The sequence below is a fragment of the Heterodontus francisci genome, chromosome 11 (assembly GCF_036365525.1).
Source record: "Heterodontus francisci isolate sHetFra1 chromosome 11, sHetFra1.hap1, whole genome shotgun sequence".
NCBI lineage: Eukaryota > Metazoa > Chordata > Chondrichthyes > Heterodontiformes > Heterodontidae > Heterodontus > Heterodontus francisci.
The window spans coordinates 112,424,575-112,712,932 of record NC_090381.1 but is presented as its reverse complement, the minus strand read 5'-3'; the positions used below and the strand labels follow the sequence as shown (position 1 = coordinate 112,712,932).

The 288,358-nt window shown below is 46.3% G+C and overlaps 1 protein-coding gene across 1 annotated transcript; it reads left to right on the top strand.

Moving 5' to 3' along the window:
• Window positions 1-70,057: 70,057 nt before the first annotated feature.
• fgf12a (fibroblast growth factor 12a) lies at window positions 70,058-241,288 on the top strand. The gene is made up of 7 exons (XM_068041596.1): window positions 70,058-70,256; window positions 79,201-79,231; window positions 85,383-85,402; window positions 91,663-91,773; window positions 111,265-111,368; window positions 214,879-215,077; window positions 239,927-241,288. The coding sequence occupies exons 1-7, from the start codon at window positions 70,058-70,060 to the stop codon at window positions 240,046-240,048; spliced, it is 786 nt and encodes a 261-aa protein (XP_067897697.1). The 3' UTR covers window positions 240,049-241,288.
• Window positions 241,289-288,358: the final 47,070 nt, after the last annotated feature.

Here is a 288,358-nt window from a genome sequence, read left to right as displayed (position 1 = left end):
GTGGCAGGACTGCAGAGCTTAGATCTGATCTGTTGGTTGTGGGATCGCTTAGCTCTGTCTATCGCATGCTGCTTATGCAGTTTGGCACGCAGATTGTCCTGTGTTGTAGCTTCACCAGGTTGACACCTCATTTTGAGGTATGCCTGGTGCTGCTCCTGGCATGCCCTCCTGCACTCTTCATTGAACCAGGTTTGGTCTCCTGGCTTGATGGTAATGGTAGAGTGGGGGATATGCCAGGCCATGAGGTTACAGATTGTGGTTGAGTACAATTCTGCTGCTGCTGATGGCCCACAGCACCTCATGGATGCCCCGTTTTGCATTGCTAGATCTGTTCGAAATCTATCCCATTTAGCACGGTGGTAGTGCCCCACAACACAATGGACAGTATCCTCAATGTGAAGGCAGGACTTCGTCTCCACAAGGACTGTGCGGTGGTCACTCCTACCCATACTGTCATGGACAGAAGCATCTGCGGCAGGCAGATTGGTGTGGACGAGGTCAAGTATGTTTTTCCCTCTTGTTGGTTCCCTCACCACTTGCTGCAGACCCAGTCTTGCAGCTATGTCCTTTAGGACTCAGCCAGTTTGGTCAGTAGTGGTGCTAACGGGCCACTCTTGGTGATGGACATTGAAGTCCCCCACCCTGAGTACATTTTGTGCCCTTGCTACCCTCAGTGCTTCCTCCAAGTGCTGTTCAACATGGAGGAGTACTGACTCATCAGCTGAGGGAGGGCGGTCATCGGTAATTAGCAGGAGGTTTCCTTGTTCATGCTTGACCTGATGCCATGAGACTTAATGGGGTCTGGAATCAATCTTGAGGACTCCCAGGGCAACTCCCTCCCAACTGTATACCATTGTGCCGCCACCTCTGCTGGGTCTGTCCTGCTGGTGATACAGGACATACCTGGGGATGGTGATGGAATGTCTGGGACATTGTCTGTCAGGTATGATTCCGTGAGTATGACTGTGTCAGGCTGCAGTTAAAGCCACTGTGTTTTCCATCAGGCCCTCGTCTTCAATGAGCGGTTGTGCCCTGATTAACCAAACTGGTTTCCGCTTCAGTTTCCAGCAGTCAACTTTTAAATACCCTCTCTTGTTACAATGGAAGCACACAGGTCTCCCGGTCTCACTCTTACTCACCACACCTTCCTTTTTGGCTGGAGTAGGGCCGCCTATGTCTCCTGCTTTCCTCTCTCTTCCAGGACTGCTTGAGCAGTTATCACCTTCCCACCCTTTGTCCTTTTTGGATTTGTGGGGGTGATTAGGAAAGGTTCTCCCCTGGGAAACCGACATAAATTAAAGCAAACTCATCGGCCAGAATGGCTGCTTGCCGGGCTCCCTGAACCTACTGCTCCTCGACATGAGTTTTTATTGAGAATGGGAGAGAGTTTTTAAATTCCTCTAACAGGATTACTTCTCTGAGAGTCTCGTAGCTGAGTTGTATTTTTAAAGCCCTCAGCCACTGGTCAAAAGCCAGCTGCTTACTTCTTTCAAACTCCAGATAAAGTTGATTGGCTTGCTTTCTGAGGGTTCTAAACTTTTGGCAAAAGGCTTCGGGTACTAATTCATACGCCCCTAGGATAGCATTTTTGGTCAGTTCATAATTTGATGAAATTTCATCTGGCAGCAAGGAATAGACCTCATGGGCTTTTCCAGTTAGTTTGCTTTGCAGTAAAAGAGGCCAGGTCTCAACTGGCCATTTTCGCTGCCTTGTCAGTTTCTCGAAGGACACGAAAAATTCTTCTACATCTTCCTCATTGAATTTTGGAATTAGTTGGGCGAGTTTTAGCAATTTTGTACCCAGTCCTGAATTCTGATCCTCCATATTGGCCATGCTTTTACTAGGGTTACTCTGTCACCCTCTAGTTAACTCAATTCAGCTCTCTTTCTTTGCATTCTTTCTGTAATATTCTTTTTCTCTGTCTCTCTCCTGCCTTTCATTTTCTTCATGTTCCTTGTGGAAGGCCCTTTCTTTCTCCCACTCCTGCCTCTCTCTCTCTCTCTCTCTTTTTCCTGTCTCTCTCTTTCTCTTTCTCTTTCCTTGTCTTCTAATTCAAGTTTCCTTTGTTCCAATTGTATCTTTGCTAGCAGTACCCTGTCTGGGTCAGCTTCTAACACTGTTTCTGCTTCATCAGATTCAAGGGAAAAATGGTTGTCCACCAGCCTTAGGAGTTAAGACTTCCCAGCTTTGCCGCATACAGTGATCCCACTCTGCTCAGCCATTTTTCTCAATTCCTCCATGGACAGTGCTTTTAACTTATCCCAAGTTACTTCACCCTGGCTTGGAGAGTTACTCACTTCAGTTGCAGACATGTTGGTATTCAATCACACACAACCACAAGAAAGCCTGTATTGATTTGCTCTTTTTGATTGGGAACAATTTGGCTTCCCACTTCAATTTTCACTCGTTTGCCTGTGGGTAACAATCCCAGACGAGCCCCCAGTTTCTGTTACAACCAGGTGAGAAAGGTGTCTCGGGGTCTATTACTATCTTCACCTGGTCTTATTGTAGCAAGGTTTAATTTTAAACACTCTGTGTTTTGAGCTCCCCCTTTCTGAATCTTTGTTCACAACTTTCCAATTATAAAGCAAAAAAATGAGCACAAAGAGGCTTTCTTTGTTTTAAAGAAGAAAGATGAAACTTATTATACCTTAAACTTAAACTCTAATACGGTTCATGCCTACGGATATACGACGCGCCCAAGCTAGCATGCACACGCAATATAAACATGCAGATAGGGACAGAAAAGAGCAGAAGAAAAGATAAGTAGAACAGTTTGAGGCAATATCTTGTTACTGTTTCTCAAGCTCGCTATAGTCCTTGATTGAAGATATGGTCTTGCATTTCGTTGGGGCCCAGTAGTCTTCTTAAAACGTTCATGTAGGAAACCTTTCTGTCTTTGCGTTTCGCATGTTTTCACAAGATTCAGTTCCGTGGGAAGAGATGAGGCAAGGCAGACAGGAGAGGAGGTGTTCTCAGTCCTTGAACACACGCGTTCTGAATTCAAATCCTTAGTTGGAAGTTCAAATTCGAAAACTCCAGCCAGCTAGTCATGTGACTAAAACTGGTTTGACCACTTCTGTGTATTGGGGAAACAACTGCTGGATCCCCATTGTTTCAACATTGACTGGTACCAGTCATGGCTTGCGATGTTAAGATTTTGTTCATGTGGCGAAATAATGTGTGCCTCAGTCTTGGCAGGTGGGGGGGTTTGCCTGACAGTAGCAAATCCTGTCCTTTTTATTATTTAATCTCAGGATGTGGGTGTCACTGACAAGGCTGGAATTTATTGACTATCTCTCATTGTCCTGAGAATCTGGCACAGACATGATGCGCTGAATGGCCCCCGTCTGTGCAGTAATTTTTCTATGGTTCTAAGCTGGTGGTGCGCCTTCTTCTTGAACCACTGATACCAGTTTATTAGCAGCTTATTAGGTCAATTCCAAGCCAACCACATTGCTGTGGGTCTGGAGTTGCTTATGGACCAGACCAGGTAAAGACGGCAGGTTTCCTTCCCTAAAGGACATTAATGACCCAGTTGGGTTTTTTAATATCCGACTGCTTCATGGTCACTTTTACTGGCACCAGAGTTTTATTTCTAGATTTTTTTCAACTGTATTCTAATTCCCAACTGTCCCAGTGGGATTTGACTCCTGTTCTCTGAATTATTGGTCCAGCAACATAACCATTACATCGCCAATACCTTGAACAGCTTTGTTTTCACAGCTTCATTAACTTGCTCCCGAGTTTGCTGTTTTAATTGGGTCTCAATGGGTTACCTGTTAAGCAGCTGTCTCTCTCTCTCTCTCATTGCCCCTTCCATGTTAAAGACACAGCTGTTTGTCTCCCAGTGCTTTGGTACAGAGGGAGCACCTGTCTGCCTTCACTCTGTGCTGAAGCTACTTTTTAACCCTTTCTTACCCTTATCTCCTCATAGTGCAGTGGGTTGGACACTGCCCTCTCACCTCTGGAACCCAGAGTGTGGGAGAACTGAGTGAATTGGTGATATGAGGGGGTCAATTTTAACTTAACCTATCCATCGGGAAACTGATGGGACTCTGACTTTATAACCTACCCAGTGTTATTCTGTTAAAGTCAGAGGCAAGCAATCATGTGAAGGGTGCAATATTTCATATAAAAGATCACAAACTCTCGAATATACATACATGTCAGTGAGTGAGGAAAATGGGGATGAATCCAGTGCTGGTGGGGGTGTTGGGGAGGGGGGAGCAGGGGTGGGGGGCGGGGACGAGGGGAGAGAAGTATTTTGGTTCTAAGGACTGTTTACATGGGGAAAGGAGATCTAAATGCTGATGAGAATTATGAGCCCAGGTCTTGGGTCTTTTCCTTTCTGGGTGTCAAATGATCAAGCTTGATATAAAGACTTGAATTTCTGGAGCACCTTTCACCACTTCAGGGCATCCCAAAGCATTTTACAGCCAATGAAGTACTTTTGAAGTACTGTTGTAATGCAGGAAACACCGCAGCCAATTTGTGCACAGCAAGATCCCACAACAAGTGATGTTGATTGAGGGATAAATATCGGAGAATGCCTCTGCTCTTCGAAATAACACTATGGGATATTTTATGTCCACATGAGAGGGTAGTCAGAGGTTTAATGTCTCGTCCAAAAAAACGGCACCTTCGACAGTGTAGCATTCCCTCAATACTGCAGTGAGAGTGCCAGCCTGGGCTATTGGTTCAAACCTCTGAAGTGGGAGCCCATGATCTTTTGCGCAGGCCACTGAAACATGGCTGACACTATATACCCCAGTGTTCCAAGTTTTCCCCAATTTGCTGCAGGGCCAACCACATTTAGGTATCAGTCACCTGCTGCATCTTTCAAATTGCTTTTGTGGGTAAGTAACTTTATAGTTCAAAAAAGGCATCTAAGAACTGGAGTTATTTAAGGAATTACGATATAGAAACAGGCCATTTGGCCAACAAATCTATGCCACATGAGCCTCCTCCCATTCCTCTTCTAAACCATCATATATACATGTATCATAATCACAATGGGAGAGGACAGTGAAAAATAAAGCCATGAGGAGCTGAGCCTGCTAGAGCAGGAAGATCCCAGGGTCTGCGCTGAGCATCTGGAGCTCAGTACATACACAGCACAAGGAAGATGGAAGTGTCACTAGGGAGAGGATAATCAGCCCAGGCTCCTGCTCCTGATCCCTGTCCATATGGACATACGAATTAGGAGCAGGAGTCGGCCACTCGGCCCCTCGAGCCTGCTCCGCCATTCAACAAGATCATGGCTGATCCGATTGTAATCTCAACTCCACATTCCCGCCTACCTCCAGTGACCCTGGCTGGAAACTAGGATTGTGTGTGTGTGTGTGTACACATGCACAGACTGAAGTGATTTATGACTTTAACCTCTTATAGGGACTGAACCAAATCAGGAGTACATCCCTATGAATCTTCTTTAATTAAGTTCAAACTAGACAAATTCTTATAGACACTTATTTGGGTCCAAAGAATTGAACTAGTTTTCCCTCAAAGAAAGAAAACTAACAGAGAATATTACCATCTTTCGGATAGCCTATTTTAAATAATTATGGCTGTCATAACTATCCCAGATATTAAAAGGGTCTGGGAAACTCTCTTCAATATCTCTCCACCTGAAGAGACACAGAGAGGGGGGTTCTTGTAGTTATATACAGAATGCTACATGAGACGATTTATTAACTTTTATATATTTATTAAAGAATTTAACATGCAATACACTTTTAGGTGGATAATTATATCACAATATCAAATATAACTAAGATATATAACACATAATCTTATTTCGAACAAAGAATCCAAAAGTTTAACTTTGCTAATGTTACAGCAAAATATCTTAGAATATCCATCAACATTTAAAGTAAACATTTACCTTAAATTCCCCGAGTAAACCGTGGGGTGAGAAGTATTGTTTGAGGAATTCAATACTCCTAATTTTTTGCTTCAAAACCTCTCATGTTTATACTCTTTCTAAGGTGTCATATGATCTTTTAGCATATAGATGTTACCTTTCTGTGTGTTTTTCTTGCAGTCAAAATCCATATTTGGTAGTATCATTTACTAACATCTCCACTTAATGTTTTACTGGAATTCCCCTGCTCTTGAAGTTGTGAGCATTTATCTGGTCAAAATGTTTATAATTGTGTTTACTTGACCTCTTGTTCCTGTAAGTCCATTTTATTGTTTTATTATCTATAATTGTGTTTTATGGTCGGTTGAACCCACTGTGTGGGTCAATCTGCCTACATTTACCAACACCATCAATTAATTAAATTTATTGCTACCCTTTACTGATGTCAGACAAGATATCACAATATGTGTTTATCTTCCAAGTCCCTGGCAACAGAAATTCTATTCTAACAGGGACCTTGACATTTTTTAACTCTACCTTCTTAAAGGGGAATTTCAGTGAGTTCTGAAAACTGACCACTTATTCAATCTTTAATTCTAAAAGGTATAACTATATCTAAATGCTACCTAATTAAGCCTATTAGACCTATATTCCATCAAGACATGGGTAAGGACAGGATCGGGTGCAGCTGTCATAAAGAAAAGACAAAGAACTTGCATTTCTCTAGCGTCTTTCACAACCTCAAGATGTCCCAAAGCTCTTTACAGACAATGAATCACTTTTTAAGGGTTGTTTTTAATTAATTCTCCAGAATATGGGCAAGGCCAGCATTTGTTGCCCATCCCTAATTGCTCTTGAGAAGATGGTATTGGCTTTGCCAGGCCATTTCAGAGGGCAGTTAAAAGTCCACGACAATGCTGTGGGGCTGGAGTCACATGTAGACCAGACTAGGTAAGGACGGCAGATTTCCTCCCCTGAAGGGCATTAGTGAATCAGATGGGTTTTTACAACAATCCAGTAGTTTCACGGTCACCGTGACTGATACTAGCTTTTTAATTCCAGATTTATTTTCGTTTGATTTAACTGAATTTAAATTTCCTAGCTGCCATGGTGGGATTCCAGGGATGGGGAAGTTCCATTATATAGATTGGAGAAATTGGGACTGTTTTCCTTGTAGAAGAGAAAGCTGAGAGGTGATTTGATAGAGTTATTCAAAATCATGAGGGGTCTGGACAGAGTAGATAGAGAGAAACTGTTCCCACTTGTGAAAGGATCGAGAACGAGAGGGCACAGAATTAAAGTATTTGGTAAGAGAAGCAAAAGTGACATGAGGAGAAACTTTTTCACACAGCAAGTTGTTACGGTGTGGAATGCGCTGCCCGAGAATATGGTGGAGGCAGGTTCAATTGAAGCATTCAAAAGGGAATTAGACTGTTATATGAAAAGCAAGAATGTGCAGGGTTACAGGGAGAAGGCAGGGGGATGGCACTAAGTGAATTGCTCATTGGGAGAGCCAGTGCAGACACGATGGGCCGAATGGCCTCCTTCTGCGCGGCAACAATTCTGTGACTGTATGATTACTAGTCCAGTAACTTTGCTATCATACGGCTTATGGGACCTGGAGGGGGGAACCTGGAGGTGGTGGAGTTCCCATTCTCCTGCTACCCTTGTCCTTCTTGATGGTAGAGGAGGTGGCTTTCGGGGTTGATAGTCACTGTTGTAGGAAACCTGTCATGCCTTCCATGGTTGAATAGCCTCTTGCTACTCTCAGTCTGGGCTCACAGAAGAAAGATGAGGGGGTCACTTGGGTGAGGGTTTAGAAGCTGTAAAGAGGAGGAATGGAGGGCGAATGTACAGTTTGTATTTAAGCTCCAGCGACCTCTCAGTGTGATGTCCTTTCCCTTTAACAGAGCCCTGACCCGAGTCTTTGTGCCGAGAGCTGAGCCGAGTTTTTCCGTGTTGAGTCGAGTGTGTGCAGGGACCGAGCCGCTCGCTGCCTCTGCACTCAGCGTTTAAAGTCATTCTTTTCCGCCGGCATCTCTTTTCGCTCCCCTCTCCCTCCCCTTATAAAATAAACCCCCCGAATCGCATCCGATGAGGATTGTGAGGAGTTTAATCCTGAGGAAGGGAGCGCTTATGCTGCAGTGTCTCTGTGGGAAGCCCCGGAAGCCGAGCTCCAAATCCAGCGGTGAGTCAAACTTTCTCCCACAGTGTATCCCAATCCCTGTATCCCGCTAAAGTGTCACAGCAGAACTCACAGTGTATCCCAATCTTCATCCCCATTCCCCATCCCAGTCTCCAATTCCAATCCTCATTCCTCAATTCCCTATCCCAGTTCCTTATTCCCATCCCTATTCCGAATCCCGATCGCCATTCACCATCCCTGTATCCCACTGCAGGGTTACATCAGGCAGGTGTCGCAGTGTTTCCCCATTCCCACTCTCTATCCCAATGCCCTGCTGCAGTTTTACAACTGCAGCTGTCACAGTGTATCCACTGCTTTCCAGTCACCATTCCCACTCCACCCCGTCCCATTCCCAGCACCCACTCCCACTCTCCATCCCTATACTCCACTACATTTTGCATCTGGCTGTTGCCTGAGTATCTGCTGCTTCCCACTCTCCGTCCCACTGGCATTCCTATTTCCACACGCCATCCCTGTATCTGCCATTTCCCAACACCGCTCCCCCGTCCCCATCCCGCTCCCCCGTCCCCATCCCGCTCCCCCATCCCGCTCCCCCGTCCCCATCCTGCTCCTCTCCATCCCACCTCCATTCCCCACTCTCCATTCCTGTCTTGCTCCCGCTCTCCATTCTATCCTGGTCCCCATCCCTCTCCAGTCCGTGTCCCATCTCACTCCCACTGCTATTCCTGGAACTGTACATAAGTCGAAGGTTTCTGCAGCCTGGAAGCAGGATAAGGGTGATGAGGAATTGCTCTCCAGGTGTACTCAGTATTTGAGGGTGTATCTGGGGGAATGGCACTCATTCTGGGAGTGTCAAGATTTACGTGAGGTTCCCTGGGGAATGTGTCAGTGTTTGAAGAGAATCCTTGGCATTGGGCTAGTGTTTCCGGGAGGAAATCTGAGAATGGGTCAGCATTTCTGTAGTTCTCCCAAGAGTCTGTTACTTTGTGTGGAATCTAACACAGAAACATTTGAAAATTTGCTTCTCTGAAGGATGCTTATTTTTTTAAAGTTGGCTTCCTTCATACTTTAATGTGTTTGAAACTTTAAATGTGTCTGCTCATGAAAGATGCAGGCATTGTCTTGCAAGTTAACATAGTTTTAATAAAACTTTATCGTGACACATGGGGTTGATTTTTCTTGGTGAGTTTACTGTGTCTCTGATCTTTGTCACCTATGTTGATACCTATATGGTATCTGCAAGTATCTGGATGTGTTCACACTCAGAGAGTTGTGAATCTTTGGAATTCTCTAGCCCAGAGAGCTGTGGAGGCTCAGTATATTCAAGACAGAGATTGATAAATTTTTGGACATGAAGGGGATCAAGGATATGGGGATAGTTGGGAAAGTGGATTTGATGCAAAAGTCTACCCACGATCTTATTAAATGATGGTACAGGCTTGAGGGGCCGCATGGCCTACTCCTGCTCCTATTTCTTATGTCCTTACGACCACATCTGTATTCTGTCCATGCCTCAAAATAACTGCTCCCTGTGAAACTACCTCCCAGACAGACACACAAATATCCACAGACAGGGTTATATCCCACCCTTGCCAGCTGCCTCATTTCCTACATTACAACAGTGTCTGCACTTCAAAAAGTACTTCATTGGCTATAAAGCATTTTCAAACACTGTGTGGTGGTGAAGAAAGAAGGAAAGACTGCATTTATATAGCCCCTTTCGTGACCACCGGATGTCTCAAAGCACTTCACAGCCAACGAAGTATTTTTGAAGAGTAGTCATTGCTGTAATGTAGGAAATGCAGCAGCCAATTTGCACACAGCAAGATCCCACAACCAGCAATGTGATAATTACCAGCATGGATTTGTTAAGGGAAAATTGCGTTTGGCTAACTTGCTGGAGTTTTTTTTGAAGAGGTGACAGAGAGGGGTTGATGAGGACAATGCAGTTGATGTGGTATACATGGACTTCCAGAAGGCATTTCATACAGTGCTGCACAATAGATTTGTGAGCAAAGTTATACATCGTGGAATAAAAAGGACAGTAGCAACATGGATACAAAATTGGCTGAGTGACAGGAAACAATAGTTAATGGATGATTTTCAGACGAGAGGAAGTTCCGCGAAGGGCCAGTGTTAGGACCCTTGCCCTTCCTAATATATATTAATGACCTAGATCTGAGTGTATAGGGGACAGTTTCAAAATTTACGGATGATACGAAACTTGGAAACATTGTGAACTGTGAGGAGGATAGTGTAGAATTTCAAAAGTTATAGACAGGCTGGTAGAATGGGCGGACAAGTGGCAGATGACATTTAATGCAGACAGGTGTGAAATGGTTCATTTTGGTAGGAAGAAGATGGAGAGACAATATAAAATAAAGGGTGCAATTCTAAAGGGCGTGCAGGATTAGAGGGACCTGGGTGTATATGTGCATAAGTCACTGAAGGTGGCAGGACAGATTGAGAGAGTGGTTAATAAAGTATACAGTATCCTGAGCTTTATTAATAGGGGCATGGAGTACAAGAGCAAAACATCTCGGCAGAGACTTGAGCCCATAATCAAGGCTGGTACTCTGGGAGGTGCTGTCTTTCAGATGAGATGTCAAATTGAGGTCCCTCTGCTCTGTCTGACCTCTCAGGTGGATGTAAAAGATCTCATGGCACTATTTTGAAGATGAGCAGAGGAGTTACCCCAGGGGTTTCTCAAACAACATCACTGAAAAAAACCAGATTATATAATCCTTATCACATTGTTGTTTGTTTGTTCTGCATCTCAAAGCACTTTACAGCCAATGAAGTACTTTGAAGTGAAGACACTATTGTAGAAAATGCAGCTGCCAATTTGCACACAGCAAGATCCCACCAACAGGAATGAGCAGATAACCAGTTAATCAGTTTGTATTAGTGATGCTGAGAGATAAATATTGACCAGGACACATCTGTAGTCCTTTTATGTTCACATGAGAGAGCAGATGGGGCCTTGGCTTAATGCTTCATTTGAAAGATGGCACTTCCAACAGTGCAGCACTTCTTCAGTACTGCATTGGGAATGTCAGCCTGGATGTTGTGCTCAGGTCTCTGGTGTAGAACCTGAACTCACAACCTTCTGACTTGGAAGTAAGACAATGCCCGTTATGGCTGTACCACCAGCAGACTTTCTCCTCAGCGTGTTTCATCCACTTGTAATTTACTCTAGGAGTGACACCAGCACGTTAGCACTGTACGGGTTGCTGCCTTGAGGTCTTTGGGATTTGACTCCTGTATTTGGGGCAAATTGCAGAGGCTTCCCTACAGTTGGAAAAAAGTGTTTGTTCCCTTTCAGCCCCAACCCATTTGTACAAAAAATTTAAAGTAGCCTGTTGAAGACTTCCCAATTTCACGTGTTGAAAGCCTCATTGTATATTTTAACCATCATACATTAAAGTGATACCTTGACCTCAATGAGCATGTGATGCCTTTTCGAAAAGCACGGTTAAACTATGATTTCTGACGAGTCTTTGAATATCCTGAGTGCTTTAATTGTTTAGTTTAGGGTCTCTATTCATTACCTGCAATGTTGTTGCTAGGAGATTATTGGGTGTTGGATGGTCGGTCAGCAGCAAGCAGGATATGTTGCTGGACAACGTTAAGTACAAACTTGTAAAGGTTACATTTATGGAGTTTTTTCAGTTGGAGAGAAGGACTCCCTCTGTGTCTACAATACTGTCGCTTAGCTTTCTAAGTGCATTGACACCAATGTACAATAGGAATGTTGCACATGAACAATCCTGGTGCTGTGTGAAACCATGTCTAAAGAGTTGCTGGGAAACTCTGGCACAGTACCAGGATTTTAATTTGTACGATGGGAGGGGGAGATACTCTGATCAAAAAGAAACTGGAGCGAATCATCCTCTTTGTCTCACTGCTGGTGGTGGTGCCTATATTTACTTTGTAATTCATCACCTCAAATACAGCCAGCTACAGTGGCACACTTTTCCAAACCAGTACTGTACCCCGGTGTTATACAGAGACAGACCTGTACCCTCCAGTACTATACATCACAAAGAACAAAGAAAATTACAGCACAGGAACAGGCCCTTCGGCCCTCCAAGCCTGCGCCGATCCAGATCCTCTATCTAAACCTGTTGCCTATTTTCTAAGGGTCTGTATCTCGTTGCTTCCTGCCCATTCATGTATCTGTCTAGATACATCTTAAAAGACGCTATCGTGCCCGCGTCTACCACCTCCGCTGGCAACGTGTTCTAGGCACCCACCACCCTCTGCGTAAAGAACTTTCCACGCATATCCCCCCTAAACTTTTCCCCTCTCACTTTGAACTCGTGACCCCTTGTAATTGAATCCCCCACTCTGGGAAAATGCTTCTTGCTATCCACCCTGTCTATACCTCTCATGATTTTGTACACCTCAATCAGGTCCCCCCTCAACCTCCGTCTTTCTAATGAAAATAATCCTAATCTACTCAACCTCTCTTCATAGCTAGCGCCCTCCATACCAGGCAACATCCTGGTGAACCTCCTCTGCACCATCTCCAAAGCATCTACATCCTTTTGGTAATGTGGCGACCAGAACTGCACGCAATATTCCAAATGTGGCCGAACCAAAGTCTTATACAACTGTAACATGACCTGCCAACCCTTGTACTCAATACCCCGTCCGATGAAGGAAAGCATGCCGTATGCCATCAGTGTTACAGTGTTAGACCTGTACCCACCAGTACAGTACCCCAGTGTTATACAGTGTTAGACCTGTACCCACCAGTACTGTACCCCGGTGTTATACAGTGACAGACCTGTACCCTCCAGTACTATACATCAGTGTTACAGTGTTAGACCTGTACCCACCAGTACTGTACCACAGTGTTATACAGTGTTAGACCTGTACCCACCAGTACTGTACCCCAGTGTTATACAGAGACAGACCTGTACCCACCAGTACTGTACCCCAGTGTTTTACAGAGACAGACCTGTACCCACCAGTACTGTACCCCTTTGCTTTACACTGACATACCTGTAATATCCAGTACTGTCCCCCAGTGTTATACAGAGACAGACCTGTACCCACCAGTACTGTCCCCCAGTGTTATACAGTGACAGACCTGTACCTACCAGCACTGTACCCCAGTGTTACAGAACTCAAAATGCATCTTTCCAGAGTCCTTGACCAGAAACTTAACTGGACCAGCCACATAAATACTGTGACTACAAGAGCAGGTGAGAGGCTGGGAATTCTGTGGCAAGCAACTCATCTCCTGACTCCCAAAGCCTGTCCTACAGGGTACAAACAGGAGTGTGATGGAATACTTTCCACTTGCCTGGATGAGTGCAGCTCCAACAACATTCAAGAAGCTCAACACCATCCTATCAAAGCAGATCATTTGATCGGCGCCCCATCCACCACCGTAGACATTCACTCCCTGCACCACTAGCCCATCGTGGCTGTAGTGTGTATCATCGGCAAGATGCACTGCAGCGACTCACCAAGCCTCCTTTGACAGCACCTTCCAAACCTGCGACCTGTACCACCTAGAAGGACAAGGGCAGCAGACGCCATGCAAGCACCAAAACCACCACCTGCAAGTTCCCACCCGAGTCACACACCATCCTGAGTTGGAACTATATCACCGTTCCTTCACTGTCGCTGTGTCAAAAATGCTGGAACTCCCTTCCTAATAGCACTGTGGGTGACCATTTTCCAAAACTTGAGAGCCTCATCTCAGTGAAGGCAGACATTGACGACAAGGTTCATCATCGCCTCCAATGTGCCAGGCCAACCTTCGGCTGACTGAGGAAGAGAGTATTTGCGGATGAGGATCTCAAACTTGAGACTAAGATTACCAGGCAGAAGTAATCCCTGTGCTCCAAAATGCTTTGGTGACTTGGACAACCTACAGCAGCACCTCAAAGTACTGGAGAAGTGCCACCCGTGGTGCCTCCGCAAAATCCTCCAAATCTGGTGGCAAGGAAGGCAGTTCAACAGCAGCGTCCTCTCCCAAGTCAACATGTCCAGCACCGGGGCGCTAGCTCTGCTGGGTGGGACATGTAATTCGCATGCCTGACACCAGATCCCTGAAGAAGCTGTTCTACTCAGAACTTGGTTATGGCAGGAGATTCCCAGGAGGACAGTGGAAATGCTTTAGAGATGACCTCAAAGCATCCCTGAAGAGATCAAACCTCCCCGTCGACTCGTGGGAGTCCCTGGCTCATGACCATCCTAGATGGAGAAAGTTCATTTGGGAAGGCATCGTACAACTCGAGGCTAAGTGGAGGGATCAGAAGGAGTGCACAAACCTCCAAACTACTCATCTACCTGACCCTTCAAGCACCCCCTGCCCCTTATGTGGCAGAGTCTGCAGATCACACATTGGACTTTTCAGCCATCTCGGAACCCATCGAACCAGAGTGGAAGCAAGTCATCCTTGATCCCGAGGGACTGCCTGAGAAGGGAGGTCTGCAGTGGTCCAAGAAGGCAGCTCACCACCACCTTCTCAAGGGCAATTAAGGATGGGCAACAAACGCTGGCCTTGCCAGTAACACTCACGTCCCATGAAAGAATAAAAAAAATGGAATTTGAAAGGGCAGTACTGTAACAGTGCAGCTGAATGTTTCTCATAGTTCAAATGAACACAGTAGGGAAATTTCACACTCCCATCTGCTTTACCTAAATAATACTGACAACTTGGGTGTGTTTGTTCTTTTTTTGAACAGTTAATTATCTCCCTTTTTATATTCAGGTCTGATTACAATCTATGGAACAATTTGTCCTGAGTGCAGAAATATGTAATAGTCAGCAACTGAAAGAGGAAGATTGGTAAACGAGACTTCTGGAGTTCGCCAAGACATCCTCCTTCCTCCAGAGGCGAGACCACTTCTCAATGTGTCAGAGGATTGTGGCCTCTCGTTCCACTCCTGTGACCTGAGCACAGAATCTAGACAGTACTTATGGAGTTGCTGTCCTTTGGATAAGACATTAAACTGAAGCCCTGTCTGTCGTCTCAGGTGGACAAAAACGAATCCATGCCAATCTTTCAAAGAAGAGCAGGGGAGTTCTCCCCTGTGTGCTGACTAATATTTATCCCTCAACCAACATCACTAAAATAGTTGAACTGGTCATTGATGTTTGTGAGAGCTTGCTGTGCACAAGATGGCTGCTGCGTTTCCTACATTACAACAGTGACAACACTTCAAAAGCGCATAGTGCTTTGGGAACACCCCTATGTTGTGAAAGGCAGTGTGTAAATGCAAGTTCTTTTATTAACAGCTTGTTGGCAACACAGCTCCATATTGTCACACCTCTCTGTTATGTGGAGAGACTGGAGAAACTTTTTATTACTCATTCATGGGATGTGGGCATCGCTGGCTAGGCCAGCATTCATTGCCCATCCCTAATTGCCCTTGAGAAGGGGGTGGTGAGCTGCCTTCTTGAACCACTGTTGTCCATGTGAGGTAGGAACACCCACAGTGCTGTTAGGAAGGGAGTTCCAGGATTTTGACCCAGCGACAGTGAAAGAACAGTGATATAGTTCCAAGTCAGGATGCTGGAGGGGAACTTGCAGGTCGTGGTGTTCCCATGCATCTGCTGCACTTGTCCTTCTAGTTGGTAGAGGTCACGGGTTTGGAAGGTGCTGTCTAAGGAGCCTTGGTGCGTTGCTGCAGTGCATCTTGTAGATGGTACACACTGCTGCCACTGTGCGTCGGTGGTGAAGGGAGTAAATGTTTGTGGATGGGGTGCCAATCAAGCGGGCTGCTTTGTCCTGAATGGTGTTGAGCTTCTTGAGTGTTGTTCGTGCTGCAGCCGTCTAGGCAAGTGGAGAGTATTCCATCACACTCCTGACTTGTGCCTTGTCGATGGTGGACAGCCTTTGGGGAGTCAGGAAGTGAGTTACTTGCTGCAGGATTCCTAACCTGTGACCTGCTCTTGTATCCACGGTATTTATATGAGTACTCCAGTTCAGCTTCTGGTGAATGTTAGCCCCCAGGATGTTGATAATGGGGGATTCAGCGATGGTAATGTCATTGAATGACAAGGTAAGATGGTTAGATTCTCTCGTTGGAGATTGTCATTGCCTGGCACTTGTGTAGCGCGAATGTTACTTGCCACTTATCAGCCCAAGCCTGGATATTGTCATCAGCGAACATCCCCATTTCTGACCTTGTGATTGAAGGAAGGTCATTGATGAAGCAGCTGAAGATGGTTGGGCCTAGGACACTACCCTAAGGAGCTCCTGCAGTGATGTCCTGGAGCTGAGATGATTGAACTCCAACCTCCACAACCATCTTCCTTTGCACTGGGTATGACTCCAACCAGGGAGAGTTTTCCCCCGATTCCCATTGACTTCAGTTTTGCTAGGGGCTTTTTGATGCCATATTCGGTCAAATGCTGCCTTGATGACAAGGGCAGTCACTCTTACTTCACCTCTTGAGTTCAGCTCTTTTGTCCATGTTTGAACCAAGGCTGTAATGCGGTCAGGAGCTGAGTGGCCCTGGCAGAACCCAAACTGAGCGTCACTGAGCAGGTTATTGCTAAGCAAGTGCCGCTTGATGGCACTGTTGATGACACCTTCCATCACTTTACTGCTGATTGAGAGTAGGCGGATGGGGAGGTAATTAGCCGGGTTGGACTTGTCCTGCTTTTTGTGGACAGGACATACCTGGGCAATTTTCCACATTGCCGGGTAGATGCCAGTGTTGTAGCTGTACTGGCTTGGCTAGGGGCACAGCAAGTTCTGGAGCACAGGTCTTCAGTACTATTTCCGGAATATTGTCAGGGCCCATAGCCTTTGCAGTCTCCAGTGCCTTCAGCCATTTCTTGATATCACGCGGAGTGAACTGAATTGGCTGAAGACTGGCATCTGTGATACTGGGGACTTCAGGAGGAGGCAGAGATGGATCATCAACTTGGCACTTCTGGCTGAAGATTGTAGCAAATGCTTCAGCCTTATCTTTTGCACTGATGTGCTTGTCTTCCCCATCATTGAGGATGTGGATATTTGTGGAGCCACTTCCTCCTGTTAGTTGTTTAATTGTCAACCATCATTCACAACTGGATGTGGCAGGACTGTTGAGTTTAGATCTGATCCGTTGGTTATGGGATCACTTAGCTCTGTCTATCACATACTGCTTACGCTGTTTGGCACGCAAGTAGTCCTGGGTGACACCTCATTTTGAGGTATGCCTGGTGCTGCTCCTGGCATGCCCTCCTGTACTCTTCATTGAACCAGGGATGATCCCCTGGCTTGATGGTAATGGTAGACTGGGGGATTTGCCGGGCCATGAGGTTACAGACTGTGATTGAGTACAATTCTGCTGCTGCTGATGGCCCACAGAGCCTCATGGATGCCCAGTTTTGCATTGCTAGATCTGTTCGAAATCTATCCCATTTAGCACGGTGGTAGTGCCACACAACACGATGGAGGGTATCCTCAATGTGAAGACAGGACCTCATCTCCACAAGGACTGTGCGGTGGTCACTCCTACCCATACTGTAATGGACAGATGCATCTGCGGCAGGCAGATTGGTGAGGACGAGGTGAAGTATGTTTTTCCCTCTTGTTGGTTCCCCCACCACCTGCCGCAGACCCAGTTTAGCAGCTATGTCCTTTAGGACTCGGCCAGCTCGGTCAGTAGTGGTGCTACTGAGCCACTCTTGGTGATGACATTGAATTCCCCCACCTAGAGTACATTTTGTTCTCTTGCCACCCTCAGTGCTTCCTCCAAGTGCTGTTCAACGTGGAGGAGTACTGACTCATCAGCTGAGGGAGGGCGGTAGGTGGTAATCAGCCGGAGGTTTCCTTGTCCATGTTTGTCTTGATGCCATGAGACCTCATGGGGTCTGGAGTCGTTGTTGAGGACTCCAAGGGCAACTCCCTCTCAACTGTATGCCACTGTGCCACCAACTCTGCTGGGTCTGACCTACCAGTGGGACAGGACATACCCGGGGATGGTGATGGCAGTGTCTGGGACATTGTCTGTAAGGTATGATTCGGTGAGTATGACTATGTCAGGCTGTCGTTTGTCTAGTCTGGGGACAGCTTTCCCAACTGGGGTTGCTTTTCTTAGAGCAGAGATGGTTAAGAGGAGATTTGATAGAGTTGTTCAAAATCATGAAGGGTTTTGATCGAGTAAATAAGGAGAAACAGTTTTGACTGGCAGGAACCAAAGGCCACATTGGGGAGATGTATCTCCATGTTCTTCCTACTAAAATGAATCACTCCACATTGTTCTACATTGAATTTCATCTGCCCATTCCACCAACTTGTCTATGTCCTCTTGCACATTCTCAAATTTCTTCAATCCACCATTGGCTGTCATGCCTTCAGCTGCCTGGGCTGTAAGCACTGAATTCCCTTCCTAAACCTCTCCACCTCTCTACCTCTCTCTCCTCCTTTAAGACGCTCCTTAAAACCTATCTCTTTGACCTTTTGGTCACCTGTCCTCATATCTCCTCAGTCAGATGTTGTCAGATAATGCTCCTGGGATATTTTACTGCGTTAAAGCTGCTATATAAATGCAAGTTGTTGTTGGAAGTTGTGTTTGCGGTGACATGTTGAGGGTAGTGAATTGCTCGCATTGAGGGGAAAGTGATGTCAACAATAACCCAGATATTTGTTTTCTGTGGAAACAATGGTCAACCGGGCGTGAAATATTCTTGCTGCTTTCTGGGTGAAGTGCTTCTCTGAAACTGTGTAAACACATTGATTATCCCTCGAGATTTGGAGTTAACATCTGACTAATTTAAGGGGTGTTACCTGCAACCTTCAGTTATTGCATGCGTTTCAAATGCCCCCACCTAGGTGAACCTCCCATTTGTGCTCCCCAAATGTCTACCCCCCCCCCACAACATACAGCTGCCCTCACCCACACACTCATGTTCCCCCCACCCGATCCAAACATTCACGCATCCACATGGTCCCACTCACAAACTCCTGAATACCACTCGCATGCATTTGCACCCCATCCCCTCCCACAACTAGGGTGACCACTGACTAACCTCAAGAATAAATGGATCTGGAAAGGATGTTTCCCTTTGTGGGAGAATCTAGAACTAGGGGTCACTGTTTTAAAAATAATGGGTCACCCATTTAAGACAGAGATGAGGAGAAATGTTTTCTCTCAGAGGGTCGTGAGCCTTTGGAACTCTCTTCCTCAAAAGGTGGTGGAGGCAGAGTCTTTAAATATTTTTAAGTCAGAGGTAGATAGATTTTTGATAAGCAAGGGGTGAAAGGTTATCAGGGGTAGGTGGGAATATGGAGTCGCGGTTACAATCAGATCAGCCATGATCTTATTGAATGGCAGAGCAGGCTCGAGGGGCCGAATGGCCTACTCCTGCTCCTAATTCGTATGTTCGTATGTACTACCCAATGCCCCTGACAACCCCCATTCACACAGGCATCTTCAAACTTTTTTTAAATTAAAATGAATCAATAGTAACTATTCAAACCTTTTGCTCAAACGAGTGAGAATACCTTACATCATGAACTCCGTGCCTTACAGCAAGCTGAACTTGGGAGCTTGTACATTTCCAGCTTGTAATGAAGCTTGGAGGAGCTAAAGAAGGTTTAAAAAAATGTTGTGATGCTTTTAATCTGGAACTGAGTGTACGAGTGTTGAGCCTGCCTAGTAACCTGACCCATTTTATGGGCGGCAATACCGTGGTTGAGAATAGGAGCAAGGCACAGACAGACATGAAGAGTTTTTACCAGGCTGCTGTTGTGTCTCTCCTCATGGAAGATATTTGAGAGCAGTGTACATCAGTGTGGCTTTACATCTACGTTAATCAATGCACTAGTGACGTAGCATGAGGGCGTCCTAAGAATGTGCACACTGATAGGCCCTATAGGATCTTTGCGGGGATGCTATGATGACCCTGTGCCAGGCTTTCAGGGGGATAGGCAGAACCAATAATTTTGATTTTAAATGCTTCCCTGGAGGCTGGCTGTTTCAAAATAAAAATACAGGACAATAAGGTGCCCAGTTCAAATCGAGTACTGGACAGCGGGCAGACCATCTGAAAACCGTTTGGCTATTTGTCCACCCTACACGCTCCCACACTTGGGGAGAGAGCAGAGTTTGCAGTAATTTGAGGAAATCAGGTTCAGGGGAGTTTAAGGAGATGTAATGAACTTTCATTTAGATAGCACCTTTGTCGACCTTCAGAGCCAATGAAGTAGTTTTGACGTGTCATCGTTGTTGTAAGATAAGAAACATGACAGTCAATTGGCACACGGCAAGTTCCCACAAACAACAATAAGATGAATTACCAGATCATTTTTTTTTAGTGATTTTGATTGAGGGATATATATTGGGTCCAGGACACTGGGGAACTCCCTTGCACTTCTTCAAAATAATGCTATAGGATCTTTTTCATCTCTCCAAGATTCTGTTGTGATTTAGCACCTTCTGTGAGTTGTTGAACTGGTAATCTAAGTGGCTGTATAGAGGGACAACATGAGTCATGGCCAAATGGAAATGATTGGGTTATTCCCCTGTCAATCATGCCTGGGGAGCACACTACTTTAAATGACTGGGAGTGATTTTACGTGCATCATTTGTTTTTTATTTATTTAGAGATACAGCACTGAAACAGGCCCTTCGGCCCACCGAGTCTGTGCCAACCATCAACCTCCCATTCATGCTAATCCTACACTAATCCCATATTCCTACCACATCCCCACCTGTCCCTATATTCCCCTACCACCTACCTATACTCGGGGCAATTTATAATGGCCAATTTGCCTATCAACCTGCAAGTCTTTTGGTGATGGGAGGAAACCAGAGCACCCGGAGGAAACCCACGCAGACACAGGGAGAACTTGCAAACTCCACACAGGCAGTACCCAGAATTGAACCCGGGTCGCTGGAGCTGTGAGGCTGCGGTGCTAACCACTGTGCCACTGTGCCGTTATGTAACTGTCCTCCAGTGACTATTTTGCTGGAGCAATAACCCTGCCTTTATCGGGAGAGGTTGCTGTGGTTTTGGTCCTGAGTTCTCTTTGGAGTGGTTCTTAGAGACTTTTTTTAAATCGACTGTAAATAAACATTGTTTGCTGTATAATAAACTGTTTGCTGTGAGTTTTGCTGTAAGAGCCGCCCTCTCCAACTTTTTGGCTGACACAGGGGCGGCAATGGAACTCTGGATCTAAGTAGCTCCTGCTACATCAAACACAGAAGGAAAATACTGCAGATGCAGAAAATCTGAAATGAAAACAGAAAGTGCTGGAAAAACTCAGCAGGCCTGGCAGCATCTGTGGAGAGAGAAACAGAGTTAACGTTTCAGGTCTGTGACCTTTCATCAGAACTACAACTTCCAGTGCAGTACTGTGGGAGTGCAGCACTGTCAGAGATGCCATCCTTTGAATGAGACATTAAAAAGAGTAAAAAAGGGGAGGCGGTGGCGTAGTGGTATTATCACTGGACTAGTATTGCAGAGACCCTGGGGACATTGGTTCGAATGCCACCATGGCAGAAGGTGGTATTTGAATTCAATTAATAAAATAATCTGGAATTTTTAAAAAAAAGGCCAGTCGAATGATGGCCATGAAACTATTGTTGATTGTTGCAAAACCCATCTGGTTCACTAATGTCCTTTAGGGAAGGAAATCTGCCGTCCTTACCTGGTCTGGCCTACATGTAACTCCAGACCCACAGCAATGTGGTTAACTCTTACATGCCCTCTGAAATGGCCTAGCAAGCCACTCAGTTGTACCTAACCACTAAAAAGTCAATAAGGAATGAAACCGGACGGACCACCCGGCATCGACCTAGGCACCGGAAACGACAACGGCAAACCCAGCTCTGTTGACCCTGCAAAGTCCTCCTTACTAACATCTGGGGGCTTGTGCCAAAGTTGATAGAGCTGTCCCACAGACTAGTCAAGCAACAGCCTGACATAGTCATACTCACCGAATGATACATTACAGACATTATCCCAGACACTGCCATCACCATCCCTGGCTATGTCCTGTCCTACCGGCAGGACAGACCCAGCAGAGGTGGCAGCACAGTGTACAAAGTCGGGAGGGTGTTGCCCTGGGAGTCCTCAACATCTGCTTGGACCCCATGAGGTCTCATGGCATCAGGTCAAACATGGACAAGAAAACCTCCTGCTGATTACCACCTACCGCCCTCCCTCAGCTAATGAATCAGTACTCCTCCATGTTGAACATTACTTGGAAGAAGCACTGAGGGTGGCAAGGGCACAAAATGTACTCTGGGTGGGGGACTTCAATGTTCATCACCAAGAGTGGCTCGGTAACACCACTGCTGACCGAGCTGGCCGGGTCCTAAAGGATTGGGTCTGCGGCAGGTGGTGAGGGAAATAACGAGGGAAAAACGTACTTGACCTCATCCTCACCAATCTGCCTGCCACAGATGCTTCTGTCCATGACAGTACTGGTAGGAGTGACCACTGCACAGTTTTCGTGGAGTCGAAGCCCCGTCTTCACATTGAGGATACCCTGCATCATGTTGTGTGGTACTATCATTGTGCTAAATGGGATAGATTTTGAACAGATGCAAAACTGGACATCCATGAGGCACTGTGGGCCATCAGCAGCAACAGAATTGTACTCAATCACAGTCTGTAACCTCGTGGCCCGGCATATCCCCCACTCTACCATTACCATCAAGCCAGGGGATCAACCCTGGTTCAATGAAGAGTGCAGGAGGGCATACCAGGAGCAGCACCAGGCATACCTCAAAATGAGGTGTCACCCAGGACTACTTGCGTGCCAAACAGCGTAAGCAGCATGTGATAGACAGAGCTAAGTGATCCCATAACCAACGGATCAGATCTAAACTCTGCAGTCCTGCCACATCCAGTTGTGAATGGTGGTGGACAATTGAACAACTAACAGGAGCAGGTGGCTCCACAAATATCCCCATCCTCAACGATGGGGGAGCCCAGCACATCAGTGCAAAAGGTAAGGCTGAAGCATTTGCAACCGAGTTGATGATCCAGCTCAGCCCACTTCTGAAGTCCCCAGCAACACAGATGCCAGTCTTCAGCCAATTCAATTCACTCTGCGTGATATCAAGAAATGACTGAAGGCACTGGATACTGCAAAGGCTAGAGGCCGTGACAAAATTCCGGAAATAGTACTGAAAACCTATGCTGCAGAACTTGCCGCGCCCCTAGCCAAGCTGTTCCAGTACAGCTACAACACTGGCATCTACCCTGCAATGTGGAAAATTGCCCAGGTATGTCCTGTAAACAAAAAGCAGGATAGGTCCAATCCGGCTAACTACCACCCCATCAGCCTACTCTCAATCATCAGTAAAGTGATGGAGGGTGTCATTGACAGTGCTATCAAGCGGCTCTTGCTTAGCAATAACCTGCTCAGTGACGCTCAGTTTGGGTTCTGCCAGGGCCACTCAGCTCCTGACCTCATTACAGCCTTGGTTCAAGAGAGCTGAACTTAAGAAGTGAGGTGGGAGTGACATCAAGGCAGCATTTGACCGAGTATGGCATCAAGGAGCCCAAGCAAAACTGGAGTCAATGGGAATCGGGGGAAACCTCTCCGCTGGTTGGAATCATACCTAGCGCAAAGGAAGATGGTTGTGGTTGTTGGAGGTCAATCATCTGAGCTCCAGGACATCACTGCCGGAGTTCCTCAGAGTAGTGTCCTTGGCCCAACCATCTTCAGCTGCTTCATCAATGACCTTCCTTCAGTCATAAGGTAAGAAGTGGGGATGTTCGCTGATATTTGCACAATGTTCAGCACCATTCATGACTCCTCAGATACTGAAGCAGTCCAAGTAGAAATGCAGCAAGACCTGGACAATATCCAGGCTTGGGCTGATAAGTGGCAAGTAATATTCACGCCACACAAGTGCCAGGCAATGACCATCTCCAACAAGAGAGAATCTAACCATCTCCCCTTGACATTCAACGGCATTACCATCGCTGAATCCCCCACTATCAACATCCTAGGGGCTACCATTGACCAGAAACTGAACTGGAGTAGCCATATAAATACCGTGGCTGCAAGAGCAGGTCAGAGTCCAGGAATCGTGAGACGAATAATTCACCTCCTGACTCCCCAAAGCCTGTCCACCATCTACAAGGCACAGGTCAGGAGTGTGATGGAATACTCTCCACTTGCCTGGATGGGTGCAGCTCCAACAACACTCAAGAAGCTCGACACAGTGGGGCGGCACAGTGGTGCAGTGGTTAGCACCGCAGCCTCACAGCTCCAGCGACCCGGGTTCAATTCTGGGTACTGCCTGTGTGGAGTTTGCAAGTTCTCCCTGTGTCTGCGTGGGTTTCCTCCGGGTGCTCCGGTTTCCTCCCACATGCCCAAAGACTTGCTGTTGATAGGTTAGTTGGCCATTATAAATTGCCACTAGTGTAGGTAGGTGGTAGGGAAATATAGGGACATGTGGGGACGTGGTAAGAATATGGAAGTAGTGTAGGATTAGTATAAATGGGTGGTTGATGGTCGGCACAGGCTCGGTGGGCCGAAGGGCCTGTTTCAGTGCTGTATCTCTAAACTAAACTAAACTAAACTAAAACCATCCAGGACAAAGCAGCCCGCTTGATTGGCACCCCATCTACAAACATTCACTCCTTCCACCACCGACGCACAGTGGCAGCAGTGTGTACCATCTACAAGATCCACTGCAGCAATGCACCATGGCTCCTCAGGCAGCACCTTCCAAACCCACGACCTCTACCACCTAAAAGGACAAGGGCAGCAAATACATGGGAACACCACCACCTGCAAGATCCCCTCCAAGACACACACCATCCTGACTTAGAACTATATCGCTGTTCCTTCACTGTCACTGGGTCAAAATCCTGGAACTCCCTTCCTAACAGCACTGTGGGTGTACCTACCCCACATGGACTGCAGCGGTTCAAAAAGAAGGCACCACCTTCTCAAGGGCAATTAGGGATGGGCAATAAATGCTGGCCTTGCCAGCGATGCCCACATCCCATGAAACGAATAAAAAAAAAACCAGTCAGGTGGACATACAATATTCTGTGGCTCTATATTGAAGAAAAGCAGGAGAGTTCTTCCCTCTGTTCTGGCCAATGCTTATCCCTGAACCACCATCACAAAGACAGATTATCTGCTACTTGTTACATTGCCTTTTGTGGGAGCTTACAATCCGCAAATTGGTTGTCGTGTTTCTTACATTACAGCTGTGACTGCACTTCAAAAAGTACTTTATTGGCTTTGAAGTCCTGAGATTATGTAAGGCGCTATATAAATGCAAGTTCTTATGTTAATTCTGGATAGACTTGCTGAGACTGACTTGGGACTGTTGCACTGTGAGAGCAGGAGAAAGTTATTAATAGCTGAAGAACGGAATATTACCCAGTGTTTCCACAACACCTGTGGAATTATTATTCACCGTTCAGGATAACTCTCAGTCTGCAGTGGGATTTACTTTTGAATACACGGCGGTGATGGTAACTAATTTTGTTCCTGAGTCACTTACCACCTGATGGGAGCTGAAAAGTAATTTTGCAACATATTCAAATCAGGAATCCTCTTGCCTTTCTGCTGGCAATTTATGTGTTCTGGTAGGAATCTGACCTGAGGAAGATGCAAGAGAAAGGACAGTCTGGGTTTTCTGTCTCTTATATGCAGAGCTTCTCAGTACTGGGGAGAGAGTGTGAATGTGAAGAAGCAGAGAGTCCTGGGTGTAAACTAAAGGCAGCTATAGTTAGGCACTGTAGCAGAACCCATCTCTCTAGGTGACTGAACCCAGGGAGCTTCTCTGCGCTGAATACTGCAAGCACAGGTCTGTACTCATCCTAGTCCTTGATCAACAAGTACTTTCTTGCTGTCAGTGTTTCCCTTGTGCTGCTCTCCTGACTCCTGTGGGCTGTGCACTGGTGTGGTAACAGTTCATTCTCAGTATGCGGGTGTACTGGCAAGGCCGGCATTTATTGACCGCCCTTAGTTGCCCCTCAAGGAGGTGGTGGTGGCCTCCTTGAACCCTTGTCATTGTATCTGTTTGCTGCAACTGCGTGACCAATAGAAAATTCAGGAAAAGCTTCTTTACCCAGCAGCTGGTGAGAATGTGGAACTCGCTGTTGCATTGAGTGGTTGAGGTGAATAACAGGTGCATTTAAGGGAAAATATGAGGGATAAATGAATAAAGGGATATGCTGATAGGGTGAGATGAAGTCAGGTGGGAGGAGGCTTGTGTGGAACGTAAACATAGGAATGGGCCAGTTGTTTCAGGGCTGTAAATACTGCACTTGCTTGGCCATTTCGGAGGCCAGTTAAGAGTCAAACATCTTGGTGTGGGTCTGGAGTCGCAGATAGGCTCAGATCGGATAAGGACAGCAGGTTTCCTTCCCTGAAGGGACATTAGAGAAGTAGTTGGGTTTTTGCAACAATGTGACAGCTTCACGGTCACTTTGACTGAGATCAGCTTTTTATTTCCAGATCTTTTTAAAAACTAAATTCAAATTCTCAAACTGCCCTGGTGGGATTTAAGTTCCTGTTCCCTTGATCATCTGTCTGGTAACATAACCACTACACTAGTGTACCCTCACAGAAAATCCGATCTCAAAGCACTTTACAAGGAGGACAACAAGTAGGAGATTAGACAGGATTAAGGGGGGATTGTGGGGTGGATGAAGAGAGCATTAAAAGAAAAATGTCTTAAAGAGGATAAATTAAGCAGGAAAAGTTGTTTTGGGAGAGTTATGAACAGTTCCGACGGTGTGGCGCTCCCTCAGTACAGACGTTCCAACAGTGCAGCACTCCCTCAGTACTGACCCTCTGACAGTGCAGCGCTCCCTCAGTACTGACCCTCTGACAGTGCAGCGCTCCCTCAGTACTGCAGTTGAGTGTCAGCCTAGATTATAGGCTCGAGTCTCTTAACCTGTGGCCATGTGACCCAGAGGTAAGAGTGCTACCATTGAACCAAAGCTAGTAGACAGGCAGAGAAGTTAGAAATGTAGTAAGATTTACAGCACAGAAGGAGGCCATTTGGCCCTTCATATCCATGTCGGCTGAAAAAGAGCTGTCCAGTCTAATCCCATCTTCCAGCTTTTGATCTGTAGCCTTGGAGGTTACAACACCGCAAGTGCATATCAAGTATTTTTTAATTGCGAATGAGGGTTTCTGCCTCTATCACCCGCTCAGGCAGTGAGTTCCAGACCCCCAACAGCCACTGGGTGAATAAATTCCTCCTTAGCTCCCCTCTAATCCTTCTACCAATTACTTTAAATCTATGCTGTCTGGTTATTGGCCTCTCTGCTATGGAAACAGGTCCGTGCTAACCACACTATCGAGGCCCCTCAATTAAATCTCCCTTTTTTCATTAATTAAGAAAGCTAATGAAATGTTGGCCTTAATCTCAAGGGGGTTGGAATAAAAGGGGAGGAAGTTATGGTTTAGTTATATAGAGCTGAGTACAGCTCCGACAACACTCACGAGCTCAACACCATCCAGGACAAAGCAGCCCGCTTGATCAGCACCTCCTCTACAAACGTTCACTCCCTCCACCACCGACGCACAGTGGCAGCAGTGTGTACCATCTACAAGATGCACTGCAGCAATGCACCAAGGCTCCTTCGACAGCACCTTCCAAACCTGTGACCTTTACCACCGAGAAGGACAAGAGCAGCAGATGTACGCAGGGGAACATCACCACCTGCAAGTTCCCCTCCAAGTCACACACCATCCTGACTTGGAACTATATCGCCGTTCCTTCACTGTCGCTGGGTCAAAAACCTGGAACTCCCTTCCTAACAGCACTGAATGATGCAGTGGTTCAAGAAGGCAGCTCACCACCACCTTCTCAAGGGCAATTAGGGATGGGCAATAAATGCTGGCCTGGCCAGCGATGCCCACATCCCATGAAAGAATTTTTAAAAAAGCCTTGGTCAGACCCCGTCTGCAGTAACTGTGTTCAGTTCTGGGCACTGCACCTCGGGAAGGATATACTGGAGGGGGTGCAGTGCACATTCACCAGAATGTTACCAGTGCTGAAAGTGTTAAATTACGAAGACTGGTTTCATAGACTAGGCTTATTGTTTACGATGCTAAAAGTTCAACAAGCTTTACTCTAATTGGCTGCAAGAAGGCAACATCTGTTATCCTATGATGCTGCAGTGCTGTTTTTGGCCTGGACTATGTCCATGTTTGCTCAGTCTTCTTCCTGTCGCCTTCTTTCTGAAGCAGTACGTTTTTATTATCAATGACTGCGACTTCAAAAAGTACCTCATTGGCAGTGAGGTGTCAGGGCACCAGGAGTGTGAGCAGGCAGAACTGAGACGAAATGAAAAAGTGTTCTATCCCTTCCACCACTCCTATTGTGTGTTGTCTTTCTTACTGATTTCCCCCCTCTCCCCTTTGATCTCCCCTTTTTTTCTTTCTGCCTTTCTCTCTCTTTTCCTCTCTTTCTGTCTCTTTCTTTCCCCCTCTCCCTGTGTCTTTACAAGTGTCAGACTAGTACTCTCTCTCTCTCTGGTTCAGACGGTTGTGGGTTCAAGTCCCACTCCAGAGACTTGAGCATAAGAATCTAGGCTGACACTGCCAGTGCGGTACTGAGGGAATGCTGCACTGTCAGAGGTGCCACCTTTCAGATGAGATGTTTCAACAGAGGCTCCATATGTCCTCTCATTTGCATGTAAAAGATCCCACAGCCGCTATTTTGAAGAAGAGCAGGGGAGTTCCCCCAGTGTCCTCGGCCAATATTTATCCCTCAACCAACATCACCAAACAGATTATCTGGTCATTATCACATTGCTGTTTGTGGGAGCTTGCTGTGCGCAAATTGGCTGATGCATTTCCTGCATCACAGCTGTGATGGCATTTCAAAAGTACCTCATTGGCTTTAAAGCGCTTTGGCTTATCCTGAGGTTGTGAAAGGTGCTATATAAATGCAAGTCTTTCTCCATGTAGAATCATTGAATGGTTACAGCAGAAAAGAAGGCCATTTGTCCCATCGTGTCTGTGCCGGCTCTCTGCAAGAGCAACTCAGTTAGTCCCACTCCCCTGCCCTGCAATGATTTTTTCTTCAGGTGCTTATCCAATTCCCCTTTGAAAGCCTCCATTGAATCTGCCTCCGCACATACTCAGGCAGTGCATTCCAGATCCTAACCACTCGCTGCGCAAAAAAGCTTTTCCTCATGTTTCCCATTGGAAAATTCTGAAACTGCCCTGTTGGAATTGGAACTGTTTTCTGGGTCACCAGTCTATCAACATAACCACTACACTATTGTACCCTCATGTGACCTTCCTGGGACTTGGTACCCAACCAGGCGGGGGCACACACCCACTGTATCACAGTGAGGGGGCTGTAGTATAAGGGTCTGAAAGGGTTAATGTTGAGAGAGTGTAAAGAATGCCTCCTATCATGATGATGTAAGAGATCACGTGTGAGAGAGACTTAAAGATAGATGCAGCAAGCCTTTAGAGGAGTCACACAGACTGGTGTGAAGCTGTACATTGGTATAATGTAATAAAGGTTAATGTTCTAATTACTTCAGACTAAGGAATCACTTTCAGCTAGACTAACTAAGCATGATAAGGTGGCAGCGTACCAAACAAACATACAACAGGAGTGGGAGGGTGAAGCTCTTAAATCCACCACTATCCCAAAGTCCTTAAATTGACATCTGACCAGGTTGGGTGGGGGGTGGGGGTTTGGGGAGGGGGAGGGGGGTGCGGGTGGTGTGTGGTGCAGTTCAGAGTTGCCAGAATGATACTGGGGCTAAAAGAGTTAAATTATGAGGACAGGTTGTATAGTCTAGGCTTGGATTCCCTCGAGTAGAGAAGATTAAGGGGTGATCTAATTGAGGCGTTTAAGACAGTTTAAAGATTTGATAGGGTAGAGAGAGAGAAACTATTTCCTCTGGTGAGGGGAGTCCAGAACAAGGGAGTATAACTTTAAAATCCGAGCCCGCTGTTGAGGGGTGATGTCAGGAAGCACTTCCCCATACAAGCTGGACTGGGAATCTGGAACTCTCTCCCCAAAAAGCTGTTGAGAACGGGAGTCAATGACCGTTTCAAATCTAGGATATAGTTTTTTTTTTAGTCAAAGTTATTAAGGAATATAGAACCAAGGCATGTAAACAAGGTAAGATACAGCATCAGCCAGCCATGATCTGATGGAAAAGAGGAGCAGGTTCGAGGGGCTGAATGGCCTTGTCTTGTTTGTATGTATATAACTCATTTTTAAATTAAACCCAGGTTATCTCCTGTGCAATAGGCATTGAGTCATTAGCATGGTTTGTTTAGTTTAAATTATCATTTGAGCAGAATGAAGAAAGATAACAGGAGGGAGAGACCGGGTCACATGAAATCATAAGATCATAAGAAATTGGAGCAGGAGTAGGCCATTCGGCCCTTTGAGCCTGCTCTGCCATTCGATTAGATCATGGCTGATCTGATTCTGGCCTCAATTTCACTTTCCTACCAGCCCCCCATAATCCATTGACTCCCTTGTAGAACAAAAATCGATGCAGAGACTGAGCAGAAATTCGTACTGTGAAGAGGTTGTGGAGCCTACTTTGTGCCAGCAGAGGGCAGCATTGTCCTTTCCTACTGTCTAATTTAAAGAGACAGGGCCGGGAAGCTGAGTTCAAGGTTTGACCAGGATTTGCAGTATTGCGGAATGATATTAATGGGCCATATTTAAGTGTCAGAGTAACAGTGAGGTTAATGACGCTTGCCGCTATTTGTGTGTAAAATAGTAAATGGTACAACAACTTCAGGTGAGGGGTAGATCTGCGACTAAACGTGGAAATCACAGAATCACAGAATCCAAATGTTTTGGTCCAAGTTGTGTTGCTAAACATTAACTTTGTGAAAGTGGCATCTCACTGTCTGCCTCACCAATGAGCTGCATCGAATGGTGTGAAGTAGCTGTATTTGCGTGGTAGATGCGAACGCCACCCACCGTAGAAAATGATGTTTTACCCATTTCAAGTCTTAAGTACCCTTTTAACGGTGTGATAAGTTTAAATGACAAGTGTGGAGTCTCATTCCTTCAGGTTTTAATTGTTGTTTGAGATTTTAAAAATGTCAAAACACTTTGTTAAAAGATATTTACTTTTCCTTTCTGTCTTTTTCTCTTTCTCTCTCAATCCAATCTTTATCTCTCTTGCTGTACCTGATTTGACATTACATTCACACACTCTAATTTACACTTCCTTCTCAGTCCTTGCACTGTTCATTTCCTAATCCTTCAGTCCAATTGTTTAAGGAGATGCACAGTTCCTTGCCCTGTTCACTCAGATGTTTGGTTTCCCCTCACTGTAACATTACCAGCTCACACAGCAACTTGCCATGCAAAAATGTAAAAATCTAAACATGCACAAACAATTCTAACTATGGCAGATGGTGATAGATGCCAAGCTCCAGCAAAATCTGGGCTATTATCTTGTACGTGTGCCCACTTCCTTCTGTCTCACTTCAAAAATACATTGAACTTCAGAATAACATAGTATTTGCTTCCCCCTTTTCCCACTCTTTAGAGAGAGAGTTATTGTCTGTTTGGCTGTGAGCTTTTTCTTTGCTCCTGATCACTTTCCCCTCTCCCCTTCGCAGCTTGGTCTGTTCCAACAATCTCTGCTTTGACCTCCGAACTGCCCCCTCCCCTTCTCTCCTGTTACTATTCCACTCTCAGTTCACCGTTCTCTTCAGCCTTTCCTCACTCTTGTTCATTGGCTCCCTGTTCCTGTTCAGCATGTGCCAGCACACAAAAGGAAAGGAAGAACTTTCATTTATATAGCGTCTTTCACGACGTCAGACCATCCCACAGTGGTTTACAGTCAATGAAATCCTGTCTCCGCCACTTGGTGTGAACACAATTACTATACATGGTGTCCAATAAAACCCAAACAATGGCCCCATCTGCCCTCTCAGGTGGGCGTAAAAGATCCCACGCAACTATTTGAAGAGAGCAGATGGAGGGCTCCCCAGTAGCCTGGCCAATATTTATCTCTCAACCAACACCAATAAAAAAATCAGAAACAGATTATCTGGTCATTATCACACTGCTGTTTGTGGGAGCTTGCTGTGTGCAAATTGGCTGTTCTGTTTCCTACATTACGACATTGACTACACTTCAGAAGGTTAAAGGGCGACCTACTAGAGGTATTAAAGACGATGAGAGGTTTACATAGAGCAAGTAGAGAGAAACTGTTTCCTCTGGCTAGTGGGTCGGTAGCTGGAGGTTGTAAATGGAAAATAATTGGCAAAACAACCTGAGGGGAAATGAGGAGAAATTATTTCACCCAGAGGGTTGTTATGGTCTGGAGCACACTACCCGAAAGGGTGATGGCATCAGATGCCACAGGAACTTTCAAAAGGCAATTGGGCATGTACATGTAGAAGAATAATTTACAGAGTTATGGGTAAAGAGCTGGTTTCTGGGACTAAATTGGATAGTTCTTTCAAAGAGCCAGCAGAGGCATGATGGGCTGAATGGCCTCTTTGTGTGCTATAAGATTCTGTGAAGCTGACCAGATGTGGTTAAGATACAGCTTAGCCATGACCTAATTGAATTGAGGGACTGAACAGCCTCCTCCTGTTCCTAAGTACTGATTACTCCCTGTTTCATTTCCCCCTGGCCCATCTAATCAATGTCCTCTTCCAGGGTGCAGCCTTTTGGAAAATTCCTCCATTGAGCTGTGTTGCTGTCCCAGGTACGCCCCAGACAGGAGAACGTTAGGACCAGGAGTCGGCCATTGAGCCCCTTGAGCCCCTGTTCCCTGGAACTCAGTTAGACCGTAGCTGATCTGTACCTAGAGAGATTGGCCGCTTCGGTTTCACTGCCTTTGGCGCAGGTGCGTCTGAGGCTGAGAATTTTAATTGTTGATCGACACAAACAGAGGTTAGCCAAGCAGATCATATTGAAGGGCAATGTTGCGTCACTTGTGTTACTGCCTTTGTGGCAATGCAGATACACAGTATTTCTCTCTCTTCGATCTCTCCAAAATACAAAGATAGTTTGACAAAGGGATATTGTAGTACGCTATTGTATCACCTGAGTTACGATCAAGATTAAACCTGCAGCTTGTCTTTGTGATGCAGTCTCCCGCACCGGGTGAGTCCCTCCCTGTTTCAGTTTTCTCTTTTGTTGTTTGCTTTGTTTTGCATGGAGTGGAGAGGGGGTTTCCCCGATGGTACTGTTCGACTCACTGGTGTTTTCTGGTTTCTGAACCAGAGTGCGTGAGCTCCCACAATGAGTGCCAGTTTGGTGTGTGAACAGCCCGATCTTGTATCAGCCTGTTTACTGCATGGTTACTGACGGGATGGTGATCTGAAGCAGGACTTTTCCAGCCCCCCTAACATCATAGGCCAACCTCTCTCACCCTTCGATGATCACCCATACCAGGATCAGATAAGCGAATGTGGGGGACCTGCCGAAATGTCAGGATTCCCTGCCGTCTCCAAGGGTTTCTCATGCCTCTCTGTAAAGGATTGTTTTGAGTTGAGTGGAGGAGAAGTTGTGTAACAGGCAGGGTAACATTCCCAAACTGCAGCTGCTGAGGGCGGAGTGAGTTTGACCGGGGAACAACCAGAAAGACGGCTCCTCTGGAAGATTGGGGCTTCAAGTCCCATTCCAGAGACAAGTATATAAATCAAGGCTGAAACGGCACTTTCACACCCTCGGGACAACTCACAAGAGTTTCACAGCGACTGAAGTACTGTTCAAAGTGTTAGAAACTCAGCAGCCAATTTACCACAAACAGCAGTGAGATCAATGACCAGGTCATCGTCTTTTTGGATGGTGGTTGAGGGATAAATATTGACTGTGGACACTGGAGAGAACGACCCCGTTCTTCTTCGATAAAGCGGCTGTGGAATCTTTTGCCATTCACCTGAGGGGCCAGACGGAGCCTCGGTTTAGATTAGATTAGAGATACAGCACTGAAACAGGCCCTTCGGCCCACCGAGTCCGTGCCGACCATCAACCACCCATTTATACTAATCCTACACTAATCTCATATTCCTACCAAACATCCCCACCTGTCCCTATATTTCCCTACCACCTACCTATACTAGTGACAATTTATAATGGCCAATTTACCTATCAACCTGCAAGTCTTTTGGCTTGTGGGAGGAAACCGGAGCACCCGGAGAAAACCCACGTAGACACAGGGAGAACCTGTAAACTCCACACAGGCAGTACCCAGAATCGAACCCGGGTCACTGGAGCTGTGAGGCTGCGGTGCTAACCACTGCGCCACTGTGCCGCCCTCATTAACAGACAGCGCCACCAACAGTGCAGCAAGCCCTCAGTACTCCACTGGGAGTGTCAGCCTAGACGATACGCACAAGTCTCTGGACTGGAGCTTGAACCTATGACCATTTGACCCAGAGGTGAGAGTACTACCCACTAAACCATGGCTAACAGCAGTGGTGCAGATTACCATGAATCTAGTAACCTTTTAAGTGGGTAGATAATTAATAAATTCTGAAACCCGATTGGCCAGTTGGCTTTCTGTGAAAGACTGGTAGCAATTTAATTAAAAAGTAATGAGTCAGTCACTCTGCTTGCATGATGTGTTGAGAAACTACGAGCACATACCAGCTCAATGCAGGGTATTGGCCAGAGAGCAGAGTGCTGGCATATTTGTGCACGTGAACATAGGAATTGCTGGATGAAGAAAGACCAAGGGCCATCCAGTTCATCTTCTACATCCTGGTAGTCACATAGAGTCATAGAGAGATACAGCACTGAAACAGGCCCTTCGGCCCACCGAGTCTGTGCCGACCATCAACCACCCATTTTTATACTAATCCTACATTAATCCCATATTCCCTACCACCTTCCCTCAATTCTCCTACCACCTACCTACACTAGGGGCAATTTACAATGGCCAATTTACCTATCAACCTGCAAGTCTTTGGCTGTGGGAGGAAACCGGAGCACCCAATGGAAACCCACGCGGTCACAGGGAGAAATTGCAAACTCCGCACAGGCAGTACCCAGAACTGAACCCAGGTCGCTGGAGCTGTGAGGCTGCGGTGCTAACCACTGTGCCACTGTACCGCCCCTGATACAATCATAATGGACTTATTGACTAACATTATGATCTCTGGGGCGACCAATAAACCAAAAGAACCAAATTTACCCAACAACCCCAATAGAAAAACCAAATGGACAAGATCTCACTTTTATAACTTTTTTACTCTAACAAACCAAAATCAACATAAATTAAAGATGAATTTACAGACAATCACAGTCTATCTATCGACCTATCTATCTTACAAATTGCACATTAGCTATCAGATACAATAAAGGTAGGTCTCATGGATTTACTGGGCAGTGCACTCAGCATATATGACAACAACTGCAGCCACAAAGTTCTTCAAAACTCTGAACTTCCTCAGATTCATCTCCAGTTTCTTCCTTTTAAGACTCAGCCACTGATTCTCATTTGACAGCAGTTCCCCTGCAACCCAACTCCACGGGTACAGACTTCCTCAGCCCTGTTCACGACAGTCTTGATGGTGTTGATCCACCAGTAGTGCCATAAGTAACCAGAGCAGCTGCAGCCGCCTGTATTTGCCTGTGTCTAGTTCCTGAATCCAGCTTCCAATCTCTTCAGCTTGCCTCCACACTACAATCTTATGATCTGAGCTTGGATGGCCTTGAGTCTGTTTTATCTGGTTCCAACCAGTTCTGTTTCCCCAGAACACTGAAGTTTTTGTTTCACTTTTAGTTAGGGGCAGTCTCAAAAAAACAAGCTCTGAAACCAGAGTCAGTGCATCTAACAGAACGTTCAACAAGTCATCTGTTCAGACAACAGCTTGCACATGTTGCTCCAATGGTCTCACAAGCTGCAAACTCCATCACACTAATCACGGCGATCAATCTCTATCTATTTGTCTACAACAGTCCCAGATATGACGTGAGGAAAATCCTCCCTGGTGGAGAGCTTCGGGAACCATGGGCTCAATTTTAACACTGTGAAAGTGAGTGGGTTTGGAATGGGTTAAAATGGGGCTGCACAGGCCCAAAATCACCTGCTCCTCCCAAGCACGTCACATGTACCTCATAAATCAAATTACTCGCTTACTGGATCCCAAAATGTTATTTTCAGAAAGAAATTTTGCAGGAACATTCTATTTCTGAAATGGTGTGAGTTCAATGAAACAGATTAGTTGCCAGTTTGGCGGAACCTCGACTTTAAAGTTCTTATTTTTGTAGTGCAAATCCCTCCATGACCTAACAGCATTGCCCCTCCCTATCTCCACAATCTCCTCCAGCCCAACAACCCACCAAGATCTCTGCTCTCCTCCCATTCTGGCTTCTTGAGCATCTTGATTTTAATCACGCCATCATTGGTGGCCGTGCCTTCAGTTGCCTGGGCCCTAAGCTCTGGAATTTTCTCCCTAAAGCTCTCCGTCTCTCTCTACCTCTCTCCTTTTAAGATGCTCCTTAGAAGCGACCTCTTTGACCAAGCTTTTGGTCACCTGCCCTAATATCTCATGTGGCCTGGTGTTAATTTTTATCTGATAACACTCCTGTGAAGTGCCTTGGGACATTTCACTATATTAAGGGTGCTATATAAATGAAAGTTGTTGTTGTAGTCTCAAGGCTTCTCTGGCTGAGTGGGGTTGATCACAAAGGCATCATGCCCTTTAAGTTAGTTGATCTCTGCAGAGCAGAGGTAGGGGTTCTGCATTTGGCCTCCAACCACTTGGGTCAGGGGTGAGGGCAAAGGTCAGCTCCTAGTGATCATCCAGTGACGGCTGCATGAAAGGTGTGTAGATATCTGGTGCCTACTGGATGCAGCTCAGCTATCTCTGCCTTCAGGGCTGAATAACCTGCCGGCACTCACTGTCTAAGGTTATGGCATCATGCAGCACAGAAGGAGACCATTCGGCCCATCGAGGAAATGCTGTCACTTTGAAAGAGCTATCCAATTCGTCCCATGCCCCCCGCTTCTTCCCCATAGCCCTACAAATTTCTCCTTTATCCAATTCCCTTTTGAAAGATACGATTGAATCTGCTTCCACCGCCCATTCAGGCAGCGCATTACAGATCACAACAACTCACCGTGTAAAGAAAAATTCTCCTCATCTCCCCAGTTCTCAAGCACAGAGTGTGGGATTGGAGTCACACGTAGGTCCTTTCCAGGAACACGTTTTGACCACATCCTGACAGCTTTTTACAGTTAATTCTCTGCTGTCAGCTCACAGAGGACTACATTTAATTAATTTAATTTCATGGTTCGTTAGCCTCGTGGTTTCAGTACTGGGCTATCGTATCCAATGACCATCTGCTGTTTAATGGTAAAGTATTAATCCTTTAAATTAATCCTTCCGATGTACCCCCACCAGATTGGCAGACAGGCAGAGGAATGTTACAAGATTGTGGTAAGGGTTTGTTATGACCAGGTGAGAAAGAGGTCTAGGGTTCCCGCTCAGCCTTCGCCTGTCTTACCGTAACAGGGTTTAATTTTAAACACACTGTATTTTAGCTCCCCCTTGGTGAATCCTTGTTTACCGCTTTCCAATTATAAGGCAAAGAAACCAGCACAAAACAGGCTTTCTTAGGTTTAAAGAAGAAAAGTTGAAATTTATTATACTTAAACTCTAATTTGGTTGACGGCTTTAGATACACCACGCGCCCACGCTAGCATGCATATGCGATATGCCCATGCAAATAGAGACAGAAAGAGCAGAAGAAAAATAAAGTGGAAAGTTTGAGGCAATATCTGAAGAGTTACGATTTTTCAGGCTCACTGTAGAGCCCTTCATTGTAGGTAGATCTTGCTTTTCATTGGGGCCCAGTATTCTTCTTAAACGTTGGTCACTGTGGAAAACTTTTCTCTCTTGGGTTCATGTGTCTTCAGTGAATTCAGAGGTTTGTGAGAAAGAGAATGGAGCAGGCAGATAGGAGAGGCTGTGGTGAGCCAGTCAGGAGAGATCTTCTCAGTCCAGGAGCATTCTGCATTTTCTTTGCCCAAATTGTTTGTACAAATTCAAAAAACTCAGGTTGCCCAGCAGGTTAGTCATGTGACTATTTGGTTTGACCATGTCCATTTGTGTATTTGGCCATCTTAGCAGTCAACCTGGAATGCGAGCTCCCCACCTTCAACGTCTGGTGATCAAAAGTCCATTGTGGGTTGAATGTGTCAGGAAATGGCTGCTTTATCCTTCCAAACACTGTCTGTTAATATGCAAATGTATTTTCCAGCCATGGCTGATCTGTTTAACAATTCCTTTCTTCATGCCAGTAACAGTGTAAAATCAATGTTCATGACAAAATTCATGTGCGTCATTCTCGGCAGGTGGGGGCGTAGCATGACACCTCCACACCCAATGGAATGAAAAGTGCATTTCATTAACAGGGTCGAGAGAAAAATGTAAGATACAGAAAAAAACATGCATTTCTCTCATTCATTCCCATTCATTCATAAATCCTGAAACTTATTACAGCCTGTCTTCTCTTGTTGCCAGTGCTGTTTTAATTGCCCCCTTTTGGCAGCCCAATAAACTTGCGGTTTTTTTCTAGAAGTTTCTCTTCCATTTGCCCACTTCCATGGCTGTCTAGGGTCTTTGTTCCTGCTGAGGTAATTTTTTTTTTTTTTAGAAGAGTCAGTAGTAGGTGGGTATATCCCGAACTCTCTTTCAGTGCTTTGCTGAGTCATGCAAAGGCTTTTGACTTCAGGGTGGTTCGCCTTTTTTCTGACTGTGGGGGAAGATTCTTTGCTACTCTCCCCTTTGTTCCAGCAGACATTCCTTCCTGCAGGTATTTCTGCAGACTCCACTGCACTCCCCTGTGGCACTTCGACGAGGTGAGGCATCAGCCTCATGGGTTTTCTGCCCTCTAGAGGTTTTTCCTTGTCTCTGTAGGTTCCTGTAAATGCTGTTAGCAACTCTGGTAGGGTACTTCTAGTATCTTCATTTACGTAGGAGGATGTGGTGTCTAGCTTTTCACATTTACGGGGTTGGCTGACCAACAGTAGTTGTTTTCATCTGGGATTCCTCCCAGACTTCCTTTAACCTGCCCTCTTAGTCACATTTTCCCCTTCTCTGTCTAACCTTTTACCAGCCTTGTGTCTGCCTTTCCCTTTTATTCTCGGCACGGCTCCCTTACAGTTCACCAGCTCTCTGCTGGAGGGTCCTCCTAACACTAGTTCAGGACTTAGGGGTGCAGGTTTCACTGTAGGTTGGTATTTCCCTGCAACCTGGTACATGTGGAAACCTCTGCAGTACTCCACCACATCTTTGTGGGGCTTTGGCCAATCAAACTGCTGTCTTATGTGGGCGTTGGTCTTTCATATACCAGCATGTACAGCTACTGTGGTCTCGTGGGCTCTCATTAATATTTCTCTCCAGTACCTCTGCGGCACCACTAACTGGTGAACTACTGTTCACTCCTTACTCTCAGGTCTGTGAGGAGAACTCCATTTCCTCATCAGTACCTCATTCTTTAAATAGTCACAGTCAGGGACTCCCTCTGCTTCACTTTCAGACTGGGCAGCCTGTGCTAACTCTCGCAATACTGGGTCGGCTCGCTGAGCCTCAGCTAGGGAAAATCCATTTAATTCATTCCCTGGGTCTCCTAACTTTCCAAAGAAAATCTGGGACAGGCAGACCTCATGATCATCTGCCTGCAGTGCCAATGCAGTCTCCTCTGGGGAGCTGGTTTGATCATGGCCTGATCCACTACACATTCAGGGACTCTGCAGGGGACCGTCTTCCGTCACAGCCCTGTCTCTCTGACCTCCTGTGGTCTTTCTTTCACTACTGGGGGGGAGGGGGCTACCACCTTCAACCCCACCAGATCATTACCTAGGAGCAGGTCATTCCTGTCCACAGGCAAACTTGGGACAATCCTACGGTCACGGGTCCCAAAACTAGGTCACACTCCAGGTGTACAGGCACAGGCATACACTGCCCTCCAATACCATTCACCACCATTCTGGTGTTCACTGTACTCTCTGGGGGAAAGGTCAGGCCTTTTCCCAGTAAAAGGGATCTAATGACCCCTGTGTCCCTGAGAATTACTATGGGCTTGCTTGCCCCAATCGAGGAGTATGGGGTTACTCTCCCTTCAGACACAAAACCCTGATAATCCTCAGGAACCCTATTAAATTTTCCAGCATTTGCAGCGATAGACTTCCTGGGTCTCACTCTTACTGCAGTTAAAGCCACAGCTTATTCTGCTGTGCTTTCCATCAGGTTCTCTTTTTCACTGAGCAGGGTGTGCCCTGATTAACCCTACAGGTTAATTTCCAGCAGTCAGCTCTTAAATGCCCTGCTTTATTACAATGGAAGCACACAGGTCTCCGGGTTTCATTCTTGCTCACAGCACCTTCCTTTTTGGCTACAGGAGGGCCCCCTGTGTCCCCTGCTTTGCTTTCTCTCCCAGGACTGCTTGGGCTCCTATCACCTTCCCACCTTTGTCCTTTTCAGATTTGTGGGGGTGACCAGGAAAGGTTCTCCCCTGGGAAACCAATTTATAAATTAAAGCAAACTCATCGGCCAGGATGGCCACTTGCCGGGCTCTCTGGACCCGCTGCTCCTCTACATGGGTCTTTATGGAGAGTGGGAGAGAGTGTTTAAATTCCTCTCACAGAATTACTTCTGAGATTCTCATAGCTGAGCTGTATTTTAAGAGCCCTCAGCCCCTGGTCAAAAGCCAGCTGCTTACTTCTTTCAAACTCTACATAAGTTTGATTAGCTTGCTTCTTGAGGGTTCTAAACATTTGGCGCCAGGCTTCGGGTACTAATTCATATGCCCCGAGGATAGCATTTTTGGTTAGTTCATAATTTGATGAACTCTCATCTGGCAACAGGGAATAAACCTCATGGGCTTTTCCGGTTAGGTTGCTTTGTAATAAAAGAGGCCAGGTCTCAGCTGGCCATTTTAGCTGCCTTGCCAGTTTCTCAAAGGACACAAAAAATTCTTCTACATCCTCCTCATTGAATTTTGGAATTAGTTGAGCTATTTTTAACAATTTTGTACCCAGCCCTGAATAATGCTCCTCCATATTGGCCATGCTTTCACTGGGGTTACTCTGTCGCCCCCTAGTTAACTCAAGCTGCTTCAACTCTCTTCGCATTCCTTCCGGAATAATCCTTCTCTCTCCCTCTCCTCAAATTCACGATCCTTTGTTCCAATTGTATCTTTGTTAACAATACCCTGTCGGAGTCTGCTTCTAACCCTGTTTCTGCTTCTTCAGATTCAAGCCTTAGGAGTTCAGACTTCCTAGCCTTGTCATGTACAGTGAGCCCACACTGCTGAGCCATTTTCCAGGTCTTCTCCATAAACAGTGCTTTTAACTTATCCCAAGTTACTTCACCCTGTCTTGGAGAGCTACTCGCTTCAGTTGCAGACATGTTAATATTCAATCACACACAACCACAAGAAAACCTGTATTGAAATCTTGCTCTTTTTTTGATTGGGAACAATTTGGCTTCCCACTTCCAATTGCTCTCGATTGTGGGTAAAATCCAGGATGCTAGCCCCCAAATTTCTGTTACGACCAGGTGAGAAAGGTGTCCAGGGGTTCCTCTTAGCCTTCACCTGGTCTTACCATAACAGGGTTTAATTTTAAACACACCATGTTTTTTTAGCTCCCCCTTGGTGAATCCTTGTTCACCGCTTTCCAATTATAAGACAAAGAAACCAGCACAAACAGGCTTTCTTAGGTTTAAAGAAGAAAAGTTGAAATTTATTAAACTTAATCTTTAATTCAGTTGACGCCTACGGATACACGATACGCCCACATTAGCATGCATACACGACACACACATGCAAATAGAGACAGCAAAGAGCAGAAGAAAAATAAAGTGGAAAAGTTTGAGGCAATATCTGAAGAGTTTTTGTTATAGTTCTTCGAGCTCACTGGAGAGCCCCTGATTGTAGGTAGATCTTGCTTTTCGTTGGGGCCCAGTATTATTCTTAAATTTTGTTCACTGTAAGAGACTTTTCTCTCTTGGGGTTCATGTGTCTTCATTGGTTCAGAGGTTTGTGAGAAAGAGAAGGGAGCAGGCAGACAGGAGAGGCTGTATCCATGGACCATGTCCATTTGTGTATTCGGCCATCTTAGCAGTCAACCTGGAATGCGAGCTCCCCCACCTTCAACGTCTGGTGATCAAAAGTCCATTGTGGGTTGAATGTCATAGAGTGATACAGCACTAAAACAGGCCCTTCGGCCCACTGAGTCTATGCCGACCAACAACCACCCATTTATACTAATCCTACATTAACCCCATATTCCCTACCACATCCCCACCATTCTCCTACCACCTACCTACACTAGGGGCAATTTACAATGGCCAATTTACCTAGCAACCTGCAAGTCTTTGGCTGTGGGAGGAAACCGGAGCACCCGGCGGAAACCCACGCGGTCACAGGGAGAACTTGCAAACTCCGCACAGGCAGTACCCGGAACTGAACCCGGGTCGCTGGAGCTGTGAGGCTGCGGTGCTAACCACTGCACCACTGTGCCGGGGTGTCAGGGAATTGGTGTTTTGTCCTTCCAAACACTGTCTGTTAATATGTAGTCACGGCTGATCTGTTTAACAAGACCTTTCTTCACTCCAGTAACAGTTTAAAATCCATGTTCCTGACAAAATTAATGTGACTCATTCTTGGCAGGTGGGGGCCTCACATGACAGGTAGCATAGTGTTGATGATACTGGACTACAAATCCAGAGGCCTGGACTAATGATCTCGAGACATGAGTTTAAATCCCAGCGTGGCAGCTGGGCGATTTAAATTCAGTTAATAAATAAATGGGGACTAAAAAGCTACTGTATTGGTGAAATGACTAGATTGTCATAAAGCCATCTAGTTCAGCGATGTCCCCTCCCTTAGGGAAAGAAATCTGCTGTCCTTATTTGGTCTGGCCTAGATGTGAATCCGGACCTACAGCAATGTGGTTGACTTTTAACTGCCCTTTGAAATGACCCAGTAATCACTAAGTTGAAATGGCCTAGCAAGTCACCTTCTCAACAGTGATTAGGGATGGGCAATATATGCTGGCCTTGCCAGCGACACCCACACCCTGAGAGTGAATAAAGAAAGGACTAATAAAGGGCAATAGTTTCTGGGCCAATAGGCCTCTCACCGCAGTGGTCCCTGCTGTTCTAGGAAGGAGTAATTAGGTGACACCAAGCTTGGGTTTTTAAACTGAGGGCAGTGGGAACATTGAGGTGAGATCACCTATTGGATGACGTGCTTTTCCTGACTGTATTTGGTATGTTTTTTTTTTATGTCGGATATTCATTGGGGGCCATCAGTAAGAACATAAAAAATAGGAGTAGATTTTTTTTATTCGTTCATGGGATGTGGGCGTCGCTGGCCAGGCCAGCATTTATTACCCATTCCTAATTGCCCTTGAGAAGGTGGCGATGATCTGCTTTCTTCAACCGCTGCAGTCCTCGGGGTGTCGGTACACCCACAGTGCTGTTAGGAAGGGAGCTCCAGGATTTTGACCCAGCGACAGTGAAGGAACGGCGATATAGTTCCAAGTCAGGATGGTGTGTGGCTTGGAGGGGAACCTGCAGTTGGTGGTGTTCCCATGCATACAAACCCTCCAGTCTGCGCCGCCATTCAATAAGATCATGGCAGATCTTCTTCCTCATCTCCTTTCCTGCTCCATCTCCATATCACTTGATTTCCTCACAATCCACAAATCCGTTGATCTCAGACCTGAGTATACTCAACAACTGAGCGTCCACAGCTCTCTGGTGGAATCGGTGGCTAGGGAATGGAGTTTGTGGCGGGGACCAAAGACAGTGGTTTCAGTCTTCACAACTCTCCTAACATTAAATGTAGGACCGTCGCGCAGTGGTTAGCACCGCAGCCTCACAGCTCCAGGGACCCAGGTTCGATTCCGGGTACTGCCTGTGTGGAGTTTGCAAGTTCTCCCTGTGTTTGCGTGGGTTTTCTCCGGGTGCTCCGGTTTCCTCCCACAAGCCAAAAGACTTGCAGGTTGATAGGTTAATTGGCCATGATAAATTGTCACTAGTATAGGTAGGTGGTAGGGAAATATAGGGACAGGTGGGGATGTTTGGTAGGAATATGGGATTAGTGTAGGATTAGTATAAATGGGTGGTTGATGTTCGGCACAGACTCGGTGGGCCGAAGGGCCTGTTTCAGTGCTGTATCTCTAATCTAATCTAAATCCAATAGGAAATTCGAGAAACTTCTTTACCCGGTGATTGGTGAGAATGTGGAACTGGCTTGCTCAAGGAGTGATTGAGGTGAATATGGACCAGTTGTGCTGAATGGGCTGTTCCTGTGCTGTAAAATACTATTTAAGTTTTTAAAAATCTTGGTGGAGTGCTGAGCTCTGCTGAGATTGTTGATCGACTTTTGAGACGTGTTTCCGATGGCTCTTAGTCCGTTCCAGATACCGGGAGTATTGACCCACATGGGGATGTTCATCTCCTTCCTGTCCTTATGGTGCTGCCCTTTAACCCCTGTCGTACAAGTAGCCTGGCCCAATGAGAAGCCAATATTGATCTTGTCTGTGCACTGCCCCTCCTTCGTGTAACACAGGGCACAAGAAACATGCAGAATACAGTCAGGAGAAGCTTGTCGTCTGACAGGCAATCTCCACCTCATTCTTCCCACTATCCTCAGTTAAAAACCCAAGTTTTTGACACCTAATTATTCCAATGAAGGATTGCAGGGACCACTATGATGGGAAGCCTAGAGAGAGAGAGAAAGTGAGTGAGAGAGAAAGAGAAAGAAAGAAAATAACTTGCATTTCTATAGCACCCTTCATGACCTCAAGACATCCCAAAGCGCTTTACAGCCATTGAAGTATTTTCGAAGTGTCATGCAGGAAAGGTGGCAGCCAATTTGTGCACAGCAAGCTTCCATAAACAGCAATGTGATAATGACAAGACAATCCGTTTTTAATTATGTTGATTGACGGGTAATTATTGGCCAGGACACCAGGGAGAACTCCCCTGGTCATTTTCGTAAGGGTACCATGAGATCTTTTACGTCTAGTAGAGAGAGCAGTCGGGACCTTGCTTTAACTTCTCTATCTAAAGGCGGCATCTCTGACAGTGCAGCACTCTCAGTGCTGGGAATGATGTTGACAGTGCGTATGGATTTTCAGAAGGCAAGCAAGGCTTATTAGAAAGATTCAGCATACGATGTAAGAGGAGATGTAACAGCAGGGATAGAAAGTGGGTTGACTGACTAGAAATATAGTGTAGGGTGATCAGTGTTGCTGGGACTGGAGAAGGGTTGAAGTGATTAACCCCAGGTGTCACTGCTGGGAGATGGTTTGGACTCTGGAATCTCCTAATTGGTTGATGATAGGAGCGTAGGAGGTTTGGCAAACAGTGAGGAAGATAGAAACAGCACAATGTAATGTGGAAAATTGTGAGGCAATCACATTTGGGAGAAAAAAAAACAAGGGTTGGGTGTAAACACTCAATGGAATGTTGCTAATAGGTTGGTGCAAACAAACACGTAGTAAACTTCAAAAGGGAATTGGATCATTACTTCAAGAGAAAAAGTTCCAGGGCTATGGGAAAAGAGCAAGGCAAGTGGTACCATTTAGATGGCTCCACCATAGAGCCAGTACAGGCATGACGGGTGGAATAGCCTCCTTCTGTGCTGTATCCTTTTTATGAGGATGTGAATGGACAGAGACTGAGGTTATGGGGAGAGAGCAGGGCAGTTAATTTTGGATTTCTCTAGTAAAGAATGGGCAGAATGGCCTCCCTCTCCACAATTCCACTTGACACCAGCGGACATCGCTCTTCCCTGTGAATGCAGGGTTTTACGAACATACAAACATACGAATTAGGAGCAGCTGTGGCCACTCGGCCCATCAAGCCTGCTCCGCCATTCAACAAGATCATGGCTGATCTGACTGTAACCTCAACTCCACATTCCCCCCTACCCCTGATAACACTATCACCCCCTTGCTTATCAAGAATCTATCTACCTCTGCCTCAAAAATATTCAAAGACTCTACTTCCACCGCCTTTTGAGGATGAGAATTCCAAAGACTCGCGACCGTCTGAGAGAAAAAATTTCTCCTCATCTCTGTCTTAAATGGGTGACCCCTTATTTTTAAACAGTGACCCCTAGTTCTAGATTCTCCCACAAGGGGAAACATCCTTTCCACATCCACCCTGTCAGGACCCCTCAGGATCTTATATGTTTCAATCAAGTCGCCTCTTACTCTTCTAAATTCCAGCAAATACAAGCCTAGCCTGTCCAATCTTTCCTCATAAGACAGCCCGCCCATTTCAGGTATTAGTCTAGTAAACCTTCACTGAACTGCTTCAAACACATTTACATCCTCATTAAATAAGGAGACCAATACTGTACACCGTACTCCAAATGTGGTCTCACCAATGCACTGTATAACTGTAGCATAACCTCCCTAATTTTGTTTTCAATTTCCCTCACAATAAACGATGACATTCTATTAGCTTTCCTAATTACTCGCCGTACCTGAATACTAACCTTTTGCGATACCCAGATCCCTCTGCATCTCAAAGCTCTGAAATCTTTCATCATTATTCTTCCTACCAAAATGGACAACTTCACATTTTCCCACATTATACTCCATTTGCCAGATCTTTGCCCTCCTTACGTCCTCCTCACAACTTACTTTCCTAATTATCTTTGTTGGATGTTTGAAAAACTGTTCTTCCCAATCTGCACACCAGAGGGAGGTAGAGGTTTTATTTGCTGCATTTGTTTGTCGCATTATTGGAATGTGCCGGAAAAACCAATGTTGCCAGTCAGTTACTTCACAGAAGCTGATGCACTACGGGGGAAGCCACACTTAAATCGTTAAACATTATAATGTTGTGTCATGAACTTCTAATGCGATGATTGACCCCACCAGTACTGTACCCCAGTATTATACAGTGACAGACCTGTACCCACCAGTACTGTACCCCAGTATTATACAGTGACAGACCTGTACCCACCAGTACTGTACCCCAGTGTTATACAGTGACAGACCTGTACCCACCAATACTGTACCCCAGTATTATACAGTGACAGACCTGTACCCACCAGTACTGTACCCCAGTGTTATACAGTGACAGACCTGTACCCACCAGTACTGTACCCCAGTGTTATACAGTGACAGACCTGTACCCACCAATACTGTACCCCAGTATTATACAGTGACAGACCTGTACCCACCAGTACTGTACCCCAGTGTTATACAGAGACAGACCTGTACCCACCAATACTGTACCCCAGTGTTATACAGTGACAGACCTGTACCCACCAGTACTGTACCCCAGTGTTATACAGAGACAGACCTGTACCCACCAATACTGTACCCCAGTGTTATACAGTGACAGACCCGTCCCCACCAGTACTGTACCCCAGTGTTATACAGAGACAGACCTGTACCCACCAATACTGTACCCCAGTGTTATACAGTGACAGACCCGTCCCCACCAGTACTGTTCCCCAGTGTTATACAGTGACAGACCTGTCCCCACCAGTCCTGTACCCCGGTGTTATACAGTGACAGACCTGTCCCCACCAGTACTGTACCCCAGTGTTATACAGTGACAGACCTGTACCCACCAGTACTGTACCCCAGTGTTATACAGAGACAGACCTGTACCCACCAATACTGTACCCCAGTGTTATACAGTGACAGACCCGTCCCCACCAGTACTGTTCCCCAGTGTTATACAGTGACAGACCTGTCCCCACCAGTCCTGTACCCCGGTGTTATACAGTGACAGACCCGTCCCCACCAGTACTGTTCCCCAGTGTTATACAGTGACAGACCTGTCCCCACCAGTCCTGTACCCCGGTGTTATACAGTGACAGACCTGTACCCACCAGTACCGTACCCCAGTGTTATCCAGTGACAGACCCGTACCCTTCAGTACTGTACCTCAGTGTTATACAGTGACAGACCTGTACTCACCAGTACTGTACCCCAGTGTTATCCAGTGACAGACCCGTACCCTTCAGTACTGTACCCCAGTGTTATACAGTGACAGACCTGTACTCACCAGTACTGTTCCCCAGTGTTATCCAGTGACAGACCCGTACCCTTCAGTACTGTACCCCAGTGTTATACAGTGACAGACCTGTACTCACCAGTACTGTACCCCAGTGTTATACAGTGACAGACCTGTACTCACCAGTACTGTACCCCAGTGTTATACAGTGACAGACCTGTACTCACCAGTACTGTACCCCATTGTTATACAGTGACAGACCTGTACTCACCAGTACTGTACCCCAGTGTTATACAGTGACAGACCTGTACTCACCAGTACTGTACCCCAGTGTTATACAGTGACAGACCTGTACTCACCAGTACTGTACCCCAGTGTTATACAGTGACAGACCTGTACTCACCAGTACTGTACCCCAGTGTTATACAGTGACAGACCTGTACTCACCAGTACTGTACCCCAGTGTTATACAGTGACAGACCTGTACTCACCAGTACTGTACCCCAGTGTTATACAGTGACAGACCTGTACTCACCAGTACTGTACCCCAGTGTTATACAATGACAGACCCTCACCCACCAGTACTGTACCCCAGTGTTATACAGTGACAGACCTGTACTCACCAGTACTGTACCCCATTGTTATACAGTGACAGACCCTCACCCACCAGTACTGTACCCCAGTGTTATACAGTGACAGACCTGTCCCCACCAGTACTGTACCCCAGTGTTATACAGTGACAGACCCTCACCCACCAGTACTGTACCCCAGTGTTATACAGTTTCAGACCTGTACCACCCACCCCCCTCCATCAGTACTATACTGCAGTATTATAGCGTTCTTTCCCGATACAACCCAAATTTGAAAGGTGACGTTCTCTTTCTGACTGTTTTACACTGTTTCAGTGGATGCAGTGTGACAATTTCATACATTCACTTGTAAACATCAGTGGAAATGTTGCTAAAATCCATGTTCACTAAACAGCATTCTGTAGTTTGGACAAGTGCTGACGATTCCAAACACTGCTGCCCTTATCCTAACTAGCACCAAGTCCCGTTCACTCACCACCCCACGCTCAGTTCAAATGCATCGGCTCCCAGTCTGGCGACGCCTTAATTTTACACTTCTCAGCCTTGTTTTCAAATCCATACATGGCTTCACCCCCCTCCCTATCTCTGTAATCTCCTCCAACCCCACAACACTCTGAGATCTCTGCAGTCCCTCCAATTCTGGTCACTCGCACATCCTCAGTTTTATGTATTTCGTCATCTGCTGCCTCGGCTTGAAAACCTAAGCCTCTCTCTTCTCTTTGAGGACGCACCTTAAAACTGACCTCTTTGACCACCTGACCCAGTATCTTCTTATGTAGCTCCTTGTCAAGTCTTGCCTCATTTTGCTCTTGTGAAGCACCTTGGGCTGTTCTGTTACATTAAAGGTGCTATACAAATGCACCTTTTTGTGGAATCTGATTTTTTAAATAATTCATTCATGGGATGTGGGTGTCGCTGGCAAGGCCAGCATTTGTTGCCCATCCCTAATTGCCCTTGACAACTGAAATGGCTTGCTAGGCTATTTCAGAGAGCAGTTAAGAGTCAACCGCATTGCTGTGGGTCTGGAGTCACATGTCGGCCAGACCAGGTAAGGACAGCAGATTTCCTTCCGTAAAGGACATTAATGAACCAGATGGGTTTTTACGACAGTCAATGATAGTTTCATGGCACCATTACTGAGACTAGCTTTCAATTCCAGATTTTTATTCATTAATTGAATTTCAGTTCCACCACCTGCTATGGTGGGATTTGAACGGTGTCCTCATGGCATTAGTCTGGGCCTCTGGATTACTAGCTCTGTGATATTACCACTACGCCACCTTCAGGTACAGCTCCCACAGTCCAGTGTCACTAATAGAATTTCACTTTCTTCAACCATCATGTGAGGGGGAGTGGGGTTCTGCCAATACCGGTGCTCCTGACTGTTATCAATGTGGTTTTGTAATGCTCCCCACCTGTACTACTCAAACCGTTTTTCATTGTACTAGTTGTGAGTCAAAAAGCCATGAGTTCGTGTCCCACTCCAGAGACTTGGGCTCATAATCCGGGCTGATACTAGTGCGGTACTGAGGGAGTGCTGCACCGTTGTGGGTGCCGTCTTTTCAGATGAGACGTTAAAGCGAGGCTTAGTCTGCCCTCTCAGGTGGCTGTAAAAGATCTCACGGCCACTCTTGGAAGAAGAGCAGGGGAGTTTCCCCAGTGACCTGGGCCATCGTCAGTAAAAACAGATGATCTGGTCATCGTCACATTGCAGTTTGTGGGATCTTGCTGTGTGCAAATTGGCTGCCGGGTTTCCTACATTACAACAGTGACTACACTTCAAAAAGTACCTCATTGGCTGTGAATTGCTTTTGGACGTCCTGATTTCATGATAGGCACTGTAGAAATGCGAGTTCTTTCTTAGGGTGGTCCAACACAAGGTTGCAAAGCTTTGGTTGGTCCTCATGGTGGGCCCCGAGTTTTATGTCCCGTTAATAATCATGGGAGGTGATGGTTGTTGTGTTGGTTACCCTGTGCTTGCACAGATCCTGCCCTCCATTCCATGTTCCACAGATATGATTAACAATTCTCACTTCTCATGCACAGCATAATAGCAGTGAAACACACCAGTTATCCAGTAAGCTCTGTCCTGATTCATTCCCCATCTGTAGCACAGGGAATATTTTTTCCAACACTTACTCCCTGCACTCCCAACCCCATCACTTACAAATATTTGCAAGCTGGCAATACTTTACCAGTGAGGAAGGGGTCACTTTTCTTGACGGACAGTCTGCTGCAGAAAAATGGGTGGGGAAGGGCTGAGGCTGGGGTACAGTCTACACTTGACTGAGGTGCGGGGAGGGGGTTGCCAGAGTATTTCCTGCCTCACTGATGGAAAAAAAGGTGGGCATGATGCCCCCTTGAACCATTGAGGCACAGCTTACGTTGGCACCTGTCCAGTCCCAGTATTGACTTGGACTGGATGGTGATGGGTCGTGTGGTGCAACGGAAATGTGAGTTGTTCTCCTTTTGGAGAAAGATTTTGTTTGGAGGTGGAGGAGTTTGGGTCCGTGCAGTCCGTGATCTTTTGTCCGGCCCTGAGCTCACTTCATTTGCTGCCCCGGGGTTGGAAGGGGTGAATAATGCACTCGCTTTTTCCACAAGCTGAGAGTTATTGATTAGGGGTTTGGGTGTGGACAGAATCAGGATTGACTGTAATGACAACTGTTCAGGTCGCAGTCTGCACACAAGGGACTCCATCACAATGTTATTTAGATGGACTTCCAGAATGCATTCAATAAAGTCTCTCATAAGAGACTGTTAGAGTCATAGAGTTATACAGCACAAAAACAGGCTCTTTGGCCCATCGTGTCCGTGCTGACCATCAAGCACCTATGTATTCTAATCCCGTTTTCCAGGACTTGGCCTGTAGCCTTGTATGCTATGACGTTTCAAGTGCTCATCTAAATGTTTCTTAAATGTTGTGAGGGTACCTGCCTCTACCACCCCTTCAGGCAGAGTGTTCCAGATTCCAACCACCGTCTGGGTGAAAATATTTTTCCTCAAATCCCCTCTAAACCTCATGCCCCTTACCTTAAATCTATGCCCCCTGGTTATTGACCAGGGAAAATGTTACTTCCTATCTATCCTCATAATTTTGTATACCTCAATCAGGTCCCCCCTCAGCCTTCTCTGCTCTAAGGAAAACAACCCTAGCCTATCCAGTCTCTCTTCGTAGCTGAAATGCTCCAGCCCAGGCAACATCCTGGGCACCCTCTCCAGTGTAATCATCTCCTTCCTATAGTGTGGTGCCCAGAACTCCAGCTGTGGCCTAACTAGCATTTTATACAGCTCCATCATAACCTCTCTGCTCTTATATTCTATGCCTCGGTTAATAAAGGCAAGTATCCTAACCACCTTATCTACCTGTGCTGCTGCCTTCAGTGATCTATGGACAAGTACACCAAGGTCCCTCTGACCCTCTGTACTTCTTAGGGTCCTACCATCCATTGTATATTCCCTTGCCTTGTTAGTCCTCCCAAAATGCATCACCTCACACTTCTTAGGATTAAATTCCATTTGCCACTGCTCCGCCCATCTTACCAGCCCATCTATATCGTCCTGTTACCTAAAGTTGAAGCTTGTGAAATTGAAGGCAAATTATTGACCTGGTTGGGAAATTGACTGAGTGACAGGAGACAGGGAGTAGGTATAATGGGCAGGTACTCTGATTGGAAGGATGTGATTAGTGATGTCGCCGTCAACTAATCACTGTATTCATTATCGACTTATAGAATAAAAAGATATATATATATATATATATATATATCATGCACTCGATGGATCGAATGGCCTCTTTCAGTGCCATATACGACTCTACGACCTCCTCCTGACACTGGGTTTTATTTAAAGGCCACTGGTAATGCTGTGTGAAAATGTGGGCTTCACTCATTGAGTCCCTGAGAGTGGCAGAACTGTACCCCAGCAACCAGATACTGACTTCACGAGATGACAAAGTTGGCTGATTATTGAATTGAGTGGGATGGAGGGGGAGAGGATTATGAATGGACTGATTATTGACTAAGTGGGTTGAGCACTGAGCTGGGAAGGTATGAATGGGCTGAATACTGACTTAGGGTTATGAATGGGATGAATATTTTTCTACATTCATTCGCATCATTGGTAAGACTGGCATTTATTGCCCAATCCAAGTTTCCCCTGTGAAGATAATGGTCAGCTGCCTTCTTGAAACACTGCCGTCCATGTGGTGAAGGTACTCCCGCAGTGCTGTTAAGTAAAAGACGTCTGCAAACGCGACATGAAATCCTGTGACATTGATCACAAGTCGTGGGAGTCAGTTGCCAGCGTTCGCCAGAGCTGGCGGGCAGCCATAAAGGCGGGGCTAAAGTGTGGCGAGCCGAAGAGACTTAGCAGTTGGCAGGAAAAAAGACAGAAGCGTAAGGGGAGAGCCAACTGTGTAACAGCCCCGACAAACAAATTTCTCTGCAGCGCCTGTGGAAGAGCCTGTCACTCTAGAATTGGCCTTTATAGCCACTCCAGGCGCTGCTCCACACACCACTGACCACCTCCAGGCGCTTACCCATTGTCTCTCGAGATAAGGAGGCCAAAGAAGGATGGTGTGCTGATCAAGCGGGCTGCTTTGTCCTGGATGGTGTCGAGCTTCTTGAGTGTTGTTGGAGCTGCACCCATCCAGGCAAGTGGAGACTATTCCATCACAGTCCTGCCTTGTACCTTGTAAATGGTGGACAGGCTTTGGGGAGTCAGGAGGTGAGTGACCACAGAATTCCCAGCCTCTGACCTGCTGTATAGCCATTTATGTGGCTGGTCTAGTTGATTTTCTGGTCAATGGTGACTTTCAGGATGTTGATATGGGATTCAACAATGGGAATTCCATTGAATGTCAAGGGAAGATGGTTAGATTCTCTCTTGCTGGAGATGGTCATTGCCTGACTTCAGGTCATTTGCTGCCTTTCAGCGAAGAAAGGCTGGGTAAAGATGGCAGGTTTCCTTGCCTCGTGAACCAGTGGGCTTTTTACGACAATCTAACAGCTTCATGGCCACCTTTACTGATGCTAGATTTTTATTTCCATTCTTTTTTAAACTGAATTCAAACTCTCAAATTGTCTTGGTGGAATTTGAACTCATTCTGCTGGATTCTTAGGCCAGTTACATAAACACAACACCACTATTTCTACATGACTGACTTGAAGGGGTATGAATGAACTGAATATTATACCATTACCTTCTCAATATTTCTGAGATGGTAATGGACATGATGAGGCATAAAAATAACCGGTACATATTTACATTTTGTTAGGAAGAATGAGGAGAGGCAGTATGAACTAAATGGTGCAGTTTGAAAGGGTGTGCAGGAACAGAGAGACTGGGAGTGTATGTATACAAATTGTTGACGGTGAGAGGATAAGTTGAGAAAGCTGCTTAACAAAGCATATGGGATTCTCGGCTTTACTAATAGAGACAAAGGCTGGAATTTTACGCACCCCAAATGAGAGGGCTGGTGGTGGGGGACGTAAAATTGAGTGGAGGCACGGAACGCTCCCCCCCCCCCCCCCACCCTCCGTTGCCAATTTACGTGGGGCGGCAGCGACAAGAAACAGCCTGCCCGCCTCAGGCCATCAAGGCCCTTAATTGGCCGATTAACTGGCACTTAAGGGTCTCTGCCCGTCACCACGGGTATTTTACCCTTGGCTGGTGGCAGCTGAGGCCTCAAAAAGCCTGCCTGATGAAACCAGGTGGCCGTCTTGCGGGCTGTGCGGGTGGCCCTCCTGATCGGGCACCCTGTGCACAACACCCCCCCCCCCCCCCCCCCCAACCCACTAACCGACCCCCCTTGCCCTGCTGGGACCCGATCGATTGTCCCCAGCGAGGCCCTAAAAACTTACCTTTTTTCTGGGGCCGTCCTTCAGCTCCTTCCGATGGCTGGGTGTAGTCCCAGTAGTGGCCATCGCTCCTGATAGCACTGCTGGGACTAAGAGCAGCCAGCCCGCTGATTGGCCGGCAGCTCCATTAGGCGGGTCTTCCTGCCTCAAGGAGGTGGCAGTCCCGCCCAATACCAATTAAAGTCCTGGGGAGTGTAAAAACCCGGTCTGGCTCCCCAGGCCTGACGAGGCGGGCTCACCACCGACTTTTCAGCTGGTGGACAGGGCCTCCAGCCCAACGTAAAATTCCGGCCATAGAGTACAAGAGCAAGGCAGTTATAATAAACCGTTATATAAAAAAAAAAGTTAGGCCTCATCTGGAGAATTGCTTCCAGTTCTGGGCACCACACTTTAGGAAGGATGTCAAAGCCTTGGAGAGGGTGCAGCGGAGATTTACTAGAATGGTACCAAGGATGAGGGTCTTCAGGTACATGGAGAGACTGGAGAAACTGGGGTTGATGTCCTTAGAGCAAAGAAGGTTAAGTGGGGATTTAATAGAGGTGTTCAAAATCATGAGGGGTTTTAACATAGTCGATAAGGAGAAACTGTTTCCAGTGGCGAGACGGTCAGTGACCGGAGGACACAGATTTGTGCTGATTGGCAAAAGAACCAGAGGAGAGATGAGGAGAATTTTTTTAACGCAGTGAGTTGTTGTGATCTGGAATGCGCTGCCTGAAAGGGCCGTGAAAGCAGATTCAATAGTAACTTTCAAAAGGGAATTTGATAAATAGTTGAAAAGGAAAGATTTACAGGGTTATGGAGGAATAGCAGGGGAGTGGGATTCATTGAAGAGGTCTCTCAAAAGGGCTGCCAGTCACAATGGGTCAAACAGTCTCCTCCTTTGTTGTAAGATTCCATAATAGGACAAATGCCCTTCTCATGCCCCTAAATACCCTGGGCTTTTTCAGACTGACTGTATTGAATCTCTGAAAGATAAGGCCATCAGCGAATAATTATGAATTGAGAAGTACTGGAGGTGTTTGTAGATTTGCTTGATTGATTCCCATGAACAGCACAGTAAAAGTACTGGTACTCACGACTCAAGAAACAGTAATGATCTGAATAAATACCTGGAATGGTATAAACATGTCATCACTCAGCAGAAAGAGACTTGCTCCCTATTATAGCACGCTGCAGAATCTCTCTCTAAGTGTAAATGTAAGTGCAGTCAGTTCATCACACAATGCTTCTGGAGCCTGTCTGAATGAGCAGTACCAAGTGTTCACCTGGACAGTTCCACAGTTCACTTAATCCTTTCCACTGGAGTCCTTGTTTTGGTCAAACTGAGGCAGAGGAATGAACTTGTATTTATACAATGCTCATTCAAAAACCTCCCAAAGTATCCCGCACACGTTGGGGTGTAGTTATTGTTGATACGTAGTGAGTGAGTGTGGCAGGCTTTTTTCACACAGCCATTTGACCCATTAGTGTTTTTTATAATGAGAGTGAAGGGTTTGATCCATTAGGATTCCTGCATTGAGAGTGAATAGAAAGGGGATTGATTTAGAATTCTCTACAATGGGAACATACTTTATCCTTTTGAACTTTTAGACATCGAAGTTCTCGTTTCCCTGCTGTCACCTTTAACAGCCAAATAAGTATGAATCAGTTGGAATAAATCAAGACCAGCAGCAGATTAGGGAGATTCCTACAGTGCAGCAACCTCAATATTTCAGGGAGATTATCCTGGATAGCATGCAAAACCGCCCACACAAAAGGTAACTGAGCTATAATGATGAATTTTAATTGTCGGAGAGCTGCAGCAAGGGCAATGGTTGGGAAGGAAAAGTAGCAAGAATACAAATTAAAGTTTTCCTTCTGGCTTCCTTGTACTGTAACCAGAGAGGTTTGGGGGCTTTTTGCACCTGAGCTTTAGACCATATTCACTTGACTTGCACTTGTGCCTTCCAGCAGGAATCTTTGAACAGTGACGAGGAGCATGGCTATTGGCTGATCACTGAATACTGACCAGCAGTGTGGCCATGATTGTCAATGCAAGCTGATCTTTTTTATTGACCCCGGCCCAATCCAGGGGTGTTGTTGAAACCGCAGCCACCACGGGCTGATGAAGTGAAGAGCTCTTAAGTGGGCTGAAACCCATTAAAATTCAGTCCAATAAATGGAAAACATTGTTAGGGCTAAGAGGATATTTAATAGAGGTGTTGAAAATCATGAAGGGTTTTAATTATGTAAATAGGGAGAACATGTTTGCAGTAACAGAAAGGTCAGTAACCCGAGGAAACAGATTTAAGGTAACTATTAAAAGAACCAGAGGTGACATGATAGAAAATTATGTTTTACTCAAGTAGGTTTTTATAATCTAGAATGCACTGCTTGAAAAGGCGGTAGAAGCAGATTTAATCGTAACTTTCAAAAGAAAATTGGATAGATACATGAAAGGGAAAACCTGCAGGGCTATGGGGGAGGGAGCAGGGGGAGTGGGATTGATTGGATAGGTCTTTCTAAGAGCTCTCATCGTGAGACGTGCCCATCAGATGGTTTCGTGCTTTGCAAGCAAATATCTAGTCTTCACTGCGTCAAGCTTATCTATAATGTAAGTTTTCTTTCGTAAAATCGATACCATCATTATGGGTGAGAAGCATTGATTAAGGTTTAATTGCTTTGCAAAGTGTTTTGACACTCCCTCCATGGAGTAATTAATGTGGTATTTTGATTCTGTCTCAAATGTTGATTCTAGTGAGTTGGACACTGGGCTGCACCTCCTGTTGTCATGTGGATGCTTTACTGGGAGAGTGTTGCATTCCCCACTGCAGGCATCCCCTAAGTGAACACCAAATTCAGACGAGCATGGGGAAAATATGACGGGGCACGAAGATACCTGCTGACTCATACAGCCTGTCCCACACAGTGTGCATCACAATACATGCATTTCCCACCCGCCACCTGGGAGAGCCAATTAGGGAAAAACAAACTGGGAAGTGCCTCTCCGACCCAGACAGGCGATTGAGACTAGTCCAGGAGCTCACATTGGCCTAGATTTTACATAACTGGATATTTACCTTCTGTAAAAGGTGATCTGTATGCCAGCCAGAAAAAGGCCCAGCTCTCACTCAAAGGAATTCAGTGAAACTTTATCCATTACTTGTGCTGTCAGCCTGTTCTGCATCTTCACTATTCTCTAGGAAAAATCTAACAGCCCAACATCCAACCTAGTTCTGCTTGTAATTTTTAAATATGCTCGTAAACCTACCCAGTTGAAATAATTAATCCACATAAAAAAGATCGAGTCTCTTCATTATTTTGTAAACTTCGATCAAATCACCCCCAAAACTACGCTCCTCTGAGATTATGTGGGTAAGTCAGGTGTTTCAAACTGGGAATAAATCTTGTCGTAGAGTCATTAACAGCATAGAAGGAGGCCATTCAGCCCATTGAGTCCATGCCAGCTCTCTGCAGAACAAACCAGTCAGTGCTACTCCCCCATTCGATCCCCATAGCCTTGCAAGTTGTGGCCCACTCTGCACTCTTTTCAAAACTTAAATATTCCACCACCCCCTCCCCCCCAGCCCCCCACCATCTGAGGAGACCAAAACTGGTCATTTTTATTACTTAATGCTGTCCCTTGATCCTCACCATCAAGGGTAAAGACTGATGCAAAGCACTTGTTTAGTGTCACTGCCATACCTGGAGAGTGCTTTCCAACCTATCCCTGAGCATCTTTCAGTGGCCCAATAAAGTCATTGCTAGTTCTCTGACTCATCATGCAGATGAGAAAGCTTTTCTAATCACCACCGCACTTGCCCATGATCCTCTTTTTCACCAACCTCTTCCCTTTTTTTTTTATTCATTCTTGGGATGTGGGCATTGCTGGCTAGGCCAGCATTTATTGCACATCCCTAATTGCCCTTGAGAAGGTGGAGGTGAGCTGCCTTCTTGAACCACTGCAGTCCGTATGCTGCATGTAGACCTGATTTAAGAGCAGCCTTAGTTTCTCTTTAACTGCTCTTGGTGCTTGTCTTTGTTTTGTTAGGTATTATGTACTTTTACTTTCGAGGAAAACATCTTTATGTGCACCTTATTTGTCAGCCATGTAATCTTTTATTTCCCACAGTTCCTTCTTTCGATTTTGGGGACGTACATAATTTCTGTATGCTTTAGTTTATACTTAAAACACTTGCTATTTATATTCCACACCAGTTTCCTCCCAACTTCTTTGGCCTCTTTGTCTCGAGAGACAATGGGTAAGCTCCTAGAGGTAGTCAGTGGTTTGTGAAGCAGTGCCTGGAGTGCCAAAAAGGCCAATTCTAGAGTGACAGGCTCTTCCACAGGTGCTGCAGATAAAATTGGTTGTTGGGGCTGTTACACAGTTGGCTCTCCCCTTGCGCTTCTGTCTTTTTTTTCCTGCCAACTGCTAAGTCTCTTCGACTCGCCACTCTTTAGCCCCGTCTTTATGGCTGCCCGCCAGCTCTGGCGAACGCTGGCAACTGACTCCCACTACTTGTGATCAATGTCACAGGATTTCATGTCGCGTTTGCAGACGTCTTTAAAGCGGAGACATGGACGGCCGGTGGGTCTGATACCAGTGACGAGCTCGCTGTACAATGTGTCCTTGGGGATCCTGCCATCTTCCATGCGGCTCACATGGCCAAGCCATCTTGAGCGCCGCTGGCTCAGTAGGGTGTATATGCTGGGGATGTTGGCCACCTCGAGGACTTCTGTGTTGGAGATACGGTCCTGCCACCTGATGCCAAGGATTCTCCGGAGGCAGCGAAGATGGAATGAATTGAGACGTCGCTCTTGGCTGACATACATTGTCCAGGCCTCACTGCCGTACAGCAAGGTACTGAGGACACAGGCTAGATACACTCGGACTTTTGAGTTCCGTGTCAGTGCGCCATTTTCCCACACACTCTTGGCGAGTCTGGACGTGGCAGTGGAAGCTTTTCCCATGCACTTGTTGATTTCTCCATCGAGAGACAAGTTACTGGTGATAGTTGAGCCTAGGTAGGTGAACTCTTGAACCATTTCCAGAGCGTGGTCGCCGATATTGATGGATGGAGCATTTCTGACATCCTGTCCTATGATGTTCGTTTTTTTGAGGCTGATGGTTCGGCCAAATTCGTTGCAGGCAGCCGCAATCCTGTCGATGAGTCTCTGCAGACACTCTTCAGTGTGAGATGTTAATGCAGCATCATCAGCAAAGAGGAGTTCCCTGATGAGGACTTTCCGTACTTTCCTCCCAACTGATCTGTTCCAAAATCCTTGCCATTTTTTAAAAGTTCACCCTTTTGGAATCTAGAATTAATTTTAGATTTTTTGTTCTTTTGGTTCTGCTTAATTGAAACCTTATAATCTGGTCATTGGTTCCCAAATGTTCTGTCACATGACGGTCTGATACCAACTTAGGCTCACTACTAAACACTAGATCTAGTTTGTATGATTACTCCATGTTCCCTCTTTGACGTGATGGGCGCACATACAAAACACTCAAATAATATACCGATTGATGGACGAAGGCCACAGAGATGTCTTAACTGCATTGCGTTTTGGTCAGTGTCTGCAGCACTAACATCTCCCCTCTGGAAGCTTCCTAGACCAGAACCTCTGACTGTCCTTCTGACTTCTGCAAAGTGTGAAGGTTATTGGCACAGCCAAAAGTGGCACCGATGAGCTTCCTGTGATTTGTGTCCCAATTGTTACTGTCTAGACCTTGCACAGGATGTTGTCTCTTACGATGCTCACAGCTGCATTCGCTGAATGGGCAGGACTAGGCATAGTCTAACCACCTGTTTCATAACCTTTTAATCATTATAGTCTTAAACAGTTTCTTTTCAATCATTCGCTGTCTCAGTTACCCTTGCATTTTGCCCATTTGCAGAACCCCTGCAGATTGCATGTTTACAGGACCCCCGCACTGCCCCCCCCCCCACAGAACAGGTTTGAGGCAATGAATGGCCTGCTTCTGTTCCCACATTACTGTACCTGGTGCTTCTGCAGGACCAGGGCTCAGGACACGTTCATCTCATGCAAACCAATAAACGCCCACAAGCAGAGTCTGAATCAACTGGATCCGACAAGTCACAAACACATTGATATTTTTCTTCCTGTTTCTCCCTCTTCCTCTATCAACCACCGGCACAAAGTTCCCAACTCTGGGAATTCAGCCCATTAGTCACTGTGCTGTGGAGATTAGATTTCTTATTTTCTTGATTTTGTGGGGCTAACTTATTTTAGCAATATTGCCTCCTTGGTAGATAAATCCTAAATCAGAACACCCAGATCTGTTTATATCTGCTCTTTGCACAATGCTGGATAATGGAAACATTGATTTAAACTTTATAAGCATCCCCTGGGACTGCATGGAACATACGCAAAGGCCAATGATGATATAAGGTTTCCAACACTCATACATCACATCATGTGTTGGATACAAATCTTAGATTGGATCTGTAAACAATATGCACCAAAAGTATTATCTTAGAACCATCGAAACAGAGAAAAATTACGGCACAGAAGGAGGCCACTCAGCCCATCGTATCCATGCAATGCCATGTCTTGGCTTGGCTTAGTTGGCAACATTCCTGCCTCTGAGTTAGAAGATTCTGAGTTCAAGTCTCACTGCAACATTTGAGGATGTGACCAATTCAGTGCAGGACTGAGAGAGCTGGTTTTCTGTCCTGTTCAACATTTGCCCCCCCCTCCACCTCCCGCCCACAACCAACACATCCATTCACTTCATTTGCTGTTTGTGGGATCTTGTGAACAAATAGGTTTATCTGAATAACTACAGTGACTGCAATTCAAAACGAATTATGATCATCGCCAGCAAGGCCAACATTTGTTGCCCATCCCTAATTGCCCTTGACAAGTGAGTGGCTTACTAGGCCATTTCAGAGGGCAGTTAAGAGTCAACCACATTGCTGTGGGTCTGCAGTTACATGAAGGTCAGGCCAGGTAAGGACAGCAGATTTAGGGCATTAGTGAACCAGATGGGTTTTTATGACAATCAATGATAGTTTCATGGCTGAGACTAACTTTCAATTCCAGATTTTCTATTATTATTAATTAATTGAATTTAAATTCCACCATCTGCCATGGTGGGATTTGAACCCTTGTTGCCAGGGCATTAGCCTAGGCCTCTGGATTACTCATTCAATGACATTACCATTACACTATTGTCTCCCCTGGTACACACTGCTTCCACTGTGTGTCACCCTTGTTGCCAGGGCATTAGCCTAGGCCTCTGGATTACTCATTCAGTGACATTACCATTACACTATTGTCTCCCCTGGTACACACTGCTTCCACTGTGTGTCAGTGGTGGAGGGAATGAATGTTGATCGATGGGGTGTCGATCAAGCAGGCTAATTTGTCTTGGATGGTATTGAGCTTCTTGAATGTTGTTGGAACTGCACCCAACCAGGCTAGCGTAGAGTATTCCATCACACTCCTGACTTGTGCCTTGTAGATGGTGAATATGCTTTGGGGAATCAGGAGGTAAGTTACTCGCTACAGAATTCCCGGCCTCTGACCTGAATTTGTAGTCATAGTATTTATGTGTCTGGTCCAGTTAAGTTTCTGGTCAATGGTAACCCCCAGGATGTTGTTGATGGGGGATTCAGCGATGGTAATGCCATTGAATGTCAAGGCGAGATGGTTAGGCTGTCTCTTGTTGAGGATAGTCATTGCCTGGCACTTGTGTGGTATGAATGTTATTTGCCACTTGACAGCCCAAGCCTGAATGTTGTCCAGGTCTTGCTGCAAATGGGCATGGACTGCTTCAGTATCTGGAGTTGTGTAATGATCAGCAAACATCCCCACTTCTGACCTTATGACGGAGAGAAGGTCATTAATGAAGCAGCTGACGATGGTTGAGCCTAGGACACTACCCTGAGGAACTCCTGCAGTGATGTCCTGAGGCTGAGGTGGTTAACCTCCAGCAACTGTCCTTTTTTATGCTAGGTATGACACCAACCAGCGGAGAGTTTTCCCCCCATTCCCATTGACTTTAGTTTTGCTAGGGCTCCTTGATGCCACTCTCGGTCAAATGCTGCCTTGATGTCAAGGGCAGTCACTCTGACCTCACCTCTGGAATTCAGATCCATTGACCACATTTGGACCAAGGCTATAATGAGGTCAGGAGCCGGGTGGCCCTGGTGGAGCCCAACTGAGCGTCAGTGAGCAGGTTGTTACTGTGTAAGTGCTGCTTGATAGCACTGTTGACAACACCTTGCATCACTTTGCTGATGATTGAGAGTAGACAGGGGCGGTGATTGGCTGGACTGGATTTCTCCTTTTTGTGGACAGGACATACCTGGGCAATTGTCCACATTGTTGGGTAGATGCCAGTGTTGTAGCTGTACTGAAACAGCTTGGCTAAGAGCACGGCTAGTTCTGGAGCACAAGTCTTCATTACTACAGCCACGATGTTGTTAGGCCTTTGGTGTATCCAGTTCCTTCAGCCATTTCTTGATATCTCATGGAGAGAAACAAATTGGCTGAAGACTGGCATCTGTGATGCTGGGGACCTCAGTAGGATGCTGAGGTGGATCATCCACTTGGCATTTCTGGATGAAGATGGTTGCAGATTCTTCAGCCTTATCTTTTGTACTGGGCTCTGCCATCATTGAGGAAGGGGATATTTGTGGAGCCTCCTCCTCCTGTTAGTTGTTTAATTGTCCACCACCATTTATGACTGGATGTGGCAGGACTGCAGAGCTGAGATTTGATCCATTGTTTGTGGGATTACTTAGCTCTATCTATAGCATGCTGCTTCCACTGTTTGGCATGCAATTAGTCCTGTGTTGTAGCTTCTCCAGGTTAGCATCTCATTTTTAGGAATGCCTGGTGCTGCTCCGGGCATGCCCCCCTACACTCCTCATTGAACTAGAGTTGGTCTACTGGCTTGATGGTAATGGTAGAGTGAGGGATATGCCAGGCCATGTAGTTACAGATTGTAGTTGAATACAAATCTGCTAATTGAGATGTTTAAGATGATTAAAGGAGTTGATCGGATAGATAGAGAGAAACCATTTCCTCTGGTGGGACAGACTCCAGAACAAGGGAGCATAGCCGTCAGGGGTGATGTCAGGACGCACTTCTTCACACAAAGGGTAGCGGAAATCTCGAACATTCTTTCCTGAAAAGCTATGAGGCTGGGGGTCATTGAAAATGTCAAAGCTGAGAGTGATTGATTTTTTTTTTTAGTCAAAGGCATTAAGGATTATGGAACCAAGGCTTGTAGATGGAGTTAAGATACAGATCAACCATGATGTAATTGAATAGTGGAATAAGCTGGAGAGGTTCCGTGGGCTCCTCCTTTTCCTAAATTTAATGGGATCACAGCACATTCCTGGAGGAGTAAAGATGAACTTTGTGTCATATTTCTATGTGACATCACAATCTTCCAGTCACCGTAATCACTTTGCAGAAAGGCGTTTTGTAGAAACCACCCAAGATTTCTTGGGTTGGTGGGATGAGGTGGGATTTGCTGAGTGATGCTGCAATTTGGAAGCTTGCCCTTGGTGCTTCCTCTTTCAAATTCTCTGTAGCAGAAATGATCCCAGTTAAAGGTTGAGCAGGTGTGATGGGAGCTTCAAGCTCGTTCGGTTCAGTTTAGGGTTTCTTAAAAACTCATCAATGGACTGGGGTGGGGAGGAGGGGGGTGGTGCGCTCTGAATTTAATGGTCTTTTCAAACATCTTCCACCAATTCTTGTAAGGTTTCTCCAATAACAATGTCTGCTTGCCACATGGATCGGGACAAAAATAAGTTTCCCATTTTCGGGAAAGAAATTGACCAGATGTCGTCAAGAAAATTCAAAGGGGTTCCTTGTGTGTGTGTCTCTCTCACCGCGGAAGATTAAAGGCAGGTATCAGTAAAAGTGACTGTGAAGCTATCGGACTGTCGATCAAACCCAGCTGGTTCATTCATGCCCTTTAGAGAAGGAAACTTGCCAATCTTACCCAGTCAGGGCCTCTATGCAACTCCAGTCCCACAGCAACATGGTTTACTCTAACTGCCCTCTGAAGTGGCTCAGTGAGACACTCGGTTCTATTAAAATTGAGGGCTCGGGGGTGGGCAATAAATACCGGCCTTGCCAGCAACGCCCACATCCCGAGAATGAATTTTTAAAAAACCATTATGATTATCTGTGTATGTATCTGAGTAATGGATTTGTGTGGGTGCCACTTTCTTGCACTGATGTATTTGTAGGCAAAAATCTGTGAGGGGTGTGTGTTTGTTAGTGTGCCTGTGTAAGTCTACTGTAGCAATTTTAACCTAAGCTGCCTGTGGGAAACTGGCATGTTTGGGTGAAACACAGGTTTTGTATCCTGGCTGAGTAGATTTTCATTGTGAGTGGGGAGTAATATTGGGCAGGGTGTTCCATCTGATCCCATGGGATTCCTCGGATTAAAATTAGCCTCATGTGTCTACCTGTTTGAGACAGTCTATCCACAGGTGCTTTGGTATAGATATGTCTGAGTGGATATGCTTCTCTGACTATAAATATCTGAGGCTGTATGTATAGCTGTGTCTAAGTGTATATGTCTCTGGGTGTAGTTCCCTCTCTAAATGTAACTCTCTGTGTAAATGTTTCTCTATATAAGTGTGTTGTGTGGAGCACAAACACTGGAATAGGTCTGTTGGGCTGAATGGCCTATTTCTGTCCTGTCACATTCTCTGTTTCACTCTTTAAGTGTGTCTCTGTTTCTTTATCTGTAAATAGGTGTGTCTCTGTGTACACTTTTTTTTGTTTGTTCCTGGGATATGGGCATCACTGATAAGGCAGCATTTATTGCCCATCCCCAATTGCCCTTGAGAAGGTAATGGTGAACTGCTGCAGTCCATGTGGGGTAGGTACACCCACACTGCTGTTAGGAAGGGAGTTCCAGGATTTTGACACAGCGACAGTGAAGGAACGGTGATATAGTTCCAAGTGAGAATGGTGTGTGGCTTGGAGGGGAACTTGCAGGTGGTGGTGTTCCCATGCATCTGCTGCCCTTGTCTTTCGAGGTGGTAAAGGCCGCGGGTTTGGAAGGTGCAGTCGAAGGAGCCTTGGTGCATTGCTGCAGTGCATCTTGTAGATGGTACACACTGCTGCCACTGTGTGTCGGTGGTGGAGGGTGTGAATGCTTGTAGATGGGGTGCCAATCAAGCGGGCTGCTTGGTCCTGGATGGCGTTGAGCTTCTTGAGTTTTGTTGGAGCTGCACCCATCCAGGCAAGTGGAGAGTATTTCATCACACTCCTGACTTGTGCCTTGTAGATGGTGGACAGGCTTTGGGGAGTCAGGAGGTGGGTTACTCGCCGCAGGATTCCTAGCCTCTGACCTGCTCTTGTGGCCACGGTATTTATATGGCTACTCCAGTTCAGTTTCTGGTCAATGGTAGCCCCCAGGATGTTGATAGAGGGGTTTCAGCGATTGTAATGCCATTGAATGTCAAGGGGAGTTGGTTAGATTCTCTCTTGTTGGAGATGGTCATTGCCTGGCACTTGTGTGGCGTGAATGTTACTTGCCACTTATTAGCCCAAGCCTGGATGTTGTCCAGGTCTTGCTGCATTTCGACTCGGACTGGGTCAGTATCTGAGGAATCGCGAATGGTATGAACATTGTGCAATCATCAGCGACATCCCCACTTCTGACCTTTTGATTGAAGGACGGTCACTGCTGAAGCAGCTGAAGATGGTTGGGCCTAGGACACTATCCTGAGGAACTCCTGCAGTGATGTCCTGGAGCTGAGTTGATTGACCTCCAACAACCACAACCATCTTTTTTTGTGCTATGTATGACTCCAGCTGGCGGAGAGTTTTCCCCTGATTCCCATTGACTCTAGTTTTGCTAGGGCACCTTGATGCCATACTCAGTCAAATGCTGCCTTGACGTCAAGGGCAGTTACTCTCACCTCATCTCTTGAGTTCAGCTCTTTTGTTCACGTTTGAACCAAGGCTGTAATGAGGTCAGGAGCTAAGTGGCCCTGGCGGAACCCAAACTGAGCATCAGTGAGCAAGTTATTGCTAAGCAAGTGCCGCTTGATAGCACTGTTGATGACACCTTCCATCACTTTACTGATATGACCAGGTGAGAAAGGTGTCTAGGGGTCCCCCTCAGCCTTCACCGGGTCTTACTGTAAAAGGGTTTAATTTTTAAACACACCGTGTTTTCAGCTCCCTCTTGGTGAATCCTTTTTTACTGCTTCCCAATTATAAGGCAAAGAAACCAGCACAACAGGTTTTCTCAGGTTTAAAGAAGAAAAGTGACATTTTATTAAACTTAAACTCTAATTTGCTTAACGCCTATGGATACATGACACACCCACGCTAGCATGCACATGCAATATACACGTGCAAATAGAGACAGAAAGAGAACATAAGAAAGAAAGTGGAAATGTTTGAGGCAATATCTGAGGAGGTTTTTTGTGTTATGGTTCTTTGAGCTCACTGTAGTGTCCTTTATAGTCGGTAGATCTTGCTTTTCGTTGGGGCTCAGTATTCTTCTTAAACCTTGTTCGCTGTGGGAGACTTTTCTCTCTAGGGGGTTCATGTGTCTTCAGTGGATTTGGAGTTCCGTGAGAAAGCGATGGGAGCAGACAGACAGGAGAGGCTGTGGCGAGCCAGCCTGGAGAGATCTTCTCAGTCCAGCAACATTATGTTTTCTGCCCCAAACTGCTTGTACAAATTCAAAAAACTCAGGTTGCCCAGCAGGTTAGTCATGTGACTCGCTGGTTTGACCATATCCATTTGTGTATTCGGCCAACATAGCAGTCAACCTGGAATGAGGGCTCCCCCATCTTCAGCGTCTGGTGATCAAAAGTCCATTATGGGTTGCATGTGTCAGGGAATGGCTGCTTGGTCCTTCCAAACACTGTTAATATGCAAATGTCTTTTCCAGCCACGGCTATCTGTTTAACAAGTCCTTTCTTCACTCCAGTAACAGTTTAAAATCAATCTTCATGACAAAATTCATGTGCCTCATTCTTGGCAGGTGGGGGCCTAACATGACATCACTTTACTGATGATTGAGAGTAAACTGATGGGGTGATAATTGGCTGGTTTGGATTTGTCCTGCCTTTTGTGCACTGGTCAATTTTCCACATTGCCGGCTGTATACCAGTGTTGTAGCTGTACTGGAACAGCTTGGCTAGGAGTGTGGCTAGTTCTGGAGCACAGGTCTTCAGTACTATTGCTGGAATGTTGTCAGGGCCCATAGCCTTTGGAGTATCCAGTGCCTTCAGTTGTTTCCTGATATCGCGTGGAGTGAATCAAATTGGCTGAAGACTGGCATCTCTAATGCTGGGGACTTCAGGAGGAGGCCGAGATGGATCATTCATTCAGCACTTCTGGCTGAAGATTGTTGCAGATGTTTCAGCCTTATCTTTCACGCTGATGTGCTGGGCTCCCCCATCATTGAGGATGGGGATATTTGCGGAGCCACCTCCTCCTGTCAGTTGTTTAATTGTTCACCACCATTAATGACTGGATGCGGCAGGACTGCAGAGCTTAGATCTGATCCGTTGGTTGTGGGATCGCTTAGCTCTATTGCATGCTGCTTCTGCTGTTTGGCACACAAGTAGTCCTGGGTTGTAACTTCGCCAGGTTGACACTTTATTTCATGTCCATTTTGTATGTGTGTGTCTCTGTGTACACTGTGTGTTTGTGTCTCTGTACATTGTGTGTGTGTCTCTCTGTGTACACTGTGTGTTTGTGTCTCTGTACATTTTGCGTGTGTCTCTCTGTACACTGTGTGTCTCTGTGTACACTGTGTGTTTGTGTCTCTGTACATTGTGTGTGTGTCTCTCTGTATACAATGTGTGTGTGTGTCTCAGTACATTGTGCGTGTGTCTCTCTGTACACCGTGTGTCTCTGTGTACACTCTGTGTGTGTGTCTTTGTACATTGTGTGTGTGCGTCTCTGTGTACACTCTATGTGTATGTCCTGGCATGTCTTGGCAAAGCAGTGACCCCCAGGCATCTCCAGTCTGATGGACCTGCTCTCCATCCTGGAGTGTGTGTCTCTGTACACTGTGTGTCTCTGTGTACACTCTATGTGTGTGTGAGTCTTTGTACACTGTGTGTGTCTCTGTGTACACTATGTATGTGCCTTTGTGCATTGTGTGTGTGTGTCTCTCTGTGTACAATGTGTGTGTATGTCTCTGTACATTGTGCGTGTGTCTCTCTGTACACAGTGTGTGTCTCTCTGTACACTATGTGTGTGCCTTTGTACATTGTGTGTGTGTGTCTCTGTACATTGTGCGTGTGTCTCTCTGTACACAGTGTGTGTCTCTCTGTACACTATGTGTGTGCCTTTGTACATTGTGTGTGTGTGTCTCTCTGTGTACAATGTGTGTGTATGTCTCTGTACATTGTGCGTGTGTCTCTCTGTACACAGTGTGTGTCTCTCTGTACACGATGTGTGTGCCTTTGTACATTGTGTGTGTGTGTCTCTCTGTGTACAATGTGTGTGTATGTCTCTGTACATTGTGCGTGTGTCTCTCTGTACACAGTGTGTGTCTCTCTGTACACGATGTGTGTGCCTTTGTACATTGTGTGTGTGTGTCTCTCTGTGTACAATGTGTGTGTGTGTCTCTGTACACTGTGTCTCTGTGTACACTCTGTGTGTGTCTCTCTGTACACGGTGTGTGTCTTTGTACATTGTGTGTGAGTCTGTACACTCTGTGTGTCTCTGCGTACACTCTATGTGTGTGTCTCTGTACATTGTGTGTGTGTGTCTCTGTACACTGTGTCTCTGTGTACACTCTATGTGTGTGTGTCTGTCCATTGTGTGTGATTTGCTAAGGTAAGGAAGGTTCTTTGCTGCCAATCAGCTGGCTCGGGTTAAAGCCGCAGTTCCTCTCTCTACCTCTTGGCACTGCCTCGACCCACAAGCTTCATCCAAATCTCACTCACGTACAATTGCGTTGCAGCTTTGGAAAGCTGCAAAAGGACAGGAGCTGAAGAGCGGAGCTTCAGAGTGGCGGCGTCCTCTCCAGGGATGGCCCATGGACTCAGCACCCCAGCATGTTGAGCCGCTTCGGGGGAGATCTCGGCACCTGGCGCCAAGTTTAAAACTGCTTGTGCTTTTCATTTGCCCTTCCTGAGCTGGACAGAGCGAGCTGGCGATTAAAACTGCTGCAAGTGTGTGAGTGAGGCCGATGGTGCAAGAAGTTGGGAGTCCCAGCAAGGCAAGCCGAGCTGCTGGAGGTTCCTGGGTCACAAAGTGTCCTCCACACGCCCCAGAGAGACATGTCCTGGCAAAGCAGTGACCCCCAGGCATCTCCAGTCTGATGGACCCACCGCCCTGCTCTCCATCCTGGAGCAGCTGAAGATCAGAGGAGCATCTCTGGGCACAATCAGACCCTGGACTTCCCCTCAATGGACCTGGCATTATAGCCCCGACATTCACCTCCTAGACTCTGTAGGGGGAAAGGAGGCTTCCTGATCCCCCCAGGGGCTTTGCACTGCCTGTGTGTGGGTGTCTTGTGTAGCCTCTGGGTCTAAAGCTGCCTCTCGATCCCCTGCTGTAGCCGGGCTTGGGGATGTCCCTGCTCCCCGGTGATCGAGCCTTGGCTCCGGGAAGCTCTCTCATGTTAGAGTCGCTCTCTGCTCCCAGCTTTGCTTCTTGGCTTTCGCTTTGAGAGGGGAGCTTGGCTTGTTTTTGATTTATTTTTTTGCAGCCTTCACTCAGTTGCCCCCCCACCCCGGTGGATGCTGAGCTCCGGCCTGGGACATGGCAGCGGCTCTTGCCAGCTCTCTGATCCGGCAGAAGAGGCAGGCAAGGGAGAACAACACTGACCGAGTGTCCGTCACCAAACGCAGGAGCAGCCCCAGCAAAGCCAACAAGTCCCTGTGTGAGAGGCACGGCCTCGGGGTTTTCTCCAAAGTCAGGTTCTGTAGCGGCAAAAAGAGACCAGTCAGGAAGAGGACAGGTTAGTGTTAACCCTCTCCCTACTCCCTGGCAGTGGGCACCTTTCCAATTGTTAAAGATTTCCTCTCTCTCCACTGCATGAACAGGGTGGATATTTCAAGTGTAAATCCTGGGAAGACTTTGAAACACTGTTTAGGGGAAAAAAATCTGCAAGATTGACCTATTGGCCTCAAACTCGTTAATAATGTCTGTGTGTGTGAGACAGAGAGCAGGGGTGTGGGTGAGAGTATCCACAGTATTCACTATAAATACAGGCAGCAGTACATGTACATGCCATTAGTCGAGGGAGGTGTATGCTATTTGCAGAAACTATCTGCCTCACACACACCTCGGCCTCCATTGGACACACTGCCTCCTCCACTATGGTCTCAGTACCCATACTGCAATAAGACCCTGACTTAGGTGACCATCGGACGTCTCACACCCAGCCCGAGCATTTGTATTGTTAGCTGCAGCAGACTCCCATCTGGCCCACTTATGTATTTGTCGGTCTCCAATATGGCATCGTAATCCTTGTACATTATTTAGTTGCCCTTGTTCGTTGCATGGGTATTGGAATCCAGCTTATGTGTTTGATTTGTGTGGCTCATGTTTTACAGGATGCCGACTGTATTTATAAATATTTAATTTTTGGGGGGGGGGGGGGGGAAGATGGGGGATCAGAATTGGAGGGTAGAAGAACTTACATGTTTTGTCATTGCTGTGAAGGGAGGGCAGGGGAAGTGCTGCTTGCCTTGTGTTGGTTAGGAGTTGCTTGCAGATACTGGTCTGTTAGACCTCAGTTGTAAAGTTGTCCTGTTGTTTACATGTGTCTGTTTAGGGGTTTAAACTATGTGCCATAAGGGCCAAGTAGGTGTTTGTATATTTCTGTATGTGTACACATCCACCTGTGTATATACCATGATAGAAATGGACGTCCCATTCAGTCTTGAACCATTTGCTTTTCTGACCCACCTAGTTGTGCAGAAGGATTACGTCTCACCTCCTCCCCCGTCTCACCTCCTCCCCCGTCTCACCTCCTCCCCCGTCTCACCTCCTCCCCCGTCTCACCTCCTCCTCCGTCTCACCTCCTCCCCCGTCCCACCCCCCTCGTCTCGCCCACCCCCCCTCGTCTCGCCCACCCCCCCTCGTCTCGCCCACCCCCCCTCGTCTCGCCCACCCCCCCTCGTCTCGCCCACCCCCCCTCGTCTCGCCCACCCCCCCTCGTCTCGCCCACCCCCCCTCGTCTCGCCCACCCCCCCTCGTCTCGCCCACCCTCCCTCGTCTCGCCCACCCCCCTCGTCTCGCCCACCCCCCTCGTCTCGCCCACCCCCCTCGTCTCGCCCCCACCCCCCTCGTCTCGCCCCCACCCCCCTCGTCTCGCCCCCACCCCCCTCGTCTCGCCCCCACCCCCCTCGTCTCGCCCCCACCCCCCTCGTCTCGCCCCCTCCCCTCGTCTCGCCCCCCTCCCCTCGTCTCGCCCCCCTCCCCTCGTCTCGCCCCCCCCCCCCCCGTCTCGCCCCCCCCCCCGTCTCGCCCCCTCCCCCCCCGTCTCGCCCCCTCCCCCCCCCCCGTCTCGCCCCCTCCCCCCCCCCGTCTCGCCCCCTCCCCCCGTCTCTCCCTCTCCCCCCCCCCCGTCTCGCCCCCTCTCCCCCCCCGTCTCGCCCACCTCCCCTCCCCTCGCCCCCTCCCCCGTCTCTCCCCCCTTCCCCCGTCTCACCCACTCCCCCCGTCTCAATCCCCTTAGCTCTGTTTCCTTCACCACAGATGCTGCAGAATCGTTCCTCTGTTTCCTGCTTTCACATTCGTGTAATGGGAGAGCCCACTCCCCATGTTTATCTGGCTAAAGCTTAACTGCAGAACGGGAGTCACACTCAGATCCTGCTGTTGAGATGAGAGAGCCAGTATTAACAATGTGAACACAGGAATCCAGAGTGTGAGGGGTCTTTTGCCATCCAAACTACAGACACACTATGTCTACAAACATCTGTAACCTGCTTCATTGAAGAATATTTTCCTGCACTTAGATACTTAATTGCATAAAACTGTAATTTATTTAGACTGATCTATTGTTCAGCTGTCACAGACACCAATTTCTCTGACCACATGGTGTAGACTTTTATGTTCCTACCTGTGTGTCAAAGTGTCCTAATTCCCTACCTGCCAATTTCCACTTATTTATCCAGTTACACTTGTTGCTAGTTAGATCAGGAGACCCAACAACTTGCATTTATCTAGCTCCTTTAATGTCATAAAACATCCTAATATGCTTCACAGAAGTGAAATCGACCAAGAAATTGACATCGAGCCACATAGTGAGATATTGGGGCAGATGACCAAAAGCTTGGTCAACAAAGTAGGTTTGAAGGAGCATCTGAAAGGAGGAGAGAATTAGAGAGACAGAGATGGTTTATCGGGATATTTCAGAGCTTAGGGCCCAAGCAGCTGAAGGCATGGCCGCCAATGATGGGATGAAGGAAATCAGGGATGGGCAAGAGGCCAGAGTTGGAGGAACGCAGAGATCTCGGAAGACTGCAGGGTGAGGAGTTACAGATAAAGAGGGGCCAAGCCACGGAGGGATTTTAAAACAAGGATGAGAATTTTAAAATTGAGGCATTGTCAGACCGAAGGCCAGTGTGGGTCAGTAGGCACAGGGATGAGGAGTGAGACGGGCTTGGTGTGAGTTAGGAGTCAGGCAAAAGAGCTTTGGATGAGCTCCGCTTTACCGAGTGTGGAAGATGAGAGGCTGTCTAGGAGAACATTAAAATGGTTGAGTCTGGAAGAGGAAATGGAGGGAACAGATGATCATCGTGGGTCCATGGGCAGCACATTCACAAAGGGGGCATCGGATTAAGGGAAGCAGTCTCAAGGAAGTGAATGTGGGAAGCAGAATGCCCACATTGCTACATTAAACTGTAAATCCCAGTGTGAGCTATGTTTGACTGTAAAAGAGAGAGGTACATACTGGATGCAAACTGTAAAAATATGCAGTGGAACAGCACCTGCTGAATGCTGTAGTGCCTGTAAGTGTTTAGCATAATTGTGAGTGCAAGAGGTCTTAATGCTACAATGTGCACCCTCATAGATCAGGTGTGGTGGTTAATTGCTGTGTATATTGTGAATGTTGCAGTGATATTTGGACATAGTTTATAACATTCGGAATGTCGCAAAGGAGCCTGCATTTCTGTAGCGTCTTTCAGCACCTCCGGAATCCCCAAAGTGCTTTACAGCCAATGAAGTACTTTTGAAGTGCAGTCTCTGTTGTAATGTAGAAAACATGGCAGCCAATCTGCACACAGCAAGATCCCACAAACTGCAGTGAGTTTTTTATTCGTTTGTGGGATGTGGGCATCGCTGGCCAGGCCAGCACTTATTGCCCATCCCTAATTGCCCTTGAACTGAATGGCTTACTAGGCCATTTCAGAGGGCATTTAAGAGTCAACCACATTGCTGTGGGTCTGGAGTTACATGTCGGCCAGACCAGGTAAGGACAGCAGATTTCCTTCCTTAAAGGACATTAATGAACTAGATGGGTTTTTACAACAATCGACAATAGTTTCATGGTCACCATTAAACTAGATTTGAATTCCAGCTTTAAAAATTGAATTCAGATTTCAACATCTGCTGTGGTGAGATTTGAACCCATGTCCCCAGAGCCTGGGCTCTGGATTACTAGTCCAGTGACATCATCACAACATTACTACCACCCCAGATATTAATTGACCAAATCTTTTTTGTGATATTGGTTGAAGGATAAGTATTGGCCAGCACAATGTAGAGAACTCCCCTGCTCTATTTGGAAGAGTGTTGTGAGATAGTTTATGCCCCACCTTAGACATGTGTGCAAACAATATATATTGCATACTTTCTTATTGTTGCTAATATTCCTGTTGCTGGTATCCTTTACCATGTGGGGGAGAGAGAGAGGGGGGAGAAGGTCATCAAAGTTCAACATGACCCTGTCCTTTCTCTTGTTTGCATACATGCAGATTTCCCTGGACATCACTCAGGAGCACAAACATACTCATTCTAGTCACAGCCCCCTTTCCACTTATACTATAATTGTCTCCGAGACCAGCTGTCTCCACACAAGCCAGGAGTCAGACTGAGGCCATCGTAGCTTGTAGAGCTGGCTTGTCGGTTTATCCGGCTGGGAAATTAAGACAGCCTTCTCCTGAAGGTCAACTGATGCTCAGTCTACCTCACAGGGTCAGGCCAATGTGGGGGATTTGGCATATTTTTTATTTGTTCATGGGATGTGGGCGCCGCTGGCCAGGCCAGCATTTATTGCCCATCCCTAATTGCCCTAGAGAAGGTGGTGGTGAGCTGCCTTCTTGAATCACTGCAGTCCATGTGGGGTAGGGACACCCACAGTGCTGTTAGGGAAGGGAGTTCCAGGATTTTGACCCAGTGACAGTGAAGGAACAGCGATATAGTTCCAAGTCAGGATGGTGTGTGGCTTGGAGGGGAACCTGAAGGTGGTGGTGTTCCCGTGCAATTGCTGCCCTTGTCCTTCTAGGGGGTAGAGTTTGCGAGTTTGGAAGGTGCTGTCGAAGGAGACTTGGTGAGTTGCTGCAGTGCATCTTGTAGATGGTACACACTGCTGCCACTGTGCGTCAGTGGCGAAGGGAGTGAATGTTTGTTTAAGGTGGTGGACGGGGTGCTAATCAAGCAGGCTGCTTTGTCCTGGATGGTGTCGAGCTTCTTGAGTGTTGGTGGAGCTGCACCCATCCAGGCAAGTGGAGAGGAGATTGGTGAGGAATGAGCTGGAACATTCAGGAGGGAGCAGTTAAAATCCCTTATTCCCTCCTTTCCCCCTCACCCACCCCGTCTGTTATTGCTCCAGTTTAATGGATTTCGGGAAAGAGGAATGTTAAATGTGAAGCACACGATGATGCTGATGTCTTCTATGCTGAGCAGGATATTGGCTGTGCCTCTGCTGTTGCCTATATACTTTGAAGGCTTGCCCTAGCAATAAACAAAGATAGTTTATTCACATTTTTAAGAAATCACCTTCCAACATGCTACTCTTTTCTTGGCTGGCATCCCATTATAGCTCTCAGAATAGACTATCCCTCTGAAGACACGACACCATTTTCCAATTTAAGGAAAGAATGTTTTTAAGACAGAATTCACCCTGACCGGGAACACACAGTACAATTAATATTGATAATTCAGACTTTTTTAAAGAAAGAGATGCTTATATGGGTGATTTTAGTCCAACAATATGTGGTGGAGTCTTAATGCCCTCGAAAGTAGCTTCACAAACATTCTGATGTAATTGCTTCTGGAAGAAGGCTGAATGTCTTCTCAGGAAATTGGGGAGAGTCCTGTCGGAGACAACGATATCCCGAGGACGAAATAAGACAAATTGGTGCAGGGGCAGAAAAAAGCAACAGCGGTTTAACACAGAGGACAGTCTTGCAGTTCACTGTCGCCGTGATTGGTGGAATCTCGGTGTTCACTATCGCTGTGATTGGTGGAATCTCGGTGTTCACTATCGCTGTGATTGGTGGAATCTCGGGGTTCACAATCGCTGTGATTGGTGGAATCTTGGTGTTCACTTGCTGTGATTGGTGGAATCTCGGGGTTCATTATCGCTGTGATTGGTGGAATCTTGGGGTTTACTATTGCTGTGATTGGTGGAATCTCAGGGTTCATGGTGATTGGTGGAGATGGGACTGGTTGTTTTATTCTTGTGGGACTGAAATTCATTCATTCGAATGAACTGGCCCACTGCAGAATGCGACCTTTTTGTCATACTTGTTCTGTGATGCAATGTGGATCATTTGACATTTACCTACAGTGCAGTCGCTTGCTAAGTTGAAATAGATCCTGGAACTGTTCCTAATCTTATTTTCCCAGTTAAGTCCTGGATCAGTTTCAATCACTTAAAGGTGCCTGAGAGGAATTTTCTAAATTTTCTTCGACCTTAATTGACCTGCGATTTTGCCTCTCCCAAGAGATCACACAGGGTGGGGTGGGAGTGTATATATGGTGATGCACAATGCATTGCAGTTTTGGGGTAGAAGCTGGATGGACAAGTGGGTCTTTTCCTGCATATCATTGTCTTATGTTCATATCTTAACTCGTCCCTTGGCTGATCTAGTTTGAGGAGAATGCTGGTGTTGCTCACCATTCACAACTCAGGATCTTGTAGTGTTTTTCCATTAATGCTCTCCCTGTTGCCCAGAGAGTTTTCAGTACAGTTGATCAGCTAAACCACCATCAATTCTGGGAGGCTCAGCTTGGAACTCCATCAGGGACCTACACTTCATGAGTTGGGATGCCTTTCGGCATTTAACTTACTTCCCTTCTCCAAGAATTCCAGCAGTTTGGATGGGTCAGAGTTGGGTGATTGGATTATCAACTGTCATATGTTCCACAGAGGATGTAGCCCGAAAATGATACAGGACGGCTGTCTCGCTGATTCTCTGGCAGCTGAAAGAAATCACAGTCGTTAACCTTGGGTGTTGACAAGGGTGGAGATTTCTTCAAACCCTTGCTGTCTGAAAATCGATTGCTGGGATCTCGTCAACAGTGGAATGAGTTATTATTCCCACCAGTTGGTGACGAGGGGCATACACGTTAGGCTAGTCTTGAAGCTTGATGGAGGAGGTTAGAAGGATGCTGCAGCAGCATACTGGACCTTTGTTACAGCATGGTGCATGAGTGCCTGAAGTGCATTAACCAGCTCCTTTATACTGATGCAGCAATATGTTCCAAACTTATGAGCTCTTAATTTCAGAAAAACAAAAGTAAACAGCCTGGAATTACTGTTGTCAATGCTGGCAGACAAAGGTTGAATGATTTTGTTTGTCTGAAAACAATGAGGACCTCTGCTAAAATATAAAGCACTCCACAAGAACATTGTGTCCAATTCTGAGCACCACACTGCAGAAAAGATGTCACGTTCTGGGAGAGGGTGCAGAGGTGATTTACCAAGGATGAGGGACTTCAGTTATGTGGAGAGACTAAAGTAGCTGGGATTGTTCTCCTCACGGCAGAAAAAAATAAGTGGAGATTCAGTACAGGTGTTCAACTTTTATGAGGGGTTTTGATAGGGTCGATGGGGAGAAACCATTCCCACTGGCAGGAGGGTCAATAACCAGAAGAACAGATTTAAGCTAATTGGCAAAAGAATCAGAGGGCAGAAGGGAATGTTTTATTTACGCAGTGAGTTGTCGTGATCTAGAATGCGCTGCCTGAAAGGGCGGGGGAAACAGATTCAGTAGTAACTTCCAAAAAGTGAATTGGATAAATCCAGTTCCCTGATCTGAACGATTACTAAAGGGGAAGATATTCCAAATCAAAAGGGAATGGATACAGACTTAAAACGTCAAAGTGTGCAGGGCTGTGGAGGAAGAGGGCAGAGTGGAATTAGTTGGATAGTTCTTCCTAGACTTGACTATTCCAATGCACTCCTGGCCGGGCTCCCACACTCTACCTTCTGTAAATTCTGCTATCTGTGTCCTAACTCTCACCAAGTCCTGTTCGCCCATCACCCCTTTTGCTTGCTGAACTACATTGGCTCCTGGTCTGACAACACCTCGATTTTAAAATTCTTATCCTTGTTTTCAAATCTCTCCATGGCTTTGCCCCTCCCTATCTCTGTAACCTCCTCCAGCCCACAACCCTCCGAGATCTCTGCGTTCCTCTAATTCTGGCTTCTTGAGCACCCCTGATTTTAATCACATCACCATTGGGGCTGTGCCTTCAAACTGCTTGGGCTGTAAGCTCTGGAATTCCCTTCCTAAACCTCTCTGCTTCTGTCCCTCTCCTCCTTTAAGGCGCTCCTTAAAACCGACCTCTTTGACCAAGCTGTTGATCACCTGTCCTAATATCTCCTTATATGGCCTGGTGTCAAATTTTGCTTTGCAATGCCCATATAAAGCGCCTTTGGGGTGTTTTGTTATGTTAAATACGCTATATACATGCAAGTTGTTGGTTTCAAAGAGCTGGCACAGGCACGATGGGTTGAATGGTCTCTATTATCTGATTCGATGCTTGGTAGCATCTCTCTGGCTAAATCGAAATCTAGTCACAACTTTAACTTGAGCTGCCTGGACACGGATGGAACGGTTTCACAAGCTGTTCAACTTTACAGTCCGAATAGATTGGACAGGGTGGAAAACTGCCGTCCCATCCGAACGTGGCCCAGTTGCCCCAGGGGCTGAGACGAAAGATGAAAAGAACTTTTCTTTCCAAAAGCAAAGTAATATTATTGACGTTTGAAGGCACAGTCGAGTTGAAATTATTGCTTTCATGACTTAATGAAAATTCAGTTTCAAAGTTGCTGCCTTTGTCCCTGAACAGTTATCTCCTCCATTTCAGTTCTGTTTCTCTGACATATCAGCTGTGTGCACAGTATTCAGACATCCTCTGCTGGCGAACAATCTGCTCAATCTGAGTGATCGTCACAGTCTGTACTTGTAATAATACTGCAGTGTGCAAAACAAGCCTTCCATTATAAATCAGTCTCAATACTCTCACCGGGCTTACTTAGACACACTCTTGGTACAACTGCACTTGTGTGTTAGCTGTGGCTCAGTAGGTAGTGGAGTTATTGTTGTAATGTAGGAAACATTGCTGCTGTAAGCAAATTGGGTGCAATGTGATAATGACCAGATAATCTGCTTTAGTGATGTTGTTTGAGGTGTAAATATTGGCCCCAAGACACCAAGGGGGAATTCCTCTGCTCCCCTTCGAATAGTGAAAGCAGTATCTTTTACGTTCACCTGAGAGGACAGACAGGATCTGTGTTTAATATCTCATCTAAAATACAGCACGTCTGACGGTGCAGCACTCACTGAGTACTGCACTGGGAGTGTCAGCAATGAATTAATTGCTCACGTCTTCAAAGTTGGGATTTTGTATAGGGCAAACTGTGATCAGAGCAGATTGTTGCCTGACGGCCTGTCTCCACAGTTTGTTAGATTACTTTGTTGTATTCTAGTTAACTGCAGACTCTCGGTCTGTTCCACAGCAAGGATCTCAGTGGATTAAAGGAGTTTTTTTTTGCTCCTGTTGCTGTGCAATTCTCCAGAGTCCCTACTTATTTCTCTCAGCTTCCACATTCGAAGAAACAGCAGTGTTATCACCAAAAGGGTTTAAGCGGTGATTCCACTCTGTTGAAATTATAAAATTGTTTTCGCTGACATTAGTCTGTGATAACAGTCCTATTTCCAGATCCTATTTCTGCTGCTCTCATTGGAATCCTTTTTTTATGACTTGTTAATAACATTCTTGGATTCCAGCCGGAGATATTTCTTTTCTGCTTTATTGTGCCTGTGCTTATTAGACTGTGGGTTATCTACCCCACAATTCCTCTTTCTCAGCGTCCCTGCCTTGTGAGTAAATCACATTTGCCCCCTCACCAGTCTGCTGCTGCACAGGATGTGGTCTGCCCTGATCGAGGTGCCGAGAGCCAGCTGTAGCAGTTAAGCTAGTTGCAGTAAACTTTAATCTGTACTTTATGTAGGTTTAATCTACAGGTCCGTTCGATGTGATAACTGGAATGTAATGACCCTGGTCTGAACTTTTACAGGATAAAATAAACTGCAGTGTTTATTATAAAGTATCCAATGAGCTAATACAGCAGGGTTAAATTTACAATATTCAACTACGGCAAATGCTCTCCCTGTCTGTTGGAGGTTAAGCTATTTTCACCAAATAGCTGGTCAGACAGTAATCAGACCCCTTCTCAAGCGAACTTGAAGCTTTTCAATAAAAGTAAAATACTGCAGATGCTGGAAATCTGAAATAAAAACAAGAAATGCTGGAAATACTCAGCAGGTCTGGCAGCATCTGTGGAGAGAGAAGCAGAGTTATCCTTTCAGGTCAGTGACCCTTCATCAGAATTGGCAAATATTAAAAATGTAACAGGTATTAAGCAAATAAAGTGGCAGTGGGGCAAGAGATAACCAAAGAGAAGGTGTTGATTGGAAAGGTCACAGAGAAAAGCTGACTAGAAGATCATGAAACAAAGGCAAATGGTATGTTAATGGTGTGCTGAAAGACAAAGTGTTAGTACAGAGAGGGTGTTAATGGACAGAAAACTGAACAGCCTGGCCCCAAGCACAAACATGAAAAAAAAGTGGGTAGGCACAGTAGAAACAAACTAAACAAACTAAAATAAAATAAAATAAACAAATAAAAAATAACTAAAAATAAAAAGGGGGGCCCGTCATGCTCTGAATTATTGAACTCAGTGTTCTGTCCGGCAGGCTGTATTGTGCCTAATCGGTAAATGAGATGTTGCTCCTCGAGCTTGCGTTGATGTTCACTGGAACACTGCAGCAATCCCAGGACAGCGATGTGAGCATGAGAGCAAGGGGGTGTGTTGAAATGGCAAGCAACCGGAAGCTCGGGGTCCTGCTTTCGGACTGAGCGGAGGTGTTCCGCAAAGTGGTCACCCAGTCTGCGCTTGGTCTCCCCATTGTAGAGGAGACCACACTGTGAGCAGCGAATACAGTATACTAAATTGAAAGAAGTACAAGTAAATTGCTGCTTCACCCGAAAGGAGTGTTTGGGGCCTTGGATAGTGAGGAGAGAGGAGGTAAATGGGCAGGTATTACACCTCCTGCGATTGCATGGGAAGGTGCCGTGGGAAGGGAACGAAGTGGTGGGGGTAATGGAGGAGTGGAACAGGGTGTCGCGGAGCGAACGATCCCTTCGGAATGCTGACGGGAAGGGAAGATACGTTTGGTAGTGGCATCATGCTGGACATGGCGGAAATGGCGGAGGATGATCCTTTGGATGTGGAGGCAGGTGGGGAGGAAAGTGAGGACAAGGGGAACCCTGTCGCGGTTCTGGGAGGGAGGGGAAGGGGTGAGGGTAGAGGTGCGGGAAATGGGCCAGACATGGTTGAGGGCCCTGTCAACCACAGTGGGGGGGAATCCTTGGTTGAGGAAAAAGAAAGACATATCAGAAACTTTTAAACCTTCTTTGCAGATTTTATAAGCATATTAGAAGTTTCATGTCAAGGGAACAATGCTGAGGAGGCTTGTTTAAGTGAACAGCATTACTGCAGTCTTACCCGATTATACGCTGGACAAATTTAAACGCAATATTGGAAAAATGCACTTTAGTATGCTGAAATGTTCTTTGATTTACATTATACAGGCAAAAATGGTAAACTGGTTTGTGTGTGGAAACCACTGTCTCCAAATGTTTCAATCCATCCAATCAACATGTGTCTTTCACAATATATTAACTCAAACCTTTCTCTTAACCTTGCTCTGTTACCAGATCACTGAATAAGATAGGCTACCAGCCACTTGTGCCTCACAGTACAGAATGTAACATTAAATTAGAAATACTGATAGGGTAAATATTAAGTTATATCATCATTGCTGACACATGATGATTATTTTCTCTATCTCTTTTTGTTCCCAGTCACTGTCTGTCCCTATCACATGACCTGTATTGCTCTCTGTCTCTGTCTTACTCTCTGTCCCTGCCTCGCTCTCTACCCCTGTCCCTGCCTCGCTCTCTACCCCTGTCCCTGCCTCGCTCTCTAGTCCTGTCCCTGTCTCTGTCAGTAACTTGCTGTGTATGTCCCTGTCTGGCTGTTTGTACTCTTGCGCTATAAGGCTTTGGTCTGACCCGATCTGGAGTACTGTGCAGAGGACGGGGCACTGACCCATTAGGAAATGTCTCGTTGTCTTTGAGGGGACCCAGAGCTGACTAATAAAGGTGATAATGAGGGCCATTCTTCACTTTGGTGAAAAGTTCAAATCCCAGGGGACACGGGTTTAAACATTGGGAAGCTATGGGTAAGAAAAGAAATGAGCAAAACCTTTTGACCCGGGTTGTAAAATACTCAGTTATCTAATAAATTTTTCATATGGCCAATGTTGACTGATTCTTTAATTGACGGTCGGTTACAGCTACTCTGTGCAGTCAGAAACTGAAAGATTTCGGTAGTGACAAAGGATTCATGAATTCTGGAGAGAAAGGCACTTTGAGGGATATAGTGTAAACGCCTAGTTAGACCATACCTGGAATACTGTGAACAGTTCTGGTTACCACACCTCAGGGAAGATATATTGGCCTTGGAGGGAGTGCAGTGTAGATTTACCCGAGTGATACCTGGGCTCCAAAGGTTAAATTACGAGGAGAGATTACACAAATTGGGTTGTATTCCCTGGAATTTAGAAGGTTAAGGGGTGATTTGATCAAAGTTTTCAAGATGTTAAGGGTAACCAATAGTTTCTCTTTATCCTCCCTATTTCTGCGAGTTGGGGAACCTCGGACTAGGGGGAATAGTCTAAAAATTGGAGCCAAACCTTTCCGGACTGAAATTAAAAAATGTTTCCGCACACAAAGGTTGGTAGAAGTTTGGCACTCTCTCTTGGATGCTTGGTCAATTGTTAATTTTTAGTTTGAGATTAATAGATTTTGTTTGCCCCATTTCCCTAAATACGTTTGGCTAAGGCAGGCATATCAGGTCACAGATCAGCCATGATCTCATTGAATGGAGGAACAGGTTTGAGGGGCTGAATGGCCTCCTCCTGTTCCGATATTCCTAGTGCAAAGGTGGGATTGATGTGTGAGAAAGGACTCGTCTAGTTGAGTCCAGTGACCTCTTCTGTTTCTGTTAAAAAAAAATCTTCCCTTCCTGTCTGCCTTGATTATTCCATCTCTACCTGTGCAGAAATGGTTTGTCAACTTTTCTGCTTGTGCGAAGATAACCAGAGTATGTATTTTTCTTGCAAACTGTTACATATTGCTCTGTTGTTGCACCTCCTATCTCCTGCAGCCCTTAGTGAAAGAGGACCATCTTTGTGGGATCATGTAAAGACATAATCAGCAGTGTGCTGGTGTTTGGGCGTGTTGTATGTTTTTCTTAAATCTGTGCCTACGAGGCACAGATTCCGATTGGTGTGAACAAAAAAACCCATGCTTTTTCCTCCCTTTCTTTGTATTGGCCTTTCCCAGGAGATTGCATGGCTGCAAGGGCTGGGGAGGGTCGGGAGTGTTTTGTCACAGTGCCCTGGCCATCACTGTGGGTGGAGCTGGCTCAATGGTCAGCTGATCTTGTCCTACCCGTCAGTTTTGTACGTTTTGTGTGTCCTGCACCTTTTCGTGCCAATAGACAGCAATGGAGAAATGACCATGCATGCATTGATATCTTCGCAAAGTCGCTCTCCTTCCTCCCCACCCCCCCCCACAACTCGGTGGCAAAACCCGATTAGTGGGTGTTCATCTCAGGCAAAGAATTGCTTCAAATTATTGGTGTCTGCTTCCGGCAATGCACAAAGTTTAATTCTCTCATTTTTTAAAAGTTTCTTTTTTAAAAAAAAGCAGAAATGTGAAAAGTTTTCTAATGCCATGCATCTCTTCTTCTTTATTCCAAATTGATGTCCCATCCTGGCGAGCAGTTTGCGCAGGTGAGTGTATAGTCCTTGCTTCTCACGGAATGAGTGGTGGAATTTTCTGGGAGTGACTGGCAGTGCGGGTGGAAGTGGACAGTCACACAGGACTGACTGGGTCTGGCGCGAGTGAGTGAGTGAGTGAATGATGAGGTTGACCCTTGGGATTGCTGCCACTTTCTGCCTATCCAGAATCTGCTCTGTGGCTGTCGGTTAAAGTACTCCCGTTAGTTGACCTCCAGCTTCAGTGCAGGAAAACCTCTCGCAGTGTTGTCACTCGGTCAGCATGGTCCAGCAAAAAAATCTGACCAGCCGCAGCTGTTGCTATGGCAACGCCCTTTTAGCCACTTGAGCTAATTTGAGTGGAAAACACTTTATACACAATACATGTCAATGTATTTCATGTGTAGATTTACTGAACAAACGTCAACCACTATTCAGTAACCAGAGAGGAAACACACACAGTCTGCTTTTCATCTTACTGTTTGTCACCAAACACAAAAAGGTCACATTGTCCAAATACGAGTAGAGATGACATGACCAATGATGGTATGTGTTACTCGTTTATTAATCTGAATTGCAGTTAGCACATATGGATTCCCAGTTAACCACACGTGCCTGTTGCTGGCTAGAGTATTGGACAACAGACTAGGATTTCAGGATAGTGTAATAGTGGCTGTATTTGCACTCTGTCCACTTGCATTCTGTGCCCCCTTCTCCCTGGCAGCAGTATAACTCCTGTCTTTTCAAAGGTGGGTTATGTCTGAAGGAATGATTGCAGTTAGTGGCCGGGGAGTGGGAGTGGAATTTGCTGCCACTTGCTGTACTCTGTACAGGTCTAGTCAACATGCTGCAGCTATTGAGTCCCAGCACTGATCGAGGAATCAGAGGATAGAGCTGGGATTGTTATTGCTGGAGCAGCAAGGGTTAAGGGGAGATTTAATAGAGGGGTTCGAAATCATAAGTTGACAACATAAGAAGTAGGGACAGGAGTAGGCCATACTTTCCCCCGAGCCTGCTCCGCCGTTCACTAACATCGTGGCTAATCTACCTTTAACCCCACTTTCCTGCTCAATCCCCGAGAACAGGAAGAAACTGTTTCCACTGACAGGAGGGCCAGGATCCAGAGGAAACTGAGTTAAGATAATCGGCAAAAGGACCAGAGGGGAGATGAGAATTTTTTTCTACACAGTGAGTTGTTGTGATCTGGAATGCACTGCCTGAAAGGGCAGTGGAATCAGATTCAATAGTGACTTTCAAAAGGAAATTGGATGTATAGTTGAAGTGGCAAAAATTGAATGGTTTTGGGGGAAGAGTGTGGGAGTGGGACTAATTGAGTAGCTTTTTCAAAGAACCAGTACAGGCATGAATGGCCTCCTTTTGTGCTGTATATTCTATGATTTTACAGTGAAGGACAACTAAATTAATCTATCATTTGGGCCACTTGAACAATGGGGAGAGTCTTCGGGAACTGGGAATGTTTACACTGGAGAAATAGTAGCCATGAAAAGACCTGACTGAGGTATTCCAAATATGATGGAATGGTCGTCACTTGTACCCAGAGCGTGTATCACCACAAACTCTGCAAATGGGTCCAGGCTTCATCACAGACGAGAAATGAGTTGGATTGAATTAATTGGCACAGGGGCAGTGAATACAATTTGAACTAATAAGTTATTTGACAGCAAAGAGTGTTGAGGTATATGAAAAAACCAGGGGGCAAGTTTTCTTTAACCTTTCTCCCCCAGAATGCCCGTTTTCTGGATGCAAAGGTCAAAGGGGCAGAGACTTGGTGGAACGAGTCGCTCCCTTTTATTTAGGTTTGCCCCGGGATTCCAGAACACTCCTTGGACTGTGGTTCAAGGGGTGGGGGGGTGGGGGGAGCGGGTACAGAGATTGGGCCTGTGCCTCCTGTAGGTTTAGGTCCAACAAAGCAGTGGGAGATGGTGCCTCTCACCTACCACCTTGCTTTCCTCATCATAGATCTGAGGGCCATCACTTGGAGGGGTCTCTGAAGAAACGGTGTTGTGGCTTAGGCCATGGACCTGCCCGCTGACCAAGAAAATTGCCAACCCGAAGATCCAAAAAGACCGAAGGTGGTTGCGTGAAGAATGCTCTTTCAGGCTTTCACTGGCTGCTCTACCTGGTCCTCTCCTTTTACAGAGCAACAAACCTATCAGGGGGTCTTGCTCATGTCAAGGACCCAGGACATGTCAGGGTTTCTGTGCCTGCACAGATCCACACTGGAGCAGGAGAAGGTGGTGTCAGGAAGATGAGCCCTATAAGTGTTTGTGCCTTTTGAACTTGGGACCAACTACTTGGGCTGCAGGGGCCCTCCCCGTCCAGTCCGAATTGGGCTGCAGAGGCCCTCCCTGTCCAGTCTGAATTGGGCTGTAGGGCCCCTCCCCGTCCGGTCTGAATTGGACTGCAGGGGCCCTCCCTGTCCAGTCTGAATTGGACTGCAGGGGCCCTCCCTGTCCAGTCTGAATTGGACTGCAGGGGCCCTCCCTGTCCAGTCTGAAATAGGCTGTAGGGGCCCTCCCCGTCCAGTCTGAATAGGGTTGCAGGGGCCCTCCCTGTCCAGTCTGAATTGGACTGCAGGGGCCCTCCCTGTCCAGTCTGAATTGGACTGCAGGGGCCCTCCCTGTCCAGTCTGAATTGGACTGCAGGGGCCCTCCCTGTCCAGTCTGAATTGGACTGCAGGGGCCCTCCCTGTCCAGTCTGAATTGGACTGCAGGGGCCCTCCCTGTCCAGTCTGAATTGGACTGCAGGGGCCCTCCCTGTCCAGTCTGAATTGGACTGCAGGGGCCCTCCCTGTCCAGTCTGAATTGGACTGCAGGGGCCCTCCCTGTCCAGTCTGAATTGGACTGCAGGGGCCCTCCCTGTCCAGTCTGAATTGGACTGCAGGGGCCCTCCCTGTCCAGTCTGAATTGGACTGCAGGGGCCCTCCCTGTCCAGTCTGAATTGGACTGCAGGGGCCCTCCCTGTCCAGTCTGAATTGGACTGCAGGGGCCCTCCCTGTCCAGTCTGAATTGGACTGCAGGGGCCCTCCCTGTCCAGTCTGAATTGGACTGCAGGGGCCCTCCCTGTCCAGTCTGAATTGGACTGCAGGGGCCCTCCCTGTCCAGTCTGAATTGGACTGCAGGGGCCCTCCCTGTCCAGTCTGAATTAGGCTGTAGGGGCCCTCCCCGTCCAGTCTGAATTGGGTTGCAGGGGCCCTCCCCGTCCAGTCTGAATTGGGTTGCAGGGGCCCTCCCCGTCCAGTCTGAATTGGACTGCAGGGGCCCTCCCTGTCCAGTCTGAATTGGACTGCAGGGGCCCTCCCTGTCCAGTCTGAATTGGACTGCAGGGGCCCTCCCTGTCCAGTCTGAATTGGACTGCAGGGGCCCTCCCTGTCCAGTCTGAATTGGACTGCAGGGGCCCTCCCTGTCCTGTCTGAATTGGGCTGCAGGGACCCTCCCCGTCCAGTCTGAATTGGGCTGCAGGGACCCTCCCCGTCCAGTCTGAATTGGGCTGCAGGGACCCTCCCCGTCCAGTCTGAATTGGGCTGCAGGGGCCCTCCCCGTCCAGTCTGAATTGGGCTGCAGGGGCCCTCCCCGTCCAGTCTGAATTGGGCTGCAGGGGCCCTCCCCGTCCAGTCTGAATTGGGCTGCAGGGGCCCTCCCCGTCCAGTCTGAATTGGGCTGCAGGGGCCCTCCCCATCCAGTCTGAATTGGGCTGCAGGGGCCCTCCCCATCCAGTCTGAATTGGGCTGCAGGGGCCCTCCCCATCCAGTCTGAATTGGGCTGCAGGGGACAGTTTTGGCCCCAGAACATCAGGAAGAATTTCCCTACTCTTATTGAAATAGTGCAACTGGGAAGTGGTGTTCAAAATCATGAAGGGTCTGGACAAAGTAGATAGGAAGAAACTGTTCCCATTGGCGGAAGGGTTGAGAAACAGAGGACAGCAAGTTAAGGTGATCGGCAAAAGAAGCCCCAGCGACATGGGGAAAATCTTTACCCAGCGAGTGGTTAGGATCTGGAATGCACTGCCTGACAGTGTGATGGAGGCAGATTCAATTGTGGCTTTCAAAAGAGAATTGGATAATTTTGTGAAGAGAAAAAATTTGCGGGCATACTGGGAAAAAGGCAGGGAATGGGACTAATTGTGCGCCTCTTACAGAGAGCCTGCACAGACACGATGGGCCAAGTGGCCACCTTCTGCGCTGTAGCCATTCTGTGATTCTATATACAGAATGTATTGTCACAGTTTTGGATTTGGTGCTTGCAGGCATCAATGTACTAAATAAACCCAGTGACAACACTTTGTGATAGATGAACACCTCTGAAGTTCCCCTTCAATTATATTGCGAGCATAAATTAGTGAGAAAGTTGGATACCAATCCCCATCATTTCCAAGGATCGGCGATGGCCTATGCAGATGTGTGGAAGCAATTGAAACTGGTTTGAGTGTGTATTTTCATGGAGTGGAGGTGTTGGTGACACCTTTGAGCCTTGGTGAATGCTGTTGCAATGTTTCAGGAGTGATGGATAATACCCCCGTGCCTAACGTGATTTCTCCGCCCTCTTTAATAACTACGTAGTTGCACTGGGAGCGAGAGAGGAAACTTTCTGTTCATCGTCCTCCTGTCTGTAGTCCGGTGAAAGCTGCGGGAATTGCCTACTCAGTGCATCCTGGAGGTTCCCGTGTGGGCCGCTTCCTGATCGCAGTAACCCAGAGCACACGGGAAATGACTCCTCCATTAAAATAAAACCCAGAACATTCAGGGCAGCCTCGCCAGAAAGAGTGCGGTTTTGGTTGTAACCCTCCATCAGAAATTGAAACTTGTGAAACTACCCTTTTGCCTTTTGACTGAGGCTAATCCACAGGTTGAAGCCAGGACGTTGGCCTCGTTTCAGGGCCCAGTGGATGGTTTGGTTGGAGGGTGCTAAGACTGGAAGGATGAGATCTCCTCAGCTGCAACTATCCTTTCCCTTTTCAGGTGCTGATTGACTTGCTGCGTACTTCCAGCAATTTGCACATTTATTTGATCTCCAGTGCTCGACTTCTATTATCCAGTGACCAGATTTGGAATATTCTGAACGTCCCATCACAGTTGAACTTGCCCATCTCAAGGGGTGGATTGGGGGAGGTGCTGTTAGATCAGTTTTAATTTGGCTTTGAACCTCTGGGTAATCCTCTACGTAGATTGTTCCGAGCACCGTCCAGATGGCAGTGGGGGATGAAGCAGTCCCAGCAGCTAGTCACCGTGCTAGTCACGTTCAATCCTCACCTTCCAGTTCCTGACTCCAGTGGGTGAGAGAAGTGGAACTGACGACTCCAGCATGTTCAGCCAATGAAGATTAACCAAAGCTTCAGATGAAGAGTCAGAAGATTTCGAGCAAAGCTCAATTCTGGCTTCACACCATGTATCAAAATTTCAAATGGTGATTCACCGCACAGGAAGCGCATCGAGATATTTCTGAGGGATATGGTGAAGCTCTAGATAAATACTTTAAACTTTCTCTTCATTTCTTTCCACTCATCCAACTTTGGGGGTTGCAATTTAGCATTTAAAAAAAAAATAAAAAGCAAAAATATAGAGTGAATTTCAATAAAGTGACTCAAAACAATTTGAATTTCTGTTGTATGTTGATGAAGGTTAAGTTCACCTTACAGTGTTGGAGAGACTCAATGGACCAGCTGTTTTTCTGAAGTCCACCGGGTTTTGTATCTTGTCGAGTATGTGCTGCTCACAAGAAGACCGGATTTATTTGAAGGATGTCTGGAGTTGAGCACAGCAAGAGGAACTGTGTTTGAAGCCTGACAAAGGAGAGGAGCTAGGATTGGAGGGGGAATGCTGTTGGTCACTTGGTACCTGGCTCTGCCTCAGGACCATCTCTGAGTCACCTCTCTTCTCATGTGACCCCAGGGGGTAAGTGCCAACAAGATCAGACTGACCATGGGGGAGAGGGGGCGTTAGTGTGCCCAGTTATCCTGCATTGTACTGGAGTCTTTAGGAATTGAAGATTAATCTCTGTAAGTAACTCAGGACTTAAACAGAGGCATAAAAATGTGTTTTTTTAAAATATTCTTTGAACAATTTTGTTAATGATTAACATATTAGAGATGGGGGTGGTCGTGGGAAAAAGAGTGTTTGACTGAACCATCCAATCAGATAACGAAGGGTCCATTCATGCTCCAGTTCACTATGGGAGGATGGAAGGAGTGTGGGAAAGGAATGGTTGAATGTTGTGTGATGAAAGTTCCAGGAATGCGTCCAACCAGTTGGGCGGCACAGTGGCGCAGTGGTTAGCACCGCAGCCTCACAGCTCCAGCGACCCGGGTTCAGTTCTGGGTACTGCCTGTGTGGAGTTTGCAAGTTCTCCCTGTGTCTGCGTGGGTTTCCTCCGGGTGCTCCGGTTTCCTCCCACATGCCAAAGACTTGCTGGTTGATAAGTTAATTGGTCATTATAAATTGCCCCTAGTATAGGTAGGTAGTAGGGAAATATAGGGACAGGTGGGGATGTGGTAGGAATATGGAATTAGTGTAGGATTAGTGTAAATGGGTGGTTGATGGTCGGCACAGACTCGGTGGGCCGAAGGGTCTATTTTAGTGCTGTATCACTAAACTAAACTAAACTAAAGCTGGAGTGGGGTAGGGGGAGGGGTTTATTGCAGCTGAATTTGACTCTGGTCTCGCCTGTTGTCCGCACACATTCACCATCCAGTAGGGGTCGCTGGATGGCAGCCAGCCCCCCCCCCCATTAACCGTCAGTCAAACCTTGGGGCTCTTGCTGACTTGTCCAGCAAACTCTGCACTGTAACCTCTTAACCAGCTGATACTGTCTGCCACCCCCTACAGCGGTAACTTTAGATCACAGCAGTGTGCCGTCTGCACTGAAGTTATACCACTGCCCTTAGCTGCAAAGAGAGTGATTCATCCGTTTGTCGCAACACGGATCTTTCCAGGAATCCTCTGATTCTGGGATGCCTCGTGGACTGAGCTTCCTTTGACCGCTGACCCAGACTGACGCTGTGGCCCATGAAGCCATTTGGTAGATTGCTGATTGTAGAAAAAGGTGTCATTTGGAAAACAGAGAGCAGCGAACAACTGCATGGGCTGCAGCTGGAAGTGTGCAATCGCAGGAACAGGAAAAGAAGCTGTCATTTAAAAGCAAGATCCTGTGAATAACGTCGCGTGTTACACAGGAGTGAACCTGGTCACGTCAGTGGAACCTGTGTCATTGCCCTAGGAGCTCACAGTCGATTTTTGCTTCTCTCTTTGCCACCGTTCTTTGAAGTGTTTGACTGTTTGGTGAGGTACAGTTCCACAGGGTTGGGGTGAGGGGGCGGGAGATGACTGGGTGGAGTGGAGGAGAACAAGACACCCTCCGGGAAATCTCGTTCAACTGGCTGAAGTTCACATCTGAGCCCAGACTGTGAGTGCTGGTGGGCTATTCGAGCACAGTGGGCATCACACATGTGTCCAATTGCATCCTCCCCTATGCCTCTTGCAGCGGAAGCCACTGGATCGCTGTCAGGAGCAGGAACCATGACTGACGTAACACCCCAATAACCCCTCTTCCCCCCACCCCCCAAAAAAAAAAATCTTGCTGGGCTCACTTTTAGCACCTGAAGAAGACCCTTCCCCCAACACTGCACAGACTACAAATCAAACCTGGGATCTTTCCCAGTTTCTACAATCCTTCTTCTCATTGGAAGAACCAAATGAGCCAAGGGAGGAGCAGTTTATTTAAAGAAAAGTTACATACTACATTTATCTCTATCGAAAGATTTGCAAAAAAATGTTTTTTTACAGCGAGGTGTTGTGATCTGGAACGCGCTGCCTGAAAGGGCAGTGGAAGCAGATTCAATAGTAACTTTCAAAAGGGAATTGGATAAATACTTGAAAAAGAAAAATTTGCGGGGTTGTGGGAGAAAGAGCAGGGCAGTGGGATTAATTGGATAGCTCTTTCAAAGAGCTGTCACAGGCACGATGGGCGAACGGCCTCCTTCTGTGCTGTATGATTCTCTAACTCTTACTTTTTGCCTCTATTTCCTTTGTAGCAGACCCCCAGCTGAAAGGTATCGTGACGAGGTTATTCAGCCAGCACGGCTTCTACCTACAGATGCAACCTGATGGCACCATCAATGGCACCAAGGACGAGAACAGTAATTACAGTAAGTTAGTGAGACCTGCCCCCCCTGTGTACTCAGCCCAGGGAATGCCCATGATGCTTCTGCGGCTGTGGGCTCTGGAACATTCCGTGTATGTCGGGCGCAAACAGCGGGTGACTGACTCCGTTACATCACTCACAGGCGGAATGATGGTAGAGGGCCAGCGTTGCTCAGTGATTGGAGGGGCTGCGTTGCTTGACAATTGGGGGAGGGGCTGCATTGCTTGGTGATTGGGGGAGGGGCTGCGTTGCTCGGTGATGGGGCTGTGTTGCTAGGTGATTGGGGGAGGGTCTCTGCTGCTCGGTGATGGGGCTTCGTTGCTAGGCGATTGGGGGAGGGGCTGTGTTGCTCGGTGATGGGGCTGTGTTGCTTGGTGATTGGGGGAGGGGCTCTGCTGCTTGGTGATGGGGTTTTGTTGCTCGGTAACTGGGGGTGTGACTGTGTTGGTTTGCTCGGTGATTCTGGTGAAGCAGCGGAAGCTCCGTTGAGGTTCTCAGTGATTGTTGTGAGCACCCCCTCTAATTTCAAAGAGTCTGCAATGACCTTTGCAAATGTTGATCCACTTCTGCTGCCTCTAAACCGAGGCCTCGTCTACCCTCTCAGATGGATGTAAAAGATCCCATGGCACTCTTTCACAGGGCAGGGGTGTTCGCTTGGACTAATACTTATCCCTTAACCAAAATTATTGAAAGACGGATTATCTGGTCATTAACCATGTGGGATCTTGCTGTGCACAAAATGGCTGCCATTACAACAGCGACTGCACTTCAAAACTATTTAATTGGCTGTGAGACATTCTCAGGTAGTGAAAAACGCTGTATAAATAGTTATAATCCGTTCATCTGTCTTTACCTTTCTCACTGCTGTGGCTCATCAGTCACTCACGACATTGCGATTCTTTTCATTGATGTTCTCCTACTCGCAGTGTAGTTGTAAGATGATTCCACTCTATTTCACATCCGACTGGAGAGAGATTTATTTTCATACATATTTAAATTTTGTAAAAATCTGCCTGCGGTGAGCATTGATCTGACCAGTGTCAAAGTAGGCTCAAATATTGATTTAATTAATAAATACACTTTTACATTCACACTCTTTATTTTCCCCCAGAGTGTGACTCCCTCGTGTTAAAGTACTTTTTTTTTTTGCTTGAGCTGTTTCCTCCTACTTTCGCAAGAAAACATTTGGGTATCTGGCTCTCAGTATCCACCATTGCCACCCCAAACAATATGGAAGAGTCGTGAATACTCTCTCAACCCGTTCACTGTCCGAAATCTCATGTTGCTGGTCTGATATCCAGAATTGAAGGAGCAGAAATTTTCTCCAACTAAATATTGGGAACATCAACATATTGGGAACACCAAACCCATTGTCTCTGACCCCTGCCACAAACTCTATTCCCTCGTCACCGACTCCATCCCTCTCCCTGACCCCTGTCCTGAGACTGAAATAGATTGTTCACAACTTTGACGCATATTTCACCGAGATTAACTTCTGCCCACATATTCACTCCCATCACCAAGACCGCCTAAGATTCTATAACATCTCAGCCCATCTCAGCTCATCTGCTAAAACTCTCATCCATGTCTTTGTTATATCTAGACTGGATTATTCCACTGCTCTCCTGGCTGGCCTCCCACCGTGCACCCACCATAACACACATAACAGGTGGCACAGTGGTTAGCACCGCAGCCTCACAGCTCTAGCAATCCGGGTTCAATTCTGAGTACTGCCTGTGCGGAGTTTGCAAGTTCTCCCCGTGACTGTGTGGGTTTTCGCCGGGTGCTCCGGTTTCTCCCACAGCCAAAGACTTGCAGGTTGATAGGTAAATTGGTCATTGTAAATTGCCCCTCGTCTAGGTAGGTGGTAGAAGAATTGAAGGAAGGTGGGGATGTGGTAGAAATATGGGATTAATGTAGGATTAGTATAAATGGGTGGTTGATGGTTGGCATGGACTTGGGCCAAAGGGCCTGTTTCAGTGCTGTATCTATAAATAATAATAACCTTGAGCTCATTCAAAAGTCCATTTCCTAACTTGCACCAAGTCTTGTTCAACCATTACCCCCTGTGATCGCTGACCTACATTGGTTCCTTCTCCAGCAACACCTTGATTGCAAAATTCATATCCTTATTTTCAAATCTCTCCATAGCCTTGCTCCCTCCCTATGTCTGTAATTTCTTCCAGCTCCACAACCCTCCGAGACCTCTGCGTTCCTCCAATTCAGGCCTCTTGTGCATCCTCAATTTTCATCACTTCACCATTGCCATCACCTTCAGCTACCTGGGCCCTAAGCTCTGGAATTCCCTCCCTAAATTTCTCTACTTTTCTCTCTACAATTAAGATGTTCCTTAAAACCTACGTCTCTGACCAAGCTTCTGTCCTAATATCTCCTTATGTGAAACACTTTGGGTCATTTTACTATGTTAGAGGTGCTATATAAATGCAAGTTATGGTGATATGTTACTGGACTAGTAATCCAGCCGTCATAATGTGGAGAACTTGAGTTCAAATCCCACCAGGGTAGGTTGAGAATTTGAATTCACCATGAACCTGTCGGATTGTCAGATAAACCCAACAGTTCAGTGATGTTCTTTTAGGGAAGGAAACCTGCCGTCCTTACCTGACCTGGGCCTGTTTGTAACTGTTACCAAAACGCTTTCTGAAGGGGATTTAGTGATGGACCCTCCCCCAATCACCAAGCAATGCAGCCCCTCCCCCAATCACCAAGCAATGCAGCCCCTCCCCCAAATGTCAACTTTGGCTGCAGCAACCGCATCTCAAGAATTAATTTTTTAAAAACCATTGGTCAGAAAATTCTCTGACCCATCACGCCACCACCCACCCTTCTCCTTAAATCTGCCAGTTATCGTCGTGGGGAAGTGCCTTTGGCAACACACCATGACTGTGATGGGGAATCAACATGTGGGAGTCACTATAAAGGGATTTGATAGAACGAATAGGGAAAGATTGTTTCTTCTGGTTGGGGAGTCAGTGACAAGGGTTGATCCTTCGTGGAAAAGTTTCTGCGGAAAAACACCTTTGAACACCAATCCATCAGGCAGTGGTCTGCACGGAATGTCCTCAAGGCCCTACGGGAAAAGGAGATGGTGGATCCCGAGCAGAATGCCTCATCACCAGAACTCTCAAACAAGCACCAAGATGTAGCTTGGCTGGTGGTGAGAAGCGCCCTCCCTGTCAGATACTTCCTGCACGCTCGGAGTCTCACACCCTCCGCACAATGCCCTCGAGGTGGCTGTGGTGGGGAAGAGACGGTTGCCCACCTCCTCCTGGAATGTGTCTTTGCAAAGCAGGTGTGGAAAGAGATGCAGTGGTTTTTGTCGAGGTTCATCCCAAGCAGCTCTGTAACACAGGAGTCTGTGCTCTGCGGGCTGTTCCCAGGGACGCACACCGAGACAAACATCAACTGCTGCTGGAGGACTATCGATTCGGTGAAAGACGCCCTTTGGTCTGCCCAAAACATGCTGGTCTTCCAGCGCCAAGAGTTGTCCATGGTCAGGTGTTGCAGACTGGCACATTCCAAGGTCCAGGACTATGTGCTGAGGGACGCACTAAAGCTAAAGCCGCCACAAAGGCTCAATGGGGAAAGACCACTGTGTAAGGACTTTCAACCATAGTGAACTGAGGGGATGGACCCATGGGAAACCCCTCAGGCTGTAAACACCAAATATGGGTTTGCTGTAAAATGTACATGGCATGTAAAATAGAATGGAAGGGTTGTGAGGCAACTCACTCCTATATTGAAGAAAACTGATTTCCTTTTGCACTTTTTGGAATGTCAACTTGGTGCTGTTTTGCACTGTATTTTTTTACAGATTTTTATGAATAAAACATATTTTTTGGAAAAACAGACAAGGGATAATTAATGTAAGGTGCAACAGTGTGAGGGGCTGAATGTCTTCTTCCTGTTCCTATGAGAAATTTATTTGTGCAGAGGGTTGCTGGAACAAGGAATGCTCTGCCTGGTTGAAATGGAGACCATTGTATTTTAGGATAAATATTTGCTGCAGAGAATGGTGCAGGGCCATGGGGAGAGAGCAGGGCAATGGGATTAGTTTTGGATTAAAACAGGGCCTTGGATAGAGAGTGGGGCAATAGGATTTGTTCGGGATTGATACAGGGTCATGGGGAGAGAACAGGGCAGTGGGATTAGTTTGGGATTGATACAGGGTCATGGGGAGAGAACAGGGCAGTGGGATTAGTTTGGGATTGATACAGGGCAATGGGGAGAAGACCGGGCAGTGGGATTAGTTTGGGGATTGATACAGGGCAATGGGGAGAGAGTGGGGCAGTGGGATTAGTTTGGGATTGATACAGGGCTATGGGGAGAGAGCGGGGCAGTGGGATTAGTTTGTGGATTGATACAGGGCTATGGGGAGAGAGCGGGGCAGTGGGATTAGTTTGTGGATTAGAATTAGAACATTACAGCGCAGTACAGGCCCTTCGGCCCTCGATGTTGCGCCGACCTGTGAAACCATCTGACCTACGCTATTCCATTTTCATCCATGTGTCTATCCAATGTCCACTTAAATGCCCTTAAAGTTGGCGAATCTACTACTGCTGCAGGCAGGGCGTTCCACGCCCTTACTACTCTCTGAGTAAAGAAACTACCTCTCACATCTGTCCTATATCTATCATCCCTCAACTTGAAGCTATGTCCCCTCGTGTTTGCCATCACCATCCGAGGAAAAAGACGCTCACTATCCACCCTATCTAACCCTCTGATTATCTTATATGTCTCTATTAAGTCACCTCTCCTCCTCCTTCTCTCCAATGAAAACAACCTCAAGTCCCTCAGCCTTTCCTCGTAAGACCTTCCCTCCATACCAGGCAACATCCTAGTAAATCTCCTCTGCACCCTTTCCATAGCTTCCACATCCTTCCTATAATGCGGTGACCAGAACGGCACGCAATGCTCCAGGTGCGGTCTCACCAGAGTTTTGTACAGCTGCAGCATGACCTCGTGGCTCCGAAACTCGACCCCCCTACTAATAAAAGCTAACACACCATATGCCTTCTTAACAGCCCGATTAACCTGGTTAGCAACCTTCAGGGATTTATGCACCTGGACACCAAGATCTCTCTGTTCATCTACACTACCAAGAATCTTCCCATTAGCCCAGTACTCTGCATTCCTGTTACTCCTTCCAAAGTGAATCACCTCACACTTTTCCGCATTAAACTCCATTTGCCATCTCTCAGCCCAGCTCTGCAGCCTATCTATGTCCCTCTGTACCCTACAACATCCTTCGGCACTATCCACAACTCCACCGACCTTAGTGTCATCTGCAAATTTACTAACCCACCCTTCTACACCCTCTTCCAGGTCATTTATAAAAATGACAAACAGCAGTGGCCCCAAAACAGATCCTTGCGGTACACCACTAGTAACTAAACTCCAGGATGAACATTTGCCATCAACCACCACCCTCTGTCTTCTTTCAGCTAGCCAATTTCTGATCCAAAGCTCTAAATCACCTTCAACCCCATACTTCCGTATTTTCTGCAATAGCCTACCGTGGGGAACCTTATCAAACGCCTTACTGAAATCCATATACACCACATCCACTGCTTTACCCTCATCCACCTGTTTGGTCACCTTCTCGAAAAACTCTAAGGTTTGTGAGGCACGACCTACCCGTCACAAAACCGTGCTGACTATCTCTAATGTACTTATTCTTTTCAAGATGATTATAAATCCTGTCTCTTATAACCTTTTCCAACATTTTACCCACAACCGAAGTAAGGCTCACAGGTCTATAATTACCAGGGCTGTCTCTACTCCCCTTCTTGAACAAGGGGACAACATTTGCAATCCTCCAGTCTTCCGGCACTATTCCTGTCGACAATGACGACATAAAGATCAAGGACAAAGGCTCTGCAATCTCCTCCCTAGCTTCCCAGAGAATCCTAGGATAAATCCCATCTGGCCCAGGGGACTTATCTATTTTCACACTTTCCAAAATTGATAACACCTCCTCCTTGTGAACCTCAATCCCATCTAGCCTAGTAGCCTGAATCTCAGTATTCTCAACAACATTTTCTTTCTCTACTGTAAATACTGACGCAAAATATTCATTTAACACTTCCCCTATCTCCTCTGATTCCACACACAACTTCCCACTACTATCCTTGATTGGCCCTAATCTAACTCTAGTCATTCTTTTATTCCTGATATACCTATAGAAAGCCTTAGGGTTTTCCCTGATCCGATCCACCAATGACTTCTCGTGTCTTCGATTGATACAGGGCTATGGGGAGAGTGCGGGGCAGTGGGATTAATTTGGGATTGACACAGGGCTATGGGGAGAGAGCGGGGCAGTGGGATTAGTTTAGTTTTAGTTTAGAGATACAGCACTGAAACAGGCCCTTTGGCCCACCAAGTCTGTGCTGACCATCAACCACCAATTTATACTAATCCTACACTCATTCCATATTCCTACCACATCCCCACCTGTCCCTATATTTCCCTACCACCTACCTATACTAGGGGTAATTGCTAATGGCCAATTTACCTATCAACCTGCAAGTCTTTGGCATGTGGGAGGAAACCGGAGCACCCGGAGGAAACCCACACAGACACAGGGAGAACTTGCAAACTCCACACAGGCAGTACCCAGAATTGAACCCGGGTCGCTGGAGCTGTGAGGCTGCGGTGCTAACCACTGCGCCACTGTGCCGCCCAGGGCAATGGGATTAATTTGGGATTGATACAGGGCTATAGGGAGAGAGTGGGGCAGTGGGATTAGTTTGTGGATTGATACAGGGCCATGGGGAGAGAGCGGGGCAGTGGGATTAGTTTGGGATTGATACAGGGCAATGGGGAGAGAGCGGGGCAGTGGGATTAGTTTGGGATTGATACAGGGCAATGGGGAGAGAGCAGGGCAATGGGATTAATTTGGGATTGATACAGGGCTATAGGGAGAGAGCAGGGCAGTGGCATTAGTTTTGGATTTCTCCAGAAAAGAACCAACATAGACATGATGGGCTGAATGGCCTCTATCTGTGCTGTAGAGCTCTGTGGGATATCTGTGCCACTTAGTTACACCTCTAATATAAATAATGAATCAAGATATTTGTCTGGGGAACTTAATGAGTTATATTATTTATCCTAACCTCATCTCTGGATCCGAGCCACCACCACTGTTTGAGGGAGGATTTGTTCCTGGCAGTGACAGGATATGTTCTTGACAAGAAAACGGATGAAGTCTGGCTGGGTGTGAACAATCCTTTCACTGCCAGAATCTTGTGCCAGTGCAGTCTAATTTATATGCTGAAAATTCTGGTTATTATGAAATTGCCCCTTCTCCCATCCTGGGTGTGAACTCCCCTCGTACCTTCCATTTTGCCAAATGACACTGATGCACTGTGTAGGAACAGAGGAATAGGAGGAGGCCATTCAGCCCCTCAAGCCTGTTCCACCATTCACATGGCTGATCTGCATCTTAACTCCATCTCCTCACCTAGGTTTCAGAACCTTTTAATACCCTCGCCGAAAAATAATCTAATTCCTTGGATGTTGTTAGTGTTGGTGATTTATACGGTTCGTAAGGGGACATTACAGCAAGCGGCAATACATGGGTTGGGGGGTGGGGGATAGAGTGTGAGTGTGAGGTGTGGGGTGGTTCTGCATAGAATGGTTTCAATTGTAGTCTTCCTGGGACCTGGAAGTGTAACTGGGATTTACAATGAAAAGGGGACTTCAGTTGCTAGCTGGTTTGGTGCGGTAATGTTTTGATTTATAATGATGAACACAGAGATTTCCCTGTGTTGTAAAACTGCTCTGTGTGGAATCCTTCTCCCAGGCGACTGCCTGGATGTTTTTTGCCTCTATTCCCTCAGTGATGAAGAGCAGTCCTCACTGTAGTTTAGACAGATACGCCCACTCACTCTTCACGGAACAGCAGTGCAGCTGTCACCGTGCTCCTGGCCAATTTGTCTCTGAGACTGCGGTAACTGAGTAATGTACTCATCAGATTGAGGCATGTTAGTGTGGGGATCAGCTTGTTGCAGCATTGAGCACTTCCTGGTCCAATGCAGGAACATCAGATGCAGAGTAAGAGATACCACATGGGTTAGCTACCCAGCTACTTCCTGCTATTAGTGTCTGCCATTAGTTAGCTTGCTTCTGTGCCCTTCAATTCAAAACAGTTTTTTGCAAACTAAATGTACTCAACAAAGGAACAAGGCATCTGGGATCTGAGTAAACAGGCAATCACCTGTGTGTCTCTTGAACCAATGGAATTTAAGGATTGAAAAATAAGCCGTGGAAGGACTGAGGAGAGGGTGAATTCATTAGGGATACAGGGAGAAAGCAGGAACAGGATACTGAGTTTGGATGATCAGCCATGATCGTATTGAACGACGGTGCAAGCTCGAAGGGCCGAATGGCCTACTCCTGCTCCTATTTTTCTATGTTTCTATGTTCTGTGTTTCAATGTCAAATGAGGTACAGAAAGTGTAGAAAAGAGAGGCAAAGAAAGATTGGATTGAGAGAGAGAAAAAAGCCAGAAAGTATGAAAACAAATATAAAAATTTTAAATCTGACATTTTTAAAACCTCCAGTTTATTGTGTTGTTAAAGTGCACTTAGGTTTATAATTACTAACCATAAATACCTGTGTTGGGTTTGATTACTATCTACCAGCCAAACATATTAACTTGGTGCCATTCAGTGCATTTGATTTCACAATCTCTCATCCTCAGGAAAGGGAGATATGCGGTGAGCTTTCTGCAGGAAACCCACACCATTCCAGGAGATGAAGCCACCTGGCTCCTGGAGTGGCTGGGTGGGGTCTACATGAGTCACCTCACCCCTGTTTCTAGTGGGGTGGCTATCTTGCTGGCCCCAACTTTTCTGCCAGAGATCTTGGGGGGTCAAGGAGCTTGTGCCAGGCCGCTTGTTCCACCTTGCTGTTCGACTGAGTAGCGTGCCTCTCCACTTTGTGAACGTGTACGCGCCCAGACCTGGTGTATTGCAAGCACGCTTCTTTAAAGAAGTATCTGCTCTCTTGAGCTCTATCGATAGCGGCGTGTGCATCATCCTCGGGAGGGGGGGGGAGGGGTAGGGAGTGGATTTTAACTGTACCCTCAAGGTGAGGCATCGCTCTGGTCCCCAGAGCGGCCAAGCGGCGGTGGAGAGGTTGAGGGAACTGATCAGCTCCCTCAACTTGGTGGACCTCTGGTGGAATCACCATCCTGACTCCAGCGCCTTCACCTGGAGGTTTGGAGGAGGAGGCTCTTGAATCGACCGCCTCTATATTTCACAGGCATACATCTCCCGCGTTCCTGGAGCCTATATGTGGCTGGTGCCTTGGTCCACCACCTGGTGTAGGTGGAGTTCACTCTGCTCCACACACGGGTGGGGTCCAAGTACAGGCACATTAACAACCGACTGCTGGAGGACAAGTAATTCCGGCACAATTATGCTCAGGTCCTGGGGGAGCACCTGGCGACCGAGGAGATGCCCCTCTTGTGGGCAGGGTAATCATCGTCCTGTTGCCGAAGAGGGACGATCTCCGCCTGCTTAAGATCTGGTGTCCGGTCTCCCTCCTCAGCACGGATTATAAGATCTTTGCACGGACTATGTCTATCCGCCTGGGCTCCGTGTTGGCTGAGTTTTGTGGGAGGAATTGCCATAGGTCAGCCTGGAGGGCGCCAAGGGATTGGAGGCTCCGCTCACATTGGCGGAGCTGACCGGTGCCTTCCACCAGCCCTCGAGGGGCAAATCCCGGGTCTGGACGATCTGACCGTGGAGTTCCTCGGGGCATTCTGGGACGTCCTGGTAAAGGCCCGCTACCCGACCTGAACCCGACGAGACCTGACGACACGTGTTGGGTTCGGGTCGGGTTGCTCTTCCGGGTCCGGCTTTCGGGCTCGGGTCAGGCCGGGTCCGGGTTAAACACACACAGTAAGTATTGCATTTTGCTCTGCTGGTGAGTGTCAAAAGTTGAAAAGCCTCCCTGAGCTGGGAGTCCGGGACGTCAAGGAGGGAAACTCTGAGTCTGCGCAGTGAGCGAGTGAGCGTCTCGATGATGTCATCACACTCATGCTGCAGATTTGGAATCTTCAGTGGTTGGGTCGAGTTGGATTGGGTTGGGACAGGCTCAGGTTGGGTGCGGGAAAAATGGAGGGAGACTCGGGCCGGGTCAGGCTCGGGTCTGATGTGGTTCTGTCGGGTTTGGGTCGGGGTTTCTCTTGTGACCTGAGCAGGTCACTGAGGGACGCTTACACGCGGGTCTTGGGGGAACACCTGGAAACCGGGGAGATGCCCTTCTCGTGGCACAGGGCGGTCATGGTCCTGTTGCCGAAGAGGGGCGATCTCCGCCTGCTTAAGATCTGGTATCCAGTCTCCCTCCTCAGCACGGATTATATGATTTTTGCTGGTGCTATGTCTACCCGCCTGGGCTCCGTGCTGGCCCACATGATCCACCCCGACCAGTCCTAAACGGTCCCGGGCCAGTCCATCCAGGACAACATCCACCTGGTCCGGGACCTGATCCATCTTTCTCAGAGGGCTGGTCTGTCAGTCGCCTTTCTCTCCCTTGATCAGGAGAAGGCGTTCGACAGGGTGGAACATGAATATCTTTCAGGACTCTGCGCACGTTCGGGCTCGGGCTGCATTTTGTGTCCCAGGTCCGACTTCTGTACACCACCGCAGAGCGTCTGGTTAAAATTAATGGGTCCTTGACGGTAGAGCATGTCTACCCGACCCGACATGTGTCAGGTTCAGGTCGGGTTGGGTCGCTCTTCCGAGTCCAGCTTTTGGGCTCGGATCGTCAAGGTGGGAAACACTCTGCACTAGTCTGCAGTGAATGATTCCATCAAAGGTAGAGCACAACCTCTTTAATATAATTAACTTCATTCCGGTGATCGGGTCGGGCGCAGGAAAAAATGAAAGGACTTGGGCCGGGTCGGGCTCGGGTCGGATGTGGTTCTGTTGGCTGGGGTCGGGTTCCGTTTGCAGACTCAAGCTGGCCTTTACTTGACGGTGCCCCTTTGCTTTGGGCGAGGAATGCGTCAAGGATGCCCCACGTCCAGTACAGTTGATGTGGTCTACATGGATTTCAGCAAGGCCTTTGACAAGATCTCAAATGGCAGACTGGTTAAAAAAATAAAATCCCATGGGATCCAGGGAAATGCAGCAAGGTGGATAAAAAGTTTGCTCAGTGGCAGGAAATAAAGGGTAATTGTTAACGGGTGTTTTCGCGACTGGAGGGCTGTAGTCAGTCGCATTCCGCAGGGCTCAGTACCGGTTGATAGCGAGGAGGATAGCTGTAGGCTGCAGGAAGATATTGATGGTCTGGTCAGATGGACAGAAAAGTGGCAAATGGAATTCAACCTGGAGAAATGTGAGGTGATGCATTTTGGGAGGTCAAACAAGGCAAAGGAATACACAATTAATGGGAAAATACTGAGAAGTGTAGAGGAAGTGAAGGGACCTTGGAGTGAAGATCCAGAGATCCCTGAAGATATCAGGACAGGTCGATAAGGTGGTTAAGAAGGCATAGGGAATTCTTTCCTTTATTTGTCAAGGTAAGAACAGGGAGGTTATGCTGGAACTGTATAACTCATTGGTTAGGCCACAACTTGAGTGCTGTGTGCAGTTCTGGTCACCTCATTACAGAAAGGATGTAATTGCACTAGAGAGGGTACAGAGGAGATTACTAGGATGTTGCCAGGACTGGAAAAATGCAGTTATGAGGAAAGATTGGATAGGCTGGGGTTGTTCTCCTTGGAACAGAGAAAGCTGAGGGGAGATCTGATTGAAATGTACAAAATTCTGAGAGACCTGGATGGAGTGGAGATGATGGTCTATTCACCTTAGCAGAGAGATCAGTGACTAGGGGGCATAGATTTAAAGTGATTGGTGGAAAGTTTAGAGGGGAGATGGGGAAAACATTTTTCACCCAGAGGGTGGGAGTCTGGAACTTACTGCCTGAAAGGGTAGTTGAGGCAGAAACCCTCAACTCATTCAAAAGGAGTCTGGATATGCACCTCAAGTGCCGTAATCTGCAGGGTTACGGACCAAATGCTGGAAGGTGGGATTAGACTGGATGGCTCGTTTTTCGGCCAGCACAGACATGATGGACCAAGTGGCCTCTTTCTGTGCCGTAAACTTTCCATGATTCTATGATTCTAGGTACGGCATAGGTTGGATGAGGCATGAAATATTTCTTTAATTTTTGAAGAGTTTATTCTTGCACACCCGCTGGGACCCTTTGTGTGTTGAAGGCTTCTTGGTTCCTATATTCAGGTTTAACCCTAGGGGCAGAAGGGTAACAGTTCATTGGTGACCCTGTTTCTTGGGGGGAGGGGGAGTCAGTGTTGCTGTGTTGTTATCCCTCTTGTTTTTAGCCCCTGCCGCTCTATGCTCGGCTGCTATCCCGATGTGGGGAGGAAGTGATGAGTGGGTTCTTGCTGCAAGTGAGCCTTCAGGAAGCAGCGGTAGATGACCTGATATTTTTTCAGTACCAGAGGCTTTTTGGGTAAGTTACGTGGATACTTCAGCTACATGTTCATTGTAGGAAGGCTTGGGTTCTACCCAAGTAGTGCGTGCTGGGCTAGAGGAGAGGGAGCTCAGATTCCCATGAGTAGTCCCAACAAGCATAACCACATAGGCTGATACTCTTCAGTGCAGTACTGAGGGAGTGCTGCACTGTCAGAGGTGCTGTATTTCGGATGAGACGTTAAACCAAGGCCCATCTGCCCTCACAGGTGGAGGTAAAAGAGTATGAGAGTTCTCCCCAGTGTCATGGCGAACATGAGTCCTTCAAGCAAGGTCACGAAAACAGATTATCTGGTCATTATCACATTACTGTTTGTAAGACCTTACTCTGCACAAATTGACAACTGTATTTCCTACACTTCAACAGGACTTCATTGGCTGTAAAGCCTTTGGGATTTCCTGAAGACATGAGAGGCACCATATAAATGCAAGTCCTTTCTTTCTTTGAGACCTCCTTAGCTGCTTCACCTTCCTGCTTGCTGGTTGTAGGGACTCTGGCTCTGATAGACGTGTGAGTCCTGTGTGTCGGCAGCATTGGTATGACATAAACACAACAGACAAAAAGCAGCTTCAAGTCTGACTGGTGTAGCTTGTACTCTCAATGGCAGGGACCCACGTATGAACCAGTTGTGGATTTGGCTGCAACTATACTGAAGGGGCAGTGAAGGAGTGCCAGGAGAGATTGGTGTAGCACCCCTTCTGAAAACCAAGGTAGGAGGCATGACCCGGTAGTTAGAGCTAGCTTGTTCAGAAGTGAAGTGTCAAAGCATTTCTTTACAGAAAGGGGTAGTGGAAACCTAAGACTCTCTTCCTCCACCCTGTAAATACTCTGGGACAATTGGAGCTTCCAGGGTAAATGGATTTGAGGTGCAGATCAGCCATGGTCCTTTTGAATGGTGGAACAGGTTCAAGGGGCTGAATGGCCTCCTCCTAACTGAACTTTACATGAACCAGAGCTGAGCATGTCGATGTTGTAGTTGAATATTTTGTCAGCTCACGCTATGAAGATCCAGATTGTTAGCAGCAACACCATTCCCAGCTCGTTCAGTGTGTGAATGTATGTAGGATTCACACCGCTCTAATGAGTTAATTTACATTTTTGCCCGCTGACAAATTTTTCTGATCGCTATTCAGGTGCAAGTGGCAACAATCCACTTGGTTTAAACGTGGATGACTTAAAATTGGATTAGCCCACCGACTGGCATCAAAGTCTACAGCATTAATCATGTACGCAATTAAAGAGTTAGAGAATTGTGGCACCGGTATCTGTATGCCTGGCCAGCACAGATAAGATTATATTGTGACAGCACAGATTTACTGCAGCTTATCTCCTGAGCAAGCATACCAGGTTTGGTTTGAGAGTAAATGGAGATTAAAATAAAGTTCTGGGTGCGACGGACTGACTCTCAACTGATTAGCCGTTTTCCCCAGAATGCCGTTGGATCCAGCTGCTCTTTCCCGGCTGGTCTGACCCCAGTTTTAATTGAAGTTGGGTAGAATTTAATTGCCCAGGGACAGGCGTGAAATTTCCAAAGGTTAGTCCCACCATATGTGCTTGTAATTCATTTAAAAGGCAATTTGTTCAACAGTAAGATCATTTTTTTGATGTTTCCCAATGATTCATAAATACAATTCCCAATTGCAGACCTGCCTTTTCTAAATCTCTTTCTTCTGCACACACTGACCTGAATTTTACCAGCCCTCTACGCTTGGGCTGGGAGGTAGGGGCGGAGTGCCCGTCACCTTCCTGACGCCAGGAAATTTTTATCAGTGATGAGGAAGTTCAAGAATGTCCTTCCCATGCAGAGACCAATTGAGGCTCTTAAGTGGCCAATTAAGGGACACTTGAGGGCGTCTTCCACTGCCGCTGGCATTTTACCAGCAGCTGGTGGGCCCCCCGCCATCTGGGAAGATCGCCCAGTGAAAACAGGTGGCCTCCTGATTGGCCGTGGAGGGGCCCCTCTGCAGGAAATGCTGCCCCCTTGGAAATCCCCCACCACCCCACCCTCACCAGCCCCTTACCCCACCCTTTGCCAGGCCTGCCTGATTGGACCCAGTGATCTCCGACCCCACTTGTGGGGAGGTCAGCATCCAGCGCTGAGTCTCCAGGCTGGGTGCAGTCCCAGCAGTGACCACCGCTCCCAGTGGCAGTGCTGAGACTGAAGAGCTGCTAGCCCTGATTGGCCAGCAGCTCTTGGAGTTAGGCTCCCCTCTTTTAATTGGACATGAGCCCCGGCACCAGGCAGTTAATTGCCCGAGTGGTAAAAAATGCGACAGGTTTCCCCCGAATGGCCGAGGCAGGGTTGCCCCTAGCTTTCCGGTCTGGCATCAGGACTCCCACAAAATTCAGCCCACTGACTGCACTGCTGTCCTGTTCAGTTAGAGCAAGTAACAAGGAAATGTTTTTGTCCTATTGGCTTCTTCCATCGACTGATTACTACTTAGCCCTCACTGAAGCTATCCTTTCATAACTACCCCCTGCTACCCCATTCCCCCACAGTATGTGCCCACTGTACCCTGTTGGCTGCGTGATTGCCCCATCTTGCCTTCTTCCCCAACTCCTCTCACACTTCATTCCTGTTTGCATATCTCAATCCATTTAGGGAGGTGGTGGCGTAGTGGTAATATCACAGGACTGGTAATCCAGAACCCGGACTAATGCTCTGGGGACATGGGTTCGAATCCCACCACGGCAGATGGTGAAATTTTAATTCAGTTAATACATCTGGAATTAAAAGCCAGTCTAATTATGACCATTGTCGATTGTTGTAAAAAACCCATCTGGTTCACTAATGTCCTTGAGGGAAGGAAATCTGCCATCCTTACCTGGTCTGGCCTACATGTAACTCTAGACCCACAGCAATGTGGTTGACTCTTAAAATGGTCTAGCAAGCCACTCAGTCCAAGGGCAAATTAGGGATGGGCAATAAATGCTGGCCTAGCCAGCGACACCCACATCCCACAAACGAATTTTAAAAAAAATTCCAACCCTGCCCCTTCCCTCTGCCGGTTATATTGTTCATCACTCTTCCAAACCTACAGTAATTTCTTCTGGGAGGTCTCCCTTAGACATTTGCACTGAACAATCTCCTGCCCTCACTCAGCCTCAGCCTGGATGTAAGATTCTGTACCCTCGCCGACACTGACCCCCTTCTCCTCTCCAACTCCAACCTCAAAATCATTAACAAACCTATCTCTGGTCACTTTCTCCTTTCCCTTACCCCCTGCATCTCCCTTTTCCACCCCACTATCTTCATCTTCCATTCTCCTAACATACTTTTACTCCTGCTGCTACCTCCCCAAAAATTCTTTTGTTTCTATGTCTGACACTCACATTCCCATCAAGTCACTTATTCATCTGCCCCCGCCATTAGGAATATTGCCTTCCTGTCAGTTGCATGTTTAACAATAACCATAGCAATCTCTATTCACTTAGTCTCTTGACGCTTTACCGTCACCACCCCCCCCCCCCCCCGCCACCACACCCCACGACTGCCTATATTTAACCTCCCTTCCTTTAAGTTTCTGAATGCATTGTCACTCCTTAGCTCCATGCTAATCTTTCAATGATTCTATGACAAACCCATACATGAAGTGAGGAAAACCTCCAGTGGTGGAGAGCTTTGGGGACCAGTGGTCCAAAGTCATCTATTTCTCCCAAACATGCTACACTTGCTGCTGGTATAGTTCCCACCTCCTAACCCTCCAGGTTGAGAGCCACAGAAGCAAGGCACCTGGTGCATGACTGGTCTAGTCATTCACAGTCAAACTTGATCTTCTCAAGGAATGCCGTGTTTCCCTCTTCTATTGGTCAAATGGTCTCCTTTTCTGCTTTAAGGTTCTATTGCACTATTCCATGGTCATCCCAGAATTTAAGGAGAACCAACTGACCCAATAAATGGCAAGCATAAAGAATTTATGGATTCTTTTGTTATAAAAATCAAGATTATCCATGTAGCTCCCTACGCCATTGCCCTTACAGAGGATTATATTGGATATACGACACAGAAACAGGCCATTCAGCCCAATCAGTCCTTGCTGTCGTTTATGCTCCACTTGAGCCTCCTCCCATCTTTCATCATCTAGATCTATCATCGTAACTCCCCCCTGTATCCCTTCTCCCTCATGTGTTTTTGCAGCTTCCCGTTAAATGCATCGATACTATTCACCTCAACCACTCCCTGTGGTAGCGAGTTCCACATTCTCACCACTCATTGAGGAAAGAAGTTTCTTCTGAATTCCCTATTGAATGTTTTGATGACTCTCTTCTAGTGATGGCTTCTAGTTATGCTCTTACCCACAAAAGCAAACATTCTCTCTCTATCCACTGTATCAAAACCTTTCATAATTTTAAAAACCTCTATTAGGTAACTCCTCAGCTGTGTTTTTTTCAAGACTAAAGAGATCCAGCCTATTCATTCTTACCTGATATGAATATGCACGCATCTCTGGTATCATCTTCATGTAAATCTTCACAGCCTCCGCTCCATTGCCTCTGTATCCTTTTTATAATATGGCAACCAGAACTGCACGCAGTACTCAAAGTTTGATCTAACTGAGGTTTGATACAGGTTTACCATAACCTCCCTACTTTTCAATTCTATCCCTCTAGAAATAAAGCCAAGTGCTTGGTTTGCATTTTTTAGGGAACTGCTAACCTGTGGTGTAACTTTTAGTGACTGGTGTATTTGCTCTTCGAGATCCCTCTGTATCTCTACCCCACCCAGACTCAGACCTTCCAAATAAGTGACCTCCCTATTCTTCCTACCACAATGTATTACCTCACATTGATCTGTGTTGAACTCCATTTGCCAATTATCTGCCCATTCTGCAATGTTCTCCTGTAATTTGTTGTAGCCCTCCTCAGTATTGACTATCCTCCCTTGCAATTTGTTGTCATCCGCAAATTTAGAAATTGTATTTTGAGTCCAAAGTCCAAATTGTTAATGTAAATTGTGAACAGCAGTGGTCGTAGCACTGATCCTTGTAGAACATCACTTCCCACCTTCCCTTGCTCTGAATAACTAACCTTTACTCCCACCCTCTGCTTTCTGTCTTGAAGCCAGCTAGCAATCCATTTTGCCACTTGTCCCTGGCTCCACAATCTCTGACCTTATTCATTAGTCTATTGTGGGGCACCTTATTGAAGGCCTTTTGAAAATCCAGATAAGTTGCATCTACTGCATTACCATTATCTACTCTCTCTGTTACCTCCTCAAAAAATTCAATAAGGTTGGTCAAGCAATATTTTCCCTTTTGGAATCCATGCTGTCTGTTCATTATTATATTTTTCTTTTCTAGATCTTTTTCTATTCTCTCCTTTATTAGGAATTCCATTATTTTTCTGACCATTAAGCTAACTGGTCTATAATTCCCAGGGCATGTTCTGCCCCCTTTATGAAATATAGGAATTACGTTAGCTATCTGCCAGTCCTCTGGCACTACAGCTTTTTCTAATGGATTATTAAATGTGTGTAGTAATGCCTCTGCTATCTCATCCCTATATTCTTTTGAAATGCATGGATGCAATCCATCTAGACCAGGTTCTTTATCCTCTCTGAGTTTGATTAGTTTATTCAATACATCCCTTTTTAAATTTTGAATGCACTTGTCTCATTACTAATCTCATCATTCAATGTCATCTCCATCTGTTCTGTCTCCCTGATAAATACATCCTGTTCTTCGTACACTCCATCTTCACCATCCTGAAGCTTCTTTGAGCCTCTCCCCAATCTGGCCTCATGTCCCTCTCTGTTTTATCCAGGTTTACCATCTAGGAGACCTACCTTCTCATCTCTTGATCTCTTCCACAGCCATATTTTTATTTCATGGCTGTCATTATTTCCCTTATTTATTTTTATTTAAAGATACAGCACTGAAACAGGCCCTTCGGCCCACCGAGTCTGTGCCGACCAATAACCACCCATTTATACTAACCCTACAGTAATCCCATATTCCCTACCACCTACCTACACTAGGGGCAACATACAATGGCCAATTTACCTATCACCTGCAAGTCTTTGGCTGTGGGAGGAAACCAGAGCACCCAGCTAAAAACCCACGCGGTCACAGGGAGAACTTGCAAACTCCGCACAGGCAGTACCCAGAATCGAACCCGGGTCCCTGGAGCTGTGAGGCTGCGGTGCTAACCACTGCGCCGCCTTCTCAAATGCCTACCCTTTGCTCCTGTATCCTTTTTCCCACTGCTGCCTGTATCTAACCTCCCTTCCCCTCCCTTCTAAGGTCTCAAAACATATTGTCACCCGTAGCTCCATGTCCAGTTTCCATCCTGCTCACAGCACTGAGATAACCTTAGTCAAAGCTATCAGTGACATTCCCTGTAACTGCAACCAAGGCACGTTGTCCTTTTCTTGTCCTCCAGGGTAGATTAGCCTCTCCTCTTCTCCTGCTTCTCCTTAATCTGAGCAGCTCAATGGGTAGCAATCTCACCTCTGTGTCAGAAGCTTGTGGGTTCAAGCTCCACTCCAGAGACTTAAGTACAAAAATCTCGGCTGACACTCCCAGTACCACAACTGAGGGAGTGCTGTACTATCACAGGGGCAATCATTCAAATGAGACATTAAACCAAGGCCCCATCTGCCCTCTCAAGTGGACATAAAAGATCCCATGGCACTATTTTGAAGAAGAGCAGAGGAGTTCTCCCTGGCCAATATTTATCTCTCAATCAACATCACAAAAACAGATTATGTAGTCATTATCACATTGCTGTTTGTGGGAGCTTGCTCTGTGCAAATTGTCTGCTACATTTCTTTCATTATAACAGTGGCTTCATCACATCCTGAGGTCATGCACGGCTCTATAGAAATGTGAATTACTCTTTCTTTCAAATTTGAAGAATTACTTGTTGTGTTTTGTTGTTGGAGGTCCACCAGTTAATTTTTTTAATTAGCTAAGATTTGATTGATAGAGTGTTTGTTTATGTTGTAAGCCACTCTTTCTCTTCCCAGCTCTCTTCAACCTGATTCCTGTGGGACTGCGAGTGGTGGCGATTCAAGGTGTGAAGTCTGGCCTCTACGTAGCCATGAATGGGGAGGGTCTCCTTTACAACTCGGTGAGTGCAGCCTCTTCATTTTCTCCCTTCTTCAGTCATTAATTAACATTGAGCCTTGAACCTGTTTCAGACCTCCTCTGTTCGATACCCCGGGCCACTCACCGTCCACTGTGCGGTATTGAGGGAAGCCTGGCATGGCCTACGGGTGACTGATGTGGAGGGTGCCAGTGAGCAATTTGAGGAGTTGGAAAGGTTTTGTCTGGTTTAGCTCAATTATTTTATGGAGGGAATAATCCAGATGAACTCTCAATTCATAAAGTTTAATCATCATAACTATTATATGGAATAATCCCTTTGAGTAAAGAAAAGTTTCAACATTTCACTTGTTATCATCATCCCTCTTTTCTCCTCCCTGCCCCAGTTGAGGGCTGATGTTTGAGGTTGAATGGATTGGCTTTGGTAAGGTTCAGGCCTCCTTCCAGTTTAGGTCTATCCCCTTTAGCCTTTATAGGAGTTGCCCATGGCTCAGAAGTTGGGGGTTTGAGGCCCAATAAAGTTGATGGTCCCTCCCCTCCTTTTCTCCCCACCCCATTCCCCATTAGTCGTGGAATAAAATGGTTCAAGATGGCTTCCTATTTCATACATGGAGTGGGGAGGGGGGTGGGTGGGAGCTTGGGGTGAATGGGAGGTGGGTTTTGCACTTAACTCTGTCTTGGGATGTTGGCAAATGTGGATTGGTTTGAGAGCAGTTTGAGGTCTGTTTTGGTGCATAGCAAATGGCTCACAACACAATCTGCCTGCTTTTCCGGAGTCAGTATTACTGAACCCCACAGGTGCTCATTAGATTACTGACTCCATAAGCCATTTCATACTGTTGTAATTCATTTTTGCATTAATGCCTCAAGTGAGTGTTTGAACAGCTCAGTCTCAGTTATATTTGCTACTTAATTATTGCTTCTATTTTTTCACCAATTGCTGCTTCAACCTCCTCCTCCTTCTGAAGGTGTTGTTGACTAATAATTCAGAGGTCGCGAGTTCAAATCCCATCCCTCAACCACTTGCTTAATTACTTACTAGAAAAACTCTGTGACCGCCCAATTGTTCTTTCTAGTTTTCTGGTTCTTGGCTTTCGATGTTGAATTAGAGCAAACATTTACTAAGTGTCTGGATGATGCACTAGTTTGTAATTTGTCGTAATATTATAATTTCAAGCATTAATGGATCCAGGTCACGTCCCCAAAAATTGCACAAGGAATCATTGCTGAAAGGCTGGATGGAGGGTAAAACATTTGTGCTTTGTTTAGGAATGAATGCTTCTTGCGGCTGATTCAGTGGCTGTACACAGAATGCTTCTACCTCACTACCTGCTCCCATAGTTTGGGTTGGCTTCACCCCGACAGTCCGGAAATTCTCCTGACAGTATCCTTCAAAGATAAAATGTCAATGTTTCATTGGTTTCAGCCCCGACTAGAGAAATTCATTCTCCTGATACGGACACAGTGCTTTCATCTGAGCTCAAAAATAATTCCTTTAACCCTTTTGGATTGGATGAGACGTTAATCTGAGGCTCCGCCTGCCCTCTTGGATGGACGTGATCGATCCCATGACATTATTTGGAAAAATATCTCTTGATGTCCAGGCCAAGGCGGCCAAAAACAGATGATCTGGTCCTTCGTGTCATTGCTGTTTGTGGGAGCTTGCTTTGTGTAGATTGACTGCTGCATTTTCTTACAGAACAGTGACTGCACTTCAAGAGTAATTCAGTGGCTTTGAAGTGCCTGAGAGTGTCTTGTGGATCTGATACAGTGCTGTGAAAATGCAACTTCTTTCCCTTCATTCCCATTATGCAGTTTATTCTTTGGCTTCTTTACTTCCTGAAAGTGTGTACAGGTCATCACAGGAGCAGGTCACATGAAGGGAGGTCTCAGTAGGTCCCTGGGGACAGGGATGTGAAGAGAGAATCATAGAATAATACAACACAGAGGAGGCTCGAGGCAATGGTAGTAAAAAATTACGACTGGCTTTGATGTAGTAAATAAGGAGAAACTGTTACTAGTGGTAGACAGGTTAGTCACCAGATTTAAGGTAATTGGCAAAAAGAACCAGAGGGGAAGATGAGAATTTTTTTTTATTATGGTTTGTAAGGTGTGTCCGAAGGGGTGGTAGAAGTGGTAGTAACTTTCAAAAGTGATTTGGATATACACTTCTAAATAAAAAAAAAATGCTGGGTTATGGGGAAAGAGCATGGGACCAATTGGTTAGCTCTTTCTAAGAGCTGACACAGGCATGTTGGGCCGAATGGCCTCCTTCTGTGATGTAAGATTCTATGAATTTAACAGTGTAGGAGAGTTCCATGTTATCTATGTCCACTTTAAGTTTAACTGGTCAGCTTGATAGTGGTTCTTTTGAGAGTTGGAGAGGGAGGAGAAGAGTATTTGCATTGGTTCTGATGTTCAATCTTGTTCGATCTGCCTGGACTGAAAAGTACCAACAAGCAAGATCCTTCAGGTTTCTGTCTTCAGCTGTTCATTTGAAGCCTTTACAAAAGATATCGCCTCATTAAATATTTATGCAGCAAGTCTGTACAACATAGAAATCGCTCTCTGGTACTGCAGCTTCTGCTGCTTGTAATATTCCGCATTAGAAATTTATAGGCCAGACTTTGACAAATATCATGCAGTGTTGTCACAGAGAGCTGGGAGAAGATTTCACTGCCTACTCACCTGCTAATCACTGACTATCTCTGATCTGCTGCTTAGGCTGAAAGGTATCTGATAGAGAAAGGTCTTTTAAGGTTATGAAAGGGTTTGATAAGGGTAGACAGAGAGAAGATGTTTCCACTTATGAGTGAGACCAGAACTCGGGGCCATAAATATAAGATGGGGGAATTCAGGAGAAACTTCTTTACCCAGAGAGTAAAGAACTCTTTACTCTAGACTCCTAGAATGAGTGGCTTAGGTGAGTAGTATAGAGGCATTTAAAGAGAAGCTGGAGGAGCACATGATGGTGAAAGGGATAGATGGATATGGTAATGGGGAGAAATGATGTGTGGAGCATAAACACTGGCAATGGACCAGCTGGGCTCAATGTAAAACCTGTCACTTAAAGATCAAGTGACTCTAACTGTAAACACTCAAGCCTAGATTTTAACCTAACTCGCCCAGCAAGTTTGGGTCAGATGCACGTTTAACACCCTACCCACAATCACCCATCACCACGGACCTCCCCACCCCCCAACCGATTTTATTGAAGTCAATGGATCGGAGGGAGGGTGTAAAACAGGTGTCAAACCTGAACCTGCCCCATTCTCGGCAGAAGGGTCAAGATTAGGAGGTGTACACCCCTTTAGATTAGAGATACAGCACTGAAACAGGCCCTTCGGCCCACCGAGTCTGTGCCGACCATCAACCACCCATTTATACTAATCCTACATTCCTACCAAACATCCCCATCTGTCCCTATATTTCCCTACCACCTACCTACACTAGTGACAATTTATAATGGCCAATTTACCTACCAACCTGCAAGTCTTTTGGCTTGTGGGAGGAAACCGGAGCACCCGGAGAAAACCCACGCAGACACAGGGAGAACTTGCAAACTCCACACAGGCAGTGCCCAGAATCGAACCCGGGTCCCTGGAGCTGTGAGGCTGCAGTGCTAACCACTGCGCCACTGTGCCGTGTACAAAATTATGACAGGCTTAGATAAGGTAGACAAGGAAAAACTGTTTCCATTAGCTGATGGTACAAGGACTAGGTGACACAGATTTAAGGCTGTGGGCAAGAGATGCAGTGCGAATGTGAGGAAGAACATTTTTACGTAGCGAGTGCTAATGACCTGGAACTCGCTGCCTACGAGGGTGGTGGAAAAGGAGGAGATTGATGATTTCAAAAGGAAATTGGATGGGCACTGAAAGGAAATAAACTTGCAGAGCTATGGGAATTGATTAACTTGTTCCACAGAGGGCTGGCATAGACTCGATGGGTCAAATGGCCTCCTTCTAAGCTCTAAATGACTTTCTTGCTTTCTCATTCTCAATTTCTCTCTTTCTCTAACTCTACCTCTCTGCCTTTACCTCTTGACCTCTGTGAATCTGCTTTCCTCCCTCCCTCCATCTCTATTCTAGCTGGAAGAATCCTGTATGAAATGGGTTTGAACAGCCTTGTGTGTGTTTGGATTTCACTGTGTACTGATCAATGGCAGAGAATGGTGAATGTGAAGACATTAACAATGCAGCAAGCTTTCTTTTCTGATATCAGGGTAATATAAAGGGTGCTTTTCCTGATACCTAACCTGTACTGTACCTGTCCCGGGAGTGTTTGATGGGGACAGTGTAGAGAGAGCTTTACTCTGTATCCAACCCCGTTTTTTTTTTCCGTTTTTTTTAAAGGTGGCCTTTATACCCCAGGCCCCTTTTATATTTTTCACATCGAGGGGGCCTTTATTCCTCAGGCCCCTTTTATGTACATATTTACAGTTTTAAAATAACTTCATTAAAACCAGATAAATAAACAAAAAACTCAAATTAAAATGCCATTCTCGGCGTCGACGATGCACTCCAGTCCCTGCGGCGCCCACCGGTCGCGGAAGGCCTCAAGCGTACCGGCGGACACCGCATTTTCCTTTTCCAGGGACACCCGGGCGCGAACGTAACCGCGGAAGAGGGGCAGGCAATCGGGGAGGACGGACCCCCCCGACGGCCCGCAACCTGGACCTGTGAATTGCCACCTTGGCCAGGCCCAGGAGCAGACCGACGGGGAGATCCTCCTCCCAGCCCAAGCCCCTCCGCACCGGGTGCCCAAAGATCAGGAGCGTGGGACTGAAGTGCAGCCAGAATTTGAGGAGCAGCCCCTTCAGATACTCAAATAGGGGCTGCAACCTCGCACACTCCATATAAACGTGGAACACGGACTCGTCCAGGCCGCAGAAAGTACAGGCGGCCTGGGAGTCCGTGAACCTACTTAAAAGCCAATTGCACGGGACTGCTCTGTGCAGCATCCTCCACCCCAGGTCCCCGATGTAAAGGGGGAAGACTCCCGCGTAGAGAGACCTCCATCGGGGTTTCCCCTTGCCGCCAGATGGCAACGCGGACCGCCAGGGCGTGTCCGGCCGGCTGACGAGGGCGAGGAAGTGGAGAGTGTGCAGGAGCAGCCCATACAGGAAACCCCTCCGCGCCGATTGGAATGGCACGGAGGGCATTTCCGAGAGGCGGCTTGGGTTGTGTGGGTCCGGCTCCCGAGGAGGGTTTCGGGGCCTGGGTCCGATGAGCAGTTCCGGCCGAGCGGGGGTCTGCTCGGCCGGGATCGCTCCGCACACCCGAGCCCCCTCGCCACCCGCAGTGAGGGACATCCCGGGGGTTTCGGCGACTCCTCCACCTGCCGGACCGTCCCCGGAGTCAGCCGCCCGGACAGCCAAGGCGCTCTCCTCCGCCGGCGAGGGAGCGCCCTGACTGGAGGCGACCATGTTCCAGACTCGGAATAGATTCCGGTAAAAGACAGGCAACTCCCTCAGAGAGGCGCGGCTAACGGACTCTACCGGGAGCTGCGTGTCGTCTTGAAGGCAGTGACACTGGCGGAAATAATACGTCGCCAGCGCACACCATCTGGGAGGACGCTCGACGTACAGGTATCTCTGTAGGGTCCGAAGGCGGAGAGTCGCAGCCTGGGTGCGGACACACACCAGCGACTGACCGCCCTCCTCGATCGAGAGACTCAGGACCGCGGCAGAGACCCAGTGTTTCCTCTTGCCCCAGAAGAAATCGACGAGTTTCTTCTGGATCTTGGTGGCAAATACAGGGGGCGGGGCCAAAGTGACCAACCGGTACCACAACATGGAGGCCACCAGTTGGTTTATGACTAGCGCTCGGCCCCTGTAGGAAAGCACTCGGAGCAGTCCTGTCCAGCGCCCCAGCCGAGCGGTGACTTTGGCCTCCAACTCCTGCCAGTTTGCCGGCTAGGCTTCCTCAGCGGGGCTAAGGTGGACTCCCAGATAGAGGAGGTGTGTGGTGCTCCACGCAAAAGGTGTCATCTCCTCCGGCAGGGAGTCCACCCGCCACTGACCCACCAGGAGTCCGGAACATTTCTCCCAATTGATCCTCGTGGAGGACGCGACAGAAAAGGTCTGCCGGCAGTCGCGCATCCTCCGCAAGTCAACGGGATCTGTGATTGCGAGGACCACGTCGTCGGCATAAGCCGAGAGGACGACCCGCATGGCCGGCTCACGCAGAGCCAATCCCGTCAACCTCCTGCGAAGCAGGCACAGGAAGGGCTCCACGCAGATGGTATACAATTGGCCGGACATGGGGCATCCCTGACGCACTCCTCTCCCAAAGCGAAGGGGCGCCGTCAAGGACCCGTTAACTTTGACTAGACACTCTGCGGCGGCGTATAGAAGTCGGACCCGGGCCACGAAATGCGGCCCGAGTCCGAAAGCGCGCAGAGTCCCGAAAAGGTATTCGTGATCCACCCTGTCGAACGCCTTCTCCTGATCGAGGGAGAGAAAGGCGACCGACTGACCAGTCCTCTGGGAAAGTTGGATCAGGTCCCGGACCAGGTGGATGTTGTCCTGGATGGACCGGCCCGCGACCGCGTCGGACTGGTCGGGGTGGATCATGTGCACCAGCACGGAGCCCAAGCGGGTAAAGATCTTATAATCCGTGCTGAGGAGGGAGACCGGACGCCAGTTTTTAAGCAGGCGGAGATCGCCCCTCTTCGGCAGTAGGACGATGACCGCCCTGCGCCACGAGAGGGGCATCTCCCCGGTTGCCAGGCTTTCCTCCAGGACCCACGCGTAATCGTCCCCCAGGACGTCCCAGAACGCCCTGAGGAACTCCACGGTTAACCCATCCAGCCCTGGGGATTTGCCCCTTGAGAGCTGGTGGAGGGCGCCAGTCTGCTCCGCCAACGTGAGCGGAGCCTCCAATCCTTCGGCGCCCTCCGGGCTGACCTGCTGCAGGTCCTCCCACAAAACTCTGCGCGCATCCTCGCTGGACGGATCCGGAGAGAACAACGCACTGCAATAAGTACGGACCAGGAGGCCCATTCCCTCCGGATCCGTGATGGAGGATCCGTCGTCGGCCAGCAGCTCGATGAGCTGCTTACAGACCCCCCGCCATTTTTCCAGCGAGTAGAAGAAGAGTGAGGCGCGGTCCAAATCTTCCAGGATCTGGATCCGCGACCTCACGTAGGCACCTCGGGACCCTATGAGCTGCAGGTCCCTCAGCGCGCCCTTCTTCTCTTTGTACGCCTGCCACAGGGCCGGGTCCACGACGGCATGACCGAGGCGGGACTCCAAGTCGAGCACCTCCCTCTCAAGGCGCCCGATCTCGGCTTCCCGCCTCTTGGTCGACCCCTTCGCGTACTCCTGACAGAAGACGCGGGTGTGAGACTTGCCCACATCCCACCATAGCCTCAAGGAGGGGAAGCCCCCCCGCTTCCTTCTCCAGTCGGCCCAGAATCGACAGAACGAGTCCCGAAATCGCTCGTCCTCCAGCAGCCGGTTGTTAAAGTGCCAGTACGCGGACCCCGCCCGCGTGCGGAGCGGAGTGAACTCCGCCCACACCAGGCGGTGGTCCGAGCATGGCACCAGCCGCATGGAGGCCGCCGAGACGCGGGAGACGTACGCCTGCGAAAAGTAGAGGCGGTCGATTCACAACCCTCCTCCTCCAGACCTCCACGTGAAGGCGCTGGAGTCGGGATGGAGATTCCGCCAGACGTCCAGCAAGTTAAGGGAGCTGATCAGTCCCCTCAACCTCTCCACCGACGCTTGGCCGCGCTGGGGACCGGAGCGATCCCCCACCTTGAGGGTGCAGTTAAAATCCCCCCGAGGATGATGCACTCGCCGCTATCAATGGAGCCGAAGAGAGCGGACACTTCTTCAAAGAAGCGCGCTTGCAACGCGCCGGGCCTGGGCGCATACACGTTCACAAAGTGGAGCAGCACGCTACCCAGGTGAACGGCAAGGTGGAGCAAGCGGCTCGGCACTAGCTCCTTGACCCCCAAGATCTCCGGCTGAAAGGTCGGGGCCAACAAGACAGCCACCCCACACGAAACGGGTGAGGTGACTCATGTGGACCCCACCCTGCCAATCCAGGAGCCAGGTGGCTTCGTCTCCCGGAACAGTGTGGGTTTCCTGCAGAAAGCTCACCGCGTATCTCCCTTCCCTAAGGACTGAGAGATTGTGAAATCTGCGGTGAGACCCCCTGCTGCCGTTGATGTTGAGGCTGGCTATGGTTATCTTCATGTCAAAGGTACTTAAAACCCGTCACCAACACCTCACTGTGAGGAGGGAGTGGAAGTGCACCTGGCCTTCCACTCCCCCAGCAACCCATTGAGGAACACATTAAAACGGCGCCTCTCAACCAGTTTCACGCCCGCGCACCTGCCCGCTTTCTTCAGGGCGGCACGGACGGACTGTATGATCAGCGCCAGATTCGACCAACGGCCAAGGGCCAGATGAACTTCATCGTGGCAACCCCTGCAAGCTGCGAGGAAATCCCGGAGTTCCGCCGTGGCGATGAGAGGAGATTCGGTGGGAGGCACGAGGGACTCCACCACCTCACTGGCGATGGAATCAAGATCATCCTCCGTGCCCCACACCGAATCCCCACCCTCCTCCGGTTCGTCACCGCCAGCGGCCGACACATCCACCACACACTGTGGGGCGGACATCCCGGCCGCGCGAGCTGATCCCGCCTCCGTCACGATCCCACCCCCAGGATCGATGGCGGAGGAGTCCTCTCTGGGTTCTATTGTGAAACTGGAGCCTGTGGGTACCAGCAGTTCAGGATCCCCCTCCACCTCCGTCCCCAGACCAATCAGTGGTCCAGGGGAGACAGAAGTTCCCGACTCCGGAAATCCTGCCGGAGCCAGACCGGAGGCGGAGAGAGGAGGCCATCTCCCGCTCCGCCAGCACCCACAGGCCCAGCAGATGGGGCAGCATTCTCGGTTATAACTGGGTCGGGTGTCTCCTGGTTGGTGGTAGACTCCGGCTGGGAGGGCCGACCCTTTGGGGCCCCGCCCTCCTCTCTACTCAGGGCACCCGACCCAGTGGCAGTGGCAGAATGGGCGGCGTCCCCAGGCTCCCCCACAACAAGCAGGGCTCCACTGGCTTCCCCTGGAGGGGCCACACGTACAGGTGTCTCCCCCTCCACTCCATCCTGAGAAATAGGGAGCTCCTGCCCAGACTTTGCAGCCTTGATGGTGGTGGTGGTGGTAGGGGAAACCTGGGGACCCGAAACAGGAGACACCCCTCCTCCAACAGATGGACACTGCGCCTCAGGGCCCCTTGTCACCTCTGTGGAGGGGTGCCTTCTCCTCTTTTTCCCAGTTGGGTGCAGAGGCTCAGAGACCTCCATGTCATCAGAGGCCTCCGCACTCTCTTTTTTCTTATTCACCCTGGGCCTGAGCTCAGCCCTGGGGCAAGTTGACTTCCCGAGATCGGGCCTTGGGCTGAGCTCAGGCTCGGGTAGTGTCACGATATCCAGGGGACGCGCCTCTCGATGTTTATTTCTCCTCCGCGCCTTCCTTCCACTTGGACGGTCACCCTCCTCCCTGCCGGAGGCCGTGAAAACCACAGCCTCCGGTACCGACTGAATGGTATCTGGTGGTGGTGTAGTGGGGGTGGGAGGAGGTGCAGCGTCGCCACCCTGGGCCGCTGAGTTGGAGTTGGCAGCCGGGACGTTGGGGCAGTTCTTACGAACATGCCCCACCCCCTTACAGACATGGCACCGCACCCCGTCCAAGGTCCAGAAGACGCGGTAGGCCGTCCCCTGGAATTCTACATTGAAGTGGCCCTCTGTCACCTCCTCCCGCGCCAGCTGCATGAATAACTGGCGGCGGAAGGAGTACACGTGTCGGAGGCTGTTCTCCCGAAGACCGAGCGGGACTGGGGTGAGCCCCGTCTTTACCTCCCCCAGATGGTGCAGGTGGGGAAGGCGGAGCTCACCAGGAATGAAGGGCGGGACGTTGGATAAAATGACCCTTTGCGCAGTGGCCTCCAGGGGGTCCACTGGCAGAAAGGTCCCGCCCACGGTGAGCCCCTTGCTCAGAGCCAGGGACACCGCCCGCTCGGTCTTCAGGAATAACACTGCGTTCCCGTACATTTTAGAGGCTGCAACAATGGCCGAAGGGCCGACAACCTCGGCCATTGCTTTCACGCATGCCTCTATCGTCATGTTTGGGTGGACGTAACTCTTGACCCCATGCTTCGATGTTATTAATGCAAACGGTGACGGGGCAACAGGTGCAGCTGCAGCAGCCGCAGCAGCATATGTGCGGGAAGGCCCGCCACCGGCGAAGGAGGGCCTGCCATGGGGTCTAAGAGCCACGTCCACCCCCAAGAAGCAAAGCAATTTTACACAATTGAAACAAAACAAACAAACTTAAAACAAGGTGGAGTGGGAGTAGAGGAGGATAGGGGTAGGAAGGTAAAGGAAAAAGGGGGGATAGGTGACTGAGGCGACTGAGTGGAGGAAGGGAGAGAAAGGCTGAAAGGGATGTTTGATCCAACTGCCAGTTGGAGCACCTTTGTAACAATTAGTCCAAAACTGTTTGTTGTCTTCCAGTTGGGGGAGGCTTCTTCGCTCGGGATGGCTGGAGCCGCCCGGTACTCTCCTTTTCTGCTTTTAACAAGACAGTCTTCACCCGGGCAACTCCAGCTGTCCCGAGCAGGCAGTTGGGGTGGGGAGGGAGCTCCCTGTGTGCAAGCACCACTACAAATACAGGGGCCCCCTACTGTATTTGGCAGCCCCACCTAAGACTTCCGGCCTCTTCTCCCTCCCCCAAACAGTTCAAACTTAAGAGTTTTTCAAGTACCCTGACACCCACCTCTCCAAAACAATTGCAGCCTTCCTTGATGGTTTCTCTCCACTCTGCATTCACCTCTCTCCACTTTCTCCAATTACTCCAGTCTCCTCTCTCCAGTTGCTGCAGCACAGATGCAGCTGCTCCCCCTGATTGCTGGCAGGAAGTGCTCCAAATTGCCCAGCCAATCACAGTGCTGTGCCTGTCCTGGGAGTGTTTGATGGGACAGTGTCGAGGGAGCTTTATTCTGTATCTAACCCCGTGCTGTACCTATCCTGGAAGTGTTTGATGAGGACAGTGTAGAGGGAGCTTTATTCTGTATCTAACCCATGCTGGACCTGTCCTGGGAGTGTTTGATGCTGGTGCAAAGTGCCCTTAATAGAAATGTGTCCATTAAGGATATAAGGATATACTTGTACTGGAGGCAGTGCAGCGAAGATTTACTAAATTGGTCCCTGGGATGAGGGGGTTCTCCTATGATGGGAGGCTGAGTAAATTGGGTCTGTATTCTCTGGAGTTTAGAAGAATGAGAGACGATCTAATTGAGACATACAAGGTTCTGAAGGGGCTTGGTAGAGTAGATGCTGAGAGATTGTTCCCAATGGTAAAGGAATCTAGAACACGGGGACACAGTCTCAGGGTAAGGAGTCAATCATTCAGGACTGAGATGAGGAGAAATTACTTCACTCAAAGGGTTGTGAATCGTTGGAATTCTCTACCCCAGAGGGTTGTGGATGCTCCATCATTGAATACATTTAAGGCTGAGATAGGTAGATTTTTGGTCTCATAGGGAATCAAGGGATATGGGGAGTGAGCAGGAAAGTGGAATTGAAGCCCAAGATCAGCCCTGATCATATTGAATGACGGAGCAGGCTCAATGGGCCGTATGGTCTACTTCTCCTATTTCTTGTGTTGTATTCCCCAGAGGCGCAAGGGGAGAACCAACTGTGTAACAGCCCCGACAAACAAATTTCTCTGCAGCACCTGTGGAAGAGCCTGTCACTCTAGAATTGGCCTTTGTAGACACTCCAGGCGCTGCTTCACAAACCACTGACCACCTCCAGGTGCTTATCCATTGTCTCTCGAGATAAGGAGGCCAAAGAGAGAGATTCCCCAGAACTAATACCGTTTACCTTGCTGAGCACACAATTATTCTAAAGAAGTACTTTATTCGGAAATATCGCAGTCATAGATAAAAGCACATTAGCTGGGAAGGGGTGGCAGTGGGAGTTATGGTCAACTGTTGGTTCAATTCCTATTTAATTTATTATTAGGGGCATTTTTTGTAATATTGCTGCAGTGATTATTTCTCTGGGGTTAATTCCCCAGTATTTATTTTTCCCCAGCAGATAGTCTCTGCTTATTCAGCATTAGCTGTCTTGTGGAATTTTCAAAAAGGGTGCCTCGTAGCCCAATTGCAGCTAATGAGTTCTTTGAAGCTCAGTCCTTAGTGATGGGGACTCCCTGGGCAGATAAAAATGTAAATCACTGAATTCTTCAGTTCAGAGGCAGACCATTAGTGGCAGTGTCCGACATCCAGACATATGAAAAATGAAGTCAACCCTCTGGTCCATCCAGTCTGTCCATCACAATTGTAACACCTTGTGTATTAGAATATATACACTCTCCATCACAGCCAAGATTCATTCAAACAAGTCATCAGGACCACCTGATAAAGAACTTGCATTTCCATTTCCCAACTACAGGACGTCCCAAAACACATCACAGCCTGGACACCAGCAGTAGCGTTTCACAGTGTAGTGAAGTGATTTGAGACGTCTCGAGGTTGTGGAAGGCGCTATAGAAAAGCAAATCCTTTTTTCTCTTCTCAAATTACAGATGCTCGTGTTTATTCCTGACAGCGTTGTCAGAGTATTTGACTTGGGGGAAGACATCACAAAAAACCTGATCCTGTTGCCGCCTTGTCCATGAGTGTACATTTCAACATGTGTCATTTAATGAGCAGGAATGGGAACCCAAGTTTTCTGTTCCCCCAGCTGTAGCCTGTGGTACTGAGGTAATTATAATGCCCCTACTGAACGGCAGCTGAGGTCAGCTGCTGGTGGGGGGGGAGCCAGTGATGATAATGCCGTTGGGTGTCCAGGGGAAGTGGTTACATTCTCTCTTGTTGGAGATGGTCATTGCCTGGCACTTGCATGGCACAAATGTCACTTGTCACTTATCAGCCCAAGCCTGGATGTTTTCCAGGTCTTGCTGCATCTTCATCAAGGATTCTTCATCAAGACTCATACAACGCAAGTGGTCAACTCCCAACATGAATCGGTACTTTCAGGAGGGGAGGGGGAAAATAATCAAAAAGAATTGCACTGATTTTACAGCACAGAAACTCTACTTCATTTCATCCTATCAGCATATCCTTCTATTCCTTTCTCCCTTGTGTGTTTATCCAGTTTCCCCTTAATGTACCTGTACTATTCACCTCAACCGTTCCCTGTGGTCCTGAGTTCCACATTCTCACCACGCTCTGGGTAAAATAGTTTGACTAAGTTCCCTACCAGATTTATTGGTGTTTGTCTTATATTTATGACCCCTAGTTTTGGTCTCCACCACAAGTGCAAATATCTTCATCTGTATCTTTTTATAATTAGTAAGACCTCTATCAGGTAACCCCTCCGTTTTCTCTTTTCTAGAGAAAAGAGCTCCAGCCTGTTTAGTCTTTCCTGATGGGAATATCCTCTCAGTTCTGGTATCATCTGTGTAGCTTTTTTTTGTACCTCTCCATTGTCTCGATATCCTTTTTAAAGACTCACTGTCTTAATGAGCTCAAGTACTGGGGAGTTCCGATCATCAGTGTCTGAGCACTTGTTGATCATCATTTAGCTGACACATATCATAGAGTGCGTTGAAGTAGCCTAGTCCAACTAACCTCTTTGCAAACCTAATGGTCTCCCCAGTACTTTGAGCCTGAGGGACTATTTCACTGAATGAGCAATGATGATACAGTTGACTTGAGCTATAGATTCTAGAATTATTATGATCTTCAGTGATTCAAGCCAGTGAAACACATACCAACGCTGATCCAAGTGTAATCCTTAGCTGCTCATAAAACCCCAAATTACTCAACATTAATTCCGGTTCCCTTGATATTTTCCTTACAGGACAATTCTTGTCAAAGCATGACATTTCATGCATAATTAATTCTGTTTCTTGGCTCGAATAATAGAATCATGGAAACTTACATTCAGCCCATCGAGCCTGTGCTGGCTCTTTGAAAGAGCCGTCGGGTTTTGTCCCACATTCCTGCTTTTTGTCCATAACGCTGTAAGTTTCTCATCCTCAAGTACCTGTCCAATTCCCTTTTAAAATTATTTACGGAATCAGCTTCCACGACCTTTTCGGGGAGTGCGTTCCAGATCCTGACAGCTCTCAGTGAAGAAGATTCTCCTTATCCCCCCAGGTCCAACACTGCTTCCTTCTATGTTGGACTAAAGACGTATTGATTGAGAAGCTTCTCTGGTATCAGTAGCAGAAATTCCTCTCCTTCACTACCCTACACACATGTACACAGTCACTGTTTATCTGTTTATTAATATAGTGTGTCTCCATGGGCTAGTTATTCCCTTTGTTACCGCACACCATCACCACCCACCCCCCCCCCCCCCCCCCCGCCCCCCACCACCACATCCAATTTTCTCCCCCTACCCACCATTCACCTGGTAATGAAAACTAATGTTGGGATTGACTAATTAGGTTATTTTATCCGACAACACATTCAGAAGGCTGGCAAGACTTTGGAGAGTGTGAAGAGGTTATTTACTAGAATGGTACCAGGGATGAGGGACTTCAGCCATGTGGAAAGACTGGAGAAGCTGGGATTGTTTTTTTTAGAGCAGCGTAAGTTAAGGGGAGATTTAATAATGGTGTTCAAAATTGTGAAGGGCTTTGATAGAGTAAATAAAGAGAAACTGTTTCCATTGGCAGGAGGGTCAGTAACTAGAGGACACAGATTTAAGTAACTGGCAAAACAGCCAGAGGGGAGATGAGGAGAATTTATTTTTCACACAGCGGCACAGTGGCGCAGTGGTTAGCACCGCAGCCTCACAGCTCCAGCGACCCGGGTTCAATTCTGGGTACTGCCTGTGTGGAGTTTGCAAGTTCTCCCTGTGTCTGCGTGGGTTTCCTCCGGGTGCTCCGGTTTCCTCTCACATGCCAAAGACTTGCAGGTTGGTAGGTAAATTGGCCATTAGCAATTGCCCCTAGTGTAGGTAGGTGGTAGGGAAATATAGGGACAGGTGGGGATGTGGTAGAAATATGGAATTAGTGTAGGATTAGGATAAATGGGTGGTTGATGGTCGGCACAGACTTGGTGGGCCGAAGGCCTGTTTCAGTGCTGTATCTCTAACTAACTAGCGAGTTGCTGTGATCTGGAATACTCTGCCTGAAAGGGTGATGAAAACAGATTCAGTGGCTCAGTGTCAAATTTTGTTGTCTAATCACTCCTGTTACCTTGGGACGTTTTACTACATTAAAGGCACTATATAAATGCAAGTCCTTCTTTCTCTTAAAAAAAAGTTGTTTAAATTTTGGGTTTTATAAATAGAAAGAAAAACTTGCATTTATATAGAACCTTTCATGACCTCAGGATGTCCCAAAGCACTTTACAGCCAATGATGTACTTTTGAAATGTAGTCACTGTTGTAATGTAGAGGAACGTGGCGGCCAATTTGTGCACTGCAAACTTCCAAAAACAGGAATATGATCATGACAAGTTTTTTGTGATGTTGTTTGAGGGAATCCATACTGCCCAGGGCACCAGGGAGAATGCCCCTTGTCCTCCTTCAGTATAGTGCAATGGGATCTTTTATGCCTGCACGAGGGAAGACAGGATCTTGACTTAAAGTCTCATCTGAAAGGTGGCACTTCCAACGGTGCAGCACTCTCACAGTACTGCACTGGGAATGTCAGCCCGGATTATGTGCTCAAGTCTCTGGAGTGGGACTTGACCCCACACTGTCTGATTAAAAGGTGAGACTGCTACCCACGAATCATGGTTGACGCCATAAATCAAAGCTTAAGAGTACAAAAGTGAAGGAGTAAACCTATAAATATTAACCCACTCCTGGGAATATCCTGCAAATAATGGTGTACTCCTGGGAATGGCCTGTAAATATTGACCCACTCCTGGGGATGCCCTGTTAAATGCTGATGCACTCCTGGGAATGTCCTGTAAATATTGACATGCTGCTAGAGATGCCTAGTAAATATGTCCTGGGAACTCTTATCAATTCACTACTGGAAACATTGTGCAAGTATTGGCACAATCCTGAGGATCCCCCTCTACCACCTCTGTGTAAATACTGACACAGTGCTGGGGATGCCCTGCAAATTATTAATGCACTTTCACAGACCCTTTGCAAATACTGACACACCCCTTGGTAACTTATTTCTGAAAGATAGCATCAGCTACCTGAAGGATAACAGCACCATCAATGCAGAAATGCTTTCTTTTGTATTCAGAAGTAAATATTAAACGTACAAATACAGGGAAAAATAAGGTAGGCTTTTCATGACACCACGGCAGTGGAACATGAGATGCCTGGCCTGGGACAGGCAACAATCTGATCATTTAGGGGACCCTCAAAGAATGGGACACGCCAATCGGAAAGCTTATGACGTGTAGCTCACTGAGTGTTGTCACTGAAAGCAACAGGGACTGCTGAATTAATCTTTTAACCTCAATTTGTTTTATTTCATGGAACATTGGAATTAAACTTTGGTGCTAAGATGTAGCATTGATCGTTGATCGGTGTGAATTAGTTTTGCTAAGTTCACTTTATGCTTGGTGGAAGATTGTGTGGGTGAAGTTTTGTCTCACCTGTCGATAACGTGGGTTACCCTCAGAAATTTAATCCTGTAAAACAGGTGTAAATCATTAGGATGAATTTATGCCCTTGACTCGACCACGGAACATAATATCATAAGAAATAGGAGCAGGAGTAGGCCATTCGGCCCTTTGAGCCTGCTCCTCCATTCAATAAGATCATGGCTGACCTGATCGTGGCCTCAACTCCACTTTCCTGCCTGCCCAAACCCATAACCCTTGACTCCCACAAATCTGTCTAACTCAGTCTTGAATATATTCAATGACCCAGTTTCCAGTGCTCTCTGGGGTAGAGAATTCCAATGATTAATGACCCTCTGAGAGAAGAAATTCCTCCTTAGCTTCATCTTAAATGGGAGACCCCTTGTTCTGAAACTGTGCCCCCTAGTTCTAGATTCCCCCACGAGGGGAAACATCCTCTCAGCATCAACTCCGTCGAGCCCCTCAGAATCTTATATGTTTCAATAAGTTCATTTCTGATTCTTCTAAACTCCAATGAGTATAGGCCCAACTTGCTCAACACTTCCTCATAAGACAACCCCTTCATCCCAGGTAATCAACCTACTGCCTCCAATGCAAATATATCCCTTGTTAAATAAAGAGACCAAAACTATATACAGTACTCTAGCTGCAGTCTCACCAATGACCTGTACAGCTGTAGCAAGACTTCCTTACTTTTTATACTCCATCCCCCTTGCAATAGAGGCAAACATTCCATTTACCCTCCTAATTACTTGCTAAACCTGCATGCTAACTTTTCGTGATTCATGTACGAGGACACCCAGATCCTTCTGTAGCACAAAATTCTGTAATCTGTCTCCATTTAAGTAATCTGCTTTTCTATTCTTCCTACCAAAGTGGATATTTTCTCACAATATACTCCATTTGTCAAATGTTGTCCACTCGCTGAACCTATCTATATCCCTTTGCAGGCTCTTTGGCTGGAATTAATGGGCCTCGAGTGGGACTTCCGCCCCCCGAGGCAGGAGGTCCCGCCTCCAATAGCTGCCGGTCAATTTGTGGACTGGCAGCTCTTCAGTCCCAGCAGCAGCACCGGGAGCTGTGGCCACTGCTCGGACTGCACCCAGCCAGGACCAGCAGCAATGGAGGCAGGCCCTGAATGCAGGTAAGTACGTGGGCCTCGCCGGGGACAATTGGCTGGGCCCCGGCAAGGCGGGGGTGGGTCGCTCGAGAGGGGAGGGGAGGTGTTCCAGAGGGGGTGGCTTGTGCCATGGAGGGGACCCTCCCTCGGGCACAGGGTGCCCAATCAGGAGGGTCCCCCACAGCCTGCAAGGAGGCCACCAGGATTTACTGGGCCGCCTTCTGAGCTACTGAACCACCCGCCCGCTGCTGGTAATATATGAGCCGCGGTGGGAGGAGACCCTTAAGTGGCTATTAATTGGTCACTTAAGGGCCTGGCTTGGCCTGGGGCGGGCGGGCCGTTTGTCACCTCCCCCGCCACTTGTAAAATTGCAGCAGGGGTGGGACGTCAACGGGAACGGCACCCCCACCTCCCACTCAATTTTACGCTCCCCTCCCACCTCCATCCCGCTCCTGTGGGGGGTATAAAATTCCGGCCTTTGTATCCTCCTCACAACTTGCTTTCTCACCTACCTTTGTATCATCAGCAAATTTGGCTACAATACACTAATATAGATTGTAAATAGTTGAGGCCCCAGCACTGATCCCTGTGGCACACCGCTAGTTACAGTTTGCCAACCTGAAAATGCCCCATTTATCCCGAGTCTGTTTCCTGGTGGTTAGCCAGTCCTCTATCCATGCTAATATATTACCCCGAACAACATAATCTCTGACATTGTGCAGTAAGTTTTTATGTGGCACCTAACCGAATGACTTTTGAAAATCCAAATACACATCTACTGGTTCCACTTTAGCCACCCTGCTTGTTACATCCTCAAAGAACTCCAATAAATTTGTCAAACACGATTTCCCTTTCATAAAACCATGTTGACTCTGCTTGATTGTGTTATCATTTTCTAAGCTGCTGCTTCCTCAGTAATGGATTCCAACATTTTGTCAATAGCAGGCGTTAGGCCTATAGTTTCCTTCTTTCTGTCTCCCTCCTTCCTTGAATAGAGGTGTTACATTTGCGGTTTTCCAATTGCTGGGACATTTCCAGAATCTAGGGAATTTTGGAAGATTACAGCCAATGCGTCCACTGTCTCTGCAGCCACTTCTTTTTAAGACCCTAAGATGCAGGCCATCAGGTCCAGGGGACTTGTCAGCCTTTAGCCCCATTAGTTTTCCTAGTACTACTTCTCTAGTGATAGTGATTGTTTCAAGTTTTTCCCTCCCTTTTGCCCCCTGATTTTCTATTATTCTTGGGATGTTTTGTGTCTTCTACTGTGAAGAAAGATTCAAAATACTTGTTCAAAGTCTCTGCCATTTCCGTGTTTCCCATCATTAATTCCCCTCCTCATCCTCTCAGGGACCAATGTTTACTTTAGCTACTCACTTCCTTTTAATGTAGAATTAGAATTAGAATTAGAACATTACAGCGCAGTACAGGCCCTTCGGCCCTCGATGTTGCGCCGACCTGTGAAACCATCTGACCTACACTATTCCATTTTCATCCATATGTCTATCCAATGACCACTTAAATGCCCTTAAAGTTGGCGAGTCTACTACTGTTGCAGGCAGGGCGTTCCACGCCCCTACTACTCTCTGAGTAAAGAAACTACCTCTGACATCTGTCCTATATCTATCACCCCTCAACTTAAAGCTATGTCCCCTCGTGTTTGCCATCACCATCCGAGGAAAAAGACTCTCACTATCCACCCTATCCAACCCTCTGATTATCTTATATGTCTCTATTAAGTCACCTCTCCTCCTCCTTCTCTCCAACGAAAACAACCTCAAGTCCCTCAGCCTTTCCTCGTAAGACCTTCCCTCCATACCAGGCAACATCCCAGTAAATCTCCTCTGCACCCTTTCCATAGCTTCCACATCCTTCCTATAATGCGGTGACCAGAACTGCACGCAATACTCCAGGTGCGGTCTCACCAGAGTTTTGTACAGCTGCAGCATGACCTCGTGGCTCCGAAACTCGATCCCCCTACTAATAAAAGCTAACACACCATATGCCTTCTTAACATATGCCCTATTAACCTGGGTAGCAACCTTCAGGGATTTATGCACCTGGACACCAAGATCTCTCTGTTCATCTACACTACCAAGAATCTTCCCATTAGCCCAGTCCTCTTCATTCTTGTTACTCCTTCCAAAGTGAATCACCTCGCACTTTTCCACATTAAACTCCATTTGCCATCTCTCAGCCCAGCTCTGCAGCCTATCTATGTCCCTCTGTACCCTACAACATCCTTCGGCACGATCCACAACTCCACCGACCTTCGTGTCATCCGCAAATTTACTAACCCACCCTTCTACACCCTCTTCCAGGTCATTTATAAAAATGACAAACAGCAGTGGCCCCAAAACAGATCCTTGCGGTACACCACTAGTAACTAAACTCCAGGATGAACATTTGCCATCAACCACCACCCTCTGTCTTCTTTCAGCTAGCCAATTTCTGATCCAAAGCTCTAAATCACCTTCAACCCCATACTTCCGTATTTTCTGCAATAGCCTACCATGGGGAACCTTATCAAACGCCTTACTGAAATCCATATACACCACATCCACTGCTTTACCCTCATCCACCTGTTTGGTCACCTTCTCGAAAAACTCAATAAGGTTTGTGAGGCACGACCTACCCGTCACAAAACCGTGCTGACTATCGCTAATGAACTTATTCTTTTCAAGATGATTATAAATCCTGTCTCTTATAACCTTTTCCAACATTTTACCCACAACCGAAGTAAGGCTCACAGGTCTATAATTACCAGGGCTGTCTCTACTCCCCTTCTTGAACAAGGGGACAACATTTGCTATCCTCCAGTCTTCCGGCACTATTCCTGTCGACAATGACGACATAAAGATCAAGGACAAAGGCTCTGCAATCTCCTCCCTAGCTTCCCAGAGAATCCTAGGATAAATCCCATCTGGCCCAGGGGACTTATCTATTTTCACACTTTCCAAAATTGATAACACCTCCTCCTTGTGAACCTCAATCCCATCTAGCCTAGTAGCCTGAATCTCAGTATTCTCCTCGACAACATTTTCTTTCTCTACTGTAAATACTGACGCAAAATATTCATTTAACACTTCCCCTACCTCCTCTGATTCCACACACAACTTCCCACTACTATCCTTGATTGGCCCTAATCTAACTCTAGTCATTCTTTTATTCCTGATATACCTATAGAAAGCCTTAGGGTTTTCCCTGATCCTATCCGCCAATGACTTCTCGTGTCCTCTCCTTGCTCTTCTTAGCTCTCCCTTTAGATCCTTCCTGGCTAGCTTGTAACTCTCAAGCGCCCTAACTGAGCCTTCATGTCTCATCCTCACATCAGCCTTCTTCTTCCTCTTGACAAGCTCTTGAACTTCTTTCGTAAACCACGGCTCCCTCGCTCGACAACTTCCTCCCTGCCTCACAGGTACATACTTATCAAGGACACACAGTAGCTGCTCCTTGAATAAGCTCCACATTTCGATTGTTCCCATCCCCTGCAGTTTCCTTCCCCATCCTACGCATCCTAAATCTTGCCTAATCGCATCATAATTTCCTTTCCCCCAGCTATAATTTTTGCCCTGCGGTATATACCTGTCCCTGCCTGTCGCTAAGGTAAATCTAACCGAATTGTGGTCACTATCACCAAAGTGCTCACCTACATCTAAATCTAACACCTGGCCGGGTTCATTACCCGGTACCAAATCCAATGTGGCATCGCCCCTGGTTGGCCTGTCTACATACTGTGTCAGAAAACGCTCCTGCACACACTGGACAAAAACTGACCCATCTAAAGTACTCGGAACTATAGTATTTCCAGTCAATATTTGGAAAGTTAAAGTCCCCCATAACCACTACCCTGTTACTCTCGCCCCTGTCGAGAATCATCTTCGCTATCCTTTCCTCTACATCTCTGGAACTATTTGGAGGTCTATAAAAGACTCCCAACAGGGTGACCTCACCTCTCCTGTTTCTAACCTCTGCCCATACTACCTCAGTAGACGAGTCCTCAAATGTCCTTTCTGTCGCTGTACTTGTAGACATTCTTATTATCTTTTTATATTTCTTGCTAGCTTACTCTCATATTCTAATTTCTCCCTTTTTTTTTAGACTTCCTTTGTTGGTTTCTAAAATTTTCCCAATCTTCTGGCCTACTGCTAATCTTTGCAGCATTTTCTGCATTTTCTTTCAATTTGATTCTATCTTTAACTTCCTTAGTTAGCCACGGATGAGTCATCCTTCTCGTTGAGTCTTTCCTTCTCAATGGAATATATCTTTGTTGACAGTTATGAAATATTTTCTGTAGGTATTGGCCACTGCTTATCTATCATCTTACCTTTTAACCTATTTTCCCAGCCTGCTTTAGCCAACTCTGTCTTCATACCTTTGTAATTGCCTTTATTTAAGTTGAAGATACTAGTTTCAGACCCAAGTTTCACAACCTCAAACTAAATGTGAAATCCCATCATGTTATGAGCGCTCTTCCCTCGAGGATCCTTTACTAAGAGATCATGAATTAACCCCTGGTTCGTTCCGTAACATTGTTCTAAGAAACTGTTCCAAATACACTCTATGAAGTCGTCCTCATGGCTACCTTTGCCAATTTGATTTGTCCAATCTATATGAAGATTAAAATTGCCCACGATTATTGCAGTACCGTTCCTACAAACCCCCATTATTTCTTGATTTATGTTCTGTCAGACAGTGTAGCTGCTGTTAGGGGGGCCTATAAACTGCTCCCACCAATGACTTCTTGCTACTTATATCCACCCAAACTGATTCTACATCTCTGTCTTCCAAGCCAAGATCATTTCTCACTGTTGTACTGATCTCATCCTTTATTAACAGAGATGCCCCTCCTCCTTTTCCTTTCCTCCTGTCATTCTGAAATGTCAAATACCCTTGAATATTCAGGTCCCAGCCTTGGTCACCTTGCAACCACATCTCTAATGGCTATCATGTCATACCCATTTATTTCTATTTGTGCTATCAATTGATCTATCTTGTTATGAATGCTGGATACATTCAGATACAGAGCCTTTAATTCTGTCTTTTTACCATTTTTCCCTAGTCTGACCCTATTTGCTGGTGCATTCTTACGTTTGTATCTTCTGTCCCTGATAATGGGCAAACAACACAGCCTTTGAGATTCAGGCTGTCAACTGCAGAAAACAGTATCTATTCCCCTAACTATACTGTCCCCTTATACAACTACATTCCTTCTTTAATCGCCCAATACTTGACTGAGCCTCTGCACCACAGTGCTGTGGTCAGTTTGCTCATCCTCCCTGCAGTCTCTGCTCTCGTCCACACAATCTGCAAGAACCTTGTACCTGTTAGACAAGTGTAAGGGCTGAGGTTCCTCCAGTGCTACTTTCTGGATCCCCATACCTGCCTCACTCATAGTCACACCCTCCTGTCTCTGAGAACGGACCAAATCTGAAGCCCTTAACCTAAGGGGTGTGACTGCCTCCTGGAACAAAGTGTTTAGATAACTTTCTCCTTCACTGATGCATGGCAGTGTCTGAGGCTTGGACTCCAGTGAATCAACTCTGAACTGAAGTTCCTCGAGCTGTAGGCACTTACTGTAGATGTGGTTGCAGCTCCTACATACTACAGCTGCAACACATCACCTGCCCTGCCATGTCTATTTTGTTTTATTTAGCTAAGATTCAAATTTTGAAATATCTGTCAATGCGTATTTGTAGATATATTAAGTAATATAACTGGTTAAGCTTTAAATTTTAAAAAGTACTTGTATCTCTCAGTCCTGGTTTAAACTGCTGCCCTAGTTTAGAGAAAAAGGCCCTGTAAAACTCACCAAACAATCACCTATCTGCTCTACTAATTAATGTCTCCAGACGTCAGCTCTCAGGTCTTGCTCTCTCTCGTTCCGCCTCTCGGACCGCTTCTTGTTTTGTAAAAGACCAAAAAGCACCTCTTCCCTCATTGCACCAAATTCCCTCACTCAGCACATTCCGGAGGTAAGTGTTCTGTAGAAGCTGTACTCTGTCGAGCTTGCCTCCAGGCTACTTACTCCAATTGAACCAGCTAACTGTTTGAGCTCGCAGAGTGTGTTCCTAACTGCAACTTGCCCATAAGGATTTCTCACTTGGCTCAACTTTTAGTTTCAAAGTGCTTACTATTATTGTTCCTGTCAGTGGGAAAATCTCTAATGTAAAATACCCTATTCTGATATGCATAATGTGTAGGATTAAGATTTGGTTTAATCTGATATGATTACAGTTTTTGTTTTCTTTTCACTCACTGATAGCTTGTAGACTTCTAGTGTAGCTTGAAATAGTAAAATGGTTACGTTTCTCATTTACAGAATTGTTCAGGGCATGGATGACATTTAACAAGATAAAGCTTTGTTAGCGAGAAGAGGTCTTTTATTATCAAGAAATGCTTAATAAAGGGTCAGTGGTCTGCCAGATAAGAGGGTACACTATGTCACAAACAAACAAGGCAATGATCATCTGGAATGCACTGCCTGAGAGTGTGGTGGAGGCAGATTCAATCGAGGCTTTCAAAAAGGAATTGGGTAATTATCTAAAGAGAAAAAAATTGTAAGTGTATGGGGAAAAGGCAGGCAAGTAGAACTAGGTGAGCTGTTCTTGCAGAGGCCCAATGGCCTCTTTCTGTGCTGTAACCATTCTATGATTCTAGTATTCTAAGATAACTATTGAGGGATGGCTGTGCGTTAGAGCCATGTAAAGATCTTAAGCTTTCCTTTACAATTCACAGAGACAAGAATGAAAAAATCGACAAAGATTACGTTCTCTACCCAGAGCAAAAGCAGTGAATATTGTTTATTTCTCTGTACAACTGTTACTTATGACAATGATTGGGTTGTGACTTGATCAAATTCAACAAAGATCATTTGCAACCAAAAATTGACGTCAACGAAAAGAAGCTGATACTCAGGATAAGTGTTGACCAGGACACCAGAGAGAATGCCCCCTCTTATTTTTGATTAGGGCAAGAAATCTATTACATCCATCTGAGAGGGCAGAAAATTTACTGTCTCATCCAAAGAATGGCACCTGCAATGGTGCAGCACACACTCTGTACTGCACTGGGAGTGTCAGCATAGATTTTGTGCCCATGTCTCTGGGGTGCACTGAAGTGAAAGCAGAGTATTCGTGGGGAACCATCATTTCCCATCAGAGCAAGGACACTTTGTCACTCTGGGATGAATTTGAACTGCAGTCGTTGGCTCACTGAGATACTGCACCAATCCAATTCGCCTCTAAACATTTCTCTATCCCTGCTCTGATCACGTACAATTCGGATGACCTATTGTTAGGTGGAATGGAAGCCTCCAGCCTAATATGAGTTTGGCAGGCTCAGTGCACAGGGATCGAGCGCAAAAAATTCCCTCCATACATTTACAGCAATTGGCAAAAAATATTACTGAAGTGTAAGAACATGAGTACAGGTGGAAGTCGAAGGGAATTGGGTATTAGTAAATGAACTGGACTTGGACAGATGATGCTATTAGTAGTGCTGGCATATAATATTCCTCCGGTTTTTTGACCTTTACTGTTATTCTGTTTCCAATTAAAGCACCCACACTCGCTGGGACAAGGCGTGATTGCCTGTAATTGGCACAGCGAGTGTTGTGATTGAAGTTCCCCCTGCTCTGCCTTTAGAGCTACTTAATATTCAGCTGAATGTTAACTGGAATTCAGGTGGGATTATTGTAGGAGTTCTAATTTTGGAGAAAGAGAGACTGACTTTAGCATGGATGCTGGATGAATGAATTTGAGCTGGCATTATATCCCGTGCTCTTGGGACAGGCTGGGAGATTAACTCAAGGTCAAACACAGATTTGATTCCTCTTGCTTCCCACAGCTGCAGTGTATTGATTTGAAGATTTGAAGAACCTCAGTGTTGGCCCACTCCTATTTTTTCTAAAGGAGCTGGATGTTTTCACACAATGCACTGTGGGAGATGTTTCTTGTTTAATTCTGTTCCAAGGTCATTGAATGGTTGGTTTGGTTTAATGAGAGGGGCCGTCTGGAGCTGGGGAAATGAAAGGGAAAGCCGGGGTTCTCCCTGAATCCGATGCTCGATAATATAATTGGAGGTTGGAAACCTCTCTGATGAATGTTGGTGGATGTCCTTTCCAAGTTGGGCTGATCGAAGGATAGTAAATTGGAACCGACAGCCCGTATATGATCAAAGTACGGCCAAAGGCACAAGCTTTCACCAGCAGCACATCCACATCTCCTGTCTCCGATCTTTGCAGTGAAATGAAGTCAGTTGCAAATAGGATGATCTCAATTCCTGGAGAGGGCCCGGTGTTGCATGGCCCATTCGATCAGCGCCATGTGTTTTATTTCTTATGTCTCTCAGTCTGTTTTCCTCACCTCTCTTTATGTTTTTGACTCCTTATTTTCAGCTTGCATGTGTGTCTCTCTGTCTGTTTAATCTTATTCTGTTTCATGTCTCTTTCTGTCTTTATAATTCTTTCCATTTATCTCCCTCCCCTCGCCTTCTGTCCTCTGGCAGCTCTATATATTTCTCTCTGCTCATTCTGTCATTGTCGTGCATCAGTCATGGCTCAGTCAGGTGGAAGTCCAAGGCATTCTTATTGCTACGTCAGAAGGTTGGGGGTTCAAGTCACACACCAGGGTCTCGAGCACACAAATCTAGGCTGATGCTCCAGTGCAGCACTGAGGGAGTGCTGCACTGTCAGAGGTGCCGTCTGTCAAGTGAGATGTTAAACCAAGGACGCAAGTGCCCTTTCAGGTGGATGTAAGAGATCCCATGGCACTGTCTTGAGGAAGGGCAGGGCAATTATCGCCGGTACCCTGCGGACAATATTTAAGCCTGAATCAATATCACATGGTTATATGGAGTTAGGTCACAGATCAGCCATGATCTCACTGAATGGCGGAACAAGCTTGAGGAGCTGAACGGCCTCCTCCTGTTCCAATGTTCCTATGGCAAGCAAATAATGGTTGTGATCTGTTCATTATCACAATGCTATTTGTGGGAGCTTGCTGTGTGCAAATTGGCTGCTGCATTTCCTTCATTGCAGCAGTGACAACACTTCAAAAGTACTTCATTGGCTGTAAAGTGCTTTGGAACATCCAGTGGTCATGAAAGGCACTATATAAATGCAAGTCTTTTTTGTTCTCTCACTCCTCATTCTGTTTTGTTCTCTCTTTCTCTCATCCTCCTTTCCTTCTGTCCGCCTGCAGCTTTTTTCTTTTTCCACATTTTCTTTCTCGTTCTCTCGTTCTTCCCCTCCCCCCCCCTTCGTCCCTTATACAGATCTCTTCCTTTCTTTCTTTTCGTCTCCATTGCGTGCAGTTTGATACAAGGAGTAGCTTTCAGCCGGCTGCTGTTTTTAACAGGACTGGAACTGGCCAATATCACACCAGTGGTTATTTAGAGCCACAGGAAGCTACAAATCAGTGAACCCAATAGCTGTTGGAAGCATCTGAATAGGTATAGAATGTAACAATGGAGCAAGTGGGGAGGAACTGTTTCCTCTGGCAACTGGGTTGGTAACCAGAGGTCATAGATTTAAAACAATTGGCAAAAGAACTAAAGGGGAAATGAGATACATCTTCATTTAGAGTGGCGTTAAGGTCTGGAATGCAGAACCTGAAAGTGTGCTGGAAAGCAGATTCCATGGGAACTTTCAAAGGGCAGTTGGACATGTTCTTAAAGAGGACTAATTAGCAGGTTTATGGGGAGAAAGCTAGTGTGCGGGACTAAATTGGAGAGTACTTTCAAAAAGCCAGCACAAGCAGTATTTGATGAATGGCCTCTTTCTGTGCTGTCAGATTCTATGCTGGATTTAATGAAGCTCTTCGAGAAAATGAGTAACTGAATTGACAAGAATTCTGTGGTTATATAGTTAGATGTCAGCAAGGTGTTTTGTAATGTTCACAGGCTATAGAGGGGCATGAAATAGGAGGTGAGCTTGTGAGATAGACTGAAAATTGACAGAACCATAGCTGTACAAAGCCCAGGTTAGAGCACACCTGGAGTTACTGGGAGCAGTTCTGGGCGTCTCACCGTAGGAAGGATATATTGGCCTTGGTGGGAGTGCAGTTGTAGATTTACTGGAATGATACCTGGATTCCCAGGATTAAATTATGAGGAGATATCACACAAAATGGGGTTGTATTCTCTGGAATTTAGCAAGTTAAGTGGAGATTTGATCAAAGTTTTCAAGATGTTGGAGGGAACAGATAGGGTAGATAGAAAGAAACTATTTCCACTGGTTGGGGAGTCTAAGACGAGGGGGTACAGTCTGAAAATTAGAGCCAGACCTTTCAGGAGTGAAATTAGGAAACACTTCTACACACAAAGTTTGGAACTCTCTTCCGCAAATGGTAATTGATGATAGATCAACTGTTAATTTTAAATCTGAGACTGATGGATTTTGGTAATCCAGTTTGTTAAGGGATAGGGGACAAAGATGGTTATATGGAGTTAGGTCACAGATCAGCCATGATCTCATTGAATGGCGGAACAAGCTTGAGGGGCTGAATGGCCTCCTCCTGTTCCAATGTTCCTATGGCAAGCAAATAATGGTTGTGAATTGAGGTGCACTGGCGTGGCAAGGGGTTACTTGTGAGGTGCCACATGGACCTGTGCTGGGGTCATCGCCATTTAGAATTTACCATAATAACTTGGGAGCTAAAGATCAGAAACACGGCTGGTTCAGTCCACAGGCCTACTATTCTCTAGGACAAGAAGCACCTCCTGACATCAAACGTAGTGTTCTGACTTGAGATTTGAGTAGGTAGCAGTATCTGTCTTGTTTGAGATTTCATGGGTTTAGTGTTTACCAGGTGAGTTACAGATAAGGAAAGAGATGCACTCCATCCTGACTCACCCACCCAGTTCTACCATTGTACCTTCCAACTGTTCCTCAAATCACTCCCAAGGTTTTTGCCTCCACTGCCCCACCAACCAGAGAACTAATGTCAGCACTCCGTGTCTGTCAGCCTTGGCTCATTGATTAGTGGCAATTTTGCCGCTCAGTCAGAAACTCATGAGTTCAAGCTCCACTCGAGAAACTTGAGCACATAATGCAGGCCGATGTTCCCAGAGCCAATACTGAGAGAATGCTACAGTGTCGACGGTGCCTTTCATTGAGACATTAAACTGAGGCCCTATCTGCCCTCAGGTTGATGTAAAGGTCACATGGCACTATTTTGAAGAAGAGTAAAGGAGCTCTCTCCAGTGTCCTGACCAAACTTTAGCCCTGAACGAATATCACTAAAACAGAATATCTGCTCATGATCAAATTACTGCTTGTGGGAGCTTGCTGTGTACTTTTCTTACATTATGGCAGTGACTACACTTCAAAAAAGTACTTAATTTGCTGAAAAGTGGTTTGGGATGGTCTGACGTTGTCTTTCTTTCTATTGTCTTTTGATAACGCTGGACTCTATGGTGAGAGTGAAATGCAGTGTGTGCAATATTATGTATAGTGTTTTGTACAGTACAGAATAAGTAAAGTAGTGTTTTTTAGGGAGTTCTGTAGTAACGAGGACCAGGGAAGAAGGGCCCCAGAGTAATTGATATTGTTTGATATTAAGCATCTTCCTAAAGGTTTAATTTAAAGGGTTAAGTCATGACGGGAGAGCTCAAAGCCGTGGTGTGCTCCTCGTGCTCTCTGTGGGAACAATTCCAGTGCCCGGGACCAGCATGTGTGCAGGAAGTGTCTCCAGCTGCAGCTCCTGGAAGCCTGGGTTTCAGAGCTGGAGCGGCGGCTGGGGACACTGTGGAGCATCCACGAGGCGGAGAGTATCGTGGATAGCACGTATAGAGAGGTGGTCAAACCGCAGGCTCAGACTCCACAAGCAGGAAGGGAATGGGTGACCACCAAGAGGACTAGGCAGGCAGTGCAGGAATATCCTGTGGTTATTCTCCTGCAAAACAGATCGACTGCTTTGGATACTGTTGGGGGGAATATCCTCTCAGGGGAAAGCAGCAACAGCCCAATTCGTTGCACCACGGTTGGCTCTGCTGCACAGGGGAGGAGTAAAAAGTGTGGGAATGCAATAGTTATAGGGGATTCAATTGTAAGGGGAATAGATAGGCGTTTCTGTGGCTGCAACCGAGATGCTGGGATGGTACGTTGCCTCCCTGGTGCTAGGGTCAAGGATGTTTTAGAGTGGTTACAGGACATTCTGAAGGGGGAGGGTGAACAGCCAGTGGTCGTGGTACACATTGGTACAGATGACATAGGTAAAAAAAAGGGATGAGGTCATAAAAGCAGAATATAGGGAGTTAGGAAGTAAGTTGAAAAGTAGGACCTCAAAGGTAGTGATCTCAGGATTACCACCAGTGCCACATGCTAGTCAGAGTAGAAATAGCAGGATATATCAGATGAATATGTGGCTGCAGAGATGGTGTGAAGGGGAGGGTTTTAGATTCCTGGGACATTGGGACTGTATCTGGGGGGAAGTAGGACCAGTACAAACTGGACGGGTTACAACTGAGAAGGACAGGGACTGATGTCCCAGGGGGAGTATTTGCTAGAGTGGTTGGGGAGGGTTTAAACTAAAATGGCAGGGGGATGGGAACCATTGCAAGGAGTCAGAGGAGGGGGAATCAAAGACAAGAACAAAAGACAGTAAGGGGAATAAGAAAGGTGATCGCGAAATCAAGGGCCAGAATCAAACAGGGTCACAGTGAAAAATAGTGGGAAAGGGACAAGTAATGTCAAAAAGACAAGCCTTAAGGCTTTGTGCCTTAACACGCGGAGGATTCGCAATAAAGTGGATGAATTAATCGTGCAAATAGATGTAAACGGGTGTGATATAGTTGGGATTACGGAGACATGGCTGCAAGGTGACCAGGGATGAGAAATGAACATCCAGGGGTATTCAGTATTTAGGAAGGGCAGACAAAAAGCAAAAGGTGGTGGAGTTTCCTTGCTTGTTAAAGAGGAAACTAACGCAATAGGGAAGAAGGATATTAGTTCTGACGATGTGGAATCTGTATGGGTAGAGCTGAGAAACACTAAGGGGCAATAAACGTTTGTGGGGGTTGTATCTAGACGATACAGGAACATCTGTAATTAGGGGTGACTAATATGGATATAGATTGAGCAAATCAAATTCGTCACTATATCGTAGAGGAGGAATTCAGGGAGTGTATACGGGATGGTTTGCTGGACCAATACTTTGAGGAACCAACTAGAGTACATGCCATCCTAGACTGGGTATTATGTAATGAGAGAGGAATAATTGACAATCTAGTTGTGTGAGACCCCTTGGGGATGAGCGACCATAATATGATAGAATTCTTCATCAAGATGGAGAGTGATGTAGTTGATTCTGAGACTAGGGTCCTGAATCTTAGTAAACGAAACTACGAAGGTATGAGGTGCGAGTTGGCTATGACGGATTGGGAAACGTTACTTAAAGGGATGAGGGTGGATAGGCAATGGCAAACATTTAAAGAGCACATGGATGAACTGCAACAATTCTTTATTCCTGTCTGGCGCAAAAGTAAAACGGGAAAGGTAGCCAAACCATGGCTGACAAGGGAACTTAGAGATAGCATTAGATCCAAGGAAGAGGCATTCAAATTCACCAGAAAAAACAACAGACCTGAGGATTGGGAGCAGTTTAGAATTTTCTAGAGGTATGTGAAGAGAAAGAGATTGGTGAAGACAAATGTGGGTCCCTTACAGTCAGAAACAGGGGAATTTATTATGGGGAACAAAGAAATGGCTGACCAACTAAATGCATACTTTGCTTCTGTCTTCACAAAGGAGGACACAAATATCATACCAGAAATGTTGGGGAACACGGGGCTTAGTGAGAGGGAGGAACTGAAGGAAATCAGTATTAGTAGAGAAATGGTGTTGGGGAAATTGATGGGATTGAAGGCCGATAAATCCCCAGGGCCCGATAATCTACATCCCAGAGTACTTAAGGAAGTGGCCCTAGAAATAGTGGATGCATTGGTGGTCATCTTCCAAAATTCTATAGACTCTGGAACAGTTCCTACAGATTGGAGGGTAGCTAATGTAACCCCACTATTTAAAAAGGGAAGTAGAGAGAAAACAGGGAATTATAGACCAGTCAGCCTGCCATCAGTAATGGGGAAAATTCTAGAGTCCATTATCAAAGATTTTATAGCAGAGCACTTGGAGAACAGTGGTAGAATCGGGCAGAGTCAGCATGGATTTACGAAAGGGAAATCATGCTTGACAAATCTACCAGAATTCTTCGAGGATGTAACTAGTAGAGTTGATCAGGGACAGCCAGTGGATGTGGTTTATTTGGACTTTCAGAAGGTTTTCGACAAAGTCCCACATAAGAGATTAGCGTGTAAAATTAAAGCGCATGGGATTCGGGGGTAGTGTATTGCGATGGATAGAGAATTGGTTGGAAACAGGAAACAAAGTGTAGGAATAAATGGGTCTTTTTCCGAATGGCAGGCAGTGACTAGTGGGGTACCGCAGGGATTGGTGCTAGGACCCCAGCTATTCACAATATATATTCATGATTTGGATGAGGGAACTAAATGTAAGATCTCCAAATTTGCAGATGACATAAAACTGGGTGGGAGGGTGAGTTGTGAGGAGGATGCAGAGAGGCTTCAGGGTGATTTGGACAAGTTGAGTGAGTGGGCTAATGCATGGCAAATGCAGTATAATGTGGATAAATGTGAGGTTATCCACTTTGGTATCAAAACAGGAAGGCAGATTATTATCTGAAGGGCTATAAACTGAGAGAGGGGAATATGCAACGAGACCTGGGTGTTCTCGTACACCAGTCGCTCAAGGTGAGCATGCAGGCGCAACAGGCGGTAAAAAAGGCAAATGGTATGTTGGCCTTCGTAGCGAGAGGATTAGAGTACAGGAGCAGGGATGTCTTGCTGCAATTATACAGGGCCTTGGTGAGGCCACACCTGGAATATCGTGTGCAGTTTTGGTCTCCTTATCTGAGGAAGGATGTTCTTGCTATAGAGGGAGTACAGCGAACGTTTACCAGACTGATTCCTGGGATGGCGGATCTGACATATGAGGAGAGATTTAGTCAGTTAGGATTATATTCGCTGGAGTTCAGAAGAGTGAAGGGGGATCTCATAGAAACCTATAAAATTCCAACACGATTTGTCAGGGTAGATGCAGGAAGGATGTTCCCGATGGTGGGGGAGTCCAGAACCAAGGGTCATAGATAGGGGGTAAACCTTTCAGGACTGAGATCAGGAGAAATTACTTCACCCAGAGAGTAGTGAGCCTGTGGAATAAAGTGGTTGAGGCCGGACAGGGATATTCAGTTTCCTTGCCTGAATGACCTTCCATGGGACTTTTCTGGCACCAAGCGACAAACAAGCAGATTTATTGATTTCAATGTCACCCCTTGCTGTGGTGGGAAAGAGCCAGTTCAGAAGAGTGCACGATAAACTTTGCAACTGGGCCTGTTTTTAAACTCTGTGGGTCGGGAGGAGCTGGAGTGTTCCTCCCATGCCCTCAGGCCCCACAGAGAAGCCTGTGACCTCCCCAGGCCTTGCCTTCAGCCAATCACGCCCAATCCTTGTATCTTTCCTCCCTGACTGCCATCATACCAAGGCCCGGTCTGTCCTCGCAGGTGGATGTAAAAGATCCCACACCCACTACTGAAGAACAGGGGGGTTCTCCCCAGTGTCCTGGGCCATATTCCTCAATCAACATCAATGAAAAATAAATAATCTGGTCATTTTCTTCATTCCTGTATATGGGAGCTAGCTGTGCGCAAATTAGCTGCCACATTTCCCTAAATTACAACAGTGATTACACTTCAGAAAGCATTTTTTTTCAATTTGGGTTGTGGGTGTCGCTGACCAGGCCAGCATTTAGTACCCATCCCTAAATGCCCTTGAGCTGCGTGGCTTGCCAGGCCATTTTGGAAGGCATGTAAGAGTCAATCACATTGCTGTGGGGCTGGAGTCACATGTAGGCCAGACCAGGTAAGGACGGCAGATTTCCTTCCCTATTGGACGTTAGTGAACCAGATGTGTTTTTATAACAATCAACAATGGTTTCATGGTCACCATTAGGCGAGGTTTTAATTCCAGATTTATTCATTGGTTGTAAAGAGGACGTGAAAGGTGCTATAGAAATGCAAATGGTTTCTTTTTTATCCGGCAAATGAGAACGTCTTCAAATCTGTGGCAGCCGGAAGTTTAACTGATCGATTGGGAGCTGGGACCCAAGGCCACAACATCACTGAGCTGCTTATTGATCAGATACCTTCCAAAGTATTTGCATATTAATGATTTATTACAGCTCGCTGAAAGGGTTGGGAAACATAACACAACAGAGGCTCCCGTAACTTAAAGCATTGAGTAGAGAAGTGTTATTTTTTTATCCTGAACTGAATCCTTCTTAAATTCTCTACAATCACAAGAAGATACCCAGTTTTTGGGGTCTGTGATTGTTTGGATTACTTGCGGTCACGGAATACAGGTTCAGTGTTTAGAATATCTTGTGCCCCTGGCGTCTGGGTTTGAAACCAGTTCAAACTGTGATCCAGGCTTTGAATCCAGCCTTAGTTATGAATCCTGGGATCTGGGTTTTAATCCAGACCAAAGTGATGGATAATAGCTGGATTTTTAACCATCTCAGTCCAGTTCCCAGTTTGCGTGAACACAATCAGAGAAATCCTCCTGAATGAGACTAAATATAAAGTGTTCTCAAAGCTAAAAAGTGGATGGGTGTGATGTGATATAAAAGCTGCAGTGCTGTCACTCTTCTGAGATTGGGACAGTGTAAATGTCAAAGACTCCCAGGGCAGGTACAGCACCCTCCCTCTACACTGTCCTATCAAACACGCCCAGGACAGGTACAGCATGGGGTGAGATACAGAGTAAAGTTCCATCTGCACTGTCCCCATCAATCACTCCCAGGACAGGTACAGCATGGGGTTAAATACAGAGTAAAGTTCCATCTGCACTGTCCCCATCAATCACTCCCAGGGCAGGTACAGCACGGGGTTAGATACAGAGTAAATCTCCCTCTACACTGTCCCCATCAAACATTCTCGGGGCAAGTACAGCACAGGTTAGATATACACAATTTCTACTGCACATACTTGAGCACATAATCTAGGCCAACACTGCCCGTTGCCAGTACTGAGGGAGTGCTGCACTGTCCGAGATGCTGTCTTTTGGATAAGATGCTAAACTGAGGCCCCATCCGCCTGTCAGGTGGATGTAAAAGATCCCAGGGCAATATTTCAAAGAAGAGCATGAGAGTTCTCCCTGGTGTCCTGGGACAATATTTATCCCTCAACCAATATCACTAAAACAGATAATCTGGTCATTGTAACATTGCTGTTTGTGGGAGCTTGCTGTGCACAAATCGGCTACCGCGTTTCCTGCATTACAACAGTGACTCCACTTCAAAAGTAATTCATTGGCTATGAAGCCTTTTAGGACATGCTGAGGTTGTGAAAGGCGCTATAGAAATGCAAGTTCTTTCTATGATGTTGAGTTTCTGTAGGTCTGGTTGATTAAAGACAGAAATTTCTTAGAGTGTTGCCATAATATGTCTTCAGTTTGCACAGTAACAGATAGATGGCTCTTTAATAATATCTCAACCTGAGAGATTGTGGCAATGTAGAATTGCCTCAGTACTGCCCTTCCTTGAGTCTTGAGTTGAAACCTTGGCCCAAAAGCAGACCCATTCAGGTGAAGAACAGCATTGGTAATTATCCTCATAATATCGCAGCTTGGATCAGTGCAGCCAGCAAAGTTGAGCAGATAATGCTGCATTGTGCAACATGCACAACCCTCACCATCGCCAGTTTCTGTGTACGGCTCCCGATTGTTAAGAACTTCTTCAAAACACTCAACTTCTGCCACAAAAAAATAAGTCTCCAGAATCTTCAAGCTGTCTATTAAAGCATGACAGCAGCCCCTTGATCCGTGCATGATGAACTTTCGGAATGAATTGGATTTGTCGAAACAATGCACACAATTTTTCTTCCTCACTTTAAGGTTTTCAGCAATCACTTGCTTTACCGTATACTGCTTCTCTCTCTTTATACCATTCCAAATTAGTGTGCTGATTCACCTTTAAACCTGTGAAAGTGTTTTATCATCACAACAAGAAAGCACAGTGGCACCCTGGCTTTGTAGGTGCTTAGTACGTTGTCATTTTATTTCTGGGGTCAGGTCCAGTCTGACACTAACAGCGTGAGCCTCCTCTGTTTGTTCACTGTCGGACTGCAGTGATGAATGTGTTCCGGCAATCTCAGCCCAGTTCCCTGCAGCAGACAGTTCACAATACAAACAGGCTCACAATTCAGAGTTAAACTGACAACCACCATGAGACTGCCAAGAATGGCTCAGATAGGAAATGGAAATGTCACATTGATATAATGGAGATGTTATATATCTAATACCCTTTTTTGTTTTTTTTTTTCTGTACCTGTCCTGGTAGTATTTGATGGGACAGTGTAGAGGGAGCTTTACTCTGTATCTAATCCCGTTTTTTTTTTACTCTGTATCTAAAGGATACTCTGTATCCTTTTGTTGCAGCAGCTTTTTCTGAAGCAGCGATAGTGCAAGCGAGGTGTCAGCTGGGAAGGTGAGTTTCAGTTTAAAATAACTTACCTTTTGTTTCGGCGGACAAGGGGACTGCTGCGTAAGTAAGCCGATATATTCGGGCATTGGCTAAACCCGAAACACTACACGTGTAGTGTCTCCCACCCATCCTCCTCCTCTAACCAAAAAAAAAGGCCTCTTGTGTGGAGGGTTTGGTAAGGTAAGGTTTTCGGTTTTTTTAAATCTCTGTTGTCAATTTAGAGCAGAGGGGGTGGAAGCTAGGGCAGTTGCATGCTCCTCTTGCAGGATGTGGGAGGTAAGGGTCACCACTTGTGTCCCTGCTGACATCACTTGTGAGAAGTGCACCCAACTCCAGCTCTTCACAGACCGCGTTAGGGAACTGGAGCTGGATGAACTTCGGATCATTCAGGATGCTGAGGGGGTGATAGAGAGCAGTTATAGGGAAGTAGTGACACCTAAGATACAGGATAAAGGTAGCTGGGTGACCGTCAGGGGAGGGAAAGGGAATAGGCGCACAGTGCAGGGATCCCCTGTGGCCGTTCCCCACAATAGTACGTGTACCGTTTTGGATACGGTTGGGGGGGACGACCTACCAGAGGAAAGCCACAGTGGCCAGGTGTCTGGCACTGAGCCTGGCTCAGTGGCTCAGAAGGGAAGGGGGGAGAATAGGAGAGCGATAGTGAAAGGAGATTCAATGGTTAGAGGAACAGACAGGAGATTCTGTGGTCGCGAACGAGACTCCCGGATGGTATGTTGCCTCCCGGGTGCCAGGGTCAGGGATGTCTCAGATCGAGTCCACAGGATTCTTAAGGGGGAGGGGGAGCAGCCAGAGATCGTGGTACATATCGGTACCAATGACATAGCTAGGAAGAGGGATGAGGACCTGAAAAGCAAATATAGGGAGTTAGGTTGGAAGCTGAAAGGCAGGATGAGCAGAGTAGTAATCTCAGGATTGTTACCGGTGCCACGTGCTAGTGAGGCTAGAAACAGAGAGCGAGTGCAGCTGAACACGTGTCTACAGAACTGGTGCAGGAGGGAGGGATTCAGATATGTGGATCATTGGGATACATTCTGGGGAAGGTGGGACCTGTACAAGAAGGACAGGTTGCATCTGAACTGGAGGGGCACCAATATCCTGGGCGGGAGGTTTGCTAGAGCTCTTCGGGAGGGTTTAAACTAGTTTGGCAGGGGGATGGGAACCGGAGCTACGGATCAGTGGATGGGGTAGCTGTTGAACAGGCAGATACCGAGTGCAGAGAGTCTGTGAGGAAGGTTAGACGGTTGACAGGGCAAAGTTACAGCCAGTATGATGGGTTGAAGTGTGTCTATTTTAACGCAAGAAGTGTCAGGAATAAGGGTGATGAACTTAGAGCATGGATCAGTACTTGGAGCTACGATGTTGTGGCCATTACGGAGACGTGGATATCACAGGGGCAGGAATGGATGTTGGATGTTCCGGGGTTTAGATGTTTCAAAAGGAATAGGGAGGGAGGTAAAAGAGGTGGGGGAGTGGCACTGTTAATCAGGGATAGTATCACAGCTGCAGAAAGGGAGGTCGTCGAGGAGGGTTTGTCTACTGAGTCATTATGGGTGGAAGTCAGAAACAGGAAAGGAGCAGTCACTTTATTGGAAGTTTTCTATAGACCCCCCAATAGCAACAGAGACACGGAGGAACAGATTGGGAGGCAGATTTTGGAAAGGTGCAGAAGTAACAGGGTTGTTGTCATGGGTGACTTCAACTTCCCTAATATTGATTGGAACCTCCTTAGTGCAAATAGTTTGGATGGAGCAGTTTTTGTCAGGTGTGTTAGGAAGGTTGAAACAAAAACAAGAAATGCTGGAGTCACTCAGCAGGTCTGGCAGCATCTGTGGAAAGAGAAGCAGAGTTAACGTTTCGGGTCAGTGACCCTTCTTCGGAACTCAGTTCCGAAGAAGGGTCACTGACCCGAAATGTTAACTCTGCTTCTCTTTCCACAGATGCTGCCAGACCTGCTGAGTGACTCCAGCATTTCTTGTTTTTGTTTCAGATTTCCAGCATCCGCAGTATTTTGCTTTTATTTTAGTGTTAGGAAGGTTTCCTGACTCGATATGTAGATCGGCCGACTAGAGGGGTGACTATGTTGGACTTGGTGCTCGGCAACGAACCAGGCCAGGTGGCAGATCTCTCGGTGGGAGAGCATTTTGGTGATAGTGATCACAACTCCCTGACCTTTACTATAGTCATGGAGAGGGACAGGAGCAGACGGGATGGGAAAATATTTAATTGGGGGAGGGGGAATTACAATGCTATTAGGCAGGAACTGGGGAGCATAAGTTGTTTAGGGAGCACTTGCTGCGACTGCTGGATAGGTTTGTCCCGATGAGGCAGGGAAGAGATGGAGGGTGAAGGAACCTTGGATGACAAGAGATATGGAACAGCTAGTCAAGAGGAAGAAGGAAGCTTACTTAAGGTTGAGGAAGCAAGGATCAGACAGGGCTCTAGAGGGTTACAAGGTAGCCAGGAAGGAACTGAAGAATGGACTTAGGAGAGCTAGAAGGGGACATGAAAAAGTTTTGGCGGATAGGATTAAGGAAAATCCCAAGGCGTTCTACACTTATGTGAGGAACAAGAGGATGGCCAGAGTGAGGGTAGGGCCAATCAGGGATAGTGGAGGGACCTTGTGCCTGGAGTTGGAGGAGGTAGGGGAGGTCCTAAATGAATACTTTGCTTCAGTATTCACTAGTGAGAGGGACCTGGTTGTTTGTGAGGACAGCGTGGAACAGGCTGATATGCTCGAACAGGTTGAGGTTAAGAGGGAGGATGTGCTGGAAATTTTGAATGATATGAGGACAGATAAGTCCCCGGGGCCAGACGGGATATACCCAAGGATATTACGGGAAGCGAGGGAAGAGATTGCTGCGCCCTTGGCGATGATCTTTGCATCTTCACTGTCCAATGGAGTCGTACCAGATGATTGGAGGGTGGCAAATGTTGTTCCCTTGTTCAAGAAAGGGAATAGGGATAACCCTGGGAATTATAGACCAGTCAGTCTTACGTCGGTAGTGGGCAAATTATTGGAGAGGATTCTGAGAGACAGGATTTATGATTATTTGGAAAAGCATGCTTTGATTAGAGACAGTCAGCATGGCTTTGTGAGGGGCAGGTCATGCCTCACAAGCCTTATTGAATTCTTTGAAGATGTGACAAAACACATTGATGAAGGAAGAGCAGTGGATGTGGTGTATATGGATTTTAGCAAGGCATTTGATAAGGCTCCCCATGGTAGGCTCATTCAGAAAGTAAGGAGGCATGGGATTCAGGGAAGTCAGAGGGTGGTAGTAGATGGAAAGTATTCAGCATGGAGCTCGGTGACCAGTGGTGTTCCACAAGGATCTGTTCTGGGACCTCTGCTCTTTGTGATTTTTATAAATGACTTGGATGAGGAAGTGGAAGGCTGGGTTAGCAAGTTTGCCGAGTCGCTGGAGTTGTGGATAGTGTGGAAGGCTGTTGTAGGTTGCAACGGGACATTGACAGGATGCAGAGCTGGGCTGAGAAGTGGCAGATGGAGTTCAACCTGGAAAAGTGTGAAGTGCTTCATTTTGGAAGTTCGAATTTGAATGCGGAATACAGGCTTAAAGACAGGATTCTTGGTAGTGTGGAGGAACAGAGGGATCTTGGTGTCCATGTCCATAGATCGCTCAAAGTTGCCACCCAAGTTGATAGGGTTGTTAAGAAGGCGTATGGTGTGTTGGCTTTCATTAACAGGGGGATTGAATTTAAGAGCCGCGAGGTTATGCTGCAGCTCTATAAGGCCCTGGTTCGACCACACTTGGAATATTGTGTTCAGTTCTGGTCGCCTCATTATGGGAAGGATGTGGAAGCTTTAGAGAGGGTGCAGAGGAGATTTACCAGGATGCTGCCTGGACTGGAGGGCATGTCCTATGAAGAAAGATTGAGGGAGCTAGGGCTTTTCTCATTGGAGCGAAGAAGGATGAGAGGTGACTTGATAGAGGGTTACAAGATGATGAGAGGCATAGATAGAGTGGATAGTCAGAGACTTTTTCCCAGGGTGGAAAGGGCTATCACCAGGGGGCATAATTTTAAGGTGATTGGAGGAAGGTTTCGGGGAGATGTCAGAGGTAGGTTCTTTACACAGAGAGTGGTGGGTGCGTGGAATGCTCTGCCAGCGGTGGTAGTAGAAGCAGATACATTAGGGACATTTAAGCGACTCTTGGATAGGTACATGGATGATAGTAGAATGAAGGGTAGGTAGTTAGTTTGATCTTAGAGTAGGTTAAAGGTTCGGCACAACATCGTGGGCCGAAGGGCCTGTACTGTGCTGTACTGTTCTATGTTCTAACCCTGTGCTGTACCTGTCCTGGGAGTGTTTGATGGGGACAGTGTAGAGGGAGCTTTACTCTATATCTAACCTGTGCTGTACCTGCCCTGGGAGTGTTTGATGGGACAGTATAGTTTGTCTTTGTCTTGCTGCTACAGGTTATATTGTGACTAACAATCCTGCAGTAAACCTTGCTGTCAAAGCACATCACAGACAGTGCAGCTGTACTGTATGAGTGTGTCAGTGTGAGTGAGAGTGCTTTTACCATTGTCACATTCCAGCCAATGCCGTGTTGCTCTTGGAGTTGGAGTGGACACTGATTGATGGCTGGTTTATTGCAGCTTTCAATAAAGGACCTAACTTGTCAATTTAAACTGTACAGTCCGTTGCACACAATTTAATTTCCTACAGTATGTGAGCAGGCTGATATGTGAGAGGCTGATGTGAAAGATGATGGTATTCCCTCCATAGCCTGCACTTTACATGCTTCAAAATGCTTCTCCAAAATCTAACTCTTTTCTCAAAAAAAATGAGTCTTCACTGTTCTTCCTTCCCTATCCGAAGGTTTTGACTCCTCGATCAGGCACACTTCACCACCTGTACCTCATACAAGTACCCTTCCTTCACCTGTGTGCCTTCACACAGTGCATTTAACCAAGGTGGGAGGGGGTATAGCAGTACAGCCTGATCCTTTCCTCACCTGCATCTACAAGCATGTGCAGTGCAGCAGCAGATCACAGCATCACGAGCAGGAACCCACACTCATTTCTCTACTCCCTGTAGTGCTGCTGAGACCAATCATAACTCTGTACAAACTGAAGGATCAGAAAGTTAACATGCAGGTACAGCAAGCAATCAGGAAGGCAAATGGTATGTTGGGGATTGGTGTACATGAGTAATGAAATCTTTCTGCAATTATATAGGACTTTGGTGAGACCACACCTGAAGTGCTGTGTGCAGTTTTGGTTTCCTTACCCAAGGAAGGTACATATGTGTCTGAGAGGGAATGCAACAAAAGTTCACTGGATTGATTCCTGGCTTAAGAAGCCTGTCCTATGAGAAGTGATTCAGTAGAATGATCTTATATTCTGTAGAGTTTGGAAGAATGAGAGGTGATTGTATTATAACATATAACATTCTGAGTGAGCTTGACAGGGGAGATGCTGTGAGGCTATTTTCCCTGGCTGGAGAGTCTAGAACTGGCGGACATCTTGGCATTTCTTCGCAGACAAAGATTTAGGGAGGGTCGTACTCATTGGTTGCAAGCCCACTGGTGGCTAGTTCGGCCTATCCGTGACTGGCAGGTTCTCCCACAGTGGGTACAATTGAAGGTGTAGTCGCTGCTGGGGGCAATTGGTTCTATCTTTCTCTTCCTTTTCTCTTTCATGCTGGTTCTTCGCTCAGTCTCAAAGGTGTCTGTAACCCTTCTGATGTAGCATCTCTAAGCATCACGATCTGTGGCCTGCGCTTCCCACGGGCGATGGTTGATGTGGCACACAGAGAGGGACTTCTTCAGATAGTCCTTGAAACATTTGCCTGGGTCCCCTCTGTTCCTTTAACAGTGGTCAGCTCACCGTACAACACCATGTTGGGCAGGCAACTGTTGTCCATCCGGGCAACATGACCTGCCCAATGCAGTTGGCTTTGCAGGAGGATGGCCTTGATGCTGGTGATGTTGGCTGTTTCCAGGACTTCACTGTATGTGATGCTGTCCTGCCAGTAAATCCTGAGGATGCTGCGGAGGCAGGGCTGATGGAAGCTCTCTAGAAGGCGTACATGACGGCGGTATAGGACCCATGACTCGGCACAATACAGAAGGGTGGTGAGGACTATGGCTTTGTACACTTTGAATCTGGCCTGTGCTCTGAGGCTGTGGTTGCTCCACGCGCATTTGTCGGGTCTGCCAAATGCACTGTTAGCTTTTGAAAGCCTATTGTCCACCTCCTTGTCTATGCTGGCATCAAACGAGATGACTCTACCCAAATAAGTAAATTGCTTGACGGCATTCAGCTCGGTTCCCTCGATGACAACACTTGGTGGTCTATATTCTTGTTGGGGTGCAGGTTGATGCAGGACTTCAGTTTTCTTTAAACTGATTTTTAGTCTGAAGAGTTGTGCTGCCTCGGAAAATTGTGTTATTATACATTGCAGGTCTGACTGACTGTGGGCCAGGAGAGCACAGTCATCTGTGAAAAGAAGTTCACAAATGAATTTTTCTTGTGTCTTTCTTTGTGTGGGCCTGAAGATGCCTGAGGTTGAAAAGGCCTCCATCAGTCTGGAAGCGTATGTGAACTCACTCCTCAAGGTCTTCCGTTGCCTGCTGCAGCATCATGCTGAAAAAGATGGTGAATAGGGTCGGGGCCAACACACATCCCTGATTCACACCATTGGAGATTCGGAAGGGACTCAAGAGGTCACTGTTTTGCTTGTTTTGTCCGTACTGATTTTCATGAAACTACTTCACCATGGCCAGGAACCTGGGTGGGCTTCCACGCTTTTCAAGGATTTTCCAAAGTCCATCTCTGCTCGCAGTGCCAAAAGCTTGTTGAGGTCTACTAAAGTGACGTACAGGCCTTTGTTTTGCTCATGACACTTTTCTTGTAATTGTCTGAGTGCAGATACCATGTCTGTGGTGCCTCTGTTTGCTCTGAAACCACACTGGCTCTCTGGGAGGTTTTCTTCCAAAATGGTAGACACAAGCCTATTCAGCCAGGATCTTCCCAGCAATAGAAAGGAGGGTGATCCCACGGTAGTTGGAGCGGTCTGATTTTTCTCCTTTGTTTTTGTTCGAGGTGATGATAACAGCATCAGTAAGATCCCACGGAATCCTGCCCTGTCTCCAGCAGGCCATGAAAAACTCATGGAGCGTGGTGTATAGGGCAGGGCCACCATGCTTCAAGACTTCGGGTGGAATTCCATAGACTCCGGGGGCTTTGTTGCTCTTCATCTCGTTGATTGCGGTCACAGTTTCCTCCAGAGCTGAGCTCTCATCCACTTCTTCTTTGACAGGTGGTTGTTGGGCGTGAAGAGTGTTTCAAAGAGTGTGTCGGGTCTTGCCATCGGCGCTCCTCAAGGGGCTTTGGGTTTGATATGCTGGTCCACAGACAGATTTTAGTGCTTCATAGAAACTTCTTATGTCGCCAGTATGAGTGTACAGTTGAGTTTTTTCTGCAAGTACAATCCACCAGTCATTTTAGATGTTCCTCAGTTTACAGTGAAGGGTGTTGCATGCTTGACGATCGTCTGTCTTTTTCTCTTGGCTGGCTGGCTGAGCCAGGTGAGCTTGATGAGCTGACCTTTTTATTTTTAGCAGATCTTGAATTTCCTTGTTATTTTCATCAAACCAGTCCCTATTTTTCTTGGTGCTGGGTCCGATGACCTCGTTGGTAGTATCAAATACTGCAGCTTTGATGTGTTCCCAGAGTTCTTCTGGAGTGGAATCAGCGGTGAGATCAGGATGTTCCAGTCTAGTCTGTAAGGTTGTTTGATAACTTTCTCTGCAAGATGAGGTTTGCAGGTTGCTGACTCGAAATTTCTTTGATGGGTTGTCTCTCGGCCTGTTCTTGGGCTTAGGTTTGAAGTGGAAGTTCAACTTTGAGCGAATGAGTATGTGGTCTGTATGACAGTCAGCACTGGGCATGACTCTAGTATTCAGGACCTCCTTTAGGTCACACTGGCGCACCAAGATGTAATCTGTCAGGTTCCAGTGTTTATGGTGGGGATGCATCCATGTGGTCGTGAAGCGATCTTTTTGTTGGAAGAAGGTGTTGGTTATGGACAGCTGCTTTTCTGTACACAGTTCCAAGAGTAAACGTCCGTTTTCATTACAGTTTCCAACTTCATGGGTTCCGAGCACTCCCTTCCATGCCAGACTGTCTCGACCCACTCTGGCGTTGAAATCGCCAAGGACGACAATTTTTTCCCGAGGGCCAATCTGGATGAGTTCACAGAGATCTGTGTACAACTTATCTTTGTCAGCTGGGTTAGCCTTCAGGGTTGGAGCATAAACACTGATGAGGGTTGCATGCTGCTGGTCTTGGAGGGGGAGGCACAGGGACATGATGTGTTTGGAATGGCCAATTGGCAGGCTTAAAAGTTTAGTGGCGATAGTCTTCACCATGAAGCAGACACCGAAGAGGTGTTGTTCACCCTGAAGTCTACCTGACCAATAGATGGTGTAACCAGCATTGTGTTCTGTTAGGTTGCCTTGCTCTGAGAAGTGGACCTCACTCAGGGCCGCTATATCAATGTCTAGTCTGGCTAGCTCATGGACCACCAGGGGTGAGCATCGTTGGGGGCGGCTGTTGTCCCCAGAGTCGAGCATTGTTCTCCCGTTCCAGCAGCAAGTTTCAGAATTTTTCTTCTTTTTCCACCTTTTGAAGTGAGGTTAGGAGTTCGCGTTTCCTTCTCTGTTACAGTTTGGCCACATTAAGAGATGCCCATTGACCGCAGCAAGCCAATTGGGTGATGGGGAGATGAGCATTTGTTTCGGCCACCTTTTCTAGCCCCCTCTCCACTTCAGGAGCAAGGAGTGCTGGTCGCTCAGGGCGCTACTGGGTTTTGGTGTTGTCTCTAGGTCATCATCAAAATCAACAATAACCTGAGCAGCCTGCATACAGGATTGGAACTGCAGCTGCCGGTGCCTTCTTGCACATGCCGTTTTCGCCCCTTTCCCGTCGCTACAGGACTTACTCATTGAGTTATATTTGGGGTGGGTGGATTTCCTTCCTGCCTGCACAGTGATGCTTTACGTTGGAGTACAGTTTGCGCTGACTGACCCCACCCTTTAAGCAGTCATGACCCAGTGAACTGGGACGGCAGTAGCGAGGTCTCCAAGCCGTAGGTTTGGATTCAGAGTTTCCCTCTCCTCGGTGGGTTGCCGACTAAGGCTTGAAGGGACCCTCCTTCCCTTGCTATTTTAGCCATAGTTGGTATACCAACAGCCATACTCCACGCAATATGGTGTGGTACGCCTTTGGTCCAGGAATTGATGGTCACTTGAGCTGCTTGGAATACTTCCACCCTGGCCTTTACCTTTATCAAGAAGGACATCCGCCCAGGTAGTGTCATGTTCATCATTTCTCCCCTCACTACGTTTCACCCGTCAGCTGAGATGGTGTACCGGGGTGTGGCACTTGGAGCCAGCACTGAGAGCTGGGTTTAAATGAGGACCAGTGATTCCAGTCCATCCTACAAATTAGGTGCAGCTGACTGAATATACAAGGTACTACCTCTATCTGAACACCCCATATACCATATACACATGGACATTCTTCTTACCCCATATACCATATACACATGGACATTCTTCTTCTTCGGCCTCCTTGTCTCGAGAGACAATGAGTAAGTGTCTGGAGGTGGTCAGTGGTTTGTGGAGCAGCGCCTGGAGTGGCTATAAAGGCCAATTCTAGAGTGACAGGCTCTTCCAGAGGTGCTGCAGATAAAATTGGTTGTCGGGGCTGTTACACAGTTGGCTCTCCCCTTGCGCTTCTGTCTTTTTTCCTGCCAACTGCTAAGTCTCTTCGACTCACCACACTTTAGCCCCGCCTTTATGGCTGCCCGCCAGCTCTGGCAATCGCTGGCAACTGACTCCCACGACTTGTGATCAATGTCACAGGATTTCATGTCGCGTTTGCAGACGTCTTTAAAGCGGAGACATGGACGGCCGGTGGGTCTGATACCAGTGATGAGCTCGCTGTACAATGTGTCCTTGGGGATCCTGCCATCTTCCATGCGGCTCACATGGCCAAGACATCTCAAGCGCCGCTGGCTCAGTAGGGTGTATATGCTGGGGATGTCAGCCACCTCGAGGACTTCTGTGTTGGAGATACGGTCCTGCCACCTGATGCCAAGTATTCTCCGGAGGCAGCGAAGATGGAATGAATTGAGACGTTGCTCTTGGCTGACATACATTGTCCAGGCCTCGCTGCCGTACAGCAAGGTACTGAGGACACAGGCTTGATACACTCGGACTTTTGTGTTCTGTGTCAGTGCGCCATTTTCCCACACTCTCTTGACCAGTCTGGACATAGCAGTGGAAGCCTTTCCCATGCGCTTGTTGATTTCTGCATCAAGAGACAGGTTACTGGTGATAGTTGAGCCTTGGCAGGTGAGCTCTTGAACCACTTCCAGAGCGTGGTCGCCGATATTGATGGACTCATGGACATACTCTCAGGTTAAAGGGCCAACCATTCAGGACTGAGATGAAGAGCAATTTCCTCACAAGAACACAAGATACAGGAGCAGGAGTGGGCCATTCGGCCTCTCTAGCCTGCTCCACCATTTGATAAGATATTGGCTAATGTGATTGTGGCTTCGACTCCACTTTCCTGTCTGCTCCCCATAACCTTTGACGACCTTGTTGATCAAAAATCTGTCGAACTCAGCCTTCAATATATTCAATGGTCCAGCCTCCACTGCTGTCTGGGAAGGAAATTCCACAGACTAACAACCATCTGAGAGAAAAAATTTCTCCTCATCCCAGTCTTAAATGGGAGACCCCTAATTTTTAAACTGTGTTCCCTAGTTCTAGGAGCTTGCAGACCGACATAGATAGGTTGAGTGGTTGGGCAAAAATTTGGCATAATGTGGGAAAATGTGAAGTTGTTCACTTTGGCAGGAAGAATAAAAAAGCAGAGTGTTGCTTAAATGGAGAATGGCTGCAGAATTCCGAGGTGCAGAGGGATCTAGGTGTTCTAGTGCATGAGTCATAAAAAGTTACTATATCGGTAGAGCAAGTAATAAAGAAGGCTAATGGAATGCTATCCTTTATTACGAGAGGAATTGAAAATAAAAGCAAGGATGTTATGCTTCAGTTATACAGGGCATTGGTGAGACCACATCTCAAATACTGTGTGCAGTTTTGATCTCCCTATTTAAGGAAGGATGTGAATGCATTGGAGGCAGTTCAGAGAAGGTTTAGATTAGATTAGATTAGAGATACAGCACTGAAACAGGCCCTTCGGCCCACCGAGTCTGTGCCGACCATCAACCACCCATTTATACTAATCCTATGCTAATCCCATATTCCTACCAAACATCCCCATCTGTCCCTATATTTCCCTACCACCTACCTATACTAGTGACAATTTATAATGGCCAATTTACCTACCAACCTGCAAGTCTTTTGGCTTGTGGGAGGAAACCGGAGCACCCGGAGAAAACCCACGCAGACACAGGGAGAACTTGCAAACCCCACACAGGCAGTGCCCAGAATCGAACCCGGGTCCCTGGAGCTGTGAGGCTGCGGTGCTAACCACTGCGCCACTGTGCCGCCCTCATTAACAGACAGCGCCACCAACAGTGCAGCAAGCCCTCAGTACTCCACTGGGAGTGTCAGCCTAGACGATACGCACAAGTCTCTGGACTGGAGCTTGAACCTATGACCAATTTATTAGATTGATACCTAGAATGAGCGGGTTGTCTTATGAGGAAAGGTTGGACAGACTGGGCTTTTTTTCGCTGGAGTTTAGAAAAGTGAGAGGAGACTTGATTGAAGTTTATAAGATCCTGAACAGTCTTGACAGGGTGGATGTGGAAAGGATATTTCCTCTTGTGGATGAGTTCAGAACTAGGGGGCACTGTTTTAAAATTAGGGGTTGCCCTTTTAGGACAGAGATGAGGAGAATTTTTTCTCTCAGGGTTGTGTGACTTTGGAAGGTGGTGGAAGCAGGGTCATTGAATAATTTTAAGATGGAGGTAGGTAGATTCTTGTCAGGAAAGGGAATCAAAGGTTATGGGGGGTAGATGGGAGTGTGGAATTCGAGACACTAACAGATCAGCCCTGATCTTATTGAATGGCGGACTAGGCTGGGCGGGGCTGAATGGCCGACTTCTGCTTCTAATTCGAATGTTTGTTTGTATGTTCGTATGTTCTAGGCTCCCCCACAAGGGGAAACATCTCAGCATCCACCCTATCAAGCTCCGCCAGGATCTTATATGATTCAATAAGGTTACCTCTCATTCTTCTAAACTCCAATGGGCATTGGCCCAATCTGCTCAACTTTTCACTTAGACAGTTGTGAATCTTTGGAATTCTTTACCTCAGTGGGCTGTAGATGCTCAGTCATTGAGTATATTCAAGACTGAGAGCGATAGTTTTTTGGGCGCTAAGAGAATCTAGGGATATGGGGATATGGCAGGAACATAGAGTTGATTAGATGATCAGCCATGATTTTATTGAATGGCAGAGCAGGTTCGAGGGGCCATCTGGCCTACTCCTGCTCCTATTTTATATATTCTTGTGTTCTTAAATATGCAATCTGTGGCTCAGTACCACAGCGGGTTGTTGTTAATTATATATAAATTATGTTTAATTACATGCAGTTGGAGGGCATTAATTGGGGTTCCACTTGAGCACATATAAAGAGACACTTACTGAAACCGTGGTGTGGTTGAGTTAGGAGATGTATGCTTGTAATGTTTCACTCTGTAAATAAATGCGAGACTGAGTAAAGATTGGCTCTAGTATCATCCTTCATCAACCGGTTTTCAGAATGGAACAGCGGTATATGTATCACTTAAATTGGTGTTGGTGGAGCTTCATGTTTGTTTTTATTCAATCATAGTCCAGATGAAATGAAGTTTGAAGTAACTTTGCCACCACAATGCCATTGTGTGAATACGTCAATGCCCTCTCCTTTGTGGAGAAACATATGGGGCCTAATTTTAACCCTGTGTGAGTGAATGGGTTTTGATGAGTTAAATTCTTGTCCATGCCATTAGTGGTAAGTTCCAGAGTGACTGTCTAACTTACCTTGCATTATTCATTCTTGCCATGGCAACTTTGCAGCTCCTTGCTATCATCTCTTGTTTGGAGCTCAGAAAGCTTGTCATAGTTCATAGTTCAGTGATAGAATGAGCTTTAAATGTTAAATTCATAGTGGCAGAGTTTATGTGCACCCATCATTGTCAGTCGCAATCTACACCAGATTTACAGGACTCTGCAATATGCTCGTTCACAGTTACATTAGAATTCCTGTCACCAAGTCTCCAGTATCAGGAGCAAGAAACGAGAGATCTGGGTACAGAGGCAGCTTAATACAATTGCTCGAATCTGTGTTTTTGTCAGTATTGTCAAACAAAGGTATCAAAAATTGGAATTGTAATCTGCTTCATCAGCACTTATGCACATTGTAATCCAAACTATTTTCATTACTGCATGTTTATCGAGACTTTGCTTAGTTTTGTGTTCTGTTAATGACTTTGAGTTCTCTTTATCCACATTCAATCATAATTAATCATTATCCACTTTTTACAATTTATATAAATGACTTGGATGAAGGAACTGAAGGTATGAAGTAAGTTGTGAAGAAGACATGAGGCTACAAAGAGATTTAGATAGGTTAAGTGAGTGGGCAAAGATCTAGCAAATGCAGTATAACGTGGGAAAGTGGGAAATTGTCCACTTTGGCAGGAAGAATAAAAAAGAAGCATATTATCTAAATGGTGAGAGATTGCAGAGCTCTGAGATGCAGAGGAATCTGGGTGTCCTAGTGCATGAATTGCAAAAGGTTAGTATGCAGGTTCAGCAAATTATTAGGAAAGCTAATAGGATGTTATCGTTTATTGTATTCTGTATTTAATTCCCCTCACAATAAACGATAACATTCTATTAGCTTTCCTAATAATTTGCTGAACGTACACACATACATACTAAACTTTTGCGAACTCTGCAATCTCTCACCATTTAGATAATTTTTTTTATTCTTCCTGCCAAAATGCACAATTTCACATTTTCCCACATTATACTCCATTTGCCAGATCTTTGCCCACTCACTTAACCTCCCTACAAAGGGATATAGATAGGTTATGCTCCAGAGCATTGGTGAGACCGCATCTAGAGTGCTGTGTACAGTATTGGTCTCCTTATTTAAGGAAGGATGTAAATGCGTTGGAAGCAGAGAAGGTTTACTAGACTAATACCTGGAATGGGTGGGTTGTCTTATGAGGAAAGATTGGACAGGGTAGGCTTGTATCCACTGAAGTTTAGAAGAGTGAGAGGCAACTTGATTGAAACATATAAGATTCTGAGGGGTCTTGACAGGGTGGATGTGGAAAGGATGTTTCCCCTTGTGGGAGAATCTAGAACTAGGGGTCACTGTTTAAAAATAAGGGGTCGCCCATTTAAGACAGAGATGAGAAATCTTTTCTCTCAGAGGGTCGTGAGTCTTTGGAATTCTCATCCTCAAAAGGCGGTGGAAGCAGAGTCTTTGAATATTTTTAAGGCAGAGGTAGATAGATTCTTGATAAGCAAGAGGGTAAAAGGTTATCGGGGATAGGCAGGAATGTGAATTTGAGGATACAATCAGATCAGCCATGATCTTAATGAATGGCAGAGCAGGCTCGAGGGGCCGAATGGCCTACTCCTCCTAATTTGTATGTCGGTATTTCCCACCCACCTCCCAACCTGCCCCCGCTAAACCATAATTGACAATCCAATTGGGCTGGTTCACTTAAAAGACAGAACTTGCCTTTATTAAGAAAGAAGGAGACTTTCTTTTAGGATGTCCCAAAGTGCTTTACAGTCAATTAAGTATTTTTGAAATTTTTGGTCACTGTTGTAATGTAGGGAATACAGCAGTCAATTTGTACATAGCAAGATCCCACAAACAGCAATGAAATGACCAAATCGTCTGGGTTTTTTTTTTGTGATGTTGATTGAAGGATAAATATTGGCCCCAGAGACTGGGAAGAACTCCTGCTCTTCAAAATTGTGCCACTGGATCTTTTACATCCACCTAGGAGAGCAGATGGAGCCTCTGTTTAGCATCTCATCCTAAAGATGGCACCTCCAACAGTGTAGCACTCCCTGTACTGGGCTGTCGTGGCAGTTTGGATCATTTGCTTAGGTCTCCTCGAGTGGGGCTTGAACCCACAACCTTCTAACTCAGCAGTGAGATTGTTACCAGCTGAGCCTGGGGTGACAAGAGACTGATGAGTAGCAGTAAAGGACATGGAATACGTTTTGACAATTGGTCATTAAATCAGAGACTATAACATCATTTGGAAAGGAATTTGGTGAGGATTTGAGGAATAAGATAAATAATACAAAATGCTATAGAGGGAGGGCAAGGGAATGGATTAGTATATGTATCTCTGGATGAATAACTAGTACTGGCACAGTCTTGATGGGCTGAAAGGCCACCTTTCTGTGATGTAATTTAGAGGCCACTGGGCCCCTTTGTGCCTGTGCCAGCCCTTTGACAGAGCTTTTCCCGTTAGTCTCACACCCTGGTTCTCTCTGTAAATCTTTGCTTTTCAAGTACCAATTGTTTCATGGATTTCACAGAATCAGAGTTTCTTTCAAAAGGCAATTGGATATATATTTAAATTAAATTAAATATATATCCAATTGCCTTTTAAAAATAAACTTTGATTCTGTGAAGTCCATGAAACAATTGGTTTTCCTTTGAAACTATCAAGGAGAAATATAGAAGAGTCAGGGTATGTGATTCTCAATGGCATTTCAGTGCACGCTGTGTAAATTGCTGCCCAATTTTACTTTTACTGTTGCTCTCTAAGTATAACAAAACACCCCCCACCATGTGTAGTTGGGGCTATTGGAGGCAGAGGGAGGGCAACAGAAGGTTACAGTTAAAATAGTGCAGATGTCAGGATTAGATAAATATTCTGATGTTATTTACTAGAATGGTCCCAGGGATTAGGAACTTCAGTGATGTGGAGAAACTGGGATTGTTCTCCTTAGAGCAGAGAAGATTAAGGGGAGATTTAACAGAGGTGTTCAAAATCATGAGGGGGTTTGATAGAGTAAATAGGGAGACAGTGTTTCCACTGGCAGAAAGGTTGGTAATCAGAGGACACAGATTTAAGACAAATGGCAAAAGAACCAGAGGCGAGATGAGGAGAATTTTTTTACGCAGCGAGCTGTTGTGATCTGGAATGTGCTGCCTGAAAGGACAGTGGAAGCAGATTCAATAGTAACTTTCAAAAGGGAATTGAATATTGAAGGGGAGAAAATTGCAGGGCTATGCGGAAAGAGCAGGGACGTGGGACTAATTGGATAGCTCTTTCAAAGAGCCAGTACAGACACGATGGGATGAATAGCTTCCTTCTTGCTGTAAGATTCTGTGATTATGCTAGGTTACCATTGGAGTCAGAATGCATTTATCAGATGTTCCTTTGGAAGATTAAATAGGTGATGTTGCTGTGATCTATGATAGGGTGGAGTGTACATAGTGGGAGGCAGTGGCCTAGTGGTATTGTCACTGGACTAGTTACCCAGAGACCCAGGGTATTGCTCTGTGGAGTGGGTTTGAAACCCAACACGGCAGAGGTGGAATTTGAATTCAATTAATAAATCTGGAATTAAAAGCAAGTCTAATGATGGCCATTCTCGGTTGTTGTAAAAACCCATCTGGTTCACTAATGTCCTTCAGGGAAGGAAATCTGCTGTCCTTACCTGGTTGGGCCTACATGTGACACTGAATCATACCTAACAGACAATGTCCCAGCTGCTGCCACCACCATCCCTGGTGTGGAGAGGTGTTGGCACAGTGGTATACAGTCAGGAGGCAGTTGCCCTGGGAGTCCACAACATCGACTCTGGACCCCATGAAGTCCCATGGCATCAGCTCAGACATGGGCAAGGAAACCTCCTGCTGATTACCACCTACCACCACCTGTCCCCCCATCCCCAGCTGATGAGTCAGTACTCCTCCATGTTGAACAGCAATTGGAAGAAGCACTGAGGGTAGCAAGGGCATAGAATGTACTCTGGGTAGGGGACTTCAATGCCCATCACCAAGACTGGCTCGGTAGCACCACTACTGACTGAGCTGGCCAACTCCTAAAGGATATAGCTGCTAGAGTGCGACTGCAGTGGGTGGTGAGGGAACCAACAACAGGGAAAACCCGACTTGACCTCGTCCTCACCAATCTACCTGATGCATCTGTCCATGACAGTATTGATAGGGGTGACCACCGCACAGTCCTTGTGGAGAAGAAGTCCCGCCTTCACGTTGAGGATACTGTCCATCGTGTTGTGTGGCACTACCACCGTGCTAAATGGGATAGATTTCAAACAGATCTAGCAATGCAAAACCTGGCTTCCATGAGGTGCTGTGGGCCATCAGCAGCAGCAGAATTGTACTCAATCACAATCTGTAATCTCGTGGCCCGGCATATCCCCCACTCTACCATTACCATCAAGCCAGGAGAGCAACCCTGGTTCAATGAAGAGTGCAGGAGGGCATGCCAGGAGCAGCACAAGGCATACCTCAAAATGAGGTGTCAACCTGGTGAAGCTACAACCCAGGATTACTTGCGTGCCAGACAGCATAAGCAGCATGTGATAGACGGAGCTAAGCAATCCCATAACCAACGAATCAGATCTAAGCTCTGCAGTCCTGCCACATCCAGTTGTGAATGGTGGTGGACAATTAAAAACTAATTGGAGGAGGTGGCTCCACAAATATCCTCAATGATGGGGGAGCCCAGCACATTAGTGCAAAAGATAAGGCTGAAGCATCTGCAACAATCTTCAGCCAGAAGTGCCGAGTGGATGATCCATCGCGGCCTCTTCCTGAGGTCCCCAGCATCACAGATGCCAGACTTCAGCCAATTCGATTCACTCCACATGATATCAAGAAACGACTGAAGACACTGAATTTGCAAAGGCTATGGGTCCTGACAACATTCCAGCAATAGTACTGAAGACCTGTGCTCCAGAACTTGCCGTAACCCTAACCAAGCTGTTCCAGTACAACTACAACACTGGTATCTAACAGGCAATGTGGAAAATTACCCAGGTATGTCCTGTACACAAAAAGTGGGACAAATCCAACCCGGCCAATTACCACCCCATTAGCCTACTCTCCATCATCAGTAAAGTGATGGAAGGGGTCATCGACAGTGCTATCAAGCAGCACTTGCTTAGCAATAACCTGCTCAGTGACGCTCAGTTTGGGTTCCGCCAGGGCCACTCAGCTCCTGACCTCATTACAGCCTTGGTTCAAACATGGACATAAGATCTGAACTCAAGAGATGAGATGAGAGTGACTGCCCTTGACATCAAGGCAGGATTTGACCGAGTACGGCATCAAGGAGCCCTTGCATAATTGGAGTCAATGGGAATCGGGGGCAAAACTCTCCGCTGGTTGTAGTCATACCTAGTGCAAAGGAAGATGAAGATGGTTGTGGTTGTTGGATGTCAATCATCTCAGCTCCAGGGACATCATGAAGGTGTTCCTCAGGGTAGTGTCCTCGGCCCAACCATCTTCAGCTGTTTCATCAATGACCTTCCTTCAATCATAAGGTCAGAAGTGGGATGTTTGCTGATGATTGCACAATGTTCAGCTCCATTTGAGGCTCCTCAGATACTGAAGCAGTCCGTGTAGAAATGCAGCAAGATCTGGACAACATCCAGGCTGGGCTGATAAGTGGCAAGTAACATTCGTGCCACACAAGTGCCAGGCAATGACCATCTCTAACAAGAGAGAATCTAACTATCTCGCCTTGACATTCAATGGCAATACGATCGCTGAATCCCCTACAAGAACAGGTCAGAGGCTTGGAATCCTTCAGCGAGTAACTCACCTCCTGACTCTCCAAAGCCTGTCCACCATCTACAAGGCACAAGTCAGGAGTGTGATGGAATACTCTCCACTTGCCTGGATGGGTGCAGCTCCAACAGCACTCAAGAAGCTCAACACCATCCAGGACAAAGCAGCCCGCTTGATTGGCACCCCATCTACAAACATTCACTCCCTCCACCACCGACGCACAGTAGCAGCAGTGTGTACCATCTACAAGATGCACTGCAGCAACGCACCAAGGCTCCTTCGACAGCACCTTCCAAACCTGCGACCTCTATCACCTAGAAGGACAAGGGCAGCAGACGCATGGGAACATCACCACCTGCAAGTTCCCCTCCAAGCCACATACCATCCTGACTTGGAACTATATCGCCATTCCTTCACTGTCGCTGGGTCAAAATCCTGGAACTCCCTCCCTATCAGCACTGTCGGAATATCTACTGGACGTTGACTGCAGCAGTTCAAGAAGGCAGCTCACCACCACCTTCTCGAGGGCAATTAGGGATGGGCAATAAATGCTGGCCTGGCCAGCGATGACCACATCCCATGAACAAATTTTAAAAAAACACAGGCTGTGGAAGGATATTCAATGGATGACTTATTCCAACCTGGCTATTTCCATAGCCTTCCCTATGCTCCAGTATACTCAGTCACTCTTCCCATTAGTTGCTTGATTGTGTGCCACCATTCTTGATTGGATGTGGTTGTGCTACTAAGCTTTGCACTGAATCCATCAGTTGTCGGACTATCTATCCTGATGCTGTTGGTGTTTAGCATGCAAGCAGCCCTTTGTTCTCACTTTAGTCGGTTGACCCCTCATCCCAAGATGTGCCTTGTGCTGATCCGACACAGTATTTTATGCCGTGCATTGTTACGATGAGGCGGGAGGACTGCACTGTCTTTTCTAGTTCCACTTCTCCACAGTTCACAACATATATTTATTTGTTTACCCAGTTACTGATCCGATCAATCATAGACTCTACTGTTTATCCCAGAATAAAATACACCAACCATGTTTCTGTAATAAAGAACAAAGTTATCAGTTTATTATAAAACAAGACTTAATCATTAATGAATCAAAGCATTAACACACAGATTGAAATATGAAAGTTATCTTTTTACCTTAGACACACACACACACACACACGTTCATCAAAAAATAGATTTTTTCTTTGGAGCTCTGTTACAAAAAAAGAATACTTTGGTCAAATACTTGATAATTCTTGAAGAAAAAAAGAGAAGATATGGGAAGATGTCAGTTGTCCCTTTTTGGTTTGGCATCTCAAATACACGTAGATGGCTGTCACTGGGATCGTCCTAGAACAGTTCTTTTCTGGCGACGTTGAGGATCAGTTCGTTCAGGAGACATCGAGTATTTATCCGGCAGGTTTTTCCAGCGTCTCAGGAGAAAGGCGGCAGCCGGGGTTTCAGGCAGGATTTCAGCAGGAATGCATCATCAATTTCTCTATTTCTTGCACTCACATCTAAGAGCTTCTCAAAGGATGAAAAAAATTGTGGGCAAAGTTTTATGTGACATGTTGGTTTGGCAAGGATGAGGTCAAGTAGGTTAATTCATTGTGTTGTTTCCCTTACCATCTGATGCAGGTCCAGTCTGACAACTATGTCCTCCAAGATTTGGCCAGCTAGTAGTACTACTAAGCCAGTCTTGGTAGAGATTGAAGATTCCCACCCAGGGCACATTCTTTACCCTTGCTTCCACAGCTTCTCTTCCAACTGATGTTCAACATGGAGGAGAATGGATTTGTTAGTTGAAGGTAGTGGATCCATAATTGGTGATCAGCTGGAGGTATGCTTTGTGTTGTTTCACCTGAAGCCATGAGACTTCATGGGGTCAGGAGTCAATGCTGAGGACTCCCAGGGAGCACTCCCACCTGACCATACACCACCATACTCCCACCTGCACAGCTCTATCCTACTGAAGGGGCAACACTCAGGGATAGTGATAGCCAGAGGCTGGGATGCTGGCTGATTCTTTCGTAAGCCAACTCTTCACAGTTTCTTCCAAGCTTAGCTCTGAATTGGCAACAAAGCATGAGATTAAAAAAAAGGGACAAGTTTCCGATTCTGCTGCAGAGTTGTCCGTCAAGTATTGTGCAGGCCTCCACGGGAATGAGTTTCTTGGGAGTAGGTTATAACGGAGCAGGATTGTCAGCGTCACCAGCTGGAAGGTCTGGAACCGCTAATGCATCATTGAAAGTTGAGGGACAGTGAGCTTCTTGAGAGATGTTAAGAAAATTTGAAGGTGGGTATTTACAGGCAGTGGCCAGGTTGCTGAAGTGCAAATAAATGTCATTGACGGTTGCAAGCCATAAAAATAAAGTCAGACAGGAGGTAGGGTCTGTTATATCTCTAGTGTTCCATCATTTATTGCACCATTGATCCCCAGGGCACTCTCAGTAGCTCTTTTCTAACACTGGATTAGCTGCTGGCAGCTGTCGCTGATAGTGAACGGCTGCTGTGCTGGCAGTGGCTTAAAGCAAGTTTCTTTTGAGAATTTCAGATTGCTGGCAGACCTGTGTCTTTTACTGTTGGATCCACACCAGCACAAAAATAGACATTTCATGCTCTTCTCAGTTCGGTTGAACGAGGCAGAGTTGACCACAGAGATAACTGAATGGAATGCCATAAACCATGTATAATTCCATTCGCAACTCCTCAGATACTGAAGCAGTCCATCTCCACATGCAGCAAGACCTGGACAACATTCAGACTTGGGCTGGTAAGTGGCAAGTAGCATTCACACCACACAAGTGCCAGGCAATGACCGTCTCCAACAAAAGAGAGTCTAACCATCACCCCTTGATGTTCAGTGGCATTACCATCACTGAATCCCCCACTATCAACATCCTCGGAGTCACCATTGACCAGAAACTGAACTGCACCAGCTACATAAATACTGGGCTACAAGAGCAAGTCAGAGGCTGGGAATACTGCATGCAGCGAGTAACTCTCAAAAGCCTGTCCACAAGGCACAAGTCAGGACTGTGAAGGAATACTCTCCACTTGCCTGGATGGGTGCAGCTCCAAAAACACTCAAGAAGCTCGACACCACCCAGGACAAAGCAGCCCGTTTGATTGGCACTCCACCTACCACCTTAAGCATTCACTCCCTCCACCACCAGGGTACTGTGGCAGAGAGGTGATCTAATTGAAACGTGTAAAATTCTCAAGGGGCATGACAGGTTAGATGCTGAGAAGATGCTTCCCTTTGGCTGGGGAATCTAGAACTTGGGGTTACAGTCTCAGAATAAAGAGTCAGCCATTAAGGACTTTTAAAAATTCATTCTTGGGATGTGGACGTTGCTGGCTAGGCCAGCATTTATTGCCCATCCCTAATTGCCCTTGAGAAGGTGATGGTGAGCTGCCTTCTTGAACCGCTGCAGTCCTTGGGGTGTAGCTCTCGTGGTTTGATACAACTGAGTGGCTTGCTAGGCCATTTCTGAGGGCAGTTAAGAGTCAACCACATTGCTGTGGGGCTGGAGGCACATGTAGGCCAGACCAGGTAAGGACAGCAGATTTCCTTCCCTAAAGGACATTAGTGAACCAGATGGGTATTTACAACAATTGACAATGGTTTCATGATCACCATTACACTATCTTTTTTTGATTCCAGATTTATTAATTCAATTCAAATTTCACCATCTGCCATGGTGGGATTTGAACCCATGTCCCCAGACCATGAGCCATGTCTCTGGATTACTAGTCTAGTGGCATTACCACTACGCCACTGCCTTCCCCATGCGGAGAAATGTTTTCACTCAAAAGGTTGTGAATCTTTGGAATTCTCTACCCCAGAGAGCTGTGGATACTCAGTCATTGAATATATTCAAGACAGAGATCGATAGATTTTTGGATACTGAGGGAATTAAGGGATGTGGGAATAGTGGGGGTAGGTGGAGTTGAGGTAGAAGATCAGCCATGATCTTGTTGAATAGTAGGGCCAAATGACCTACTCCAGATCCTATTTCTTATGTTCTTATTTTACAACTCACCAAGGCTCCTTCGACAGCACTTTCCAGACCCGCGACCTCTACCACCTAGAAGGACAAGGGCAGTGGGCTCGTGGATGGCGCACCACCACCTGCAAGTTCCCCTCCAAGTCACACACCATCCTGACTTGGAACTATATCACCGTTCCTTCACCGTCGCTGGGTCAAAATCCTGGAACTCCCTTCTTAACAGCACTGTAGGAGTATCTACTGGACATGGACAGCAGCAGTTAAAGAAGCTAGCTCACACCACCTTCTCAAGGGCAATTCGGGATCGGCAATAAAAGGTGGCCTTGCCAGTGACACAACCATGAACGAATAAAAACAGCAAGTGTCCCAAAACTCTACCAGCCTTTGATCCTGGTATCAGAGGCCCACTGGTGACTTTTGTCACTGACCCCATCAAAGTATGTGAGGTCAGGGGGAGATCAGCTCTTCTAAACAGGAGCCTGCGTGACTAGGGGTTTATTCCAGGAAGTTAGGGAAGGAGGGCTTCACAAAAATATCTTCATGGTTTATCCATCATCATCAACATTAACTTGCATTTATATAGCACCTTTAATATAGTAAAATGGTCCGATGCGCTTCACAGGAGCGTTATCAGGCAAAATTTGACACCAATCCACATCAGGAGATAATAGGACCAGGAGATCAGTTTTAAGGAGCATCTTAAATGAGTTGGCAGAGAGGTCTTGGGAGGGAATTCCAGAGCTTAGGGCCATGGCTGCAGGAGGTGCGGCCGCCAATAGAGAAGCGAAAGAATTTGGTGATGCACAAGAGGATAGAAATGGAGGAACACAGAGATCTCAGAGGATTGTGGGGCTGGAGGAGGTTACAGAGATAGGGAGGGTGTAAGGCCATGGAGGAATTTAGTAAGTTACAGGATGTGCTAGATTGTACACATAGTCTATATTGACCCAAACAAAATGGATTAGGCAGGGTAGAAAGACTCAATGGGCTGAATGGGCTTGGCTTTTCCTTGTGTTCTTTCATCCCGAGACAAGATAAAGTGAATGACAAACTTGTAATGGTGTTTATATTAATTTTGCCAGTTATACAGAGCCAGGCTTGCAGTGATGCTACATTATACAGACAGTGAGCCAATTGCCAGCAGGTCCACTGCAGGAAAGACTCGGCAGGTGCTCGGGAACAAGTGCCAATTTTCAATTCATTCAACTAAAATAATTAACACACCCATTCAAGTGAGAATTCCATTCATTCACATGTTAATCTTCATAATTGGTGTAATTTCTTTAAAAGCTCCGATGATTTGCTGTGTTATACAGTGTGCAGCAGCTTGTTACTCCATTTCGTATTGCTCTACCTGTGCTGATGATATTTGGCTGAACAGAGATGCCTTCCGGTCGCTCAAAGTCACCATTCATCTTTTGAGATCCTGGATGGCAGATGCCAGTAGGATATTTGACTACGGAAAGTCATCAAAGCAGTTATCTTAGAACCTGACATCCAGGCAAGTGGATTTTCCAGCAGAGCCGTTGGATAGTGTTCAAGAACCTTGGCTGATTTCCTCATTCCTAGCCCAACAACATCTTGCATTTATATAGCAGCATTAACCAAGTAAAACCACCTAAGGCACTTCTCAGGAGTAATTATCCAGCAATAGTTTGATGCCAAGCCACATACGGAAATATTAGGACTGATGACCAAAGGCTTGGTCAAAAGGGTAGGTTTTAAGGAGTGTCTTAAAGGAGGAGAGAGGTAGGAAGGGAATTCCAGAGCTTAGGACCCAGGAAGCTGAAAACACGGCCGCCAATGGAGGGGTGAAGGAAATCGGGGATGTCCAAGAGGGCAGAATATAAGGATTGCAGAGGTTGTTAGGCTGGAGGAGGCTACAGAGATTGGGATAGGTGAGGCTCATCACAGACACTGGATCAAATGTAGAACCTTCCTGATTTTGTTCTTCACTAGGCAGAATACTTAACCAGCTGAGCTTTCAGAGAAGCCCTTCTGAGTTTTGAGATTTTTAAAGGACCTGCACAGAGCCCAGAGGCTGTGCAAGAGAAACGGGTCAATGCGAGGTGCAAGCTATTGTGTTGAGGAGTCAGAGGGTTCACAGAGCCTGGTATTTTCTTCATGATATGGTGTGAACTTTGTGAGTTTCATTTCATTACGCGAGCACATTCACCCTCAAAAAGAGAATATTTTTCTGAATAAAATTGAAAGTACAACAAACTCTTTGCATTCAGAGTGACACAGGGAGAAATCTTCTTTTGATTGCCCTGTTACCACTTTCTGTGCTGTTTCTGGCTCCCAAGGTTGTAATGATATAGTGTGGGTGTTTAAAGGCATCATTCTCTTTTTTGCAGTCAGAATTTTTTATTAATTTGCATACGTAATTTATAGATCGAGCCTTAATGATCAGTATATGACAATCTACCAATTAAGCAGCTGGTTAAATTCAGACAGCATAAGCTATTAGTTTGAAAGATGGAGTTTGTAAGCTAAGCAGAGATGCTGTTTTAAACTTTAATAATCCTTACTGTTTCCTGTTCAAGGTTGCATTTCATTGAACCCTAAAATTAGTCCATCGTGAGAACTTTATGAAGTTGTTTAACATCTGTTGTTAGAGTAGATAAAACACTTGCAAAAGGAACATGTGGAGGACATCGTGCAGTGTGTGTAAGGAAGGGCATATTGAGTGACTGTGTGAATCAGTGGGTCAGACACTGATATTTTATGTCGAGAATCTGGTTTGGAATTTAGCCCAGTGACATGGCAGAAATCACTTCTGTCTCTTACCTTCCGGGAGCGGAGCGGAGAGCAGTCGGACCTGTGTGAGAGCAGACCAGGAGCGCCGGAGTTTGAAAAAAAAAGTCAACAGTGACATAACAGGAAAGCTGCAAGGTGACTGGTTGGTGAGTAACTGCTGTTAGGGAATAGCTCTAAATAGCTGGTTTAGTAACTAAGGTAAGAAAGGTCGACAGTTTATTTTCGTATATAGTACGTCGTATTTTTTAGGGAGTTCTGTAGTAACGAGGACCAGGGAAGAAGGGCCCCAGAGTAATTGATATTATTTGATATTAAGCATCTTCCCAAAGATTTCATTTAAAGGGTTAAGTCATGACGGGAGAGCTCAAAGCCGTGGTGTGCTCCTCGTGCTCTATGTGGGAACAATTCCAGTGCCCGGGACCAGCATGTGTGCAGGAAGTGTCTCCAGCTGCAGCTCCTGGAAGCCCGGGTTTCAGAGCTGGAGCGGCGGCTGGGGACACTGTGGAGCATCCACGAGGCGGAGAGTATCGTGGATAGCACGTATAGAGAGGTGGTCAAACCGCAGGCTCAGACTCCACAGGCAGGAAGGGAATGGGTGACCACCAAGAGGACTAGGCAGGCAGTGCAGGAATATCCTGTGGTTATTCTCCTGCAAAACAGATCGACTGCTTTGGATACTGTTGGGAGGAATGGCCTCTCAGGGGAAAGCAGCAACAGCCCAATTCATTGCACCATGGTTGGCTCTGCTGCACAGGGGAGGAGTAAAAAAGTGTGGGAATGCAATAGTTATAGGGGATTTAATTGTAAGGGGAATAGATAGGCGTTTCTGTGGCCGCAAAAGAGACTCCAGGATGGTATGTTGCCTCCCTGGTTCTAGGGTCAAGGATGTCTCAGAGCGGGTGCAGGACATTCTGAAGGGGGAGGGTGAACAGCCAGTGGTTGTGGTACACATTGGTACAAATGACATAGGTAAAAAAAGGGATGAGGTCAGAAAAGCAGAATATAGGGAGTTATGAAGTAAGTTGAAAAGTAGGACCTCAAAGGTAGTGATCTCAGGATTACTACCAGTGCCACGTGTTAGTCAGAGTAGAAATAGCAGGATATATCAGATGAATACGTGGCTGAAGAGATGGTGTGAGGGGGAGGGTTTTAGATTCCTGGGACATTGGGACCGGTTTTGGGGGAAGGTTGGACCAGTACAAACTGGACGGGTTGCACCTGGGCAGGACTGGGACTGATGTCCAAGAGGGAGAATTTGCTAGAGTGGTTGGGGAGGGTTTAAACTAAAATGGCAGGGGGATGGGAACCTTTGCAAGGAGTCAGAGGAGGGGGGATCAAAGACAAGAACAAAGGACAGTAAGGGGAATAAGAAAAGTGATAGGCAGAGGAATCAAGAGCCAGAATCAAACAGGGTCACAGTGAAAAATATTGGGAAGGGGACAAGTAATGTTAAAAAGACAAGCCTTAAGGCTTTGTGCCAAAACGTGCGTAGCATTGGCAATAAAGTGGATGAATTAATCGTGCAAATTGATGCAAACGGGTGTGATAGAGCCAGGATTATGGAGGCTGCAGGGTGACCAGATATGGGAAATTAACATCCAGGGGTATTCAGTATTTAGGAAGGACAGACAAAAAGTAAAAGGCAGTGGAGTTGGATTGCTGGTTAAAGAGGAAATTAACGCAACAGTGAGGAAAGATTTTAGCTCTGACGATGTGGAATCTTTATGGGTAGAGCTGAGAAACACTAAGGGGCAAAAAACATTCGTGGGGGTTGTATATAGACCCCAAAACTGCAGTGGTGATGTTGGGAATGGCATTAAACAGGAAATTAGAGACGCATGCGATAAAGGAACATTTATAATTATGGGTGACTTTAATCTGCATAAAGATTGGCAAATCAAATTAGTCACAATACTGTAGAGGAGGAATTCATGGAGTGTATACGGGATGGTTTTCTGGACCAATACGTTGAGGAACCAACTCGAGAACAGGCCATCCTAGACTGGGTATTGTGTAATGAGAGAGGAATAATTGACAATCTAGTTGTGCGAGATCCCTTGGGGACGAGCAACCATAATATGATAGAATTCTTCATCAAGTTGGTGAGTGATGTAGTTGATTCTGAGACTAGGGTCCTGAATCTTAGTAAAGGAAACTACGAAGGTATGAGGCACGAGTTGTCTATGATGGATTGGGAAATGTTACTTAAAGGGACGATGGTGGATAGGCAATGGCAAACATTCAAAGAGTGCATGGATAAACTGCAGCAATTGTACAAAAGTAAACCGGGAAAGGTAGCCAAGCCATGGCTTACAAGGGAAATTAGAGATAGCATTAGATCCAAGGAAGAGGCATACAAATTCACCAGAGAAAACAACAGACCTGAGATTGGGAGCAGTTTAGAATTCAGCAAAGGAGGACCAGGGGATTGATTAAGAAGGGGAAAATAGAGTACGAAAGCAAGCTTGCGGGGAACATAAAAACTGACTGTAAAAGTTTCTATAGGTATGTGAAGAGAAAAAGATTGGTGAAGACAAATGTAGGTCCATTACAGTCAGAAACAGGGGAATTTATTATGGGGAATAAAGAATTGGCTGACCAACTAAATGCATACTTTGGTTCTGTCTTCACAAAGGAGGACACAAATATCATACCAGAAATGTTGGGGACCACAGGGCTTAGTGAGAGAGAGGAACTGAAGGAAATCAGTATTAGTAGAGAAATGGTGTTGGGGAAATCAATGGGATTGAAGGCCGATAAATCCCCAGGGCCTGATAATCTACATCCCAGAGTACTTAAGGAAGTGGCCCTAGAAATAGTGGATGCATTGGTGGTCATCTTCCAAAATTCTATAGACTCTGGAACAGTTCCTACAGACTGGAGTGTAGCTAATGTAACCCCACTATTTAAAAAGGGAGGTAGAGAGAAAACATGGAATTATAGACCAGTCAGCCTGACGTCGGTAGTGGGGAAAATTCTAGAGTCCATTATCAAAGATTTTATAGCAGAGCACTTGGACAACAGTGGTAGAATCGGGCAGAGTCAGCATGGATTTACGAAAGGGAAATCATGCTTGACAAATCTACTAGAATTCTTCGAGGATGTAACTAGTAGAGTTGATGAGTGGGAGCCAGTGGATGTGGTTTATTTGGACTTTCAGAAGGCTTTCAACAAAGTCCCACATAAGAGGCTCGCGTGTAAAATTAAAGTGCATGGGATGGAGGGTAGTGTATTGTGATGGATAAAATTGAAGATTGGTTGGCAGACAGGAAACAAAGAGTAGGAATAAATGGGTCTTTTTCCGAATGGCAGGCAGTGACTAGTGGGGTACCGCAGGGATCGGTGCTAGGACCCCAGCTATTCACAAAATACATTAATGATTTAGATGATGGAACTAAATGCAATATCTCCAAATTTGCAGATGACACAAAACTGGGTTGTGGGGGGGGGGGGCGGGTGTGAGTTGTGAGGAGGATGCAGAGAGGCTTCAGAGTGATTTGGACAAGTTGAGTGAGTGGGCAAATGCATGGCAGATGCAGTATAATGTGGATAAATGTGAGGTAGCAAAAACAGGAAGGCAGATTATTATCTGAACGGCTATAAACTGAGGGAGGGGAATATGCAGCGAGACCTGGGTGTTCTTGTACACCAGTCGCTGAAGGTAAGCATGCAGGTGTAACAGGCGGTAAAAAAGGCAAATGGTGTGTTGGCCTTCATAGTGAGAGGATTCGAGTACAGGAGCAGGGATGTCTTGCTGCAATTATACAGGGCCTTGGTGAGGTCACACCTGGAATATTGTGTGTAGTTTTGGTCTCCTTATCTGAGGAAGAATGTTCTTGCTATTGAGAGAGTGCAGCGAAGGTTTACCAGACTGATTCCTGGGATGGCGGGACTGACATATGAGGAGAGATTGAGTCGGTTAGGATTATATTCGCTGGAGTTCAGAAGAGTGAAGAGGGATCTCATAGAAACCTATAAAATTCTAACAGGACTTGACAGGGTAGATCCAGGAAGGATGTTCCCGATGGTGGGTGAGTCCAGAACCAGGGGCATAGTCTAAGGATAGGGGGTAAACCTTTCAGGATTGAGATGAGGAGAAATTTCTTCACCCAGTGAGTGGTGAGCCTGTGGAATTCACTACCACAGAAAGCAGTTGAGGCCAAAACATTGTATGTTTTCAAGAAGGAGTTAGATATAGCTCTTGGGTCTAAAGGGATCAAAGGATATGGGGTGAAAAACGGAACAGGTTATTGAGTTGGATGATCAGCCATGATCATAATGAATGGCGGAGCAGACTCGAAGGGCCGAATGGCCTAGTCCTGCTCCTATTTTCTATGTTTCTATAACTGTAAGATGTCATCGTGAAATGAGTTAGGGACTGTCAAAAACGTGTTCCCAGCTCAAAATCACCCTTAATTTGGCTCGACTCTTAACATCTAACTGAGCTCTATAACTACCTGTATTTACATAGCGCAATAAAACATCACAAGTCTCTTCATAGGTGTGTAATCAAAGAAGATGGGTTGCACTTTCATCTCTGAGTTAAAAAGTTCTGAGTTCAAATCCCACTCCAGAGACTTGAATACAACAATGCTGACAGTGCAGTTCTGAGGAAGAGCTACACTTTCAGAAATGTCATTTTTCAAATGAGACGTGAAACTGTAGTTCCCATCTACTCTCTCAGGTGCATGTAAAAGTCCTAGGGTACTATCTTGAAGACTAGCAGGGAGTTCTTAACAGTGTCCAGACCTCCAGGATGTTGATAGTAGGAGATTCAGCGATGGTAATGCCACTGAACATCAAGGGGAGATGGTTCGATTCTCTCTTGTTTGAGATTGTCACTGCCTGGCACTTGTGTGGCTCGAATCTTACTTGCCACTTATCAGCCCAAGTCTGAATGTTGTCCAGGTCTTGCTGCTTATGGACATGGGCTGCTTCAGTATCTGAGGAATCACGAATGGTGGTGAACATTGTACAATCATCGGCGAACATCCCCACTTCTGACCTTATGACTGAAGGAAAGTCATTGATGAAGCAGCTGAAGATGGTTGGGCCTAGGACACTACCCTGAGGAACTCCTGCAGTGGTGTCCATGGAGCTGAGATGATTGATCTCCAACAACCACAACCATCTTCCTTTGTGCTCGGTATGATTCCAAGCTGCAGAGAGATTTCCCCTGATTCCCATTGACACTAGTTTTGCCGGGGCTCCTTGATGCCATAGTTGGTCAAATGCTGCCTTGATGTCAAGGACAGTCACTCTCAGCTCACCAAAGGCTGTAATGAGGTCAGGAACCGAATGGCCTTGGCAGAATCCAAACTGAGCGTCAGTGAGCAGGTTATTGCTGAGCAAATGCAAGTAGCACTGTCAACGACCCCCTCCATCAATTAGAAGCATAGAAAATAGGAGCAGGAGTAGGCCATTCGGCCCTTCGATCCTGCTCCGCCATTCATTATGATCATGGCTGATCATCCAACTCAGCAGCCTGTTCCCGCTTTTGCCCCATACCCTTTGATCCCTTTAGACCCAAGAGCTATATCTAACTCCTTCTTGAAAACATACAATGTTTTGGCCTCAACTGCTTTCTGTGGTAGCGAATTCCACAGGCTCACCGCTCTCTGCGTGAAGAAATTTCTCCTCATCTCAGTCCTGAAAGATTTACCCCGTATCCTTAGACTATGACCCCTGGTTCTGGACTCCCCCACCATCGGGAACATCCTTCCTGCATCTACCCTGTCAAGTCCTTTTTGTAGGTTTCCATGACCTCCAACTTTGCTGATGATCGAGTGCAGACTGATGGGGTGGTAATTGGCTGGGTTGGATTTGTCCTGCTTTTTGTGCACAGGGCATACCTGGGCAATTTTCCACATTGCGGGGTAGATACCAGTGTTGTAGCTGTACTGGAACAGCTTGGCTAGGGGAGTGTCTAGTTCTGGAGCACAGGTCTTCAATAGTGTTGCTGGAATGTTGTCAGGGCCCATAGTCTTTGGAGTGTCCAGTGCCTTCAGTCATTTCTTGATATCATATGGAGTGAATCAGATTGGCTGAAGTCAGGCATCTGTGATGTTGGGGACCTCAGGAGGAGGCTGAGATGGATCATCGACTCGGCACTTCTGACTGAAGGTGGATGCAAATGCTTCAGCCTTGTCTTTCGCACTGATGTGCTGGGCTCCCCCATCATTGAGGATGGGGATATTTGTGGAGCCACCTCCTCCTGTTAGTGGTTTAATTGTCCACCTCCATTCGCGACTGGAAGTGGTAGGACTGTAGAATTTAGATCTGATCCGTTAGTTATGGGATCACTTAGCTCTGTCTATCACATGCTGCTTCTGCTGTTTGACATGCAGATAGTCCTGTGTTGTAGCTTCACCAGGCTGACACCTCATTTTTAGGTATGCCTGGTGCTGCTCCTGGCATTGCCCTCCTGCATTCTTCATTGAACCAGGGTTGGTCCCCCTTCTTGTCGGGTGGTTCAAGAAGAAGGCCCATTGCCACCACCTTTTCAGGCCAGCTAGGGGTGGGGCTTAGTCCAGGTATCAGCCTTGACCCAGTGGATACTTTTGATTCAGAAGATAGTGGGTTCATTCCCCACTCCAGAGATTTCAGTGCATAATCCAGGCTGACTCTTCTTTGTTTCAGGATGAATATTCCGAGCAATCAGAGGCACGAAGAAAAAATTTGCATTTCTATCGTGGCTTTCATGTTCTAAGGATATTCCAAAGCACTTAACAGCCAGCAGAAATATTTTCATAGCGTAGTCACTGTTGTAATGTCGGGTAATGTGGCAGTCAGTTAGCATAGCAAGATCCCACAACCTGCACTGTGATAAGTGACCTGATAATTAGTTTTTTAGTCATATTGGTTGAAGGGTAAATATTGGCCCAGGACACCAGAGAGAAGGTATGGTTGCTAAATTTGCTGATGACACAGAGATAGGTAGGAGAGTAAGTTGTGAAGAGGACATAAAGAGCCTGCAATGGGATATAGAGAGGTGAAGTGAGTGGCAAAGTTTTGGCAGATGGAGTATAATGGGGGAAAATGTGAACTTGTCCACTTTGGCAGGAAGAATTAAAAAGCAGAATATTATTTAAATGGAGAGAGATCGCAGAACTCTGCAGTGCAGAGGGATCTGGGTGTCATGGTACCTGATTCATAAAAGTTAGTGTACAGGTACAGCAAGTGGTTAAGAAGACAAATGGAATGTTGTCATTTATTGCAGGGGGAATGGAATATATGAGTAGGGAGGTTTTGCTACAGTTGTAGGGCTTTGGTGAGACCACATCTAGAGTATTGTGTACAGTTTTGATCTCCTTACTGAAGAAAGGATATCATTGCATTGGAAGCAGTTCAGAGAAGGTTCACTCGACTGATTCCTGGGATGAGAGGGTTATCTGAAGAGGAATGGTTGAACAGGTTGGGCCTATATCCATTGGAGTTTAGAAGAATGAGAGATGATCTTAATGAAATATAGAAGATGCCGAGGGGACTGTGCAGGGTGGATGCTGAGAGAATGTTTCCCCTTGTGGGAGAGACTGGAACTAGGAGAATATTTGTAAGGCTGAGTTAGATGGATTCTTGATTGACAAGGGAATCAAAGGTTATAGTCGGGAGACAGGAAAGTAGAGTTGAGGCCACGATCAGATCATAATTCGTATGTTCGTATGTCAAACTCCCCTATTCTTCCTTGAATAATCCCACGGGATCTTTTTACATCCACCTGCCAACGTGTGAGAAGGTACTTTCTCCTTCGACACTCCTTCGCTGGAAACAGTTCAGTTTGCCATGGAAAATGCGAGAAAATCTGGAATGATTACATTTGCAAAGTGCCTGTCTTGCCAACGCATTGTGCCACCAAGGCTCCCATCAGCCCATCTTGAGGGGGCGGGGGGGGGGGTGTACAGATGAAGAAACGCAGGCCAGATGAAGCAGTGTCAATCTGACACACTCTGTGAAAGAGCAGAGAAGCTGTACTGCAGCCCCCAGGCTCTGCCACTTTCCATCACATTGATTAATGTGTGCGCTTTGTAGATTGTGGTCATGTGTCATTCTGTGAAGGTAGTTGATGAAGCCCAGATTGAGGTCCTAACCTATAAGCTTGGAGATAAATTGTCTGCAGTATTCTTTCCGCTCTGCAATCCTGGATGTAGGTGAGAAAGATGGAAATACGGAGACTACGCAAAATCCGCACAATTTACTTTGCCGTGTTGTTAACTCGTTAAAGGGACAGTCCTACACAGTAAGAGCGCTAACAAATTGTTTCCACAGTGATATTTATCACTCACCTTTCAAGCCTGTGTAAATGAAAAAAATAATAATTACTAAAATATTGAGGGGACCACTCATCTATAAATCACCCGCAGCATGTCTGAGACTCCAGAACTACAAAGTAAATTCAACAGAGAGGCCGAGCTTTCATTTTAAGAAAGGACTGAACATTGAGTTCAATAATTTCAGAGTATGATCGGCCCCCCATTTTACTTTTATTTTTAGTTATTTTTTTCTTTTTTCTTTTTAATTTTTTTGTGTTTATTTTATTTTGGTGTGTTCAGTTTGTTTCTACTGTGCCTACCCACTATTTTATTTTCCAAAGTGATTCTTGACAACGCAGCCGGCAGGGACGTCATCCACCTGCGCCAACCTGCGCACATGCACAAACGGGCTCCTGCTTTCTGCGCGTGCGCTGCATTCCGCATTGCCAGGACCGGTTGGCGCATGCGCAGATGATGTTATCACCTGAATTGCCAGGACTGGCACACGCATGCCCAGATGACGTCATCGCATAACGCGGGAGAGAGAGCAGGCAGAGAAGCCGGGAGAGAGCGGGGTTTGGGGGGGGAAGCGGGGAGAGAGCGGGAGGGGAGAAGCAGGGAAACGGGGAGACAGAGGGAGATAGGGGGGGAAGCGAGGAGACAGCGGAGGGGGGGAAGCGGGCGGTGGGGGGGGAAGCGGGGAGAGAGCAGCCAAAGACCTTGGTGGCAGCAAGTGCGCTCTCCTCCTGCCTCCCCGTCTGCTCTCTCTGGCAATTCCACCCCACCCCCCCCCCCCCCCCCCCCCGATCTCCCGCGCTCTGCGGCCATTACCCCCCCCCCCCCCCCCCCCCACCCAGCTGTCTCCGGCCATTCCCCAGCCAGCCGATCTCTCCAGCCATTCCCCAGCCAGCCGATCTCTCCAGCCATTGTGTGCTGCCATGTGTTTACGTTGCCTTTGTGTGATTATTTGAGCAGCACCATCTTTAGTCCTGGCAGCTGCCTGAACGTCACTGACTGTGACGTTTTAGTTGAACAGTCTGCATTTGTGCATGTGTCAGTGGAGTGCCACCTAGTGGCTGCGTTGTCAGCAAACGCAGCCTTTCTTTTATGTTTGTGCTTGTGGCTGTTCAGTTTTCAGTCCATTAACACCCTATCTGTACTAATGCTTTGTCTTTCAGCACACCATTAACATCTTGTTTGCCTTTGCTCCATGACCTTCTGGTCAGCTATTCTATGACCTTGTCCTATCAACACCTTCTCTTTTGTTATCTCTTGCCCCACCACCCCCCCCCCCCCCCCCCCCCGCTTTATTTGCTTAAAATCTTTTACATTTCTTATATCTGCCAATTCTGAAGAAGGGTCACTGACCTGAAACATTAACTCTGCTTCTCTCTCCACAGATGCTGCCAGACCTGCTGAGTATTTCCAGCATTTCTTGTTTTTATTTCAGATTTCCAGCATCTGCAGTATTTTGCTTCTATTTCTTTTTAAGAATGTGGGTTGAAGAGATTTTTGTGACTCAAAGCTTACATATTTTTGTTAAAGAAAGTGATGAGAGAGGCTCAGAGGAACACGTGTACTAGGAGGGTTGTTGAAGCATGGAATGCATTGCCACAGACAGTGGTTGAAGCCCACATTTTATGCCAAAATTTGGGAGAGCTGTCCCACAGTCTAGCCAAGCAATAGCCCGACACAGACATACTCACCGAATTGTACCTGGCAGCCAGTATCCCAGACTCCTGCATCACCATCACTGGGTCTGTCCTGTCTCAGTGGCAGGACAGATCCAGCAGAGGTGGCGGCACAGTGATATACAGTCGAGAGAGAGTGCCCTGGGAGTCCTCAACGTTGATTCCAGATCCCACGAAGTCTTATGGCATCAGGTCAAACATGGGCAAGGAAAACTCCTGCTGATTACCACGTACCGTCCCCATCAGCTAATGAATCAGTACTCCTCCATGTTGAACACCACTTGAAAGAGGCACTGAGGGTAGCAAGGGCACAGAATGTACTCCGAATGGGGGACTTCAATGTCCGTTGGTAGCAACACAGCTCACGGAGCTGGCTGAGCCCTGGATAGACTGGGGTTGTTTTCTTTTGAACACAGGAAACTGAGGGCAGATTTAATTGAGGTGTATATAATTATGAGGGGCCCAGATAGAGTGGATAGGAAGGACCAATTTCTGTTAGCAGAGGCCAATAACCAGGGGGCATAGATTGAAAGTAATTGGCAGAAGGATTACAGGGGAGTTGAGAAATGTTTTCACCCAGAAGGTGGTGGGGGTCTGGAACTCACTGCCTGAAAGGGTGATCGAGGCAGAAACCCTCATCACATCTAAAAAACACTCGGATATGCACTTGAAGTGCCGTAACCGACAGGGCTAGGGACCAAGAACTGGAAAGTGGGATTAGACTGGAGAGCTCTTTGTCAGCAGAAGAAATTGCAGGAAAGAATAGGAGAGTCAGACTAATGGAATAGCTCTTTCAAACAGCCAGCACAGGCAGAATGGGTTGAATGGCCTCCTTTGGTGTTGTATGATTCGATGTATTTCATGTCTTCTGGCTGTCCAGGCCAATGAAACATTTTTGGAGTGTAGTCATTATTGTGATGTGGAAAATGTGAGAATCCAATAGGATTATTTGTGGAAGAAAATCAGGACACAAAGTGTTTTATCATTAAATTTTGAGGGAAAGTTGTGTTTTAAGCATGAATTGGTATACAGATGTGCATTACCCTATAGTGGGTGCTGTCTGATAATAGGATATTTTTCATGTGTGTTAAACACTCTCCCCAAGCTTCACTTGTGTAAATACATTAATGGAAGGGGCTGCGAGAGCAGAATATCGCCATGTTACTGGATTCTTGATCCAGAGGCCTGGACGATTACTCCAGAGACATGAGTTTAAATCCCACCACAGCAGCTGGGGAATTTAAATTCAATAAATAAATCTGAAAGAAAAAAGCTAGTATTAGTAATGGTGACCACAAAACTACCACATTGTCATTAAAAAAAAACCTATCTGGTTCATTAATGCCTTTTAGGGAAGGAAACTTGCTGGTCTGGCCGATATGGGATTCCAAACCCACAGCCATGTAGTTGCCTCTTAACTGCCCTCTGAAATGGCCTAGCAAGTCACTCAGTTTTATTCGAGAAGGTGGTTCGCCAACCCCTTCCCAAAGGCAATTAGGGATGGGCAATAATTGCTGGGCAAGCCAGCAACGTCCACATCCCATAAATAATTAAAAAGAATTAAGTCATGCATAATATGGTGGGAAGGACAGCCTGCAGGCTATAAATCTCATTCATGGAGTAATGAGCTCAGAAGTACAATTGACAGTTCCGATCAATATGTCTGTCACATTTCAAGTGTCTGCGTGACAGACCCTCCGCAGTTCGACAATGAAGCCAATTCCACTTGGAGCTACACTGCCTCAGCGCACAGGTAAAGACGTCCAAAGCACTTTGCGCTGTCTTGTTCCCATAATCTTTTCATTCCCAGCTGTCTGCCGTGGCCCAGTTGTTAGCGCCTACCGCCTCTGAGTCAGAAAGCTATGAGTTCAAGACCCACTTCAAAGTGAACTTAACTCTAATTTAACACTACCCCCAGTGACTGTGCTGAGGGAGCGCTGCATCATACTGACTCTCCCCAGTGACTGCGCTGAGGGAGCGCTGCATCGTACTGACTCTCCCCAGTGCCTGCGCTGAGGGAGCGCTGCATTGTACTGACTCTCCCCAGTGACTGCGCTGAGGGAGTGCTGCATCGTACTGACTCTCCCCAGTGACTGCGCTGAGGGAGCGCTGCATCGTACTGACTCTCCCCAGTGACTGCGCTGAGGGAGTGCTGCATCGTACTGACTCTCCCCAGTGACTGTGCTGAGGGAGTGCTGCATCGTACTGACTCTCCCCAGTGACTGCGCTGAGGGAGTGCTGCATCGTACTGACTCTCCCCAGTGACTGCGCTGAGGGAGTGCCTGAATCGTACTGACTCTCCCCAGTGACTGCGCTGAGGGAGCGCTGCATCGTACTGACTCTCCCCAGTGACTGCGCTGAGGGAGTGCTGCATCGTACTGACTCTCCCCAGTGACTGCGCTGAGGGAGTGCTGCATCGTACTGACTCTCCCCAGTGACTGCGCTGAGGGAGTGCTGCATCGTACTGACTCTCCCCAGTGACTGCGCTGAGGGAGTGCTGCATCGTACTGACTCTCCCCAGTGACTGCGCTGAGGGAGTGCTGCATCGTACTGACTCTCCCCAGTGACTGCGCTGAGGGAGTGCTGCATCGTACTGACTCTCCCCAGTGACTGCGCTGAGGGAGCGCTGCATTGTACTGACGCTCCCCAGTGCCTGCGCTGAGGGAGTGCTGCATTGTACTGACTCTCCCCAGTGACTGCGCTGAGGGAGTGCTGAATCGTACTGACGCTGCCCAGTGACTGTGCTGAGGGAGCGCTGCATCGTACTGACTCTCCCCAGTGACTGCGCTGAGGGAGTGCTGCATCGTACTGACTCTCCCCAGTGACTGCGCTGAGGGAGTGCTGAATCGTACTGACGCTGCCCAGTGACTGTGCTGAGGGAGCGCTGCATCGTACTGACTCTCCCCAGTGACTGCGCTGAGGGAGTGCTGAATCGTACTGACGCTGCCCAGTGACTGTGCTGAGGGAGCGCTGCATCGTACTGACGCTCCCCAGTGACTGTGCTGAGGGAGCGCTGCATCGTACTGACTCTCCCCAGTGACTGCGCTGAGGGAGTGCTGCATCGTACTGACTCTCCCCAGTGACTGTGCTGAGGGAGTGCTGCATCGTACTGACGCTCCCCAGTGACTGTGCTGAGGGAGTGCTGCATCGTACTGACGCTCCCCAGTGACTGTGCTGAGGGAGCGCTGCATCGTACTGACTCTCCCCAGTGACTGCGCTGAGGGAGTGCTGCATCGTACTGACTCTCCCCAGTGACTGCGCTGAGGGAGCGCTGCATCGTACTGACTCTCCCCAGTGACTGCGCTGAGGGAGTGCTGCATCGTACTGACTCTCCCCAGTGACTGCGCTGAGGGAGCGCTGCATCGTACTGACTCTCCCCAGTGACTGCGCTGAGGGAGTGCTGCATCGTACTGACTCTCCCCAGTGACTGCGCTGAGGGAGTGCTGCATCGTACTGACTCTCCCCAGTGACTGCGCTGAGGGAGTGCTGAATCGTACTGACGCTGCCCAGTGCCTGCGCTGAGGGAGTGCTGCATCGTACTGACTCTCCCCAGTGACTGCGCTGAGGGAGTGCTGAATCGTACTGACGCTGCCCAGTGCCTGCGCTGAGGGAGTGCTGCATCGTACTGACTCTCCCCAGTGACTGTGCTGAGGGAGCGCTGCATCGTACTGACTCTCCCCAGTGACTGCGCTGAGGGAGTGCTGCATCGTACTGACTCTCCCCAGTGACTGCGCTGAGGGAGTGCTGCATCGTACTGACTCTCCCCAGTGACTGCGCTGAGGGAGTGCTGCATCGTACTGACTCTCCCCAGTGACTGCGCTGAGGGAGTGCTGCATCGTACTGACTCTCCCCAGTGACTGCGCTGAGGGAGTGCTGCATCGTACTGACTCTCCCCAGTGACTGCGCTGAGGGAGTGCTGCATCGTACTGACTCTCCCCAGTGACTGCGCTGAGGGAGTGCTGCATCGTACTGACTCTCCCCAGTGACTGCGCTGAGGGAGCGCTGCATTGTACTGACGCTCCCCAGTGCCTGCGCTGAGGGAGTGCTGCATTGTACTGACTCTCCCCAGTGACTGCGCTGAGGGAGTGCTGAATCGTACTGACGCTGCCCAGTGCCTGCGCTGAGGGAGTGCTGCATCGTACTGACGCTCCCCAGTGACTGTGCTGAGGGAGTGCTGCATTGTACTGACGCTCCCCAGTGACTGCGCTGAGGGAGTGCTGCATTGTACTGACTCTCCCCAGTGACTGCGCTGAGGGAGCGCTGCATTGTACTGGCGCTCCCCAGTGACTGCGCTGAGGGAGTGCTGCATTGTACTGACGCTCCCCAGTGCCTGCGCTGAGGGAGCGCTGCATTGTACTGACTCTCCCCAGTGACTGTGCTGATGGAGTGCTGCATTGTACTGACTCTCCCCAGTGACTGCGCTGGTCGGCACAGACTCGGTGGGCCGAAGGGCCTGTTTCAGCACTGTATCTATAAATAAATAAAATAAATAAACCTGAGGTCTTCAAAAACTCTGCTGCCCATGTCTTAGCTCACACCTAGTGCTGTTCATCTATCACACCCTTGCTCGCTGACTTACATTGACTCCCGGTGTTGATTTTAAAATTCTCATCATTGTTTTCAAATCCCTCCATAGCCTCATCTCTCCCTATCTCTGCAGTCTCCTCCAGCCCCACAACCCTTCGAGATCTCTGTGCTCCTCTAATTCTGGCGACTTATGCATCCCTGATTTTAAATCACTCCACCATTGGCGACCGTGCCTGGGCCCTAAGCTCTGTAATACCTTCCCTACTCTTCACTTCCTCTCTAGCTTGCTTTCCTCCTTTTTGACACTGCTTCAAAACTATCTCTTTGACCAAGCTTTTGGTCATCTGACCTAATGGTCTGAATTTTACCTTGGGCTGTCAGGAATTCACCACCGACGTGAAAGGGCTTCAATTGTCCCGAGGCAGGACTTCCACCCACTCGAGGGAGGAGGTCCATCCTCATTGAGCTGCCAGCCAATCAACCGACCGGCAGCTCTTAGTCCCAGCAGCGCCACCGGGAGCGGTGGCCACTGCTGGGACTGCAGCCCTGCCGACGACATGGAGCCAGGAGAGTGAGTTGGGCTTGCCTCACCGGGTGATCGGTCCTTCCATGGTGAAGCTGGAGTGGTAATTTGGGGGGGTGGGGTGGACGTCATGGGTCTCGTGGGTGGGTTGGGGGAGGGGGCGGCCCTCAATCGGGCACCCCGTGCCTGACTGCCATGCCCCCCCCCCCACAGGGCATGGAAAGGCTGGCAGCTATCGCTGGGCGGTCTTTCATGTCCCCAGCAGGCTTGCTTGCCATGGGTAAAATACCCGTGAAGGTGGGCGAGGGCCCTGAAGTGGCCGTTAAGTGGCCACTTAAGGGCCTTGATTGGCCTCGCGTGAGCGGGCCATTTTCCCCCTTCCCCCCACGCCCAACCCCTGTAAAGGCGATCGGAGGCGGGAGCGGGGCAGGTATGCCTCCCGGAGCCTCCCACTCAATTTTATGCCGCCACCAGCTGACCCACTGGGCAGCGTAAAATTCAGCCCAATGTCTCATTATGTGGCTCAGTGTCATATTCTGTTTAATAATGCTCCTGTGAAGTGCCTTGGCGCTATATAAATATTGGTTGTTGTTGTAGTCCAGTGCTTACATTACTGGACTAATTCAGCAGAACGTAAGCTCAAATCCCCCAAAAAATCTGGAAATGGGGCGGCACAGTGGCGCAGTGGTTAGCACCGCAGCCTCACAGCTCCAGCGACCCGGGTTGAGTTCTGGGTACTGCCTGTGTGGAGTTTGCAAGTTTTCTCTGTGGCCACGTGGGTTTCCGCCGGTTGCTCCAGTTTCCTCCCACAGCCAAAGACTTGCAGGTTGATAGGTAAATTGGCTGTTGTAAATTGCCCCTAGTGTAGGTAGGTGGTAGGAGAATGGTGGGGATGCGGTAGGGAATATGGGATTAATGTAGGATTAGTATAAATGGGTGGTTGTTGGTCAGCACAGACTCGATGGGCTGAAGGGCCTGTTTCAGTGCTGTATCTCTAAATAAAATAAATTTTTTTAAAAATCTGCATCAGTAAAAGTGACCATGAAACTGCTGGATTGTCGTAAATACCCAAATCATTCACTAATGGGAATGAAACCTGCCATCCTTATCCGTATAAAATGAATCCAGTCCGCGCCAATGTGCTTGACTCTTAATTGCCCTCTGAAATTTGCCTACTAGTTGGATCAGCAATAAATGCCAACCTTGCCGGTCATACCCACGGAAACATTTAGCTTAAACACCAGAATCTGTCTTGTGAAGTACGGATGAGGAGACGGATTGGAAGAGTTTGGCTGCAAAGTAACCTGTGTTTACTCTGATTGTATTGTACAGTTATATCCAGTTTCATCAAAGTTTTCAGAGCTGACAGCTGTAATTTGGTGTGACTGATGGCAGGGATCAATGAGGGAATTGTCAAACCCCTTTACCATCTGATGCTGATTCCTCATGAAATGCTTTTGAATGTGATGAGGAAAAGACTTGATTAAAAAGTGTTGGATTTGAAGGTGTGTATTGATCAATGAATCGAAAGGTTTTTGGGACTCGTCGTTGGAAATGGAAATTGGACAGAATGAGTAACGGGTCCCATCTGACTTGCCAATTCACACCCAAACAGTGAGGATAGAAATGGCCTCCCCATGTGCATCAAAATTCATCTCTTTGTGGTACCTTGTTAAATTACTTCTCAGAAATTCATGTATATAATATCCACAGCATTCTCTTTATTGATATATATTGTGATCTCTCCAAAAAAATGTATATTGGTCAAGTATGGTTTCCTTTTACAAATCCAAGCTGATGGTCTCTAATTAGCTCGCTCCTTTCTCAGAGTTCACGAGTTTTATTCCACATGAAATGTTCTGGAAGTTCACACAAAGATCAGGTTTCTGGGTTTATCCTTTGCCCTGTATTTTGAAGAGGGTTGTAATGTTTACCACCTTTTCGTCTTTTCACTGAATTCCAGTGTCCAAAGAGATTTAGAAAACTGCAGCTAATTTCTCTGCTGTCTCCTCGCTGGTCTCCTTCAGTATTCTGAAACACATGCCATCAGAGCTTCGTGACGTCTCCACTTTCAGTCCCATTATCCTTTTTAACACAACTTCTTTTTGAATATTTTGTCATCAGAAATGGCTCTTCCACACTTGCCTTCAGGAACTCCTACAGTCCCACTCCCAGCTGCCTCTGTAAATACTGAGGCAAGATGTTTAGGTGCCAGCATGGCTCAGTTAGTAATATTTTCAGTTGTTGATTCAATCCCCACTCCAGAGACTTGAGTCAAAAATATAGGTTGACACTCCCAGGTGCCAGCACAGGGGGAGTGCTGCACTGTTGGGAGTGCTGTCTTATGTATGAAATGTTAAATCGAGGCCCATCTATCCTCTCGGGTCAAAGTAAAAGATTGATATTCAATATCCAGTACTAGATGAACATAAATTTCCTCCAATTAAATATTGGGAAGACTTTTGAAGCCATTGTCTTTGGACCTGCCACAAACTCCACTTCCCAGCCACTGACTCCATCCCTCTCCCGGTAACCAGCTGAGCCTGAACCAGACAATTCACAACCTTGGTGTCATATTTGACCCCAAAAAGAGTTTTCAACCACGGTCTGCGGCATTATTAAGACCGCCCATTTCCGCTTCCGTATCATCACCTGACTTCATCCCTGCCTCAGCTCATCTGCTGCTGAAACCCTCATCCATGTCTTTGTTACCTCCAGAATAGAATGGCGGCACAGTGGCGCAGTGGTTAGCACCGCAGCCTCACAGCTCCAGCGACCCGGGTTCAATTCTGGGTACTGCCTGTGTGGAGTTTGCAAGTTCTCCCTGTGTCTGCGTGGGTTTCCTCCGGGTACTCCGGTTTCCTCCCACATGCCAAAGACTTGCAGGTTGATAGGTAAATTGGCCATTATAAATTGCCCCTAGTATAGGTAGGTGGTAGGGGAATATAGGGACAGGTGGGGATGTGGTAGGAATATGGGATTAGTGTAGGATTAGTATAAAATGGGTGGTTGATGGTTGGCACAGACTCGATGGGCCGAAGGGCCTGTTTCAGTGCTGTATCTCTAAATAAATAAATAAATAAAAGACTATTCCAGTGCAGTGTTGGCTGGCCTCCCACATTCTACCCTGCATAAATTTGAGGTCATCCAAAACTCTGCTGTCCATGTCCTAATCGCAGTCCCCTATCACCCCTGTACTCGCTGATCTACACTGGCTCCCAATTAAACAATGCCTCAATTTTAAAATTCTCATCCTTGTTTTCAAATCCATCCATGGTCTGGCCCCAGTCTATCTCTGTACTTTTCTCCAGTCTCACAACCCTCCGAGATACTCTTCTAATTCTGGCTTCTGGAGAAAACCTGATGTACTCGCTCCACCATTGGTGGCAGTGCCTTCAGCTGCCTGGGCCCTAAGCTCTGGAATACCCTCCCTAAACCTTTCTGCCTCTACCTCACTTCCCTCCTTTAAGACGCTCCTTTAAACTTACCTCTTTGACTAAGCTTTTGGTCATCTGACCTAATATCTCTTCATATGGCTCGGTGTTATCTTTTGTGTTATAATGCTTCTGTGAAGAGCCTTGAGATGTTTTATTGTGCTAAAGCTGCTATATGAATACAAGTTCTTCTTCTTCTGCTGTTCTGAGAAAGGGTTTATACCTGAGACTGACTGGCCTTATCTCAGTGGAAGCTGCCCGACTCAATGGGTCTCTCCAGTGTTTTTTGTTTTTGTTGCAAAACTCTGCTGTCTGTATCCCAACTCACCCCCAAATCCCATTCACCCATCACCCCTGTGCTCGCCGACCTACATTGACTTCCAGTTAAGCAACGCCTTGATTTTAAAATGCCCACCCTCGCGTTAAAATCTGTCCATGGCCTCACCCCTCCCTATCTTTGAAATCACCGCCAGCCCTACAACCCTCCAGAATCTCTGCACTCCTTCAACTCTGGCCTCGTGCAATTTCCTTCGCTCCATCATTGGCGCCCGTGAAAATAATCAAAAAGGATAATGGAGTGCTACTTTTATATCTAGAGGACCAGAATACAAGGGGGTAGAAGTCATTCTTCAGCTATAAAAAGACCTGGTTCGACCACACCCGGAGTTACTGCGAGCAGTTCTGGGGACCACACCTTAGGAAGGTGATATTGATATTGATAGATATTTGTTATCCAAACGTATTAAGGGATATAGGGCAAAAGTGAGTACGTGAAGTTAGGTCACAGATCAGCTATGATCTCATTGAATGGTGGAACAGGCTTGAGGGGTTGAAGGGCCTCCTCCTGTCCCGATGTTCCAATGAGTGTTTAGCTGCCTGGGCCCTAAGCTCTGAAATTCTCTCCCTAAACCTCACTGCCTCTCTCTCCTCCTTTAAGATGCTCCTTAAAACTTACCTCTTTGACCAAGCTTTATGTCATCCACATACGAACATATATACTAGGAGCAGGAATAGGCAGTTCAGCCCCTCAAGCCTGCTCCGCCATTCTATAAGATCATGGCTGCTCTGTTTGTGGACACAACTCCACTTTCCCGCCTATCCCAATACTCTTTGACTCCCTTGTTTATCAAAAATCTTGTCTACTTCTGCCTTAAAAATATTCAATGACCCTGCCTCCATCACTGTCCAGGGAAGAGAGTTCCACAGACTCAAAACCCTCTGAGAGAAAAAAAATTCTCCTCATCTCTGCCTTAAATGTCCCTTAGTTTTAGTCTCTCCCACAAGGGGAAACATCCTTTCAACATCCACCCTGTCAAGTTCCCTCAGGATTTTATATGTTTCAATAAGATCACCTCTCATCCTTCTAAACTCTAATGAATACAGAGCCAACCTGTCCAACCTTTCCTCATGGGTTAACCCTCTCATCCCAGGAATCAGTCGTGTGAACCTTCTCTGAACTGATTCCAATGCAATTATATATTTTCTTAGGTAAGGAGACCAAAACTGTACACAATACTCTAGATGTGGTCTCAGCAATGCCCTGTACAACTGTTGCAAAACGTCTCTCCTTTTATATTCCATTCCCCTTGCAATAAACTACATTGCATTTGCCTTCTTAATCACTTGCTGTACCTGCAGACTAACATTTTGTGTTTTGTGCACAAGGACACCCAGATCCCTCTGTACCTCAGAGTTCTACACACTCTCTCCATTTAAATAGTCATAGAGTCGTACAGCATAGAAACAGGCCCTTCGGCCCACCGTGTCCATGCCGACCATAATGCCTATCTATACTAATCCCACCTGCCTGCATTAATTCCATATCCCTCTATGCCTTGCTCATTCAAGTACCTGCCTCTTAAATGTTGCTACTGTTCCTGCCTCCACCACCTCCTCTGGCAGTTTATTCCAGATACCCAGTATTCTTTGTGTGAAAAATTTACCCCTTCGATCCCCTTTAAACTTCCTCACTGTCACCTTAAATCTATGCCCTCTAGTTTTAGTCACCCCTACCATGGGAAACAGACTCTGGCTATCTACCCTATCTATACCTCTCATAATTTTATATACCTCTGTCATGTCCCCTCTCAGCCTCCTTCGCTCCAAGGAAAACAGACCCAGCCTATCCAATCTCTCTTTATAACTCAAGCCCTCCAAACCAGGCAACATCCTTGTGAATCTTTTCTGCACCCCTTCCAGCTTAATCACATCTTTCCTGTAGTGCGGTGACCAGAACTGCACACAGTACTCCAAATGCGGCCTAACCAATGTTATGAACAACTGTAACATGACATCCCAACTCTTGTACAAAATGCCTCAGCCGATGAAGGCAAGCATGCCATACGTCTACTTCACCACCCTGTCTACCTGTGTTGCCACTTTCAGGGAACTATGTCCTTGCACCCCAAGATCTCTATGCTCAAGAACACTCCCCAGGGCCCTGCCATTCACTGTATATGTCCTGCCCTGGTTTACCTTCCCAAAATGCATCACTTCACAATGATATGTTGCTTTTCTATTCTTCCAGCTAAAGTGGACAAATTTGCATTTTCCCCCATCTGCCAAATCTTTGCCCACTCACTTAACCTATCTACATTCCTTTGCAGACTCCTTGGCCGGGATTTTACAGTGGGCAGTCAGGAGCCAGACTCCAACATAAATGTCGGTGCCGATCCCGCTTCCGCCCAGCCTGGGGATCCGTCCCGCATTTTGCGGATCCCCAGGCTTTTATTGGCCCGAGGCGGGACTTCCACCCACTTGAGGGAGGAGGTCCCATCTCAGTGAGCTGCCGGCCAATCAGCTCTTAGTCTCAGCAGCGCCACCGGGAGCGGTGGCCACTGCTGGGACTGCAGCCCAGCAACGCCATGGACCCAAGAGAGTGGGTAAGTTTGGGTTGCCTCATCAGGGGGATTGGTCATGCCCTGGTGAGGCTAGGGTGGTCGTTTGGGTGGAGGGGGGGGGTGCCTTGCATCCCAGGGGTGGGTTGGGAGGCGGGGGCGGCCCTCAATCGGGCACCCTGTGCCCGACTGCCATGCCCCCCCCCCCCGCCCCCCCCGGGACGTGGAAAGGCCGGCAGCTATTGCTCACCCGCTTGCCACGGGTAAAATTGGCCTCAGGCGGGCGGGCCGTTTCCCACCCCCAGCCTCCCCCGCCTGACCTCCTTAAACTTGTCCGGAGGCGGAATCGCGGCGGGTAGGCCTCCCGGAGCCTGCCGCTCAATTTTACGCCACCCCCACGCCGCCATCCGACTTGCTGGGGCAGCGTAAAATTCCGGCCCTTATGTCCTCTTCACAACTTACTCTCCTGCCTATCTTTGTGTCATCAGCAAATTTAGCAACCATACATTCCGTCCCTTCATCCAAATTATCGATATAGATTGTAAATAGTTGAGGCTCCAGCACTGATCTCTGTGGCACTAGTTACAGCTTGTCAACCTGAAAATGACCCATTTATGCCCACTCTCTGATTCCTGTTAGCTAACCAAATCTTCTATCCATGCCAATATTTTATCCCCGATGCCATGGGCTCTTATTTTGTTTGGTAATCTTTGATGTGGCACCTTGTCAAATGCCTTCTGGAAATCCAAGTACATCATGTCCACAGGTTCCCCTTTATCCACGTTGCTTGTTACTTCCTCAAAGAACTCTAATAAATTAGTCAAACACAATTTCCCTTTCACAAAACCATGCATTGAGATTTTCTAAATGACCTGCTATAACCTCCTTAATAATAGATCCCAGCATTTTCCCTATGACAGTTGTTAAGCTAACTGGCCTGTAGTTTCCTGCTTTCTGTCTTCCTCCTTTCTTGAGTAGCGGAATTACGTTGGCTATTTTCCAATCTGATGGGACCCTTGCAGAATCTAGGGAATTTTGGAAAATTAAAACCAACTTTCTCAGCAGCCAGTTCTTTTAAGACACATGTCTCTAATATCTCCTTATGTGGCTCAGTGTCAGATTCTGTCTGGTAACGCTTCTGTGAGCAGCTTGGGACATTTTACTATGTTAAAGGTGCTATATAAATCCAAGTTGTTGTTGAAATTTATTCTCCCTCCTTCCTCTGTGTGAGAAAAGAGCAGCTCGCTGCCTCTTCAGCTTTTTAAAGAGGAGGCTTTGCTATGGGCTTCCGTCTGGAAATATGAATTATGGACACAGTTGCTGAGTCACCACTGTGTAGCATGCTGAATCTCCCACTCGGAGATAACATTCACAACAGAGATTGACCCCCACAACCTCACATTTCATAGTCTGTCCGCTGCTTGTCCAGTCAGGAACCCTTGACCTGAAGGTGAGTATCGGGGACAAAGATCTTAACTGTACAAATCGCCAGTTTGAACTTTGACCTCGGGTAGAGGTTCGTTTGTGAACTAATTTTGCATTTTTAAACAGCAGGAGGTGAGAGATTAGGTTAAATACAGGGTAACGTCACAAGTTCCAGGTTATTTTAACCCTTTATAACTCATTAGCAACCCCAACAACAACTTGCATTTAGATGGTGCCTTTAACATTGTAAAACATTCCAAGGCACTTCACAGGAGCGTAATCGGACAAATTTGACACCGAGACACATAGGGAGATATTAGGACAGGTGACCAAAAGCTGGGTCAAAGAGGTAGGTTTTAAGGAGTGTCTTAAAGGAGGAGAGAGTGAGGAAGAGAGGTGGAAGGATTTAGGGGGGAATTTCAGAGCTTAGGGCCTAGGCAGCTGAAGGCATGGCCACCAGTGGAAAGTGATGGAAATTAGGGATGCTCAAGAGGCCAGAATTGGAGAATTGCAGATATCTCGGAGGGTTGTAGGACTGGAGGAGGTTACAGAGAGAGAGAGAGAGAGGAGTGAAGACATGGAGGGATTTGAAAACAAGGATGAGGTTTTTAAAATTGAAGCATTGCCAGACCGGAAGCCAATGAGCACAGGGGTGATAGGGGACTTGGTGCAAGTTAGGAAATGGGCAGCAGAGCTTTGGATGAGAGGATGGGAGATGGGACGCCTGCCAGGAGAGCATTGGAATAGTCAAGTATAAAGATTACAAAGACCTAGTGAGGGATCAGCAGCAGCTGAGCTGAGGCCCCACGCTTGTGCAGTTTTGGACACCCAATTTCAAAAGGAAATATGACGGGATCAGGGATTTGCACAGGGGAATAGCATTCATGCTAATTCCAGGGTGATAAATATGTAGAGAACCTCACTGAATCCACTTGCATCTAATGGAAAAAGTAGGAGAGGAAAAATTAACCATCTCCAATGGTTAATGTAGGTGTAGATCTACCTGGGACTGTAGAGGACTCAGTATCCACCCCATCCATCACCCCTATTCATCTTCAGGTTATGGGCATTGGTAGCAGGGCCAACATTTATTGCCCAATGGGAATTGCCCTTGAGAAGGTGGTGGGTGCCTTCTTCTTAAGACACGTGTTGAAGGTGCTCCCACAGTGAACAAAGAACAGTACAGCACAGGAACAGGCCATTCGGCCCTCCAAGCCTGCGCCGATCTTGATGCCTGCCTAAACTAAAACCTTCTGCACTTCCGGGGTCCGTATCCCTCTATTCCCATCCTATTCATGTATTTGTCAAGATGCCTCTTAAACGTCGCTATCGTACCTGCTTCCACCACCTCCCCCGGCAGTAAGTTCCAGGCACTCACCACCCTCTGTGTAAAGAACTTGCCTCGCACATCACCTCTAAACTTTGCCCCTCTCACCTTAAACCTATGTCCCCTAGTAACTGATTCTTCCACCCTGTTAGGTCGGGAGTTCCAGGATTTTGGTACAGCGACAATGAAGGAATGGCCGATATATGTCCAAGCTTGGATAGTGTGTGATTTGGAGGTGTCGGTGTTCCCATGCATCTGCTGCTTCTGGGTGGGAAACGCCACAAGGGTTTGGCAGGCATTATTGAAGATATGAAGATTTACAGGATGCATTGCACCAATTCACTGAAGTTAAATCAGCAACACCTCCAGAAGCAGGATCCTTGCACCTGACAACAATGAAGAGACAGTCATCCCTGGAATCAGGGCTAAATTCAGTCCCAGCTCTCAGAGGTGAAACCATGTTCGCACTCACTGTGCAACTCAATCCCAGTGGAGCACTCTTCGAATTCTCTCCACATTCCCCTGTACACAGAAGCAGTTACAGATGTAGAAAGCTCCGGTCAGACTCCATCTGGAATGCTGCGTTCAGTTCTGGGACTGCAACTCAGAAAGGAATATATTGGAGTGCAGAGCATATTCACCAGAATGATACTGGCGCTAAAAGGGTTAAATTATGAGACCACGTTGCACAGACTAGGCCCGTATTCCATCGTGTACAGAAGATTAAGGCGTGATTAATCAAGATATTTAAGATAATTAAAGGAGTGGGTGGGGGAGATACAGAGAAATTAATTCCCTGGTGGGGGAGCTCAGAACAAGTAGGCATAACCTTACAGTTAGAGCCAGGCTGTTCAGAGGGTGATGTCAAGAAGCACTTTTTCACACAAAGGGGCAAATCTGTAAATCTCCTCCAAAATGCTGTTGAGGCTGGAGGTCAGTTGAAGATTTCAAAACTGAGATTGATAGATTTTTGAAGTGTAAGGGTGACGGAACCAAGGTGGGTAAGTTGAGTGAAGATACAGATCAGCCATGATCTAATTAAATGCAGAACAGGCTTGAGGGGCTGAATGGCCTCCTCTTGTTCCTCTGTTCTTTTCTATGTTGCTAGAAGTGCTCTGTTTATTGTGCTGTTAGTGGTCCTTTTTCACTCAATCCTAAATCACAGCAGCTTCCTCACAGTGCTGACTGATGTATTGCAGATCTCAGTCTATATATCACATCTTGTTTATGCGTCTTTAACTACTGAAACTATATGTTCTTACTGCAACCCTTAAACAGCAGCTCCTACTACAGCAATGTCACATTTTCATATCCTTGGCTCGTGTTGCCAATGAGTGGGATTGCCAGTTTAAGTAGGGAGGTTATTCTTCAGCTATACAGGGCATTGGTGAGACCACATCTGGAGTACTGTGCACTGTATTGTAAAGGTGTGCAAAGGAAACCCGACCGAGCCCGAAGGTCGGACCTGGAAACCCGACCCGACCCGACCCCAACCCGGCACATGTAGTTGTGACCCGTCGTGGTCGGGTCGGGTCGGGTAGGAGGCCTTTACCCATGTACTGATGTACAGGCCTGCTACCCGACCCCACCCCGACCCCGACGGGATCCGACAACATGTGTCGGGCTCGGGCCGGGTCATGTCGGGCTTCCGGCTCCGGCATTCGGACTGGGGTCAGGTTTCCTTTGTACACCTTTACAGTATTGGTCTCCTTATTTAAGGAAAGATGTAAATGTGTTGGAGGCAGTACAGAGAAGGTTTACTCGACTAATACCTGGAATGGGCGGGTTGTCTCATGAGAAAAGATTGGACAAGCTGGGCTTGTATCCGCTGGAGTTTAGATGAGTAAGAGGCGACTTAATTGAAACATATAAGATCCTGAGGGATCTCGACAGGGCGGATGTGGAAAGGATGATTCCCATTGTGAGAGAATCTAGAACTAGGGGTCACGGTTTAAAAATAAGGGGTCACCCATTTAAGACAGAGATGAGGAGAAATTTTTTCTCTCAGAAGGTCATGAGTCTTTGGAATTCTCTTCCTCAAAAGACAGTGGAAGCAGAGTCTTTGAATATTTTTAAGGCAGAGGTAGATAGATTCTTGATAAACAAGGGGGTGAAAGGTTATTGGGGATAGGTGGAAATGTGGAGTAATCTGTTCAACCATGAGCTTATTGAATGGCGCAGCAGGCTCGAGGGGCCGAGTGGCCTACTCCTGCTCCTAATTCATATGTTCGTAAATTCTGAATAGTTTTGTGTGTGGGCGGAGGTTGAGTCAAGACTGGCCTAATTTCGCCTCACAGAGAGATGCTTCAGGATACACTGCAATAACTAGTTTTCCAAAGATGTAGTGGAAAGATCAGGGACCGAATCCATTTGAAGCACAGGCAATGCCTTGTTATGAATGGAAAACGGGCTCCAAGGTTACTTTTGTTTCCGCCTTAAAGCTCTGGATGGCTCATTGAATTTCTCCATTGAATAGGAGAGCCCAGGTCCTGCTTATAGGTCACGTTTGCTGAGCTGAATCTGGGAATATAGGAACAAGAAGGAAGCCATTTGGCCCCTTGTGCCTGTTCCAACACTCAGTTAGATTACAGCTGATTTTTAGCTTTACTAACCTTTACCCACCTTGGACCTATATTCCTTAATATCCTTGCCAAACAAAAATCTATCAATTTCAGTTTAAAATTTGAATTGACCCCCAGCATCAACAACATTTGGGGGGAGAGTTCCAGATTTCCACTCCCCTTTGTGTGAAGAAGTGCTTCCTGGCATCACCCCTGAACGGCCTGGCTCCAATTTTAACATTATGTCACCTTGTTCTAGATTCCCACCCCAAAAGAAATAGTTTCTCTCTATTTATGTTACAAAATCTTTTAATCGTCTTAAACATATCTGGGTGGGATGGTGAGTTGTGAGGATGATGCAGAGAGGCTTCAGGGTGATTTGGACAAGTTGAGTGAGTGGGCTATTGCATGGCAGATGCAGTATAATGTGGATAAATGTGAGGTTATCCACTTTGGTAGCAAAAACAGGAAGGCAGATTATTATCTGAACAGCTATAAACTGAGAGAGGGGAATATGCAACGAGACCTGGGTGTTCTCGTACACCAGTCGCTGAAGGTAAGCACGCAGGTCCAACAGGTGGTAAAAAAGGCAAATGGTGTGCTGGCCTTCATAGCGAGAGGATTTGAGTACAGGAGCAGGGATGTCTTGCTGCAATTATACAGGGTCTTGGTGAGGCCACACCTGGAATATTGTGTGTAGTTTTGGTCTCCTTATCTGAGGAAGGATGTTCTTGCTATAGGGGGAGTGCAGTGAAGGTTTACCAGACTGATTCCTGGGATGGTGGGTCTGACGTATGAGGAGAGATTGAGTTGGTTAGAACATAGAACAGTACAGCACAGTACAGGCCCTTCGGCCCACGATGTTGTGCCGAACCTTTAACCTACTCTAAGATCAAACTAACTACCTACCCTTCATTCTACTATCATCCATGTACCTATCCAAGAGTCGCTTAAATGCCCCTAATGTATCTGCTTCTACTACCACCGCTGGCAGCGCATTCCACGCACCCACCACTCTTTGTGTAAAGAACCTACCTCTGACATCTCCCCGAAACCTTCCTCCAATCACCTTAAAATTATGCCCCCTGGTGATAGCCCTTTCCACCCTGGGAAAAAGTCTCTGACTATGCACTCTATCTATGCCTCTCATCATCTTGTACCGCTCTATCAAGTCACCTCACATCCTTCTTCGCTCCAATGAGAAAAGCCCTAGCTCCCTCAATCTTTCTTCATAGGACATGCCCTCCAGTCCAGGCAGCATCCTGGTAAATCTCCTCTGCACCCTCTCTAAAGCTTCCACATCCTTCCTATAATGAGGCGACCAGAACTGAACACAATATTCCAAGTGTGGTCGAACCAGGGCCTTATAGAGCTGCAGCATAACCTCACGGCTCTTAAACTCAATCCCCCTGTTAATGAAAGCCAACAGACCATACGCCTTCTTAACAACCCTATCAACTTGGGTGGCAACTTTGAACGATCTATGGACATGGACCCCAAGATCCCTCTGTTCCTCCACACTACCAAGAATCCTGTCTTTAAGCCTGTATTCCGCATTCAAATTCGACCTTCCAAAATGAATCACTTCACACTTTTCCAGGTTGAACTCCATCTGCCACTTCTCAGCCCAGCTCTGCATCCTGTCAATGTCCCGCTGCAACCTTCCACACTATCCACAACTCCAGCAACCTTCATCTCATCGGCAAACTTGCTAACCCAGCCTTCCACTTCCTCATCCAAGTCATTTATAAAAATCACAAAGAGCAGAGGTCCCAGAACAGATCCTTGTGGAACACCACTGGTCACCGTGCTCCATGCTGAATACTTTCCATCTACTACCACTCTCTGACTTCCCTGAATCCCATTCCTCCTTACTTTCTGAATGAGCCTACCATGGGGAACCTTATCAAACGCCTTGCTAAAATCCATATACACCACATCCACTGCTCTTCCTTCATCAATGTGTTTTGTCACATCTTCAAAGAATTCAATAAGGCTTGTGAGGCATGACCTGCCCCTCACAAAGCCATGCTGACTGTCTCTAATCATACCATGCTTTTCCAAATAATCATAAATCCTGTCTCTCAGAATCCTCTCCAATAATTTGCCCACTACCGACGTAAGACTGACTGGTCTATAATTCCCAGGGTTATCCCTATTCCCTTTTGTGAACAAGGGAACAACATTTGCCACCCTCCAATCATCCGGTACTACTCCATTGGACAGTGAAGACGCAAAGATCATCGCCAAAGGCGCAGCAATCTCTTCCCTCACTTCCCGTAATATCCTTGGGTATATCCCGTTTGCCCCCGGGGACTTATCTTATAGTCGCAGGAGTTCAGAAGACTGAGGGGGGGATCTCATAGAAACCTATAAATTTCTAACAGGACTTGACCGGGTCGATGCAGGAAGGATGTTCCCGATGGTGGGGGAGTCCAGAACCAGGGGTCATAGTCTAAGGATACGGGGTAAACCTTTCAGGACTGAGATGAGGAGAAACTTCTTCATCCGGAGAGTGGTGAGCCTGTGGAATTTGCTATCACAGAAAGCAGTTGAGGCCAAAACATTGTATGTTTTCAAGAAGGAGTTAGATATAGCTCTTGGGTCTAAAGGGATCAAAGAGTATGGGGCAAAAGCGGGAACAGGTTACTGAGTTGGATGATCAGCCATGATCATAATGAATGGCGGAACAGGCTCGAAGGGCAAAATGGCCTACTCCTGCTCCTATTTTCTATGTTTCTATGTAACTCAATTAGATCAGCCCTTAATCTTGTAAACTCAAGGAATTACAATTGCATACAGTAAAGGTAACGTTATCATGTTAAGTATTTGTCAGCTGTTACGACCAGGTGAGGAAGGGGTCTAGGGTTCCCTCTCAGCCTTTACTTGGTCTTACCGTAACAGTGTTTACTTTTAAACACACTGGGTTTTTTTTAGCTCCCACTTAGTGAATCCTTGTTCACTAACTTCCAATTATAAGACAAAGAAAGTAGCCAAACAGGTTTTCTTAGGTTTAAAGAAAAGAGGTTGAACTTTGTTAAACTTACACTAATTCAGTAATGAGTACGGATATGCGATGCATCCACGCTAGCATGCATACGTGATACACACATGCAGATAGAGACAGAAAAGAGCAGAAGAAATAAAGTGGAAAAATTTGCAGCAATATCTGAAGATGGTTTTGGTTACTGTTCTTTGAACTTGTTGTAAAATCCTTGTTTGTAGGTAGATCTTGCTTTTCATTGGGGCCCAGTATTCTTAAATTTTGTTTGATGTAGGAGACTTTTCTCTCTTGAAGTTTATGTGTCCTCAGTGGGTCCAGAGGCTTGTGAGAAAGAGACGGAAGCAGACAGGAGAGGTCTTCTCAGTCCTGGAGCAAACAATCTTTCTCAGTTCAAAACTCTTTGTACAATTCAAAAAAAACCAGGTTGCCAAGCAGGTTAGTCCTGTGACTAGCTGGTCTGGCCACGTCTGTTTGTGGATTCTCTTGTCTTAGCCGACTCTGGAATGTCTCTTCATAAACACAATAATGCTCAAAGTCCATTGTGGGTTAAATTGGTACAGGGAATATTTCCTTTGTCCCTCCAAGCACTGTCTGTTAGTGTGCAAATGTTTTTTCCAGCCACAGCTGATCTGTTTAACAAATCATTTCCTCGCTCCAGCAACAGTTTAAAATCAATGTTCATATGACAAAATTAATGTGCCTCATTCTTGGCAGGTGGGTGGTCTGCATGACACAGCTACTATTGCTTATGATTTTTACAGTTTACTGGTTATCGATCATCTAGACCTGGGTACTAAGTTGGCGTGGGTCTAACATTGTGTCTTCAGGTTTCAATTTCAACTCCATGTCGAAAGGTTTCTGAATTCCAAACCCCAGGAAGGGTAAAGAGGCAAGACGTGCTTAAAATAAAAGATGCAATAAAATCGAAATTTTGCAGCCTGCTTGAAGGGAAATGTACATGAATTCTGCTCTCGCTAGAAAGGAAGATGAATGGAAAGATTTAGCACATAACAGCTCAGGCAAGCACTTATGGATAATGTGGAAGCTAAGAGGATTAAAGATAGCAGGGCTGAAAACGTAACAATGACTGAAAATTGCTGAAAAATCAGTCAAGGATAACAAAGTGGTATTACAAAAACTTTACTTTTTACTTCTTGTTGGGATGTGGACAACTGATGGTTTTTAATGCTCAGTTTTAGTTGCCCTGGACAGGTGGTGGTGAGTCTTCTTGAACCACTGCTGTAGGAACGTCCACAGTGCTGTTAGGGAGGGAGTTCCAGGATTTTGACTCAACGACAGTGAAGGATCGGCGATATGGTTCCAGGTCGGGATGGTGTGTGGCTTGGGGGGAGTGGTGTTCTTGGAGGTGATGGTTTTCCCATGCGTTTTCTGCCCTTCCCTTTTAGGTGCTGGAGGTCTTGGGTTTGAGAGGTGGTGCTGAAGAAGCCTTGGCCAGTTGCTGCAATGCATCCTGTTGTCGTAACATTGTTGCATTAATCCTATCTGTTGTAGAGGTCGCAGAGCTGGGAGTGTGCAGTCAGCATTAGCGAGTTGTTGCATGCTTCCCACAGGTAGTGTATACTATAGCCACAGTGTATCAGTGTTGAAGTGGGGGTGGTGGATACTGAACCCATTGGCAGAGGCCCAGTTAGTTGGATTGTTCTGTCTTGATGGTGTTCATCTGCAGCTCTCCATCCCTCTGAGAATTCTGCATATTTTCAGCTCTGGCCTCCTGTACATCCTTCACTTCCTTCACCCCACCATTGTGGCCATGTCTTCAGCTGCCTCACCCAGAAGCTCCAGAATTCCCTCCATGGGCCTCTGGATTATTAGTAGAGTCATATTGGCACTATGCTACCATCTCCCCAAATACAAGTAGTTGTTGTCAAGTACCTTGTGTATTCCAGCTGAGCTGCATTGGATGGTGAATGGATTAGACACTGACCTTTCACCTGTGGGACCTGCGTCCAATTCCAGCCAAGATTGATAGGAAGGAAGTCTTCACTTTGATAACTCGAACAGAATAACCTGCAACTAATTTAGAATGTGCATTCGCTATTGAATTGCCTTGTGCCAATGAAAACATCACATGGGTGATGTTTTACTCACCTCCCAACCTCAGTAAGCAGAAAACACTTCAGATAGTTTTTATGTCGAAAGATTGCTGGTGCGTTGATTTTCTTTTTCCTCATTAATATTTTGAAACACTGGGCCAGCTTTCAGCAGACTATTCGAGAGTACATGTTGGCGAATATTTGTTGCTCGGAATTTTGGTGAGTGCCAAGATTTCTTGTGATTCTTTGCAGCTAAATAAGTAGGGTTGACCTGGCTGGCCCCTTCAGCAATGAGCAGGGGCTGGAGCCATTCCTGTGGCATACACTAGCACTCAGCTGTCTAATGAAATGGCACAAAGATCAGTATTGGGAGTTTGAGACCATAGTTGATGTATGAAGATGGCTGGGAGCCCTCACTTTCACTGCATTTCTCTAACCTCCATCTGTCTATCTATCCATCTGCCCATTTATCCATTCATCCATTTGTCATATCTACCATCTGCTTACTTCACTAACGACATCCCATTCCACACATCACACTTGCAAAACAGATGCAAAGCACAGCCTTATAAAGAAGGAAACCCAGTATGTCGTGCTGATTTCTTCTGACCTGGAGCCAGAAATTCATAAGCTGCTGCAATTACCCTTTGATTGACTTCAGGAGTGTACAGATGCCTGGATGTGTCAATTAGTTCGTGTGATTTCTAATGCTAGATATTCACCTTTCCATCTTGTGAAAGAAAGAAAAACCCTTTATCCCAATCATGGGATATTTATTACAGTATGCTCTAATTATTGTTTTGAGAGTTTGATAGTATTTTTCTGAAGCCCCCTGTGTCTGTGGGTGACACGCCGAAAACCCTAGCTGTTTGATACCCAAATTACCCATGACTTCTTGAAATATCTTAGTCATAAAATTAGAGCCTTGATCCGATTGAACTTCAATTGGTAATCCATACCTTGTAAAGAATTGTGTTAACTTTTCTACTACTACTTTAGCAGTAATTGTCCTCAAGGAAATGGCTTCTGGAAATCGAGTAGCCATATCCATGATAGTGAGTATATATTGATATCCCGCTTTTGTTTTTGCCAAGGGTCCTATGCAGTCTACTGATACCCTACTAAATGGTTCCTCAGTAACTGGTATGGGAATTAGGGCTGCCGGTTTTATGGTGGGTTGCAGTTTTACCACCATTTGGCAGATATGGCATGTCCTACAAAATTGCTTCACATCCTTTTTGGGGTCTGACCAGTAATAATGTTGACTTATATATGATTTGGTCTTCCGAATCTCCATATGTCCTGCCAGAGGAATGTCATGTGCTAACCTTAATAATTCCCGGTAATATTTAGCTGAAACCACTACCTGTCGAACAAATGTCCAGTCTTCGTCCGCAGGTCTATGAGGCAGTCTCCATTTCCTCATCAGAACCTCGTCTTCAACATAATAACCTTCTGAAACTCCTTTTGCCTCAGCTTCTGTCAGAGCTGACTGTGCTATTCTATGTAACCCTGGATCAGCTTGTTGTGCTGCAATTATAGAAGATCTATTAAACGTCGTAGGGGAGGCGATGGCGTAGTGGTAATGTCACTGTTCTAGTCATCCAGAAACCCAGGCTAATGATCTGGGGCCACGGGTTCGAATCCCACCATGGCAGATGGTGAAATTTGAATTCAATTAATAAATCTGGAATTAAAATCCAGAGTCTAATGGTGACCATGAAGCCATTGTCTATTTTTCTTTTAAGAGATACAGCACTGAAACAGGTCCTTCGGCCCACCGAGTCTGTGCCGACCAACAACCACCCATTTATACTAACCCTGCAACAATCCCATATCCCTACCAACTACCTACACCAGGGGCAATTTATAATGACCAATTTACCGATTAACCTGCAAGTCTTTGGCTGTGGGAGGAAACCGGAGCACCCGACGAAAACCCACGCGGTCACAGGGAGGACTTGCAAACTCCACACAGGCAGTACCCAGAATCGAACCCGGGTCCCTGAAGCTGTGAGGCTGCGGTGCTAACCACTGCGCCACTGTGCCGCCCCATCTATTGTTGTAACCCATCTGGTTCATGATGTCCTTAGTTCAAGGGCAATTAGGGATGGGCAATTAATGCTAACATGTGAGCATGCTAACGCTAAGCTGTGGCTGACACCCTTTGGTCCTCTCATTCTGGATTCCTACTGGTCTTCTGCTTCACAGTTCAAGGCTGGTTCTTCTATCATTACCCCTGTGCAATTGAAACTTCCTCCCAGAGCCATGTTTTGCTCACTGTCACACCCCCTTTCCTTCAAAAGCCTTTTCATAACCTTTTATCTCCTCACCCATGCTCTCTCCCCCTTCCTTCTCCACACTCTGCTATCTTTCTGCCATGTTGGGGACCCGCTGCTCCATAACATCTCTCTGTACATGACGGCTTGTGACCCATCTGACTGTGATGTGACCTACGGTTTCTTTCTCCACATTTGCTATTGTGCAACAGTAGAAGTGGATTTGAACCTGTGTAACTTGTTGAAAAGTAGGAGCGATGCTTATTGAGTGTAAGCATGCTGGGGTCACAGGTAGGGCACTCTGTAGAAGGTTGTGTGGTCAAGTCCCATTCCAGAGACTTGAGCACATCATTCATGCTGACACTCCCAATGCAGTACGAGGGGAGCTGACTTTGAGATGAGACATTAAATCAAGGACCCGTCTAAAAAAAAGTCCTGATGAAGAGCAGGGAAGTTCTCCAGAATTTATATTTATCCCTCAACCAATACCATTCATCACTAAAAAACAGGTCATCTGGTCATTATCACATTGCTGCTTGTGGGAGTTTGTTGTGCACAACTGTTTGAGTGTTTAATTTGTTTCTGGTTCTGTCATAGAATAAACAGAGTATCGGAGGGTGTATTAATTATTCCTCAGCGACACACTTTTAAAAGTAAAAATGCTGCACGTCCTTCAGCCAAGTTAATGGCTGGTAATTTGCATAAATGGCTTGATGCACTTTGTTGGATATTAAACGAGGATTGGCCAGACTTTCTTTGTTCACGACCTTTCCAAAATGAATCATTTCTGAGTACAAATTAAAACACAGTGTAAGTCTGCATCTACACGATTACACAATACCATGACTACACTGAATGACAATTCAATGCCACAGGCTGTGGCTCAGTGGACAGCACTTTCACCTCTGAGGCAGAAGGATGTGGATTGAAGTCCCACTCCCATGTCTTGAGCGCAAAATCTAGATATCACTCCCAGTGAAGCACTGAGGGAGTGCTGCACTGACGGAGGTGTCAGCTATTTTAAAAAATTCTTTCTTGGGATGTGGGTGTCGTTGGGCAAGGTCAGCATTTGTCGTCCATTCCTAATTGCCCTTGAACTGAGTGGCTTGCTAGGGCATTTCAGAGGGCAGTCAAGAGTCAACCACATTGCTGTGTGTCTGGAGTCACATATAGGCCAGACCATTTAAGGACAGCAGATTTCCTTCCCTAAAGGACATTAGTGAACCATATGGGTTTTTGTGACAATCGATGATAGCTTCATGGTACCATTACTGAGACTAACTTTCAATTCTGGATCTTAATTAATTGAATTTAAATTCCACCAGTTGCCGAGGTAGGATTTGAACCTGTGTCCCCAGGGCATTAGCCCAGGCCTCTGGATTACTCTTGTTACGACCAGGTGAGAAAGAGGTCTAGGGGTCCCTTTCAGCCTTCACCTGGTCTTACCCTAACAGAGTTTTAGTTTTAAACACACTGTTTTTAGCTTCCCCTTGGTGAATTATTTTTCACTGCTTTCCAATTATAAGGCAAAGAAACCAGCACAAACAGGTTTTCTCAGGTTTAAATAAAAAAAGTTGAATTTTATTGAACTTAAACTTAAACTCTGATACGGTTAACGCCTACGGATACACGACATGCCCACGCTAGCATGCATACACAATACACACATGCAGATAGAGACAGAACAGAGCAGAAGGAATAAAGTGGAAAAGTTTGAGGCAATATCTGAAGAGTTTTTATTGTGGTTCTTCGAGCTCACTGTAGAGTCCTTCATTGTAGGTAGATCTTGCTTTTCACTGGGGCCCAGTATTCGTCTTAAACCTTGTTCACTGTAGGAGATTTTTCTCTCTTGGGGTTCATGTGTCTACAGTGGATTTAGAGGCTTGTGAGAAAGAGATGGGAGCAGACGGGAGAGCTCGTCTCAGTCCAGGAGCAAACAGTCTTTCAGAGTTCAAACTCTCTGTGGCCAGTTCAAAAGAAAACCCTGGAACAGCCAGGTAGTCATGTGACCAGCTGGTCTAACCAGTCCTGCCCCTTGTGGATTGTATCCTCCTTAGCAGGCCCTAGAATGTGCTTCCTCAATTTCGATGTCTGTTAGTATGTAAATGTCTTTTCCAGCCATGGCTGATCTGTTTAACAAGTCATTTCTTCACTCCAGTAACAGTTTAAAATCGATGTACGTGACAAAATTCATGTGCCTCATTCTTGGCAGGTGGGGGCCCAGCATGATACTAGTCCAGCGACATGACCACTATGCCACCATCTCCCCCATATCTCTTGTTAAATATGTTAAATCGAAGCCCGTCTTCCCCTCTCAGGTGGCTATAAAAGATCCCGTGGCACTATTTTGAAGAGTAGGTGAGTTCTCCCTGGTGATCGAACAAGTGTTTATCCCTCAACTAACATCACTTAAAAATAAGATTAGTTGGTCATTAACACACTGTTGTTTGTGGGAGCTTGCTGTGTACAAATTACCTGTTGCATTTCCTACAGTACAACAGTGACTGCAGTTCAAGAGTACGTCATTGGCTGTAAAGTGCTTTGGGGCATCCTGAGGATGTGAAAGGTGCTATAGAAATGCAAGTCTTTCTTCTATAGCTAAGTGCTGTGCATGAGAGAGGAAGATAGAAGGTTAAAAATGCAGAGTCGTAGCTGGGTGTTTTCCGTTTGTGCTTTCAAACCTTGACTGCCTTCCCAGGTTGATGCCACTCACCGACACTGTACCTGACACTTAGTGCAGAGAGGTTGAAATTGGGCAGCCATCCCTGACTGACTTACCAGCAGCCTGTCAGACCAACTCTAAATCACTCCAGGCATTTCCCCAGTGGCGTAATCAGAAGGAGCATTCTTGAATTTTGGCTCCATCGGAATTAAAATGGGGTCAAGCAAGGTGAGGGTCTGTTGAGCCCCGATGGTGGTTGCCATTGTTGCACAATCAGCATGTCTCAAGGATACATGATGATTTATACAGGGCTACAATGTTCATATGCAGTTTTCTCACACACACTGACTGCACTTGGGAAGCAATGCTCATGAGTGATGACCTACTGATAGACTTAGTTAGTTTCCTGTCTTTCTCTCTTTAGCTTCCAATGCAAGTTTGAATACTGATTTATTTATAATGAATTCATTTCGAAATGATGATCCAGGGTGCAGACAGTGAGAGCTGCAGGTCCCCCAGTGATAAGTGTTTTACTGTCACTTACCTGGGGAGAAAAAGAAAACTTGCATTTATGTAGCACCTTTTACAACCATAGGTTGTCCCCAAGCATTTCACAGCCAACATTTGAAGTGCAGACACTATACTAATATAGGGAAACACAGCAGTTTTCACAGTGCAAGATCACACAAACAGCATTATGCTGATAAGCAGATCCTCTGTTTTAGTAATGTTGGTCGAGTGATAACTAGAACTCCCCCACTCTCAAATAGAAACCATGAGATCTTTTACATCCATCTGAGAGGGCAGACAGTGCTTCAATTGAAAGTTGGCACCTCCAACAGTGCAGAACTCCCTCAGTGCTACAGCAAAGTATCAGCCTAGGTTTTGTGCTCAGAGTTTTTGTGTTCTGGAGTGGGACTTGAACTCACAAACTTCCAACTAAGAAGCACAAATGCAATTGATTGTGCCACAGCTGACTTAAAGTTCCTTTGTCAATCAATTTATAAAGGGTCTTTTACACTTCTACCCTTCTGCTGAGGATGTGGGCTCCTTGTTACGTTATAGGTTTCTGGAGTATTTAGTTGTCAGCTCTCATATCTGAACCAGTAGCTTCTGGATTTAAGCCCCATCCCAGAGACTTGAGCACAAAATGTAGGCTGATGCTTCACTGTAGTAATGAGGGAGTGCTGTATTGTCGGAGGTACCGTCTTTCGATGAGAGGTTAAACCGAGGCCCTACCTGCTTCCTCAGGTGGATGTCAGGGATACCCTGGCACTATTTCAAAGAGCTGGGGCATTCTCCTCAGTGTTCTTGCCAGTATTTATCTCCCAACCAACATGGCTGCTGTGTTTCCTACAGGACAACAGTGACTGCACTTCAAAAGTATTTCACTGGCTGTCAATCACTTTGAGATGTAGGCTGGGATTTTATCTGGGCAAAGGGGTTCTCGACCTCCAACAAAAATGCCGCTGCGAACCTTCTGTGGGAGGTCAGCAGCAAGGGCAGTGGGTGCCTCTCAGCGGTTCCCCCTTCCCGATGCTGAGTCCCTCGTTCAAACACTAAGTACCCCCCCACCACGCTCCACCCTCACACCTTGATTCGTAAGCAACCTACATGATTTTTCTTGCTGTGCTTCCCATGCAGCAACAGACCCATCCGCTGCTCGGCTAATTGCAATGGTAGGGGCGGATCCTGCCACCTTCCCACCTCTGCCGAAATTAGGTCCAGGGCAGGAAGGCACATTCCAGAGACTTGAGCACAAAATCCAGACTGACACTTCACAATCGTCCTGAGGGAGTTTTGATTGTCAGCGGGAATGTTGGGTTTGGGTTGTGTCTTCAAACGTGTCCTGCTGGCGATGGGATTGTGATTGTTCCGCACTTCTTGGTCTGGAACTTCTCAAATTTGACAGCAGTTCCTACGCTACGTTATGCTGTTGGACATTCATACTAGTGTCTTTTGTCCAATGTCTTGTAATTTAAGGAATTCCTTCTTCAGGGTGCTGAGTTGCTGAGTTTGAGCTCTCAGTTCTGAGATGGTGTCCCTCTCCCTCTGAAGGTCCATTCAGTAGTGCCCGTCTCCACTCCTTCGATCTTCAGAGCAGCCTCCAGTTGGACCCTGCAAAGCCTTGTTAGCTTCTTTGATTGTCTTGAGATCGATCAATCGCACTCCCCCACCCAAACTCCCGATCGGATGGCCCTTCAGCGATAATGGTGCTCCCGCCCGATGCAGCTTTGCCTGCGCACGCCTCTCGGAGTCAGCTTTTGACGGATTTCTTTCAGCGCAAACGGTTATCGCAACTTGATTCAGATTCACGTTCCCTTAAAGTAAAGCTGTAGAATTGAGCCTTGACGCCTGCCAGTCGACGTGAGGTGCTATGTCCTGACGGTGCAGACTTTCTGTGTGTTTGACGTCAACAATATCACAGAGTCACTTGCATAGACTTCGATACTGCTGCAAGGATCGCAGATGATCCTGACGAGCTTCCAAACCTTCACATCGGAGTTTCAGTAGCGAGCGGATAGGTTTAGATTTGCAGAATCTGCAGAAACTTGAAATCAGATCTTTAACAATTACCAGCTGCCGCCATATTGTGTTTCCTCTTTCTTGACGCAAACACATCAATCACACAAATCTAAAAGGTGAATTCTTTTATGAAGAAACTAACTTATATACAGCAATACTGGGAAGGTAGGGTAACACGTCTTGTCTCTGTAGCTCCTTTCAACAACTGTCTAGAGAATAGAGTAGTAGTAGAAGCAGATACATTAGGGGCATTTAAGCGACTCTTGGATAGGTACATGGATGATAGTAGAATGAAGGGTAGGTAGTTAGTTTGATCTTAGAGTAGGTTAAAGGTTCGGCACAACATCGTGGGCCGAAGGGCCTGTACTGTGCTGTACTGTTCTATGTTCTAATACATGAGTCAGTACATCACATCCTGCCTAGTGATGGACAGCTGTTTCAGATATATCCCTTACACTCATCTTACAACAGTGTCAAGCTTCTTGTGTGTTCTTGCAGCTGTATCCATGCAGGTAAGTGATCAGGAATGGAAGTTATGGCTGATTGCTCTTGCTCCTAACATCGAGCAGCTGTCTGGGCTGAACATTGACTCACCCTTTGTGTGAAGAGGTGCTTCCTGACATCACCCCTGAAGGACCTCGCAGTGTCCAGACCTGAACACAGTTACTCCAGATAGGGTCTGACCAAGGCTCTACATAACAAGAGGAAATAGTTTCTCTCTATCAGCCCTTTCTACTCCTTTAATCATCTTAAACACTTCAAAATGTAATCCATGTGCGAATAATATTCAGATACTTTGACATGAAAATAGCAAGTGCTATTTTTTATTTCAACAGGATGTATCAGGGATTGTGAAATTTTACACTTTGAATGAGTTGCAGCAGTCCTTAGCGAGAAGCCTTGGCAGCGTCTCCATCCATTGCCACCTTTCATGAAAGTGTCTCTCGACACTTTTTAGTTAATGCAGAGCAACCATGCCTTTCGTCTCTCTATCCTCTTGGTCTTCCTAACTTGCCTCTCTGGCTGCGATATTTTGTAATGTCAAGTGCTCTCTGCCCAGTCTTTGGGGCTCCAGTCTTAGAGTTATACAGCACAGAAACAGGCCCTTCGGCCCACCGTGTCCATGCCAACCATCAGACCTATCTATTCTGATCCCATTTTTGAACATTTGGCCCATCCTTGTATGCAATGGCGTTTCAAGTGCTCATCTAAATACTTCTTAAATGTTGTGAGGTTCCTGCCTCTACCACCCCTTCAGGCAGTGCGCTCCAGATTCCAACCACCCTCTGGGTGAAATTTTATTTCTCCAAATCCACTGCAAACCTCATGCCCCTTACCTTAAATCTATGCCCCTGGTTATTGACACCTCCACTAAGGGAAAAAGTTTCTTCCTATCTACCCTATCTATGCCCCTCATAATTTTGTACACCTCAGTCAGGTCCCCCCTCAGCCTTCTCTGCTTTAATGAGAACAACCCTAGTCTACTAGTCTCTCTTCATAGCTGAAATGCCCCGCCCAGGCAACAACAACCTCACAGTGGTCCTTTTTTACTCATAGATTTTCATCCAACTTGACAGCACATTACAGAATGTGGCAGCTGTTTGGGGAAGACTTGCCAATCTCTAAGAGCATCAACTCAAAATCCAGCTGGCTCCTATGTCCAAACAGCTGAATAATAACCCCCACCCCCGCCCCCCACCGTTATAATGTTATTGATTTACATGGATCAAGATAAAAGAATTTGCATTTATTTAGCATCCTTCAGGATGTCCCAAAGTGCTTCACTGCCAATGACGTACCTTTTGAAATGCACTCACTGTTGTGGGGAAACGTAGCAGCCAATTTACAGCAAGGTAAAAATGGCGACAGGTCGGGTTGGAGTCGTGTTTCACATTTTTTAGGGTTTAACTTCCCCCCCCACCCCCCCAAACTCCTCCTGCCCTTTGTGGGGGGGTTTAATATCGAGGTCCAAATTCCTGGTTTTTGCTTTCAAAGACTGTACTGTTTGGGTCTGGAAGTCCTAGGTTTTTTTTAAATTCATTCATGGGATGTAGGCGTTGATGGCTAGGCCAGCATTCATTTCCCATCCCTAATTGCCCTTGAGAAGGTGGTGGTGAGCTGCCTTCTTGAACCGCTGCAGTCCATGTGGGGTAGGTACACCCACAGTGCTGTTAGGAAGGGAGTTCTAGGATTTTCACCCAGCGACAGGGAAGGAACTTGTGCAGCAATCAAGAGCAGAAGAAACTGGACTCATTGATGGCTCTGGAGTTCAGGTGTTCAAACTTTATTTATCCCTCAGAACAGTGCACAAGGATGAGAATTATAAAATCAAGGTGTTGTGAGACTGGGAGCCATTGTAGCTCTGCGAACAGTGGATGATGGTTGAACGGGACTTGGTGCAAGTTAGCATACAGGCAGCAATGCTTTGGTTCAGCTTAAAGTTTAGACATTGATCTACTAATATACATCTAAAACAGAAAATGCACAGGTGAAATAGTTCATGCCGCTGCTGTGACACCCTGTGTTACTTTGAAGCAAGCCGATCATGTTTTTTTTAATTGTCTGTTTTTGTTACAGGAACTTTTCACAGCAGAATGCAAGTTCAAAGAGTCTGTCTTTGAGAACTATTACGTCATCTATTCCTCAACTCTATACCGGCAGCAGGAGTCTGGCAGAGCCTGGTTCCTGGGACTCAACAAGGATGGGCAGGTCATGAAGGGGAACCGAGTAAAGAAAACAAAGCCATCTTCCCATTTTCTACCCAAACCAATCGAAGGTAGCCTCTTCTTGTACTTGTAAAGGTGAAGTGTGTGAGATGTTAGCGGGAACCTGGTTGGGAAGATGGAATTAATTGACCTCGATGGCCAGCAGCTTGTAGATGGCCTTTAGAACTATTCACCGTGAATCCAGACTCTACCTGTACATTGTACTGGAGGGAAACAATACTCCCTTTCAAAGGCCAAAGTTTAATCGTATGATATCTATCATTTACTGACATCTTCAAGAGCATGGCTAGAATTTACAGCGAGAAACTTCTTTAATACTTTCAGCAGATAAACTTTGATTTTTCTTAACCCATTTCACCTGCCAAAATCTTATACAGCATAATCTTATAAATTTAGACCACGGGCACAGATAGGAATACCAGGAATGTGGGACTTCAGTTACACGTAGAGATTAGAAAAGCTGGGATTGTTCTCCTTAGAACATAGAAAGTTGAGTGGAGATATAAGAGAATTCGAATTATGAGGGCGTTTGATGGAACGCGGAGGGAGAAATTGTTTCCTCTGGTAAGTGTGTTAACCAGAGGTCATAAATTTGAAACAATTGGCAAAAGAACTAAAGGAGAAATAAAGAGATGTGTTTTCACACAGAGGGTCATTAAGATTTGGAACACAAATCATTAAGATTTGGAAAGGCTGGTGGAATCAGATTCCACAGGAACTTTCACAAGACAATTAGACATGTACTTGAAGAGGACTGATTTACAGGGTTATGGGGAAAAAGTGCAGTTGTAAGGGACTTGGGGATAGCTTGCACAGAGGAATGAATGGATAGACATATTGCAGAACTGATATACTATGGGACTAAATTGGAAAGTTCTTTCAAAGAGCCAGCACAGTCACGATGGGCTGAATGGCCTCCTTTTGTACTGTAAGATTCTCTGATTCTATAACCTCTGGGCAAATTCCTGGAGGCTCCATCATGTGACCACCATCCTCCAACTGCCCTACCCCCTTGCTCCCACCATTGGTCGCCCAACTCGTCCATCCTGGTGATGCCCCGCCTACCCATGGCCGACTGAAAAGCATAAATACTCTTCATTACCTGATTGGATGGTTTTTCAGTGTCAGTCATACAGCCTTCTCCAATATTTCTATCACTAATAAATGAAACTGTTCAAAGTAAATGAAACAAAAAACACTTTTTAATGCATCCTATGATTCTTCTCCTGGGTTTTGCTCCCAGCAGTGTCCTGGAGATTAATCTTCAGTCCTTGAGCATTGGCGGCACTAGTATAGAGATTTAATTTTTAGACATTAAATTGATGTGGTAAGTCACGGAGCTTTTGGTGGGGAGGGGTTGGGCGTGGAGTGCACGGCACATTTACCAGTGTGTGCTCCTGCCGGGCATTGCTTGTAGCTAGCACCGTGAACTGGTAAACTGGTTAGGAGTTGAGTGCTACCATCTAAGAAAAGGGCAAGGTTCCTGCCAGAAAGTTAAATGCTAGCTAAAAGGCATATGCATTTGGTATAGAACTTTGAAGTGATTGACTGAAGCAGTGTCAGGAGTTCATGCATTTGGCAGAGGAGAGTAAGGTCTGACACTGCTTGATGAGGTCCAGCCAGATTTTGCAATGAATGGCACCACCAGTTATTCACCCGGTACATTTACCTCTCATCCCCTTGGACCAGTGTGATCAAAGATGGGGCCATACAAGGGGGAACAGTGAGGATGGAGAAGGTAAAGATTTACTGGGAACTTGGGCATCACGGAGTGAGGGAGCGATTGAGTAGATCAACAGCTGCAGAGAATCATGGCAAAGTGAGGCCAAAGCCTTGAAAGTGCAATAGTAAGTGACTGGGGGAGAACTTCCATCGAGGAATGAATGGTTAGAGAGGTATTGTAGAACTGATATGTACGTGAATAGTATGTGAACGGTCCCAACACGAGGGACCACGTGAAGCGTCAGCACGGGATGAAAGGGATGTTTATGTTTTAAATTTATTATGAAATTGCATTGTATTAATATAAATGGTGTCTAATTTCACAAATGGAAAAACATCATGATTGTGTGTATCATTATGATTGTGTATACGTGTGTGTGTGTCTGTGTCTGAGTGTATAATTGATTGTGTCTCTGTGTGAGTATGTATGTATCTGTCTGTGCACATCTCTGTGAGTGTATGTGATTGTATGTGTGTGTATGTATGTGTGTGATTGAATCTGTGTGTGTGATTGTGTCTATACATATGTGTGAGTATGTGTGTGTGTGATTGTGTTTGTGTGTGAGTTTGTATGTATGTGTGTGTCTGTGTCTATATGGGTGTGTGAGTATGTATGTGTGTCCGTGTGTGTGTCTGTGTATGCGTGATTGTGTCTGTGTGCGTATGTGAGTATGTATGTGTGTGTATGACTGTGTCTGTGTGTGGCTATGTATGTGTGTGTCTGTGTCTGATTGTGTGTGAGTATGTATGTGTGTGTCTGTGTGTGACTATATGTGTGTAATTGTGTTTATATTTATCTGTGAGTCTGTATATGTTTCTGGGTGCGTATGAATGTGTATATCTGTGTGTTTGTGTGTGATGGTGTCTGTATGTGAGTATGTATGTGTGTGATCATGTCTATATGTGTGTGTATGTACGTGTGTGTTTGTGAGCATGTATATGTGTCTCTGTGTGATTGTATGTATGCGTGTGTGTGTATGTGTGTGTCTCCGTGTGTGGTTTAGAGTATGACTACCCGAATCGAACCCGACAGGACCTGACGACGTGTCGGGTTTGGGTCGGGTTAGGTCTCTCTTCCGGGTCCAAAATTCGGGCTCGGCTCGGCTCGGGCTGGACGTGGACAGAGATCAGGACAGAAATCAGAGGTGAGAAGAGTTGGGGGGAAAGCAGGGGAAAGAAACAGCTACAAGTTCCGACATAAAGCACCCGAGTGAAATTAACCCAACTCCTTACACTCTGAAATCTATCAAGTCCAGTAGAAACTGCCAAGCCCAGGAACGATACCAGTAACTGCAGTAAGTACAGAAAACTGCGTGACCCAAGGATTTAAAATTATCTGGAAATAGGGAGATTAAACTTCCCAACTCTGAGTTCTCAACAGAGATTTTTTTTTTAATGACATTGGAACTTGATACAGTTCAGAAGCTTGTTTGTTACATTGCATGATTTCCTGAAGTGGATACTTTTTTACCCGCGAGTGCTCAGGGTCGCAGCGCCTTCGCCTGTTTGAAATCAGTGTTTGTTGTTTTTTTAAACTTTATGATGTTAATTGAACACGGATACATCAACAACTGGCACCTGTACTCGATCAGTGGTCTAAAGCCTAGCTACCCGACCAAACCCGAATACATGTGTCGGGCTCGGGTCGGGTCGGGTCGGGCATTTAAAAAAATTAAAGGACTCGGGTTCGGGTTGGCTTTTGTCGGGTTGGGCCCGGGTCGGATTTTAACTTTATACCCGAGCCAGGCTTTAGTGTGATTGTGTCTATATGTGTCTGTTGTGTTATTGTGTCAGTATGTGTGTCTGAGTGTGTATATGTATGTCTGTGTGTGTGAATACGTATGTGTGTGTCTGTGTGCATGTGAATATGTATACGTGTGTCTGTGTGAATGTATCATTGTGTCTGTGTGGGAGTATATGTATGTGTGCGTTTGTGTGACTGTGTCATTGTGTCTGTGTGTGCGTGTGTGAGCGTGTGTCTGTGTGTGTGTGTCATTGTGTCTGTCTGTGATTGTGAGTGTGTGTGTGTGAGAGTATGTATGCGTGTGCGATTGTATCTATATGTGTGTATGTGTCTGTGCATGTCTGAGCATGTATGTGCGTATCTGTGCGTGTGTGAGTGTGCATGTGTGATTGTGTCTGTGTGAGATCATGTGTGTTTGTGAGTGGGATGTGTGTGATTGTGTCTGTGTGAGTTTGCGAATATGTATGTGTGCATTTGTGCATGTGTGTCATTGTATCTATGTGTGCGTGTGTGATTTGTCTAAATGTGTGTGTATGTGTTTGTATGTGTGTCTATATGTGTGTTCGTGCATGTGTGATTGTGTTTATATGTGAGTATGTGTTTGTCTGTGTGTGTGTTTGGCTGTGTGTGTTTGTCTGTGTGTGTGTATGTATGTATGGTTGGAATTCTACTCCCACCGCAGGAGCTGGACGTGGTAGGTAGTCAAATTGTGTGGGAGGAGGGGGTGATGCTCCCATCATCCTCCCGCCCAGGCTTCAATTTTACGAGCAGCAGGGGAGATGACAAACAGCCCACCTGCCCAAAGCCAATTGGGGTACTTCACCAACTGTGGAGGTCGCCCAGTAATACCTGGCAGCCTCCTTGTGGGCCTGAAATGGAGGGGGGGCCTCCTGATCAGGCACCCTGTGTCCCACGGTGGGCCACCCCAGCAGCTCCTGCTGCCCCCCGCTGGTGCACCACCCCTCGCCCCCCTGATCGACTCCCCCGCCCCATCACTCAGCCCAGCTGATTGTCCCCAGGAAGGCCCGAAACCGCACTTACCTTATTTCAGCACCAGTGTCCATGGTCTTCCTGAAACTGGGTGCGATCCCAGCAGCGGACACTGCTCTCAGTGTATGATTGTGTTAGTGTGTGTGTATGATTGTGTCTGTGTGCGTGTGTCAGTGTTTGTGTATGATTGTGTTAGTGTGTGTGTATGATTGCGTCTGTGTGTGTGTGTGTATGATTGTGTCAGTGTTTGTGTATGATTGTGTTAGTGTGTGTATGATTGTGTGTGTGTGTGTGTGTGTGTGTATGATTGTGTCAGAGTTTGTGTATGATTGTGTGTGTGTGTGTGTGTGTGTATGATTGTGTCAGTGTTTGTGTATGATTGTGTTAGTGTGTGTCTCTATGTGTGTGTGTGTGTATGATTGTGTCAGTGTGTGTGTATGATTGTGTGTGTGTGTGTGTGTATGATTGTGTCAGAGTTTGTGTATGATTGTGTTAGTGTGTGTGTATGATTGTGTCTGTGTGTGTGTGTGTGTGTATGATTGTGTCAGTGTTTGTGTATGATTGTGTTAGTGAGTGTGTATGATTGTGTCAGTGTGTGTGTGTGTGTGTATGATTGTGTCGGTGTGTGTGTATGATTGTGTCGGTGTGTGTGTATGATTGTGTCAGTATGTGTATGTGTATGATTGTGTCAGTGTTTGTGTATGATTGTGTCGGTGTGTATGTATGATTGTGTCAGAGTGTGTGTGTGTGTATGATTGTGTCGGTGTGTGTGTATGATTGTGTCAGTATGTGTATGTGTATGATTGTGTCAGTATTTGCGTATGATTGTGTTGGTGTGTGTGTATGATTGTGTCAGTGTGTGTGTATGATTGTGTCGGTGTATGTGTATGATTGAGTTTGTGTGTGTGTGTATGATTGTGTTAGTGTGTGTGTGTGTATATGATTGTGTCAGTATTTGTGTATGATTGTGTCGGTGTGTGTGTATGATTGTGTCAGAGTGTGTGTGTGTGTATGATTGTGTCAGAGTGTGTGTGTGTGTATGATTGTGTCAGTATTTGCGTATGATTGTGTCGGTGTGTGTGTATGATTGTGTCGGTGTGTGTGTATAATTGTGTCAGTATGTGTGTATGATTGTGTCAGTGCATGTATGATTGTGTCAGTGTGTGTATGATTGTGTCAGTGTGTGTGTATAATTGTGTCAGTGTGTATGATTGTGTCGGTGTGTGTGTATGATTGTGTCAGTGTGTGTGTGTGTATGATTGTGTCGGTGTGTGTGTATGATTGTGTCAGTGTTTGTGTGTGTGTATGATTGTGTCGCTGTGTGTGTATGATTGTGTCAGTGTGTGTGTATGATTGTGTCGGTGTATGTGTATGATTGAGTTTGTGTGTGTGTGTGTGTATGATTGTGTCAGTGCATGTATGATTGTATCAGTGTGTGTATGATTGTGTGAGTGTATGATTGTGTCGGTGTGTGTGTATAATTGTGTCAGTATGTGTGTATGATTGTGTCAGTGCATGTATGATTGTGTCAGTGCGTGTGTATAATTGTGTCAGTGTGCATGATTGTGTCAGTGTGCGTGTATGATTGTTTCAGTACGTGTATGATTGTGTCAGTGTGTGCTTTATTGTGTCAATTGGACTGGGACGAGTTGTCTTTTTCTGTATGTATAGAAACTGGAAAGGGAGCTCTCAATCTTCCAATCATTGATGCTGTAATTGAAGAGAAATTCTCCCTCAGTGTCATTATTTTTCATTTTCTTTGTTTTTCTCTCAGCTTCCCACCCAGGGCCCACTCCCTCTAAGCACAAACACCCATATCTCAGCTTCCCACCCAGGGCCCACTCCCTCTAAGCACAAACACCCATATCTCAGCTTCCCACCCAGGGCCCACTCCCTCTAACCACAAACACCCATATCTCAGCTTCCCACCCAGGGCCCACTCCCTCTAAACACAAACACCCATATCTCAGCTTCCCACCCAGGGCCCACTCCCTCTAACCACAAACACCCATATCTCAGCTTCCCACCCAGGGCCCACTCCCTCTAAGCACAAACACCCATATCTCAGCTTCCCACCCAGGGCCCACTCCCTCTAAGCACAAACACCCATATCTCAGCTTCCCACCCAGGGCCCACTCCCTCTAACCACAAACACCCATATCTCAGCTTCCCACCCAGGGCCCACTCCCTCTAAACACAAACACCCATATCTCAGCTTCCCACCCAGGGCCCACTCCCTCTAACCACAAACACCCATATCTCAGCTTCCCACCCAGGGCCCACTCCCTCTAAGCACAAACACCCATATCTCAGCTTCCCACCCAGGGCCCACTCCCTCTAAGCACAAACACCCATACCTCTGCTGCTGCTGCTTCCCAGCTGCTCTCCACCCTCTGCAAGTTCACCTCCTTTACTTTCCATTCCCTGGATTCCCCCTTCCCAAATCCTGACCACATAACTCCCCTTCCTGTCTCTCGTGCTAGCTGACACTGTCAGTGGTTCCCCTCCCTCAGATATCGTCCCTTACTTTCAAAGGCACCGTTATCACCCACATTCCTAACAATGAAAGGATCTTCCCTCGACCCTTCTGTCCTGGTGAATTCTCGTCCAATTTCCAACCTGCTTTTCCTCTCCAAGCTCCTTGAACATGTTGGCAGTTCTCAGTAATATGCGCATTTTTTTCCTGATACTCCCGGTAGAATCCCTCTAGCCCAACCCGTCAGCATTAAACAAGCCTGGCCTTCGGCACCCTGTTAAAACCTGAACTTGTTAAAACCCCCCACATCAACTCCACTTTCTGTAAGTCTTTGCAACAAGTGTCCTGTCCCACACTAAATCCCACTCGGCAGTCACCCCAGTTCTCACTGAACTGACTTGGCTCCGTGTTCCCCAACTCTTTAAATTTAGAATCCTTGTCGTCATCTTTAAATCCTTCTTGGGCTCACCCCAACCTATTTCTGCAATCTCTTCCAGCGTTATCATCCCCAGGACCCCAACCCTTCATTTCTCTAACAGTGGCCTTTTGTGTGTCTCTCTCCCCCCTCCATCATTCCTCCATTGGCAGGAGAGCCTCCAGCCTCCTGTGATCTACTCTCCCTTAACCTCCTCCACCTCACCACCTCCCTCCCCTCCTGCAAAAAGCATCTTCAAACCCATCTCGTTGTCCAAGCCTGCAGTCACCCCCTCCTTAGGGGTAAGTCTTTCAACCTCATAGTCTGGGCAGAAACATGACCTGATGTAATGTGTGGTGTTGTGAATTTGCAAATTGCCCAACCATTATCGAACCCATTTGATTTTCATTGCATATGTTTCAATTGAAATTAAAATGAGATAGCTTCTATTACAAGCAGCTGATCCGCAACAGCAGCTTCACACTCAGGTGGCAAGTTGAAAATGTGATTCCCTAATTTCTCCCTTTCTGGTGATCTCTGTTGTAATTATGATTGTCTGTGACTTTCCTCGGAATGTTTCTCACATTAATGGTGCTTTATAAATGCAAGTTGTTCATTTCTGTCTTCCCCTCCTCCCTATCCTCCTGCCATCTCTTTACTCTCCCTCCTCCCTATCCTCTCCTCTTCTCCCTATCCTCCTCTTTATCCCTATAGTCTCCCCGCTCCTCCTAATACTCCCTCCTCCCTATCCTACCTTCCTCCTTCCATTCCTCTCCCTCCTCCCTATCATCTTCCTATCCTATCTTCCTCCTCCCTTTTAAACGACATTTCTGATCAGTTATAGAAACTTCAAACTTTTTGTGGGTAATATCTCCTACAGTACATTTCAGAGCCGTACCAAACGGTCTCCCCAAATGACGAGCCATTCCTGAATGTGAAAGGCCCGCACACACGAGCATTGTCAGTGTGAGTGATGTGCAACACCCGTTTTGCAGACTCTTGGATCCCTCTGATCACTGGGTTATAGTGACGTTGTAATATGTTTGTGAGCATTTCCTTTGCTCACTATTTCTAGTGAAATCACAAAGACCTTTGAAAAGAAATAAACCAACAGAGGAATTGGTGACTGTCATACTCACAATATTACAACACACAGTGACCAGTGCAGAAGTTATGGGTGAATTAATTGTACATATAACATGAGTAAGTCTGCACTATTGTTCAGTGTGGAAATTTACACACCCTTGTTCTTTGTCTGAGGTGACTGCATTCCACAATTAATTTTAAAAGCTTAACATCATGCACTGTGAAGCTATTGGAATTCACCCTCACTGATTTTTTTTTTAGTAAACCTGGCTGTCCATTTTCTCGATGGGTGTCCCAGCACTATTTTGCCTTCGTCCACCTCAGTACTGCAGCTGTAGTAACTTAGAATGTGGCTGGACAATGTATGAGGGGTGATTCCATGTTCCAGCACCTTCGCGGGAGAACACAACTCATGGGGAATTTGGTCGCCCGTGAATTTCTCGCCATGAAAATTAATGGACAGAAACTCGCAAGCTAAGAATGAGCAACTTTCCAATATGCATCCCCCCCCCCCGCCCACCCGGGTCCCCTCTACTCGTTCAGCCAGAGTGGTGGGAATGTGGAATTCACTACCACATGGAATGGGTGAGGTGAATAGCATTGATGCATTAAAGGGGGAACGAGAACATGGGGGAGAAAGAAATAGAAGGGTATGTCAATAAAGTGGGAGGAGGCTTCTGTGGAAAATAAACATGGGCCTGTTGAGCAAAATGGCCTGTTTCTGTGCTGTACCTTCTGAGTAATACTGCCAGCACAAGATTGTAATCCCTCGAGTATTCAACCCCTCCAGCCTGTCCCGACATTCAATCAGATCATGGCCGATGAGCATGTTAACTCCATTTACCCACCTGGGGATCATATCCCTCAATACCCTTGCCCAACAAAACCTTATCAAACCCAATTGAACACCGAGTCTCAAAGTAATATTCCAGAATTTCGATAAATGTTGGAGGTTTGTGCGTCCAGTTCTTTGCTATCATTGATTCCTAATTTCAGCGTCAAGTGTTGAAGATTGGTTTGTTTATGAGTACAGTTCTCAGTTGTTGTTTTACTCCGGACGCTGTTGCGCTGACATTATTCCCTCTGTGTCCTGTTGCATGCCTGATTGTTTTTTCTACCTTTGTTTCAAGAGACAGGATCGCGTTTTCATATTTTGTAGACTGAAAGTGGCTGAGAGAACAAAACGCTGTGTATTTTCAGATAGCATTATGGAGGATTGCTGGCTTGTCCCTGCCCTGTTTCAGGGGTGCGTGTGTTAGCTGAGCATTCCTTGACGTTGACCTGATGATATTCACATAAGGATGTGCAAAAGGCTTTCTGACCCTTTCAGTAATTTAAAATGCTGTGTGAGTTTTTTGTACCAACTTTGAATGAGACGCTGTCAATTAGGCACCGGGCAACATTCCAAAGGCAGCATGCCTAAATAGACATCTCGGCAGCTCAATAATTTAAAAGTACTTTACTGAATGATAATGCACACAAGCTGCGATACACCTCTGTATCAGCAAGTTGAGTGAATCTCAATGAAACTGTTTAGTGGGCCACAGGATTTAAGTGACTCAGCAAGTTGTTGTTGCACAAGGTACCTTGATTGCAAAATGAAAGCCTAGAGTATGTCCCTTCTCCCTAATCTGCATCCCTCCTTTCAATCTGCCCTCCAGGACTGCGCGCAAGTGGCCAATTTTCATGTGAAGTGTCAGCAGACTATTTGATCACAACAATAACCTGAATTTATATAACGCCTTTAACATAGCAAAAAGGTCGCTTCACAGGAGGGTGTCAGGCAAAAAAAAAATGACATTGAACCAAAGAAAGGGGCATTTAGGACAGGTTTATTTTATTCCTTTATGGGATGTGGGTGTCGCTGGCAAGGCAAGTGTTTGTTGTCCATCCCTAATTGTCTTTGAACTGAGTGGCTTGCTATCCATTTCAGAGGGCAGTTAAGAGTCAGCCACATTGCTGTGGGTCTGGAGTCACATGTAGGCCAGACCAGGTAAGGACGGCAGATTTCCTTCCCTAAAGGACATTAGTGAACCAGATGGGTTTTTATGACAATCGATGATAGTTTCATGACACCATTACTGAGACTAGCTTTCAATTCCAGATTTTTTTATTATATTAATTAAATTTGGTTAATTAACTGAATTTAAACTGCACCAGCTGCCCTGGTGGGATTTGTACCCATGTTGCCTGGGCTTCTGGATTATTCGTGTAGTGACATTATGACTACGCCACTGTCGCCCCCATAATAGCTGGTGCAAGAGGTTAGTTTTAGGTAGAGTCTTAAAGAGGAGAGCGGGTCAGAGAGGTTTTGGGTTGGAATTCCATAGCTTCGGACCTAGATGACTGAAGGCACAGCCACCAATAGTAGGACGAAAGAGCTGGAGGCCGACCCAATCTCACCCAATATCCACACTCATGTATATTTTCCAACAGATTAGCAATTAGGCACAGTCGCACTTGGAGGACCAGGAAGACTGGCTGACTTTCATCCTTCCCTAGGACTGAAACCAGTTTTAGTGTCCCAAATAGTGCCTCCCTAGAGATTAATTAAGTCAGCATTGAGCAAGAATCAGACGTAGGACCTTCTCGTTCATATTGTGCCATTATACACTGCCTTTACCAAATGCCCTGTTGGTCAATGAAAAGTCCGAAAGTTCGAACAACACACCATGCTTTGACATGTGTTCCCGTGTGATAACATGTCACAGGGATCACTTTCACTGTTCCAAACCTTCTCTCAGCTCACCTCACCTCATCCAAGTCTTTGTTACCTCTAGACTCCATTACTCCAACCTTCTTCTGGCCGGCCTCCCATTTTGAGCTCATCCAAAACTCTGCTCCCCGTATCTTAACTCAAGTCCTGTTCACCCATCACCCACTGTGCTCGCTCAGCTACATTGGCTCCTGATCCAGCACCGTCTCAATTTTAAAATCCTCATCCTTGTTTTCAAATCCCTCCATCTCTGCAAATTCCTCCAGCCTACAACTCTTCAAGATCTCTGCGCTCTTCCAGTTGTGGCTTCTCGCTCATCTGCCATCTAGACCCTAAGCTCGGGAATTCCTTCCTTAAACCTTCTGCAACTCTCCTCCTTTAAGACCATCCTTTAAGGCTACCTCTTTGACCAAGCTTTTGGTCACCTGTCCTAATATTTCCTTATGTGGTTCCGTGTCAAATTTTGTTTGATAATTGCTCCTGTGAACAACTTGTGACCTTTTATTATGTTAAAGGTGCTATATAAATACAAGTTGTTGTTGTATGTAACCAAAGTGATTCATCTATCTGTTTATCAAAATCTTAAGGGTGTGCAACGAAATGCTTTGGCACTGACTTCATGTTGTGGGTTACTTACAAGTGGGTAATACATTGAAACAAACGATCCCTTCAATTAAACGGGTCAATTAAAGGCACCTCGAAAGCATTTAAGTATTCATACTCTGAAGTCCAGTAGCATAATTAAAGACAGACATCTCAATTTAATGCCTCATCTCAAAGACGGCACCTCTGACAGTGCAGCACTCTCTCAATACTGCACTGGAGTATCAGCATGGATTATGGACTCAAGTCTCCAGTGGGACTTGAATCTGTGACCTCTGACACCCACTGAGCCACAAGGATGTGTCAGTACCTTGCGGACTAGGGAGGCAGACTGCGGTCCTATACACATCTCTGTGTTTCTGAGGGCAGAAGAGAGGGAGGGGAAAAAATTGACACAAAGCGATTGAGTTAAATCTTACACTAGAACTGCCTTTAGTGACACATCTGTATAGATTTTATACGCTAATATTTCAAAGAATCCATTCTTCGAAGTGTAGGGGAAATGTTTTTTTCAATGGCTTCTCAAGCTTTGGGTCAAGTGATTTCAGCTCAATTTGTACAAAATGTCCCAGATCGGATGTTTCCCAGTCTATGTAGGTCAATCAAAGGATGCTGTCTCTTGCTACTGTTGTAATTCCCATTCATGTGTAATTAACATATGTGTTCAAATTGCTAATTATAGCTCCTTGTATCCTTTCGATATCTATATTCAACACTGTAAGATGGCTTTGTGAATGTGCTTGAACCCTCTGCTCTGTGACTCTGCTATGCTCATTTGCTGTTTTGTACCTGTGTGCCTTACTATACTGTCGAGGTGTTGTACGTATGTAGTGTACTCCTGTGATTCAGCCTGTGTGGTTCACTGCTCTTTGTTTAAAAAAAGAATTGTGATATTTATTAACTGCTTTCTGAGCTTAATAACTACCCTAGATGTACAGTGCTCTTGGGTACAGTAAATGAGTGCTATTATCTGAGATTTCATTTGCTCTGATTCAATCATTCACTCGAATAACTAGATTGTATCTAATTTGTAACTGCGGGGCTGTGATTTTCCTTTCTCTCTCTCTCTCTCTCTCTCTCTCTTCCTGTGTTGTAACAATGTCACGTTAGGTTACTCTGCAATTGTTTCTTCTTGGGCTGAACTCTGCCCTGTTTTGGAATTTGTGAGACTTTCTAAAAAATTTGCTTTAGGTCTTTTACTTTTTGGGATACAGTGTCCAACTGAGCAAAGCTGGTAGCAAATTCCTGAGGTAACTCTCGTGTGAGCATAACGAATGATAGGGCCAGGAAACAAAGAGAAAGAACCTACATTACTATAGCACCTTTCACGACCTGAGGACATTGCAAAGCACTTTACAGCCAACAAAGTACTTTTTGAAGTGGAGCCCCTCTTGTAATATAGGAAACACGGCAGCCAATTTACACACAGCAAGATCCCAAAGACAACGTCTTCATGTTCTAGTGACGTTGACTGAGGGATAAATATTGGCCAGGAGCACTCCACTGCTCGTCCTCCAATTACTGTTATGGAATCTTTTATATCCACTTGAGAGGGTCGACAGGGTCTTGGTTTAGTATTTCAGCTGAAGGACGGCACCTCTGACTGTGCAGCACTCCCTCACTGCTGGCACTGGAGTATCGGCCTAGATTTTTGTGCTCAAGTCTCTGGAGTGGGTCTTGAGCCCACAAGCCTCTGACTCAGAGGTGAGAGTTCTACCCATTGAGCCACAGGCCTGCAAGAAGTGTACAGCCTCTATTTATATATCACAGCTCCTGGAAACGCTCTTCACATAATTCAAATTCCTTTCAATTGCAGTGGCTGTTGTTACGTGGGAAACCATTTTGTTCCCTGCATGATCCCACCACCAGAAACGAGATGACCATCAGTATATTTGTTTCTGGCAGTGTTGGTTGAGGGTGGAATATTGACCGGGATAGTCATAGAATGATACACCACAAGAGATAACCACTCTGCCCATCAAGCCTGTGCCAGGCTTGGTAAGGACTATCCAATAGTCCCACTCCCCCCACGCCTGCTCTTTCCCCAGACTGGGAGAAATCCCCACAGTCTTCTTCAGTTAGGCTCTTTACCATCCAGCTGAATAGAGAGGCTATGGTACCAGTTTAACATCTCATGTGCAGGGCGGCACCCTCAGTGTTGTGCTGAGGTTTCTGGAGTGGGGTTTGTACCCACGAGAGGTTGAACAGTTGAGCTATGCTCGCACAGTATTAGCAAAGGTGGAAAGGGCAAGGGATGTGGATGTGATTACTGGCCAATGACTGAAAGTGTCCAGTCAGTAGGAATGTCTTACCAATAAAGCCAACCTTGGGCTGGGATATATTTGCTTTTAAGTTGAGCCTGTTTTAATATATCATTACTGAGGCCAGATTGAAAGACTGGATGAAGTTTTGGGCCGACAGCTTTCTAAAGAACATTGATGTGTTTGATTGAGTTTAGGAATGAGTGCCAAGTACTTGCTGCTCTGACATGAAGGAAGACTAGAGTTGGCCAATTGGGTAAAAGGAGATTGGTTGGGGTAAACCAGGTCTTTAAAGCCCTTAGCAACAGAGACAACCAATACAAGTGCGTTATTTGGACTGGAAACAGAGTGGAGGAAGCATTACAATACAGATATATAAAACGCAAGGAAAATTGGAGATTAAGATAACAAGCAGAATAACTTGCATTTATGTAACGCCTTTAACATAGTAAAGGCTCTGCACAGGAGCGATTCTCAAACAAAGTTTCACGCCGAGCCACATAAGGCAATATTAGGGCAATGTTCGAAGAGGTATGGATTTAGAAAGTGTCTTAAAGGAGGAAAAAGAGGTAGAGAGATTTAGAAAGGAATTCCAGGTAGCTGAGAGCATGGTCAAAAATCACGGTAATTTATGAAACAGACTTTCCAGCAAACCGACTGATGTGACAACAATTCTGCAGCTCCTTCATTTAAGGGAGTAAGTATATTAATGGGACTCACAGACATGGTGTGTTAATTGGGCCCAGTAATGTAGAGACCGTGGCATTGTGGTAATGTCACTGGACTAGTAATCCAGAAGCCCAGGCTAATGCCCTGGGGACATGGGTTCAAATCCCACCATGGCAGCTGGTGGAATTTAATTCAATTAATTAATAAAAATCTGGAATTGAAAGCTAGTCTCAGTAATGGTGCCATGAAACTATCATCGATTGTTGTAAAAACCCATATGGTTCACGTACGTCCTTTAGGGAAGGAAATCAGCCGTCCTTACCTGGTCTGGCCTACATGTGACTCCAGACCCACAGCAATGTGGGGGACTCTTAACTGCCCTCTGGAATGGCGTAGCAAGCCACTCAGTTGTCGAGGGCAATTAGGGATGGGCAACAAATGCTGGCCTTGCCAGTGGTACCCACATCCCATGAAAGAATAATAATAATATAAACAATCCTAGCCCCATACTCCGTGCTCTTAAAGAGACAGTTCCACCTTGGCAACATTTGCAGTTCACAGGAGTCGAGCATTCCAGACTCAGACCATTTGGGTTGTAGTGTTGGATCCTCCTCTGCGGCTGCCCAGTCTGTTCTACTGTGGATGTTCCATTGGCCATTTAACTTGTTACTTTGTGCTTTATTATTTGCCCCAGTAGCTAATGGTGGGGTGGGGGGAGGAGGGGGGGAGTTTGAAGCATTTGATATAAGAATCAAGAATTGTTTGTTTGCAAATGTTTCTTAAGCTCAGACTGTGCTTAAACTCAGCTGAAAATGGGAACTTTTATTGTGATGTATATACTATTCTCTTTCACTTAGTGCACCAGAAAATGGACATAGGAACACGAATAGACCATTCAGCCCATCGAGCCTGCTCCACCATTCAGTTTGATCATGGCTGATTATCTACCTCCATGTCACTTTCTCACACTATCCCCATATCCCTTGATGTCATTCATATCCAGATATCTATCGATTTCTGTCTTGAATATGCTCAATGATTGAGTTTCCACTGCTCTCTGGGGTAGAAAATTCCAAAGATTCACTACCCTCTGAGTGAGGAAATTCCTCCTCATCTCTGTTTTAAATGGCCTATCCCTTATTCTGAGATTGTGCCCCCTGGTTCTAGACTGACCAGCCAGGGGAAACATCCTATCTATATCCATCCTGTCACGCCCTGTGAGAATTTTGTAAGTTTCAATGAGATCACCTCTCATTCTTCAAATCTCTAGAGAATACAGGCCCAGTTTCCTCAATCTCTCCTCATAAAACAATCCCGCCAATCCAGGGAATAGTCAGGTGAACCTCTGTTGCACTTCCTCTATGGCAAGTATATCCTTCCTTAGATGAGGAGACCAAAATTGTACACAATACCCCAGGTGCGGTCTCACCACGGCGCTATACAAGTGCAGCAAGCCTTCTTTACTGTTGTATTCAAAACCCCCTTGCAATGAAGGCCAACATACCATTTGCCTTCCTAATTGCTTGCTGCACCTGCATGCTGACTTTTAGTCACTCATAAACAAGGACACCCAGGTCCCTTTGGACATCAACATTTCCCACCTCTCACCATTTAAGAAATACTCTGTCTTTCTGCTTTTTCTACCAAAGTGGATCACTTCACACTTATTCACAATATATTCCATCTGCCATGTTCTTGCCCATTCACTTACCCTTGAGGCCTCCTTGCATCTTCCTCGCAACTTACATTCCCACTTAGTTTTGTGCCGTCAGCAAATTTGGAAATGTTACATTTGGTCCCCACATCCAAATGATTTATATAGATTGTGAACAGCTGTGGCCCCAGCACTGATCCTTGTGGTACCCCACTAGTAACAACCTGCCATCCTGAGAATGACCCCTTTCTTCCTACTCTCTGCTTTCTGTCTGTTAACCAATTCTCAATCCTTAGCATTAACCCCAATTCCATGTGCTCTAATTTTGTTTACTAACCTCCTGTGTGGGACCTTATCAAAAGCCTTCTGAAAATCCAAATACCCCACATCCACTGGTTCTCCTTTATCTCTGCTATAAGTAACATCCTCCAAAAAACTCCAACAGGTTTGTCAAACATGATTTCCCTTTCACAAATTCGTGTTGACTCTGCCCAATCATATCAATATTTTCTAATTGTTTAGTTATCACATCCTTTATAATAGATGCTAACATTTTCCCTACTACTGACGTCAAACTAACAGGTCTGTAGTTCCCCGTTTTCTCTCGCCCTTCTTTCTTAAATAGTGGGTTTACATTTGCTCCTTTCTAGTCTGCAGGAGCCTTTCCAGAATCTATAGAATTTTGAAAGATAACCATCAATGCATCCACTATCTCTATAGCCACCTCCTTCAACACTCTGGGATGTAGATCATCTGGTCCAGGGGATTTATCAACCTTCAATCCTGTTAATCTTTTGAGTATTACCTCTTTCTTAATAATAATTTCTTTCAGTTCCTCAGTTTCACAAGTCCCTTGGTTCCCTGGTATTTCTGGGAGGTTTTCTGTATCACAAAGTAATTGTTTAGTTTCTCCGCTATTGCCCTATTCTCCATTATAAATTCACTTGTCTCTGCCTGTAATGACCCACATTTGTCATTGCTAATCTTTTCGTTTTTACACACCTAAAGAAGCTTTTACAGTCTGCCTTTATGTTTCTAGCTAGCTTGTATTCACATTCTCTATTCCCTTTATCAGTTTCTTGGTCCTCCTTTGTTGGACTCTAAATTGCTCCCAATCCTTGGGTTTACCACTTTTTCTGGCAACCTTCTAAGCCACTTCCTTTGAACTAATGCAATCTTTAACTTCTTTTGTGAGCTGCGCTTGATTCATCGTTCCTGTTGGGTTTTTGTATTTTAGAGGAATGTATATTTGTTGTAGAGCATGGAGTACAGTATTTTCCTAATCCACCATAGCCAACTTGCCCCTCATACCTTCATGGTTTCCTTTGTTCAGATTTAAGACCCCAGTTTCAGAATGAACTATATCACTTTCAAACTTAAAAATTGGTGCAGTGAGGAGGCTCATCCTAATTAGGGGCTGATGCACCTTAATGGGACAATATAGAGGGAGCTTTACTCTGAACCTAACTCGTTTTTGTTTCTTTTTTGTTTTTTTTTGGAGCTCTACTCAGTATCTAACCCCCTTTTTTTTCTTTTTGTTTTAAGGAGGCCTTCATTCCCCAGGCCCCCTTTATTTCCATTTTAAATAAATAACTTTATTAAAAGCAGATTAATAAAACAAAACTCAAATTAAAACAGCATTGTCTGCATCGACGATGCACTCCAGTCCCTGCGGTGCCCATTGGTCGCAGAAGGCTTCAAGCGAACCGGCGGACACCGCATGCTCCTTCTCCAGGGACACCTGGGCACAAAGGTAACCACGGAGGAGGGGCAAGCAATCAGGGTGGACGGACTCCCCGACAACCTGCAGCCTGCACCTGTGAATTGCCGCCTTGGCCAGGCCCAGGAGCAGACCGACGAGGAAATCCTCCTCCCGGCCCACGCCCCTCCACACTGGTGCCCAAAGATCAGGAGTGTGGTTGAAGTGCAATCGAAACTTGAGGAGCAGCCCCTTTAAATACTCAAAGAGGGGCTGCAACCTCACACACTCTGTATATACATGGAATGTGGACTCGTCCAGGCTGCAGAAATTACAGGTGGCCTGCGAGTCCGTGAACCTGCTTAAAAGTCTATTGCACAGGACTGCCCTGTGCAGCACCCTCCACCCCAGGTTCCTGATGTAAAGGGGGAGGACTCTCGCGTAGAGAGACCTCCACCAGGGTTTCCCCTCATGGCCAGATGGCAACGCGGACCGCCACGGCGTGTCTGGGTGGCTGACAGGGCGAAGAAGTGGAGAGTGTGCAGGAGCAGCCCATACGGGAAACCCCTCCATGCCGTGTGGAATAGCACGGAGGGCAACTCCAATAGGGGGCTCAGGTTGTGTGGGACTGGCTCCCGAGGAGTGTTTCGGGGCCTGGGTCCGATGAGCAGCTGCCCCTGCTCGGCCGGGAGCGCTCTGCGCTCCCAAGCCCCCTCGTCACCCGCAGTGAGTGGCGTCCCGGGGGCTTTGGCTACTCCCCTGCCCATCGGTCCGTCCCCAGAGCCAGCCGTACGGACAGCCGAGGCGCACTCCTCCGCCGGCGGGGAAGCACCCTGACTGGAGGCAACCATGTTCCAGTCCCTGTAAAAGACAGACAACTCCCTCAGAGAGGCACAGCTGACATTCTTCACCGGGAGCTGCGTGTCGTCTTGAAAGCAGTGCCCATGGTGGAAAAAATGCTTCGCCAGCACACACCATCTCGGGGGACGCTCGAGGGCTGCAGGGTCTGATGGCGCCAGACGTCCACCAAATTGAGGGAGCTGATCAGTTCCCTCAACTTATCCACCGACACTTTTCCGCACTGGGAACCGGAGCGATTCCTCCACATCGAGGGTACAGTTAAAATCCCCCCCCCGAGGATGGTGCACTCGCCGCTATCGATAGAGCTCAAAAGGGCGGACACTTCTTTAAAGAAATGCGCTTGCAACGTGCCAGGTCTGGGCACGTACATATTCACAAAGTGGAGCGGCACGCTACCCAGGCGAACGGCGAGGTGGAGCAAGCGGCCCGGCACTAGCTCCTTGACCCCCAAGATCTCTGGCTGAAAAATTGGGGCCAACATGATAGCCACCCACTAGAAATAGGGGTGAGGTGACTCATGTAGACCTCACCCTGCCACTCCAGGAGCCAGGTGGCTTCGTCTCCCGGAACGGTGTGGGTTTCCTGCAGAAAGCTCACCGAGTATCGCCCTTCCCTGAGGACTGAGAGATTGTGAAATCTGCGGTGAGACACCCCGTTGATGTGAGGTTGGTTATGGTCATCTTCATGTCAAATATACTGAGAAACACCTCACTGTGAGGAGAGAGTGGAAGTGCACCTCACCTTCCACTCCCCAGCAACCCATTGAGGAACGCTTTAAACCGGCGCCTCACAACCAGTTTCACGTCCGCGCCCTTCCCCGTCTTCTTGAGGGCGGCACGGACGGACTGGATGATCAGTACCAAACTCGACCACCGGCCGTGGGCCAGCTGAACTTTATTGCAGCAACCCCTGCATTCCGTGAGGAAGTCCCGGAGTTCTATGGTGGGGATGAAAGGAGACTCGGTGGGAGGCACGAAGGAGTACATCGCCTCACTGGCAGTGGATTCAAGGTCGTCCTCCATGCTCCCACACCGAGTCCCCATCCTCCGGGTCGGCACTGCCTGCGGCCGACACACCCACCACACACTGTGGGGCGGAAGTGCCAGCCGCGCCAGCTGGTCCCGCCTCCGTCACGATCCCACCCCCAGGATCGATGGCAGAGGAGTCCTCCTTGGGTTCTTTTGTGGAACTGGAGCCTATGGGCGCCAGCGGTTCAGGACCCCCCTGCATCTCCATCCCCAGGCCAATGAGCGGCCTAGGGAAGATGGTAGTTCCCGACCCCGGAAATCCGGCTGGACCTGGGACCGGAGCGAAGAGAGGAGGTTGTCTCCCGCCCTGTTAGCACCCACAGACCCAGCAGATGGGGCAGCATTTTCACCCTTAACTGGGTCGGGCACAACCTGGTTGGGAGTGGACTTCGGGAACCCTTTGGGGCCTTGCCCTCCCCTCCACTTAGGGCACCTGACCCAGTGACAGATGGGAAGGATTCTTCAGGAGCATCCCCAGGCTCCCCCACCACAAGGAGGACTCCACTTGCTCCCTCAGGAGGGGCCACATGTACAGGGGTCTCCCCCTCCCCTCCATCCTGAAGGGTAGGGAGCTCCTGCCCAGGCTTTCCAGACTTGACGGTGGTGGTGGCAGGGGGAACCTGGAGCCCGAATTTGGAGACAGCTCCCCTCCAACAGATGGGCCCTGCACCTCAGGGCCCTGTGTTACCTCTGTGGAGGGCTGCCTTCTCTTTTTCCCACTAGGGCGCGGAGGCTCAGAGACCTCCATGTCATTAGAGGCCTCCTTTTGATCGGTTACCCTGGGCCCAAGCCCAGCCCTGGGGCAGGTAGGTTCCCCAGGATCGGGCCTTGGGCTGAGCTCAGGCTCGGGTTGTGCCACAGTATCCAGGGGATGTGTCTCTCAGTGTTTATTCTTTCTCCGCATTCTCCTTCCACTCAGACAGGTACCCCCCACTCCCTGCCGGAGGCCGTGAATACCACAGCCCCTGAAGCCGCCTTAGCAGTGTCTGTTGGAGGTGTAGGGGGAGTGGGAGGAGGTGCAGCAGTGCCACCCTGGGCCGCCAAGGTGGAGTTGGCAGCTGGGAGGTTGGGGCAGTTCTTACAAACGTGCCCCACCCCCTTGCAGTCATGGCACTGTGCCCTGTCCGAGCTCCAGAAGACCCTGGAATTGAACAGCAAAATGGCCTTCCATGACCTCCTCCCGCGCCAGCTGCATGAATAGCTGGCGGCGGAAGGAGTAGACATGTCAGAGGCTGTTCTCCCAAAGACCGAGCGGGACTGGGTGATCCCCGACCTCACCTCCCCCAGATGGTGCAGGTGGGGGAGTAGGAGCTCACTGGGAATGAAGGGCAGGACATTTGACAACATTATCCGCTGTGCGGTGGCCCCCAGAAGGACTATCGGCAGGAAGGTCCCCCCCACAGTGAGCTCCTTACTCAAGGCCAGGGACACCGCCTGCTCCGTCTTCAGGAAGAACACAGCTTTCCCATCATCTTCGAGGCTGCCACAATGGCCGAGGGGCTGACAACCTTGGCCATTGCCTTTACGCAAGCCTAGACATGTTGGGGTGGGCATAACTCTTTACCCCATAGCTCGACATTATTAATTTAAAAGGTGACAGGGTCACATGGGCAACCACAGAGGCTGCAACTGCACAGGTGTTCGAGGGCCCTGCCACCAGTGATGATGGGCTCGCCATAGGTGCAAGAGCCAAACCTACTCTGAGTTGTAGGCTTGCAAAAAAAACAACAAACAAGCAAACAAACGTTAGTAAGTTGGGGGAGAGGCTGAGGGTACACAGGAAAGGGGAAAGACAGGCTGTAAGCGATGACTTTTGCTTTAAAGGTGATACACAGAGCACTCTGAACAGTCCTGAGTAACACTCTTCGTCTTCCGGTTTTCTGGTTGCGGGAGATGTCTTCCCCTTGGTCAGCCGAAAGCTGCCCAGGCTCTAGCTATTTCCTTCTGTCTCTTTAGCCAGGCAGCTTCAGCTGACCCAGGCTGGGCAATTGGGGTGGGGAGGGAGCTTCCTTGGGTATTCAATACAATTGCACAGCTGCCTGGAGAATTGTTGTTCCGGCCTCTTCCACCTCCCACCACAGTCCAAAGCAAAGAAAGGTCTGGTGCTCAACCGCCCACCTCCTAATACAGCCTTATTTCTCCAAAGTCTTTTCCTCCTCTGCAGCAAATGTTGTCCAAAAGTGTTGCAGCTCCCTCCTCAGCTGTCCCTCTCCAGAAGCACCTCCTGCAACTGACTGCAGTGCTGTCAGCTGCACCTCGTTGATGCACTCAGCACTCAGGCGTCCCAATCAGGCAGCAGCCAACCCCGTTTTTTTTTGTTTTTGTCGAGGGGGCCTTTATACCCCAGGCCCCCTTTATATATTTTTTATATGTCGAGGGGGCCTTTATAGCAGCCAACCCCGTGCTGTACCTGCCCTGGGAGTGCTTGATGGGACAGTGTAGAGGGAGTTTTACTCTGTATGTAACTTATACCTGTCCTTGGGAGTGTGTGAAGCCTGCACTGGTTACCTGAGATAGCGAAGCATTTCTTTTCCCCAGCTCTGGCGTCTTCCCTGATTCGCAGTCATAAGTTACATTAAAAAAAACAAAGTAAACATCTTTTTGGAAACTTTCAATAATTTCTGACTTCAGGATAACATTGAACTCCCTTTATTATGTTTTTCTGTATTAAACATTAATAGTCATCAAATATTAATGTGTAACACTTGCACACCCATCAAATATTAATATGTGGGACTTGCAGAATCTGTGAATATTAATGTGTTGGGCCTCTACCGTTTGATGGCTCACATGGTGACAGGAACTGTTTCAAATTCCTGTACCTGCCACTTTAATCACAAGCTTTGTCTCATGTAACTGCCAGTGTCAGTTGTCGCTCAGTGGGCAGTGCTCCTGCTTTTAAAACTGAAGATCATAATCCAGACTGACTCTCCCAGTGCAGTACTGAGCGTGTGCTACACTATCAGAGGTGTTGCTTTTTGGGTGAGACATTAAACCATGGCCCCGTCTGCCCTCTCAGGTGGATGTAAAGCATCCCGTGGCACTGTTTGAAGAAGAGCAAGGGAGTTTCCCCCTGGTATCCCGGGGCCAATATTTATTCCCTCAACCAACGTTGCTGAAACAGATTCTGGCATGGACTCAATGGGCTGAATGGCCTCATTCTGACTCTGTCAGACTCTGTGACTTATGAGATTATCTGGTCATTATGACATTGCTGTTTGTGGGAGCTTGCTGTCTGCAAATTGGCTGCTGCACTTTCAACAGCAGTGACTGCACTTCAAAGCTACTTCACTGGCTGGAGAGTACTTTGTGATGTCCAGAGGTTGTGAAAGGTGCTATATAAATGCAAGTGTCATTTGTTAATATAGCCTCTTAAACATAGTAAAACATCATATGGTGCTTCACAGGAGCATGATTGGACAAAAACTGACAAGGTTTTAAAACAGTAAAAGCAGAGACAAAATATGCACACAATAATTAATTGACAGCAAGCTTTATGTTACAAAACCTTGTAGGTTGCAGGAGGAAAGGAAGAGAGAGGTGAGGGACTGAATCACATGGAGTGGAAGATCTGTGATTTGTCAGTTCATCGGGAGGTGAAAGATTGTGTGGGACAGGATATTCAGAACTAGGGAGGAAGAGGAGTTTAGAGGGGAGTAGCATTGATAAAAGAAAGTTATGCCAGAAAGAATTTTGGCATAATTCTCTTACTCGAGGCACAACTGGACAAATTGAAGTGACAAGGATTTAGTAGGTATGGCAACAAATTCTCTGTCAGCTCCACAGGAAATAGGTTAAATGTTTTCATCAACTTAAACCATTAATCCCCACACAACCGAAGCGACTCCAGTTAACCACTTCACCGCTGAACTCAGTAATCACTGTGAGTGGCAACATCAGAGTATATCACCTTCATTACCCTGAGGCAAAATGGCCAATTCCCCTCCTTGATTTTGGGGAAGGGGAGAAAAGGAACATTGGCTTCCCTAGTTTATTTGCATATTGAACCTGGGCAATGTGTTTCTGTACTTTCCCATCCTTATCATCAGTGGGCACTCTTGCAATTCAGCATTTTATTATTTAACTGGTTCAGTCCAAAAGCAGCAGCATCTTGCAATTAGATGTTTAATGGGCTAGAAATATCATCTTGGGTGGTCGGCACAGAACTGGTGATATTGGATCCGCCGCCACCTGTTATGCACACTGTCTGAAATTCAGTTCCATTACATTCAATGCAGTTAAATATCAGGCACTGCGTATAACAGGCAACCATCTGATATCACCCATTTAGTGCACCGCCCGAGACAAATTCCTGCCCCCATGTATAAAGCACCTTTAACCTAGTAAAACGCACACTTCACAGGAGCGATTTTCAAATAAAATTTGACACCGAGCTACAAGAGGAGATACTAAGACAAGCAGCCAAAAAGCTTGGTCAAAGAGAGAGGTTTTAAGGCAGAGTCTTAAAGGCAGAGTGAGGGGTGGAGAGCTGGAGTTGTTCAGTGAGGAATTGGTGGAATAGGTGATCAAGGAGGACATTGAAGCAGAAGTGGCACTGGGGTCAAGAGACAATTAGATGTGTTTCTGGAGAGAGAAAGGACTGAGAGATATAGTGGGATAGGTGGGGTTGGAAAGTATTAAAGTAAATGGTGTGCTTGTGGGGCCTGAATGTTCCTTATTTTGAGCTGATGCATAGGCAAAGCAGTTACGGGGAGAGTTCTCTTTAAACTAAGTTGAACTGTCTGCACTTGCTCATTTAAGAATCTTTGCTCAGTGCCCTGAAAGGATGGAATGGTTAACTGCAAACGGATTGGAGGCCTCAAGGCCTCTAACAGGAATTTTATGGTTTTCATGTGAGCTGATGCAAGAGTGGGTGGGAATCACTGTGATTGCGAGAATTTTGTTTGAATGATTGGGGAACAAGTGGATCTGAGGTTGACCTCATGATATTTTTTTTTCCTTTTCTTCTCTCCAGTTTGCATGTACAGAGAGCCATCGATGCATGAAATCGGGGACAAAGCTGGACGCTCACGGAAGAGTTCAGGAACGCCAACCATGAACGGAGGCAAGGTAGTCAACCAAGAGGAGTCTACATAGCAGGAGCAAGGCACCAGGAAGCTGAACTGGAACCATATGCACAACTTCCAAAATTAAGCAGAGAGAATTTAATTAGAGAAAAAAAAATACAGAAGAGAGGATTTTTTGAATATGCAAATCCTTTAGATGAACTGATGAAGCCATTGCCTGAAAGAGAAAAGAAACATTAAATCAGGACTTGATTTTCATTCTGTTTCCTCTTATGCAAAACTCTCCACTCTGTGGTAAACTCATCTACGAAAAATTAAATAAAGAAAAAAAGAAACTTAAATTACCCTACACGTTTGAGATTTGACACAAATATCCCTCATAATCCAGAGGCCTTTCTTGCTTCTCAACTGTTGAAAACCTTAAAACTGAAGACAGCATTTTGTTTAGAAACCACCACGTATATTCCATTTTAACGCGAGGAATCAACCCATCGCAATCCATTCAGACAGCAGATACAGGCTCTGTGTTCTGACGGTGATAGCCACACCTTAACTTGGCCGACCAACTTCTTGTCACGATCCAGAACTTGCCATGCCACCTTAGTGATGCTCCAATACTAGGGAAGGAAAGGACACCTGGTCAAACAAAAGAGACATAATAAGGATATCCAACTCTTGTTGGCTATGAAGGCCACCGCATTTTTTGGCTTGGTGTTCAGTTGGCCACTGGAAAGTAGACTGCATTTCATTTGACTTTCATACCACCACCCCTCCATCCCCATCCCCAACCCCATCATGCTCTCATGCCTCTTCCAGTTCCATGTCTTTGACCTTTCTCTGAAAGTAGACGAGGTCTGTCCTTTGAGGGTAGACCAGGTAGAAACCAGAATTGTGTATATTGGGCCCACATGTGTTGAATGATCTAAGTCTGCACCATTTGATAACCACATTTCAAAACCATCCATTGGATCACAGTGAGATTATGTTGGACATGTAGATGTACACTCTTGAATAGATTGTCTGGCAGCAGCTCGTTGGTTTGGTGGTTTATGTTTTCTGACTATTTTGTTCTGCCATATTTCAGATTGCTGAAGTTGCTTTGAGTTGCGCTGAATTTCTAGCTAGGCCTGGATTGCTAAACCAAGTCCAGAGCCCAGTTACACATACATGATATTCGCAGCATTGTGTGATGTCACATTTTTGTTGCTGCTGGATTCCACTTGAGCTGTGCAGCTTCAACATGTATTTTCACCCATTAACCAGACTGGAGGCTATCACCAACTAGTGGTCAGGTCAGCTGAGGGAGCATAGTGTCAATATCGGCCAGAGGACCTAGGGTGCCAATTGGTCCACACTGGCACTCATTACACTTAAGCCATAAAGATTCAAAGAAACCTAACTCAAAAAGGATGTTAGCAGAACTGTGGTTTGGCTAGCTCCTTAAGAGGCCCTCGACTCTATGTGTGTATGTTTTTCAACAACAATAAAAACTTGCATTTAAAAAGCACCTTTAAGGAAATATAGTGTCCCACTTGAGCATTAGCAGATAATGTTTGAGAGCAAACCAAAGAAGGAGATATTAGGACAGAGGACTAAAAGCTTGGTCAAAGATGTAGGTATCCAGGAGCGTCTTAAAGGAGGAGAGAGAGGTAGTGAGATTTAGGGATGGAATTCCAGAGTTTAAGGCCCAGGCAGCAGAAACCATGGCTGCCAATGGTGGAGCGATTAAAATTGGGATGCTCAAGAGACCAGAATTGGTGAAGCACAGAGATCTTGGAGGGTTGTGCAGCTGGAGGGGATTACAGAGATAGCAAAGGGCAAGGCCATAGAGCAGGGTTTTCCAATGTTTTCGCATGAGGGAGGGGGCCACATTACAATTTTTGTCTCACATGGGTGGGTGGGGGGCTGGTGAGACAACGTCGGAAAGATAAAGGCATTAAAAAGTTATCTTACTGTGAATCAAAACAACAACTGTGCATTTTCATGAAGAAGCTTTAAATGAGAAGATTAATTTATTGAATTACTTTCTGATCACTATGTTGGACACTGATTTAGTGTGATAGCTGGTATCTTTTTTTGCTTGCACAAATAGTCAATGTCTCCCCACACACCTCCTGTAGCGATGCACAGTATTCCGGATAGATATCCATTTTTCAGGAGTGATCTGGATCCCTCTCTCTACCTGTGTTCACCCCTCTCTGTGTTGTTTCTCCCCCCCGGTGTCGTCCTCGCTCTCTGTCCTCGCCACTCGGTCCCCCACCCCCCCTCTCTGTCCCCCTCTTTCTTTCTGTCCCCCCTCTTTCTCTCTGTCGCCCTGTCTGTCTCCCTCTCTCTTTCCGCCTCCTCTCTCTCTCTGTCTGTCTGCGCCCTCTCTCTCTGTCTCCCCCCTCTCTCTGATTCCCGCTCTTTCTCTGTTTCCCCCCTCTCTCTCTGTCTCCCCCTCTCTCTCTGATTCCCCTTCTGTCTCTGATTCCCCCGCTCTCTCTGAATGCCTCTCTCTCTCTCTGTCCCCTCACTCTCTGATTCCCTCTCTCTCTCTGTTTTCCTCTCTCGCTCTCTGACAGTTGCAGGGAGCGGAAGCACTCAGCGCAGCAGCTTTGTGGTTGATCAGTTTGTTGAAAAACATCACGCTGTCAGTTTCACAGCTGCCAAAGGAGGAACATACTTCCCAACTTCAGTCAGATTTGGGGTTTTCTGGCGGGCTTATAAAAAAATTTGGAAAACCGCAAATCTGTCCGAAGTTGGGAAGTGCATTTCTGCTTTGGCAGCTGTCAGCTGTGAAACTGACAGTGTGATGTTTTTAAAGGCAAAAAGAAGACAATAGGAAATTTCCTATCTCCAGTCACGGACCGCTAGCAAGGATGCAGAAATGCCCCGGGTATAGTTTACACCCCCAGTGCTGGATAGAAACCTTTGGCAGGCCGGATCCCGGTGTGTTGGACAACCCTGCCATAGAGGGATTTGAAAACAAGGATGAGAAATTCAAAATCATGGCATTGCTTAACTGGAAGCCAGCGTAGGTCAGAGAGAACAGGGGAACTGGGTGAACAGGACTTGGTATAAGTTGGACGTTGGCAGCAGAACTTTGAATGATCTCGAGCTTATAGAGGGTAGAATGTGGGATGCCAGCCAGGAAAGCGTTGGAATAGTCATATCTAGCGGTGACAAAGGAATGAATGAGGCAGGGGCAGAGTCAGGTGATGTTATGGAAGCGCAAATGGGCAGTCTTAGTAATGGAGCGGAATGTGGTCAGAAACTGATCTCGGGGTCAAATATAACACCAAGGTTGCAAACAGTCTGGTTCAACCTCAGACAGTTGCCAGGGCGGGGACTGGAGTCAAAGGCTTGAGAATGGAATTAGTGGTGGAGATCAAAGACAGTTCTCAGTCTCCCCAGTAATTAATTGGACAAAACTTCTGCTCATCCAGTACTGGATGTTGGACAAGCAGCCTGACAAATCAGAGGCAGTGGAGGGGTCACGAGAGGTCATGGTGAGGTAGAGCTGGGTATCGTCAGAACGTAATTGTGTTTTCGCATGTAGATATAGGAAACACGACAGCCAATTTTCACACAGCAAGATCCCACAAAGAACAATCTGATTAATGGCCAGATCATCTGTTTTAGTGATGTCGATATAAAATGCTTTGGGATGTCCTGAGGTTATTAAAAAGCACTATAGAAATGCAGGTTCTTTTATATATTTGGGTGTCCGGGGCCCAGCGTTTCATTGTGAAATAGAGAACCAGTGAGAAAGTGAGTGCTTTATTTAGCTCCCTGGTGCCTATGCAGCACTGCTCCTAGACTGTCGCCACAAACAAATAGATGGAGCACCGCAGCAGAAATTTTAATTAAATCCTTGAACTGTGGGTCCCTGTTGGAAATCGGCAGCCGCCGCGTATTATTAGTACAACACTATGTACCTGATAACGCAACACAAGCCATGCATTTTCTGCCAACAACTGCTGGCATCTTCTTCCTAAACATGTGGTGACAGCGTTACAATTACTGATTGTTTAGTGTGAATGTCACCTGTATCAGTGCCCTATATGTTGTGCAGAAGACTGCCATTGAAAGGCAGCCAGCTATATCGTCTGCAAAATAGAGATACTAGGGTATGGTCCGGAGTCTAACTCAGGATTCTGATTGTTCATCTACAGAGTAGCAGATACCCAGGATTGAGCTACAGGTTGGAATCTAATCAAGGGATTCGGGTGGTTTATATACAGAATAATGGATACTCCGGAATGAGTTACAGGTTGCGGGTGAGTTGAGGAGTTCAGGTGGTTTATATATACAACAGGTACCCAGGAGTAAATTATACGCTGCAATCTAATTGAGGGGTTCAGGCGGCTTGCGTCTTGAATAACAGAAGCTTGGGAGTGAGTTACCGGCTGCAATCTAATCAAGAGGTTCAGATCATTTATGTATATATATTATATATAGAATAACAGATACCTTGGGAGTGAGTTACAGGATAGAAATTAATCGAAGGGTTCAGGTCATTAATATATAAGATAATGGATCCCGAGGAGTGAGTTATAGGTTGCAATGTAATGGAGGGATTAAGGTGATTCGTATATGAAATAACAGATACCTGAGGGTGAGTTATATGCTAGAATCTAATAAGGTGGCTTGGGTGGTTTATTTATAGAATAACGGATATCTGGGAGTGAGATACAGCTTAGAATCTAATGGAGGGATTTATATATAGAATAACAGATATCGGGGAGCAAGTTACAGGCTGGAATCTAATCAAGGCATTTGGGTGGTTTACACATAGAATAACAGGTATCCAGGAGTGAGTCACCAGCTGGATTCTGTTTGAGTGGTTTATATATAGAATAACAATTACCTTGGCATGAGTTACAGCCTGGGATCTTATCGAGAGGTTCAGGTGGTTTATATAGAGAATAATGGATGCAGAGGTGTGAGTTACAGGGTGGAATCTAACCAGTGGTTTCAGGGGGTTTATATCTAGAATAATAGATACCCAGGAGTGAGTTGCAGGCTGGAATCCTATTGAGGGCTTAATATGGTTCATAAATGGAATTACAGATACCCAGGAATGAGTTATAGGCTGGAATCTAATAAAGGGATTTAAGTTGGTTGTAAATAGAATGATAGATACCTAGATGTGAGTTACAGGCTAGAATTCAATTGAGGAGTTTAGATGATGTATATATAGAATGACGATATGTGGGTGTGAGTTAAAGGCAGGAATCTAATAGAACAATTCAGATAATTTATCTATAGAGTAAGAGAACTCCGGAGTGAGTTAATTGCTGTAAACTAATTGAAGGTCTCAGATAGTCTATATATAAAATAAGAAATATCCAGGAGTGAGTTACTTGCTGGAAACTAATTGAGGAATTAAGTTGGTTTATATATACAATAATAGAGATCCTGAAATGTTCTTAACAGGTTATTTGGTAGATAAACTATCAGATCCCTGAGTCAGATTGAAGCTGCAAATTCTTGCTGTGTATCCATTTCTTTCAGTCTGATGCTTAAATAGTTGGTTTGGGGAGCAGAATGTTTGAATGACTGAGAGGTTTTGCCAGGCAGTTAAACAATTTCCAACCTTTTAATCTTTATTAACTATAGTAAGATATAATAAATGTTCTTTGAATAAATGCAGTGAGCTATGTGCTGAAATTACTTCAGTTATTTTAATGACAGAACATATGTAAGTGATAAAATCCTTTGAGTGCCCTGTTGTTTATTGCTGGATGCTGTGCGATTTGATTAGGACTGGTATGTTGCTTGCCAAGTAGCACATTGTTTTCCTGCAGCCTGTCAGCGTCAGTGTAGGAAAATTAAAAGCTCCAGGAATTTGGCATTTTAATGAATGAATCTTCTAGGAATATTTTCCTTAGGACTTTTAGCTTGCATGGGATGTCTAATATCCTGACAGCTTAAGGGGTCTAATCTTAAAGTTAAAGGAATGTCATTCATTGGAGCAAAATCAGGAAGTACTTTTTTTACGCAAAGGGTCATAGAAATCTGGAACACTCTCCCTCTAAAAGGCTGGGAGTCAGTTGGAATTTCCAGGACTGAGATGGATAGATTTGTTTCGAGGAATGTGGTTTAAAGGCAGGTAAATGAAGTAAAGGTGCTGATTATCCAATGATCTAATTGAACGGTGTAGTAGGTTCAAAGGGCTGATTGTGTTTATCTGAGTACGCTAAGTGGCCTTTTCCATGTTTTCTTATTCTTTAGCGGGATTTATCATGTGAAGTGTATAACTAACACACAGGCGAGTGCAAACACACATGTTGCTACCGTAAGATGGACGAAAATGGCCCTTTGGACCATCGGATCTCATCCTTCCAAAATAACAATCTTCTGATCACAGCTACTCAACACCCACCAGAATGAGAGCTGAGAGCTCGGTTTAATTTATCACCCAGGAGACGGTGGGTAGATATTGACTTTGTACGATGGCGTATAAAATGAGTGACAGTGAGTCTGCCGTCCTTTTACATCTCTCATAGGAGCAGGAGTCGGCCATTCAGCCTGTCGAGCCTGCTCCGCCATTCAGTTAGATCATGGCTGATCACCTACCTCAACAACACTTTCCCACAGTAACCCCTTATCCCTTGATGCCATTAATATCCAGCTATCTATCGATTTCTGACTTGAACTTGCTCAATAAATGAGTTACCATAGCCCTCGGGGGTAGAAAATTCCAAAGATTTACCACCCTCTGAGTGAAGAAATTCCTCCTCCTCTCAGTCTTAAATGGCCTACCCCTTATTCGCTCCCTGATTTTTATTTCCAGAGATGTAGAACAGACTCACTACTGTCCTAATAAGCATTGCACAAAGTCAAGATCTACATCAGTCTGCTGAATAATCCAGCTGTTCATCAACGTCACCCTTACATGAGCAACTTGAATCCACAACCTTGTGATCCAGAGGACAGAGTGCTGTCAGGCTGGTACTGGGACCTTTTCACCTGTTTAGATGTTCATTCCTTAGCTACCGACTGCTTGTTGCCTGTGTTAAATTTTTTATAAAGTGACCCATGAGCAGGAATTGATGTGTTCTGTTCCCACACTAAACCGGAAATCTGAACAGTTCTCCAATCCCTAGTCTTATCGTGATGACAGAAGTAATTAGCAACCATTCATTAGAGAAGAATTGTTATTCCAAGTGTCCGTTTAATTAGTTATCTAGCTGGGAGAATTAGCTGCTGTGTCTCCCTTATGCCCATGGCTGCATTCTTTTCGAGCCTCAATGTGACAAATAAGACAGTCACACTCCAATGGCGACGGCTCACAGCTTAATTCGCCAGTCAAATGACCTCAAAAACAATAACTCAGGAATAAACTACTTGGTTTAGAGGTTTGATGTTCTTCAAGCATACCTGAAGCCATCGAAATCAGAGTATAATAACCCTGGCAGGTTTTACCCTTAGCTCCGAGTTAATTTCTCATCAAAGCCCCATTACAGCTGGCTTGAGTTCTCAACGCCATTCGACGTGGACAGTCTGCTTCATGGCCGCACTGCCCTGTGCTGCTGCTGTTCTTATCGGAAAGACAGAAAGAACTCGCGTTTAAACAGCATTTTTCATGACCTCAGGGCATCCCACTGTGCAGTAATGAAAGAATGAACTGCATTTATATAGCATCTATCACAGCCTCAGGCTGCATCAAAGCACTTTACAGCCAATGAAGTACTTCTGAAGAGCAGTCACTATTGTAATGTAGAAATGTGGCAGCTAAATTAGACACAGCAAGCTCCCACAAACAGCAATGTGATAAATGACCCGACCAGCTATCTTTAGTGACACCAGGGAGAACTCCCCTGCTGTTCTTCACATGGTGCCCTCTGATCTTTTACATCCAATTGAGAAGGTAGACATCTGTGTTTAACATCTCATCCGAAAGATGGAATGGGTGATGATCCTCGTACTGTGCCTTAGTGACTGATACTGTGCAGTCTGACAGTGAGACCAGGCCAGCATGCTGAGGGTTCCGATTAGGTCCTGTGAAGAATAAAATGTAAAAAGAGAGTAAGGGTGGAAGCAGGGTAAGTGAAATTCTTCGGCTTTCCATGAGTAGTAAGACCTTAAGTCCATTTGCGAAGGTTTCCTCTGTTCAGTATTTTCATTGAATCAATAAACAAGTGATGTTCAATTTCCCCAAGACTAGGCTTGGGCTGAAGGCGTTCTTCATTAACATATTTATAGTTCCATTACACATGGAGAACTTGCTTTTATATGGTGCCTTTAAGGTAGGTAATGGGGCGAAAAAAAATGGACACCTCATCCTAACAGAAATTAGGAGGGGTGAAAAATGTGGGTTCAAAGAGGTAGTGTTGAGGGAATGTCTTAGAAACAACAACAACTTGCATTTATATAGCGCCTTTAACATAGTAAAACATCCCAAGGTGCTTCACAGGAGTGTTAACAAGCAAAATTTGACACCAAACCACAGAAGGAGATATTCGGACAAATGACCAATACTGGGTCAAAGAGGTAGGTATTTAAGGAATGTCTAAAAGGAGGAGAGAGAGGTGGAGAGGTTTGAGCCTCAGCAGCTGAAGGCACAGCCGCCAATGGTGGAGAGATTAAAACTGGGATTGCCAAGAGGCCAGAATTGGAGGAGCACAGAAATCTCAGAGGGTTGTAGGCTGGAAGAGGTTACTGAGGTGGTCAGGTGGAGAGGTTCTGGGCGGGTTAAGGTAAGCTCTTAGTGAACTCTGAGTGAAACAGTCATTATTTGCATGTGACTAGTGGGACAGTGGGATAATAGATGGGGTTCAGAGAGCACCGAATCACAGCACACAGCACTTTATAGAAACCAGGTTGTTGCCATGATGTGGAGACAATGATGTTTCTGAGCAGGAGAGGACAGGCGATGAAGGAAGTGTTGGTAACAAGAACAGCCTGACTGTAGTTGCATCACTGTCTCTTGGAGGGTGACCGTGGTTTAGTTGTAAGCTATTGCCACTATTGGTTCGATTCAGAACAGGGTTATCTCAGGCATCAGGCCACTGACACACAATGTGAGTTAAAACAGAGGAATTTCCAGGAGGAGTAAATGGCTATTGAGTCTAAGAGCTCATCCCTTTCCTGTTTATTCAACCCCATCTACCTGCCTTCTCACCTTATCACTTAGTCCCATTGCTCCCCAGAAATGTCTCTCGTTGCCTCTTGAACTCATTCATACTTCAGTGACCTGCCTTGATAACAACCCATAACTCCATTACCATCTGGGTGAATGTTTCCCCTGACTCGTAACTTCCTCATTTTTAATTTCAGAATGTTTTTATTTTATTAGCCTGCAATGTTGTGATTACCTGGTGCCAGAGGAGTTGGAAACCTTTTTATAGAAATAGCAGCAGCATGTAAAGAGCCGTTGACTGCCTTTGAAGCATCAGGACCTTTTGGTGGTTGTATATGGCCTGAATCATGTGGACACCATTCCAATTGGAGCTCCAGCATTTATAAGGAAAGGGCTTCCAGTGGCAAAAGGGGCTATTTTCTTCAAGACCTCCCTTGAACTGCCCATTACAAATAGGCATGTGCATCTGGAGTACAGTACTGGTGCTCCACCCTTATAAAAGCTCAGGGGATTGACAAAGCCTGTACATAGACCCCTAGCAGACTTTCCCCTTGAAGCCCATCTCTCTGGTACACTAACACTTTTGTTATGGAGTCTGATTGTACTTTATTGCTCCCAGTGTTTTTGCCTTTATTGTCTTGTGGATTCTTCCAAGCATTTATTTACTATTTATTTATTCTTTTATTAAACACATTTTCCAATAATTCTTCTAAATTTTCTTTTCTCCTGCCCCTTATACCTCCAACCTTCCTGGTTAACTGTGAGATAATATATATCCCAGCGAATAATTTTATGTCTGCAATGAGGTCCCAGTTTAACCACCTTTGTTCCTGTTCCTATACGATTTCATGAAAGTAAGGTTTCATTGGCAGGACAATAGCAGAAAGGGAAGGGGGAGATGAAGAGAATTTGTTTTTATGGGAGGAATTGTTATGACCTGGAAAGCATTGAGTGGTGGAAGCAGGTTTGACAGTAACTTTCAAGAGGAATTGGCTAACTACTTGTAAAGGAAACAGCTTTTAGGGGCTGTGGAGAACGATCGGAGAAGTGGAACTAATTGGAAAGGTGTTTCAAAGAGCCAGCGCAGGCATGATGGACCAAATGGCCTCATTCTGCGTGGTTATGATTGTATGACGGGTAATCATCCATTGCCCATTCATTGATCCATTCATACGTTTCTCCATCCATTACTTCATTAATCCATCCACATAACGATCCAGCCATTTCTCACGTGACTCATTTCTTCTTTCCATGCATCACACAGGCTGACAGAAATGAATGTGTTTATCTGGATGGTGCCGTGAACAGCAGGATTTTCCCCCTTCATTTTCACAGGGGCAGACATTCTCCCCCGCTGGCGCCATTGGCCAAGGCAGTGGTTGCGTACAGGAGTCATTCAGACAGGTACTACGTGAGCTGATCTCAGCCAGTGCTGCACTTGGGTTGCTAAAGTTGGCTTCGGAATAATGAGTCGCCCTAGCTCCTGATTGCTGTCCAGTTAACCCCTTTCGCTAAAATACTTGCGTGTGGATGGTTGATAAGGGCAGAGTCAGGCTCCGCACCAACGATTCGGTAACGCCCTTGATGCTCACTGTCTGAGCTCACACGTGAAGACGGTCATGTCGGGGGTGGGGTACCACTGAGTAAATACAGTCCAATAATCTCAAGAGTGATTGAGAGACAGAAAATTGGCAGAAAAACAATTCAGAAAGCATGTGGAACTGCATTGAATGAGATGTCTGATGACTTAATCAGCTCTATCCTTGACGCTGAATCTAACCGAAATTAATGAGAGTTTGGAACATTTTGTAATCACATTCTCTCAATAATAAGGTTTAATATAACATTTGGGTGCACTGTGTCATTCTTGGGCAGGTTCCATCAGTGGCAGTGCAGTGAACACTGGATACCCATTTGTGAGATTAGAAGAACAGTTTTTTTTTAAATTATGTATTAGAAATATTCCTAAGGGATATTTTTCTTTAAATTTGTTGCAAAAAATATCATCGATGCAGTTTGTAACTCAGAGCATTCATTGGGGAGGAGCAAGTTCAGAGCAAACTCAGGCACTATGTTGTTAGGTAAAGCCTTACGGTGATGTTACAGCCCTGGTTTTTGTCCAATGTGAATTGTGTGAGATCTTTTCCTGGATGCAGATGCGTTAGCTCGGCATTCTCATGGGATTTACATAGAATTTGTCAGTGCAGAAGCAGGTCATTCGGCCCAACTGGTCCATGCTGGTGTTTATGTTCCATCTTTGCTTCATCTCAGCCTGTTTAATGAGTACACTATTCAGGGAAAGAACCGCTGTTTTAAAATAGATCTTCGCCCCCTTTCCATTCTCTTCCAAAGGCATTGCCTCCTTCTTGGGTTAGTGTTTAATGGACAGTGCAGTTTCTGGGGCTCCCTCTGAGAAGCTACCCTCTATGTGAGAGTGCTGACAGCAAGGGCTTGGTTTTCAACTTGCTGCCTGAGTGTAAAACTGGTGTCATGGTTGGGTTACTCATTATAAAATGTGCCTGATTCTTATTTCCACTGGAATCCAGAGAACTGAGAATGGGGCAGCTTTTATAATGGGCGGCCAACCCCACGATGCCAGTTATACACCGACCCACCACATCCACACCCTCACTGGTGTCCTCAGGCAACTCCTGGGTAGCATTCACAGCTGAGCATGTGCCTCTCCTCATCATTCTAGTGCAGGGAGTTGGGGGCAGGGGTTGGTCAATAATGACAATCAGGAGTAGGGATATTTACCTTGGTCTTCATAGCTTAGCTCCTCCGCAGTTAAACTCACCAAGACAACATATGAAGCCTGGTAGCAGGTTCTTAAAGGCCTAATCTTAGTGTTGTGTGTCACCTGATGTACCCTGAAGAATAGCTTTCGAGTGTTTATATTTCCATCATTTTCCCATTGCAACTATTTCTCAAAGTATTGTTGACATTTGTTTCCCTACACAGCAGTAAGAGATTAAACAATCTTTACCTCTCCCCCTCCTCCTTCCCCCACCCCCTCCTCATCTCGTCCCTCTCCCCACACCCCTCTCCCCCTCCTCCCTCCCCTCCATCGCATTTTCCATTCAATTCCCCTCTCTATTCCCCCTTCCCGCCTCCTCTCATTGCCCCCTCTCATTTGCCCCTTCCTCTCCAACATACCCCACCTAATCCTCCTTCCATTTCCCCTCCATTCCCATTTCTCCCTCCCATTCTTCTCCCTCTCCCACTCACCCTTCGCCCTTGCACTGTCAGTCAGCAAGCACAGCATGAACGCAGAATGGGGAGGATAATCCAGCCCCATCAGGTTGAGTTGTGAATCATGGCTGATGTGTTAGAAGCTCATCAGAAACCATGTAACTTGAGCCTATTTTGATGGGCCAATAAGGTTGAGATTGGGTTGCCCCAGAGGCACCAAACAAGAATCAACACAAACAAGAATCAACACAATCTAGGCCCCTTTTAGGGCCCCACTAATATAAGGAAGAAACATACGATCCAATCAAACTAAAAGAATTACTACATGGGATTGTGCAGCTGAGAAACAGGCCATTCAGCCCAACTGCTCCGTGCCAATGTTAATGTTCCACACGAGCCTCCTCCAACCCTACTTCATCTCACTCTATCACCCTATGCTTCTATTCCTTTCTCCCTCATGTGTTTATCCTGTCTCCCCTTAAAACATATCTATACTATTCGCCTCAACTTCCCCCTGTGATAGCAAGTTCCACATTCTCACCACTCTGGGTAAAGAAGTTTCTCTTGAATTCCCCATTGGATTTGTTAGTGAATATCTTATATTTATAGTCCCTAATTTTGGTCTCTCCCACAAGTGGAACTATCTTCTCTCCATCTACCCAATTAAACACTTTCATAATCTTAAAGACCCTATCAGGTCATCCCTCAGCCTTCTCCTTTCTCGAGTAAAGAGTCCCAGTTTGTTGAATCTTTCCCGATTGGTATAACTTCTCAGTTCTGGTATCAACCATGTAAATCTTTTTTGCACCTTATTTGTAAACAAAAAAAAAGTCCCAACGAAAGCAAAAGCAAATTGTAATGTTACCATAGTTGTTATTAAGATATTCTATACCTTGTGTTGCCCATCAATCACAAAAGACCTCAAGCACCATGTGGTTTAGCTGGGGAATGGTGGGATCACACTAGTAAAGAGATTTGGCAGGTTACCAAGTTGCCATCCATTACCTGACTCACTCACTTAAAGAAGACCGAGTGAATTGATCTGACACAGATTGGTTCCCCAAGGGCTTTGTTTTAACTGAGGCAGCATGATGACTCACACAGGGTGAAGGGAATCTTTGCTACAGTCAGCACATGGCAATTCCCCTCAATACCAGGCAAGAATCAAAAGAAAGGGAGAAAAAAACAACTGATTTTACTGGCAAATCACTTTTTTTTTTCCAGGGAAAAAAAAACTGCACATTTAATTTTTTGTATATTGCAAAAGAAAATAGCCCACCGACTGTGAATTGAGAATAAGGACTTTGGTGGTGATATTCCCTTAAACTCAAAGGTTGTTTTAACAATAGAAACTGTGTTTCCTGAAACTCGTACTGAATGTAACTGTTCACAATGTAAATAATTCTTCTTATTCTAACACTGATTTTTGTTTTATTTTTGCATGATACAATCTTGCTGAAACTGCATGTGATATACACTTAGACCCCTGGTCGCTATTGAAATGTAAAGCAGATGGCTTAGAATGAATCTGGTATGTCTGATGGTAAACACACAATGAGAATGGGTGTATAACACCGTACCATAACCATTCCACTGCTTTATTTTGCAACACAAATGGTGCCATTAAGATGTCTAGCAACCCAGTCTTTTCATTGCAGGGGGCATTAATGAAATATTGGTTGCATTACATGTTCCAGTTCGTAAAGGGTGGGAGGATTTCTTGGGACAGAAAAGGGCTATTTGGTCCTGTCAGCCCATTTAGTTTTTTTCAGAGATTCACATTTAAACGCTTTCTCTTTGAGCGTATATATGATGTCCCTACAATAACCCTATGACTCCAAATCCTTCAGTCCCTGCCCTCTGCAGCAGCGCAGGTATGTGTTGCTTGAGCTCACCTTGTACTGTATGAAAGAAAGGACTTGTGTTTATATAGCACCTTTCACAACCTCAGGACATCCCAACATGCTTTATAAGAAAGTACGTTTGAAGTGTAGTCACTATTGTCATGTAGGAAACACAGCAAACTCCCACAATGACCATATAATTTTTTTTTTGTTTCAGAACTGGCACAGTCAGACTGGAGAAGTTGTTATCCCCCTGTCCTTATGGGGCAAAGCTCACACATGAGGTTTTCATGCCACCTACTGGGAATAGTAGTTGCCTGTTGCCTTCCTTGTGTTTTTTTTTAATCTTTGGAGTATCTCCTTCTCAGTCGGCTACAACCAAGGCCCACCCACCTGTAATGACACCAGGACCCTCAGTGGTCTGCAAGTACCCCTGCCGGGTGGCAATCCAGTATTCAGATCTGGTGCTCTGGTTTTCACTTCCCACAGTTGTCTGATGTGGGGTTGGAGCCCAATTTAGATGCAGCAACAATATCACTGAGCCAGTGGTTACTGCATCTGTGCACAAGACCCCCACTGGATGTCAGCCCAGATTTAGGAACCACAGTCTCGACTCCACTTGTCAGGACCTGTCTGGAGTGGGGCTTGAACTTTTTCCGCTCAGAGGCAGAAATGCTATCACTAAGCCAAAGACTGCCTCTGACATATGTCCAAAGCAAAACTAATAGGGGGAAGGAAGAGAACGGATGTGCTGACTGCCTTCAGAAGGAGGCAGCTCATGTTTTATTAGCCATGTCCGACTCTTTGTCTTTCTAAAGCCTTTTTCCACTGCCCTTCTGAGAAGCCATTTGTTTAATATAAGACACTTTATACCTCCTTAAGGTATTTGAAAATATATTTATCAGCTGATAAAGTCAATGTTGAAATTACAGTAGATTTGTTGGACTCACAATGTGAAAACTGCAGCAATAAAGTCTGTACTTCAGGAGTTTCCCAGCAGAATCTCCAGTTATTGATGTGACTCTGGTCCCTGATATTGTGAGTGACCAGTTACTGTGTTCTACTCCCAAGTTCTGATTTGTGTATAGCACCAGACAAAAAAAAAGTTAGAGAATCAAACTGAGCCAGACTAGCTTGGAAACAGAGCCTGGAAACATCTAGGATGGTTGATTGTAAACCATCAGATAACCGTGTACATATCGGAATTTTAACAATAGGAAAAAGCCATTGAGCCCAACAAGCCTACCCCTTTTTGATATTTCAATCCCATCGACCCACCTACTCAACACATCCCTCTTTGATTCTTAACTTGTCCAATGGGATTAGAAATCTTATGGTGAGGCACAAGTCAGGATCAAATATTTGATCCCTGGTCATATTTGATTGAACAGAAATTCTTCACTGTTGGCAAATCTTTTTTTCTTAACCATTTAGTTGAATTGGCTAGTTGGGTTTTTGCAGGATCCATTGTAATGATAGAATGGATTAATCCAGATTGTTTCAAAAGTGATTTTTTTTTTTTCAAAATGCTCAGAACCAAGGAATCCAATTTGTTGCTTGACAAACCGTAAACACAATGGACAGGAAGAATGATAAAATTTCAAACTCTTTTCCTTCCTCTATCCCGACTAGCCGGTTGGTTCCACCCACTGGTAGGAGTTCAGAAGAAAACTTAACACATAGTCAGTAGTTTATTATTGTTATTTCCAGTGTGGTCTAGTGTGGGAGAACATTCTGTTGCTTTGAACCAAAAATCCAATATGGACGCCTTGTGTTGGCAATGGCATCCAATGGAACATGTTTTCCTGAAGTGATCTTTCAGCTCTGCACTCCTTAAGAGTCAGTATGAAGAGCCAGTTAATGCACAGGCCTGTAATCAGATTATATGTGTGGGTCATTCTTCATTATGAAGCCGGGACCTTCTGGGATTTAAAAGATAGCGTGAGGTCATCTTAAAACTCAAGACTCTTGCCCCAAATTATACAATCTCATTGAACAGGAAATTCCTTACATTCTTCAATTGTTTCCAATATTCTGTGTTTGTATATTGATGGTATTTTTATATTGATGGTATTTTAGTTTAGGGAGTTGTCCCACTGACTCCACTAGATGACAGTTCAGATCTCCAACTGTGGCCAATAGTCACGGCAGAAACAAGAGAAGCAATGACCACAAAACAAGGGGACCACTCACCTCTAGGAGAGGTAAACATTTGCATTTAATTCAGAGGTTCCCTGATTTAATGTGCTAAGTTTTGAATGGTTTATCAATAATTGACAGAATACCTGATTAATAATTCATTGCCACGCTCTGTTGATTCAGAAATGATTTAGATGAGCTTTTACTTTTGATTTTATCTTCTGTTTCCATGTAAGGTTGTCTGTGTGTGCCTTGTCTTTCATCATTTAGAACTCTCTAGAGTATAGAACTTCTGTGAAGATTACAAGTGGAACAGTGAGGTGTAAATAACTTTGTGAATAATTCAGTGAACAGATATCCTGAATAAAGAAAGAAAAAATTGCACTTATATAGCGCCTTTCAAAGCCGCAGGATGTCCCAAAGCACTTTACAGCAGATTATGTACTTTTTGAAGAGTAGTCACTTTTGTAATGTAGAAAAAGTGGCAGTCAATTTGCACACAGCAAGCTCCCACAAACAGCAATGTGATAATGACCAGATAATTTATTTTTTAGGGATATTGGTTGAGGGATAAATATTGGCCCAGGATGATATAGAGAACTCCCCTGCTCTTGGGAATCTTTGACATCTATTTCAGAGGGGAATGGGGGTGGCCTCAGTTTTACATCACATCTGAATGAGACAGCACTGTACTCCATCAGTATTATGCTGGGAGTGTCAGCCTAGATTTTGAGCTCAAGTCTCCGGAATGGGGTTTGAACCCATAACATTCAGACTCAGATCACTGAGCCGCAGCTGACCCTTTCCCCCCCACCCATCTCTTTTTGACTTCCCATTTCACAGCTCTAACAGGTTACAAACAGTGTGAGTGTTTCTCGCTTTGGAGACAATCCCACTGAGCGTTGGTGCTCAACCTGCGTCTAGTGTTTTAAGTACATCTCCCGGGGTATCGCTCGACATTAGCTCGGGCCATGAGCCCAGGAGTGGTGGTCTAGGCCTGTGTGCGAGGAGAAACAGGACATTGCACCAGCACAGAAGCCAGGGAGATGGGAAATTGACCCACTCACATGCCAGAGGCAAAACCCTTAATTTCATTGCTTGGTGATTCAAAAAACCTTTAGAAAATCGACAGAAAATGTCTGGGTTTTGAAGCTTTTTGTGATGGGACTCCCTACAAAATGGTGATGTAGTGGAGATTGACCTGGTTCTGGTTTCCTTTACTCAAAATGTTTGCTTTCTGCTTGCATACAGTCAGATGTTTGCACAATGAAAAGAGTCAATAATTGGATGAACCATGCACTATTGTTGATTGAATAAATAAGAGTATTTCACCTATATTTTGTTGCCGCTGTGATTTTATTACCTGACAGGAGTTTTAACTATTAGTGAGCCTTAACTGCAGTACCTACTTCAAAAGCTTCCAAAGTGCTTTACAGCTAATGAACTGCATTTTTTAAAGAGTGGTCACTGTTGTAATGTAGGAAATGCACTGCAAGATCCCACAAACCACAATGAGTCACAGAGTTATACAGCACAGAAACAGGCCCTTTGGCCCATCGTGTCTGTGCCGTCCAAAGAAGCACCTAACTATTCTAATCACATTTTCCAGCACTTGGCCTGTAGCCTTGTATATTATGGTGTTTCAAGTGCTCATCTAAATACTTCTTAAATGTTGTGAGGGTTCCTGCCTCTATCACCCCTTCAGGCAGTGTGTTCCAGATTCCAACCACGCTCTGGGTGAAAGGTTTTTTCCTCAAATCCCCTCTAAACCTCCTGCCCCTTACCTTAAATCTATGCCCCCTGGTTATTGACACCTCCGCTAAGGGAAAAAGTTTCTTCCTATCTAACCTTTCAATGCCCCTCATAATTTTGTATACCTCAATCATGACCCCCTCAGCCTTCTCTGCTCAAAGGAAAACAACCCTAGCCTTTCAGTCTCTCTTCATAGCTGAAATGCTCCAGCCCAGGCAACATCCTGGTGAATCTCCGCTGCACCCTCTCCAGTGCAATCACATCCTTCCTATAGTGTGGTGACCAGAACAGTACACAGTACACCAGCTGTGGCCTAACTATCATTTTATACAGCTCCAGCATAACCTCCCTACTCTTATATTCTATGCCTCGGCTAATAAAGGCAGGTATCCCATATGCCTTCCTAACCACCTTATCTACCTGTGCTGCTGCCTTCAGTGATCTATGGACAAGTACACCAAGGTCCCTCTGACCCTCTGTACTTTCTAGGGTCCTACCATCCATTGTATATTCCCTTGCCTTGTTAGTCCTCCAAAAATGCATCACCTCATACTTCTCAGGATTAAATTCCATTTGCCACTGCTCTGCCCATCTATATCGTCCTGTAATCTAAGGATTTCCTCCTCACTATTTACGACACCACCAATTTTCGTGTCATCTGCGAACTTACTGATCATACCTCCTATATTCACAACTAAATCATTAATGAGATAATGACCAGGTCAGGACATCAGGCAGAATTCACCTGCTCTTCCAGTACTGCCGAAAGGATCTTTTACACCCACCTGAGAGAGCAACAAGGCCTCAGTTTAACATCACGTTAGAAAGACGGCACCTCCGACAGTGCAGCACTCCCTCAGTAATGCACCAGGAGTGTCAGCCTAGATTAAGTGCTCAAGTTATTGGAGTGGTGTTACTGAAAGGATAAATATTGGCCAGGGCACATCACCAGCTCTTCTTTCAATAGTACCATGAAGAGCCCATTTGAAGCAGACACAGTTCGAACCTTCCGAACCAGCTTACCATGCGAGATCTTGTCAAAGGCCTTGCTAAAGTCCATGTAGACAACGTCCACTGCCCTGCCCTCATCAATCCTCTTGGTCACCTCCTCGAAAAACTCAACCAAATTTGAGAGACATGATTTCCCTGCGCACAAAGCCATGCTGACTATCCCTAATAAGACCTTGCCTTTCCAAATGCATATAAATCCTGTCTCTCAGAATCCCTTCCAATAACTTTCCCATTACTTATGTAAGGCTCACCGGCCTGTAGTTCCCTGGCTTATCCCTGTTGCCCTTCTTAAATAAAGGCACAACATTAACTATCCTCCAGTCTTCCGGTACCTCACCCGTGGCTAACGATGACATAAAAATCTCTGCCAGGGCCCCAGCAATCTCCTCCCTTGCTTCCCATAGCATCCTAGGACACACCTGGTCAGGCCCTGGGGATTTATCCACCTTAATTTGCTTCAAAACCTCCAACACATCCTCCTTTGTAATGTTGATATGCTCCAGGATATCACTGTTCCCTCCCTTGAACTCACTAGCTTCCATGACCTTCTCCACGGTAAATACAGACGAGAAGTATTCATTTAAGACCTTGCCCATTTCCCATGGCTCCACACATAGATTCCCACACTTATCCTTAAGGGGACCTACTCTCTCCCTAGATACCCTTTACTCTTAATATACTTATAGAATCTTTTAGGATTCTCCTTTCTCTTATCTGCCAGGGAAATCTCATGGCCCCTTTTTGCCCTCCTAATGTCCTTCTGAAGTGTACTCCTCCATCCCTTATACTCCTCGAGGGACTCGCTTGATCCCAGCTGGCTATAACTGACGTATGCCTCCTTCTTTGTCCTGACCAGACCCTCAATATCCCTCATCAGCCAAGGTTCCCTAAACTTGCCAGCCTTGCCCTTCAATCTAACAGGAACATGCCGGCCCTGAACTCTTCCTATCTCATTTTTAAAAGCCTCCCACTTGCCAGATGTCCCTTTACCTGTAAACAGCCTCTTCCAATCAACTTTTGAGAGTTCCTGTCTGATGCCATCGAAATTAGCCTTCCCCCAATTTAGGACTTCAACTTGAGGACCTATCCTTTTCCATAACTATCTTGAAGCTAATAGAGTTATGGTCACTGGTCCCAAAGTGCTCCCCCACTGACACATCAACCACCTGCCCAGTCTCATTTCCTAAGAAAAGGTCGAGTGTAGCCCCTTCTCTAGTTGGGCCATCCACATACTGCTTCAGAAAACTATCCTGGACACACTTAACAAATTCTTCCCCATCTGATCCCTTAGCACTAAGGCAGTCCCAGTCAATATTAGGGAAGTTAAAATCACCTACTATTACAACCCTATAATTCCTACACCTATCTGTGATTTCCCTACATATATGCTCCTCCAATTCCCTCTGACTATTGGGGGGTCTATAGTACAATCCCATCAAAGTGATCACCCCTTTCTTATTGTAAATAAAAACAAGAAATGCTGGAACCACTCAGCAGGTCTGGCAGCATCTGTGGAAAGAGAAGCAGAGTTAATGTTTCGGGTCAGTGACCCTTCTTCAGAACTGACAAATATTAAAAATGTCACAGGTTATAAGCAAGTGAGGTGGGGGCGGGGCAAGAGATAACAAAGGAGAAGGTGTAGATTGGACAAGGCCACATAGCTGACCAAAAGGTCATGGAGCAAAGGCAAACAATATGTTAATGGTGTGTTGAAAGACAAAGCATTAGTACAGAAAAGGTGTTAACGGACTGAATATTGAACAGCAGCAAGTGCAAACATGAAAAAAACAGTGGGTAAGCAAACTGAACAAAATAAGATGAAATGAAATAAATGCAAAAAAAGGTTGCAAAAAAAGGTTGTAAAAAAGAAAAAAGAAAAAACAACTAAAAATGAAAGTAAAATGGGGGGCTGTCATGCTCTGAAATTATTGAACTCAATGTTCAGTCCGGCAGGCTGTAGTGTGCCTAATCGGTAGATGAGATGCTGTTCCTCGAGCTTGCATTGATGTTCACTGGAACACTGCAGCAATCCCAGGACAAAGATCTGAGCATGAGAGCAGGGGGGAGTGTTGAAATGGCAAGCAACCGGAAGCTCAGGGTCCTGCTTGCGGAACACCTCCGCTCAGTCCACAAAGCGGTCACCCAGTCTGCGCTTGGTCTCCCCAATGTAGAGGAGACCACATTGTGAGCAGCGAATACAGTATTCTACATTGAAAGAGGTACAAGTAAATCGCTGCTTCACCTGAAAGGAGTGTTTGGGGCCTGGGATAGTGAGGAGAGAGGAGGTAAATGGGCAGGTATTACACCTCCTGCGATTGCAGGGGAAGGTGCCATGGGACGGGGACGAGGTGGTGGGGGCAATGGAGGAGTGGACCAGGGTGTCGCGGAGGGAATGATCCCTTTGGAATGCTGACAGGGGAAGGGAGGGGAAGATGCGTTTGGTAGTGGCATCACGCTGGAGGTGGCGGAGGATGATCCTTTGGATATGGAGGCTGATGGGGTGGAAAGTGAGGACAAGGGGAACCCTATCACAGTTCTGGGAGGGAGGGGAAGGGGTGAGGGGTAGAGGTGCGGGAAATGGGCCGGACACGGTTGAGGGCCCTGTCAACAACAGTGGGGGGAACCCTCGGTTGAGGAAAAAGGAGGTCATACCAGAAGCACCGTCATGGAAGGTAGCATCATCAGAGCAGATGCGTCGGAGACAGAGAAACTGGGAGAATGGAATGGAGTCCTTACAGGAAGTAGGGTGTGAAGAATTGTAGTCGAGGTCACTGTGGGAGTCGGTGGGCTTATAATGGATATTAGTAGACAACCTATCCCCAGAGATGGAGACAGAGAAGTTGAGGAAGGGAAGAGAAGTGTCAGAGATGGACCATGTAAAGGTGAGAGAAGGGTGGAAATTGGAAGCAAAGTTGATAAAGTTTTCCAGTTCGGGGCGGGAGCAGGAAACGGCACCGATACAGTCATCAATGTACTGGAAAAAGAGTTGGGGGAGGGGGCCTGAGTAGGACTGGAACAAAGAATGCTCGACATATCCCACAAAAAGACAGGCATAAGTAGGACCCATGCGGGTACCCATAGCAACACCTTTTACTTGAAGGAAGTGCGTGGAGTTGAAGGAGAAGTTGTTCAATGTGAGAACAAGTTCAGCCAGGCGGAGGAGGGTGGTGGTGGATGGGGACTGGTTGGGCCTCTGTTCCAGGAAGAAGTGGAGTACCCTCAAACCATCTTGGTGGGGGATGGAGGTGTAGAGCGATTGGACGTCCATAGTGAAGAGGAGGCGGTTGGGACCAGGAAACTGGAAATTGTCAAAATGACGTAGGGTGTCAGAAGAGTCACAGATGTAGGTGGGAAGAGACTGGACCAGCGGAGAAAAGATAGACCCCTTTCTTATTTCTAAGTTCTACCCATATGGCCTTGCTGGACATTTCCCCCGGGATATCCTCTCTAAGTACTGCCGTGATGTCCTCCCTAATCAATAGTGCAAGTCCCCCTCCTCTCTTACCTCCACCTCTGTCACGCTGGAAGTATCAGTACCCCGGAACATTGAGCTGCCAGTCCTGCCCATCCCTCAACCACGTTTCCGTAATAGCTATAATATCACAATCCCATGTACCGATCCATGCTCTGAGTTCCTCTACCTTACTTCTAAGGCTTCTTGCATTAAAGCAAATGCAGTTTAGCCGACCAGACCTTCCACACTCCCTGTCCTGCCCCTGCCCGGCCTACCTACTGGACTTGCTTGCTTTAACCTCTACATTTGTCTCAACTATCTTAACCGACAGACTACTACTTTGGGTCCCACCCCCCTGCCAGATTAGTGTAAACCCTCCCGAGTAGTGCTAGCAAACCTCTCTGCAAGGATATTGGTCCCCTACCAGTTCAGATGCAACCCGTCCCTCTTGTACAAGTCACCTCTGCACCAGAAGAGATCCCAATGATCCAAGTAGCTGAAGCCCTTCAGCCACGCATTCATTTGCCTTATCCTCCTATTCCTACCCTCACTAGCACGTGGCACAGGGAGTAATCCTGAGATTACAACCCTAGAGGTCCTGCTTTTTAACCTTCTGCCTAACTCCCTATATTCACTTTGCAGGACCTCATCTCTCTTCCTGCCTATGTCATTATGTGGGCGGCACAGTGGCGCAGTGGTTAGCACCGCAGCCTCACAGCTCCAGGGACCCGGGTTCGATTCCGGGTACTGCCTGTGTTGAGTTTGCAAGTTCTCCCTGTGTCTGCGTGGGTTTTCTCCGGGTGCTCCGGTTTCCTCCCACAAGCCAAAAAGACTTGCAGGTTGATAGGTAAATTGGCCATTATAAATTGTCACTAGTATAGGTAGGTGGTAGGGAAATATAGGGACGGGTGGGGATGTTTGGTGGGAATATGGGATTAGTGTAGGATTAGTATAAATGGGTGGTTGATGTTCGGCACAGACACGGTGGGCCGAAGGGCCTGTTTCAGTGCTGTATCTCTAATCTAATCTAGTACCAATATGGATCACGACCTCTGGCTGCTCACCCTCCCCTTTCAGAATGCCCTGTGCCCGCTCAGAGACATCCTTGACCCTGGCACCAGGGAGACAACACACCATCCTGGATTCTCACTTGCGGCCACAGAAACGCCTATCTGTGCCCCTGACTATAGAGTCCCCAATCACTACCGCTCGCCTACACTTTGACCTTCCCTGCTGTACACCAGAGCCAGTCGTGGTGCCATTGACCTGGCTGCTGCTGCTGCTTTCCCCTGAGAGGCCATCCCCCCCAACAGTATCCAAAACAGCATACTTGTTATTGAGGGGAATAGCCACAGGGGACTCCTGCACTACTTGCCTGTCCCTCCTGGCGGTCACCCATCTATTTGGCTGAACCTGCGGTGTGACCACCTCCCTGAAACTCCTATCTATGATACTTTCTGACTCCTGTATGCTCCTCAGTGAGTCCAACTGCCGCTCCAACCGATCCAGGCGATCTGAAAGGAGCTGCAGCTGGACACAATTCCTGAAAAAATAATTGTCAGAGACATTTGACTTCTCCCTGATCTCCCACATTTCACAGGAGGAGCATACTACCCCACTGACTGCCATTTCCACCCCTCGCGTTACTTCTGGCTTAAAAGAAAGAAAGACAGAAATTGGGAATAAAAAAAAACTAAGCCTTTCCTGGTCAATACTCACCCTCCTCACCGAAGCCCGACATACACCAAAGCCTGCACTTTGACCTTACTAGCAGCACTGCGACCTCGCAGCCCCTCCCAAAGATGGCCGCTCTCGGATCTTTAGTCGCGCTTTCAAATTTTACCTCAGAGAAGAAGCTGCTGTCGATGCTGATGTCGATGTGAGTCTCTGACTCCGGGAATCTGCAACTCGGGGCTCCGCTGATCTCTGTCCTCCGCCTGTAACCAGTCCTCGGGCCCACAGACCCGCCCCGACTGCAGCCCCGCACTGTGTCCTGGCCGGGGCGGGTAGGCCTCTCCGTGGGCCCCGGCGACTGCTGCTCTTGGTGTCGCCCGACGACTGGCTGTCTGTAGGTAGTCCAGTGCCGGCTCTCCGGTACTGATGGTAGTTACTCCCTGGGTAAAGAACTTTCTCCTGAATTCCTTATTGTTCCTATGTTCTCTTCAAGCTCTATTAGCACATTAAGCAACAGCATGGATCATGAGTAAGTCAGCTTACGGATGCCTGGCTGAGTGCTGGGAGAAAATAATTACCTAGAAGACAGCAAGGGGAATAAAGAAAGGACGACCTCTTTAATCCTGAGCATCACGATTTTAACCTTAGTGTTAAGAGGTCCATATAGAATCCACATGACTTTCTCTTCTATTGACTTGAATTAAATTGATTACAGGTAGAAAATCTACCCTATGTGGTGAGAGAAACAGTGTTAATATTTCAGATTGATTGGTTGAGTATTGCTTGAAACCTGAAATACAAAACGGAAAATACTGGAAACACTCGGCGGGTGAGGCAGCATCTACAGAGACAGGATGATAAGTTTAGCGCTTCCAGTCGATACCTTCTTATCAGAACCTGACAGAGGGTCTCGGAACTGGAATGTTAACCTTCCCTGTACAGATGACGCCTGGCCCACTAAGTTGTTTCCAGCTCTTTCTGCTTCTCACCTTATTTCTCCAAAGTAGATTCCACATGTTGGTCACCCTTCCATCTGGATTTTCCCTGGGAGTTCTCCACACCTCACAACATCAGCCAGAGAGCCAGCCAAATGGCTAAAAGAAATTGCTGCTTACACCATTTTCCCAGGGATTGCGGATATTTTCCACCCTCCTCCCTTGCCCCCTCACTCCTTTGTGGCAGTAAAAAGTTCCGCCCACTCAGTGCTATGTTGGTCTTACCTTCGTTTGAACCGGTGATCCCAATTATCTGGTCTAGTTTGAAAGAATCTCCTGGATTTACCTTTTCCGTGCTGTTTACTGTCTTCTGGGAATGTTGAAATATTCCATAGAGCAAAATGGACTGGATTCTCCTCAGTGATGGATGTGCCACTAAAATAGCTGCAAAATTACAAGTCCAACCGTCAATGCAATTCTGCCAAGAAGCAGCCCAAAATTCCTTGGTGCTCCTGCATTATATATTCATGGCACTCTGCCTGGCACTGTTTGTGCTCTCTGCAACCATTGCACCTCTGATGGTGGGGAGCGGGGGGTGGGGGGCGGCAGCTGGGAGAGAAAGGCCCAGCGCTGCTGCAGCAGTTTAAAGGGCTGAGGTACCTATTTTGTTCCGATGACAACGTGGCTCACTGCAGTGTCCAAGACTGGTCCTTATTTAGGCCACCAAACCCAAATTTGTAAATACTGCTCAGGTGAGAGAAGGTACAGAGCAGATTTATAAGAAAGGTACCGGGGATGGGAGACTTCAGTTACGTGGAGAGACTGGACGAGAAAGAAAGACTTGCATTTATGTAGCACCGTTCATGACCACTGGATATCTCAAAGTGCTTTACAGCCAATGAAGTACTTTTTGAAGTGTAGTTACTGTTGTAATGTAGGAAACATGACAGTCAATTTACACACAACAAGCTCTCACAGACAGCAATATAATAGTGGCAGGTAATCTGTTTTTGTGATATTGATTGAAGGATAAATATTGATCAGGACACCAAGTATAATGCCACTGCTCTTTTTCAAAATAGTAGCATGGGATCTTTTAAGCCCACCTAAAAGGACAGACAGGGTATGCTTTAACATTTCATCTGAGACAGTACTTCTGGCAGTGCTGCACTCCTTTAGTATTACACTGCAAACATGAGGCCTGACCTCTCTCTGAAAGTAGGACTTGAACCAAGAGTCTGTGGACTCAAAGGCAAGAGTACTACTAACTGAGCCGCAGCTGAGCCTGGGACTCTTCTTCTCACTGCAAAGAGCATTAAAGGGGAGATTTAATAGACGTCTTTATAAATATGAGGAGTTTTGATAGAGCAGATAAGGAGAAAGCGTTTCTATTATTGGAAGATTTCTGTAATCAGAGGACAAAGATTGAAGCTCCCTCTACATTACATCAGTGACAACTTCTCCTATAATAGGGATGCTGCAGCTCTTTAAGAGCTGCTGCATCACCCGATTTCTTTATATTGTGGCACAAGCCCTCTAGGGGAGATTTCTCACGGACCTGTTGCCTATTTAGAAATAAAGACCGGGGCACATCTCACAAAATTCAGCAAGGTGCAGGTGTGCGTGAGCGACCGATGGGAACTGGCTTGGATTTACCAGGAATACGAGGTAGCAGTTTTGATTTCCATGGATGCAGGAAGGAGGAAGTAGGCGGTGGATGGATTATATGCAGTTTAGAAGGAACAAGGGAGGCAGATTCGGAGGAGGCAAACAAAATAAAGAACTTGCATTTATGTAGCACCTATCACAACCTCAGAATATCCCAAATCTCTTCATAGTCAATGAAGTAGTTTTTGAAATGTTGTCACTGATGTAATGTAGAGGGAGCTTCAAGGAGTACATGAAGATCTAAACTGTTAATGGTCTGGATGAGGGAGTAGGCACCAGAAGGTGTATATGGCACCATCTTGCACCACATTTATGAGTTATGAACCATTTCCAGAAAGGTTTTAGCCTCATTGAGTTAAGCTGAGTTAATGAATCAAGTGGAGCTAAAATGCTAGTGCCTTTGACATGTAATTCCTCCTACCATCATGAGCAAGAATGGTGCCAGTTAACATTAGTTACTAATGTTATGTCATCTATTAACCTTGCCCCAGTTCCCATGACCTCCACTACACCATGCACTGTCTCGTTGTGTTGAGGCAACACCTCGATTTTAAAATTACATAAGAACACAAGAGGTAAGAGCAGGAGTCGGCCATTCGGCCCCTTGAGCCTGCTGTGCCCCTCAATAAGATCATGGCTGATCTGATCATGACCTCAACTCCACTTTCCCGCCTGCCCCCCATAACCCTTGACTCCCTTGTAGATAAAAAATCTGTCTAACTCAGCCTTGAATATATTCAGTGACCCAGCCTCCACTGCTTTCTGGGGAAGAGAATTCCAAAGATTACCGACCTTCTGAGAGAAGAAATTCCTCCTCATCTCCATCTTAAATGGGAGATCTTTTAATTTGAAACTGCGTTCCCCTCCCCCCCACCTTTGTTTTCAAGTCCCTCCATGGCCTCACCCCTCACTATCTCTATAACCTCCTCCAGTCCCACAAGCCTCCAAAATATTTGTGCTTCTCCAATTCTGGTCCCTTACGCTTCCTCAATTTTAATCGTTCCACCATTGGCGGCCGCGCTTTCAGCTGCCTGAGCCCTAAGCTCTGGAATACCCTCCCTAAACCTCTACCACTCTCTATCTCTCTCTCCTCCTTTAAGATGCTCCTTAAAACTTAGCCCTTTGGCCAAGCTTTGACTAAGCACCTGCCCTAATATCTGCTTACATGGCTTGGCGTCAGATTTTGTTTGATGACAAAGCAACTTAGGATGTTTTACTACATTAAAAGCAAAATATAAATACAAGTTCTTGATTGGACAATTATTCCCGGCCAAATGGTCGAAATCTACACTGACACACCACTGTATTGGAGGTACAAATGACCTGAAATAAACAAAAATAGTCTTTCTCGTCTCGTCACAGGCCAATTATATTGCAGCTCCCAAGACATCACTGCTTAAGAGTTGATCGCACAACCATCATTCACCAGTTTCCTACATGACTGTCCTCCACCGTTGAAACAGCTGAAGATGGTTGGACCGATCATGCACTATCATGAGGATCTTCTGTCCACCAGACGATCACCATCAGAGGGAGCTTTACTCTGTATCTAACCCCCGTGCTGTACCTGTCCTGGGAGTGTTTGATGGGGAACAGTGTAGAGGGAGCTTTACTCTGTATCTAACCCCGTACTGTACCTGTCCTGGGAGTGTTTGATGGGGACAGTGTAGAGGGAGCTTTACTCTGTATCTAACCCCTGTGCTGTACCTGTCCTGGGAGTGTTTGATGGGGAACAGTGTAGAGGGAGCTTTACTCTGTATCTAACCCCTGTGCTGTACCTGTCCTGGGAGTGTTTGATGGGGACAGTGTAGAGGGAGCTTTACTCTGTATCTAACCCCTGTGCTGTACCTGTCCTGGGAGTGTTTGATGGGGAACAGTGTAGAGGGAGCTTTACTCTGTGTCTAACCCCGTGCTGTACCTGTCCTGGGAGTGTTTGATGGGGAACAGTGTAGAGGGAGCTTTACTCTGTGTCTAACCCCGTGCTGTACCTGTCCTGGGAGTGTTTGATGGGGAACAGTGTAGAGGGAGCTTTACTCTGTATCTAACCCCTGTGCTGTACCTGTCCTGGGAGTGTTTGATGGGGAACAGTGTAGAGGGAGCTTTACTCTGTATCTAACCCATTCCATACTGTGCAGGGAATACAAATGCAACGGCTCCTGCCTCAATTATAAAACTTACGTTTAATATTTCTTGGATTTATTCATTAATTGATACTCATTTCATTTTTTAATAATAGTTCTTTTTAACCCCAATTGTCTCCTTTCTGTAGGTTTACAGGTGGAAGTCATATTTTGCTGGGAGCCCATCGACATGCTAAGACTTCTTAAAGCCCTGTCATTGGTTCAAGCTCCAGCAGAGCCAATTGACTGCATTTCCAACATAACAGCAGTTTGCTAATAATGATGAGACTGACAGTCTTTGTCCTTCAACACTTTCAACTCATAACATGAACAGAATTTGATTAAACAAATAATATGGACATTAGCATTACAGGTAAGGACAGTCCATTCAATTTGATAGTCTCTTCTCTCTCTCTGGCCTCCTTGTCTCGAGAGACAATGGGTAAGCGCCTGGAGGTGGTCAGTGGTGTGTGGAGCAGCATCTGGAGTGACTATAAAGGCCAATTCTAGAGTGACAGACTCCTCCACAGGGGCTGCAGATAAAATTGGTGGTCAGGGCTGTTTCGCAGTTGGCTCTCTCCTTGCGCCTCTGTCTTTTTTCCTGCCAACTGCTAAGTCTCTTCGACTCGCCACACTTTAGCCCCGCCTTTATGGCTGCCCGCCAGCTCTGGCGATCGCTGGCAACTGACTCCCACGACTTGTGATCAATGTCACAGGACTTCATGTCGCGTTTGCAGACGTCTTTAAAGCGGAGACATGGATGGCCGGTGGGTCTGATACCAGTGACGAGCTCACTGTACAATGTGTCCTTGGGCATCCTGCCATCTTCCATGCGGCACACATGGCCAAGCCATCTCAAGCGCCGCTGGCTCAGTAGGGTGTATATGCTGGGGATGTTGGCCGCCTCGAGGACTTCTGTGTTGGAGATATGGTCCTGCCACCTGATGCCAAGGATTCTCCGGAGGCAGCGAAGGTGGAATGAATTGAGATGTCGCTCTTGGGTGACATACGTTGTCCAGGCCTCGCTGCCGTAGAGCAAGGTACTGAGGACACAGGCTTGAAACACTTGGACTTTTGTGTTGCGTGTCAGTGTGCCGTTTTTCCACACCCTCTTGGCCAGTCTGGACACAGCAGCGGATGCCTTTCCCATGCGCTTGTTGATTTCTGCATCGAGAGACAGGTTACTGGCAATAGTTGAGCCTAGGTAGGTGAACTCTTGAACCACTTCCAGAGCATGGTCACCGATATTGATGGATGGAGCATTCTGAGTCATGTCCCATGATGTTCGTTTTCTTGAGGCTGATAGTTAGGCCAAATTTGTCGCAGGCAGCCGCAAACCTGTTGATGAGTCTCTGCAGACACTCTTCAGTGTGAGATGTTAATGCAGCATCGTCAGCAAAGAGGAGTTCCCTGATGAGGACTTTCCGTACTTTGGTCATCTGATCTTCTGTGGAGGAAAATTCCTTCTTCTGAAGACTTGAACGCATGTGAGAACAGCAGGGAGAAGAAGATCCCAAACAGTGTAGGTTCGAGAACACAGCCCTGTTTCACACCACTCAGGACTGGAAAGGGGTCTGATGAGGCGCCGCTATGCTGAATTGTGCCTTTCATATTGTCATGGAATGAGGTGATGATACTTAGTAGCTTTGGTGGGCATCCAATCTTTTCTAGTAGTCTGAAGAGACCACGTCTGCTGACGAGGTCAAAGGCTTTGGTGAGATCAATGAAAGCAACGTAGAGGGGCATCTGTTGTTCACGGCATTTCTCCTGTAGCTGGTGAAGGGAGAACAGCATGTCAATGGTGGATCTCTCTGCTCGAAAGCCACACTGTGCCTCAGGGTAGACACGCTCAGCCAGCTTCTGAAGCCTGTTTAAAGCGACTCGAGCGAAGACTTTCCCCACTATGCTGAGCAGGGAGATTCCACGGTCGTTGTTGCAGTCACCCTTGTTCTTATAGAGGGTGAAGATATTGGCATGTCCTGTGGTACTGCTCCCTCATCCCAGCACAGGCAAAGCAGTTCGTGGAGTGCTGAAAGTATAGCAGGCTCGGCACTCTTGATTATTTCCTTCCCAGGGGCTTTTCCACTGGCTAGAGAATCAATGGCATCACTGAGTTCTGATTTTGTTGGCTGTACGTCCAGCTCATCCATGACTGGCAGAGACTGGGCTGCATTGAGGGCGGTCTCAGTGACAACATTTTCCTTGGAGTACAGTTCTAGGTAGTGCTCCACCCAGCGGTCCATTTGCTTGCGTTGGTCAGTGATTGTGTCCCCGATTTAGATTTGAGGGGGGTGATCTTCTTGATGTTTGGCCCAAAAGCTCTCTTAATGCCATCATACATTCCTCTGATGTTTCCGGTGTCGGAGGCCAGCTGAATATGACTGCATAGGTGTTGCCAGCAGTCATTAGCGCAGTGCCTGGCTGTTCTTTGTGCAGCGCTTCTGGCTGCTTTAAGTGCTTCAGATGTTAACTCGCTGGGGGCTTTCTTGTAGTTCAACAGTGCAAAGCGCTTAGCGGCCATGACAGGTTCCAGCTCTTCAAAGTGAGATTGAAACCAGTCTGCATTCCGCTTCACACGTTTGCCAAAGGTGGTCATTGCTGAGTCATAGATGGTGTCGCTGATGTGGGCCCACTTAGTCTTTAAATCCCCTGTAGGAGTGTTTTGAAGGGCTTTTTCAAGTGAATTTAGAAACTTATGTAACAGCTGTGGATGAGAAATTCTGCGAGTGTTGATGTGCGGGCGGCCCTTCTGCTTGGAGTGATGCAGCTTCTTTGGTTTGAGTCTAACTCTGCTGCACACCAGGGAGTGGTCAGTGTCACAGTCCACACTGTGGAAGCTGCGTGTGATTTGAACGCTGTTTAAAGAGGCTCGCCTTGTGACGATGAGGTCCAGCTGGTGCCAACGACGGGGAAATGAAGAGATTCTCTACAATTGACTACTTTTTTCAACAACCTAATTTAGTTTCCAGTTTTCAGTTGCTGAGTGATGATCATGGGTGGACTATTGGAGAACAAGCCAACCTTAGGACATCCCAAAGTGCTTGACAATAATTAAGTATTAAGTAAACACCCCAAAGCACGTTTCAGGAATGTTATCAATGGTCGTTCAATTGTCATTACTGCAACGTAAGAAACATGGCAACCAATTTGCATACAGAGGGCTGAATTTCATCAGCCCCGCCCCGACACCGCAGGTCATGGCGCGGGGGCCAGTAAAATGCTGCGGGGAGAGGCCCGCCTCGACCTGCGACGTCAAGAAGACATATTACTGGTGGCAGGGGGACCTCGGTGCAGCTCCCCCCCGCCACACAGCGGCGGGCCTTTCATCTAAATATGCAAATGCATATAAGTTACTTGCTAATAAACTTACCTGCGGGGACGGACATCCCACGCCGATGTTACCGACTCAGAACGCAGCTCGCACGGCTTCGGAACTCCGTACAGAGTTCCAGACGAGAACCAGGTTGGGGGGGGGTATGGTGGAAAGAGTGGGGAAATCAATTTTTATTGGATGTGGGGATGGCCGGAAGGAGACGAAGGGCAAAATATTGAAGATTGGTGGGGAAAGTTCGGGTATTTGAAATATCAACTGATGGTCATTTAATTGCCTGAAATGTCCACGGCGGGGCGGGGGTCAGTGGTTGGGGGAGGGCCTCCATCACTTGTTTTTCAATGTATTAAACATCGTTCACATTTACCCTTTAACTAATAAACTTCTTTGTAAGGGCGTAACGCCCTTTAAAAATGGCACCGGCGCCTGCGCGGTGACACCGGATGCCATTGCTGAAGACACGGAAGCCACCCCCTCTATGTCATTGGGAACGGCCGCTCCGCCCCCTTTATTGAAATGAGCCCCCGCACGTAACATCACAGGAGCTCAGGGACGGCGCATCTGTTTTATGTGTTGTTTACAGGATGAATGTTGGCCAGAGCAATGCGGAGAACCACCCCTGTACTTCTTTGAGAAGTGCCAAGGGATCTTTTACACCAACCTGAGGGGACAGGCAGGGCCTCAATTTAAAGTCTTATCAAGATTTCCAAACAGCAGCAGTTTGAAGGCTCCTAGTTTGCAGCTTTGTCAAAATGGAGCCCTTCCTGGGTGGATGAACAGAAGTCCGGGAGTACTTTCTGGATATAATGTGAAGAAATAATATTTAAAGAAAGAAAAAGCAACATAATAAGAATTAATGTAAAGATTGACAGGAACATAGGTAAGACAAGGACCGTTGGGAAAAAAACAGCTTTAAGGGGGATGAGAATGGAACTAGGGAAAATAAACTGCAAAAATTTACCGACAAGGAAACAGAACAGCAATCTGACACATTTAAAATGGTGATTGATAGAGTCCAGGAAAAATACTTCTCACTAAAAATCAAAAGCAATCGAGAAAGTGGATGAATAAAGGAATAAGGGCAAAATTTAAACTATAGAAAAAGACATAAACCCAGTACATAGACAATAAAGGGGAAGCTGACAAGAGGGAATACAGAAAGGTGGGAAAGAAGCCAAAGAGAAACTAGAAAATTAAATTATCAAGAAATATAAAAGGAAATAATAAAGTATTCTCCAGGCACATAAATAACAAATGAAAAACCAGGATAGGGCCTCTCAGAGATACGTATGATAAACCCACAGGTAATGAGAGTGAAATAGCAGAAATATTAAATAGTTGCTTTGTTTCAGTATTTACCAGGGAGACTTACATGGTGGGCATGATATTGGAAGAAGAGATCAAAAAAGATAGAAAGACATTTAAGATAGAAAGGGCAGGGGGGAATAATTGATAAAGAAGTCAAATTTAAAGAGGATAAGACCCCTGGCCCAGATGGAATGCATCCGCACATTTAAACAAAGTTTAGGAAGAGACAGCAGAAGCACTATTACATGTGCATAAAAATTCATTCGAAAAGGGAATAGTGCAGAGGGCTGGCAGAGAGCTAATATAATTCTTATATTTCAAAAGGGAGATGGAACAAGTCCAGGGATCTATAGACCAATTAAAGTAACATTGGTGGTAGGAATGATACTGGAATTCTCATTTAAAGGTGTAATAGAAAAACATCTAGAAACTAAAAATACAATAAAGAATAGTCAGCACAGATTCTCAAAGTGAAGGTCATGCTAGACCAACTTTATTGACTTCTTTGAAGAAGTAACATGTAAAGGGTAGACAAGGTTAATACAGTAGATGCAATCGACTTTTAGTTCCAAAAGGCCTTTGGTAAGGTATCACATTGTAAATTCATCACGAAGGTCAGAACATGTGGAGTCAGGGGACATATAACAGAATGGATAGCAAACTGGTTACAAAACAGAAAACAGAGAGTAGGGATTAAAGGTAGTTACTCAGATTGGCTAATGGAAGGAATCGGTGTTCCACAAGGATCAGTGCTGGGAACACTGCTCACAATTTACATAAAGAAGTTGGACTCAGATATTTTGAAGTACAACTTCAAAATTTGCCAATGATGCCGAATTGGGGGAGGTGTGGTAAATACAGAGGAGGACTGCAACACAAAACAAGAAAACAAATATACATTTGCAGAATGGTGTGTAGTTGGTAAATAACTTCAATAAAGGTAAATTTGAGGTAATATATTTTTGTAGGAAAAATAAGGAGACTACTCACTGCTTGGAAAATAAGGGCGGAATTTTCTGCCCATGGTGGGGCTCCCGTGGATCACTGTGAACAGTTCTGGTTTCCATTTTTTTTTATTCGTTCATGGGATGTGGGCATCACTGGCTAGGACAGCATTTATTGCCCATCCCTAATTGCCCTTGAGAAGGTGGTGGTGAGCTGCCTTCTTGAACCGCTGCAGTCCATGTGGGGTAGGGACACCCACAGTGCTGTTAGGAAGGGAGTTCCAGGATTTTGACCCAGCGACAGTGAAGGAACGGCGATACAGTTCCAAGTCAGGATGGTGTGTGGCTTGGAGGGAAACTTGCAAGTGGTGGTGTTCCCATGCATCTGCTGCCCTTGCCCTTCTAGGTGGCAGAGGTCGCAGGTTTGGAAGGTGCTGTCTAAGGAGGGAGTGAATGTTGTGGATGGGGTGCCAATCAAGTGGGTTGCTTTGTCCTGGATGGTGTTGAGCTTCTTGAATGTTGTTGGAGCTGCACCCATCCAGGCAAGTGGAGAGTATTCCATCACACTCCTGACTTGTGCCTTGCAAATGGTGGACAGGCTTTGGGGAGTCAGGAGGTGAGTTACTCGCCGCAGGATTCCTAGCCTCTGACCTGCTCTTGTAGCCATGGTATTTATATGGCTACTCCAGTTCAGTTTCTGGTTAACGGTAAACCCCAGGATGTTGTGGGGATTCAGTGATCGTAATGCCATTGAATGTCAAGGGGAGATGGTTAGATTCTCTCTTGTTGGAGATGGTCATTGCCTGGCACTTGTGTGGCGTGAATATTACTTGCCACTTATCAGCCCAAGCCTGGATATTGTCCAGGTCTTGCTGCATTTCTACATGGACTGCTTCAGTATCTGAGGAGTCTTGAATGGTGCTGAACATTGTGCAATCATCAGCGAACATCCCCACTTCTTACTTTATGATGGAGGGAAGGTCAACGATGAAGCAGCTGAAGATCAGAGTGACGTCATATTGAACAGTGAGAGCAGGGAAACGAAAAGCAGCTGGGGTCAGTATTCAGGTAAGCTTTTAATTTAATTTAATTGAATCAACATAGAGTAAGACTTGATTGATGTATAAGTATATAAACTAAAGACTAAAGTGGATTAAAAAAAAGCTAAAGACCAGTCGGAAATTTAAATAACAAATTAGCATCTAATTATATAAAATAGAGATGCAGGACCAGGTGATGTGTTGTACCTGCATGATGTGGGAGCTGGTGGACCCCATTGTGGCTCCTGGTGAACACATCTGTAGCAAGTGTTGGCTGCTCGAGGAACTCCGGCTCAGAGTTGATGAGCTGGAGTCTGAGCTTCGGACACTGCGACACATCAGGGAGGGGAAAGAGTTACCTGGACACTGTGTTTCAGGAGAAAGTCACACCCCTTAGGTTAACTACCTTGAATTCGGCCAGTGGTCAGGGACTGGAGGGTGTGACTATGAACGAGGCAGGTAGAGGATCCAGGAGGTAGTGCTGCAGGAGTCTCAGCCCTTGTCCAACAGGTTCGAGATTCTTGCTCCCTGTGTGGACGAGAGCAGGGATTGTAGGGAGGATGAGCAAACTGACCACAGCACCGTTGTACAAGGAGCCATTCAAGTGGGGGGAGAAAAGAGAAATGTAGTCGTAATCGGGGATCGTATAGTTAGGGGCATAGATGCTGTTCTCTGTGGCCAGGATCGAGAGTCCCAAAGGCTGTGTTGCCTACCTGGTGCCAGGGTTCGGGATATCTCAGCTAGGCTGCAGAGGAACTTGGAGTGGGAGGAGAAAGATCCAGTTGTTGTGGTCTACGTAGGCACCAACAATATAGGTAGAACGAGGTTAGAGGTTCTGCTGAGGGAGTATGAGCGGCTAGGTGCTAAATTAAAATGCAGAACCAAAAAGGTAATGATCTCTGGATTACTACCTGAGCCATGAGCAAATTGACAAAGGGTCAATAAAATTAAAGAGGTAAATGCGTGGCTCAAAGATTGGTGTGGGAGAAATGGGTTCGAATTCGTGGACAGTGGCACCAGTACTGGGGAAGGAGGAGCTGTTCCGATGGGACGGGCTCCACCTGAATCATGCTGGGACCAGAGTCCTGGCGAATCACATAACTAGGGCTGTAGATATGGCTTTAAACTAAATAGTGGGAAGAGGGTTCAATTGCATGGAAAATTAGGAAGTCAAAGGAGAAGGTAGGAGTGCAGATTAGTGATGAGGCTGATTGTTACCAGAAAATAAAAGGTAGGGACAGAACGTGTGAACATCATATTGCACCAAGAAATTGTACAAGACTAGGGAAATTTAATAATAGAACAAACTTAAAGGCTTTGTATCTGAATGCACAAAGCATTCGGAATAAAATAAATGAGTTAACAGTGCAAATAGAGATAAATGGCGATTTATGAGTGTGAATGATCCAGTGGCGATTACTGAGACGTGGTTGCAGGGAAATCAGGTTTGGGAATTGAATATCCAAGGGTACTCAGAATTTCAGAAGGATAAGCAGGAAGGAAAAGGAGGTTGTGTAGCCTTGTTAGTGAAGGAAGAGATCAGTGCTGTAGTGAGAAATGGCATTGGCATTGGAGATCAAGACATAGAATCAGTCTGGGTAGAAATAAGAAATATTTCAGCCAAAGACTTGCAGGTAAATTGGCTGTTGTAAATTTCCCCTAGTGTAGGTAGGTGGTAGGAGAATGGTGGGGATGTGGTAGGGAATATGGGATTAATGTAGGATTAGTATAAATGGGTGGTTGTTGGTCGGCACAGACTCGGTGGGCCGAAGGGCCTTTTTCAGTGCGCCGAAGGGCCTTTTTCAGTGCTGTATCTCTCTCTCTCGCTAAATAGCAAAGGAAAGAAGTCACTGGTGGGAGTAATCTAAAGGTCCCCAAACAGTAGTTCCGCAGTGGGGCATAGTATAAACCAGGAAATACTGAGGGCTTGTAAGAAAGGTATGGCAATAATCATGGGTGATTTTAATATGCATATAGACTGGATTAGTCAAATTGACAAGGGTAGCCTCGAGGGAGAGTTCATTGAATGTATTAGAGATTGTTTTTTGGAGCAAAATGTTGTGGAACCAACCAGGGAGTAGGCTATTCTAGATTTGGTGTTGTGTAATGAGGTGGGATTAATAAATGATCTCATAGTTAAGGATCCTCTAGGGAAGAGTGATCATAGCATGCTAGAATTTCAAATTCAGTTTGAGGGCGAGAAGCTGGAGACCCAAACTAGCGTTCTGGAGTTAAACAAAGGTAAGTACATAGGCATGAGGACAGATTTGGCCCTAGTGGACTGGGCAGGAAGACTACAAGGTAGGACAGTTGATGAGCAGTGGCAGATGTTTAAGGAGATATTCAATTCTTCCCAACTAAAATATATTCGAGAGGAAGAAAGATTTTAAGAGGGGAAAAAACATCCATGGCTAAGCAAGGAAGTTAAGGATAACATAAAGACAAAAACTAAGGCATACCATATTGCAAAGGCCAGTGGCAGGCTGGAAGATTGGGAAACTTTTAAAGATCAACAAAGGGTTACTAAAAAAGTAATAAAAAGAGCAAAGGTAAATTATGAAAGAAAAATAGCGCAAAATATAAAAATGGATAGCAAAAGCTTCTATAAGTATATAAAAGGGAAGAGAGTAGCTAAAGTGAATGTTGGTTCTTTGGAGGATGAGACTGGGGTGTTAATAAAGGTGAACACAGAAATGGCGGGTCACTAAATCGGTATTTTGCTTCAGTTTTCACGATGAAAGACACTAGTACCATCCCAATAGTAACAGGTAATGCAGAGGTTATAGAAAGGGAGGAACTTAGAACAATCATCATCACGAGGGAAAAAGTACTGAGCAAACTATTGGGGTTGAAGGCGGACAAGTCCCCAGGGCCTGATGGCCTACATCCTAGGGTCTTAAAAGGAAGTGGCAGTGGAGATAGTGGATCCATTGGTTATAATATTCCAAAATTGTCTGGATACGGGAAAGGTTCCAGTGGATTGGAAAAAAGCTAATATAACGCCCTTATTCAAAAAGGGAGGGAGGCAGAAAGTAGAAAACTACAGACCAGTTAGTTTAACTTCTGTCGTTGGGAAATTATTAGAATCCATTATTAAGGAAGTAGTAACAGGACATTTAGAAAGTCAAAACGCAATCCATCAGAGTCAGCATGGTTTTATGAAGGGTAAATCGTGTTTGACTAATTTGCTAGAGTTCTTCAAAGCTGTAACCAGCAAAGTGGATAATGGGGATCCTGTAGATGTAGTTTATCTGGACTTCCAGAAGGCATTTGATAAGGTGCCGCACAAAAGGTTAATACACAAGGTAAGATCACATGGGGCTAGGGGCAATTTATTAGCTTGGATAGAGGGTTGGCTAACCAACAGAAAACAGAGAGTCAGGAGAAATGGGTCTTTTTCTGGTTGGCAAGATGTAGCTAGTCGGGTGCCACAGGGTTCGGTCCTCGGGCCCCAACTATTTACCAACTATATCAATGACTTGGATGTAGGGATAGAAGGTACTATAGCCAAATTTGCAGATGACACTAAAATAGGTGGGATAGTAAGTTGCAATAAAGAAATAAGAAATCTACAAATGGATATGGATAGGTTAGGTGAATGGGCCAAAATTTGGCAGATGGATTTAAACATGGATAAGTGTGAGATTATCCATTTTGGTTGGAAGAATAGAAAGGCAAATTATTATCTAAATGGAGAGAAACTTCAGAGTGCTTCGGTGCAGAGGGATCTGGGTGTCCTCGTGCATGAATCACAGAAAACTAGTTTGCAGGTACAGCAGGTGATAAGGAAGGCAAATGGAATTTTGGCATTTATTGCTAAAGGAATAGCATATAAAAGTAGGGAAGTGTTGCTGCAACTGTACAAGGCATTAGTGAGACCGCACCTGGAGTATTGCTTACGGTTTTGGTCCCCTTACTTGAGAAAGGATGTAGTTGCATTGGAGGAAGTTCAGAGGAGGTTCACTAGATTGATTCCGGAGATGAGGGGCTTGTCTTATGAAGAGAGATTGAGCAGTTTAGGCCTTTACTGTCTAGAGTTTAGAAGAATGAGAGGAGATCTAATTAAGGGGATTGACAAAGACATAGAGAGGATGTTTCCTCTTGTGGGGCAATCTAGAACAAGAGGTCATAGTTTTAGGATAAGGGGTAGCAGATTTAAAACAGAGATGAGGAGAAATAACTTTTCTTAAAGGGTCGTGAGTCTGTGAAATTCACTACCTCAGAGTGCGGTGGATGCCGGGACATTGGGTAAATTTAAAGAGGAGATAGACAGATTTTTAATTAGAAATGGATTGAAGGGTTATGGAGAATGGGCAGGAAAGTGGAGTTCAGGCCGAGATGAGATCAGTCATGATCGTATTGAATGGCGGAGCAGGCTCGAGGGGCTGAATTACCTACTCCTGCTCCTAGTTCTTATGTTCTTATGAAGATGGTTGGGCCTAGGATACTACGCTGAAGAACTCCTGCAGTGATGTCCTGGGGCTGAGTTGATTGACCTCGGACTCCAGTTTTGCTAGGGCTCCTTGATGCCATATTCGGTCAAATGCTGCCTTGATACTGAGGGCAGTCACTCTCACCTTACATAATATACAAAGGATACAGAGGCACTGAAGAAGGTGCAAGTAGAATAATGCCAGAACTGAGAAGTTATACCTATCAGGAAGATTGAACAGGCTGGGGATTTTTTTCTCTCGATAGAAGACTGAAGGGTGACCTGATAGAGGTATTCGAGATTATGAAAGGATTTGATAGGGTGAATGTACAGAAGATGTTTCTACTTGCGGTCGAGACCAGAACTAAGGGTCATAAATATAAGATAATCACTAATAAATCCAATAGGGAATTCAGGAGAAATGTCTTTACCCAGAGAGTGGTGAGAATGTAGAACTCACTACCACAGGGAGTGGTTGAGGCAAATAGCCTAGATAGCGTAAGCTAGATAAGCACATGAGGGAGAACGGAACAGAAGGATGTGTTGAAATGGTTCAATGACGAGGGGTGGAGCATGGACCTGTTTCTGTGCTGTCAAAAATTTGTAATGTTTACATTTAAGTTTCACCTTTCACAACCTCAGAACATCCCAAACTGCTTTATAGACAATGAAGTGTAGTCACTATTTTTTAATGCAGGAAATGCAGCTAATTTACCCAATTCAAAGTCTCACGAACAGCAATGTCATAATGACCAAAGAATCTGTTTAGCAATTTTGACCGTTGGGACAACTCCTCTACACTTCAATGTCGTGCTATGTGATCTTTTACATCCACCTGAGAGTCAGACAGGGCCTCAGTTTAATGTCTCATTTGAAAGATAGTGTTGTATTATCTGTGCTTAGATCCATACAAACTCAGTCAAAGAGTCAGCATAGGTGTTGTACGTAGTGTTTTATAGAGAGACTGCTCCTGCATGTGCTTCTCGCTAGGCATCACGGCAGCACCATGTGGGTGAGTATGTCACTTCCAGTCATGGCACGTACATATGCATAAACAGATATTCAAATAGCTTTACTTACCTCCACTATCAGAACAGACAGCACCTCCAACTGTGCCGCACTCCCTCAGTACTGGCGGTGGGAGTGTCACCCTGGATTTTGCGCTCAAGACTCAGGGCTGGCACTTTGACCCACAGCCTTCTGACCCAGAGGCAAAACTGGTACCTGCTGAACCACAGCTGACACATTTAGCAAACCCATGAGTGCCAGGTACTCTGAGATAGTAACATGAAGGATGGAACAACAACAACTTGCATTTATATAGCACCTTCAACACAGTAAAATGTCCTAAGTCGCTTCACAGAAATGTTAACAAAATTTGACCAACGAGCCACATGAGGAGCTATTGGGATGGATAACTGAATGTTTGGTCAAACAGGTAAGCTTTAATGAGCATCTTAAAGGAGCAGAGAGAGGTGGAGAGGCAGAGAGGTTCAGGGAGGGAATTCCGGAGCTTAGGGACTTGGCAGCTGAAGGCACCGCCGCCAGTAGTGGGGCGATGGAAATCGGGGATGTGCAAGACGTCAGAAATGGTAGAGCGCAGAGATCTGGAAGATTTACAGGGCTGGAGGAGATTACGAGATGGAAGAGGGTGTGGGGGGATGATGCGGCGAGGTTGTAGAAGGTTTTTGAAGCAAGGATGAGAATTTTAAAATTGAAGCAGGGGGCAGCCATGCAACTCCACCCCTTTGTGTACAGTCAAGTTTAAAGGTTTTTTTTTCCAATTGGTGGTATTTTAATGATGGAAAATAATGCAGATGGGAAAAGCAAGGCCAAATGTTTGAAGGTTAACGATGTCAAATGCGACATTCTCTTCGCATGCAGGCCCCAAAGGTCAAAGGCCTCGTTTGTCGCTTGGGACTGCCAGATTTCCCTCACTCCAAGGGTCAAGGGTCACGGTAGAGATTTTCTGTCAGCTTCCCTTCAAAAGCATTTGCAAATACTCCCTCAATATTGATTTATGTTTTCATTCAGGATAATACTATAAATCTGAATGTTAAATAAAGGGCCTTGTCCTGGTGCATCTTCTCGAGGGAAATGGGAACAGATAAGATTGTTTTTGTCTATTCACAGCAGCACTAAAGAAGAAATTTATTCCATTCCTAATCTCCTCTCCATACAACAGGCTTGAAACCTGTCATCCAATCAAAATGAAAAGCAGGACATCATTTTTCTAAGGTCAAAGTAGGTGGGCACTGCGTCTCTGGAACTGAGCTTTAGTAATATTCAGCAGTGGGTGAATGAAGTGGGAACTACTTGTTAAATGGGCAAGTCGATGAATAATTACAGCAAGTTCTATCTAGCTTACCTCATAGATAGGATAAATACAATCTTTAAGTAGGCTGCCAGCAAAGTTACCTTTTGACCAAACCTCATTAATCTCATAATAAAAGCAAAATACTGCAGATGCTGGAAATCTGAAATAAAAACAAGAAACGCAGGAAATACTCAGCAGGTCTGGCAGCATCTGTGGAGCGAGAAGCAGAGTTAACGTTTCAGGTCAGTGACCCTTCTTCAGAACTGGCAAAGTTTAGAAAATAATTAGATTTTCAGCAAGTGAAGGGAGGGTTGGGGTTGGTGTGGAAGAGAACAAAAGGGAAGGTGTGTGATAGGGCAGAGGGCAGGAGAGATTAAATAACAAAGCTGTCATGGGACAAAGGCAAAGAGTGTGGTAATGCCTGTGGTGAAAGACAAAGCATTAGTCCAGAGAGGGCGTTAATGGCAGAGTAATGAGCAACTCCATCTACATGCAAAAAAACAGGCACATTGTTTAGAAATAAGATAAAATAATTAAAAAAAAATAAAGGCCAGTCATGCTTTGAAATTGTTGAACTCAAAGTAGAGTCCATGAGGCTTTAGAGTGCTTAATTGAAAGATGAAGTGCTGTTCCTTGAGCTTGCGTTGATGTTGACTGGAACACTGCAGCAAGCCAAGGACAGAGATGTGAGCATGAGAGTAGGGAGGTGGGGGTGGGGGTGGGGGGGGGGGGGGGTTGGTTGGGGGTAGTGTTGAAATGGCAAGCAACCGTAAGCTCGGGGTCATGCTTTCGGAATGAGCGGAGGTGTTCTGCAAAGCGGTCATTCAATCTATGTTTGGTCTCTCCAATGTAGAGGCGACCGCATTGTGAGCAGCGAATACAGTATTCTACATTGAAGGAAGTGCAAGTAAATCACTGCTTCACCTGAAAGGAGTGTTTGGGGCCTTGGATGATGAGGAGAGAGTAGGAAAAAGAGCAGATATTACACCTCCTGCAATTGCGTGGGAGGGTGGCATGGGAAGATGCCAGGGGAACGGGACGAGGTCCCGGGAGTGATGAAGGAGTGGACCAGGGTGTCGCGGAGGGAACGATCCCTTCAGAATGCTGACAGGGGAAGGGAGGGGAAGATGTGTTTGGTGATGGCATCACGCTGGAGGTGGCGGAAATGTTGGAGGATGATCCTTTGGTTGTGGAGGCTGGTGGGGTGGAAAGTGAGGACAAGGGGAACTTTGTAGCAGTGCGGGGAGGGAGGGGAAGGGGTTAGGGTAGAAGTGCGGGAAATAGGTCTGACACGGTTGAGGGCCCTGTCAACCACAGTGGGGGGGAATCCTGGGTTGAGGAAAAAGGAAGACATGTCAGAAGCACTGTCATGGAAGGTTGCATCATTAGAACAGCTGTGCGGAAATGGAGAAACTGGGAGAATGGGATGGAGTCCTTACACAAAACAGGGTGTGAAGAAGTGTAGTAAAGGTAGCTATGAGAGTCGGTGGGCTTATAATGAATATTAGTAGACAGCCTATCCTCAGAGATGGAGACAAAGAAGTCGAGGAAGGGAAGGGAAGTGTTGGAGACAGACCATGTAAAAGTGAGAAAAGGGTGGAAATTGGAAGTAAAGTTGATGACATTTTCCAGTTTTGGACGTGAACAGGAAACGGCACCGATACAGTCATCAATGTACCGGAAAAAGAAGTGAGGGAGGGGGACTGAGTAGGACTGGAACAAGGACTGTTCAAAAGACAGGCATAACTAGTACCCATGTGGGTACCCATAGCAACACCTTTTACTTGAAGGAAGTGAGTGGAGTTGAAGGAGAAATTGTTCAATGTAAGAACAAGTTCAGCCAGGTGGAGGAGGGTCGTGGTGGATGGGGACTGGTTCAGCCTCTGTTCAACGAAGAAGCGGAGAGCCCTCAGACCTTCCTGGTGGGAGATGGAGGTGTAGAGAGATTGGACATCCATAGTGAAGAGGCGGCGGTTGGGGCCAGGAAACTGGAAACTGTTGAAATGACGTAGGGTATCAGAAGAGTCACGGATATAGGTGGGAAAAGACTGGACCGGGGAGAAAAGACAGAGTCAAGATAGGAAGAAATAAGTTCCATGGGGCAGGAACAGGCTGAAACGATGGGTCTACCAGGACAGTCCTGTTCGTGGATTTTGGGAAGGAGGTACAGGCGGGCTGTCTGGGGTTGCGGGAATATGAGGTTGGAAGCTGTAGAGGGAAGATCTCCAGAGGAGATGAGGTCAGTGACAGTCCTGGAGACAATGTTTTTCTCTTAGGTGGTGGGGTCATGGTCTAGGGGGAGATAGGGTGACTGCCTTGCAGAACACCTCCGCTCAGTCCGAAAGCATGACCCCGAGCTTCCAGCTGCTTGCCATTTCAACACACCTCCCTGCTCTCATGCCCACATCTCTGTCCTTGGCCTGCTCCAGTGTTCCAGTGAACATCAACGCAAGCTCGAGGAACAGCACCTGATCTTTCGATTAAGCACTCCACAGCCTTGCGGACTGAATATTGAGTTCAGTAACCTCAGAGCACGACCGGCCTTTTTTAAAAAAAAATCTTTTTCTTTATTATTTTCTTTTATTTTTTAACCATGCACCTGTTATTTCATGTGGTCAGAGTTGCTCATTATTCTGCCATTAACACTCCCCTGGACTAATGCTTTGTCTTTCACCACAAGTATTAACACACGCACTTTGCCTTTGTCCCATGACAGCTTTGTTATTTAATCTCTCCTGCCCTCTGCCCTATCACACACCTTCCCTTTTGTTCTCTTCCCCACCAAATATCAACCCCCCCCCCACCCCACCTTCACTTGCTTAAAACCTAATTCCTTTCTAACCACTGCCAGTTCTGATGAAAGGTCACTGACCTGAAACGTTAACTCTGCTTCTCTCTCCACAGATGCTGACGAGTATTTCCAGCACTTTCTGTTTTTCTCCTTCATCAATTTCATGCTATGTTTTTTTGGAAATTGGAAAATCAGCTGGACCTTCTGTAGTGTGTGGTATCCCAGCTTGCATCGACAAAATAAAAATATCTTATCCTAGGATCATACAGCACAGGAGGAGGCCATTCTGTCCATTGAATCTGTACTATTTGAAAGAACTATTCAATCAGTCCCACTGCACTTGCTCTTTAAAAATTTGACACTGAGCCAAATTGAAGACATTAGGAAAGGTGATGAAAAGCTTGGTCAAAGATATAGGTTCCAAGGAGGGTCTTAAAGGAGAAGAGAGAGGTATAGAGGGGGAGAGGTTTAGGGAGAGTATTTCCAAGGTTAGGGCCCAGTCGGCTGAAGGCACGGCTACCAATTGTGTGGCGAAGGGAATGGGGGATATACAGGAGGTCAAAGGTGGAGAAGCTCAGAGTTCTTTAGAGGGTTCTAGGGTGGAGAATAGAGTTGGGGAGGGCGAGGCCTTGCAAGTAGTAAACATAAGGATGATCATTTTAAATTCGAAGCCCCTTGAGCCAGCTCCCCTATTCAATAAGATCATGGCTGATCTTCTACCTCAGTTGCACCTTCCCGCACTATTCCCCCATCCCTTGATTCACTCACCACCCAAAAATCTACTGATCTCTGTCTTGAATGTACTCATCCACTGAGCATCCACAGCTTTCTGGGGTAGAGAATTCCAAAGATTGACAGTCCTCTGAGTGATAATATTTCTCCTCATCTCAGTTCGAAATGATTGGCCCCTTATCCTTTGACTATGACCCCATGTTCTAAACTCTCCCACCAAGAGAAACAGTCTCTCAGCATCTACACTCCCTAACAGCACTGAGGTTGTGCCTACACCACATGGACTGCAGTGGTACAAGAAGACAGCTCACCAGCTTCTCAAGGGCAACCAGGGATGGCTAATAAATGCTGGCCTTACCAGTGATGCCCACATCCCATGAACGAATACGAACATAGGAATTAGGAGTGGAAGTAGGCCATTCGGCCCATCGAGCCTGCTCCGCCATTCAATACGATCATGGCTGGTCTGTTTGTGTCTCGAATTCAACACTCCCCCAATAACCCTAGATCCCCTTGCCTAACAAGAATCTATCTACCCCCACCTTAAAAATATCCAATGACCCCGCCTCCACCACCTTCTGAGGCAGAGAGTTCCAAAGTTGCGCAACCCTCAGAGAACAAATTTCTTCTTGTCTCTGTCCAAATAGGGCGACCCCTAATTTTAAAACAGTGCCCCCTAGTTCTGGACTCACCCACAAGAGAAAACATCCTTTCCACATCCACCCTGTCAAGACTGTTCAGGAGCTTATAAACTTCAATCAAGTCTCCGCTCACGCTGCTAAACTCCAGTGAAAACAAGCCTAGTCTGTCCAACCTTTCCTCATAAGACAACCCACTCATTCCAGGTATCAATCTAGTAAACCTCCTCTGAACTGCCTCCAACGCATTGACATCCTTACTTAAATAAGGAGACAAAAACTGCACACAGTATTCGAGATGTGGTCTCACCAAGGCCCTGTAAAACTGAAGCATAACATCCTTACTTTAATTTTCAATTCCTCTCATAATAAAGGATAGCATTCCATTAGCCTTCTTTATTACTTGCTGTACCTGTATACTAACCTTTTGTGACTCATGCACTAGAACACTGTGCAGTAGATAGCGATGAGGATAGCTGTAGGCTGCAGGAAGATGTTGATAGTCTGGTCAGATGGGCAGAAAGGTGGCAAATAGAATTCAACTTGGAGAAGTGTGAGGTGATGCATTTGGGGAGGTCAAACAAGGTAAAGGAATACATGATTAATGGGAAAATACTGAGAGATGTAGAGGAAGTAAGGGACCTTGGAGTGAATGTCCACTGATCCCTGAAGGTAGCAGGGCAGGTCGATAAGGTGGTGAAGGAGGCATATGGAATCCTTTCCTTTATTAGCCAAGGTATAGAATACAAGAGCAGGGAGGTTATGCTGGAACTGTATAACTCATTGGTTAGGCCACAACTTGAGTGCTGTGTGCAGTTCTGGTCACCTCATTACAGAAAGGATGTAATTGCACTAGAGAGGGTACAGAGGAGATTTACGAGGATGTTGCTCGGACTGGAAAAATGCAGCTATGAGGAATAGAGTGGAGGTGAAGGGTCTATTCACCTTAGCAGAGAGGTCAGTGATGAGGGGGCATAGATTTAAAAAGATTGGTAGAAAAAGTAGAGGGGAGATGAGGAAAACCTTTTTCACCCAGACGGTGGTGAAGGTCTGGAACTCACTGTCTGAAAGGGTAGTTGAGACAGAGACCCTCAACTCATTCAAAAGGAGTCTGGATATGCACCTCAAGTACTGTAATCTGCAGCCAAATGCTGGAAGGTGGGATTAGAATAGGTGGATCGTTTTTCCGCTGGCACAGACACGATGGGCCAAGTGGCTTCTTTCTGTGCCTTAAATTTTCTAACACCTAGATTCCTCTGCTCCTCGGAATTCTGCAGTTGTTCTCCATTTAAGTAATACTTTGCTTTTTTATTCTTCCTGCCAAAGTGAACAACTTCACATTTTCCCACATTATACTCCATCTGCCAGATTTTTTCCCACTCACTTAACCTATCTACATCAGTCTGCAACCTCATGTGCTCTTCACAACATACTTTCCTACCTATCTTTGTGTTATCTGAAAATTTAACTACCATGCCATCGCTCCCCTCGTCTAAGTCATTGATATAAATTGTAAAAAATTGAGGCCCCAGCACAGACCCCTGTTGGACTCCACTCATCACATCCTACCAATCAGAAAAGGACCCATTTATGCATACTGTCTGTTTTCTACCAGCCAGTCAATCGTCTATCCATGCTAATATGTTACCCACTACACCATGAGCTCCTACTTTTTGCACAATAATCTTTAATGTGGCAGCTGAATAAAAAAATCTGTCAAACCCTCCAAGAATTTTACATATTTCAATGAGATCACCTTTCATTCTTCTAAACTCCTAAGAATATAGGCCCATTCTACTCAATCTCTCCTCAGCCCTGTAATCCCAGGAATCAATGTAGTGAATCTTGGTTGCACCCCCTCTCAGTCTAGTATATCCTTTCTTAAATAAGGAGACCAAAACTGTACATAGTAATCCAGGTGTGGTCTCACAAAAGGCCTATACAAATGTAACAAGATTTCCTTATTCTCCAATCCTGTTGCAATAAAG

Excerpts from the sequence above, each read along its gene's own strand:
- fgf12a (XM_068041596.1), top strand. The coding sequence starts at position 70,058 with ATGGCAGCGGCTCTTGCCAGCTCTCTGATCCGGCAGAAGAGGCAGGCA. Across the intron at positions 79,232-85,382 it reads GTTCCACAGCAAGGATCTCA|GTCAAAGGGGCAGAGACTTG; the intron begins GTGGATTAAAGG and ends CTGGATGCAAAG. Across the intron at positions 111,369-214,878 it reads AGGGTCTCCTTTACAACTCG|GAACTTTTCACAGCAGAATG; the intron begins GTGAGTGCAGCC and ends TTTTTGTTACAG.